The 288,358-nt window shown below is 41.2% G+C and overlaps 1 protein-coding gene and 1 non-coding gene across 2 annotated transcripts; both read left to right on the top strand.

Annotated features, from left to right (window-relative positions):
• Positions 1 to 15,949: 15,949 nt before the first annotated feature.
• Positions 15,950 to 16,023, top strand: TRNAN-GUU (transfer RNA asparagine (anticodon GUU)). The gene has a single exon. It is a non-coding gene; the product is annotated as a tRNA-Asn (tRNA).
• Positions 16,024 to 108,427: 92,404 nt separating this feature from the next.
• DNAJC1 (DnaJ heat shock protein family (Hsp40) member C1) lies at positions 108,428 to 288,060 on the top strand. Its single transcript, XM_054020664.1, has 12 exons — positions 108,428 to 108,666; positions 176,202 to 176,303; positions 177,131 to 177,177; positions 184,290 to 184,455; positions 185,463 to 185,560; positions 186,719 to 186,812; positions 196,694 to 196,784; positions 200,101 to 200,267; positions 266,197 to 266,316; positions 282,283 to 282,331; positions 284,886 to 285,367; positions 287,837 to 288,060. The coding sequence occupies exons 1-12, from the start codon at positions 108,508 to 108,510 to the stop codon at positions 287,903 to 287,905; spliced, it is 1,644 nt and encodes a 547-aa protein (XP_053876639.1). The 5' UTR covers positions 108,428 to 108,507; the 3' UTR covers positions 287,906 to 288,060.
• The last annotated feature ends 298 nt before the right edge of the window (positions 288,061 to 288,358 follow it).

Below are 288,358 nucleotides of genomic sequence, written 5' to 3'. Positions count from 1 at the left end.
GATGGAGGAAAGAACTAGTGTTTGAGAACAGAGGCACTAGGCTGGAGGGGTCAAGCTAAGTTAAGAGGACAACAAACATATTGTGTGTGTGTAGTTTTGCATGTTGTGCAATCACAAATTGGAGCATGATTTGGCAGGGAGGTGGTCCAGAAGATGATTGCTCTAAAGAGTATCTTATGCTACGAACCAGTATGCATTGCTGCTACTTTGGACCTGCTGCTCCTGCTCTTGTTGAAATCAATGGGAGTTTTGCAATTGACTTCTTGAGAACCGGATCTGTGCCTTTTATGTTTACAAGAGACTCAAAAGTAGCAAAAAGTACATTTGGTTCATTTGTAGTTTTTTATTAGTAAAGTAAAAAGTCTGTGAAATTCAGACCTTTTAATGTCCCTTCAGTTTAAATAGGTTTTAGAGGTAATTATTTTAAGAACAATTTCACAAGATGTTACCCGAGGCAAATCATATAAAATTAAAACAAAGAGTCTGTCAAATCCCAAGTCTGTCGGAAGTTTTAAAAATTTTAGCCTTCTGGAATTCCTGTGATTCATGATTTATTCTTGATATATGCCAGAAGGAAATATAAGGCATTGAAATATATACAGAAATAAATGTAATTAAATTGAAATAATAATTGTAATTATTTGAAAGGAAGCACCATTTGATATCGATTTTAAATGTCATGTAAATCATAACCAGATTAACATGATTTAAAAAAATCTGTACTTTGTAACAGAACAAGGCGTCTCTAAGCATTTTTAAATTATGAAATTTTGCATTCACCTAAAGCTTAGAATGGGAAGATGTGATAAAAATAAACAAGTAACAAAGACTAGAAGTTAGTGATTCATAGACTATATCTTCAAATAATGGATAAAAGTATAGTTACTAATCACTGAGGAACAGCTGCACTAGTTATTTGATAATTTCTTAAAAAATAAAATATAGATGAAAACTTCAAGATTTAAAAAAATACATGTTTAAAAAGTTATCCGTATATGCTAGTTATTTTAAGTCTCCTAGATGGTTTTATGGCTAGATACCTACAGTTTGCTCATATGAATGAATTATGTTCTTTTCTTTGCTGCTCTGTCTGGTAAATAGAAGTCTTGTTGTCAGATATGGGGCCAGATTTTGTTCACCTTACATATGTAGGTAGTCTCTTAACTTTAAAAAGTTGGACTTTTTGTGTAAGACAAACAGGATTTGGCTAGGGATTTCTGTGCTCTTTGTTAGGGCCTGATCCTGCGAACACATCCTTTCATGTATTTATACCTGCTCCTGTATTTTTCACTTCATGCATCTGATGAAGTGGGTTCTAGCCCACAAAAGCTTATGCCCAAATAAATTTGTTAGTCTCTAAGGTGCCACAAGGACTCCTCATTGTTTTTACCTATGTGAGTAGCTTTATTCAGATGACTAGCATCATGGAGCTCAATTGGACTACCCATCTGAGTGAAGTTACGCAAGTGCATAAGTATTTGCAGGATTGCATCATTAAAATGTCAGAAGACTTGTGTGTGACTCATACATCTACGCAAAGACAATACAAATTTGAACTGAAAAGAAAACGTACTAAAGAGAATGTTTGTGATAGTTTAATTGATTATGTAACTATAAATGTATATACATTTCGAAACACATTTTATGTACATGTACCTCGTAATGATTGTATGTAGCTGCTAAATTTTATGTTTTAACAATAGGAATTAAGTATTCATTCTAAAAATCCTTACAAATAGTAGTTACTGTGCAACTTGCAGCCAACCCAATTTTTAGTTGCACAAGCATAGTTCAGAATGGTAATCAATTTCCTCACTTGTATAACATAAAAATGAACAAAACATATTTTGCAAATGTCAAGTAAAGAAAATTCTCCTGGGCTGAGTCCTGCTGTGCAGGTTTAGTTAAAAATGGGATTTATAATGGAAATGCTGACACAATCCTCTAGCTAGACTATTAAACTCAGATTTAATGAACACCAGTCTATGATCTTCATATTATTAATGTCAGTCACTTTACATTTAAGGCGAAAATTCTGCTTCCTTATTTATGCACATAATCCCATTCAAGTCACTAGAACCACCCACATGAGCAGGGTGAGCAGGACTTGACACAAAGTACAATGGTAGTTGTGATGAGTCTCCTACTAAATGCACTATAAAGCTCTTGAATCTAGGACTCAATCCTGCAATGTTTACTCACCTGAATAAATCATATTTAGGCAAATAGTCCCATTGACTTCTCTCAGAGGAATGGGATTGCAGGATCAGATTGATTTCCCCCCTAAATTTATATTATATTACATGGGAATGAAAGGCTCAGTCTTGTAACCCTCCCTGACATGAGAACTCACACCAGTGAAAATTACTGAGTCAGGTTTCCAGGGCTGGGCTCCAAAACCTCTGTAAATGTAACTGAAATTATTGATAATAAATAAATGCTAAAATGAAGAGTCCCTCTTCAATTGTTTTTCACTTAGGACAAATAGTAAGCATTATTGAAATACACTTAAAAATGCGGTGATATGTGTTTTATAATTAAGGGTCTACTTAGATTATGATATTGCAGAAATTGCAGATTCTGCAACATTCGGCTTAGTTCCACCTCAGTTTTGACAGCAGGAGCCCTGCGACATGCAAGGCTAACAGTGGGAGCCCCAGCCACTCTGGGGCTGAGAGCGGGAGCCCCTGCTGTCAGTCCCGGGTGGCTGCTGTCAGCCCTGGGCCCCCGCTATCAGCCCATAGCAGCTGTCAGCAGGAGCCCCCACTCTCAGCCCCTGGCAGCTGACAGCGGGAAACCCCGCTCTCGGAATACAGTATCGTGGAAAAGTAATAATGGACTTTATTATCACAAATAATAAGGTCCATTATTACTTTTCTGCAATTTTCCATGGCTTGTCCGCAACTCAGCCGCAATTTTTTGACAATTATCCCGCAGTTCAAGTAGGGCCTTATTTATAATATGGTACAGTTCAAGTCCCTGGGTGTTTTGTATCACTGAATAGTTTCATGCAAGGATATCTGTATATAAGTGTAATCTCACATCCATTCTCAGGAAAATTTAGCTAAATTCATGATATATTAAACCACAACTGGAGGAAGAGGAAATGAGCAATTTTCTAATTTATGTAATTTAGGAGAAATATGGGTTGGGGAGTGGGTTAATGGCTATTGGCTGTATTAGATAAAAATACATCTACTAGACAGTGAAACCCTGTTACAGGTGGAAGAAGCCCCAAAACATGAATTTTTCAATGTGTCTGTGGTTCTCTATGGCCATGTAGGACACAAGTGCTGGGTGTATTTTTGTTGAATGGGGCCCTTAGATTTATAGAAGATCAAAAATATTATTATTTTCTGTATTGGTTTTATAGTAATGGATTGTTCCAGCTTATATTGTTTGGCTTGAGATTTTAACGAATTTAACCAAATCATGTATTTAAAACATATAGAACAAATTCAGAAAACAAGAGCTGTTTTAGGGTTGCTTGCTTATCTTTTGGGGAGTGGAATGTTTTGAATTGTACAATTGAATGGATTATTTTAATTAAAAAAAAAAGATTAAAGGTTTCCAGGTGCATAAACAGACACACATCTTTTCTGTAAGCAGGTTAGCAAATTATTTTTATATATTGCAAAGAAAGCAAAGTAAAATCTGTGAAAATCTGGAAATGCTGAATACATAAAGAAACCAATTGTTAAAACGATGTAAATGTTATTACAGTATTTTAAATACCAGTTAACTGTGTAATGGCAAAAATAGCAGGGCTATAACATTTAAGCCATACGTGGTCATATGTTTTTCATGTTTTGTATTTCCAATGAGGTAAAGTTTCTCCTGGACACTGATCGGAAGGTATGTAGTGTAGCAACCTGCAATGTGAGCAACAAAACAGTTAATTACAATCCTTTTTAGCTAACGTAAGGGACTGTGGAAAAAAGAAACAATTCTGGATTATGTTCTTTTTAAAGATTTGTGTTAAACATAAGTATCCCAGAGTGTGATACCGAGGAGCCTACACAATGACCGTGGCTAAATATGCCCTTTGTATTTTTTTTATAAAACATTTTTGCTTTACTGAAGTTGAATTTCAGGTATGTAAACTAAGCACTCAGCTATATAATTCAAATAGGAACCTCAGGAAATTTAGAATCGACTTCATATAATGATAGAAAGAGGGGGAGGGAGACTAAGGGGCCCCTCCTGCAGCTATCGGGAGCTCCTGTGCAGTTGAGCAGGTGTGGGTCTACTGCACAAGGGAGGAAGTTGGCTGGATGCCAAGGGTCACACGGGGATGCACATCTCCTGCCTGTCATGGAGCTGATTGAGCAGGGTCTCTGCATCACAGCATGTAAGGGGAGAGTGGGGATGCTGGGCTTGAGCCGTGTCAGGGATCTGCTGCTCTGTGGATCCTGCCATTCTCCACCCCATAGAAGCTCTGTGCTAAGGGCTGCAGAATGTACTCTGCAGCCCTGGAGGTGCTTGGATGGGAAGATCCCTTTCCACTAGGCTTTGTACATTTCAATGCGTGTTGTGGCTACTTGAGCTAAGCGCTGATGTCTGGATTTTAGCCCAAATGTATTAAGCAGCAGAGAACTGATATTTCCTATTCTTAAGCATTAAAGAATCTTAATAACCTTCTTTATTTTCATATGCATAAATTCTTCTTGGCTTACTGACATGAGAAGGCCTGTTGAAATCAGTCGAACGAATTGTGTGTGCAAAGTGAGAAGGATTTAGATCATTGTTACCTCTGTAATAGATTATAACAGGGACTAATAATGATAGTTAATAATTAATAACATTCCTCTGAAGTCCCCCATGGGAAAGTCAACAGAGATGAGAAGAAAGGACTATGGGCCATTATATAAAACACCCTTACCTTGGCTTGTTTGCCTGTGGACCTGCTCAGCTTCACTTAATGTCCAAGTGCTTTTAGGACTCTTAATATCTTGTACATTACATTCAGATTTTTAGACATTAGTATTATACCCCTCTTTCACCTTTTGTAATTATTTTAGCATATGATGCTACAAAATAGCACCAGCTAATTTCAAAGGGATTAGGATGAAACCTAAACATCACTCCAGTTCCCTTCCTATAGACATATTTTTATATTAAAGTCTAAGGCTCCAGGGTGTTCTGCAAGAGATTATCCAAAAAATGATAGCTCTTCTGTAGGAGCCATCAGCAGCAATTTGTAGTCACTAACTAGGTCCTCACATCTCTTATACTGTCATTGGATTATTGAGTAGCCTGGAAAGTAGTGAAGTATTGATTGCAAATATTTAGGGATGAAAAAGGAAATCTATTGTCTGTCTAAGGAATTTATAGTTCTTTCCCCCTTTTTAAAGTCATTTTCCTTTTGTTGTATTTATCTTATTATCCCCCTCACTATTACATGCAGCAGGCTGATGTGTCCATTTTATGGCATCAGCAAGGTGGACAAATTGGTGCCTCACTCAGCTGGCATTGTAGAGAGGACAGACCTAGATGGACAAGTAAAAGAAGAAGAAGAAAGAGATGAGAAAAGTCCTTTTTGCATCCAAATCATTTTGTATATAACATTCTAAAAAGCAAACTAGATTACTTTGTATCTATATTTTTGTTAATTTGCTATGCACAAAAATTCATCCTGAATGTCTTTGCAAAGCAGATTTTGAATTCTGAAGATGGACTTATTACACTGCAGTCTTTTCTTCTCCCACCCTAGTCCATACCTGCCTGCTCTCCTGGTTCTAGTCACAGTACAGCTGCCAAAAAAGTCAAAATTCACTGTATCTAAATATCCATATAAACTGCTAATCCAACCACAGAACTACATTATGCCAAAGGGACAGGAAGACATATGTGGGAGAATTTTTAACATGTTGGTCCATTAGGGAGATATTATAAAAGTCATTTTCGAAAAGAATAAAGAATGAAACTAGAAACAACAAAACAATTTCCCCCCAAATCCAGCAACCTACCTCTTGTTGTCCCTTTCCCTAGAAGTCCCTGTGCAACTACATTGGCACATGCAGGTGGTTTTCTGCATGGTTAGTTAGTTCTCTGCCTGGTACTTAAGCTGAAATCATTAACATGTGTCTTGTACATTACCTGAATGAAAGGCCAGTTCCCAGGTTATTATAGCCCATTTTTCCCTTTGCTCCTGCGCTTCCCTGTTTCGATTACAAATCCCCCTCCAGGCACAAAGCAAGCTGGACACCTAGGGTGCAGCTAAAGAGTTATTTGTTCGCTAGGTAGACATTAATGAATGATTGCAGTGCTGCCCTGAGCCCGGGGTTCCCCACTATTAAAAGTTTAATAGAAAGATCTGAGAAGCCAGGGGCCAAGAGAAGGAAGAGGGGGAGGCTAGACTGTGAGTAAATCAATAGGTACCTTGTCTGTTCTTTTGCCTTAGTGGAGACTCCACCATCCAAGAGGGCAGCAGTACTGGGGCATTAAGAGAAGCTAATTCCCTCTGTATTCTCTCCTTTTGCCATCAATCCCAGCAGAGGCTTCTAAGCTGCAAAAATGGCACCTTTCTACTGGAAAAAAATCCAAGGAAGCAAGAATATGGTACTGCTGAAAATGGATCTTAATATTATACTTCCTCTAATTTTCAAATTCACTTTCCCTTTGCTCTTTTTCTCTTGGTTCTCTTTTTCCTTGTATCTTTATTTTCTTCCTTTCTTTTGTTGTCTGTACCCTTCTCTTTCTCTTTTTCTCTTTCTCCAGGACCAGTCACTAAAGACAGATAGATAGTGTGACGGGATCCCCGGGGTGCAGCTTGGAACTGTAAGACTGCTGTGCCCCCTTAACTCTCTCCAGCCTGGGCTGTCTCTCACAATGCCTTGCTAGTGACCAGCAGCAAACCCCTCCAGGCACTGTTATCACTCAGCACAACAGCATGTGGAGCCCCACACCCAGATAGATTGCATGAATGTGCCAGGAGCCACTCATGAATCACACTGAGAAAGGCATTCGAGCCAAATCCCCTCCAGCTCCCAGCACTGTATCCCAGGAATATACCATCTTGTACTGCTTAAGATGAGTAGTGCTAATTTATTAATTGGTTCACCCAGCAGCGTATTATTGCCTAGGCCAACAAATTTGCAGGGGTGGCAAAATTGCTTACGCTCCCTCCCCAACTCCGCCCCTTCCCCAAATCCCCAGCCCGCCTCTTCCCCCAGGCACACCGCACTTCCCTCCTTCCACCTCCCTCCCAGGCTTACTGCGTGAAAGCGCTGGGACGGAGGGAGAAGCGAGTAGCAGCACGCTCGGAGGAGGCGGAGCAGAGGTGAGCTGGGGCCCACAGGCGTGGGGAGTAATCTGGGGGGGGGCTGGGAACTGCTCCCCACCCCGGCTCACCTCTGCTCCACCGCCACCATCCCCCAAGCGCGCCGCAATGCCCCTTCTCCCCCCTCCCTCCCAGGCTTGCAGCGCGAAAGCACTGGGAGGGAGGGAGGAGAAGCGAGTAGCGGCATGCTCGGGGGATAGCGGAGGTGAGCTGGGGCCGGTGGGCGCAGGGAGTAACTCTTGGGGGGGGCAGGGAACTGCTCCATGCCCCAGCTCACCTCCGCTCCACCGCCGCCATCCCCCGAGCGTGCCACAACTCCCCTTCTCCCCCCTCCCTCCCAGGCTTGCCGTGGGGGGAGCGGAGGTGAGCTGGCGCGTGCGGAGAGGGGGGAGGGTGGCAATTTTTTGAGGGCCTAGGGGCAGCAAATTTGTTAATCCGCCACTGGGTTCACCACTTCATCAATGGAAAGTGGATATACAGCAGACTTTGGAAAACCTGAGCAGATTTGCCACACGCTTCATACAAACTCAGATAGATTTTAAGTGATATTAAGTGATAGGCAAAAAGTCAGAGTTAGTTACCAAAAGAAATAAAAAATAAGCACGCCGTCTAAACTCTCAGCCCTATTAGACTGGGCAGCAACTAGATTAAGCAGTTTTTAACACCCCATTGGATATTGCAGTCTTTAATATCCAGATTTGTCCCTTAAATCTAGGCCTGTCTGCTCTGTTGCAGTCTTCAGTCTTCTTCTCTGTCTTTGTTGCTTGTTGCATAGGTGGGGTCAGGAGAAAAGGCCCCACATGCGGCCACTGTCACAATTGCCAACTTTCACACGGTAAATAAAGCACTCCAACTTTCACAATAAGCCAAAAATCAAGATAATCCCATTTCAAAATAAGATCAAAACAAGCCAATCCCTAAGAACCCCAACATTCTATGTGACTAGATCCCCCCAGCGTGCAGTCTGCGACTGTGGTGGCCCCGCTGTGCACTCCTGACTCTCTCCCCCACTTACCCCTGCTTGCCCCCCCTTGCCTCTGCTTGCCAGGAGCCAATCAAAAAAAGAATCAACAAGCTACAACAAGCTTGAGACGAGAGTCTAGCATCCACATACAATGTCCAGCCCAGTGAAGTTGGTGCATGAGGATCATTGCTTCAATCCTTGGCTTCAGCGAGGATGCTGGTGTTAGTGCGGTGATCTTGCCACTTGACGCAAAGGATCTTCCGGAGGCATCGCTGGTGATACCTCTCCAAACCCTTGAGGTGCTGTTGGTAGGTCACTCTCACTCAATATTGAGAAGACTAAAGTGCTCTATCAACCTGCTTCAGGCCTTGCATATGACCCACCACAAATCACCATTGAGGGTCAGACTTTGAAGACAGTTGAGCACTTTTGCTACCTCAGTAGCCAACTTTCTCAAAATGCAAAAATCGACAGTGAGATCCAGCACAGGATCCAGTGGACAAGTGCTTTCTTTAGAAAATTTCTCTGATGCATTTTCACGAACCGTGACCAATGGCAGGACACCAAGATCCAGGTGTATAAGACAATTGTTGTTCCTACACTCCTCTATGGATGCGATATACATATACAGATGGAGAAATGACTTTCAGCAGATCATAATCTTTCCCCTGATACCTTACAAGGCATGCTTTATATCCAAGATCACAATCATATGTAAATGAGGAATATGGGGGTTACAGAGTGCTCCCCCAAGGTACCAAATGTCACAGATAGATACATTCAATTTTAAGACCCAGAAATTTATTTTTCATTCATTATCTCTTTATTTGCTCCAAGACAGAAGCACAGAAGAAGGAAGTCATTTCTTTAGTCTTGTTACTTCACTGCCTAAATCTCGGTGCCTGTAGATCTAACTTAGAATGTCTCCACAAATCCTTACATATGTTAAGTCATCATAAAGCAGGATTCATTTTAATTCCAAGAATCATAAGAAGGTAAAGTTGTTTTTTGTCCTCCATTTAACAGTTTTAAATATAAATGTCTTCTGTTGTTACTCTGCACCCACCTCCCGTTTTTGTCCCCTATCCTTCCTACCACCGAGAAGACCATCAGTCTCACTTTTATATATAGATATGCTTTGGGCCTCCATTTCCATAGCATCTGTACCTCTCAGAAACATGAGAAGATGTTTGGATGCTGTCTTCACATTGGTTTTATTCTGATGTTTTCATTCATTGGATTGGCAAAATGTATTTTCACCTCAGGTTCCTTGGCTTAAAGGGCCTATACTGACTTAATTAATTCAAATATATAGATCTGGATCACAGTTGCCAACTTTCACATGGTAAATAAGCACCCCAACTTTCACAATAAGCCAAATATCAAGTTAATCCCATTTCAAAACAAGGCCAAAACAAGCCAAAACCTAAGAAACCCAACACTCTATGTGACTAGATCCCCCCGGCCTGCAGTCTGGGACTGTGGTGGGCCCGCTGTACACCCTTGACTCTCTCCTTCCCCTTGCCCCAGCTTGCAGGGAGCCGATCAAAAATAAATAAATAAATAGATTAAATAAAAAGAAGCAACAAGCTACAAGCCAAACAAGCCCAAAGCCAAAAACTAGCCAACAAGCAACTCACAAGCCAACTAAGCCAAAAACAAGCCCAACTTCTTTTTTTTCCCCTCAGGTTTGGCATTGTCTTGTTTGGATCCCCTTTTCCTAGTCCAATAGACATTTGATTTTTGACCCCTTTCCCAAATCACAAAGCAGAAGCAGGAATAGTCTCTTGCTTTTGTCTGGGCACTCTAAATACCTTTTAAAGAATCCTTTTGGGGAAGAAATTATGCTTCCTGAGTCACAGCATTTCTGCACTAACCATGGGAAGCAATATTTTCTTGCAGGTTCAGGCTATCAGATTTCATGCTGTCCTGGAGTTTACCAGGATCCCTCTAGTGTTACAAGTAACAACTGAGGTAGGCAGTGATGGAAAGGAACTTCTTAGCAATCCTTCTCAGGGACAGAGGATTCAGGCAGAATGATGCCAGGGCTAACCCCAGGTAGTTCAAGATTCTTTTCATGATGGAAGATTAGATTAAATGAAAGTTTGGGCCCCCAGTTTTGACAGCTGAACTCCATTATCAGAGAACTGTAGGCAACCCAGAAGGCGTAAAATATATGGAGTACTTATCTTACTGTGGTTCTTTAGACTCTGTGTGTCAGATTATACAGAGACCTCCTTCGAAAACGCCTTTGATATGCAACGCAGGAACCACATAAGGGTGTAAATGTGCCCATAAAGAAGCATTAACACCTGAATTTGATGTTAGTCTCCTCTCTTAAATTGCCTGATTAGGCAAAGGCCTCAGGAAGGGGCCCATCATGTTAATTAGACTTGCCATCTTAAATTCCCTGAGATTGTTGGCTGGATTACCAAAAATTTTGAGCTAGCAGAAAACACCCTTAAATAGATTTAAGACACTAGTTGGAAATGTCTGTAGTGAATAGGGCTATCGGCTTTTTCCCCTAATGCACTTAGTCATGTTGCTTAATTTTGACATAAAGATAGATCTAAAATTGATTAATCTGACCACCTGTCAAGGAAGTACTGGCGCTGAAGTAGATTCTTTTGGGAATTAGTTTATTAAGGAATTGGGAATCTATCTATAGACTCTTCAATCCACTGAATCTTTTAGAATTTTTGGCAATGCTGAAATTAGTGGGGATATTGTTTCTTGGACTACTAAGATTCAAATGTTGGGACACTTTGGATGAAGACCTGTCCTAAAACATGGTAAACATAGAAAAAAAAAAAACCTGAGTAGGACTCTTAAAATATGTAGGATTGATTAGCATCTATAACATTATATAACTGGACTCTTATGATTTGGCATGCATGATGTAAGTAATGTACAACCAAAATGGGAGATCACACAGCATTTGTGTCAGGCAGTCTATATTGAAGGATGTCACTTATAATGAGGGGAAATAGAGAGGAATGGTAGGGATGCTTATTTAACCACCCAACATATCCTGGCTCAACCAGACAGAAACCAACTAGCAATCCAATTTTAGAGGCTTTCCAGAAGGGAGATGTAGACGCTTATCCTGGACTAAATGCCAGGCAATCAACCTTTTAGGAAAAAGTGATTTTTCTCTTTATATTTTTAATTCACTTTGGGCTATCTATTGAGCAGAGTGACAGGTACAATAAGGGAACAAATCCACTTATTTTCTTCAAATTGAGGGAAGATTTTAAAAGATGTATATGTTTGAATCTGCTTTAGAATTTGTCCTCCCAGCATTACCAATTTAAGAAAATCCTACTGTAAACTGTGATCTACTCCTAATGGGACTTCAGCACATGTGTAGGTGCTGTCCTGAATAAGCCTACTTTCCAGGATGCAGCCAATTTTTGGATATTGAACCTCAGAATGCTGGACCACCGGGAACCTTAGAAAAGCTTTGCTGCCTCTGGGAGTGTAGAATCTAGGAATTTGTCTGCCTCCCTCTGTGTTCCATAAAACACTCAGTCAGTAATGGCTGCACTAAAATTGAGTAGCATCAGACTCATTTATCTCAACAATATTCAGTATTAATTATATTTCAAGAGCTATTCAAGCTCCAGTAAGAAACTTAGTGATAATAGCAGTGTTGCAAATTTAGGATTTGTTGCAAACCACAAGAGATTCCCTTTTTAACTCCTTCTGAGTATATAACATTCTTTGGTTTTATGGCAGTTTCTACTTACACATCGAGGCCCTTAATAGAAAAAAAGAAATAGAAAGAAACAGTGTTCTAGCCAAAAGGATAACAGATTTCAGCTTTCTGATCTTTCTTTATTGAGCTCTGTGATGAGGTGTAGAAACAAAGACAGTGAGACATTTTCTTGGAAATAAGGGAATCTAGCAAAATAATTCTGGTACATTTGTCTCCAATACTATTTATAAACCTGAAGCCAAATTTATCTCAGGACTGGGGGGAGGAGGGGGAGAAGCAATTGGATTCTCAAAAAATAAAGCCTCCAAATATTAAACAGAAAAGAATAACATCTCCACTTTGCCTCTCATAGTTCTGAAGCAATTTGTAGATCAAGAAGTGATAAAAGTAGATGCAGTTCTACAAAACTGCAAAGACAAGGACTACCCTTTCTAAGGACTGTCAAACAGAATTGTGTGTGAGACATGTGGAAGCTACATCAGTGTAGCCATCACTGGCATGATACGTACTTTTTGTACTAGTGACAATTTTTACTCCTCTTCACTTTTTTAAAATACTTTTCTAAATTTGAGGAATTTCTTTTAGTGCTTGCGAAAGCTGCTAAATGGACAGTCCTAAAGACTGAAGTGCTCACATTATCCACAGGACAGATACATTACAAGGAGTGGCAATGCAAACTCCCTTTACTTTCTTACTATTGTGCCTCAGATGAGATCACGCCTAAGAGTAAGCGAATAGTTCTCTCTCATTCAATCCTTGGCCCCTCAGCTGAGTTTGCTGCCCAGGCTGTGAATTATGGCCAATAGTGGTGGTTGTTCTGTGATGTTGACGCTTGACTATTAGGAAAGAACTGGGCTGAGACGACCAACTCAGTTCACATACTCTCTGTCATTGAATGGCTGTCACATGGTATCGACTGAGCCTTGTGATCCAGAACCATGCAGCTTACCCCATTTTCCCTTCCTATAAAAGATGACTCTCTCAAACATTCTGAACAATAATTGACTTCTGATGTTACTAAATACCCTGCGATTAGCAATAGCTAATAAAGACCCAATATGTATTAAATTATTTTCAAAATTCATGACTAACCAATGTTTATTTAAAATAATACAGATAAAAATACAGACTATGGATGCCATTCACAAATACATTTTACTAGGGAAATAAAACCCTTTTTCTCAGTCAAGAAAACCAGCTTGCTCTTTAATCCTCGTCTTGAATCGCTCTTTTGGAACCACACTTTTCTATGGTTTGTTGTTGGGAGCTCTGTAAAAATAAAAGTTGGCTCATGGGATTCCCAGAGGGAAATCAGACTTTGATTATTTTTTGTCATAGAAACATAGTAATTGCCATATTGGATTAGACCAGTGGCCTATCTAGTTCAGTATACTAGCACTAAGGATATGTCTATACTACCCCCCCAGATCAGAGGGCAGCGATCGATCCAGCGGGGGATTGACTTATCACATCTAGTCTAGACGCGATAAATCGACCCCTGAGTGCTCTCCCGTCGACTCCTGTACTCCTGTACTCCACCGTCATGCAAGGCGCAGGCAGAGTTGACAGGGAAGCAGCAGCAGTCGACTAACTGCAGTGAAGACACCGTGGTGTGTAGATCTAAGTATGTCGACTTCAGCTACGTTATTAACTTACGATCCTTCTCCTCCCCCCCCAGTGTAGACCAGGCCTGAGAGTGTCCGGCACCAGATATTTCATGGTAAGGTGCAAGAAACCCTGTCACATTAAACTGTATCTCCAAGCTTCAACTCCAGAATAAGCAATTAATATGTTTTGGAAGACATGGACGTGGATGTTTCCATATTTGCAATGTCTAGAAGGCTATTTAGCTAGGCTCTAGAATGGATGGCACCCTGAAAGCAGCTAGCTTTCAGAAAATGATGTATAGAATGATAAATTACTCTTTTAGGTCTGCACACTTCTAAAGCAAATTGCAGAAAGGACGCTTCCCAAGAAAAAGTGTAGAAACTTAGTTAGTAATTTGGTTAATTTTTTTGTGTAATTGGGAGAGCCCTCTGACTTCCAGCCACCATACTGCTGAAATTACATGGGAAGCTTTTTCTCAGTTTTCTAGATCATAAAACTGCATTTTTTTCACGGAGGGCATAGGGTATAGGGTGTGTAGAAGGTCCGTTTAAACAATACCCAATTCCTTCTCACTTTCTACATCATCCCTCTCTTACATGCAAGCACCAACACTCCAATCTTCTAACAGCTTACGTATGTCCATTGAAATCAGTGGACTACCCATGTGTGTAAAGTAAAACATGTATGTAAACCAGTGGGATCAAGGCTCAAAAGCACTCCCAAATTACTGATTAGTACCATGCTGATTCTGAGGCTATCCTAGGCCTGAATTCAGTAAGTTACTTAGGCATATGCCTAACTTTAAGCACTTGGGTTGTCCTATGGAAGTCAACGAGAGTATTAGCACCTAAAGATAGGCACATGCTCAAGTATTTTACTGAACTGGGGTCCTGATATGCTACCTCTGCTGTTCTGGTCTTTGCTGTGTGTGTTTGTGCATGTTACTATGCACAGCAGGGTGACGGAGAGCTGATGGGACTCAGACATGTAGAGAACCACAACCAGTGTTCTTCACACTGAGAATAGCCCGTTTATCACAAGCAGGAAAGCACTTGACAGGGTGCAAGGCGCCCTGAAAAGAATTCATTTTAAAAGATTATTTTAAATGCTGTTTGGGGCCTGGGTATCATCCCTATTTCTCTCTTTCCACCCTCCTAATAGCCATAAAGATGCGTGAAGGTGCTACCAACAAAAGTACCAAGGGTGTGAAATCATACACCGAGGAACAGAGTAATAGTAACTGCACTTATATAGCATCTTTAGCCAAAGTTCTCAAAGCCCTTTGAAAAAGTGCGTATTTTATAAATGAGGATTGTGCAACACAGAAGTTAAGTGATTTGCCCAAGGTCACACAGTGGGTAATGGCAGTACAGAGCATAGAACCAAGCCCTTACCAGATACCATTCCATGATTCCAGTGCTAAACACACAAAAATTACAGGATATCACAAACATTCTGAGAGCTGACCATTCCTGGGAATGCAAACTCATGGCCTAATCCAACTCTCATCAGGTAAATGGAGAGACTCCCATTAATTTAAATAGGAGTTGCAATGGGCGCCTCAGGTCCCATTCTGGCTCCTAGATTGCCAGAAACTGGGAGCATTGGAGGTGCACAAACTCTGCAGGGAGGTGAGTTATTACCTATTATCCCTGCATGGTGACCCTTCAGACTGACTGACTAACTCTAGCTTTACTTGGACAGAGACAGGTTTGCCCTCAGGCAAAGCCTTAAAGGGGTGAGTGAAGATAAGGAAAAACTTCAAGAGTGGTTTAAAGGTGTAGGTCTTACACTAGGAAGGTGAAGATGTGGATTTATCCCAGGATATCTGGTATGGATTTGGTTAATAATGTAATATGTCAAATAAGGAAGTGGTAGCTTTCCCTTTCACTGGTGTTTCTGACCACTAAATTAAAAAAAAAAATGTTGCCTTTGTACATCTAATACAATCCTGCCTTTTCAAGAATCCTCAGTCAATTAAAATCAAACTAGTAAAAGCTCCAATAAAGCACATTTGGAATGCTATTCAGGAATAGCTTTTGGATGTGTATGCATAATGGATGAATCAGTAACGAAAGTAAAAATCTATGGTTAACTCACTGGGATATGTGACTTTATTTCCCAGCAAATTAATGTTCCCTTAAAGGGGGAGCTTAGAAATAACTCAACTCTTACAGATTTCGTACAAAAAGAAAACCTATAATACCCTTCCTTTCTCCCTACCAAGTAATTTCATGTGACTAGATTTAACAGTCAAAGCTTGTGTTTATTTAAATGCAGCATACGTTATTTTATAGCAAACCCAGAACGTTTCTTGATGAGTGTGTCAGAGACTTTAGTACTTATCAGCTTTTCTGGAAATCTTCTTTCTGCAGGCGTCTCTGTGGCGCAATCGGTTAGCGCGTTCGGCTGTTAACCGAAAGGTTGGTGGTTCGAGCCCACCCAGGGACGTGGTTGTGTTTTGCTTCTCCCGCAAGAGCCGCCCTTTTGTACAGGTGAAGGGGACTCCATTAGAGCCCGCGCGCAGCAGCCGCCCCCTGTTCCAGAGCGGGGCGCTCCCCCAGCAGGCGAGGGAGAGCCCTGGGCTGCAGCAGCCGCCCCAGCGGCAGGGACGATTATTTCCCGTCCCGCATCATCCCTGGGGAGCCCCGGCCCCGATCCCCCCGACACCTTCTGCCGGGCAAAGACTCCCCGCCCCGTCCTTGCTGCAGAGGAACACCCGCCCTGCCGCGCTCCCCCGGGGGGCCCCTAGGGGACCCCTCCCTACCCCTCTTACCCCCAATCTCCGCCTCCTCCCTCCAGGACCCCGCTGATCCCCACCTCCCTGCAGAGCCCCCGCTCTCCTGCTTCCCCTCCTGGCTCCGCCGCTGCCCATCTCCCCCGGTTTCCCCACCACCATCCCAGGGATCGCCTGATCCCCCCTGCTCCACTTCAGCTGCTTTTCCGCGAGCCCCGAGCGTCCAGCGCCTTAAATTCCCTGCAACAAACTCTTCCCCGATGCTGCAGCGGGTGAGGAGGGGGCAGTTTATTTACCTCTCCAGTCCGATCTAAAAGGGGACAAGCAAATCCTCTTTAAATGTATGATACTGATAGTCATGGATAAAGTACTGATCATGAGTCATTAGGATCGGGGCTTCAGGAAACGTTGCATTTAAATCAGTCTTGTGGCTGGCCTGTTACAACCGAATAAGGTACACTGGAGCCGAAGCTCTAAGGGGGAAAATCCAGTTTCAAAAGGGATTATTATTTATTATCAAAGTTAAAATGCTCAGCAACGGATCTGGACGTTCTACGAAGGCAGCAGCGACATTTTACAGTATTTAAAATACGTGCTTAAATAACCAGCGGGGAGGGGGAGCAAGAAGCGAAGATGCCAAGGAAACATCTTACATAAGAGGGTCGATATGAAAGTCGAGCCAAATTCACTTTCAGCTGCAAATGTCTCCGCAGGAGCATTTGAAATCGGTCTGGACAGTCCCCAAGCAGCAGTTGTAGGTTTGTTAAACTCTCTTAGAATACGTTTGAATCCCCTCTACACGTTTTATACCGGAGCTGCAGCTATTTTCAGGCCCTTTTTCTTCTCTCCTTGAGCACCAGCTCATCAGCCTTCAACTGGCCGGGTAAAGTGTTTTGCATAAATGAATGTTAAAAACAATTATGTTCGAAGCTTCACCTAAACGTATCCATTAGAAGTTGGCACCTTTAGCATATTTTAGCCCGTGACCTGATTCAAAGAAGTTTTTCATTGGGTGCAAATACGGCTGTTTTCGAGATGAGCTTCTGAAAAATCTGGTATGGTCTACTTACAATTTATAGACAACAGAATTCATATTAAAAATAGCCTACTTCCACGGTAAAGTTGTACTTCACAGAGCTTTCTTTTCAGTGTGTCTGTTTTAAATAAAAACATACAGTTTTCTCAAAAGTCATGTCGGGCTGCTACTCTGAAAACTCTCCAATGGTGACAAGATATGGCCCTGGCCAGCTGGATTAGATGTTGACAAAACTGTATTTTGAAAAAACTGAAAAATCAATTACAAAGGAATGCAGTCAAAAACTTGAAAATATATCTACAGCAATTTGCTGGCATTGTTTTCTCTCGTTTAGGTCTTTTAAATTTCAGCAAACCATTCTGAAAAATTGGCACCCACACGTCATGTGCAGACAAACAGTATAAACATGTTTCACTACAGTACCAAGCAATTATAGCTGACAATGTTTTATTTATAAATAATCCCTACCCAATAGTGGTATTATTGTTTTAATAATCATTTGAATAAATGTTATTCTTGTTGTTGTTGCACATTATTTCCAGAAAAGCATCAAGCCCTGTGGCATTACATAAACTGCACTTGGCAAAAGCCGGGTATGTGAATAGAGATTTAAGTATCTATATACATATACTGTATATATATATATGTTTGGATTTGTACATTATTTTCGTATGCTATTTAGGCATGAAAGGTTACACACAATCACAACTCTTGAAATGTGAATGTATGCAGCTATGACAGCATTTATAGAAAGGCAGAGTGATAGCAATAACTTAGAGTTAAGGTTTTATAAAACCTTAACTCCTAAGTTAAGACCTACAAAACTAACAAGGGGAAGGAAAATGAAACCATAAAACACGTCTTGTTTTCTAGAGTAAGTCATAGAATACCTTTGATATATGTGTATTGTTATTTACCTCATGGACTGCAAATCCTGCCCCAGTTAGCACATTGTGTTGAGTAAATATGTCTATAGAAAAAATGTTGAAACGTATTTAGCCAGTATAGCATAATTGTCCTTATCTATATGTGTAATATACACAGAAAAAAGAGATTTCAAATGCCTTTGATTTGTATAACTGTACAACTAGACATGTAGGCAATACTTAGTAAAACTAACGTTATAAAGGTAGTTACAAAGCTTGTGCATTCAAATGTATGCACTGCTTCAGTTTACAAAAGCACCCCAACCCATCTGCCCACCAGCTAATTAAAATCAAGGGTGTGGGGGGGAGGGGAGATAAATCTGGAAAATGTTTTGTGGGGTAGGGAGTAGAACCCATGTAAGAGCGAGGCGAAGTATATTTATTGATCAGTAAAGCTTCCCCTTATCAAGCATGAAAAAAGCTCATTTTAATTTGCTGATGAACATAAATCAAATGTTTCCTAAATGAATTAATTTTATTCAAATTCAATTGAGAAGAGATACTGTGATATAAATATACCTAGTAGTAATGTTTGATAATTTTTATAAGAAGATTTGATACAAGCGAAGTGACCTTATCCATAACTAAGATAAATGTATTTAAATTCCAGCATCATGTTCTGTATCTGTCTGCTCTGATACTTTACTGAAACGGTTGAAGGTTTGAAATGAACTGTTGAAATGCTGAAAATAAATGAGAATTACAAAATACTGAAGGCAAGACTCAACTATCTATTATATTGTTACACAATTTTTGCAATAATAGACACTAATATAATCTGTTTTATCTATCCCTGCACACACACTTGATGATCGGGAGACTTTAATGAAGACACATTGATGGCTCAGACGCGACAGCAGAAAGCAAAGTTCAGTGGACAACTGGTCGGTTTGTATTGATACTGCTTCTGCATTACGCTGATGTTTCATCCTGCCCACCTTCAGCTTTTCCTTCGGTAACTTGTCGGGGCCATCCTATAAATCCTTTCCCCACCCGCTGATCTCTGCTGTAATCCCCCCCAAAATACTTTTCGCCCCTTCCATGTTGTCTGCTGACCCCCATTCCCCCCCCGCGCATTCCTTTCTGTTCACGGCATTTGCAGAAGTGACCCAACAGCGGTGTGTCTGGCTTCCGCGTTAATCACTGGAGTGACTCGGGGCGCAGAGTTCGCTCGCGCACGCCCCGGTCGCTTTTCGCTAGCTCGTTTCTGATTGCGGCGGTGTTTGCAGGGCTATTGTAACCGGCGGGCGCGGGGTCCCCCCCGCCCCGGCCACAGCACTGGGTTGGCGCTATAATAAACCGTGTCATGGGCGGCCAAATCCTGAGCTTGCTCCATATTCATTCCCGGCTCGGCCAAACTGCGATTGCCCCCGGGGGTGCGGCCCGAAGCAACAGCCAAGGCTCCTCTGCCCCCTCCCCCAGACAACGCCACGGGAGGGGCCTGAGGCAGGCAGAAAACTCTGCCAGGCGCCCCTCGCTCGCGGAGCCCCGTTCGGGGAGGTGCGGGCTGTGCAGGCCTCGCCCCGCCGGGCCCCGGGAACCCTCCTTCCGCGCGGGCCCAGCAGCATCCTGCTCCGCCGCCCCCTCCCCCGGCAGCAGGCTCCCGCGGGGGCTGCGCTGCCATTGGCCGAGCCTCCCTGCAGCTGCTCCGTAGCGGGCGTGGAGGGGAGCCAGGGGCTTTCGGCGGGGAATCCAGGTGCCGAGGAGGGGGGCGGTGTGGTAGAGAGCCCCGGCCCCGGCCTCGCCCCCTCCCGCCCCACGGAGCCCCCGTGCGCACTGAGCACCCACAGAGGGGCGCCCACGCGGCGCCAGGGACGGGCGATCACGCTACAGATGTGGCCCTTCGCCCCCCCCCCGTCTGCTGCGAAAGGGGGGAGACATGCCCTGGGAGCACCCCCCTTCCCCCGCACTCATGGATCTCCAGGAGGCACTCCAGACCTGGGGATTGGGCCGAAGATTTGGACCACAAAGACAGCCGCAGAAAATCAGATTCAATGGATATTAAACGTGATTTCTCTGAAATGAACAGAATATTGCGGTGTGCTTAATGTAACATTAAATCTGAACTACTGTACCCTTCATCGTGTGCGTCCACTAAATGGCTGTGTGTATCTTACCTAGGCTACATACGGTATTTAAAATCACATTAGATTATACCTCTGATCAAAATAGCACAATAAAAGGTATATCAATTTATAACCTAAAAAGTATATTTTAAGTAACTCTTTTGAACTTTTGCCAATATCTAATTATTTGAGAGGCAGACTAGATGTGGAATAAAATATTCATAGACTGAACAAAGAAGAAGATCTGAAAGGTTTGAATCATGAAAAACAAGAGCTCCCTGAAAGGGTGCAGAAAACAGCCATCTTGAATATTTTAATCTCTGGCAAGTGTTTCTTTGGAACAAAATGGATGTTGGAGGGAAACAGCATAGTTAACTTTACTGTAGCCTTCTATTTCTAACACCATCCCTCTCACAGAATCCAGCTGGCATGAGGCAGTGAAACTAAAAGGAATGCCACAGCTTATTATCTATATAAAATCGTAATAAATAATCATAATAATATGAATAGTATGGTCTGGAAATTAGTATCTCTGTAATTTTTTCACATGATTTATATTGATTTGTTTGCATCAGTACATACAAGTCACATGCAGTACCACACAAAACATTGTTAGGACTCACTCAGTCCTAAACAAGCAACTGCTATATGTTTACCAAGAACACAGTTGTAAATTTTTTTCACTTTTAATATAACAACACAGTGTTGCTTTTATGAGGCCTGATCCAACTCTCACTGAAGTCAAAGGAAGGATTCCTATTTATTTAATTGGAAATTGGGTCAGGTCCTTGGTTAGAGGTTTGTGTGGGTATTCATGATATGAACCATTATTTTTAGGAATTCATCAGTTGGCCATTAAAAAATCACTCTGGGCTAAAATTAAGCATAGAAGGTCCTCAAGATTTTTTTTTCCTTTTTACCAAAATTCAAAAATAGCTATTCAAGTTGTTTTTTAAACTGCAGGGGAGAAAAGTAAAATATGTACAGCTTAGTGCTTTTAGATGGTTTATTTTCCTCCCTTGTAACTGAAAAGTAGCTTTCTTTTTTAAACTAAGATTTTGAAGGCTGTTAATCTCAACTGTGGATTCAGGCCTTTGCATATTAAAGGAATAAATTATTAAAAACAACCAACATTGGGGATAGGCAGGAACCAAGGGGGTCTTGGTGGGGACAGAGATAAATCAGAAATTAAGACACTACAGAAGGCTCACAGTGGCTTGTTCCATGTGAATTTTTTTCTTCTTCATTTTGCTGGTTACTGTTTACTTACCTTGGACCTACTCCCTCTGTGGATAAGCTTGGCAGGAACAATGTAGAGAAATATGCTATCGGGAGCTAAAAGAGGGAGTGCTAGACTAGACAGCTGAAGAGTGTTGTCTGCGGATTAGAAAATAGGACTGGGAGTAAGGATTGCTGGATTTTGTTCTGACTTTGCCACTGACTAATTGTAATCTTGAGCAAACCATGCAGGCCAAAATTTGCAAATTTGGGTGCCTAAAGCTAGGCTCCTAACTGAGTGATCTGATTTTTTTCAAAGATTTTCAAAAGCTGCACTCATTCTAAAAATCAGATTGCTTATGTTAAGTGCCTAAGTATGGATTTAGTTGTATAAGTTTAGGCACACAGATGTGAAAAATTTTACCTTCACCTCTTTGTGCCTTATTTTCCCCCCATCTGTAAAATGGAAATCGAAATATTTCTCAACTCTTTCAAAGGAGTCTTGTGAGACTTCATTAATCTTTTGAGAGCCTGTGGGTGAAAGGCTCTATAAAATCAAGCAGCGTGCTCATGACTTTATAAAACATAAGCAAGCAGAAACCACGGGAGAAAAATAATTTTGGAAAATACAGGGAGCAAAATTGATAAAATACAAGTGATAAGTACTTAGATGCAAAAATTGAAAACGTGTGTTATAAGAAAACAAATGCACAAACTAGAATAGATAACCTGGAAAAGCAGACACTGATTTCTTGGTGCAAAATGTCTTAAAGGACATCTCTCATTCTAAAAACATAAACACTGTTTTGTTAAAGGCAAACAAATTGTTGTACTGTCATCTAGACAATATGAAGAACTCAATTAGACTGAATAATGTTGGGCGTTGTGGGATTGTTGTTGGGCCCAGAGGAGATAGTCACCATCGGATTTGTAGGAAGGTTAAGCTCCTGCATTGAAATGTCGCTGAGAATCCGATTTATGTGGGAAAGGTATTTAGGATTCCAGGGAGGAAGCAGAGTGCAGAGAAGGACTAAGGAAGTCTTCGTTTGTCAGACCTGAAGGACAGAGACACAATGATCAAAGCAGCCAAGGAAAAACATGATTTTTTTTATGATGATTGTAAGGGCAAATGTTGCGTGAAAGAAATATATAAACAGGAGAAGAAAAACAGAATAATGTTATTTGTCTATATAACATTAATGATTTTGTACATTTGAAAAAAGGTATTTATCCCATTACCATTTTTCTGTGGCATGATCAATTTTTTTTCTCCCTGTTATGTGCTATACTCCCTCACTGTCATCATAAACTTTGATAAAAAAAAAAAAGCCTGAGAGCTAGATTGTGCCTAGCTATGCATGGATGCACAAGGGAGAGAAACAAAGGTGCAGAAATTCTTCCACCTACATACCCTGCACAGGGGCCAGGCACAGTCTGCAAACCCACAAAGATCTGAGGCTCTAGTGGTAAATATTGAACAGCACATTTGAATTATGTAGATAGGGTAGCTTCCTCATTTTGCTTTTTTGCTGGGTCATTTCCACTTTGGGTTCAGCAAACAAGGACCCTCTATTAAGTATTTCGTAGAGCTGGGCATACAATTGGTAACAAATAATTTATTCAATAGACTGAAGGCTTGTATATACACAGTTTTTGTACCAATTTAACTATATTGATTTGGAAAACAATATAGTTACACTGATGCAACTCCTTAGTGTGGATGTAGTTATACCACTATAAAGGTGTTTCTAAACTGATACTGATATAAAACCTGTATGTGCTATCATCAGTTAGCCACCTTTTCTGCCCACAAATTATCTGCAAAAACTTTATTATTTTTTCATATTTGTTATTCAAATTATTTGCCAAATTATTTCTCAGAATATTTCTTGGTCTACTATAGATTGCTTGGGAACAGTTAATTGTTAAATAGTTAAAGTAGTCATTATTCAAATTTCAGGCTGTGTTGGCTAGTTTTAATTGGACACATAGTTCACGTGGTACCATTTCTGTTCCCTGATCGGATGAGCTGAATATTCTGAGACTCAGGTGTGAATGCTCACATTTACAACACAAAAAAATGTACTTTCTACAAATATTCTCTATGATTCACATGAAATGAGCTGTTTCTGTGAACATTGCTACTGGTAAGTAGTTGGTAGTATATTCTGGGAAAATAAACACAGTCTAGCACAATGGGGTTTAACTTGGTTGTGGTCTTTAGGTGCTACCACAATATAAATGTTAAATAAAAATAATAATAAGAGGCTGAAATAAAGTTGGTGCAAATTCAGTATTATATTCAGGCCAATATTAGCAGGAAATGTTTTGTTGTATTCACCTGGCTCCAGTATTCAGCATTCGTTGGTGGGGTCTGGTTTTTGCAAGCCCTAAACTAAAAAGGAAAACTGTTCTTTTTCCCCTTCATTTTCCTTAATCTCCTTTGAATCGCATGTGGAAGAGTTTGGATCTTCCCCAGAGGTCAGCGCCACGGATTGAGAAACACCACTCTAGCCTATCCTTGCACTCCTCTAGCATGAATGCCTCAAACCCCTCCTGTATTAGCTTGTTCCATTACCTAATTTCCTTCTCTATTTTTATATATATATAACCAAATCTTTCCTTTTTTAATTTCAAGACCTAGTGCCTTCTTTACTACTGTCGCCACCGCAAGTCTCAAATAAATTGGTTGGAAATATAATAATTAGGAATTTATTGCAGAAAGAAGATAAGACTAGCTGCAGTAAAGATTTATTATTAGACAATGAATAGGTCAGTTTTCAAGATTTAAAGGAATTGTACAAATTACCTGTTGGCCAGTTGTTGTTTTTTTAATTTCCAACTAAAGGCAGTGCTGAAAGAACCATTGTGGCCTATCTTGCCTTTGGAAATATTTTTAGTGGAAGAATTTGTAAGAGATATGGAAGATTCATTTAGCTAGTAGATATTAATAACATTTTTAATGATTTCAGCAGTCTCAAATGAGACTACTGGGGTCTGGGCTGTGCTTGACTAGAACTTGCTGGTGTTGTTAGAGGGTCTAGCACAGTGATTCTCAACCTGGGGTACACGTACCCCTGGGGGTACACAGAGGTCTTCCAGGGGGTACATCAGCTCATCTAAATATTTGCCTAGTTTTACAACAGGCTACATAAAAAGCTCTAATAAAGTCTGTACAAACTACAATTTCATACAGAGAATGACTTTTTTATACTATTCTAAATACTATACATTGAAATGTAAGTACAATATTTATATTCCAATTAATTTATTTTATAATTATATGGTAAAAATGAGAACATAAGCAATATTTCAGTAATAATGTGCTGTGTCACTTCTGTATTTTTATGTCTGATTTTGTAAGCAAGAAGTTTTTAATTGAGGTGATAGTTGGTGGTACGCAATACAAATCAGACTCCTGAAATGGTTACAGTAGTCTGGAAAGGTTGAGAGCCACTCATCTAGCACACATGTGATGGTGGTAAGTCAAGTTATAGGAATTTTTGAAAACACAAATTGAAATCCCTAAATTTACTGTTGGGGTCCATATTGTTTCTTCTGTAAAAATTTCTGTATTATGAATTCTAGGAAATAGTTATTCTAATGTACAAGGCATTTTGGGAGCTGTGATTGTAGGCTGAGAGACTTAGGGCCAGATTTTTAAAGCTATTTAGGGACCTAACTCCCATTGAAATCAGTGGGATTTAGGTGCCTAAATACCTTTAAAAAATTGGCGCTTAGGGATTGTCTACATGGGGAAAAGTACTAATATAATCACACCGCAGTAGTTATAACTCCTCACCATTATTGACACCCTTATTCTGGAACAAGAGTGTCTTTTTCCAGTTTAGCTTATTTAGCTTCGGGAAGCTTTTGTTTGTAGCTTAACTGATCACAAGATATGAGCTTAAAATCATGACATTATTATATATGGAAAAACTATTTTACATAATTTCTAGAGGTTACTAAAAAGTATTACTAATAACATTTCTGTCCCTCAGGTTTGTACGCTTGTATTTGTGACGTCAAAATAAATTCTGTTGACTTCAGTGGTAGCTCCATTGACATTGGTAGTATTACACCAGGAACAAATTTGGTCAATGGTAAGTTAGGCTGCCTGACTTTGCAAGTGGAGATATTAAAAACAATAATACTAATAAAGTTTTTAAAAACTCCCTAATCAGCTCTAACAGAGCTTTTCTACAAAATATGTGGCATTTACTGAACCCAGGATGTTGTGATGTGCTAGAAAGGTTTTACTGCTACTTGTGAGTAATGTTGCCATCCCAAATTCATGCTGATAAAATCTTTTATACTGAATATATTTGAATCTGCCTCCCCAGGGAACTATATCTCCACCCCAACAGGCTCAAGGGACTAAAGTATCATGGATTCTAGCTCCCAAGGTGTGGCGGAGAAGGTGTGAGGAATACCATGATATCATATTGCATTAAGCCTGTGTATGAGGGGTCAGGTATTTTAGAGGAACTCAGCAGAATGTGGCTCTCTTAGGGCAAAATTCTCTTCTCACATCCTGCACTGCAGTGGTTCTCAGCCAGGGGTATGTGTACCTCTGGGGGTATGCAGAGGTCTTCCAGGGGTACATCACTCATCTAGATATTTGCCTTGTTTTACAATAGGCTACATAAAAAACACTAGCGAAGTCAGTACAAACTAAAATTTCATACAGACAATGACTTGTTTATACTGCTCTATATACTATACACTATATATACAAGTACAATATTTATATTCCAATTGATTTATTTTATAATTATATGGTAAAAATGAGAAAATAAGCAATTTGACCTATTGCAAATTTGTTTTACCATTCTTTATTATACTTACTTTTAGGAGGTGTAAGACCCAGTGTAGAAATGTCCCTAGAAAATATTTTTTTTTCTTTGAGCATTATGAAATGCAAAATCGAATCAAATGCACACATACAAAGCAGGGAATAACTGGCTAGGCAGAAAAGGATCTGGGAGTTATAGTGAATCACAAATTGAACATCAGCCAACAGTGTAATGCAGTTGAAAAAAGGGCTAATATCATTCTGCTGGTATTAAAACAGTGTCATAGGTAAGACACTTTTCTACTCTGCGTTGGTGAGGCCTCATCTGGAGTACTGTGTACAGTTTTAAGTGCCACACTTTAAGAAAGATGTGGACAAACTGGAGAGAGGCCGGAGGAGAACAACAAAAATGATAAAATGTTTAGAAAAGCTGACCTATGAGGAAAGGTTAAAAAAACTGAGCATGTTCAGTCCTGAGAAAAGAAGACTAATAGGGGACCTGATAAATCTTCAGATATGTTAAGGGCTGTTGTGTGTTCAGATATGTTATGGGCTTAATCGGCAGCAAGGGAGATTTAGGTTAGATGTTAGGAAAATCTTTTTACTTACAAGGATAGTTAAATACTGGAATAGGTTACGGAGGGAGGTTGTGGAAACCCAGTCCTGTAGGTATTTAAGAACAGGTTAGACAAACACCTGTCAGGGATGGCCTAGGTATACTTGGTTCTTCCTCGGTGCTGAGGGATGGAGCAGATGACCTCTGGACATCCCTTCCAGCCCTGTATTTCTATGATTCTGTGATTATTGCATATGATTTGAATCCTTCTTGTCTTACTCTCACTGTCTTTACTAGGAAGTGTAAAATGAGCAGGATTTGGACATATAATTGCTAATTCACAGTCAGCAACCATCAAAGGAAAAGGGCATCCACAGTGGCATACTCAGTTTCTGTAATGATAAGCCTGTCTCTAAGTGGCACTAAGGTGGATCATCTCTAGGATTTGGTATTGTAGGTAGTGGTTTAAAATGGTCTTTAGATTGTAAACTTTTTGGGGCAGAGACCGTATCACCATATTTGTCTGTAATGTGCCTTGACACTTTTGGCAGTATATAAATTATAATACTAATTAATTACTACACAATAACTATAGGGGAGCAGGTATAGAAGTAAAGGGTCTGGGGCTGTCTAGGCAGCCCCTGGGAGCTGGGTCAGTAGGTAAGCACGGAAAGGCGTAAAGCCAGCTTTAGCTGTGCAGCCATTCAAAGATGTCAGAAGTGAAACCTGTCAAATCCTGAGCCTTTAAAACCATTTGCTGATGAGCCTGAAAAGAGTGAAAATATTTAGCTCCTGTGGTACTGGCCTAACAAATGTCACATTCGTTTTATACAGTATATTGTCTCCGTTTAACCATTTCAATAGCAAAACAAACGACACCTTTCCCTACCCCGGCTATTTAGCCCTTTCCCCAGCAGCTTTTCAGTACATTTTTTTACTGTTTTTCTGGCTTAGGTCAGGTGATTCAGGCATCCCCTGCTGTTCCTGCCCGTTTTCACAGCCTGTGAATTAGCTCTTCTGGAGGCAGCATTTCCTGTCAGTGACTGACAAGAGGTGTTGTATCTGACAAGATGCATTTTCTCTCTCTTTCCCTCTCTTTCTTCTGTCTTGTCATTGCCTCCTCATCTCTCTGCGTCTCTCCTTTGCTTCTAGTCTCCTTAATCCTCTGCGGTTTTCTCTCACTTCTCCTTTTCTTTTTTCTTGTATTCTTTCTCCACTTCACTTTCTCTCTATTATCTTTCTTGTCCTCCTCTGCATTCTTTCAATCCCAGCAGGGCTCACGCATACAAATTGACCCCCTCCCAGCCAGTAATGTGATCGAAACTCTTTGTGGCTCCTACTATCTCTATGGTAACTATCGGGGGGGTCTCCATAGTGGTGTTAAACCCAGTGCACTGGCCCACATACTGTTGTTCTTGCTAACATTACATACTGACCACATGGGCCTGGTTGCTCATTTAAAAACTACCTTTTTAAAATAAAACATTGACATCCATTTACTTTAAAGAATTTAACCCCGCGGAAAGCTAAAACCATGTGCCTGTGTGCAAATAGTTTTTTGGGTTCTAAAGTGTCTGAAAGACGTCTTCAGAGCTGCTTTTCTGGGCATCCCTTATTTTAATCACTGTATTTATTATTGTTGTTGATTGCTGGCTGTTGCAGTCACACTAGGGATACAGCTGTACTAGAAAAATTCGTATCCACATTGCAGCAGCAGCTGGTAATAGCGAAACTGATGTTCTAAGCCACTAATGCAGACTGGTCTCAGAGCAGGTTTTTGTTACATGGACTCTGACATCTTAAATGATATCTACGGTTACTCTTACACCATTGCTACCAGTGTGCAGCGTTACCTTTCCTGACAGTTGCTGCAGTACATGTCCTAAATTTTAGACAAAGCCTATGTTACTATACATCCACTTACTACCATCAGGTTCGGAGCTGTGCAAACATGGAGCAATTGTAGAATCTGGCTGCAGCATAGAGCTGAGGGAAGCATCCAAATAATTGTGATATGGCCATAAGGGACATAAAGAGCCACTTTGGGGCCAAGTGTGCATTCCTCGTGCACGCAAAGCTCCCAATGAAGCAATGAAACCTTGGGAGACACACAGAATCCTAGACCATGTCCATTACACTGAATAGATTTTTAAAAAGGAAATAAAAGTAACCAGTTTTCGAAAATGTAAAGAAGCTAGATTAGCAGTAGAAAAAGAACTGGATCCAAAGATTTTGCGAATATTATTATTTGCATAATATTTGTAAATAGTCAGATATGGTTCCTGTTCAGGAATGTAGGTCCAAATATTGATCCATCTGAGGTTCATTAGATTCTTTATAAACAGCTGTGTTTTCGTACCCAAAACAAATGTCCTGGGGCTATTTATTTCTACAGAAAATAACGACATTAGTAGCACCTGTTCAATATTTATGAACATGAATAATTAAAATGTGTTGGGAATTTTGGCAAACATTACCTGAAATTTTAACTTAAAAACTATTGGGTTTTCCCTCGTACCTCTGTAGATTTTCTGGGATTTTTTTTTTAAATATTACTCAGCCTTACTTATACTTTAATATCAAATATCACCAAAATACACACTATATTTATTAGGTAATTAAACTTTCCTGGCTTTGCTGCTACTGGAAACAAATATTAGAAATCCCACAAGACCCTGCATTGCCCTGTGGAGTCCTGCAAACCACATCACTGTTGTTCAGAACTTCGTTGCTTGCATTGGAAACACTACTTTTACCAAAAAGAACGACGAGTACTTGTGGCATCTTAGAGACTAACAAATTTATAAGGACAGTGATAAACATCTGAATTCTTCAAATAACAAATAAATTAGTCGGTTTTCCAGCTAGCTATATGTATATACCATACTCACAGATGTATTAATGGAAATGTCCATTGAAATGAACTGATCATTCATTTGATTGTGAACGTTACACCTAGCTACATTTGGATAAGTCAAGTACATTAATCGAATGTTTCTGTGACTACAGTCAGCAATGAAGTGGTTAACACTGTGGGCATTTAAGTGGTCATAATTAACAGTCCATTAAGATGAATGAAGAAAGTTCTCACTTAGCACTGCTATTGTTTCAGTCTGTCTGTTTACAGACCCCGCACAACAACGGTGTGTGGCTTGACGTTGTCCTGGTTTTTGCAACCAGAGGAAGTAGAAAACTCATTTAAAGAAGCTTGGATTCTAGAAAATGCAGCAAAATCTGGAGGAAATCCATCAGTTTTGAACATTTCTTGCTCTGGGGATTTCTGTTGTCCCAGCTGACAGGGATATGAAGTAGCAAATCCACATTTTTTTTGATTAGCTGGTTACTAAATAACACTCATCATCCATCAAATATTAGATACAAATCCATCTAAAATAAAGACCTAACTCCTGCATCACCCACACTTCATAATGACTCACATACCCAATACAATTTGCTTCCAGCAAATAATAAGGGTGTAGGTGGAAAGCAACTCCACAGACCTGTAAGTATGCTTCCTGATTTCTTCATGGAATTGCTTTTTTGCTTATTTGGCTTATACTTTTCTGCAAGTGTATAAATGTTTAATTCTTCCTGTGTTTCATATTCTTGTATAATATGTCATGAGTCCCCGTACTGCCAACCTCAAGCATGCAAAAATCATGTGTTGGATCACAAAACATAAGATTGGCTTTAAAAGCATGAGATATTTATAAAATGATATATTTTGGGTTCTTTATATTTGTCTTTTGGCTTCTGAATATTTAGTGTTCAGTTGCTTCACCTTTTTAAGTTTTCTCTGCAACCAGCAGGGCTGAAAACTTACTTTTTAAAAAATGGAAGCTGAGATTCTCATGCAATTTTTTAATTCCAGGAGCTGGGGCTTTAAGAAAAACACCAAATATCACCAGACTCATGATAAAATTCTGAGAGTTGGCCATGCTGCATTCGTGCTGGTGGCTATTCTCTAAACAGGTCCAGAGAGGTCCAGGCCCCAAGCATGAGGACCTGCATCCCAGTCACCTACTGTCAAGTCTAGTAGCACAAATCACTGAGCAAGATATTTTTAGGTGTCTCATCTCACCACAACAAGGTGTCAGTCAGCTCTTTAGTACACAAGACACATTTTATTTTCAGTGAAGCCCTTTAACTTATAGGCTCTGATTTTTAAAAGTTTTCCATTTTACAGGTGCATTTTTTTCCTCACAGATAATTCATTTGCATTTGCAATTCATAGTTCTTGTATATCTAACTACCTGACTCCACTCAGAAATCAGGTAATTAGAAAGCTTGTCATCAGCAGCACTTGGATGTGTATCTCTTTATCTACACCGCAGTCATCATTTTGGTATCTGAGTTCCTGAAAATATGAATGAAATACAAAATGTGAGTGAAAATAATGGTCATCAAGTCCAGTCCCCTGCTTTCACTAGCAGGACCAAGTACTGATTTTTTCCCCAGATCCCTAAGTAGCCCCCTCAAGGATTGACACTGGGTTTAGTAGGCTAATGCTCAAACCACTGAGCTATCCCTCCCCCCTCAGAAGGTTTTAATTCATTCATTTGAATATAAATAAATGAAAATATTAGCAAATAATTTTTATCTTGGACTCAGGTATGATTGTCAAAAGAACATTTTAAATAATACATTTATACAATTTACCTTTATCCTTTCTGAAATAAAGTCTAGTAAAATATGGATTTGCATACTTTCATGTGTTAGGGTTTTTCCTGTAATTTTACCCTTATTTTTGAAATTCCTGATTTTTTTAATGGTAGTTTTTATTTTATTTTATTTTGGATGCATCCGAAGAAGTGGGCTATAGTCCACGAAAGCTTATGCTCTAATAAATTTGTTAGTCTCTAAGGTGCCACAAGTACTCCTGTTCTTTTTGCGGATACAGACTAACACGGCTGCTACTCTGAAACCTGTCATTTTTGTCTGGGTTCAATTTAAAACTTGCCATAGTGCCTTGTGCTTGGCTGAGGCACTCTCTAAGCATTTGAAACAACATTAAAAGCACAGTGACATGCCAGAGTGATCCCCTGAAGCCGTTTTATAGGAATCCCTGTTTATTTCATTTTGATGGCAAGTCAGATTTCATGAAGAGGGAAGGTAAAAATGGTGTTAATTTCATAGATGACCTTTTTTAATCAAATTAATTTAAATCCTTCCATCAGTTCCCAGTTTTGTCTTCAAAATGCAAAAATTTAATATCTACAAATCTGAGTCCTTTCAGTTCATAGGCACAATGGGAGGGAGAACTTTATACTAACTGCATCTGATGTAACTGTTATTCAGATTTATAATGAATTTATTTATGTAACTGTTAAAAAAATTGCAATCTCCACAAAGAGAAATTCCCACATGTCCTTTTTTCTTGAGCAGTTTTAGGTATCACCCGGGGATAAAAATCTGAAAAGGTCCCAATGGTACCTGAGTGGGCTTCAGAAGCTTCATAATGACCCATCAGTGAAGAACTGGGTTGACTGAGAAATAATAACCAGCATTTTTTGTTTTTGTTTTTTGTTGTTGTTTTAAATTGGAAGCCTTGGCTAGACACAATGTTCTAAAATACACTATTAATTTCATTGTACTGTGCATGGGCCTCAGTCTAAAAACACTGAATACTGAACAAGATGCTTACTAATAAGTGGCTCCATTGAAATCACTGTAATAAGCAATTTGATTAGTAGTAAGTGGAGCTGGTTGAGAAATTAAAAACATTTTTGTGAAAATTTCAAACTGCAGATTATTTCAATATGTTCAGTTTCAAAATAGACCCAGTTTTTGTGTTTCAAATTTTTCTCCATTTTTAAAATCTCATATTTTATTTTCAAAACACAACTTTTTCTGTGTTGAAATTGACAATTTTTAAATTTTTAAATATCCCACCATCTGAGTAAGCTGATCATTCACAATTGGCAATAGAAAAGGAAACCCAAAAATTGAAATGGAGAATAGGAAATGAAAACTGATAAACAAGAATGAAAAGGATAAAACCATTGTATTGAAAAGTGGAACATTTCAAAAAAATTTAAATGGTTTTATGAACATTTCTGTTTTAAAAAAGGGCCAGACTTTTTTTGTGGGGTGGGGGAGGAGAATCTAATTTTAAAAAATCTACTGTCTTGTAGTAATTGCTTGCAAAATTGGTCCCTGTGGCTGAAATGCTACAAATACTCTGTGATGACGTGTATTCCATACGTCATATTAATATGGACCTGAGAGGCCAATTGACCAGTGTACTTGCACCTGGAGGGTGGGCCAGGCCTGATTAGAGATAAAGCCCAGCTAGGAGGTTAGCTGGCCTCCCCCTCTCCTCCCACCCTCACCTGTCCAAGAAAAATGCTGACTGAAGGAAACTGGAGGAAGAAAACTTAGGGGGAGAGGAGGTGGAGTGTTTCTTCTCTCTGGAAAAGGCTGAGAAGGATGTAAAAGAGATGAGGTAAGAGGTGAAGCTCTACAGGGCTTGCCTGAACTCTGAGTGAGGGGAGGAGTGTGCCAGCTTCTGGGCTTTGATTGAGGCACAGAAACCTGTGGCTAGACAGGACATTATAGAGCAGTAGAGGTATGCCTACGATAAGGTAGGTGGCTGCCAGCTGGGCTGAAGGTTTGGTTTTGTATACATTTCTGTTAGACTTTAGTAAAGGAATTTGTGACCCTGGTAGAGGCAGGGCTCTGTTAAGAGGTTTGGCTGGAGGGCCAAGACAGTCTTATGGCTGGAGTAGGCCAAAGGACAATGCGGGAAACTGAGGCAAGGGTGCTGCAATACCACAGTGAGCCAGGAGAAGGCATGCTGGGTCGGCAACTTTGATATATACTGACATGCTTAACTTACTCATGTGTGTAGTCCCATTGATTTCAGTGGGACTACTCACCTGTGTAAAGTTAAGCACCCGTGGAAGTATCAGCAGGATCAGGGCTTATGTTTGTAAAATTGAAGTTGTGGTAGCATTAACAGGAATGTGGATGATACTCCTTATATACTTATTTCAATAAATAAATGTTTATGGGGACAAATGGCAAGTGGCCTAGCTGTCTGATTCAAAAACGAAAGGTATAAGTAAGGGCCTAATCCTGTTTCTATGGAGTTGGCCATTGACTTCAGGGAAAGCATAATTAGATACAAAAGCTATACATTTTAGTGATAAATTACTTTGTTTTAATAATAACATATATCTGCTATTTATATAATAACTTCTATCCAGGGAGCTCAGTGGGTCTTGTAATTGTTAACTAATTTAGCTTCAGAAATCTCTTGTCAGGCAGGTATCATCTTCATTTTGCAGATGGGGAAACTGAGGCCCAGAACTTAAATACCTTGCCCAAACCTGTGTCAAAGCATGACTTAAGTGATCAATGATGGTTGTCAACCATGGTCCATGAAACTTTTGCTGGTGGTCCCTGGAAAATTGGCTGGTCATGGTGCTGGCTCTCAGCCGGTCAACAATGGGAGCTTTTGGGTACGGAGCATTTTTTCAATCTGGCCACTTAACTGCCAAAGGTACGAAGGGACTTTTGAATATCTAGCCCTGAAAACGTAGAGTTGAGGTGAACTGTTGCAGGACCACAAAGTATTCAGTTTCCTTCTTTATATCTGATAGTTCAAGCGAAACACCAGTCTCTTATGGGAGGCAGGGGAGGGGGAGCGGGAGGGACATGTGAGGAAGCTTGCTTGTCACTGCTAGTGCTGTATTTGATCTGAGCATTTCAGTTTCCAGGGCTGTCAGTTTCAGTGATGCACAATCTTTGAGCACTGGCCTCTTGCCAGGAATCTGAGGGCTGAATGTCATTTGCATACAAATTTAATTTTGTACTAAAAAGAAATGTGCGCAACAATCATATTTCATGCCTACTTTCATCTCCTATTCCCTATGAACCTGAGGCTTAGGAATGGAAGAGCCTTGCTGAGGGACCAATGCTTTTCACTAACTTCTAGTTCCACTCACCTCTGGCTTTAGTGCCATCCTGTAAATGTTTCTTTCCTCTTCCTTTCTGTATTAAACAACCATAAATACTTTTTGCCCTTCACAAGACCTGATCAATGCATAGCAAGGAATGAGGAGTTATCTGGTATCAGGGTAGCTTATTCAACTTATTACATTTGCTACTTAAAAATAAAAACACTAAATTCCCTTATTATGAGGGCTGTGGGTCTTGCAGAGGCCTGCCATGACCACAGCAAGCCTTTAAGTGATGATATCGCGGAGGTGAGGTGTTTGAGTTTGAGTGACTTCATCCCATGATATGACAGAATCAGGCATATAAGAGATGTCTACAGATGAGAGTAGAGCAACAGCCAAAGACAAGAGAGCACCACCCTAGAAGGACATCTTGAGGAACAGCTGTCTTTCGGGAGATCCAGTTCATTGGACTGGTAGGAATGTTGTGGGTTATGTTGGTGGAAAAGCCTGCTATTTTAAATACCCACTAATTACTTTTAATCTTCTAATGTGTGGGTTAAAAGGGTTATTTGGAGTCAGACTCCAATACTTTGCTTAGATGTTTACAATTAGACAATGAGGAGTTCACCAATTTCCTTGGGCAACTATTCCACAGATTTGGAAGGGCTTGATCCAAAATTCTGGTAAAACTCCTATTGACTACAGCGGACCTTGGAACAGGTTTCTAGAATGAAACATTATGGGTTGGGGTTATTTTGGGGCTGTTGATTAATCGCAGTTAACTCACACGATTAACTCAAATTTTTTTAATCGTGATTCATTTTTTTATTGCGGTTAATCACACCATTAAACAATAGAATCCCAATTGAAATTTATTAACTATTTTTGTATGTTTTTCTACATTTTCAAATATATCAATTTCAATTACAACACAGAATACAAAGTGTACAGTGATCACTTTATATTTATTTTTATTACAAATATTTGCACTGTAAAAATGAAAAACAAAAGAAATAGTATTTTTCAATTCACCTCATACAAGTAGTGAAATCTCTTTATTGTGAAAGTGCAACTTACAAATGTAGGTTTTTTGTTACATAACTGCACTCAAAATCAAAACAATGTAAAACTTTAGAGCCTACAAGTCCACTCAATCCTACTTCTTGTTCAGCCAATCGCTAAGAGAAACAAGTTTGTTTACATTTACGGGAGATAATGCTGACTACTTCTTAATTATAATGTCACCTGAGAGTGAGAACAGGCATTCGCATGACACTGTTGTAGCCAGCATTGCAGGTATTTACGTGCCAGATATGCTAAACAGGGGGTCGGCAACCTTCGGACGTGGCCCATCAGGGTAATTTGCTGGTGTGCCACGATACATTTTGTTTACATTGGCTGTCCGCAGGCACGGCCCTCTGCAGCTCCCAGTGGCGGCGATTCACCGTTCCTGGCCAATGGAAGCTGCAGAAAGCAGCAGCCAGCACATCCCTGTGGCCTGCGCCACTTCCTGCCGTTTCCATTGATCGGGAAAGGTGAATCGCGGCCACTTGGAGACTCAGGGGGCCGTGCCTGCGCATGGTCAACATAAACAAAATGTCTTGTGGCCCACCAGCGGATTACCCTGATGGGCTGCGTGCGAAAGGTTGCCAACCCCTGTGCTAAACATTTTTATGCCCCTTTGTGCTTCGGCCACGATGCCAGAGGACATGCTTCTATGCTGATTAGACTCGTTAAAAAAAATGCATTAATTAAATTTGTGACTGAACTCCTTGGGGGAGAACTGTATTTCTCAGCTCTGTTTTAACAGCATTCTGCCATATATTTCATGTCATAGTAGTCTTGGATGATGACTCAGAACATATTGTTCATTTTAAGAACACTTTCTTTGTAGATTTGACAAATCGCAAAGAAGGTACCAATGTGAGATTTCTAAAGATACCTACAGCACTAAACCCAAGATTTAAGAATCTGAAGTGCCTTCCAAAATTTGAGAGGGATGAGGTGTGGAGCATGCTTTCAGAAGTCTTAAAAGAGCAACACTCCAATGCAGAAACTACAGAACCCAAACCACCAAAAAAGAAAATCAACCTTCTGCTGGTGGCATCTGACTCAGAGGATGAAAATGAACATGTGTTGGTCCACACTGCTTTGGATTGTTATCGAGCAAAACCCATCATCAGTATGGATGCATGTCCTCTGGAATGGTGGTTGAAGCATGAAGGGACATATGAATCTTTAGCTCATCTGGCATGTCAATATCTTGCGACGCCAGCTACAACAGTGCCATGCGAATGCCTGTTCTCACTTTCAGGTGATATTGTAAACAAGAAACGGGCAGCATTATCTCCTGCAAATGTAAACAAACTTGTTTGTCTGAGCAATTGCCTGAAGAAGAAATAGGACTGAGTGGACTTGTAGGCTCAAAGTTTTACACTGTTTTTTTTTTTTTTTTGGAATGCAGTTATTTTTTGTACATAATTCTACATTTGTATGTTCAATTTTCACGAGATTGCACTACAGTACTTGTATTAGGTGAATTGAAAAATACTGTTTCTTTTGTTTTTTACAGTGCAAATATTTGTAATCAGAAATAAATATGAAGTGAGCACTGTACACTTTGCATTCTGTGTTGGAACTGAAATCAATCTATTTGAAAATGTAGAAAACATCCAAAAATATTTAAATAAATGATATTCTATTATTAACAGTGCGATTAATCACGATTAATTTTTTAATCGCTTGACAGCCCTAGTTTTTTTTTATATTCAGCCTACATTTTTCTTTCCTGAACTTTCCCATTATTTATATTTTCACTCCCTTGTAGCATACTAGAGATTAACAATTCCTCTCCCTCCTTACGACTCAGTTGTGTCCAGCCCTACACAGGTACTCAAAGGCAGGGGGAAGTGTATAAACCCTCACCATCCCAATGCCTATGTAGGACTCAGCGTCTTCAAGCTAGAGGGTTTTTTATATATAATGTGACACACAGAGTTTTAGATCTGATTCATATAAGGATTGTGTTGCTGTTTTCTGTATGCTATTGGATATTGTATGTACTATAAACAGCCAAGTATAATTATTGACTTTATGGATTTTGTCCGTCCATTAATTAAAAAACTTTAAGAGACTGGTGGCTTATTTTTAAATCTTTACAGTAGGAAATGTAAAGGTAATAATGAACCAGAAGGTGTTTCACCAGGTTTCCTCATTTGGGGTGTTTGTTTACGTAGAATTTCTGTAAAGAATCTGCCCTTGATGTAAAGATTGTTTGAAATTGTTTTTCTGGCATGTGTGAGCTGAATTGAAATTTTTTTTGAGAGTGTACTGTCTATAATTCCCCATATATTTGAAGCAAGGGCTCTGTCTGTAGGGGCTATGGTCTAAGTGGGATTTCAGTATTTCCTTTGAAGGACTGGAGACTGCTATTTGGAAGCTGAGGAGAATGTGGGATTGAGAAAAGTGCATTGTATGTCTGGGGAAAAGCAGGAAGGGAAGGGGTGGGGATGGAATTGGGAAAGGAACTAAGAATAAGACCAGTTGACATTGTGTTGTAGATTTTCCTTTTTTCCTTTCCCTCTTGTGATTTATAAAATACCAGCTTCAAATTGCAACAGAGGGTCCTGTGGCACCTTTGAGACTAACAGAAGTACTGGGAGCATAAGCTTTCGTGGGTAAGAACCTCACTTCTTCAGATGCAAGTCACATCTTGCATCTGAAGAAGTGAGGTTCTTACCCACGAAAGCTTATGCTCCCAGTACTTCTGTTAGTCTCAAAGGTGCCACAGGACCCTCTGTTGCTTTTTACAAATTCAGACTAACACGGCTACCCCTCTGATACCTGACAGCTTCAAATTGCAAACCTCAAAAAGAACACAAGACTTGCCACATGAGATTTGACCAATGGTCCTTTTAACATGGTATCTTCTCTCCAGCAGCAGCTTCAGAGGGAACTGTAACTGCCCCCCCCCCCCATGGCAATTATACAATGATGTGCTTAAAGGAGAGGCTTTGTCCTGTTCTCTACAGGTAATTGGCTTAGGTCCTGAACCATGGTACCACATAGGTTTTATCTGAGCTAGTGTAACTGTGGCCAAAATTTTATTATCCATATACATCAATACTTTCTTGAGTACTTCCCATCTCCAGTAATATCTTGTGGCAATGAGTTCCTAGGGTTGAGCACACAATTAGCTCACAATGCAGGGCTGTGCTGTCAACTACATGCATATAATTTCTAATGATCAGGCTGGTGAGAGCTGGCTGATGCAAAAACATACACAATGGCTATACAAATTCTGGTATCCTTTCTTAAAAACCACTAGGAGGCTGCCAGGTACGTTAGTGAATAATGGATATTGCTGAGTGTGTTTGTCATCTCATTTCGAGAGGATACTTTTCTCCTCCAGTGTTATCTGGTGACTGACAAGTTCTCGGACACTCAGAGCAAGGGCCTTATGTTTGGAGCTGGTATTGGAAATCTTGCTCTGGTAATTATTGCTAGAGGCAGGACTGCATGGATGATGCTTTTGTCTCTAGGCCAATCTGAAACTCCATAAGTGCTGCTTTTCCTGGAATTACAGACAAGTGATGATCAGAATGAAACAGATATCTCCAGGTGTTGTTTATGATGTTGGATTTCTGAAGCTATTATTGGGCCAGCACATTTTGTTGTATGCCAAACCTGAACTTCTTAAAGTTCACTTTGTTATTGGCTCCAGATCTGTGATTTCTTTGAATATTCTACATTTAAAAAAAGTTCAGGGGGCTATATTGTTCTTAGTGGCTGTGAAAAATATATCCTGGTGCATGACAGAGGGTTGCTACGTTGGGTTGCCTATATTTGTCACAGTAGTGAGTGAATCACTACCTGCTTTCAAAACCCTATGTTCATATGATGCTTTTGCATTTTATTGGGCCTACGTTGTTTTATAGACTGAGTGCTTGTGAACTCTTTATTTAGATGAAAGGATGGCATGAACCAATAATGCCTGCAAAGGACAGTCCATCATATGGGATTTATTAGGGCTGCTATAGCATCTGTAGCACAACTGTGGGACACACCAAATATGTTCTGTGCTTGATTACCCCTGTTCTTGTAGTTCATGTGGATTCTTCCCAGGCTGGCATATTGTATAGGCATCTGCAGCTGTAAGGGAACTGTTCTGTAGTTCTGGCTGTCTTCAAAAGCACAACAAATTTTCCGACCACAGCTCACCAGCGTCTCAACAAAACTTTCATTGCAGACAGAAATGGAGATGAGGATTGCGTATGTCCCTGCTGTTGATATATTTATTTTCTAGGGCTGTCAATTAATCACAGTTAACTCACATGATTAACTCAAAATAATTAATCGCAGTTAAAAAAATTAATCACAATTAATCACACAGTTAAACAATAGCATCCCAATTAAAATTTGTTAAATATTTTTGTATGTTTTTCTACATTTTCAAATATATCAATTTCAATTACAACACAGACTACAAAGTGTACAGTGCTCACTTTATATTATTTTTATTACAAATATTTGCACTGTAAAAATGAAAAACAAAAGAAATAGTATTTTTCAATTCACCTCATACAAGTACTGTAGTGAAATCTCTTTATCATGAAAGTGCAACTTACAAATATAGTTTTTTTTGTTACATAGCTGCAGTCAAAACCAAAACAATGTAAAACTTTAGAGCCTACAAGTCCACTCAGTCCTACTTCTTGTTCAGCCAATCACTAAGAGAAACAAGTTTGTTTACATTTATAGGAGATAATGCTGCCCACTTATTAATTATAATGTCACCTGAGAGTTTGAGAACTGGCATTCTTTGTAGCTGGCATCACGAGATATTTACATGCCAGATGCGCTAAAGATTCATATGCCTCTTCATGCTTCGGCCATCGTTCCAGGACATGCTTTCATGCTGATGACGCTCATTAAAACAAAAATGCGTTAATTAAATTTGTGACTGAACTCCTTGGGGGAGAATTGTATGCCTCCTGCTCTGTTTTACCTGTATTCTGCCATATATTGCATGTTATAGCAGTCTCGGATGATGACCCAGCACATGTTCTCCGTTTTAAGAACACTGTCATTGCAAATTTGACAAAATGCAAAGAAGGTACCAATATGAAATTTCTAAAGATAGCTACAGCACTCAACCCAAGATTTAAGAATCTGAAGTGCCTTCCAAAATCTGAGAGGGATGAGGTGTGGAGCATGCTTTCAGAAGTCTTAAAACAGCAACACTCCAATGCAGAAACTACAGAACCCAAACCACTAAAAAAGAAAATCAACCTTCTGCTGGTGGCATCTGACTCAGAGGATGAAAATGAACATGCATTGGTCCGTACTGCTTTGGATTGTTATCGAGCAGAACCCGTCATCAGCAAGGACGCATGTCCTCTGGAATGGTGATTGAAGCATGAAGGGACATATGAATCTTTAGCGCATCTGGCATGTAAATATCTTGTGACTCCAGCTACACCAGTGCCATCCGAATGTCTGTTCTCATTTTCAGGTGATGTAAACAAGAAGCAGGCAGCATAATCTTCTGCAAATGTAAACAAACTTGTTTGAGTGATTGGCTGAACAAGTAGTAGGACTGAGTGGAGTTGTAGGCGTTCAAGTTTTACATTGTTTTATTTTTGAATGCAGTTTTTTTGTACATAATTCTACATTTGTAAGTTTAACTTTTACGATAAAGAGATTGCACTGCAGTACTTGTATTAGGTGAATTGAAAAATACTGTTTCTTTTGTTTTTTACAGTGCAAATATTTGTAATCAGAAATAAATATAAAGTGAGCACTGTACACTTTGTATTCTGTGTTGGAATTGAAATCAATATATTTGAAAATGTAGAAAAGATCCAAAATATTTAAATAAATGGTATTGTTATTGTTTAACAGCGTGATTAATTGTGCAATTAACTTTTTTTAATCACTTGACAGCCCTACTGTTTACTGTATCTGTAGTGTAATAAGGCACATTTTAAAAAAATACCACTATTCTGTTTCTGGAAACCCATCTTTTTCTTTTTTCTATGAATAGCATAGCATATCTGATTGCGGAAGGATCAAAGGAGCACTAAATGGTGCCTGGTGAATGAGAGGGTAACTTCAGCCCAACTTTCCCCTCTTCTTGGACACAGGGGAAGGGCTTTAAGAGTGGCTGTTTAAGAGTAACAGGGAAAGGACAGGCCTTTGCAGAAAGTTGGGCTCTACACCTAGGAGGCATAAGATAGGACTGGGTTGAATGAACCCCAATGTCAGGATTTAGTAAGTATAAACAATTAAAATAACTTTATTTAAACACTAACCCTGGAGGAGAGAACCTTGCTGACTGTTTTCTTCCAGCTGATCTATTCTGCTGGCTAACAGCAATAACTTGTATTGTAAAAACTGTTTCAGCATTCTTCCTGGAAAGGTGCGGTGGGGAGGGGTAGGTGGGGAGCTTTGAGCTTTGTGAAGTAGCTGGCTTATGTAACTTTCAGGCTTGCAGAGTAGAACTGCATGTGAAAGAAAGGCAATTGGAAGAGATGGCAATTGTGAACATAGCACCCCGTATGAGAGATTTAGCGATGGGGTTATTTTGATCTGTTCCTGAAACTCTAGTTTTGGAACTTTTCAAGAAATTGGCGCCACTCCATTTACTAACTGTGTGATTGGCATGCTGTCCTGTAGTGGCAGTGCTCAACGACTGGCTTTACCTTGAAATGTTCTGGCCCAGTTTAAGCCTACCAATAGGTTCTGGAGGAAGATTAGAGCTACGATTTAACCATTCTCTACACCTATGGCGGATGCATGCCCCACTTTGGAAAACTAAATTTTTAAAAGATGAAAAGAAATGCCGTCCATTGGCCAGGTGGTTGCATAGAACAAATACTGGTGAATGTTTTAAAAACTTATGCTGTGGGAAGCTCAGTTTTGGAACCTCACAATAAATGGCCTGAGTCTCTAGGGGCATGTCTACACTGTAATTAAACACCTGTGGCTGGCCCGTGTCAGCTGACTCGGGCTTGCAGGGCTCAGGGCTGTTAAATAGGACTGTTTAATTGTGGTGCCCAAGCCTGAACATCTACAATTAAACAGCCCCGTAGCCCGAGCCCCATGAGCCCGAGTCAGCTGACACAGGCCAGCCACGAGTGTTTAATTGCAGTGTAGACATACCCTAGGGGGCTACATGACTGATGGAAGTTGTATGCTGCTTGTGTGATGAATGCCAATTAAATCACAGGCAAGATGCCCCAGGGAAGTGGCTCTGACTGGTGGCTGCCTGCATACAAGAGTCCAGTGTGACTTCAGTTAATGTGATTTCAATGGATGTGTCTTTTAAATGTTCCCTGCTGCCTTGCTGATCTCTGAGTGAATCCAAACTGTGCGGTTTCCTCACTCATGGATGCTTCCACCACAGGCAATCTGAGCCCAGAACTGAATTGCTAGTATCACTGACCTCCCCTCCCCTGCATTTTGTTTAATGAGTACATTAAAAGTACATTTTAAACCGTCTCCTAGTTAAGATAAAACTAATAGATGAATTAGATGCATTTCTGTAGCTGTCCAATATGGCCTGTGTGCAACATATATGCACCAAAAGAAAAGATAAAGCAGAATCTCTCTGCTGCTGTTGCAACAAATTTTAGAACAAGAAATGAACAGAACCTGTTTTAATGTGCTGGAATGTTTGGATAGTTCTTAAAAACTTAATTTCTGCTTTCCGGCTGTGACTGGAAATGATGAAATACTTCAAGAAAGGCTCTTGCTGGGAGATTTCCAGCCAGATCTAGGAGCACTGACGAGCTCATGAAAAAGCACTCTTGTGAGATTTCCAGCTCTGTTCTGCAATATCAGGAGGTTCAGATTGTTTGGATAAGCATCCGAGATTCTGAACCAAACATGAACTCTCAATTTCCTGAGGTTTGCTCATAACTAATGGAAATACTCGTTCTCTCTCTCTCTCATTCTATCTCTCGTTCTCTCAATTCGTGTGTCTTTGTGTGTGTTCCATCTAGCAGTAAAATCCTACTTAGAATAAATAATTCTCCAACACATCAATGGATGGATTCAAGAAAATTCATATGTTCCAGGACCTGCTCAAACTGAGATTTTACTTTGTGAGTAATACTGAAAGTTCAAAGGTTAAAAATACAGCTTGCTTGTTTAATTCTTGTCACAGAATACTTTTTTATCCTAAAAAGCTTCAGCAGTTACTAAATCAAATTTTGAAGAGTGCCTGTGTAATGAATCTGAGTGAATAATTTATTTAGTGAATTTAGCCATGGAATTAATGGATTTCATTAATGGAGAATCCATAATCAGATCACAAGATTCACAAATTGATTAAGTAATCAGATTTATTTAATTTTTTAAAAATTACTGTATGCATTGACTGCAAATATTTAGCATTTGTGTTGTGTGGCTTAGTTGTGGTTGGTCAGAGGAGAAGTTGTAGTAAATATAAATGGAAGAATGCACAAGCTCTTCACAAATATTAACAAATTCTTACATGTATGAACTTAGGATCTGGTATCTGCAAACAAATGTTTTGGCATTACTTGCTCAGGCTCTACTCAGTGAGACTAACTGAGTTTTGCTTGGTATTTAAATCAATGAGCTTTTCTCTGCAGATTTGATGACCAGTTTTTTCTTGTTCATTTCCACTGGTGATAAATTGATGTCACAGCTGGTCTCACTTGTACTGGGAGCTGCAGAAGCAATTTTACCTATTGTTAGTGCATAACAGGGAATTCAGTTCTCATAGCCTTGATGATTTTCAAGCAGACACTATTTTTGATTGCTGAGATGATCATGTAACCTTTTAAAATTGGCAATTTACAGTAAAACCTTAAGCCTACCTTATTTTGCAAACACTTCTAGTTGCTGAGGGTAAAATTCATTTCACCCACATAAAACAGAGTAATGGGGCTTTATGTGGGTGAAGTACAAGAAGATGAAATCTCTCTCCACTTTAGGCCAAGGTGAAGGGCTACAGGACAGGCTCTTCTACCTTATAGGCCTTACATACATTATATGTCCCCATTACCATAGTATTCAAGCACCTCACAATCTTTACATATTTATCCTCACAACCCACCTGTGAGGTAGGCAAATACTATTATCCTTGTTTTATGGATGGAGAACCAAGGCACAGAGAGGTTAAATGAGTAGCCCAGAGTCACATAGGAAAACTGGGTCACAGAAGGGACTTGAACCTACATCTCTCAGGTAACAGGCTGGCTCTCTAATTACTTGAGCCATCCTTATTCTTCGGGGGAGCCTACTGTTATTTGCCAATTGTAAAAGTTTCCCTGTTCCTCTCAGCCACCAGTCTCCCTGAACTACCCCCCTCTTTATTGCCTAATGTGGGGCCTGCATATGGATTCCCCTTGTGGCGTGCAAGGGTGCCAAAGTTCCTCTGCACAGCTGCTCTACTGGCAAACCCCCAAACTGGGAATTAAGTGGCGTGAGGCTTTGTGGCTGGTGCTCCACACCTGCATGAGCTTCTCCTGCTTTTTACAACCAGGGTGAGTGTTTGTCCCAACCCCAGAATATGTCTCAAAGCCAATACAAAAATTGCCTCAGTAGCATATCTCAAACAATGGCAAATACCAGATGCTTCAGAGGAAGTTGTTAAAACCTAATAATGGACAATTCTGGAATAACCTTCTCACGAGGGAAATTTCTTCTTAAGCCAGTCACCTATTGCCTAGGGTTATGTCCTGAGCATGAGAGTTTATATCCCTTACTAATTTTTATCCTAGCTATTCAAATCAATGGGAGGTTTGCCTGAGTATGGAGTGGAAAACTGTGGGTACGTCTATACTACCTGCCGGATCGGCAGGTAGTGTTCAATGTATCGGGGATCGATTTATTGTGTCTCGTCTAGATGCGATAAATCGATCCCCAAATCGATGCCCGTACTCCACCTCGGCAGTAGGAGTAAGCGGAGTCGATGGGGGAGCCGCGGCGGTCGACTCGCTGCCATGAGGACGACCAGTTAAGTCGAATTAAGATACTTCCGACTTCAGCTACGTGAATAGCGTAGCTGAAGTTGCGTATCTTAGTTCAAACCCCCTCTAGTGTAGCCCAGGCCTGTATCTTCCTATTTTACCAACACTTTTCTGGGGGGGTTATGTTGTTGTTTCCATATCAGTCCATAAAACTTCCATTGGCCTAACAAAGTAGAAACATTTACGGGTCTCATCATGAGTAACTAATATCTTAATGTAGGTGAAAGGAGCAGTTAATTAGCTCTGCTCTTTTCAGCATGGAACATTAGAATTTAATGAGAATTAATAATTTCATAAGTTATGGAAATATTGCTGCGAGCTAAACATGATCTAATACAGTATTACAAATAGGTATTTAAAATGAATGCAGTGACATTTTCACATTGTCGGATGATCTATAATATTAAGTTGTACCTATAGGTACAGTGTATACTTAGGTCATATTACATAGTAAATTACTGTTTTAAGATATTCTGTTCTCAAGGTCCTCATTGTTTAAGAATAAAAATGCTGATACAAATTTCAATACAGCTTTGTAAATGTGACTATAACACTGCCATATTCGTCTTAAAAAAAATAAGGTTGACAGAACTACAGATCATCTGGAAGCACCATTTAGGGACAACAATGTCTTTACCATGTGCTAAAGTGTCTTCTTCAGTCAGATCTATGGGACTGCTCATGTGAGCAAAGCAAACAGGGTAACTATTTTGATTATAAGATACCTTCTAATGACCATAGAAAATATTTATGGAGTAAATATATCTGGGGCTATTTTAGACTGACCTCAGGTAACATAGCTGGCGTGTACAAATGTTTAATTTAAATTGGCTTTTTGGTCCAGCACTTTCATGTACATGCTTAGCTATTGCTGCTTTGTCTGAACTATTGTTCATTGTGTACACAGGCATTGTTTATAACTTCTAAAAGAAAAAAAGACTAGATCCTGGCCTGGTGTAAGTTGGCCTATATCCACTGACTTAAATGCAGCTATACTGATTTTCACCATCTGAGCATCTGGCCCAAGAACTTTACTGGAGGTATTAGAGAAAGCGGGGGGGGGGGGGGGGAGTGGGGAGGGCACAGGAGTGATGGATGGTCTTACTACAATATATTTGGTGATTATTATTTATCTCAAACACTTTTTTTTTAAATATGGCAAATATTTGTTAATTAAATTGACTTTTAGTAAAAATGTCCTGCTGGAGAGGAGATCGGTATTAGGGATTGTTTTCTTGAATGTGGTCTGGGTTTATGTGCTGGACAAACTCAATATTAAATGGAAGAAGCCAAAAATGTTGGGTTGGATTCTCCACCTCTTTACTCTGGTGTAACTCTCTTTACTTCAAAAGAGTTAAAATGGCATAATACCAGCATAACAGAGTGGAGAATCAGGCTAATTTAGTATCTAATCTTACTCTTGAAAGAATTATAGCCTAGATTATATATGTAAGATTGAGTAAGGGCCTGAGTAGCACTTTCTTGCCACTGGGTCTAGTCTGCAGTACCCTATCATTAGAGCAATGTGTGTGGTGAAATCTGAATTCCTCTTGCTGCAGCAATATCTAGCCAAAGGACAGAGACTAAACTACTACGTTTTTCTCAGTAGACCAATCATTTTCATTTTAAAATGCAAAATGATAAAATGAACTCTTATTTTCTCCATCATGCAAGCAAACAATAATAATAAAAAACCCTCATCCTAAAATTCTAACCCACCACTCATATCACAGATTTGCTGGTATGAGAGAGTGAACGACCCAGAAAATTACCTTTCTAGAGTATGTATTAGATCATGTTTCCTTTAAAATCCAAAAGATTACTATTGCCCACCCAGTATGCCAGGTTTTATGATAAATCTAACTAGAGTTGGTTAATACATCCAGAAATTTTCATCAAAGAGTGGGAAGGGAGAAAGAAGAATACACAGAAAATAAAATTCTCAATGAAGATGTTTGTTGTAAATTCAAAATTCTGAAAACTTCAACCAGCTTTGTAGTGTGATGAAAAATTGCCAGGAAGAAGGTAGTTTTTTGTTGTTGTTGAAAATCCAGTAGGTGATTACATTAATTGAAAACTGGTATTTTGGAAAATTTCAACCATCTATAAATACAACTAAACCATATTCTGCTGCCATTTTTATTGTACAGTTTCACAGTGTAAAAAAGCCAAGATTGGAATTGATGTTTCATTATTTTCCAGCATCTTACCCAATTTGTAAACATTTTGGGAAGTAACTTAAATGGTGTCTGAGTCAATAATTATGGAATTGATTTTCATCACAAATTATTGATTCTCAGCACTTTTTGAAACAGCATTGGTATTACATTACATAAATGCATTTCCTATTGATTGGAATGATGCTGTTAAACTTAACTAGAGTTAATCTTCTACTAGAGTTTTCAAGTTTTTGTCAATTGGCTGGAAAAATTAATTCAAGTCTGAAACCTAGTTCACAAGATATCAACCAAGCAACTCGATTTCTTTTCCCCTCAATCATTTTTTATTTATTTATTATATCGGCACCAGTAATATGATCCTCACCTTGAAGGCCACATCTACTGCTCCTTCTTCCTACATCAAATCTCCAAGATCTGACTTCTTCTTACCACCCGCAGCTAAATCTCTTGCCACAGCTCAAGAGTCTTGCAGCTTAGCTCCTGCAACTTCTTTCCTGCCTTGACAAATGTAATCTCGCCCTACTTTTGCAGATGGAAAATGCTGCTGCAAAGATCACCTCCCTGGCTTAAAGGTCTATTACCCCTCTCACTGTATCCCCCACTGGCTCCCTGTTCTCCACTGCAACAAATGCAAACAACTCATCTTTGCCTCAAAGGACCTTAAAAGCATGTCCCTGCCCTATTTGTCATCTTTCACAGGCTGTTTAGTTGTCTACCTCTGCCTTGCCAATGATGCCAGCCTTCATTGCTCATTTGTTAAGCTTTCAGACAAGCACCTTAACACCCTCTTATATGTTATCTCCTCTGCATAGGTGAGAGGAGCTCCCTACCCATAAACATCTGCAAAGCCATTTCATTGTCCTCCTTCAAATCACTCCTTAAACTCTCTTCTGCCATGATACCTACAAAAACCTTGCTAATGATTGGACATCTGATAGGCTGGGGCTGCTGCTTAGGCTATATGGTATTGTCTCATTGTTAACTTGTGCTTCCCAGGCTCTGTATCGATCCATCTTTTGTCTTACAATCTATTAAGCTCTTCGTGGCTGCACATAGCACAGTGAGACCTTGGTCTTTGACTGAGGCCCCTGAGAGCTACCAAAATACAAATAATAATTAAAAACTATCTGTTTCTCACAGGGATGCTGGGACAAATTGTATAGTGCGGGTGCTGAGAGCCAAACTCTAAATCCTGTATATAATGGAAACCACTTCAAGCCAGGGGGTGCAGTAGCACCTTAGGACCCCTAGTTCTAGCACCTGTGGTTTCTCATATAGTATCATGGATCTGAACACCACTTTTTTGGGAAGGTGACGAAGTATAGATAACTGGTACAACCCAGTAACAAGTGTAATAAAAACTTAGTATCAGGTAGCAAGATATATTAGAAAATGGTATCCCTAGTTTTCTCTCCTCCTTCCACTTCTAACCCTTCCCTTTCTCTAATTACAAAATTCAGGGAAAGAAAACTACCAACATCCCTAGGATAGGGTGACCAGATGTCCCTATTTTATAGGGACAATCCCAATATTTGAGGCATTTTCTTCTATAGGTGCCTATTACTCCCCACCCCCGTCCCGATTTTTCACACTTGCCGTCTGATCACCCTACCCTAGGATGCTGTAAGATATTGTTTTATAAACATAAGTTTATAGTGCATAGTAAAATGTAACAATATTCTTGTCAGCTCCCAGACAAGCTAATCATAGTCTGACTCTGCTGTTCTTTTTGCCATGCTTGGCAGGGTCCTAAAAGCCAAATCGTGCCCTGTGCAATTAACAGAGAACTCCATTGAGAGCTAAGAAGCAGGACTCCTTCTACCCAGGCCACAGAACAACTCTGTAGCCACTAGTGCAGATTCAAGGCTGCAGTGGCCTTTGTGTTTCTCCTCTGGGCGAATGGATTCACGTAGTCATGGATCAACCTGCCCCCAAATTCCTCCTCCAAAGTGGCATGTAGGCAGTACCGGGTTCACAATGGCACCAGGCCCCCACTGGGAAGAGGCCCATTATGGACCCATCTAACCCATCCATACAGCCGGGTCTGGCCCCTCACCCGGGGCAGTCGAGCAGCCAGGCCTTGCTGTTTGAGCGGCTCTCCGCCAGAAGGTCCCACTCACCTGTAGGGAGCTCGCTGCCCAGCAGCCGGGCTCTGCCATGCGGGCTGGGTAGGGCTTCTGGCCACAGGGCCAGTGGACGCAGCCAGGGGCGAATCTATGTTTTTTTTTGCCACCCCAAGCACAGCAGTCAGGCGGCCTTTGGCTGCACGCCTGCGGGCAGTCCGCTGGTCACGCAGATTTGGCGGCGTTTCTGGGGGTGATTTGCTGGTCCCGCGCCTTCGGCGTACCCGCCGCCGAATGGCCAGCGGACCACCCACAGGCAGGCCACTGAAGGCTGCCTGGCTGCCGCCCTCACTTGCTGCACTGATGCCGCCCCTGGTCGCAGCCAGGGAGGTTCTTGGGGGTTGCGTCCCGGGGTCTACCCCACTCCCAAGCGCAGCTCAAGCGCCAAGCAGTCTATGCTGCCTGGCACCTGCGGGGGCCCCCCCTGTCATCCTGGAGCCAAGCTGCCTGGGACCTGTGCAGAGGCCAGGCTGGTCTCAGCCAGTGGGGAGGAGAGGGCAGCACGGGGGGTTTGGCCAGGCCCCACCAGGCAAGTGGGTCCTGAGGGAGCCCAGTCCAAGCAGGTCCCGCTCCCACTCCGACCTAGCTCATCGCACCTCTCCCAAGGGGCCGGAGCAGTCCCCACCCCAGGACAAGCCCTGGCCATGCTGCCAACTCAGCCTGGCAGACATGGTCACCTCCTAGTGGGGCGGTGATTGAAGCTAGCAGGGTGCATGGGAGTGGGTCTCTGGAGCATGTTGTGGGGAGGGGGAGCTGAGCAATGAAGGAGCAGGGGACACTGGGAAGTGGGGGGGTGGGGGAGGTCTGTGTGTGTTGGGCTATGGGGGGGGTTGAGTGGAGGGTGCTGGGCGGGGGTGATCTGCAGTAGTGGTAGGGGAGTCTTTGGTGGGGTCTCTGGGTATAGGGCTCTCTGTGTGGGGGTGCTCGGGCCATAGGCGATCGTGGGGGGGGGCGCGCTGGGTGGGGGAGGGTGCAGGCCCTCCCCTGAGGGGAAGGGGCCTGCTGGCAGCACAGGGCCAGGTGGGCCAATGTGCATCTGGCAGCTGCTGGTTTGTAAACAATGCCCTTGCGCTGGGCTTGACAGAGCAGGGCCGCCCCTGCTGTACCGTGCCCCATTGCCCCCGGCTCACTCCAGGGACCAACCTCCCCATGCCATGCCCCATTGCCCCTATGGGGGCCCACAAATATGTTTGGCATCAGGCCCGCCAGGCCTGTGGAGGTTGAGCAGGATGCAGATTCCCTCAGGGGGCTCATTTGTCCCTAAGGAAGAGCTTCAAAGTTTCATAATATTTTGTTGGTTCATTTTTTTTAGTTGACATGTTTTTATTTCCAAAGAGCATCAGTTTGATCATATTTGTTATCCACAAAGAACGTAGAAAAATGTGTTTTCATCGAACAAATGTATACATCTAACTTGGTAGAATCTGTTGGTTTTTTCTTTTAATGATTTTGATGGATAATGATTATTTTAAGCAATTTGTTTTAGCTTTTTATCTATCTAACATTTCAGTCATGTGAAATTATGTGGGGAGGGTCAGACAATTGTTTAATGATAGATGTTGGGATTCAAAAATCTAAAGGTTTATAAACCACTAAAACACAAATTGTTGATATCACATGTCACAATATGTAAAGTAAATATAACATCAACAAGTCATACCTGTTTTTATTATTTGTTCGCGAGTCCACTTGTAACAAGCCTAATTCAAACGTCTAAATCACTGAATTTTGACTCTAAATTCTCAAACAGTATTTTTCTTTCTTTGCCTATCTGTACATTTTGATATGATTGATGGAAATATTTTTTTTCATTGGTTTGTATGTTTGGTGAAATCGATATTTACCAATAAACATCTAATCCTTCCAAACCTACTTATATCCTTTCTCATATTCTGCCTATTGGCAAGATGCTCACTGTAATGTAGGCTTATTATCTCCAAGGTGAGTGTTTGGACAGAGTGCATCAATATTATTCAGACCCTTATAAGCAGATCTTTCCATACATTTCTCCAGCTGTTTGTAGCAATAGAGCAAGCTCTGTGGTGATGTGATCAATCTGCATTCTGGTGTAAGCACTTCTGGCCTTTAGAACAAATTTGCTTGTTCCACTTGGATTGATCTACTTCTGTATAATAGAGCTTCTCCTAAGCATAATCCAGTTAGAAAACAATGCTTTTATGTTAAAATAAAATATATTTTGTATTGCTGGGGCCTCTAGGTTTCAGGATTCAGAGTCCCTGATGCCAATTATAAATGAAAAGACTGTCCCTATCCAAAAAAACTGACAAGGTAAGTATAAGGTCAGAGGCAAAAAATGGATAAAACAACCAGAAGCAGGGAGCACAATTTAATTGTGGTGATTATTTATATATAAGCATGAAGAGCAGAATTTGACCATTACTCAACAACATAATACAATACAATTGCTTTGAATGGTATTTTGAACAGACAAATTAAATAATAAAGATAATGAGCTTTAAAATGCATGGGAAACAGGAGGAGGGGAGAGGCAGGGCAGAGGAGGCTTTATGCTGCCTTTGCACTTTTGGTTTGTGGACTACACCAGAGCCAAAACAGTCCTGATGTAAGTTAGGGCAGCCCACTATTCCCATAATGCCATGTGCTATAGACCCCCCCTTCCAATCCAAGCCCCACCTTTGCTTTCTATAATGGAGCTTTTACTGAAGGGCAGCATGGAGTTGCTTACAGGGCCCTGTGCTGAGTCTGCATTGAGGGAATTCTCCCTCAACCCATTGCAGTTCCTACGTGCAACCAGAGTGGCATATAGGAATCAGAGTGGGGAATGGACTCTATCCCTTGGTACCTGAATTGCCTCACTTTCCTACCTTTGGGGTGTTTAGTGCCACTGTGTTTAACATCCCTATTCCCAACCTGCTGACAGAACATAAAGGGAGATTCCAGCATCGCACTACACAGAAGCACAAGTGCAGGCTGGCTCCCAGCCCCTCCCATGTGTGCATAGGCAGAACATAGCCCTGCACGTTTCTGGCTGATTGTTACATTGGAACCTTCTGCTCATTAAATTGCTGGAGTTTTCCTTTAAAAATCTGCCTTTAAACTGGGCTATGACTTGATGTGGGGTAAGATTTATGGTGAAAGATTGCCCTTCACTCATGTGTTGCGCCTGTTCTCACGGCAACATGAATAAGGAAGGTATCAGCATATTTGTTGGGGTTTTTTGGGGTTTAAATCAGGCCCTTGACATTATTTTAATGTTGGTTTAGGGTTCAATTAGAGAGCAATCGGCATCAGCATTTGTACACCCAGCCATCATATCATGATCTAAAACCTAGCTACTTAATCTCATAAGATGATTAGCATCTTATTACAGTACTTTATTAAATTTTGATGCCAAAGTTTTATATTGAGCATTTGAAAATCCTTCTTAGTTAATTAATGGTGAAACAAAAACCTTTCCATTAGGTGAGAGCTACTATAATTATATTTACTTTGATTTATTACCATATATTTAAATTGTATTATTCAGTGTGTGTGTTGTACTCCAAAAACTACATTATAAGGATATTATTAAGGCTGCAAAGTCATCCACTTATAAGTTGAGAAATATCAGAACTCATTTTGTCTGTGCATTCTTAATTGGTCCTCCTTGTGCATGTGTATTATGATATAGTCTTTAATTACACGATCACATACTATTTTTTTCCCACAGGACACCTGCCTCCATCAGTGCATAGGATAGGTGGGGCTCACTGAATAAGAAGCTATTCAGTATTTTGTTTTCTCCTTGTTCAATGTGTGGCCCCAGGCCTTATTGCACACTATTCAAATCCTTCTCTGGAGACAGAATTGGTAATTTCCTCCTGGGTTTTTCTGCAGAGCTCATCACTATAATATGAGTGCTTCTCAAACCTGAACTAATATTCACAATATTGCCGTGAGGTGTGGGGATAGTATTATCCTAATTTTTATAGATGGGGATCTGAGGCACAGAGATTAAGATCAAAAGTAACCACTAATTTTGGTGCTCAATTTGAGACACGCATGACCTGATTAGGGAGAGGAGAAAAAACAGAGTACTTAGCATTATATAGCACAGTATATGATCAAAACATGGGTTCCAGAGACCTCAGTTGCAGCTGTGAGGATGCAGTGCTTCTACAGATCTGACCCCAGGGTCTAAAGTTGAAGCACAGAATTAAGTGACCACCAATGAAAAGTTTAGTGTAAGTAACTTGACTAGCCTCACATAGGAATTCTGTGGCGGAGGCAACCATAGAATCCAATTCTCCAGGGCAGCATGCAACTGTCTTAACCATGAGGCCATGATTTATGTTTTTGCAATTGCCTGCTTGATTCACTACAGACAGACCTTCAACTTCCTCAGCAAATGAGGCTGGGTTCCTGCAGACAGTACATGGGCATAGTTTTGGGGGAGCAGGGGCGTCATTGCCTCCCCAAACAGAGGTCAGGCAGCGGGACACACAGGGGCACACACACACCCCTTTCTGCGGTTGAGGAAAGGTGGCTGCTCTGTCTCACTGACTCTGCAGCTGGATGCCACCTTCTGGGTCCTAGTGCCAGTTGTCTTCCCCTTCTTTGTGTTCTGGGTGCCCTGCATGGCCACAATCCTGTTTTCTGTACAATAGTCAGTGGCTGCGGTGGGGCAGGGCAAGGGGGCTTGGGTGAGGCAAGGGAAATGGGGGAATGGAGGTGGGATGGGGGAAGAGGCAATGGTGAAGGAAGGGGGATGGTATAGGGAAGGGGGAAGAGAAGGGAATGGGGCAAAGGGAGGGAGATGTGGGGGTGGGAGGAGAGGGTTGGGGCAGGGGCAGTAGGGAGAGAAAGGGGGAAGGGATGGGGCAGGGGACAGTGGGGAGAGGAAGAGAGAGAGGATGGGGCAGGGGACAGTGGGGAGAGAAAGGGGGAAGGGATGGGGCAGGGGACAGTGGGGAGAGGAAGAGAGAGGATGGGGCAGGGGACAGTGGGGAGAGGAAGGGGGAGGGGATGGGGAAGAGAAGGGGATAGTGGAATGTGGGGGTGGGGAGAGCAGGAGCCCAGCATGCAGCATCCCCTCAGCAGCAGCAGCATCTGGTGCTCCCCCATCCTCCCCTCAGCACTGGCAGCCCAGGTACCATTCCAGGTTGGGGAAGCGAGCCAGGGGAACTGGCTTCAGCACACGCATGCATGCATGTGTGCCGTTCTCCCCAAATATAGCAGTTAAACCATGCCTATGAGACAATTGTCACCCTAGTTGTCACAACGAGGGTGACCACCCATCCTGAATTGGGTGGGACAATGCTGAAATACAGAGTTCAAGTCCCAGTCACAGGCTGAATGATTCCTGGACAGCATTTGTCCTGGATTCCCTATGGCGCCACTCCACACCTGCCAAGGCTCAGGTGCGACACCAGCCTCTTCCCAGTTTCAGGGGGGCTGAGTTGGGCCTTAGCCCCCACCCGCCATGAGGCCCTGCCCCTGGCCAGGCTGGAAGCTGGAGTCAGGCCATAGTAAGAGCCACCCAGGCATAGGCACCGACTTCCCCTCTGCCCGGTGGGTTGTCAACCCCGCCCCACCTCTGGCCCTGCCCTGGCACCACCCTCGCACCACCCCCATTCCACCCCTTCCCCAAAGTCTCCGCCACACCCCGCGTTTTCCCACCCAGCCACGTCCTCTTCCTGCCCCCATTCCACCCCCTTCCCCCAAGTCCTTGCCCCTGCCCTGCCTCTTCTCCGCTTCCTCCGCTGAGCGCACCGCAGACCCGCTCCTCCTCCTCCCTCCCAGAAAGTCCTAAGTGCCGCCAAACAGCTGTTAGGCGGCGGGGCATGGGAAGTGCTGGGAGGGAGGGGAAGGAGTGAGGATTCGCTGCACTGTGGGGGGGAGAAAGAGGTGAGGAGGGGGAAGCTTGGCTGCCGGTGCGTGCGGAGCATCCGCTAATTTTTCCCCGTGGGTGCTCCAGCCTCGGAGCACCCACAGAGTCAGTGCCTATGTGTCCAGGGATCCAAGGCCACTGTGAGGAGCCCTAGACCCTCCACCTGCCCTGCCAGGGGATTTCACAGCTAATTGCTGACAGCAGAGGAATGATGATACTAAGGAATCTTGGGTTCCATTCCAATTCCTTCCCTCTGGAAGGGAATGTGTGTAACCCACATGCCTAATAGGGCAATATCTCTCTAAGCAATCTAGAGAGGCGAAGGGGAGAACAATGAGTCGTGTCTGGGTCAGTGTTGCTAGGCAGATACACAATTAGCATGCCACTCCCAGAAATATTTGGAATTGGGTGTGGTGGTCTTGGCATGCTCAATAGGTTCCCTGTAGCTGGACTCATAGACTCCACTGAGGGCAAGTAGTCAGGCCAGCAGCTTTACAAAAGGACATGTGACCTATATGAGTGGGCTGGGAGAAGCTTAGCCACAAGACAGGAGCAGAAAGCAGGCTCCTAACTCTGAAGCATTTTGTAGTAGGTTAGTGCTAGTGTTTACTTGGAAAGCAGGAAAGGGTTAGTTAGGGAAAGGGGAAATTTGGAGGGAAAAATATTTTTTTGTTTTAATTGTATACCTTGAATGTTTGGTTTTAGCCAACCTGTTTTATTTAAATTCTCTTAACCAGTATGGTTCACCAACTCTTTTCTTATTTAAATGTGGTGATGATGAGGAAAAGTCCTCTATATTGTGCTATTCTCAGATTTGTATTTTTCTTGTAACAGGGTTTTTCATGTATATACTTATTACTGATTGGTAGGTTAATTAGTTGGCTGACTAGCTAATTGAGTGATTCCACAGTACAGCAGAGAAGGTCAGAGAATCTGCCTGGATCTCTGCAAGCAGGAGAGGGGAAGATACTGTTGCAGTGCATTATACTCAATAGACTGCATAGAGTTGATGAACTAAAGATTTTCACTGAGACTCAGGTGAACTCAACTTAAGCTTTTGGGACGCTGACTTATTTCTCGCTGTTTCTGTGGGGACTGATCAGTTCTAGATTTCATGTTTTGTTTATATTTATGTATAGCTGAAAATAATCTATGTGCATTATGAAGTAGCCTTTGTTATTTAATAGAAATTAAGATATATTTTTATTATAAAACTTAATAAAATTGGTAATGAAGTAATTAAGTTAATTCCTTTTGTACTTTTGGGATTTGATTGTGGGGAGGCTGACCCTGTACAATCATTGCTGAAAATCTTCAATGACTGAATTTTGGGTCTCCCCGTGCTTTTCTATAGGAGTTGTACTTAAGACTAGAAGAGTGGTGATGAAGTAAACTCCAGCCCACCAAAATGTTAAAAATTGGCACCCAAGTAGAGAGGGATTTGAGAATTGCTTGTGATTTCTTTCTGAGGAGTATTGCACCATTCAATTACAAAATAATTCAGTGTTACTGAACATTGTTGTTGAATTTGTACATTGTTATTATTAAGATAATGGAACTTGTACACAATTTGGGTTAGATCCCTGTAAGAACATTTTGGTCAGGGAGGTTTCCCTTGCCTTTGCTGAGTAGAGCAGAAGTTAACCAAAGGTTCTAACAACCCTGTTATGTGACCGATGTGAGGAAGGTGAAGGGAGAACAAGATATGATTCTTTGTGAATTCAAAGTCCCGGTTTCTGTGATACACAGTGAGAAACTGTATAGTGCAGTAGCTAGAGCAGAGATGGGATGCAACTCCTCTTCATTATGCAGTTTTACCATTTATATCCACTGGTGCTGTGTCCACAGTATCTCAGTGTAGGGATCAGGGATATTCTGTGTAGTCTGATAGAGGACTTGAGACTGAGAGACAGCCTTTGGTTACACTTCTGGATGATAGACAGACTAGATGGTTAACAGATGCTACACCTGTTATGGACCAAGATCCAATAGGAATCTCTACTTCTGCTGTGAGTCTCCCTCTCAAGATGCAACATCATTCATAAGAACACAGCATTGAAACCTGTCAATAAAACTGTGACTGATTGATTGGAAATTTAAACTGAAATGTTTTTCGGGTAATTCACTCAGACCCAGTGGAGAAGTTGATTATCTCACCTGGCGAGCACAAGCCAAAGAGCTGATGGAAGACAGTGAGACTTCTGACAAAGTTAAAAGAAGAAAGGTTATTGAAAATGTATTACCCCCAGCACTGAAGGTGGCCTTAGGAGCTTATAGCAAGGCAACCATTGGAGAATGCTTTGATATTTTGGAAACAGTATACAGAAGTGCCATAAATGCATCTGAGCTTAAGGCTCAATTTCTGAGTTGCACCAACATACTAGAGAACTACTGGCTGTGTACTTGAATAGATTACACACGTTATCCCAAGAAGTTTTGGAGGCTGGTGAGGTAAAAGATACAGAATTGGACTCTTATATACAAGATCAATTTTTCTGTGGTGGTTTGCACGAGTCCTTATTAAATACACTCTTTTCAAAAGGATTAATGCTAGTGGCAGACAAAGGTCTCTTATGCCACACTCCTTTTTGAGGTGAGATCTTTTGAAAGGGAGCACTCTGTTTAAACAAAAGAGAGAACTTCAATAAGAAATAGAAGAAGAAGGAAGGCCATTGAGTAGGAGTACTTTTCAATTGATAAGGGCATCTGAAAATACTTCCAGAGCCAGTGAAGAAGCCACTGAAATAGGTTGGAAGGAGAAATACCTGCAAATGGAGCAGTGATTGGTGGGACTGCAGACGATCAAGCCAAGTCCTGAAACTTCTGCTCCATATAGTCTGTTCGCTGCCCAAAAGCCCAAAGAATTTTAATAAACAAGCAATATTAAAATGTACCAAAAGAAAGCCTTTGTGTTTTAAACTGTGGAAAAATAGGACATTTTCAAAATGATTGTGAGAATTCTCCTAACCAACCTAGTATATCAGCAGCCAGAAAGAAAAGAAATTAACAACTCTCAGAGCAAAGCTGTTATTCAATGGTTTCAGGAGACAGATGCTACCCAAATGGGTGTCAGTGAGGTCATTCAGCAGTTAGTAGGACCTGTTTGTCATGGTTATGTTTACCTAGATGGAGCAAAGAATACCTGCTGTAATAGATACACAGGGTACTTGAGAACCAGTATGTAAAACTTTCTATTATGAGCATTTATCTTATCAAAAGTTAGTCTATTGGCAATATACTTCAGATAGAATGAACTTGAGAACACATGATTCCTGGGATATATATCCTTGAAGATATGATTCCCAAAGGTCAACTGTGGGACTAACAAACGATATGAGATACTAGCCTTGATTTGTCTAGACCAACATATGAATCTGCACATGTCAGCGCTCATAGGCACAAATGACCTGAAATATTTTGTAGAAGACTGTAAGAAAAAATGAGGTCCTGATTTCTTAAATAGGATTTCACTATCAAGTGAGTGGGCTGAAGCTTAGTTAATTTTCCTTCAGTCATTACAGTAAGAAGCTGAGGTGATCCTGAGAAGAAGAAATTCTGTGACAACTCCACCTGACACATCCAGAACAGTGCCCAGAATTCTGAAATTTGCAGTGAACAAATTGGAGATTGCCGTAATGCTAGAAGATCCAGGTGTTGCAGTTTGCTAGCAATTCTGTCTCAATTTGTTAAAGTCACTGGCTCCAGTGTTAGAACAGGGGCACAAGTCAAAAACTTATTGAGGAAGGATGTCTCTCACTCTCATTGTGAAGGGGCAAGCAGTTCAATGGATAAAGCTGGTGCCAACCCAAGTTTCAGAAGTTGTGACTAAGAAAGAGACTGTTCTATTGCCACTTGACTTTGAAGGGTTGCCTCAGTGCTGCTGAGAGGAAAAAGACTGCTAAGACTATCAGTAAGGAAGCTTGTAAAGCTTTTGCTGTTCATAATCTAGACTTTAGTGAGCACAACCTGAAACTCTTACAATGTCCCTATGCTCGTTGGTGGTAGTGAGAGTGATTGAGGAAATGTAGTCCATATGCATCACATGTGGTGCTGGTGTGTAAGAAGGTGAGCCCTTAAAATGGTGGTGGATTATAGCAAACTGAACAGTGTTATTTGAAAGGATGCTTATCGGTTACCCAGGATAGAAGATACCTTTACCTTGCTGGTAGGATCTAAGTTGTTGTTTGTATTGGATCTAAAGAGTGGATACTATCAAGTTCCAGTAGAGTCCATTGATTGTCTGAAGACAGTCTTCACTACACTGTTTGGTAATTGGCATTTCAAAATGATGCCGCAAGGGCAAGGCTTGACTATAATGCTCTAGCTATCTTCCAGCAAATGATGGAATGTGTTATGGCTGGTATGAATATCACAGAAGTTGTAGAATTCTTGGATGATTCAATCATTTCAGCCACCCTAGAAACATATGAGGAGTGTCTCCTAGAAATTTTTAAAAGACTTCAGGAATATAGCTTAAAACTTGCACTTTCAAAGTGTATACTTCACTTTAGCCTTCAGTGAAACATCTGGGTCATAGCACACCTCAAGATGGGATTTGTCCAGATAGAGAGAACTAATACTATCATAATTTGGCCTGTTCCAACTACCTTCAGAACTTTGTAGAGTCTTGGGATTTGCTGATTACTACCTAAGATTTGTAGAGAGAGACTCTGTTATTACAAAATCTTTGAATTCTCTTCTTGCTGGTTGTCCTAAAGAGAGTACATGGAATGGAAAACAACCACGTGAGAGCAGATGGGGTGCAGTTTGCCAGTGGGCCTTTGAAACCTTGAAACAAAAGTTCACTACTGCATCAATCCTTGCTGAAAATCCTCAATGACTGAATTCTGGGTCTGCATGTCTTTTTCTATAGAAGTTGTATTTTAAGCACTGGGAGAAGGATGGTGAAATAAGGTTACCTGTGCTCTAGTGGGCATGGACTCTTCTACCCCATCCTCTACAGCCTGTCCCTGTACTAGTCGTAGCTCCCCTGGCTCCTTGTCCCAGTCCATTCTCCCCACCTAGCCAGTCAGGCTCCACTCCTCAAGCCTCTCCTGCCAGTCTTCTTGTTCAGCAAGTCCTTGACTCCCAGTCCCACGCCTGTGTAGCTCCTCATCCAATCTGTCTCCCTGGCCTTCCTGCCCAGGTTCACCATCCTCAGTGACTTCCATTCCTGCCCCAGTGGCTCATCCAGTCTGTGTCCTCTTCCCCCACCTGCTAGCTCACTGTTTCCCTCACCAGCTCCCAGCCCCAGTCACCCTTGCTACTCCTCTTGGATCATCTGCAAGTCTGGCTCTTGTCCCCTCTGCATTTGAATTAAGCACCTTCCTCCTCCACTCTGCATGGATCCAGCAAGGGATCACTGAGAGCACAGGAGAGAGTCTCCCTATTCACACTTCAGGTGCCCAGACCTGGACCCAACATCGCTTGCAGCAGCCCAGAGCAGCCATTGCAGGGAAAGTCCTGCTCAGCCCTGAGCTGAAGCATGCCCAATGCAGCCAGAATCTTGGGAGGTATTTAGCTGCTAAAATCGTAGTCTCTACTGACCATGTGCAAATTGCTTTGAATCTCAAGACAGAGAGAGGAGCAGTGGGGTGATGTGTCTATGGTAACCCATGTGGCTAAACAGATGAGATGGCCTGTTGCATTTTGTACCACTTGAAACTTTTTAAAGATGTGTAGATTTGATTTTATTTCAGTGTAATGTATGGCTTTTGCATCAAGTGGAATCTGAGGTTTTTCTTCTGGTTTCTAGTTTAGTGCTATGTTTGATGACTTGTCAAGTTGCTTAGAGCCAGGGATGGGAGAATTCAGGTTTTTACATATATATATATATTTTTTTAATTCAAAACTAGTTGAGACAAAGAATAATAATGAGTAAAGATGGGTCCAAACCAAAACTGTAACACCCCTGAAATTAGGGAAAGACCAGTTTTGGATCTGAATCAGATCTAGAGCTGGCCTTCACATTTTTGGGAAGCTTGCAAAACTATTATTTTGCAACCTCCCACTAGCCGTCATGATTTCCCTGGGTCCATTACTCTGCACAGGACTGGCCTGGAGATTTTGAGGAGGGCTAGTTAAATGATACACCGGGATACACCCCAAATGTCACTAACTCATTTTATATAGTTTTATTTTTTCAGTCCATTACTAAGAAGAACCTTAAATGCTTCCCTGTAAACAAATAAATTTATTTTTTATTGCATCTTTGGCATCCAACCTAATAAGAGAAGTTGTTTTTACATCTCTCTTTGGGGCAATATACAGGCACTGGCAAAAGCTATCCACAAGCACCACAAACATGGGGATGGAAACTTTATATAAACATTTAAGTTTAAACCGTTGTAAGATTTAAAAGGTTATAATAGCAACAATGAACTTGACTCAGTGCATTTCCTGTGGGGATAAAGTGACCTGCAGGGGTTAATACCCTGAGGCAAAACCATGGGCCATCATCTCACCCAACCAGTAATTAACCTGAAGAAATGCCTTGAGCTCCCATCATTAGCCCTTAAAAAGAGCCTTTAGAATTCAAAATTAGTTTGGAGTGGGACTTACCACCACCTGAGCTTCATTCATTGTAACTAACTTGTCTCTGTTCTTCAGGCTGGATGCATTTAAGTACTGTAACTGTATGTAACAATTGAATGAATTACATTGAGATTAAAGGGCTGAACCGGAGAAACTGCATACGGCTGGTTTTAAGGTGAGGCATCTTCCAATATTATTCTAACAGTAGTGTGATGCAACTGCTGCAGCACATGGGGAATCAATATTGCATTATTTATCATCATATGTAAAATGTTTCCATGTGCAGTGAATGTTCTTAAACTTTTCAGTTCCCTCATATAAAATTGTTGTGTTTTTGTTCATTTAATTTGTTACCAGTAGTGCCCAAAATGGGGTAGGTGCTGTGAAAACATAAAGGAAGCCATGGTCCCTGCCCTCAAGAGCTCACATGTTACACGTGTATCTGTGGAATTTTCCTATACAAAATATAGGTGAGTACAGGGAACACTGCTAATAACATATCTAATTTTCTAAAGCAAAATTGGGAAGTTTAAGCACAACTGCTGTACATCCCCACCCCCAACCATTATATTTGCATTCTGCATCAATACCTTTTTAAGATCAATAGCTCATAATTTAAGTTCTGAAGGGGCAAAGTTTTAACTTCTATAGAAGTAGCCTACACATATCTCATTACAATCTATTCTATGTGTTAGTTTCCTACCAGTGTTTATATAGCAAAAACATGCCTATAATGTACTGATGTGGCTGAGATTTTGTAAACACAAATATCAGGAAATTAAAAAATATGGTTCCAACTGCAACCTTAACTTGGCTCCTTTGTTTACATTATTTTGTAGTAATCTACATTGTGGTATTCTTAATGATTTGGGGCCAAATTCTGACTGATTAGGGGAGAGTAATGTAACTCACCACCTACCTAAACAGGTGTTTTGTGTACATGGCAAAAGCAGCACTTGTCTTTGTTCTCTATGATACCAGTCCTATATACTGTCTCATGTGATCTGTTCCTTCCCTGGGGAGGATTCTGACACAATGTGGGGCACAGTGTGGAAGTGGGAAGCTGTGAGTAAGAGCTCATTGATATCATGGGTGCTTAGAGCAGGTACTGTCTTTTACTACGCACTTGTGCCCATAGGATCCTGGCACTGTAGGATCCCAATTTCTGATTGGGGTCACTAAGTTAAGTAAGAATAACTTCTCTGTGTTTTATTTCCACATCTGTGAACTTCTTTGCCTTAAAGGATATTAACAAATTTATTTTCTGTACAATACATTAGACAAACATGCTGACTCACCAAGCATTAGTGGCAATGGGCCAGTTGGTATAAATAGACAAAGTTCCATTGTCTTCAGTGGAGCTATACTGGCTTACAATATGATGGATGGCCTCTTGGCCAAACCATCAGGGATTGAACTGGGGTTCCAGAGCTATAGGTATGAGTTGTCACAGCTTAAGCCAAGAGTCAAGGTGCTATAGTTGGGGCAGGTGGGGTGCACCGGGTGGGAGGGGGCTCTAACAACTCATATCTTCTGTGGATCAGGCACAGAGGGGGACTGATATTCATCAGTCAGTTACAACAGCAGCTGAGGTCCTGGCCAAAGCAGTCAAATTATGATGGTCTGCTCTAGAGTGCTCTGTGGACCAGAGATAATATATTGGTGATTGACCAAATGAGCATTCACAAGAAGGGCTAATAAGTGTCCTGTATCCTTTCCAAGGCATGTTGATGAGGAGAGAGTGAAAATCTGACACCTTTTCTGCTGGACGTAATCACTGGTGGCTTTAAATTTTGGGCTAAATCCTGCTCCCATTGAATTCAACAGCAAAACTCCAGTTACTTTCAGTGAGAGCAGAGTTGGAACTCATACATCTTCCCCATCCACCAGTGTGCAATATTTAAACTGAATCAAGAAACCATGATAGAGGGAGGTGGAGAGAGAGTGATTAGTGAGACTGCATGGGGGGTGTAGGTAGACAAGGGGGTATCAGTCACTGGTATTTCTGTGTGTGGGTGCATGCACAGAGCATCCCACTTGTGTTAGTGCATTTTCTAAGTTTGTATACAAACATTTAAATAAAAATGTACAAACTGTTGGCACACCGCCCCAACAACAAGGGGTAGGAGAGAACATGTGAATGAGCAGGAAACAATTTGGAAATGAATATCCATTCTAGATAAATTTTCTTCATATACATCAAAGGTATTTGTGGTGACTGAGGAGTGGGGGATCAAATCCTCAATCCCATGATACGCAGGAATGGACATACTGAAATCAGTGGGATTGCTCACAAGTAAGGCAAGAAGGATTTCACCCTAAGCCGTTTGGGTTATCTGAGCTCTCTGAAGTGCTTAAAATGTTCTAACTGCTGAAAATCACCATTTCCTCCCACAACTTAGTATTTTGAAAGAGGTCAAACAAGTTTATCCTCACTTCCTAAAGAGTCTCTCTAGACTGAGAACAAACATGTACAATTGTAGTTCAAAGAATAATATTTGTGAAAAGCTGTAACCATCTGAAAACAGAAGCTGATAATGCTAGTACCAGTTTTATCCATTATAGGATTATTAGTCCAGCACTACTCTTTTCCCAGTTGATATGTGTTTATGTTGTATAATACAAAGGAATCAAAAAGCATCTTCTTTTCTTTACTTGTGTTTTTAATACCATACTTGTTTTATCATGCACTTTATTTCAATCTGCTGGTGTTTCTAATGGGAAGTAATTCAAGGCTAACATGAAAAAAGCACTCAAATAACACAGGTAATTGTGTCTTTATTGCTGGTAAACAGTAAGAAATGTGCATTTACTGTATCTGTAGTTAAGTTGCTCTGCTGTAAGTGTTCAGAACAATCTGCTCCAGCAAACATTTTACTTTACTGTCACCTGTCTTCTCTCATTGGCCTATCCCCTCACATCATGAGCCTGTTTCTACTGTAATTTAAAACTGAGGCATGGAAACAATTACAATGCAGTTGACCCCCCTGCCATTACAACACAGTTCCCATTTCTGCTGTAGATGGCATATAACAAGATCTTACCCAATTCAGCCAACGACTTTGCTGCTGCAGCCTTGTTTTCCCCTTTTTGGTCTTCCCAAGAACTGCACCCAGGCAAGGCAAATAAACTGGACTCCAGGAAGGCCTGTTACTAAAACAGAGTAGTTAAAATGTCAGCATAAACCAAAACAAGTCTGTCGTCCTCCCCCCCCCCCCCTCCCCCTGCCTCCACAGTTCCTTCAGCCCCTTGCTGAGCTAAATTGTTCTTTCCAAAACAGAGTCCTGCTGTCTGGCATTTCCTCAAATCTCTTCCCTCTTAAGGTTTCCTCTCCTGCTCCTCACTGCAAGTTACTCCAGCCATGCCTTTCCCTCTGGCTGCTATGGAGAATCTTTTCCTGGCTCCTCGCTGACCCTTGGGTACCCTCTGGATTTCCAGCAGAATCCTCCCTACAGCTCTCAACTCCCCAGATTCATCTGAGCAGGGGAGCACTGCCATGCTCACTCGGGCCTTCTCTGGAGAGAACTCTTCCTGGCCTTCTCTCCAATGCAGCAGGAACCCAGGACTACTGTCACATGAAGCTAGGGTGACCAGATGTCTCGATTTTATAGGGACAGTCCCGATTTTGGGGTCTTTTTCTTATATAGGATCCTATTACCCCCACTCCCTGTCCCGATTTTTCACACTTGCTGTCTGGTCACCCTACATGAAGCCTGATTACCTGACCCAACCAAGCAGCACAAGTACAAACCCTTCTCCTGGGATCAGATGACGAATAACAAATGGGGCTGAGCCCAAGCCCTTTAAAGGCACTATCACAAATAATATGTCTGGCCCTTCACTGTAATTTGGCTAAAGGCCTAGAGCTGTTATAATTGAGTCTGACCATTCTAATTGTAGTTTAGATGGGCCCTCGAAGAGTACATGTGGAATCCACTTAAAGATGCCCGGCAAAGGAAAAAATATGGTTTTCCCTCCCTTGTTTGTTCATGATGTTTGACAGTGCTAATAAAGGTACTTGGTGTTTTGTTTTGTTTTTTTAAGATTTTTCTTTTCTACTTACAATTTACATTAGAAATGAAGCCTTAGAAACTAGTTGGGTTTTGTTATAGGTAGGGCCCTACCAAATTCATGATCCATTTTGCTCAATTTCATGGTCATAGGATTTTAAAAATAATAAATGTCATGATTTCAGCAATTTAAATCTGACATTTCATGGCATAATTGTAGGGGTCCTGGCCCAAAAAGGAGTTTGGGGGGGGGTTTGCAGGGTTATTTTATGGGGGAGGTTGCGGAACTGCTACCCATACTTCTGCATTGCTGCTGGAGGCGGCGGCTCTGCCTTCAGAGCTGGGCAGCTGGAGAGCGATGGCTGCTGGCTGGGATCTCAGCTCTGAAGGCAGAGCTGCTGTCAGCAGCAGTGCAGAAGTAAGGGGTATGGTATGGTATTGCCACCTTTACTTCTGCGCTGCTGCTGGTGGGGCGCTGCCTTCAGAGCTGGGTGCCCGGCCAACAGCTGCCCCTCTCCAGCCACCCAGCTCTGAAGGCAGCGGAGAAGTAAAGGTGGTAATACTGCAATCCCCCTGCTAAAATAGCCTTGCAACCACTTTGCAACTCCCTTTTGGATCAGGACACCCAATTTGAGAAACGTTGGTCTCCCCCAGGGAATCTATATAGTATAGGGTAAAAGCACACAAAAGACCAGATTTCATGGGGGGAGACCAGATTTCACAGTCTGGGAGGCATTTTTCATGTCTGTGAATTTGGCAGGGCCCTAGTTTTAGCATATATTTAACTCCAATGCCTAATAAATTCTTGGAAGGAAGTCTTAGAGATTCAACACCCCCAATCTCTAAATGACGGATGAGAGAGCTCCTAATCAACATCTGAGATTCCTGATATGAACTTCAGCACAATCAGAGGAGACCAGAACTGACGTTAATCCATATTTGTTAAAAAATATGAAGTACATATTGTCTAGAAACCTTTCTGTTTCTCTTTATAACGCATAAAAAAGTAGAAAGGAACTCAAACTTAAAACATTTTTAGGTCATCATGCAGCTATGAGATGGTGAGAGCTTAATCTCAAAATGAGGCTTCCTTTGCTAGTCATAGCTATGTTGCTAGAAAGTGGTAAACGTGTCACTTATGTAGAAGCCCCATGTAAGAACATGTGAACCAGCTTCCATCCTGGTTTAGCACTACACAAAATTATAACATTGTGAATATAAACATTAACATACTTAGTGTTTAAAAGGACACTGTCAGGATAATCACATTCCAAAATATGTCTCCCATTACAAATAGGACCTAAGACTATAAACAAAAAATTTCAGATGGTCAATAACAGCAGCATTTACTGCCCCAATCACAACTGCCCCAGCACACATGAGAGACACTGAAAGCAATACTCTCACACATGAGAGACTTCCTAATGCAGCTCACTCTGCCTTCTGCTCCTTACCTGGACATGCCTCTGCACAAAGTGTCAAGTTTTGCTTGTGTGCTCCAGCCCCAAGTGCCAGCCATTAATCATTTGGAGGCCCATTCCTCCACAGATAATTTTGCTGTAGGAGAAGGAAGTTTTCATAGGGCATGAGTGGGGCTGGGAGAGGACACGTCATGCTAAGAGCAGTGGTGGAGATGTGGACACTCCTATAGCAGCAACTTCTGCCATGTCTCGGGCTCTTCAGTGGACTCCGTGAAGAAGTCATGATACCAAGCTTGTTGTGGATCTATAGAGCCATCGTCATACCAGCTCTGTTGTATGTAAGTGAAACACTGGTGCTGAGGAAGGCTAAATAACACCAGATTACTGTGTTTGATTCTTGTTGTCTTTGTCAGCTGCTCCATATCAAGTGGCACAACAAGATTAGAAATACAATGAATGCCAATTAACATGGGTTTTGGAAAATAGATCCTGTGACACTAACTTGCTATGTATTTTTTTTTTTTTTTTTTTTTTGAGATTACAGGTTTGGTTGATAAACCTAGTAGAATTGGTGTAATATCCTTAGAATTCTGTTATGCATTTGACTGGACACTGCATGACGTTTTGATTTAAAAAACCAAAAACCTGGAACAATATAAAATGAATCTGGCTCTACACTATTTAACATGTTTATCAGTGAACTGGAAGAAAACATAAAATCATCACTGATAAATTTTGCAGATGCCCCCAAAATTGGGGGAAGTGGTAAATACAAAGAGGACAGATCAATGATACAGATTGATCTAACTCACTTGGTAAGCTTGGGGGCAAGCTACCAATGTGTGTTTTAATATGGCTAAATATATATATATTTAGGAACAAAGGAGGTGGGCCATATTTATGGGATGGGGGACTCTATCTTGGGAAACAGTGACTCTGAAACAGATTTGGGAATCATGATGGATAATCAGCTGATCATGAGCTCTCTGTGACCAAAAGGGCTAATGCTATCCTTGGATACATAAGTAGAGGAATCTTGAGCAGGGGTAGAGGGGTTGTTTTACCTCTGTCTTTGGCATTGGTGCAACTGCGGCTGGAATTCTGTGTCCACGAAGGGGTGGGGGCGGGAGGGACAGAGCCTTAGGCAGAAAAGGTGGGACGGGCTGGGAGCTAGCCTTCCCGAGCCCGCGGTTCATCTGCTACCCATGTCTTTAACATGCAAAATCATTCCCAGCTAATGATGAGTGCTCTAGCCAGTCACTTCTGAATTATATCAGAGTGACAACAGCAAATTCTCAGTCCCAGACTTGTGCCCAGAAATGTGCGTCTTAGACTGTACAGCACCCTTTTGGAGAATACAAGAAAGAAAGTCCGGCATTTCATTGATAGAAAATGATATGCACAAACCCTGTTATCTGAAATGGGGGTTCCATATACTTCAATCCAAACACATACTGGTTTAGATAAAACAATAAAACAACTTTTATTAACTACAGAAATATAGATTTTAAGTGATTACAACTAATGAGGCATAAAAATCAGAATTGGTTACAAAGAAATAAAAGGTAAAATGCAAACTAATACCTCACTTAACAAGCTAGGTGAACTTAAAACAACAGGATCTCTTTCACCATATGTTCACAGCAGTCTGACTGGATATTTCAGCAAGGACCCCACTCCCAGTTCAATGATGCTCCTTTTGTCTTTCAAATGTTATTGATGCTGTGAGTAGAGATGAGGGGAGAGGTGATTTGTGTCCTCTGTTCTCCCTTCTTTCTTTGAGAATCCTCTTCAGCTGGGGTTCAAGCGGGAACAAGTCTGTCTGCCAAGATATAAATGTCTCGCTCACACCCCTCTTCCTGCCAAAGAACAGTCGCTTAACCAGGTGATAGTTCATTTGATTATGTTGACACCTAGCTGAGGTGCTGGCTAGCCTTTTGTCGTTGAAGAACTGGTCAGGGCTGCTTCCTCAGATTTGGAATATGCCTTAGTAACATCATACTGTAGAATCTTATAGCTTTACATACAATATTGCCACACATTTTACGAAGTCAATAATCAGCAAATTATGAGTTTTCAAATGATACCTCACAAGGCATACTTTGTACAAGATTTATCAAAGTTTGTAAAAGTGGTGAATATAAGGTACAGTCTGTCACAATGGGTTATTCCTATACAGCTGCCCAGGGCTGGCCTTTGGAATCTGTGAATGCATGCCTACAAGTTCTTTGATTTTTGGGGTGGGTCCCAGGTCAGTTCCTAGCTCATGGAGTAGGTACTACCACCAAGGTTTACATTGCTGATGATAGGGCCACTACAAGCTCATTCCCAGCTAGCTGACTGCAAATGCACCAGTGTGACCTCTTGCCACAAGGAAGGGCAGCTTGAAAGTAAGATTGGCCATATAGTCTGGGACTAAGCACGAGTCTGAGAGCAAAGGTTTCTTATGTTCTACTTCCACAGTGTTGTAATATTTAATTAGTTAATATTTCCAAAGAACTAAGCTTCACCAGAAAGCTCCCAAAGCCCTTTGGTGGCTGGGGGACTAGTGGCTCCAGAATCATAGCAAAATTGGACAATTGTCCTTTCAAAAACTTTTTTTAATATTTAGTATCTAAGAACCCAGAAAAAGCCACTGGCTTTTGGGGGGGAGGGATAGCTCAGTGGTTTGAGCATTGGCCTGCTAAACCCAGGGTTGTGAGTTCAAGCCTTGAGGGGCCACTTAGGGATCTGGGGCAAAATCAGTACTTGGTTCTGCTAGTGAAGGCAGGGGCTGGACTCAATGACCTCTCAGGGTCCCTTCCAGTTCTAGGAGATAGGTATATTTCCATATATTAGGCTCTCTACAGACACAAAGGAAGATGCTACCCCTCTCTCAAAGAGTTTACAATTGAGACAGGTGCAGCAAGTAAATGTGGGAAATAGGATAGAAGTGGAGACAGAGGTCAAGACAACAGTAATGAGATCACATGGTTGCATAGACTAACTATGTGCACAGCTTTCCTCTGATCTTACCACTTTCTAATAACTAGGACCTTCCCCACAACAGCTCTTGCCCTAGGTGTTGCTGGGGGTGGGTTAGGAAGCAGTGTTTCCTGCCTGTAACTGACCAAGTAGCTCTGTTTCTAGCTCAATAGACTTGCTCAATAGACTTTCTATCTCCACCTCCCTTCTAGTTTTCTTCCTGTTGCTCTGTCCCTCTTTCAGTCTCTGCTTGTTTCTCTCTTAACCTTTGTCTCTTTCCTCTGTCTTCCCTCCTTATCTCCTTTCCCCTTCCAGTCTCTCTCTCTGAGTCTAAAAATGAGTTAGTGATTGATTTTTGATTATTTGTTCTGAGTCATATTTTGCCACGTAAACTCTTTTTAGCAGATCATCATAACCTTTCCTTCAGCTGTGTGGCACAACCATGCTTAATAGATGGTAGAAGTGCTTAGTTGGGTTAAATTTATGCCCTTCCCACTAGTGTGGAGGTCCCTAAGGGCATCAGAACTTCTACGCTGCCATTGCACAGTGGGGAGGGAAGAATGCAGAGAGCTCATGCAGGAAGACGCTTTCCCCACTGCATGCAATCAGAAGCAAGGACATAATCGGTGATTTGTGAAGACCCACTATCTTCAATAGAAGTGTGAGCATGGGGTCTATGGCCACTACTGTAGTCCTGAATCTCCAGTAGGTGCCACAGTACTTTACCTGTGAGTCTCCCCCGCTTCCCCGAAGAATCCCTGAGCCATGCATGTTCACAGGGGGTTTGTGCAGGAGTCAAGTAAGAGTGGTGCGGCTAGCATAGCTTCACAGCAATGATCCACCCATTCATCATCAGACTATGTTGCTCAAATACTGGGGCCTCTCACATGATATCACAGAGCTCTGCTGCTTCTTCACTGACTTGGTTCCAAGTTAATCAATTAGTTCGGGTTTTGAACACTATTTGATCCTTTTTTAAAAAAAACAATAAAAGCTCTGTATATTAAAAGAAAAGTCCTACATATGTGTCATAGTCTTCTTGCTTACAACTTCAGTTTTCATGTCATTTGATTTATACTAGCTGTGGTTGATAAGAAATATATGTTGTTGCAGTAGATAAGACATGCACAATTTTATGTGAAATTTAATCATGGACATGGGGATTTCCTGTCCTCTCTCTTTCAAAATACTGTTGCATAAAACTTCATAAAGAGAAGGTTTAGCAAACAGCGAGAGAGAGCCATGAAAGCAGAGACAGAGATGCCTGTGAATAGGCAGAGGGTCCAGAGATGTCTGGGGATTAATAATAATAATAACAAAAGAAGGCACCCTAAAGGGAAAGACAGATACAAAACCATGAGGGATTGGTCCCTGAAGAGGACAGAGAGGAAAATGCCCTTAGAGTAGAGCGAGAAGGCTGTAATCTGGGTGGATTCTTCCAACTGACGACAATTCAAATTATAAATTTGAACAAAATAAGTGCATGCATAGGTAGCACCTGCTGAAACTATATTGTAGATGTAGTCTGAAAAGTGACTGTAAAATTGGCAGTCTCATTTAACAGATCAGTTCTATATTTAGAGTCAGATATGCTTACATTAGTGACAATAAATACATTTTTTACTACTCTTCTGTTGGCACTGCAGACCTAACAGAGCTGTGGGGGTGGATTCCATTCCGACCCTCCCATTCTCCAGGGAAAGATTTAACTAAGGGCTAGTCTACACTAAAAGTGTTACATCGGTGCAGCTGCACCGCTGTAGTGTGACGTTAGCCGGTCACAACTATCTTAGTGACAGTGGCATTGTCCTATGTTGTGAAGGATAAAGAGAGCTGTGTGTCATCAGGTTATTGTTTAGAAAACCATCAAAATGTGAGCAGGGTGTAAAATGATACAGTGTTATGACAGATGAAATGCCAATATCATTAACTATTTCACTACAGAGCATTTTAGCAGAAACATCCTCCTAATGTGCTTCTTCTACAGTCCCAAGTTGCTTCTCACTCCTCTCTGCAGACCAACAGCTCCAGCGTCCTCTACCCTGCCGCCTGAACCTGCAGCTTCATCCCCAACAACTTCTGTGATCCAGTTATAAATTGCCAATACAAAAATCCTGTGGTGTGTTGGAAACTGAAAGTGTGGGTTGGTGAAAGTAAATTGAATGTAATATAAACAAAATACAGAGGCTTAAGGTCCAGATTGTATTTATTTCATGGCTGAGTCAATAGAGGCTTCTGCTCCTCATTTCAGGCTATGGAAGGGAGCAGCTGAATCAGCAAGAATTCCTCCTCTGAAGTGGGAAGCTCTTCACAACCCCTTTCTGAGCCATGACAATTGATTTTTTTTTTTTTAGATGAAAAATATAAAATATGGTGCCTGTGTCTCTTCACCTTAATTTAATTGCAAGCACAAAATTGTGTCCACAGCACTGGCAATCCAGTTGAACCCCCAGCTAATAATCCGGGCCTTAGAGATATAGGCCCAGATTTTTAAAGGTATCAAGTCACTGCTGTTTTAAGCATTACAATGCTTAACTGATTTAGGAGCCTAAATTCCTTTTGATGATGAGACTTAGGCTCCTAAATCAGTTAAGCATTGTAACGCTGAATGCAGCAATGCTTAAATATCTTTTAAAAAACAGGATTTATTGTTTAGAATCAGAGAGGATTCCCTCCACTATTAAAAATATGCTTCATGCCTGCACTGCTTTCTCACTTCACACTCTCATCTAATTTTAGCAACAGTACTTTAAGAATATTCTTCAGCTCTGTATGGAGAAAGCATTTGAAGAGTTTGCTGAAACAGGTGTTGTTGCATCAAACTGTGAAGGTGAGATACCACTTAGATTTTTAGAATTGCAAATGGAAGTTCTCTCTCTCTCTCTCTCTTTCCCTGCTACAAATCACAATAATATAAAAATATAAAACACACACATTCAAAAAGCGGACAGTCTTATTTTCAACCCATTTTGGCTTAATGATATCGCCATGGTCTCCATTGTTTGGTGTTGGAGTCACATAGTCTGCTGATGTACAGATAATGTCCCAGTTCCAAACTAATAGCTTTCTGTTTATAGCATATTTAAAGCACAACTGTTAGGCAATGCAAACTTCAGAAAAGCATGAGTTCTGCAACAAAATAAAGCAAATGCCTCATTTTTCCAGTTTCATTACAATTCAGTAGCAAAAAGCAAAGGATATATTTCATATTAGTATCAAATTATGAAAGGCATCTGTACCAACTTAGTTACAGTCTAAGAATGCTCAGACTTGTAAGGAAAATTAGCCTTGTATCTGCCCCACAATAATTGAGAAAGAGGACTTGCACCACGATGAAACTATATCCTAAGAGAAGAGCATATCAGGATTTAGAGTACAAGAAGGAGAAGAGGGAGCAGCTTTTGGAGGTAGAGCAACAGGCAGGGTTAAAATGTGTAACAATATTGAGACTGACAAAATTGCAGTCAAAAGATCAGACTGACAGTTTGTCAGCTGGGCTGTATACAACATACTGGTTCTATTAAACCATTAAAAGAAAATACAAAGAAATGGCTTGCACACAGAGCTAAATTTTGTGCTGATTTGCCATATGTACCGTGCCACCTTAGTGAGGTAAATGGTATGAAGTTAAGAACATAAGACTGGCCATACTGCATCAGACCAGCGGTTCATCTAGTCCTGTGTCCTGTCTTCCAACAGTGGCCAGTGCCAGTACTTCAGAGGGAATGAACAAAACAGGGCAGTTATTGAGTGGTCCATCCACTATTGTCCAGGCCCTGCTTCTGGCAGTCAGAGGTTCAGGGACAGCCAGAGCATGGGGTTGCATCTCTGGCCATCTTGGCTAATAGCCCTAAATGGACGTATCCTTCAGGAACTTATCTAATTCTTTTTTTTAATCCATTTATACTTTTGACCTTCACAACACTGCCTGACAATGACTTCCACAGGTTGAATGTGCATTTTGTGAAGAAGTTCTTCCTTAGTTTGTTTTAAACTTTCTGCCTATTTTTGGGTGACCCCTGATTCTTGTGTTACGTGAAGTGGTAAATAACATTTCCCTCTGCACCTTCTCCACACCATTCATGATTTTATTATATCCTCTCTTAGTTGTCTCTTTTCTAAAATGAATAGTCCATGTCTTTTTATCTCAAATGGAAGCTGTCCTATACAACTACTCATTTTTGTTGCCCTTCTCTGTATTTTCTCCAATTCTAATAAATCTTCTTCGAGGTGGGCAGGCAGAACTGCATGCAGTATTCAAGGTGTGGACATGCCAGGGATTTATATACTGGCATTATATTTTCTGTCTTATTTATCCCTTTCCTAATGGTTCCTACTCTCTGTTAGCTTTTTTGCCTACTGCTTCACATTGAGCAGATGAGCTCTTCACAGATAGTTCTCTGAAAACAATATGTCTTTCCTGAGTGATAACAGCTAATTTTGACCCCATCATTTTGTATGCATTGTTTGGATTACATTTTCCAATGTGCACTACTTCGCGTTTATCAACATTGAATTTCATCTGCCATTTTGTTGCTCAAGCACCCAGTTTTGTGAGATCCTTTTGTAACTCTGCAGTCAGTTTTGGACTTCACTGTCTTGAGTAATTTTGTATCCATCTGCAAACTTTGCCACCTCACTGTTTACCCCTTTTTCCAGATCACTTTTGAATATGTTGTACAAAACAAGCCCCAGGCCAGATCCTGGGGGGACCGACCCCTCTATTTACCTCTTTCCACTGTGAAAACTGACCAGGTATTCCTATCATTTGTTTTCTATCCTTTTGACTACTTCTTGATCCATGAGAGGACTTTCCCTCTTATCCAACGACTGCTTACTTTGCTTAAGAGCCTTTGGTGAGGAACCTTGTCAAAGGCTTTTTGAAAGTCCAAATATATTCTATCCAGTGGATTACCCCCCTCCACATGTTTGTTGCCTCCCCCCTCAAAGAATTGTAACAGATTGGTGAGGCATGATTTCCCATTTCCAAAGTCACGTTGACTCTTCCCTAAGTACTGTGTTCATCTATGTATCTGATAATTCTGTTCTTTACTATAGTTTCAACCAGTTTGCCTGCTAATTTCAAGTGTAAGATGGTGTAAGTAAGCATAAAACTTGGCCCAGTTTCTGCATTTGAAAAAAATACATTCTGTATCCAAGTGTAAGCAGGAGTATGTATGAATGAGCCCTTCCTCGCCCTCAACATCTAGTGATGCACCGGGGAAAAAGAATTCAGGAACTGACAGTGTTTACGTAGCCATGCCCACTCTGCCTAGGTGCGCAGCATGATGGAGCTGCTTTGCCAAAATGATCAATTCTGGCTAGTTTAGGGTTACAAATCACTCTAGCATTTGAATACAGGGATAATGAAATGTTGCTATCCTTACTGTATGAGTAAAGGGCAACAGAACTGTGCTTAGCCTGTCCTGACTGAGAGGGTCACCCTAAACTGAATCTCACTTGCTAAGCAAGGAGTAGGAATGCTAAATCCCGGTGAAGATGAGTGGGTGGGGACATGTGTTTTTATCTGCTAGTGTGAACTCTGCCTAACTTGTCCTAGACACCATTTGACCTGTTCCTCTCTAGCATTTAATGATAGAACTGATTAGAGTCAGTTAAGAGTCCTTGTTTCCAGTTGGTGATTCCTAGAGCTGTCCTCAACAAGTCTAAAGACTAAGCCTCAGACGTTGTGTGGGAACAGTGAAAAGCAACACTGGCTGCGAGGTTCCCTACTACTTCCAGCGGACAGCAGCAGGACAATGGGCAGCAGTAGGAGGGAACAGCAGCTGTGAGCCAGTTGCAGAGGCAGAAGCAGAGACATTGCTCGATGCCCCCCAACACAGGGGTGAGAGGTGAACCCCATGAACACACCTCTGAACTCTGGGTCTGCCCTAACCAAGGAAAGCCAACTGGGTGGGGTGCGGTGGAGGGAGAGGAGAGTGATGTATTAAAGGAACATTCATTTGTTGAACTTTCCCACTGCCAGGTGGGAAACTGAGGCAAAGGACACTGCCCAACACACTGTGATGTTGGATTTGCTTATGGTCACATGCTTTTGCATGTGGTTGTGGTGTTTTCCCAAATTAATACTTGGCTCCCTTTCCCTTTTAATAAAAGTTCTTTTGTTATACCCAGACTCAGTGTTTGCGTGTGGGGAAATACTGCCTCTCAGAGGCACCCAAGGGTGGTGTTAAATTTTCCCAGATTACTGGGTAGGAGCTCGAGCCAGTTCTGTTTTGTATTGTTAACGGGAACTCCTAGCTGCCTAACCCGGCATTTGTTGCTGCCGATTCCACCTAGCAGGAGGGTTACTACAACATCCTTGCAGCCGGTCCGATTCTGCTGTTAATTACACTGGTGTAAATAAAAATTCGATTGATTTACATTAGTATAACTGAGAGCAGTATCTGGTCCATTACATTTTCTGTGCTGTTCTTCAGCAGTATATAATTAACAATGAGAAAGACAAACGTGTCTCATGGACATATATTCTGTGAAGCCTGTGCTTTGAGATTCTTGGATGGGAGGTGATATAGAAGTAAACAAATGTCACCCTGATCCAGCCAATAAATTTAGCCTCTTTCTGCTCATGTGAGCTGACTCCACTTTCCCAAATGCATTGGTAACCTTTTTCCTGAGTTTTCATAGCTCTATGGATTGGTTCTGATCAGCTCCCTGTGAGTGTTCTGTGATCAATACTTGCAAGCTGAGTTGTGTGGTCAGTTGTGATTGGGCAGACTAGGCTATGGTTTCTGTTCTCTGGATGGATAGGTGCACAACATTTCAGGCACAAAAAGTCATACCAGGACCCTTGCTCTCCTCCCTGGTTCTCAGGGGCAAAAGCCACCCCTTCAGAAAGAACCATCTGGGAGAATCTCTGAGGGAGCTTTTGCAAAACAGGATTTTGCTTCTTAGATCTCTTTCGGGTAGTGTAGTTCTGCACTTTCCATAACTGCGGGCTCTGCTTAATAGGTGCAACCTAGCTCACTGTATGCACAATGGGAGGCAAAGGGATATGTTTTATGAATAGATGTGAAGACACTGTCAGTCATATAGCGTAGGCATTCCCTTATCAGAAAAAATACACATCCCTAAATGAATGTCCATATAATGTATGCACATATAAGGCCTGGTTTTCCTCTTACAACAGTGTAAATCAGGAGTAACTCCGTTTAAATCAGAGGAGTTACATCATTTTTTCACCAGTAGAAGTAACACATCATAGGGTTAAACATGGGCCCCTTTCATGGTGGTTCTTTGCATACTCAGGGAGCAGTGAAGGGTTTAAGGGTTCATACTATGAAGTGAAGAGAAGTGATCCTTACAAAAAAGCAAGGGAAATAACTTCAGTTTGCCCTCCCTGCCCTGAGGCGTGTGTAGAAATCTAGACATTAAATTGGATAGGCAGATAAAACAGGATTGTAGGCTCAGGAGAGGGACATAGGTCTTCCTCCACTTTGCACCAACTGCCTTATGATTAACTGAAACCACAACTAGGTTTGCCAACTTTCTAATTTCTGAAAACCAGACCTCCCCCGCCCACTCCTCTTCCCCTCCCCTGTCACTCCCTGCTCTTCCCCCTCCCACTTCCTCATTGCTCGATCCTCTCCACCTCCCTTCCCTCTTCTCTCCCCCTCACCTCCCCAGGCTGGGCTCCCTCCTCTCTGGGGCTGGGACAGGAGCTGCAGCCTGCTGCAGAGCCTGCTGCCTGTCTGCCCACAGGATGAGGGTAGGAGGCAGCCCCAACTGAGGAGGGGCTGGTGCAGGTTGATGACCCGGCGCCTCTTCCCCCATCCGCAGTAACCAGACTTTTGGTGTCCAGTCAATACCTCTGAACGGACACTGCAAGGTCCCCTTTCAACAGGACTTCCTGGTTGAAAACTGGACACCTGGCAACCCTATCAACAACCCATGTATCTTGTTAGCCATGCAGGGCACCAAGAAGACATCACTCTAAGTTGCCATTCTCTGCACTGGCTTTCCATTGGATCTGAGGTTGCTCTCCTGATTTTCAAAGCCCTGCATGGAATCGATACTGGCTGCTTGAGAGCGAGTGTCTCTGCTACCATGGCAGCTTTGTTCCAGTGGAGCATTGGAATAGGGAGAGAATCATAGAAATGGAGGGCTGGAAGGGACCTCAAGAGGCCATCAAGTCCAGTCCTCTGCACCAAAGCAGGACCAAGTAAAACTAGCCCATCCCTGACAGATATTTGTCCATCTTGTTCTGAAAAACTTCCAGTGATGAGGATTCCACAACCTCCCTTGGAAGCCTCTTCCAGAGTTTAACTACCTTTATAGTTAGAAAGTTTTTTCTAATAGCTAACTTAAATCTCCCGTGCTTCAGATTAAGCCAATTACTACTTCTCCTACCTTTAGTAGACATGGAGGACAATTGATCTCAGTCCTCTTTATAACAGCCACTAACAAAGCTGAAGACTTATCAGGTTCCCCTGTCAGTCGCTTTTTTCAAGACTAAACATACTCCGTTTTTTTAACCTTTCCTCATAAGTCAGTTTTTCTAAACCTTTTATCATTTTTGTTTCTCTGAACTCTCCAGTTTATCCACATATTTCCTAAAGTGTGTTGCCCAGAATAGGACTCTGTTATTCAGCTCAGGCCTGACTAGTGCTGAGTAAAGTAGGACAATTGTCTCACATACAACATTCCTGTTAATACACCCCAGCATGATATGAGCCTTTTTTTGCAACTACATCACATTGTTGACTCTAATTCAATTTGTAATCCACTCTAGGCCCCAGATCCTTTTCAGTGGTGTTACCACCCTAGTCAGGTTTTTCCCATTTTGTAGTTGTGCATTTGATTTTTCCTTTCTAAATGTAGTACTTTGTACTTGTCTTTACTGAGTTTCATCTTGTTGATTTCAGACCAATTCTTCAGTTTGTCAAGGTGGTTTTGAATTCTAATCCTGTCCTCCAAAGTGCTTGCAACCCCTCCCAGCTTGGTGTCTTCTGGAAATTTCATAAACTTACTCTTCACTCCATTATCAAAGTCATTAATGAAAATACTGACTAGTGCTTAATCCAGGCCTGACCCCCTGGACTGCCCCACTTGGTGCATCCTCCAGTTTGACAGCAAACCATTGATAACTATTCTTTTCAATACAGTCTTTCAACCACTTTTGTACCCTCCTTATAGTAAATTTATCTAGACCACATTACCTATTTTGTCTATGAAAATGTCACATGAGAGGCTTGTGACTGTGCGTGACAGAACCTTCACAGAAGCCAGACCCTGGCTATGGAACCCACGGCTTGATTCAATAAGAATGACCTCTAACCTCGGTGTGGTCAGTGCTTAAATGTCAATGTCAACGCTTCACTCCAGCTCTCCCACAACACCTGACTTTTGTCCCTATAGCTATGTAAAAAAACCTAAAGAAATGAAACCAAGCCTGCCTCTCGCTACCAGGAAAGGAAAAAAGAGATTCATTTTGTGGGCAGCACTTTGATACTATGGTGGAGGGGGTCAATTTAAGAAACTAGACTGAGAGTTGCTAACATCATATTCATGAGGATATATGGCTTTCAGTGCTGCACTGCTTAAATGCCAATTTGGGCAATTTAACAGGAGGAAAAAACCAGGAGACAGGAGGGAGGGAATCCAGTGTATGGAAATTCCCCTGTCTCCTATGTCCGTTTTTGCCAACTCACAGAATAAATGTAAATTCATATGTCGCACTCTACATTCATTATGATTATCATAAGAAAAGAAATGTCAGATCTTTCACACAATCCCTAAATCCCTTCCATAGTTCCTTATGCTACTGCATATGTCTGACATCTGTAAGAAATATTGTTGTAAAGTGTATGAATACACAACAAACCCATCAAGCCATGCAGAAAATCTAGAGGGCATGCTGTAAGCTCAGGACATTTTAACAGAGCTTTTACTGTTAGAAAGGTAGATGGAGATTTAACCGAGGAAGGGGGAAAAAAAGATTTTTGTGTTTAACATTTAATTGTGGGCTTATTTCAAATGTTGTGGGGCGAAGGTAGGGTGTGTGAACAGCAAAGGTTTTCAACAACAGATTCCCAGTCTCCTAGAACTTTTAAGGCTAATGCTGAGAGGAATTCCTGGGTTCATTCCTCTCCATGCTATGACCCTTTTTAGAACAAAAAGAAATCAGAATGGTAGTTTTCAACTTGCCAATATTTTTTCTAGTTGACTGTAAGACCAATGAGTAGTCTTCATTTTTCCAATAGTTATAATAAATTTGAGATAGTCATCTGTATTGATTTCTTAATTTAGGCAAATCTGTCTATGTAATCTTGACTCAACAAAAACTTCTTCTCCACTCCCTTTTTTCTTATTAATAGGAGGGCTGAAAATAAGGAAATATAAAGTTAGATAAGACTACCATAGAGCTGAATGCCTGAAACAAAAGATCCGTGAGTAAGATTCACTGCCCCAGACCCAGTATAGATTAAGCAACCTATGACCCCACAGGGGCTGTCCATGAGCAGGAGATAACTAGAGCACAGAGGGTGAGGAGAGGTCAACTATGTGGGGAGATTTGGCCAGTTTCCATTTCTTTTGTGCAGAAAGGGGATGGAACAAGCCAAAGTATTGCCCCCATGATTCCAGTTTCAGGGCCAGTCCTGCAAGGTGCTGAGCACCATCAATTCTGTTTACTTCGATGGGAGTTGAGAGAGCTCACCTTCTTGGAAGATCAGGCCCCACAGGACACAAAAAGAGTAGTGGGGAAGTGGTTGGGCTGGCATGTTCACACCAGCCTTGACAACTAGTTTTTTGCCTTCTTGCTTCATGGAGACATGACACTGTTCTCTCTTATGGGGGGCGGGGCGGGTGGGGGCAAGAGGAATGTCAGGGGCAGGTATACCCTGTCACCCCCTGGTGGTGGTGGGGGGGCAGTTATAGCCCTGTGGCTAAGTCTGAATAACGCCCTTTTCCTCATGGTGGTATGACCTAATGGTCAGAGTCAACAGAACCGTCCTTCAGTACAGGACATTAGGGCCCAGTGGCCAATGTCCATGGGCCTGCCCCTAGATTCAGGGCAGTGTGGCCTAACAGCCAGAGCCTATAGGACCGTCCTTCAGTGCAGAGTGGTATGGTCCAATGGCCAGAGTCAGTAGGACCTCCCTTCCATGGGGGGCAGTATGGCCCAGTGGCCGCAGTCAGTAGCACAGCACTACCCTTAGCCTTACTGCAGTATAGCCTAGCAATCAGAGTCAATAGGGTTGCCCTTACATGCAGAGTAGTGTGGCCTACTGGCCAGAGTCAACAGGGTTTCCCCGATACGCAGGGTGGTGGCCTAGTGGCCAGCATCAATAGGGTTGCCCCTATGTGTGGCCTAATGGCCCCAGGGGGGGTGGGCACCACCCAGGGGTGGGTTGGTGGCTGGGATAGGGAGACACGGGCCCTCCCGACTCCACCAGGTCCCAGACCCGGGCCCTATCAGCAGCGAGTGTACCTGCTACTGGGTCAGTGGGATCCATCCAAAAAAAGCTGACTCAGTTCCTGGGTCCACAACCAAATCAAGTCTGGTTCCCTGGGACTACTTCCTACACTGTCTACATGCTCTGTAATCCGCAGATCCTCTGTGTCTCCGGGGTAGTCAGCAGACGAAGCTCCTGACAACTCTTTCTCTTCACAGGTGTCCACGGCCAGCCAGGTATTTGCCCAGATTTCGGTGTGGCTGGCCTCCATGATCTGGGGCCCGACAGCTCCCGTTTGGGAGGCTGCAACACATGTCCTCTCTCCTCCACAGTCAGAGCAGACTGAGCAGGGCTGCTCCCTTTTATACTGAGGTTCTAGTTGGAGCATCCCCAGCAGGGGCGAGGGGGCATGGCTTCCTGAGCCCACAGTATGGGATTAATCCCTTCCTGTACAGTGCAGGTCAGGTGTAAGGTGTCATAAGGAGACATGGTAAATATTAGCAAAATGACATCAGGTGCCTGTGATGGGGTCTACAGACCTCCCACAAAGGCTAAGGGAGTGATGGAACAATACTGGGCTAAAGAGCCTCACTCCTCAGCAGCTGCAGAGCACACTCCAAATGGAGGACCTGCTTAAAAGGGGACTCTGATAGTCAAGCAGGGGAAAAGTGAAGGAGAGACTGTTTGCAGGGAGGATCCAGTTTGTGGCGTCCGGGACAGCGCAATCTACAGGAGAAGGGTCTGGATTGTGGGGAAGACCTGACTGGGAGGCTAGGGACCTGACCCTTTTCCCTCCTCTGCTCACTGACTAAGGAGAATAACTGGACACTGAGAAGTGAGCTTGGAAATATCCATTTGACTACTGAACTGCTGAGACTGATTGGGAATTGTCCACTGGGTGGGGCAGAGTGCTGTGACCATGCCCAAAACTGAAGACAGAGCAGGAAGTGGCCCTGGGGAGGCTGGTCTGGAGTATCAGCAAGAGGCTCTGAGACACTTCTTGTCCCTTATCCCTTGGGCCCTGGGCTGGGACCTGGTGGAGAAAGAGGGCCAGGTCCCTCTACTGTCTTCCCCTCCACCCCCAGAAAACCCAGAGAGCACCAAGGAATGACAGTGAGTCTGTAACTTGACTGCCAGGCCTGTGGACTGTCCAGCAAGGCCATCCCAGGACATTAGGGAACTGTTGAGCTTGGTCTGCCCACTAGGTCTTCCAGACTGCAAGAGAAGCCTACTACAGCACTCCATATTTTTAAACTACTACACTTTTATGGTGTTCTGTATGGGACACCCAGAACTGTAAGTCACCGTGTTATCCCTCTGCCTGGGCAAGAGTGGGCTTTACTGGAGATTACACTGTGTGTCAGCTCCCTGCCACACCAATCTGTCAGCCTCACCAGCAAATTCCTTGAACTCTGCCAGTCTTTACCGCCCCGTGAAGGTAACTCTGAGTGAACCCCAGTTCCTGAGTTCCCCAGAGACGTTTCTCTGTACTGTCCAGTCCCTCTCACTGGATGCTCATGGAAATTAAGTTCACTGCCTCCAAAGAGACAGAGCATACACCAGCCTGTTAACTGAGCTGAGGACTCATCAGTTACTTCAATATAACAACACTGAGATTGTTTATAGTAAAACTAAGAATAAGTTTATTTTAAAAGAACTGAGATTTAAGTGATACTAGCAAGAGCAAAAGCCAGACATGGTTACAAACAAAACATGCCTAAAACTTAATTCTAGCAAGTTATATTTTTGCCTAAAATAGTTTCTCACTTACAGCAAGTTATCATCAGCTCCTGCCCTTCAAGCCAAGAGGATCCACCATTTACAGGCTGAAAGGGCTGCTTCCCATGTCCCCTAAGTGATGGATGCTGCCCTTTCTATTTCCCAAAGTCCAGGGTGTCTCTCTCAAGAGCCAGGCACACTTCCGACTCAGACTCCTGGTGAGCTCACTAAGGTCTCGCTTCTATTGATTGTTAGCTTGATTGCTTTGTTTACATTATATGCAAATATACTTTCAGTGTCTTCTGCCTATAATCAAGCCAGCCAGCCAAGTAAATCCACATTCCTTTGTCTAGGGCAGGCTTGGTTTATGCACTGCCTCCCACACAGGTTAAGAACATATTTCTAGCACGCACGGACCAGCATGATACCAGTTTACATGTGAAACCTTCTTACATGATGCCTTTTAGATACATATTTGACAACAGTGTGTTGGGGGCAGTGAGTGTGTCAGGCCTCATATGAGTTACAGTATGGCAGGCCCTCGGCCAGTTGGCAGTGCGGGGCTTTTAAGTTCACAACCAGACTTAATTTTTCAGGTATCACTATTGTTAAAGCTACACATGTAATGTCTTAATATAATAATCTTGATTTGAGAAAAGTCTGTTGCAACTCTAAGCAATTGGCAAAGGGAACTGTTAATTATAAAGCAGGAAAGTTGTCTGGTTAAACAAAAACCGAAATAATTTTTTAAAGAGACATTTCAAATAAGAAATATAAACTGGGATAAGTCACATCAAAGTCATCGTTCAGATATTTATTTATTCTAAAAACATACAAAAGATATCATAATACTGTTTGAAAAGAATAGGTGGAATAATTCTAGTGTCCTGCCCAATATATTCCCTCTCTCTCAGTAAAATGTGTATTTATATCCAAAGCTGTCTGAGACTTATTGATGAGTTCAATGTCATTGCACTTACTACTTTGTAAAGTGCTTTGGGATCAATATAAAACCAATAGACAATACATCAGAATCAGATGTTAAACAATCATAGCTGTTTTTGTAATCATAGAATCATAGAGATGTAGGGCTAGATGGGACTGTGAGAAGTCATCAAATGCAGCCCCCTGCACTGTGACAGGACCAAGTAAACATAGACCATTCCTGACAGGTGTTTGTCTAACCTGTTCTTAAAAATCTCCAATGATGGGGCTTCCACAACCTCTCTTGGAAAGCCTATTCCAGAGCTTACCTACCCTTTGGGTACGTCTATACTTACTTCCTGGTCCGGATGTAAGCGATCGATGTTCTGGGATCGATCCCAGAAGTGCTTGCCGTCGACGCTGGTACTCCAGCTCAGCGAGAGGAGTACGCGGCATCGACAGGGGAGCCTGCCTGCCGCGTCTGGACCCGCGGTAAGTTCGGACTAAGGTACTTCGAATTCAGCTACGTTATTAACGTAACTGAATTTGCGTACCTTAGTCCGAAGTGGGGGGTTAGTGTGGACCAGGCCTTATAGTTAGAAAGTTATTTCTAATATAGAACCTAAAATCTCCTTTGTGTCAGAGTAAGCCCACTACTTCTTCTTAATACTTCTTATTATATCTTCAGTAAACACAGAGAACATTTGATCACCGTCCTCTTTGTAACAGCCCTTAACATATTTGAAGGCTGTTATCCATGCCCAGTTTTTTTTAACCTTTTCTCATAAGTCAGATTTTCTATACCTTTTCTCTCTTTTTTGCTGCTCTACTCTGGATTCTCTCCAATTTGTCCACACCTTTCCTAAAAGCCACAGTACTCCAGCTGAGGGCTTACCAGTGCTGAGTTACCTCCTGTGTCTTAACTCCTGTTAATACACCCCATAATGATATTAGCCTTTTTTGCAACTGCATCCCATTGTTGACTCATTCAATTTGTGATCCACTGTAACCCCCATACCATTCTTAGAAATACTACTACCTAGTTGGTTATCCCCCACTTCGAAGCTGTTCATTTGATTTTTCCTTCCTAAATGAAGTATGCTGCTGTTGTCTTTAAGACCAATTCTCCAATTTGTCAAGGTCGTTTAGAATTCTAATCCTGTCCTCCAAAGTGCTTGCAACCCGTCCCAGCTTGGTGTCATCCACAAATTTTATAAGCATACTCTCCACTCCATTATTGATTAAGTCATTCATTAATAAAAATATTGAATAATACCAGACATGAAACAACATACTATATGACTCTATATATTAGAGGGTACTCTGCTGTATTCTTGTTGCCTTGGGCTGTGGAATTGTCAGATCTCAAAAGATAATTGATGGTAAGGCAGTAAAAGTATTTGAAATGGAGACCTCCAAATAAAACACAGGTGCAGCAGGAAGTGGTGTTGGTGATCCATTAAATGGCAAACTTACCCTTGGCTAGGCCTGAACATATGCTTCAATATGGTGTTGAGTGCAGTCTTTTGAAATAGGTGTAAATTGAGGTCTGATCACTGGGGTCATTGTGGATACCACTGGACACTTTTCAAGAGTGTATATGATAACTGCCGGGCCTCGATGAATTTCCATCTTGGGTTACATTCTGTTAACCTAAAAATGTCCCCTGCAGTTTCAGTTGGATGTGGTATTCTTCCCCTACTGGGAGGAGTTGTTATGCCCTATTATAGCAGTGGCTATATCTCACTCCAGACATGCCTATATTTGCAATGGTGGATGAAATTTACTTTGCAAACTACTTTTGGATACTTCCAGCTATAAAAATATGCCACTGTATAAGTCATCACTGAATGTTCATATGGCACCCGTGCTGTCATGGTGAGATAAAATATATATGAAAGTCCTCATCTAATACTTCTATCCTAAGGGCTGGTAAGGCCTTTCAGTGTCTATTACTTCAGAAGAAGCTGAGTGAGCTCATCATACTGGGACCTTAGCTTTTTGCACAGAAGCCACAGCAAAGAAAAAGGAAGATGGGGGGTGGTGGGGAGGAAGAAGGGAAGGGAATGGTAGGGCAAAATAAATGGTGCTCTTGCTGTATAGGTACTGATCAAATCAAAACTTCTTCATGTTTATAGCACATATTGTGCTTCAGAGAGCATCTGAACAATCAGGGGTTTTTAAAATAGAGTTTAAATTATTTATTAGTATTTTTGATAGAAACAGAAAGGAGCCGGTGGTGTTATAAAAACTGTGGAACTAGAAAGTAATTAAAATGAGACAGCTGTTTGTTCAGACTTTTCCAGTTTCCCAGGAACACAGCTCATATTGCAGCATGAGTGCATACTGCTTTTCATTGGCTTGTGACCACTATTTATGGCACAGCCAGACAGTCCTGTATCAGAGTTTGGCCCTAGTGAGACTAAGTCTTGTTACTTGAATTTAATTTAGAAATGTTGAGTCACAACTGTGATTTTTAAGGCGTTTTGATTAAAGATCAAGACAGAAATTTTGCTGTCACTACTTCATTATTAAATCAGCTCTGGGTTTGAACATTTGATTTTAGAGAGTCTGCTCTACTCCAATCTACTACCCTGACCTTGTGAGGAGAGCAGTGCCTTCAGCTACCTCTGACTTCAGTGAAAGTTGAGAGCAGTCTTAGAAACTGGCAGGAGGAGCTCAGCAATTTGTACCATCAGGCCCAGTGTGTTAATCTTATAACTTCCATTAAGTTAACACTAAGATGAGAATAGACTTATACCTGTGATCTATGACTATATTATAGTTATTGGCAGCACATCACATTCAGATACAGTTAGTGGGCCTGAGTTTTGATCTCAGTTATCCTGATGTAAATCTGGAATAATCCCATTGATATCAATGGAGTTACACCAGTGTAAGAAACATCAGAATAGGCCTAATGTGTGAAGTTCTTGTAGAAAGTCTAAATATTTCACAAGCCTCATTGGATTAAATTTAAGATCCAGGAGCTAGATCCTGGACCCTTGGTCTGATTTTCTTTACACTGTCTTACAGGCGCAGCTCAAGATTCCCTCAAGATGACTATGTCATCTCTATACTAGCCACTTCTTCACCCCTTCATGTATGGGGCAAGCTGGGTTTGAAGCATAATACACAGCTCTTTGTCTGATTCTTGTCTGGTCCCATAGGGACCATTGCAGTTAGAATAATTTAGAGCAGCCTGTAGACTTTTAGGTCCTGAGGCTATTCTAAATTATCTCAAACTGTTTTGGCCCTTGTCTGGGGAGCAGAAAGGTGGCTTAAAGCTACCTTTCTCCATTGCTGTCCTCAACTGCACCAAACATAAGCTTATTTGAGGATTTACCATTAGGTGTGAAAAAACTCGTTCAAAAGTACTGGATATTCAAATTCTTGATTTGAAATTATGATGAACATTTATCTTACAAAGGAAAGTAAATTAAATCTATGAAGATTGATTTTTCACAGAATTTGACCTTGTCTAATAAGTCTTCATAACCAGATTGATAACACTGAACATGCACTGACTTGGTATTGCTTATGTATAATGTACTATATGTTCATCTATTATGCTTAGTAGATCAATATCAGGAGGTTTATTTTGTGAAAATTAAATTTCAGACTTTTATATAAAACTACAGAAATTAAGCACAAATAAGGAATATTTTTAGTCCTCTCTTTCACAGTACAATTTTCTATTCTCCCCTCCCCCCAATATTGGGAAGAGGAGGGGAAATCCATAGTGGGAGAATAAGATTGTATTTTGAAATTCGTATTTCAAACTATGGCTCTGATCCTGCATTGAAATGCAGGTAGTGATGCTATGAAGAAAAAAAATCTAATGTCTTTAAAAGCAGTTAAATCTAATCTGGGACCATAAATGCTAATTATAATAATATGGTTATTGGATGGTGTCACTACAGGGCAGAGTTAAGGTTATCTGGGTGTTCATTTCTTACCTTAACATGGTTGGATTTCTTTTAAGTGTAATCTTAACTGTGAATTTCCTGTTTGGTTTTGGGATAATTACAACATTCCTATAATGTTTTTTATACTTATTACTGAAACGTATTCTCAGACCTAACTTCCCCTTAATGTAGTTTCTTGTCTGGTAATTCATGTAGGGCCTGATCCAGAGCCCACTGAAGTTAAAGGAAGGACTCCCTTTTATTTCAAGAGGCTTTTATTCAAGCCCACAATGACAAAAGCATATTAGGACTTATTTACAACTTTAGGCTTAACTCTTTCTTAACAAAGTTGTTTTTGGGAGAATTTGGTATTACAGAATTGTGTGTCCTTGGTATTATTGGTGGTATTCACTCTCAAATTGGTGGCTTGCATTTTGTTTAAAGTAACTTAGGGTGGCTAATTTCTCTCCACACTATCTTTCTCTGGATCATCTTTTATTTGTTCACTCTTTGCTTGTGTGCATAAAATCTCTGAGATAAGTATCATATACTCCATGTAATCCGTGGGTATTTTACTGACTCTTCCAGACCATTTATGAAGATATTGAAACCTCTCAGCCTTGACCCCTTCATGACCCCCTAGATAGGTCTCTGCAATTGTCTCGACGAAATGCTGTCCATTTATAACTGTTAACTGTTTACATTCCATCAGATAGGGTATGATACATCTCACATTAGATAATATATTACATAGCCCAATCAATTCAATAATATTTTTTAATATGGAGCCAAATTGTGCCACTTAGCCATTGGCCTGAGTAAGGGTGCAGAAGTTGCAGAACAATGGTGCTGTGGGAAATACATGATGGGGCAGTGTGAATCAAGCTAAGATAGTAATGCAGGTCAGCCAAAACAAGTAATGATAAAACCTTTCTACCACATTGTGATGCATCGTATTCTGTATTTGTCACATATGGGCCAGAAAAATATTTTACAAATACTTTAGAGAGTTAAAAAACAAAGTATTAGGTCTGTAAAGCCAAGTGCTTAGGGACCTGATCCACCAAAGCAGTTAAGCCCATTGCTTAACCTTAAGCATGTGAGTAATCTCATTAATGTCCATTGAACTCACATGCTTGAAAACCATAACATGTGCTTAAGTGCTTTGTTTAACTGGGACCTTAGTTTGTGAGTCCAACTATACAGGGCTTGTAGGGAACAATAAACACCTCTAAAAATAACATCACTTTTATGTTCCTACAAATGTCACAGTCTGAAGTTTGATATCCAGCATCTACTTTCCATAGACAGAAATGAGTGCAAGGTCCCACTGGGAAACTGAATCTCCACTTCCCAACAGGATAAAGATCCTGTTTCTAGCCCGGTTAAGTGGAAGTTATTGAACTTTAAACCTGTTGTGTTCCAGCACTGAATAGTGCCCTTCCTGGGCCTCAGGAAGTATAATTTTGTTGTGGAATTTCCACATTTGAGGAAAAGAAGGTAACATCACTCTGGCAGGTTGGTTAATTAAATGGCAGCTGTTTGAAATGCCTCAAGGGATTGAAATGTTAGAATATATTCTTGGGAGATGAATTAGCAGTAAAAGAGCAGGTGATACATTCAAAGGTGAATGAAAAATAAATAAAAAACACTGTGAAACCAGGTGATCACATGGTTCTGCAATTTATAGTATTGCTGGTTCTCATGATTTTATCATGAGTCTCACTGTATTTTGGTGTTTTTCGTAAAGCCCCAGCTCTTGGGTTAACGTGATTGTGAGAATCTTAACTTACTTTTTTTAATAAAAGTTTCTAGCCCATGTGGTTGCAGAGAAAAATCTTTAAAACATGACCACGTGTACTTTAAAGGCTCAGAAACCAGAAGACAAATAAAAGGAACCCATCATTTATTTTATAGGCCTTTATCAGTGTTAGACTATGAATAAATGTTATCTGTTTTCCACTGCTTTATTCAAAATAAGTAACAATCTACAATGCTGTATTAAAGAGGGGAATAGAGTGAAATAAGATCACCTATAATACATACTATTTAATATTACAGAGGATGCTAGGATGACAACTTTATCCATGTAAACTGAAGCACAAGCAATAAAGGTTAATTAGGTGGCAGCAAAAACCTAATCTAGTTTAGCTGCTATTGAAAAGATCCACCAAACTGCATTATGTATTCAGCTAATCAGAATGAATTGGAGATCATCACCAACTGTATCTAAGCAACCCAAAAAATGATGAATCAGCAAACCAACTTCTTGGGGTTTTTTCTTCATATTTTGGGGTAAGAATCTCAACTCTTTTACCAAAGAATACAAGTTTGGTCACAAGAATTACCACAATACTACTTTTGTGAGACTTAGATCTTTTCTCCTCACCTAGTGTGGGCACAGTTCCTGATGAGTTTAATGGAAATTATAAATGTATATTAGATACACACACAAAAGTTAAAAAATTAAGGTTGCAAAATCAAGCACTCAAAAGTTAGGAAATGTCAGAATTAAGGTTGCATTGTGCAACTTTCATTCAGCCCTCTTGTGCATATGCATTGTGATAGTCTTTAATCACATGACTACATACTATTTTTTCCACGGGACCCTGCACACCTAGTATCAGCCCCCTTGCCCAGTCAGTCCCAGTTCCCCAGTCTTGGCTCCTCACCAGCTCTATCTCCCACTCCCCACCCCCACTGGTTCCCAGTCTCAGGCTCCATCCCTAGGCTCCTCATTCAATCTCGGTCACCCTCAATCTCGGTCACCCCCCTTCCCCTCCTTGGCTCCTTGTCCAAGTGTCTTTGGCCAGCCAGCCCCAGTTCTGTTCCTGCACCCCAGCTCTCTGCCAGGTCTGTCTCCCTTCCCCACTGGTTCCCATTCTCACTTTCTTCTTTCCCCCTTACCAGTTCTAGTTTCATCTGGCTCCTTGTCCCAATAGACTCCTTTCTCTCCTCTCAATCCAGCTTTTGTCCCCTCCGCATTAAATAGAGAGCTTCTTTCTTCACCCTTCCTGGGTGCCAGCAGGAAGATGTCACTGAGAGCACAGAAAAGAAAGCCTCCCTGCTCTCCATTCTGGTGCGCAGCCTAAGGCAGACAAGAGAAGCCATTTGAGGAAAAGTCTGCCTTTATCTGTGTAGACCTGTGCTGGAAAGGGCATGCTCAGTCACTCTGTGGGGATGGTGCATGCACAGTCTGGTCAACACTAGGAGTTAGTTGGAAGAGGTTTGAGGATGCTCAGTGTAGACAGGCTCCTAAGAGGTTTTAGATGCTAAAATTGAAGACTCCACTGAGCTTTTGTGCACTGAGATTTTTCAAAGGGTTATGACTTGGCCAAATCCAAGATGGAGTCTGAACTGTCATCTTGTGACTCCATTTTGTGACCCCTGTATGCCCTGTCAGCTTAGCCTGGATGTAACTGGATTGAACTGTTTTTTCCCGGCACTGGGCTATCCCCAAGAGTCTACTACCTCGGACTGTTTTCTGCCTTTCCCGAGATCATACCATGTTTTCCCCCCACAAACTGTATAAAAGGACTGTAATCACAAGTCTCGTGGTACAATCCATCTCCGTGACTGTGCGTGTATGGCTCAGGTCTTCGTGGCACCAGTGCATCACTGAAGAATACCATTCACTCCTGAGGTGAGAAAAAAGAAGAAGACGCATTCCACCTTATCTGCTCCTGGGAATGTCAACAACCAGAGGGTTCTCTGTCCGTTTCTTCCATCCCAACTGTCATTGAGGGACTCTCCAGTGCTCCTCCTCTATGGGTTCCAATTACCCACAGAGTGTAGGTCCTGGACTTCACCACTGCCACGGAAGTTTACATTTTCAATTGCCAGGGTAGGTTCTGTATTTTGGGCCTGAGTTTTATGTTCATAGGGAGAGCTGCTGTGTCACTGGTTTTGTGTTGTTCTATAGTTATTGCTCATTCACATTTATCCCTTCCCTTATCTGTAATTTATCCCTTAATACACTGTTGTTCAACCCTTATTTCTTTGTCAGTTTTTATTTATTGCACACCACACAAGGGAAGAGGGGAGGAGATTTGCACCAGTCCAGATACGGCAGAGGGCGGGTCTGCTCTTCTGAGAAAAAGGGGCTCGTTTATATTCTGTTACCTACCCCCATTATACAATTAGAGTTATCTTGGCTCCCCTTTGAGATAACAGCATATCCTGGACACAAAGACCACCCACCAATTTCGAGTCCCGTTGCCAAAGCATGGGGTGGTTAGAGCTGTTCAAAGAAAAGGTCCCCAGAATTTTTTAACATGGACAAAACAATGTATTTTTTCATTAGCTTTTTGTTCCCGCAAAAAGCAAAACTGGTTTGATTGAAATAAAAAAAAACAAAAATCAGTCTGAGCACACACTTGGTATGGAAAATTTCAGCTCAAACAAGTAAAGTTTAGCAAAGGTACAAGCTATTGAAAATAGGATCTGTATAATGAGAGGTGTCATGCAGCCTTAATAAGCAGTCCTATCAGTCCTGCCTATAATCAAGGAGACAATAGAAGCCCCAAAAATAGTAGGGACTGTACTCGTGAGTGGTTAAAGACGTATATGAATTTTAGTTGTTTTGTTATGTAAGATCATTTGCTGTTTGGAGACCTCTTCAGTACCTAATATCAACATTGGGTATGTCTTCACTGCAGAGTTATCTACCCTCAATTTACTCATCTCAAGTTAGCCTAGTTCAAGTGAGAGTGGCCACATAAGTGAGAAATAAGTTGCTATGTCCACACTGGCACTCTGCTTACTCATGTGTGGCAATGAGCCTTCTGGGGATATATCCCATGGTTCTTAATGTCACAGTAAGTTGAGCCCGTATATGAATTCTTTCCCAGTAAACTGTGAGAGAACTTGTCTGTCCTTTCTGAGCACACAGTGGGGACCTGTGAGAAGGCACTAGAGGACTAGCAGCACTTGAGTTCCACTAGCCTGCATCCACACTACAAAGTGGTTGTGCTAGTAACTGGTGAGTTTGCTTAGTTGATTTTTAATCTTTATCCTGTCTCAAACCAGCCAACTCAAATGAAAAGTACCACCACATTCAAAGTAAAGGTATTTGTGTGTGAATCAGACTCTGATAAGTGGCAACACTTGAGTTATAGCTCAAGTTAACTTTGTAGGAAAGGCAAGCCCTCTGAGACAGAGGTCCAAATTTATCTGTGGTGAAGGTGGGGCCCAATTTCAATTGAATCAGTAGAGTGGTGCCTGCTTACACAAAGGATGAATTTGGACCAGAGTGACCCTTAATTTTGAATTTCCCTGCTTTTATTAATTAATTAATATTGACCTCATTGCAATCATACAGGGTTATTTTCAGTAGGACTTTTTGTGCTTCTTCCAGCAAGATTATAATATCCCATTAGATTTCATATGCTTTCAATAGAAGTCTGATCATGTTTCCAGTCAGACCATAATGGATTATCTACATAATACAGTAATTGTTATGGCGTATTGCATCATTTGTATTTATTTATTTAGTGTGTGCATAGTCGTCTAGCCAAGTGATGGCATCTTCAGTGGCATGATGCAGTTGTTCTAGGCCACCGCTGAACCTAGTCAGCAGGCATTCATCGATAACATTCATCTGTGTTGCGCTGCAGCTGCACAAAGGGCTATCATGAAGGCCCCAGCAATGCTGGTTGGCTGCACAGAGACCTTGCCCGGTCTGGAGCCTTTTCAACAGGGACCATTGGCGACGGGGCAGGTCAAAACCATGCGGGCAAATTGTGGGCTCGGTGATGAGGGACTGGTTGGGGATTATAACAGATATCCATTCCTCTCGCCAGAGTGTTTCTGGCCTAACATCCTGGCGCGGTGGATGAGACCATAATGGGCGATGTGACGGCAAACATGCAGCTGGTGGTTTAAAAAGGTCATTGTGCAGCAGCAGGATTGAGTCGACACATACTTTCTCCAGTAACTTGCCAATGGCAACCTCTCATCTGATAGGAAAAGGAGCAATATTGCTCAGAACTGGAAGCCATGGGAGCAGAATCAGACGCAGAGTGCCGGAGATGATACGCATGGTGGCATGTAACTGCGTATCCACCAGTTTCGTGTGTGACGATTGACTCCCAACTGGTGCGCAGTACTCCGCCACCGAATACAAGGTGACAAGAACTGACGTCCGTAAAGTTGGAACACGAGCACCCCATGATGAACCTGCCAGTTTGCTAAGAAAATTGTTGCACGTCTTAACTTTAGCTGCTGTCTTCTTCAGGTGGGCATGGTAACTCAATGTGCTGTCTAAGGTCACACCTAGATAGACTGGTTCTACTTCATGCTTCACCTTCTGACCATTCAGATAAACATTCAGTTCTCAGGTTACGCTGGAGTGATGAAGATGGAACAAACTGGAGATTGTTTTTATGACGCTTGGCTGGAGGCATCAAGTTTTACAATAGTCAGCTAACTTTTTATCATGTCCCGGTTTAGAGTGGCATCAAGCTCATGAAACGTCCGGGCCTGGGTACCACTATAGATGTCGTCTGCATAAATGAACTTTCATGACTCCATTGTTGGCAGGTCATTGAAGTAAAGATTGAACAGGGTTGGAGAAACCACAGAGCCCTGGGGTAACCCATTGCTCTGTCGTCTCCAAGCACTCGTCTTCTCCCCCATATGGACTCTGAACTGCCTATCATGGAGGAACAGTTCAACTATGCTTGTAACCCAAGGTAGCAGAACCCATAATACCTTCATGAGCAAGACAGTGTGCCATACCATATTGTACACCACTGTTAGATCGATGAAAACAGCGCTTGTTTTCAAGTTTCTTTTGAAGCCATTTTCAACAAATGTGGTCAGCGTGAGTACTTGGTCGCATGTGCTAAGGTCTCAGAGAAGGCTGGCTTGGTCTGGAGGTGAAGGGGAACCATTACAAGGCAGGGAGAGAATACAAAACACCCCAGTCTTATTGCAGTGGCACTGAGAAAAACAAACAGCAATAGAATCACAGATATTTGGATTTCAAGCTCAAAAGTAAAATACGTATTGTAAATAGTAAATTATTGTTTAAATAGTGAGAAGTGATTATCCTTTTAATAACAATATAAATGTGTTGATTGGTCTAGAAACTTATATACTTTCAGGAAAACACCAAAAGAGTTATAAAAAAGGTCTGCTTCTTTTGGCTCGATCCTGCAACTGCTTCATGTTTGGCAACTCATTGTCTTCAATGACATGCCAGAAAGCAGACATATCAGAATCTCATTTCATATTTCCTCATTTGGCTTTTTAGTTGTTGACATGTTTTGAATAACAGAAATTTATAAGAACAAAAAAGAGAGAATAAAATTCAGAGCTCTTGAAATATGGCTGTTAAGGTTACTCTGAAAGTTTACTTTTTGCAAAATTATACTATGCAAAGTGGAGTTTCTGAGGAAATTATACCATAGTTTTTGAAAGTGAAAGTCTGCTTCACATAATAGTTCGTCTTGAAGATATGACAAGTAATCTATTCCTATATATTTGTCAGACTCTTAAAAATGGTTGTGTACTTGTAAATAAAAATGTTTCAAATTATAAGGACACTGGAAGCCACAGATACACAGCTGAGAGCAGGAATTTGATCCTTTGTGTTATGATTTAAAGAAAAATAAAATACACTCCACTAACAGCAAGACATTGCAGTAGGTTTGATTCTGAACTTTGAAATTTAAAGTTAACCAAGAAGTAAGTATATCTGTGCTTTTTATCATATCAATTCAAGAAAAGTTACACCATACACTGCGTAGTTTATTTTGGCAGATGTGTATTTGCATATGTATCTCTGGGTGGCGTTTCAATGTGTGCTTCTGGAAAATATGAGCGGTAAATAACAACCCATACCTATTTCCACATACTGGTTTCTAGTTAAGTACTTTTGTCTACTGTGTGTGTTGTTCTGCTTAACCAATCCAGAATGGACTTCCTAGTAGTTTCTTAATCAGGCATACATGGACCAGAATAGAAAATGATAGAACCATTATAGGCTTGGCTGTTCCCTAACTGTGGGCATAAAATGCGCACACTCCTGCACTGGGGGAACTGTGAAGCCAGCCTAAGTCAAAGTGAACTCCTGGAGGGCTTGTGCATCTGCTGGCCGGGAAAGGGTCGCTATATCTCCTCCCAGCTTCTCTTCATCCATCATAATAAACCAAAAAAAGTGTATTTACCTCCTTAGATGATTAAAATTTTCTAGACATAAATCACCTTCATTATCTGCTACCCTGTATCCCAACCAGGATGAAGTCTTTCATTTCAACTTGGAAATGCCCCATAAGATCTATCACAGCAGGGCTCCCCCCTGAGGACTTGATGCACCACTCTGATTTAAACTTTTTGATGCTCATTCCAAAAAAAGAAGGTAAATTTCCAAGCAAATAACTTTGTTTGGGAAAAGTTAAGTTTAAAGTATGTTTCAGCTAAGACCCGAAAACAATATCACTTTACAAAAACATCAAACCCTTGTTTAGATTTAACCTTGTTAAACGAAATATTAGAAAATGAACAGTGAAGAAGGGATCTACACAATTGTCTGCAGTGTCATCTCCTCCTTTGTCGCTCACTATCACCAGTTTTTTGTAAAATGTGTAGAATTTCAGGAAAGAAAATATATTGGATTTGGGTTCAAAACATGAAAAGAACAAAGAATGCCACACTCAGTTGTTTCATTAATCCTCATTATTATTCACCATCATTTTTAACTCCTTTTGGCAGCAATGGATAAATTTTTCTTCACCCAGGACTCATGTTATAGGGCCCCACATTGAGTTTTTTGAATAACCTTTACATGACCATCCTTAAGAAGACCATTGTGTCCACATACATCATATGTGTGGCTTTACATGTTTGATTAGTCCCATTGTCTTTATTGCACTACAGACCAGCAGGCTATCAAACTTGTCAATACAAACCTCAAATGTAGAAACTATATGGGGTTTGCAATTCAGATTTTGCAACAAACTGTCCTTTCCACTTCAGTATATCCCGTGCAAATTTCAAAATAGCAAAAGTTGATTGCAGCTGTGTATGTGACAACATTCTACTGACGTATATGAGCAAATCTTATTTGTTCATCACACTTTTGAATTTACTGTTCAAGTGGGTTCTGAATCATTTTCACAAGCCAGGTATTCCAAAAAATTATGTTACTTTCTGCATTAATTTGGTCTAACAAACTTTCTCTTTACATTTTTGGCATGTTGCCTTTTTGGCTGGACAACAATTCTGTGCATGGTCACGGTTGCATGTGCTACATCTCTTTATTGGTTACTGTATTTTTGCCATCATGAGTTTTGGTTCCTCTTGTTCTTCCCTCTGCCATTTGTTGGCACTGCCCGATATCTTCCTGCCCTGTGAGTGATCTTCTTTAAGTCTTTGACAGTCTTAGCAGGTTCAGCCAATACCCACAGCTCCCAGTTTAATAAATGGGAGTCTTGTGTACATGTAGCTAAGAACAGAATTTTGCCCTCCAAGAATTTATCTGTTTATAGCAATGAGCAATTTTTATGGTGCTAATTTATTTAAAGTAAGTTACTTTTTAAAATTTGTAATCACTCATTCTTATATCTTATTCCTAGCAAAAGTATCTCTGCTGTGAAAGAAAGAAAGAAAGAAAGAAAGAAAGAAAGAAAGAAAGAAAGAAAGAAAGAAAAAGAAAATTGGGAAAAATTGTTCTGGAAAGCAAAAACACTTGAAATATGGTAGGTGATAGGGTATCGGGTAAGTATTGACTCAAAGGGAAGTGTGCCACCAACCGAATCACCATTGGCACTTCCTGTAGCACATAGATGTTCCTGAGAGCTCTCTCATGCAAGTTCTGACCTACCCTAACCTTGCTTAGTATGTGATAGGCTGATAGCAGAACCAAAGACAATAAAGGAATTGTGGCTACTACCATATAGTAGCCATCTTGTTCTTCCTCTATATTGTCTTCCACCTCTCCTTTCCAACCATCGTTTTAAAGCTATAGTGGTTTAGATTAGAACCAACAGTAAAGTTTTTCTTTTGAGGCTTTTGGAGATCTGCACACTTTTAATGCTGACTGCAAGTACTGTAAAGCAGAAAAGGACCTTGTTAAGATAATGCTTCTATGAAGCTGAGATACCGAACCTTTCTTTCCGTAGAAATGGTTCCTTGCCCCCTGGTGGTAAAATAGTTTTGAAAAATATTATAAAGCATGTGAAGGAAATCTCCACTGAAATTTAAATTTAAATTTAAAATTCATGCTAATTGTTTCACCTAACTACATAGAAGATTAAACCACTAAAATGTTTAAGGTGTCAAATACATAAATAATACTTTAATTAACAATCCAACAGGTACCACCAGTTTTTAACAATCTGATAATGTGGAGTATGACTCAACAAAACAACTTCATCATTTGAAAGCAATAACAATCTGAGATTTTCAAAGTTGTTGCACGAGAAGTTCTATTATTATTTTGTTTAATTTTTGGTTCACCTCAAATGTGTTTTTAAAATAAATTTTAAGTTACAACAACATTGAAAGTCTCTGATTTCTAGTGCTTTTATGTGGTGGACTGAGGGAATCATCTTCATGAATGCTGAATTTTTAGATTCTATCTCCTCCAGTGAACAACAATGCTTCAGAACAGTGGTAGCCCCCATTGAGAAAGACACCAGCACCATTGACTGAACAGAAATACTGAAACAGTGACAGATATTTCTAAAAGTTGTCTTGATTGTAGCAACTTGAGTTGCACCAAGTGTTTCCATATGTGAGCAAAGTACCAGGATATCATTCTTGGAACAAAAATAATAGGATTGACAGGGACAGTAATCCCCTCTGTTTTAGCCAGTAGCTAATCAGTTTAATTCAGAAGTCAAGAACAAATTATTTTGAAAATGTCACATTACTCTAACTCAACATTTCTCAGCCTTTTTGATACCAGGGACTGGCTTGCTGCTTTCTTAAACTGTCATGAACTGCTTCAGAGGGGGGAAAAAAGAAGTTTTTAACTGGTATTTCTTGCTGTTTTTCTATATTGCCAGGCATTTCTTTTTTTGTACTATCTGCATCTAAGGCATTTCTTATTTGCTTACCAACTCCAAGTCTAGTTCAGCCAGTTATGTGATACAAAAATGTTAACCTGATTTTTAAACATTGTTTCAAATGAAGGGTACCAATAATTTTGTCTAAAACTGTATACCTCATTTTTGTACAATAGAGATAATTTAATTGATTTAGTTTTAAAAAATAATTTAAAAAGTCAGATAGATTCACTCAGCATACTATTAATGAGATGTTTGCGCCTGTCTTGTAGACACAAGTCTTTCAATCCGGAGATGTGTGTCTGACAAGGACACTAGAAGTGTCTTTCCAATGCTCAGCCGATTGTGGTATTTTATTTTAATTGTAGTCATAGCTGAAAATCCAAGTTCGCAAAGGTATGTGGAATGGAATGGGAGCAAAGTTTTGACAGCAAGTTCACTAAGTTTTCACTTCTGACTTTGATCCAGAAAACAGGTAGAGTCACTTCATGAAACTGTAACTACAAATTCTCATCACTTGACAGTTCCAGCAACTTGTCCTCCAATGATGGTGACAGAGAAGTCTTAAGTATCAGGGGGTAGCCGTGTTAGTCTGTATCTACAAAAACAACAAGGAGTCTGGTGGCACCTTAAAGACTAACAGATTTATTTGGGCATAAGCTTTCGTGGATAAAAACCTCACTTCTTCGGATGCATCCGAAGTGAGGTTTTTATCCACGAAAGCTTATGCCCAAAAAATCTGTTAGTCTTTAAGGTGCCACCAGACTCCTTGTTGTTTTTTTAGAGAGGTCTTAGTTTCTAGAGAGGAGAATGGATCATGAACCCATTGCTTTCCTTTCCGTGGATCAGAGGTTGATGGGAAATAGTCCTTGAATTTTTGGAGAGCTGATTTTCGATGGGATGCAATTATTTCACCTAGGAGAGGTAGATGATCCATTGTTACCAGATTTGCCCGTTACTTTGGGGTATGCTCATTTATTCGGGCTACTCTGGGGTGTGTGTGTTCTATAATTCTATCAATGTACTGCTTGTGTCATGTGTGTTTTCATATGGAACTCTACTCCTCCCTTATGCAAGTCCCCTCCCAGTGGAGCTATCCTGCAGGACCTAGGTTCCCTAGGGCTGGGTTCCTCCAGCCCCAGAGCTGGATGAACACACACACACACACACACACACACTCAGCACTTTCAAGCTGACCCCTTATATGTCCCTGGACTCAATGGGCTGGATCAAGCAGCACTTTCAAGCTGCCCCCTCTTATATGCCCCTGGGCTCAATCGACTGGGTCAAGCAGCACTTTCAAGCTGCTACCCTTATGCGTCCCAGATTCAGCACGTCCCTATCTCCACTCTCACATCACAATTGTACTGGTAGTAACCTACTTGATGAGCAAACTCCACAGTATTTTGGGCGCTGCAGGGATCTTTAGCTTAGGTAAAAGAAGTGTTGCTGTAGAGTAAATGGGGGAAGCTAAAAACACAAAAGAGTAAAGTTCGGCAAGAGAGAGAGAAGCAACCAGCTTAACCATACATGTTATTTAGTGAATAATAGTGATAACTACACAAGGAGGGCTAAACCAGCATAACATACATTATTAAAGGTTAATACCTAAGGTAGAAAGGAAAACAGAAAGAGAGAAAGAGGGGGATCTCACCCACTCCATGAGCCTTGAACTGGTTGGGGTTCCCAGGTGGTGATGTAGCTCAGGGTCCTGAGTGCTGAAGACAGGCAAAGCCCCCAGCACAATCAGTCAGGAGAAGATGGACTCCCAGTGGAACTGATGCATAGTTTGGATCTAAGCATCAGAACACTTACTTTAACATAGGTAGGGGTTTTTGTAGAGAAACAACAATGGTTCAAGGGAGAACACTAGATTTGTTTATGAGTAAACTGATGACTCAAGGGTTTTCTTTAGGCTAGACAATAGGAGCTGATCACTCTTGGCTATGGGTGTTGTTTTCTTCCAGGGAGCTCACAATGCAACTAGGCTGCTTCAGTATTTTGGATATCAATCAAGGATTCATTACTAGAATTGGTCTGATAACAGCTGAGCTGGGTGTGGGCAGGCATAGGTTCATTAATATCTGGAGCAGAGATTCCCATGATGCAATGCTTCCCTGCTTTTCTAGTCCCAGAGTTCAGTGCAGTTCTCTGTGCTTCATTCTGTATGCTAATCCCTGTCCCATCTTTCATGCAGATGAGGCTAGGGAAGTTGTCTCTGCTCTCCATTCTGTATGCAAATAGAGATGTCTTAATCTTGTCACCCTTGTCAGGAGGGGTCTCGGTGTGTCTCACAACGCCCTTCACTGCTCTCTGCAAGCCTTTTCTCTGATCGGTCTTGGTTCAAGCAGAGACCGGCGGAGTGTGTGTGTGGGTGTGACCCTCATGAGTCAGATAGGCCAGACGCTGTGCCCTGGTTCCCCAAAAACACAGAGCTGACTGGTATCACCATTTATTATCATCAAAAACAAGAACGGTAAAAAATGGGAACATCATAACAGTTGCGCCTGATTCTCTCTTTCCAGATTTGTAGCTTTTTTAAAAGGCTGTGATCTTGTCAGCCAGTACAAAGACACCTGACGTACTTCCCTGCATAGACAGGTTGAGCTGATTGAAGTGATCAAATATATTTGCCAAATATGTATATTTGGTGAGCCATTGTAATTCCTGAAAGTATGCTGCCAAAAGAGACTTCTTTTGAGACAGAAAGGTTTCAAGTTCATGTCACAGTTCATATACTCAGTTTAATACTTTGCCATGGGATAACCACCACACTTCTATGTGTAAGCATAAGTGATGGTGTTCGGACCCCATTTCTTCACACGTTGTAGCAAAGATGCGAGAATTGAGTCCATTTGCTTTCACAAATTCACAATTTTAACAGCTATAATAAGGACATCATTAAGCTCTGGAGACAATTTCTTGGCTGCCCAGACCTCTTGATGAATAAAGCAGTGTGTTGCCTAAGCAGTCAGTGCAACTTCCATCACTCTTGCCACTACACCTGAATGTCTGACTGTCATTGCGACTGCTCCATCAGTGCAAATTCCAATGCAGCAGTCCCACTGACATCCATGTCTTGTCACATACTCATTTAGGAACCAGAAGATTTCAGCACCTGTTGCTTTTTGTGGCAGTTCTTCACAGCAGAGTAGATCTTCGTGAAATGTGCCTTCGTAGGCATAGCGCACATAAACAATAAGAACCGCTGTATTAGAAATGTCCGTTGACTCATTTAACTGAATTGCAAACCAGCTTGATGTTCTCACTCTTTCTATCAACTGAGCTTCGATATCTTCTGCAATATCAGTGAGACCATATCACTTGACAGTGGAATGTAACTCACTTTTTTGGCAGTTGCCTCACCCAAGACTTCGTGACAGGCATCTATTACTGAAGGCATTATTAGTTCTTCACCAACTGTAAAGGGTGATTTGCATTCAGCTATGCATAGAGACAGCAGATATGATACTTTTAACGTATCTTCATTTGATGTTATGGCGGTGTGCCGTAGTTTCTTTTGCCTCTTCACTTCATTTTGCTTCTGTTGGAAGAATTCCGCTGGATTTTCTTTTAAATTTGGATGTTTGGTTTTAAGGTGTTGAATCATTTCTGAAGGTTTCATAGCATCATTGTTCAGAATCATGCCACACACAACACAGGGAGGTTTCGGGCATTCTACATCCTCACTTGCAACAAACCTGTACTTAATGTCAAACAAATTGTATTTTCAATTGAAGGCCGAACATTTCCTTTTCTTTTCTAACGCTTCTTCCTTATTCACGTTCAGAGTCACTTGCATCTCTATTATGTTTTTCTGAACTTTTGTTAGTTCTGAAAAATTGATCCAGAGGTATTTGCTTTGACAATGACACTGTCTGGGTTAGCTAAGTAAAAGTTTTACTAAAACTTACATTTCTTTCGCAGCTATTTCCTTCCAAAAAATGTGCGTGAATGTGCTGTGAATATCAGCACCATGGCAATCGATGTCAACCCAGTTTGTTTATTTATTTTTAAATGTTCAGAAATAACTGAATACAGTGATTTAACATGCAAGTACAAAAAACTCTTTACATTTTAAATATTAATACGCTGTGTCTTGGAGATCTCAGGGACCAGCAAGGAGGCTGCCACGAGAAACACTGCTCTAACTGGTTACTTTGTTCTTGTGCTATTTTGACAATACTCTAATCTAGAAGTGCTACAAATTGAAATTTGTCTGAGAAATAGCATGACAATGCATTGAGCATACCATGCAATGCAACATTACATACTAGTGATGGAAAGTGTGGGTAAGATAATTATCAAACCTTTAGTGTAGCATATGGCTAATATTCCCTGGATCACCCCCTGGACTCTATTTGTTTCCTTTTGTACTTTAGCTCCACAGGTCATCCTGGAAAAAGGTAGTGTCTACCAAATGCTACCATTTACAGTGCCATAATAAGACACCACTGAGTGTAGAGCTGTGCTCATCTCTCTACTTTCTTACGTGCTTTGATATCAGTGTAATCACTAATAATGTTGAAATTTTAAATAACTGGATATTGAGTTGACCTTCATTAGATACTGAGATGACTCAGGAAGTTCATATCTCGCTGGTCTATTGTTTCAAGCTCATTGCAGACCCAGCAAACATAGCTGCAGCAGTTTACACTTGTTTTATGTTTTCAATGTTTTCTCTGTGACCATAAGGGCTAGATAATTGGTTTTATTTTAAATGAAAGCAGAGATTTAGGAGAATAAGGCGGCAGCCTGGTGTGATCGGCCCAATTCAAGCCAAGGAGGAAAAGGACTCAAAGTCTCAAGGAGAAAAAATTCAGGAAGTTGAGACAGAAGAAGAGAGAGGCAGGGAGAATGAGTTATTGTTATGGATGTGCAAACAGCAACTCCACAGTCAAGGTTGAGTTGAGTTTTGCATTTAAACCAAGGGTTTGCATATATATAGTAAATACAGCCTACCCTTCCCCAAATTCGTCAATTACTCTGAGTAGGAAATGAATTTTATGAGAATTTACAAGTAACTCTGTTAATTAGCTTAGAAATAAAAAATAGGTCTTTAAGAAATTTAGCCACCAGTATTGGACTTTTTTGGCCCAAGTAATCTCAGTAACAGAATAACACAGACCCTTCAATTTTTCCACGTTGTTAAAACTTACTGAAATCTTGTGCATAGGCTATTTTTGAATATATAGATTTTAGGATTAATGGTAACTTTTTCCTGTTATCCTTCATAACTGAACATTCTTTCTTCAGCTGAAGGATACCATAGTTTACTTTAGAGAATTCCACAAAGAACTGTCCTCTTTCAAAATGGCTACCATTTCCTATCATTCTCAGTAGGACTGAAGCCACAGCTGCCTTCCGTTGGTGGCCATTTTGAGAAAGGTATCTCTTTCATTGTTTTCAATGGATCTAGGTGTCTCATCTCCTTCTCTCTTTTCTGAAGGCAGCTGTGGCTTCATTCCTAGTGGGAGCAGTGGGAGATGGTGGCAATTTTGAAAGCAAGCAATTCTTCATGACGAAATGACCATTAATATCTTTCCAATATTTCCATACTGGCTTATTTGTTTAGTTAGGAAGAATAAACTTGTGTGTGTGTGTGTGTATGTATGCATGCATGTGTGCATACACACAGAAGACTGAAGCAGGGTACAGAAGGGAAGGAGAACTTGGGGTATGCTCATGTGGAGGAATGAAATATTGCCAACCAGAAGCATTCTAAAGTGAGATTGGGTTAAAAATAAATGTCGGAGTTCTTCTTATTTGCCTTCTGATTTTGGAGTCTTTAGGATTCACTTGCTTCACATTTTCAAGCTTTTGTAAACAACCCTGAGAGCTAGAAATGTTTGGTATTGTTTTGGGGTTTTTTTAAATAAAAGCTGAGATGGCATGAGAATTTCTTGCTTCCAGCAGCTGGACCTTTATGAAAAAACACCAACAAGCTCATGATAAAAATCACATGAGTTGGCAACTAAGAATGTAGGGGGTTGCAAGAAGAAGGGGGAATGTAGGAGATGCAAGAGGCAGAGGATTTGAAGAACTGGAAGGAAGGGGAAACTGGTGTATTCTCCAACTGTTTTGAACTGCTCTGGCAAAACAAAACAGCTGTAAAAACCATTTAACTGGCATGCATGCACTGATTGTTTTGTGGTACTCCTGAGCTAAAGTACCCACAATGTACCGAGGAGCCTGGCCATAAAAGTTAAAATTAAGAAAACTGCTAATTGTTTCATATCTTTAAGTAATTAGAAATATCATATAACATTTTATTTGAGGTTCTTTTTTAGTGTTCATGTATGACATATTTAATGTAAACAAAGAAATTTCCAGGTAAAAATTGTTAAAATGGAGTTAAGATTGAGAGTACATATCAGTAATGTAGAGTAAAATACTTTACAAGGATGTTGTAATACCAAAACAAAAACTATACACCCAAGGAATTAATAGTTAAATTCAAACATTTAAAGGTAAAAATACTCCATAATTGCACTCACACAAACTTAACTCACTAGTTGTAACTTGCTAAAATCTTGTGCAAAGACAACATTAAGAATTTGGGGGGAGGGGAGGAGGAGGCAGAAGTTAATGGTAATTTTGCCACATAATTATTCATAACATGTTTCTCAGAAAATTTAACTTTGCACTGTAATGACACCATGCACTAGTCATATGATTGATATTTTAGTATATTACCCCCAATCGGGAATATTGCAGATTATGTGTTCCTCATGTTACCTTATCTTAAACCAAACTTTTCACCCTCTATAATCTGTATGTTATTCCCTGATAACCAGAAACTTCTATGCTCGAACTCTGTTCACTATTTTTTTTAACATCATCTTAATAAAAATTTTAAAATTGTGGTCCCAAATTAGATTTAGCTGATTTTTTAAATACACTTTTAAAATATGTCTTTCTCCTCTAACCTGGTGTCACAGCAGGGCAGAGTTAAGGGTCTTTGGGTGCATTTCCATATGGAGAAAAGCACTCAACTTGACCAGTTCAAAGCTGGAAGCAAAGGAAGAGATGGGTGTAACCCAGGGGTGAGCAAACTTTTTGGCCTGAGGGCCACATCTGGATATGGAAATTGTATGGCAGGCCATGAATGCTCATGAAATTGGGGGTTGGGGTGTGGAAGGGAGTGAGGGCTCCAGCTGGGGGTGTGGGCTCTGGGGTGGGGCCAGAAATGAGGAGTTCTGGATGCAGGAGGGGGCTCCAGACTAGGGTACGGGGTAGAGTGGGGGGAGGGGTGGTGAGGGCGCCGGTTTCAAGTGTGGGCTCTGGGGTGGAGCTGATGATGAAGGGTTGGTGATACAGGAGGGTCCTTTGGGCTGGGACTGAGGGATTCAGAGGGCAGGAGGGGGATCAGGGCTGGGGCAGGGGGTTGGGGTGCAGGAGGAAGTTGGGTGCAGACTCCAGGCGGCGTTTATTTCAAAAAGCTCTCAGAAGCAGCAGCATGTCCCCGCTCTGGCTTGTAAGCGGAGGCGCGTCCTGGCAGCTCTGCGTGTTACCCTGTCTGCAGGCCCCACCCCTGCAACTCCCCTTGGCTGCAGTTCCTGGCCAATGGGAGCTGCGGGGGTGGTGCTTGGGGTGGGGGCAGTGTGTGGAGCCCTCTGGCTGCCCCTATGCGTAGGAGCCGGAGGGAGAACATGCTGCTGCTTCTGACAGCTGCATGGAGTGGGGCAAGCCCCAGGCCCCGCTCCCTGGTGGGAACTCGAGGGCTGGATGCAGCACCCAGTCTGTAGTTTGCCCACCGCTGGATGTGAGGAGGCGGAGGGGGATGACTAGGTATTCTAGCTGGGCCTGGTTTACTTTTAAAAATTAGATCGCCCTCGCTATGTTGCTCAGGGTTGTGAAAAATCACAGCAGGCTGTAGTCAAGTTGCCCTAACCCATCCCGCAGCTAGGTCTAGGTAGCTGGAGGAATTCTTCTGTCTGTAGACCTCGCCAAGCTCCCCTCTCTGGGGGGGGATGGATTATCTACAGCGATGGAAACCCCCCTTCCCTCCATCTAAGAAGCCTCTGTGCTGTGGCCCCACAGCTGCCCCCACGCAGGCAGGGCCTGGGTACCCTGCACGGGTCTCGTGTGGGCGGTGGGCGAGAGAGCGGGAAGGGGGAGGGCAGCAAAAGGGACGAGGCAGGAACTGAAGCAAAGGCTGTGCTGTGCTAGAGGCGGAGACGCGCCGCCGCCAGTCGGGCTCCCGCCCACTCAGGCAGCGTCACAGCCGCTGTCGTGCAGGGGGGAGGGGGGCGCCGGACAGCTCAGAGGGGGCCCTGCTGGGGGATTCCCCCGCCCTCAGCCAAGACCCGAGGAGGCGGCAGCACCGCGCCCGCCCCCCGAGCGGGAGGCAGCAGCCACGCTGGAGCGAGCCCCTTCCCCGCTCGGGAAGCTCATTCCTCCAAGGCTTCCAGACACAATCTCCCGCGGTTGCTAGGAGAGGTGAGGTCACGGCCGCCAGCGGCGGTGATTGGCCGGGCTGCAAGCCACGCCCCTTCCCCGTGGGCGTCGCAGCGGGAGGAGCGGAGCCTGCCTCCTCCCGCCTCACTCAGTGCGGAGCCGCCGCTGGGGCGTGAGTGACCTGAGCAGGGGCCACGTCCGCGTCTTGCCGCCGGCTGCCAGGCGGGGGCCATGGGCCGCCCGTGCCCTGCGCCGCGGCTCCGCGCGCTGTTGCTGCTCCTCGCGCTGCTGCCGCCGCTCGCCCGCGCCTGGGACAGCGGCGACCTGGAGCTTTTCGACCTGGTGGAGGAGGTGCCGCAAAACTTCTACGGCTTCCTGGGGCTGCCGCAGGTGAGCGCCTGGCCAGGCAGCCGGCTACCCCTGCGCCCGCGGGACTGCCCCCGCCAGTCCTCATCCCCCCGGGTCCTCATCCCCCAGCTGTGCTATCCCTGCTCCCCCGGGGCCTGATCTGCCCTTCAGCTGTGCTGTCCCTGCCCCTCCCTCCAGCTCTGATATCCCTGCCCCCCTCCCCGGGCCTGATCTGCCCCCATCAGCTGTGCTGTCCCTGGGTCCTGCCCCCCTCAGCTGTGCTCTCTCTGTTCCCCTGGGGCCTGATCTGCCCCTCAGCTGTGCTGTCCCTGCCGATCCTCACCCCCCAGCTCTGCTATTCCGTCTTGCCTCCCCCCCCGATCTGCCCACCAGTTGTGCTGTCCCTGCCCCCGCCCCATGGGTTCTCATCTCCCTAGCTGTGTTGTCCCTTTTCCCCATGCCTGACCTCCTTCCCCCCCCATCTGTGCTATCCTTACCTTAGTGTCTCTCTCTCCACTGTGCTGTTCCTGCCCCACGCACAGCCTAGCCATGCTCCCTCACAAGTTCCTTCACACTCTCTTCCCCAGCCTGACCCTGGCTCTTCTTCCCCCAGCTCCTTCACTCTCTCCACCCAACCCCTGACACACACAGGGCACTGCCCCTGACACCGACCCACCACCCCCATCAAGACCTTACTTTCCTCCTTCTACATTCTGGGCATAGCTACTGCCCCTCCCAGCTCCTTCACCTCCTCCCTGCACACATGGCCACATGGCTTCTTCAACCCCTCTCCAGACATGTAGCCCCCATTCATGGCTCTTGCTCCCCATCCTTCTCACACACCTTGAGCATATTTGCTGTCCCCTGTCTCCACTGGCTCTTTTCTCCTTTCCCCGGATACATCCGGGACATAACTCTGGTCTCCCAGCCCCTTCACTTCATCTCTCCCTCCAACACAATCATGGACATGGCTCCTCACCCCCCAGTCGGCTCCTGCACACCTCTCTCCCCACACACGTGTATGTCCTGGCCATGCGCTCAGGTTCTCACTGACCAGCTTCTTCATACTCCAGCCTCTCATGTACTGGGCACAACTGCAACCCCCCAGCTCTTTAAGCCTTCTGCCACAAACGCCCCGGGTCCCCTCTTCTTTCAGCTCATCTACACTGACACTGGCTCTCCTGGCTCCCGCTTCCCATGTACAGTCAAAGCATTACTCCTTCACCCTTTCCATCTCCACATTGTGGGCGGCCTGGCTACTGCTCTTCCCCACTTTTATTCTGTGCCACCCTCTTGCACATCATGGCCATGCTCCTGGTCTCCTTGTTTCCATTCCTTCACTCCACTCCATCTCCTCCCTCCCCCCTCCGTGCCCTGCTAGTCACTCCAAGCACCTTCATGCCATCCCCCCCGTGCACACACCCAGAATGTAATTGCTGGTCCCCCTCTTTTTTCTCCATACAGCCTGCAAATGGTTTCTGCCCTCCACCCCTTAACCCTATGTCCACTCCTGCATATCTTTGCATAAAGGCTGGCCACCCAGTTTCTTCACCCTTTGCTTCCCCTCCCCCCACATCTTGGGTAGGGCTGCTGGTCTTTCTGTTCCCTAAGGTCTTTTGCATCATATACTAGACCTCCCCCCAGCCATGGCTCCTGGACCCCTTTGCTCTTCATCTTGTGCACCTCCATCCTCCTCTATGTGCATGCTGGACATTGTTCCTGGTCTCCTCCCCTCAGCTCCTTCATCCCTGTCTCCCAGCCATGGTTTCTGATGTCTGCCCAGCACCTTCACTTCATGTTAACATTGCACTGCAGCTTGGGCACGGCTCTTGCTCTCCTACCCCAACCACTTTCACCCCATGCTTTCCAGTCACTCTAGATGTAGCTCCTGGGTCTCCCACCAACTCAGCACCTTCACCTCAAGTTCACTCCCTCACCACCTACATCCCTGGGCATTTGTCAAGTCTTTTAAATCTCATGTCTTCTCCTGCCCACTTCCCCCCTAACCCCCATGTCCTGGTTGCCTCTTCTCCAACCTTATGCCCCTTGCTCCCTGGGTGACATTTTCTGCCCATTAGCTTCAGACCATATCCTTCCCCCTACCCAATCCAGAAGCTCCATCTGTTTTGTGCTGCGTCACCCTGTGCTACTTCCCACTGGGCAGTACTTGTTGTTCCCTACTTCCCCTTCCTTCACCTGTCGGTTTTGATGACTAGTCTCTGCTGCTGGTACAGATCCTCTAGTGCTCTTAGCAGGAGAAATGGTCTTCTGGTTAAGGCACTGGCCTAGATACCCAGAGATCTGCCATGTGATCTTGGGTAAATCATTTTTTCATACAGGCTCTTCTGGTGTCTCTCATACATGTGTGTGGGGAGAATAATTCAAATGTAAGGCGCATTTGGGACACTTTGGGCAGGCAAGTGAAATACTGTGCAGCCTATATGAGCTGGAGAACAACTATATGCCATGTGTAGAGATGCTTTTTTGGGAAGGAGGGGTAATGGTGGAATGGGGGAAGTAGCAGCTGCAATTGTAACTGGTAGCTTGCTGGACCCTGAGGCTGTCGCTCCTTTTGTCTTGTTCTCTGGGCTAATTAAACACAAAATCCCAGTGTCTAGTACCTGGAAATGAAAGTATTATTCAACACCATACTACATAGCAGATCTACTGTTCAATTTTCACAGTCACTGTTAGGGAGGAAGATGCTGTCTTCGAGGAATGAATTTTAAGCCAGAGCTTAAAGTTGATCCCTATGGGGCTGGGAAACTTTGTTTTCATTTCAATTAGACATTTAGTCTCTCAATTTAGCATAATATCCTCCCATTCTTATTGTCAGCTGAAGACTTAGATCTGCAACTTATTTACTTTAACCAGTAAAAATTAAACTAGTTCTCATTACTCTTTCAAGTATTACAGGATGTGAATTAGATGGATTGCTGAACTGCTTCAGTATAACAATTCTCTTGTTTCTGCCTCTAGAGAATGTGAGGCATGAGTTTGAATATTACAGTGTAGGCTGGTGGCATCTAGAAGTAAGTAAAACATACATGTAATGTATTCTTCTCAGCCAATTCATACCACAGGTAAAGATGACAAGAGTGCATCTCAAAACTGGGCAAGCAAACCTTACATTGAGGAGCCGGTGCTGAAACACTGTTAATTACTGTAGCTAATAACCTCAAGATGCCTATTTCTGCAGCCCACTGACTCCTTCAGTTCTTGAGGTCTGGGCTGCTCTTTGCAGCTCGTGGAGTCAGATCAACTGTTTAGAGCTGCTGCTCTGGCCATTTCCCCTCTACTCCCGCTCATGCCCAGTTTCTCTGCCTCTGTGGCAGCATGTGGACAGAGGTTTTAGTGCTCCTGCCTCCCCATCTGCCTGAGGGCTTTTTGGGTCAAAATCTGGGGCAGTGGTGAGCAGTGATTTCTCCCTCAGGTTCCTGGGCCAGTTTTTCAACTGGGTGTTTGAATCCTCCGCAGCCTCTGCTGCAGGGCCTCCTGACTTGTTCCTCTGCACCTTCCAGCTATGGCAGAGCAGCCTAAAACACACTGAATGAAAGCCAAATGGTGCTTGATCTGTGAGATTATCCTCCCAGACTTGGCAGACAGTGAGTTGTGCCCAGCCTGCACACAACCTTCTGTCCCTGACTCTTGTTAAGTCCCAGGGCTATGAGTCAGACAGGCATGTGGGATCCCCTGCTCCCCAGAGCAACTGACTCCAACATGGGAAAAATGGACCGTGAGTCTATGTGCAGAGTAGGAAGAGGCTCCAAGGATGAGGAGGACCCCAGTCAATTGACTCATAGTAAGTCCCAAGGGGCCTCTAGAGAACACAAAAGGGCATATTTGTGCGGTCACAAATTCCCCCCCCCATCCTAAAATTGGTCCTGAGCATCCTGGGAAAAGAAGCAGGACTCATAAGCACCCTCCCCATCTTCCTAGTTTGGCCAGGAGTGCTCTGGAAGCTTTTCTCCTCCCCCCTCCTCATGGAAATGGAACCCAGAAGAGGAGGACTCAAAGACCTCATGTGAGAGGACATCAGGTCCTTGGCAAGGCTAGTCACAAAAAAACCCTCCAAAGCCACAAATGAGCTTGTACGCTCTCTAAATGAGCTAAAAAAAAAAAGCACAAAAAAACCCCCAAAAATGCTGAAAAAGAGGAAGAAAAAGCTTAAAAGGTCTAGGAGATCTGAGTGTTCTGATTCCCCTTCCTTTGTCATTATCAAAATCACTGATGAAGATATTGAACAGAAACGGACCCAGAACCAATCTTTGCAGGACCCCACTCATTATGCCCATCCGGCATGACTGTGAACCACTGATAACTATTCTCTGAGAATGATTTTCCAACCAGTTATGCATCCACCTTATAGTAGCTCTATGTTGGTTGCATTTCCCTAGTTTTTTTATGAGGTCATGCGAGACAGTATCAAAAGCCTTACTAAAGTCAAGATATACCACATCTACCGCTCCCCCCCCCCTCCACAAGACTTGTTACCCTGTCAAAGAAAGCTCTCAGATTGGTTTGACACAACTTGTTCTTGACAAATCCATGCTGACTGTTATTTATCACCTTATTATCTTCTAGGTGTTTGCAAACTGATTGCTTAATTATTTGCTTCATTATCTTTCTGGGTACAGAAGTTAAGCTGACTAGTCTGTAATTCCCCAGGTTGTCCTTATTTCCCTTTTTATAGATGGGCACTATATTTGCCCTTTTCCAGCATTCTGGAATGTCTCCCGTCCGCCACAACTTTTCAAAGATAATTGTTAATGGCTTAGATATCTCCTCAGTCAGCTCCTTGAGTATTCTAGGATGCATTTCATCAGGCCCTAGTGAATTGAAGACATCTAACTTGTCTAAGTAATTTTTGACTTGTTCTTTCCCTATTTTAGACTCTGATCCTACCTCATTTTCACTGGCATTCACTATGTTAGACATCCAATCACCACCAATCTTCTTGGTGAAAACCGAAACAAAGAAGTCATTAAGCACCTCTGCCATTTCCACATTTTCTGTTATTGTCTTTTCCCCCTCATTGAGTAACGGGCCTACTCTGTCCTTATTCTTCCTCTTGCTTTTAATGTATTTGTAGAATGTATTCTTGTTTCCTTTTATGTCCCTTGCTAGTTTGATCTAGTTTTGTTCCTTTTTCATAAACAAATACTTCGGGGTCCATTCAAAAGCATCTCATGGTCTGGATTTGGCCGGTGGTCCACCTATTGACTACCCTGCTTTAGAGACAAGGTGTGCTCCTAGCAAGAGCAAGTGGTTTAAGGAGCAAACCAATTCAAATATGATGTTTACCTTCCACTTACAATTTTATCTTGACATATTATTCTTTTAACATGCAAATATATCTAACTAAATAATCATTTCACTTAAAGTATTCGAGAAGAATACACGAGTATAGTTCTGCTTCGCTGAAGATTTCATTACAACAGGTTTCTGAGTCCTAGGCCTTTCCTTCATAGTGCAAGACTAAGACCTGAGGGAGTTCTGTTAATGAATTTTGACGCCTGAGGGCAACAGTAAAGGGGTAGTGCAAGAGGCAGACCTCCCCCCCCCCCCCCAAACCACTGCATGCCATCCCTTTCTCCTTTCCAAATATCCCAGCCAGTTTTTCTCAGTTGCACGTGAGATGAAGCTTCGTTATGACAGACAATTCAAAATGATTGACTAATAAATGTGCGCCAAAGAAAGAGTAAACAAGTTGAGAGCACTGACACACCTTAAAAGTTGATCCCTCCTGTTCCAAAGGGAAATGGTAAAAGAATCCTGTCTGAACTATAGATTAAGTATCTTTCTCTTCTCTAAAATTATCAACTGCTAAGATTCTCACTGCTGGAGTGCAAGAAGCTCAAAGGATGTCCTTTGAATCAGACAAAGCTGCAACACGGCCAATGCTAACACTGAGAATAAGAAACTACAAAGTGGACTAATATCTGAATATGCTTAAGAGGTATGTTCAAGGTGCCTGAGGTTCTGAATAATTCCCAGTGACTTCATAAGAAGTACTATGACCACCTGCAACTGAGAACCATATCCGTCTGGGCCAGCACAGGGCTTTTGGGATCACTGAACCCATCTGAGTTGTACCGTGACTCCATTAGTCCCTCTGGTAGGGAGAGACATACATGAGCCATCTTTCTCAGTGGCTGGAACAGGCACCATTTGCTAATGTGGATGTTTCTGGGTACAGTAAGCAGAAGACTGATAGCTTCTAAGTTCAAGTGAGTTGAAGAGTTTCCCTCCCTATGGAACCCAATATAAGAGACTCTACTCTGCCAACTCCCTGATGCAGAGACTTCACATAAGAATGTATCATGGATAAACACAGGCTGTGCCACATACCTGGATGGGAAGGGGAACACAGCTGCAACTAGGGATGTCTTATGGAGGAGATCCCACTCCTATGGTTGTCGGGCTTTCCAAAACATGAAGTGCAACCCAATGCTGCCCTGCTTATTTATGTAAAATGTTAGTCCAATTGTCTGTCTGTACTGGGATTAGCATTTGGAATATACCAGGATCTCTGAAGATCCTTTGTGCATACAGGATCACCCTTACTTCGGAAACATTTGTACAACCTGTTCCTGGAGTGTCCAAGCTCTCTGGAAAGGACATAATTCTGTATAAGCTTCCCTCCCCAGCTTGAACATATCTGGATCAATCCATTCCTAACTGTAATTTTTCCATGTACTGTCACGAAATAAAGGAGTCAGAAGGTCATTAGTTACTTGGATGCAATGCACATGCCCTGCAGTTATCTCAAGTAGAGATGTGCCAGGGTACTATGACTATAGCTGGGGCCATGGGACTCAACATCCATAGAATAATCAGAACAGTCATTTGCTGGCTCATTCTTATCCTTTCTATCAGATGGGTGATATCTTAGATCATGTCTTAGGAGTCAATTCAAAGACTTCCCAACCTATGTACTGCAATTGTCTGCAAAGGACAAGCTGGGAATGAATAGTTTATCAAACCCTAGCAGCTCTTAACACCTCAAAGGTGAAGTGGATGGATCTTTTGACACCCCTCCAGAATAACATCTTTAATCAGCCAGTTGTCCAAGTAGAGCAACATGCATTTGTGCAGCTGGGCCACAATGACCACTGAGCACTTCTTGAAAACAGGAAGACAGCCCCCAAAACAAGATCCAAAATTGGCAACACTGATCTCCTCTGAGAGACTTCTGATGCTTGGAAGGTACCGTAGGTGCAGAGCACATAATCAGTACCCTCCCTCTAGGAGCAGCATGAAGGGTCCCTAGGCGACAGTCTTGACTTTTCGTTCACCAAATATCAATTGTTTCCCCTGAGATTCATTACAGTCCAGAGTCACCCTCTGTTTTAACTATCAGGAAATATTGGGGGGGGAGGGGAGGGGAACCTCCCTCTTCCACCCAGTGACCCAACATCAGGGGTCTCTTTGCCAAGAGGGATTGGATTTCCTGAAACAGCTCCTGACTTTGAAGAAACTGAGAGCATCATCTGGAAGTACTTCAGAAAACACTGATTTTGTAGCCTCATTGATTAGTGCAAAGGACCAATGTGAGCATAAGACCCCAAAGTCTGACTCCAACATGGAAGCCCTACTAGATTACTGGTTAATTAATTTAATGATTTTGATAATGACATAAAAAGTACACAAAGTTTGCGGACGATACCAAGCTCGAGGGGTTACAAGTGCTTTGGAGGATAGGATTAAAATTCAAAATGATCTGGACAGACTGAAGAAATGGTCTGAAGTAAATAGGATGAAATTCAATAGGACAAATGCAAAGTTCTCCACTTAGGAAGGAACAGTCAGTTGCACACATACAAAATGAGAAATGACTGCCTAGGAAGGAGTACTGCAGAATGGGATCTGGGGGTCATAGTGGATCACAAGCTAAATGAGAGTCAACAGTATAACACTGTTGCAAAAAAAGCAAACATCGTTCTGGGATGTATTAGCAGGAGAATTGTAAGTAAGATATGAGAAGAAATTCTTCCGCTCTACTCCGTGCTGATTAGGCCTCAACTGGAGTAGTGTGTCCAGTTCTGGGCACCACATTTCAGAAAAGATGTGGACAAATTGGAAAAAGTCCACAGAAGAGCAACAGAAACGATTAAATGTCTTTAAAAAAATGACCTGTAAGGGAAGATTGAAAACATTGGGTTTGTTTAGTCTGGAGAAGAGAAGACTGAGAGGGGACATAACAGTTTTCAAGTACATAAAAGATTGTTACAAGGCAGAGGGAGAAAAATTGTTCTTCACTACCTCTGAGGATAGGACAAGAAGCAGTGGGCTTAAATTGCAGCAAGGGCAGTTTAGGTTGGACATTAGGAAAAATTTCCTAACTGTCAGAGAGGGTAAGCACTAGAATAAATTGCCTAGGGAGGTTGTGGAATCTCCATCATTGGGGAATTTTAAGAGCAGGTTGGACAAACACCTGTCAGGGATGGTCTAGTTAAAACTTAATCCTGCCTTGAGTGCAGGGGACTGGACTAGATCACCTCTCGCAGTCCCTTCCAGTTCTATGATTATCATTTTATTTTCTCTGGAGTCTGGGCCCTGATAATACCTTGACCAAGACATTTGGACCATGACAGAAAATAGACTACCCCTGCTCTAAAGACATGCCTACAAAGTGGGGTAATGCACTTTATGGGGGTGTGATTTGAAAAAGCACACTAACGTGTTGCTCATTAATTGGTCCATGTAGACCTTAGTGCATGCCAACAAGGGTTCCTAGTGTGTTTTAGCGTAGTACTGTTTCAAAAAACACTATATTAAAGCAGACCGGCCAGGTTCACACAGGCCAATTAATATGCAACATGTTAGTACTCATTAGAAGTCACACCCCCTGAGAGCACATTACCGCACTGTATAGATAAGCCCTAAGTTAAATAAAACTTAACTAACTTTATACAATCACTATTATTATAGGTAACTTGGCATAAAGAGGTTGCAGTTGGCTATAGGCCAAGTTACAATGCAGACAGCGTAACTTGGTTTACTGCGAGAGTAGGTTTAAATACGTCATTGTATTCAGCAAATGTAACCTAGTTTTTCAGTTATTACAAGTGTATATAATCTCTCAATTGTCTTGAATGCTTACCTTGATTCTTAGACATAGCAATGCTCTTAAGTCAAAGGATATATTGGGTTGTAATATAAAAGGGTACTCTGAAAACATATGGTACTTTCATTGAGCTATCTTTGAGTATAAATTTTATGCATGAGGGTTAAATTCTAGTCAGGGCTGATAGTTTAAGAAAATGCAAATTATATGCTATATTTACCTTCCTTTAAATTGTTTCCTAAAACGCTTTGCAGAATTTAACACAAGATAGGGGTAAGTGAAAGATATAAATTACAAAATAGAGTTTGAAAAAAACCCTGTCCGATACTTAACTAGTCAGAGGCTGATAAATAAGATGAAGGCCCCCAGGAATCTGGTAGAAATACTAGCAGCTTCCGTTCTTAGTAGCTGGAGGTGACAGGAGGCTGGGGTTCTCACCATGGACCAGGCTCATAAGGGAGCTTGCTGCCCCCTCATTGATCAGTCTGACTAGTGCCTAATAAACTTTTCAAACTGTGTCCTGATATTTTGGGTTTATTGCTTAGCTAGTATGATAGTTGTAATAGAAAAATCTAGGGACATTTAAAGTATCAGATTTTCTTTAAGATATAAAATCAGAGGCCTACAGTTGTTGGACATGTACATTTTAAATCACTTTAGTTCTGCAGGAAAGGCAGATTTTGCACTTCTTTGTTTAGTACTGAACAAACTGGCCTTTGCATATAAACAAGATAGAGAGACTATGATCATAGTAAGACAGTTCTACTTGATTATGCCACTTACTCTTTTGGACTACTACACATGGAAGGAGGATATGGTCAGAACCTCCCCATCCCTTGAGCTTGTTTCTGCATAGTTTCATTTATTTATTTACTTACTATACTTTTTGTTTAGTATTGTTAGGTCAGCATAACTTAAGAAAATTTTCCGGATTGGGGGAAATGAGTCTCTATTTTGACCACCAGTTTCTAGTGCTAAGTTTGGGAAATGTCACAGCGTTTGATACTAGCCCTTATGTCACAGGGCTGCTTGCTGCTTCCAGCCAGGCTGTAACTTGTCATTAGGTGGGAGGAAAACTGATCTGGCTGTGAAATAAGGGACCCAGTGGCAGTATGCCACTTGTCTAAAGGAAGTTTTTATTCTTCTGACCAACACAGCTTCTTTATGCTCCTTCAAAAGGCCCCATTCTGTGACATGGATTTTTTATAAGGGGCAGTGCTAGAAAGTGACTTGTAGTGCTAATAACATACCAGTGACATAGTTCTAATGGATAATGAATAAGGGCCTACGAAATTCACGGTCCATTTTGGTCAATTTCAGTGTCATAGGATTTTTTTAAATTGTAATTTTCATGATTTCAGCTATTTAAGTCTCAAATTTCATGGTGGTGTAACTGTAGGGGTCCTGACCCAAAAAGGGGTGTGTGTGTGTGTGGGGGGGGTGTCACAAGGTTATTGTAGGTGGAGAGCTGCGGTACTGTTACCCATACTTCTGCAATGCTGCTGGCAACGGCGCTGCCTTCAGAGCTGGGCAGCTGGAGAGCAGTGGCTGCAGGTAGGAGCCCAGCTCTGAAGGCAGAGCCGCCTCCAGCAGCCGTGCAGAAGTAAGGATGGCATGGTATGGTATTGCCACCCTTACTTCTGCGCTGCTGCGGGTGGGGCGCTGCCTTCAAAGCTGGGCATCTGGCCAACAGCTGCCACTCTCCAGCTGCTCAGATCTGAAATCAGCGCGGAAGTAAGGGTAGCAATACCGCAGCCTCCCTAAAATAACCTTATGACCCCTCTGCAACTCCCTTTTGGGGTCAGGACCTCCAATTTGAGAAATGCTGGTCTCCCTGTGAAATCTATATAGTATAGGGTAAAAGCACACACAAGATGATGGGAGACCAGATTTCACAGTCTGATACGCTTTTCATGGCCATGAATTTGGTAAGTCCCTAATAATGAAACATAAAAGTACCTATTTTAAAGAGGACACATGTATAGACCATTATTAAAACTTGAATGACTAACACTGGACTGGAATGTATTTTGACTAGTTATAGCAACCCTTCATTATTTGAGTCTCTAGTTTTCATATATAACTGACATTTTAACAGCTTATTTGGAGCACTAACAACTTTGACAAACTAAACTACTATGGTGAGGGACAGTCACTTTGTGTACTACATATATACATTTCAAATCTGAATTTTTACCTGAAAGTATAATTTTTAATCTAGGTTAAAGTGTTTTTAGAATTCATATAAAATGGTGATGTGTCTCAAATGGCTCACTATAAAACATAATATGGAAATCTTAATTTCTTATCTCTTACTTACTAGAGTTCAAAACCAGCAGGAGTCATCCAGTGCTTGAGGACACTCAGTGACATTTAAGAAAAAAAGTAGACATAAGTACCAATTAGTTTTCACTTGCTCAATCTCCTGCTGATTTTACATTTTATGAAATTTCAGCCTTCCTTCTCGGTGGAAGAAAACTGTTTTTCCTTACTATTAGTTATTCTAAGTCTAAAAAATACCATGGATCACTTTTTGCAACACTATTTCCACATTTGCCCTTTGATTCATTTACTTCTATTTGGTAGCAGTAGTCCAAGAGGCACCGTGAGTAGCTCTTAAACTTGTAAAAGTCTGCACAAATATCAGCTGTATTTTGCACTGTGAAAAGAGTCTTGGGTATCTTACAATTTTGGCTAATGTAAAATAGTCTTGGCTACCATGCTGCCTTTGGGTAGCTGTCTTCTACTTCAATACAATGGTATACAATAGAGATTTGTTAACCCTGGATTAAAGTGTTAGAAGTCATAATCTAGAATTAAGACAGTGGCCTAAATTTACTGATTCTGAGGTATATACAAAACAAGTGCAGTATCCCACCCCTGAGTTTCAGGGGCCATGCCCCTAGTGAGAAGCCAGCTCCCGTGCTGCCAGTTCCTGAGAGTTTGAACAGGTTGCTCTATCTGGAACCTGTTTGAGGGTGTCACAGGGTTCACTCACTGCAGGTGGTGCCTCCTCCTGACCATTAGGGATTCACTTTATCAGGCGTTGTACCCTCTTCTGGCGGTCTCTCCCATTGGCCTCTTGTTTTGCGGACCCCTCTCACTCCAGCAGCTGCAGCCTCCTCTTCGTGACTAGGCCATCCAGCCAGGTTACTATGATCCAGTGTTTCCCATTCTAGGGATATCAAAGTCCGACTATACAAAATGGCATTCTTCCCTTTACTGCTTTGAGCATTCCACTCCTCCAGTGGCTGGTAGGGGAACCTGGGCCTGCCCTCTACTCTGGGTTCCAGTCCAGGGGCCCTATCTAGAAACAGTGGCCTACTTACTCCCAGACAATGTTGCTCTTCCCCTGGATTCCTTCCTACTTCATAGCTCTACCCCCTGCCAGTTTGCCAGCCCAGATGCCCTCTTCTCAGGGAGTGACTGCAGACTACTCCCCTACAGCCCCTGTCTGTTGCTGGCTTATATAGGCCCCACCTGTTCCTGCTCATCTGAGCCTGTTTCCAATCAATCCCTGCTTCCTGACTCCTCCTCCAGGTGCAGCCTGGGTAGTTAATTCAACCTCGTTTACCCTCTCAGGGCCAGTGTGGCATATGCCCCTTCATAGAGGGCTTTCCTTAATATCAGTCTCTGGCTAGCAGATGTTCTATAAATTTAAAACTCCTCTCCAGTAGCTACTGGAAGGGTCAAGGAGTTTTCTTATCCATGTGGGTGCTGAGATAATAGTTTTCACTATTCTACTTCAATTCCAACTTCTGCCTTCTGCTATTCAGAAACAAAGTAGTCAAAGGATGAGTGCCAATCTCTGATTCTGTCCTTAATACATATGGACTGTCACTGAATATGAACTGAATAAATATGTCCAGTCTTTCTGTTGATACTAGTTTGCTTTTGAGACAAAGGCCTGTTGTGCAAAAACTGTGGTATCAAAATCTTGGAATGGGTTGTGGGGAGGATATATGAATGACCAATTTGGAATTGACCTCTGAGGCTCTGTTACGTGTTCTAATCATTCTTCTAGCTGCAGTTAAATAAATAAATTTTGGTTTAGATACCTACTGCTGTGGGTAAGAGGCAACCTAGAACTAGGAACCGCCACACAGTAATTGCAATAAAACTCCAGACTTTGCCATGACAAGTCTAACTTAGCTACCTGTGAGGACAGGCCCCACAGTCACAAATGTAGCCCAATACTTGCTATGGAGGCATGTAATCAACGTGCATCATCAGCATATTCATACGGGCATTCTATAATGGAAGCATTCACTTATGAAAGCACGTCCTAAACAAAGCTTCAGGTCACTGAAATGACTAACCTCCTAGATGGTTTGGAGGAAGTTTTCATTTCAAATATTTCCTGACCTTTAGAGAGTTGCTGTTTTCTAGGAATTTTGACCTAGTAGACAGAGGAGAGACAAACCTCTTTCTTGAGAGAAGAAACTATTTCATTGCTGTTTATCCCATATAGTGGCTGGTCAGCAGTTGCAAGTGAACCCCAGAATGCAAGAAATGAATATCTATTCAAGGGAAAAAAAGGAGAGCAGTCATTTCAATTTAAGCTATGCTAGTAAAGAAATTGTGTGCTTATCAAGTGAACCTGAGGATTGTGCTTTTTACCAGTGGAGCCATTCCTTGTATTAGAAACAGAGGTGAAACAAAAGCATATGGAGCACATGGAAATGGGACCCTTGGCGGTCATACTGCAAAGATGTTACAGTCTTAGAGGTGTGAGCTACCCTCTTTACTTCAGTGTTATTGAAGCATGTAATAAAGGAGAGGAAATATTATTATGAAGATCAACACAGTTTAATGACTTCTCATTTTTGAATATCCCTTTAACAAAACATGGAGGGCTTTAAGGAGTATGTTTCCTAGACTTTAAGGCCAGAAGGAATTATCCAGTCATCTAGTTTGATCTCTTGATCTGGGGGGGAGGGATAGCTCAGTGGTTTGAGCATTGGCCTGCTAAACCCAGGCTTGTGACTTCAATCCTTGAGGGGGCCACTTAAGGATCTGGGGCAAAATCAGTACTTGGTCCTGCTAGTGAAGGCAGGGGGCTGGACTCAATGACCTTTCAAGGACCCTTCCAGTTCTATGAGATAGGTATATCTCCTTATATTTATTTAGTATATCGCAGGCTATTAAATGTTACCCAGATACCCCCATATTAAGACCAAATACTTTAATTAGAGCAAAACATTTCAGTCTTCAGGAAACTAAATGGTGTGTGCCACAGGCAGAGAACAGGAGAGAACCAGATGCCAGCAATGTCTGTGTCCCCTGCAATGGCAGGACATTGATTAGGGGTGAGATGCCTAAATGATCCCAGCAGGTGAATCGTGCTCCATTCTACAGAGGAAGGCAACATGCTTCCTCCCCGCAAGGTGCCTGACCTGGGGGAAAATTCCTTCCTGACCTTAAATTGGATAATTGGGATGATCCTGAGTATGGAGCAGATACACTGGCCAGGTATCTATAAAGGATTCTCTGTTTCATTTCAGAGCACTGGTCTACCCAGTCTGGTGCCCTGTGGCCACTCTGATTCAGAGGAAGGTTACCCCCCCCTCCAAAATAATATCTTAAGCCAATTGTGTGTTCGGGGGGAATTCTTCCTGGCCTCTGCAAGTGACTGGCTGAAACCTTGAAGCAAGAGATTTGATTATCGTGACATCTTAATGGAGGCAATACAGGCAATCCTGTTCTCCTCATGGTCTGTAAAGGAAAGGAGTGAAGAGGGGACCCACGGATTCAGACTTTAAGGCCAGAAGGTACTACCGCAATCACCCAGCCTGACACACCCCTTCTTTCCATGTGGACGCAGGCTGCAGAATTTTTTCTTGAAGCTGGATTAAAATGTATCCTTTAAGAAGAGATTTGATATCTTTTTGAAGACTCCAAGTGATGGTGAGTTCACCTCCTGCACTGTTCCATACATAAGCTGTTCCAGTGTTTGTTTAGCCTCATTGCCAAGAAACTGCATCTTGTTTCAAGTCTGAATTTGTCTAACTTCATTTTCCAACAATTAGAATTTATGCCTTTGTCAACAAGGTTGAAAAGCCCCCCCCACTCCCCGATATCTTTTCTATGTGTAAGTACCTATACACTGTGATAAGTCATCTCAACCATAGTCTTACATTGTATGGATTGTTTTCCAGCCCTTGGATCACTTTTGTGGCCTTCATTTGAACTCTTTCTCCAGTATTTCCCCATCCTTCTGGACATGTGGACTACGGAACTGGGTGCAGCATTCTTGCAGTGGTCTTACCAATGCTGTGTATAGAGGCAAAATCACTTCGTTATTTCTATTTGATATTAACTTTTTTTAAATACTTGCCAGAATCATGTTATGCCCTTTTTGCTGTAACATTGCACTGACAGTTCACCTTGTGGTAATTATCCATGATGACCCCTAAATCTTTCTCTGAGTCATTCCTTTCCAAGACAGTCTCCTATCCTGTAGGTATCACTTGTGTTCTTGGTTCCCAGGTGTGTTACCTTGCATTTGGCTGTATTAAAAACCCATTTACTTAAGCGGTTTGGATTACTCTAGCAGTAACCTGTCCTTCTCATTATTTACTACTCCATTAATCTTTGTCATCTGCAAACTTTACCAGCAAAAATTTCTTCTTCTTGTCTAGATTGTTCATAAAAATATTAGGTAGTTGGACCTAGAATCAAACCCTTGGGGGTCCCCCCCCCCGAAATAGCCCTGCTCAATTGTGTTTCCCCATTAACAGCTGCATTTTGGGATTTGTCAGTGGGCCAGTTTTTAATCCATCTAATGTGTGCCCTCTTAATTCCATATAATGCGATTTTTAAATGTCATGTGGACTAAATCAAATACCTTGGGGAAACCCAAGTATCATCTATCAACACAGTTGCCTTTATCATGTGCATGGCTGCCGGAGATATTTCCCTTAATGGTATCCATAGGGCCAGCTCTGGCATCCCCTGGAGCTCGGTGCTCATGCGCCGGTATACGCCTGCTGACCCTGCACCCTCTCAGTTCCTTCTTATGGCCCGTGATGGTCACTGGAACGCCTTTTTCTCTCTTGTGATTTGAAGTACTTCTAGTGGTTTCTCATTCATCAGTTCTTGTGTGTAGTTATTCTTAGTGTTTGATACGTTAGAATAGTTAGTGGTCTCCTCAGGGACCTTGTCCCAGGCACGGGCATGCCCCAGTCTCTGGGTTTCAAACCATGTGCCGTCTGTCACAAGCCCATGCTGGTGAGTGACCCCCCACACAAGTTGTCTAAAGTGTCTGGAGGAAACAGACGTCAAGGATAACATTTGTAAAGGCTTCAGAATACGTACTCAAAAAGATAGACATTCACCTTAAAGCCCTATTGATGGAGGCAGCACTAAGATCAGCCTCAGAACTGTCTTGCCCTGATTTGGCACCGAGCACTTCAACCTTGGTGTGGAGCGCACCACTGGCATTGGGCTCACCTCTGCACCGTTCACCATTGCCGGTGCCGAGAAAGCTTCATAGGAAGCAGCACACTGAATGTGGGTGCTCCCCCACATTGAAGAAGGATGGAAAAGGAGTGGCAGGCAAAGGACCAATGGCAGGCCATTTGCGTTCTTCGGGACTGCAGGAAAGCAGCTTTTCTGCCTGGGGCTCCGAGCCCATTACAGGAATCACCTCTTGAGTCCATGGAGTGGTAGGGGTCCCCTATGCCTGATGGTGCCCTCAACGCCGGAGGTGTTTCAGGCGGCCAGAGACCTGATGGCGCATGAGAGCAAGGCTCCAGGGGATGCCAGAGCTGGCCCTAAATAAGAAATCTCTGGCAGCTGTGCACATGGGCGCATAACACACCTAACATGGAATGGACACGAGCAACACATCTTGAAGAACCGTTACAAAAGGTAAGTAACCATTTTTTTTACAAGGAGGAGGGAGAAAAATTAATGTCTGAGGATAGGACAAGAAGCAATGGGCTTAAATTGCAGCAAGGGTGGTTTAGGTTTGACATTAGGAAAAACTTCCTAACTGTCAGGGTAGTTAAGCACTGGAATAAATTGCCTAGGGAGGTTATGGATTCGCTATCATTGGATAGAGCAGGTTAGACAGACACCTGACAGTGATGGTCTACTCTAGATGATAGTTCTGCCATGAGTGCAAGGGACTGGACTAGATAACCTCTCGAGGTCCCTTCCAGTCCCACGATTCTATGATTCTGTCTTTGTATCAAAACTAACATACTGGTTCATTGCCCCCTGGAGTGTGCAGACTCCAGATCAATAACACACACTTCAAGGACTTCTATGCATTTATGCTTCTGCCCTCATCCGATGGGAAGACAAGTTGATATTGCCTAGGCCATGAGCATTGATTTTGGCCAAAACACTTCGGGACAATTCAGAATTGACACTACTTGGTTCAAAGTTTTCCAAGCATTCATACCCCTTGTTCTTGTAGTTGAACTGTGCCATGACCACATGGGACTAAAGCTCTGCCTTTTGAAGTGGCTGTATCAAAACTACTTGCTTCAGGCTGTAAATTTTTTGGCTTGGCTCTGAGATGAGGTTGGAAGATGAGATTTTGAGGGATTTAAGAAGCCTTAATCCTCCCATACTGACTCTTGACACAACAGCTACATCATTACAATTTCAATCTGCTGGTGCTCCTCCATGAGATGACTGTCTCACCATATCCAATCGATAGGGTGTGCACTGTGACCCTATCTATTGGATAATGGGCTCCAGATCATAGAAAATCCAGTTTTGTGAAGAGATTGGTCAGAAGTCAAGTAACAGTTGAGTGCCTCAACTATCAATCTTCAGGCAACCAGGATTGATGGTACCAGTAACGAAGCATTACAGAAGGTGCTCCAGAACCTCTGTTCAAGCTAAGTCCCCTCCGTGCTGTTCAAAATGAGATTTAAGTAGGACCCAAGCTGTTCATAGGCCTTATGCTTGGCCCTATGCACAAGCATGTGACTCAAACAATATTCGTGCAATGGTTAAAATGGAAGCAGATGACTGACTGGAATGGGATATTAATATAATATATGGAGATATACCTATCTCCTAGAACTGGAAGGGACCCTGAAAGGTCATTGAGTCTAGCCCCCTGCCTTCACTAGCAGGACCAAGTACTGATTTTGCCCCAGATCCCTAAGTGGCCCCCTCAAGGATTGAAGTCACAACCCTGGGTTTAGTAGCTCAATGCTCAAACCACTGAGCTATTTCTCCCCCCCCCCCCATTAAATATTGAGTACTAAGCTCACTGTTTTGTATTTAGATATCAGTACAATAGAATTATTCTCTTATTTCATCCTCCTCTTTATGTTCTGAATGTAATATTGGGTATTGAAAATTCCAGATTACTCAGAGTAAATAATACAACCCCTCAGTTCCTGGCATTAATGTAAAAATAAAGGAGAATAACATTTTCCATAAATTGAAACAAAACTGGCAATGAGTACTTTCAAGTAGCTGGTTCAATATGGATACTGTGTTGGGAGACTGTTCACATTGATTACATAACCTCTTCTGAATATACTAGAGATAGTGAAAAAGTAAAAATAACTGCCAGTCCTGCAAGCTCAACCTATGATCAGAAAATTAAATTACTTCATTGTTGTGTGAAGTCACTAGTTGTAGATTATACATTTGTAACTTTTGATAACTAACAGCTTTGCTGTATGAACCAGAATGGAGTCCAGTTCATTTACCCACACCCCTTCTCCCCTTCCCCATTCCAAGCCTCTTGCCCCTCCTGTTAATCAATGGGGAGAACTGATCTTAAATTTTCAGTTCTGGAGGGCTCCTCTGCTTTCAAAGGGGTGTGTGTGGGGGGGAATTTGAAATTTTAGGTCGGATGTCTATGATGTCAGAAGTAGTATATGCATTATGGGGAACTTGTAGAATACACAGTGAACATTCTCACAGTGCTTTTGCTCCATATAGATAGTTTACAGCTACTTTAACAAATGTAAACATGCTAATTTTTTAAATCAAAAACATTTAGGACTTCAGTGGTGGATTTTGTAAGATCTATTAAATTGGCTTTGTATAAAAAGCCTTGTTGCTTGGAAGAGTTTCTTCAAATGAAGAAACTCGTCTTTTTTTCATATTGGCAAATGTTAGGGCTTGCTGGCACCTTCATTATTAAAGAAACAACAGTAATTTGAAATCTAATCAATTAAAGGGTTGAAAGTTCCACATGCACCTCTGATTCTCCCTGCCAATTGGTTTGTTCATAATATCCTATTTTATAAATGTTTTTCCACTCCCTTCTTGCTGCATGAAAGACCCACAGAAACAGGAAACTGACTATGCCTAGGAATCCAGTGAAACTAACAAACTAAGTGCAATTAAATAAACAAAGTAAACACAATTTTAAGAATAGACTATTTTTGTCCAATCATAATATAGTGCTACTCTTCAACAATATATGATAATTTTTTCTTATCAGTGAGATTTAACAGTTAAGTGACGTCAACAGCTTAACACTACCTCCAGAAAATTTTTGAAACACTTTGTTTTAGAACACTTCAGACATCTCTCCCCCTCCCCCCCGCCCCTTTTCCCTGGGTGATTTTCTTGTAAGGAGACTTACATGAAAACCTGATCTTCATTACTTAAGCAGCAAAAGCAATTGAACCTCTTATTCTCTTGGAAGTCATCTTTGACCTTGTAATTAGTTGCAGGAAAAACCAGCTTCTGAATGAGGAATGGTGATTTATGCTACTAGATTGTGCTAATACTCCCCCCCCCCCCTCTTTTTTTTTAAGTTTGTGTTCCCATGCTCCCCCTTAATATGGTTCTGCTTGTATCACTGGAACCTTCATATATATGCCTATACTCAGACCTAAAACAACTCAAATACCATCCTGCATCCACTGTTTTGTAGATGCCCAAAGGAGCTTCTGTCCCTTGGCCTCTCCGGACAGTCCTCAGCATGCCCATATCCCTAATAGGTTCCAGTTGTCCCGTGGTTAAAATTCTCAGATCCATCCTTTGTTCCCTTTCCATGGATGATGAACCTTTTAGACACCATCTAGGAAGATGATTCTAGTACCTGAGTAAATTGAATTTTTTTGAAAATTTACATTTGTTTCTATATTTTGTTTGGAGTTTGGATGTTAGGAAGTACTTGTGATTTCATTTTAGCTTTAAGGTCAATTACTTTTTGTCAAAGAAGAGAAAAACATCCAGAGCAGAAGCATTCCTTAGATGAATTGGTGTATAAATGGCTCTGCTGAGAGAATAACAAAGAGTCTGTTGTGCTGTTATACAAATGAGCCAATAAGGAACAAGGGTAGAAGAAATTCTAAACAACAAAGATTTTGCTATTATGCAAAATAGGTCTGGTATTAAAAATGGTAAGACAAGCAGAAAATTAGGATAGAATTTTTTTAAATTGAATATTTTTCAGTGTTCCACAAGGAACCAGGAGAACTTCAAAGCAATTTTTGTGGCTGTTAAAGGCTTCCAATTTTGCTATTTATTTGGTGATTGTTCACTTTCTCCTCCCCTTCTCTTGGCAGCACTGCCTATTCCTTAAGTCTGTGACTGCTTCTATTAATATTTGACTACCAAACAGGGTCTGTGCTTTTCTAATGCACTGTGTGGCTTTATATCTTGCACTTTCGGTTCATAGTTTAAATTCGGAAGCATTCAGTGCTTTTATTTTCTCCCCCCATAGAAGCTATTGTTTCTGGGTGTGCATTACATAAACGTAATGGATTTGGTTTGAATGTATGACTTTACGCTTTTTTTTTTTTTGCCAAGAAAATAGTTTGTAACAGGATGTTAAGCCCTAATCCAAAATTAGGCCCCGATCCAGCAAAATGCTTAAGAAGCACGTGCTTAAGTGTTTTACTGGATCAGGGCTTTAGTTACTTTACTTTGATCACTGCCTGAAATCGATGTGTGATGGATATTCTGTCAGTGTTCCAATACCATTTCAATTCAGCTGCACAACTCCAAAATTGCTCATTCTGAACAGTGGCTTTAGAAAACGGTTCACTGTTGAACTATAGGATCCATTGAAAATGAGATGCTTGGTTGCACTCTTTGGTTTTATGGCAGGTTATGACTGAGTGGTGACTAGTATCTAGTGAAGAAAGGGGGAAAGCCAGCAGAGGCTGTTTTTTTTCTACAGAACTTACAATTCTGAAGCACCCTGTTTCCAAGTAAATAATAAAGGAGTTGAGGCAATACTGATGAGAAAAACAAAGTTTTGAGCAGTGTCCATTGAGCTGACATAGGACAGTTGGGCCCAGTTTTTGTTGCAGTTATTGGCAGGGGATGGGAAGACATGTCCCACAGACTGAAAATCAGAACTGGACCCATCTGTACCTGATTAAATTTCAGTGTCTCAGAGTGAGTATTTGTGTGTTAATAGTTATCATTTAAATTTTTTTTTTTTTTTGCCATTTGTGTCCCTTTTCTAAGAGGGGTTTCAGACAATCTTCCTGTCTTGGACAGTGGACACTGGAAAAAATACAATTATTTATACCATATACTGCATACTTCAAAATATGAATCTTGATTACTATTGTACAGTACTAGGAATATAGGAATTAGCATACTGGATCAGACCATGGCAAGAGCCTGTTTCTCATTCCATCACCAGATCTCTAAGTGTGAGACACGTTGCAAGAACAGAAATTGTTTTAAACTTTGGCAAGTGATGTTCCAAGAGCAGGATTTTTAGGAGTATACAAAAGCCAGAACGACAGTGAAGAGAGAGGTCACAGCTACCAAATCCATGGAAGATTTATATGCCTGTTTTGAAATGGAGGGTAAGCGGTAAATATATTGACTGGCAAAGGCCCACGATAAGAGGACTAAAGACATTGAGATCAAAGTAATTAAGGAATTTCCACTTTCATCTTTAATTCGAACCAGATTAAAGAATGATGGTCAGATTCATAGTTAAATCTTTCAAATTCAAAGAATACAAGAGAACCATGCCATATTAGAAAAACAAACCAGGGTCTAGAGGCATCAGTCTTAGAAGAAGAAGTTGCAGAAATATTGAGCAACGTGAAAAATATGAAAGCTCTTGGTCCCCTTAGCATACCAGCAGAAGTATGGAAGTGTCAGGGACAAGTAGGCATGAACTTATACATACAGCTGTTTAATTGCATCATGAGGAGATGCTTGATGTCTGGAGAAAAGAGTATATGAGTATCAGTATTTAAGAGAAAAAGAGCATACAATGATGTGATAACTAATGTGGCATTAAACTCATGAGCCACATAATTAAGATCTGAGAGAAAATTATTGATAAGAGTTTACAGAGAGATGTAAAAGTCAGTGATAATCAGTTTGGATGTGTGCCAGGCAAATCAACAATGGATATGCTATCTTTGCATTAAGATTGTTTGTGGAAAAGTATAGATAAAAGAGGAAAACCTTGCACCATAGTATTCATCAATCTTGAGATGACTTCTACCACATTTTGAGAGAAGTCATCAGGTAGTGTGTGACTAGGGCCCTACCAGTTTCACAGCCATGAAAAACATGTCATGGACCATGAAATCTGCCCTTCCCTGTGAAATCGATCTTCCCCCTCCTGCTGGAGCCTGGGGCTCCTAGCTGCTAGTCTGGCCAGGCTGGGGAAGGATTGGAGTTGTCCTTCCCCCTGCATGGCTGCTCTTGGTGGGAAGATCAGACCTACCTCAAGAGGCAGTGCAGAAATGAGGGTGGTACACCCTCACTTCTGTGCTGGAGCAGCCTGGGAGCTGGGCTCCCAGCTTCTGCTCCTTCCCCTTCCCGGCCGGCCACAGTTCCTGCTGCAGCTCCAGGCGCAGAACTCAGGGCTTCCTTCCCTGGTGGCTCTGCTGGGGCTGGGGACTTCCGCTCCCGGCGGCTGCAGCTGGGACAGCCCAGGCTCTGGGCTCTTCTCTCTTCCCCCCCCCCCCCCCCCCCCGAGCTCCTGCGCGGCTCCAGGTGCGGACCTCGAGGGTTTTTCCTCCATGGCTCCTGCTGGGACTCAGCCACTACCCGGTCATGCTATTGCCCCTGGGACTTCTTTCGGGATTGGGGCACCCATTTTTCTCGGGGGCCCACCCCTGCCTTAATCTGCCACTGGCCTGGACTAGCAGCTAGAAACCCGTGGCTGCTATCCACCTCTGGGAACCTCTTCTAACTTAGCCCTGAAGGCAGCACAGAAATGAGGGTGGCAATTTTGGGACCCTCTCCCCACAGCAACTTTGTAAAGCCCCTCCACCCCCCAAGATCCCATTTTGGGTCAGGACCCCCCACAGTTAGAACACCATGAAATTTCAGATGTAAACATCTGAAGTAGTGAACTTGACTAATTAAAAAACCCTGTGGCCTTGTAATTGACCAGAATTGACTGTGAATTTGGTAGGGTCCTATGTATGAGAATGAAACAGATAACTGTCAGATTTGTCCAGGACATGCATGAGAGTGCTTTTACCAGAGTTCGAAGACCGTGGGGAGAAACTGAATAGTTTCTAGTAAGAGTCGGAGTACATCAGGGCATGACACTTAGCCCCTTCTTTCATAAAATATTTAGAGCGTGGCACCTTTGTGTATGCTTTTTGCAGATGATGTAGTGCTTGTGGGGGAGAGTAAAGAGGAACTGGAAGAAGATTTAGAGAGATGAAGGTGCATATTTGACAGAAATGGCATGAAAATCAGCAGAAGTAAAACAGTATATGGTCTGTAGATTTGATTATGCCTTGCAGGACAGTGAAACTGCAAGTCTGGCAGGGGCCAGCCACTACTAAGGGCACAGAAGTTCAGGGACTTAGAGTTGATAGTACAGGGTAATGGTGAACTCAGCAACAAACTTGAACAGGAAAGTCATGGACTAAATGGAGAGAAGTGGAGGGATCTGTGATAGGGAAATGCCTATTAAATTGAAAAATACTATCTACAAGATAGTAATCAGGCCTGAACTTTTGTGTGGCTGTGAATGTCTTGCACTGAGGAAGAGACAAGAGCAGATCTTGAATACAGTGGAAATGAAAATGTTAAGATGGATATTTAGAGTTACAAGGATGGACCATGTTTGGAACGAATGAATTAAGGGCATTGTGAAGGTGGTACCAATTTAAAGAAAAGCGGAGGGACTCCAGACTTAGATGGTTTGGGCAAGTGAAAAGATTAAAAGAATATATAGGAAACAGATGTTACCATCCACTTCTAAGTTTAAGAGAAGGATTGGAAGACCCAAAACTAGATGGATGGATGGCCTGTAAAAGGATTATCTGTGGCATTTCTGAGGAACTGCTTCAAGATAGATTGGAATGGGGAACAAGGACATGAGCTAACCCCATTTAGGCTATGGCTACACACCAGAGTTTACAGTGGCGCAGCTGCACCACTGTAAGTTCTCTAATGTAGCCACTCTAAATCAACGGAAGAGAGTTCTCCTGTCGACTTACTTAATCAACCCCCTAGAAGCCGTAGTAGCTATGTTGGCAGGAGAAGCTCTCCTGCCAAAATAGCACTGTCCACACTAGTACTTAAGGGGTGTAATTATGTCGCTCGGGGGGTGGCTTAGTCACACCCTGAGCGACATAAATTATACCGACATAAGCAGTAGTGTAGACATACCTTAGATGGAACTAAGGCTAGAAGAAGATGATCAGACACTGTTTCTGACAGTGCGAGCACCAGATGCTTTCAAAGGAAGGCGCAAGAAATCCTGCAGTAGGCAAATGAGGGATGATTACCCCCCTGCCTCTACATGCGTTAAGACCTTTCCTAATCCCTAATAGAGATTGTTTTAAGACACGAAGCATGAGGTTTTATATTCCTTCCAAAACCCCTTTGAATTAAGTATGAACTCTGGATATTTTATTTGGAAAACTAGATGTCCAGTCCCTCTTTGAATCTTACTGAATTCTTGGCCTAGGTGCCATGTCTAATTGTGAGTTCAACAGTCTAATTATGTGTAGAGTGAAAAGTATTTCCGTATGAGTTTTTGAATTTCCTATCTCTGTTTCATTGGATCTCTCCTTGTTCATGTACTCCAGTATCTTGGCTGGCCTAGAACACACAATTCTAGTATATTTGTCAGAGACATGGATGTGGGTGGACATGCCCAGTGGTTGGAGCAGGAGTCAAAATGGAGTCAGATGCTAGAGGAGAAGTCAGGAATTGGAGCCGAGGATTCCTGAAGCAAGGCAAGACATGAGTAGGACTGAGGTTAAGGCTGGAAAAAGGTGCGGGCAAGGCTGGGAACAGTCTCTGTAGCCAGTTAGGCAGCCTACTACAGGCCAACTATGCTCGTTAGGTTGCCCACAGGCTGGCTGTGTTGCAGGACCTGACTTGACAATATTGGTAAGACATGATTGTCCTTTACAGAAGCTGTGCTGGTTTGTTCTTGTCACAGGTGTCTTAAAATTCTGGTTTTTAACTATCATTTCCATCAGTTGTTCTGGAACTGATATAGGGTGACTGATATAGGTCTCAAATTGCTAAGATCATAGAATATCAGGATTGGAAGGGACCTCAGGAGGTCATCTAGTCCAATCCCCCTGCTCAAAGCAGGACCAATCCCCAGACAGATTTTTGCTCCAGATCCCTAAATGGCCCCCTTAAGGATTGAACTCACAACCCTGGGTTTAGCAGGCCAATGCTCAAACCACTGAGGTATCCCTCATTTTAAAAAGATTAGTACAATATTTGCTGCCCTCTGATCCATTGGTATAGTGGCTGATCTTAATCTGTGATTGCATATTTTTGCTAGCAGCTCAGGCATTTTATCCAAGACTTCTGAACAAATTTAAGAATTAATATTATCCAATTCTGGTTACTTACTTTAATCTATTCTAACCCTCTTTGACACCACAATCACGGACAATACTTCATCTTTATTAATCTGAAAAGAATAATTTTTGTGTTTTAGATATCTTCTCCCCTCCCTCAAAAAAACAAACCCCAAATCCTTACTTTACTACTTTATCTTCATTAATTACTTTCTGTATGTGCTAATAGTCTGGTGGACCTACTGATTCTCTTATGGGCCTCCAACTTCAGATGTATTTAATATCTTATTATTTAATTCTGTTTTAATCCTCCTACTTTTCTACCTGGCATTTCACCAGCCATATTTGTGCTCTTTTCTCTTTGTTTAAGTGGGATTGGTTTTCAGTCATTGGGCTGACTGTGGAGCTTTTAATCTCTCCAGGAGTCAACTATGGGTTCCCTTTAAACTCTGGTATTTGGATTTTAAGCTTCAACTATGAAAAATTAAAATTGGAATAAACTGGCTGTGAGAAAAATACTGTTAAAAGTTTTGCCATGCCAGCTACATTTGAAAAACAAAACTTGGAGCAGGGTTTGCTTTTTGCAAGGGCACTTAAAAAAGCTCTCATATTTCAAGTCATGTTTTTTCAACTTAAAATATTTTAAGTTGAAAACCCCCTATTGTAGAAACAGATGTCAAGGTTTTAGCATGAATATTTAAAATACAGTTAGTTCACATCTATTCTGCTAAATGGAATTGCTCTATAGGAAGTGTTTGGGGTACAGATCTAGGGTAACAGTTGTTTGTAGTACAGATAATCTTTATTATTTTTGCTTCACACCTGCAATAACTAAACATCCTGGGTCAAATACTGCCAGTGGTTTGCATACTGTGCATTTCCACTAAAGTCCAGCAGATGCAAGTTGGGGTAGAATTTGGCCCTCTGACCTTAAATTCCACAGTTAGCAATAATTCTCTAACTGTATTGTAGTCTTTCTATGCAGTTTGCCTCTCCATGCCACACTTTTCTCTAGTTATCTGTTAGTTGTATAGGGTGATGTAGTAAGAGGGAGTAAGACTTTAGAACCTGAAGCAGTGGAATAACTAGAAGCGAGGTATGTGGACACCACAGGAGGACAAGGTACATATCAGTATTCTAGAGCTAACAGCAATCAGACAGGCCTGCAATACATTCCTTCACTTATGTGGTCCTGCCATGTCTGGATAACGTCAGACAACCTTATGACCATGTTCTACATAAATAAGGTTAAATAAGGCAGGGGTTCATCTTTAGTAAAAGTGAGGCACAATAAATAAAAATTCACAGAAGCCCGTGACCTGTCTCTGACCCAGCCCTACTGGTGATCAGCTGGTCCGGCGGGCAGCTGGTCCGGCAGGCCCAGGGCTGACCAAATCCTAGCTGCTGCTTCTGCCCTGGGGCCGCTGCTCCAGTGGCCCTGGGGCCGACAGCTGTTCCAGTCTTGCCCCAGAAGAAGTCCCGTAGGTCTCCAAAAGTCATGAAATCCATGACCTCTATGACAGTATTGTATTTTTCTATGCAAACCAGGAGGAGCAAAATCACTTCCTCTCTGCAGAGGAGCAGGGCACTTATGAATCTTGTGTATCTGAAACCACATCACACTTTCAATGATGTACCTCCCAGGGACTCAAAACTCTCTGGTGGACAATCTCTGCAGACACTTCTCCACAGACCACAAGTGGGAGATTTGCAATTCAGATATAAATTAAATCTTCACTCAGTGGGGAACACCATCCTGGAATCTGTTTGCCTCCCAGATGAAGAAGTTGTTCAATCTATACTGCTCTATAGCAGCACTAGGTCAAGATTTCAGGTACACCATTCCTCCCATTCCACTACTACCCCAGGTTCTGTGGAAAAATTCACCACGACAAAGTGCAAATCATTCTCATTGCACTCAGCTGGCCTAGACAGTTTTGGTTTCTGGACCTACTGTGAATGTCAGTGTGTCCTCCCATCAGCATCTGACCTTTCGCAGATCTGCTAACTCAGGATATATAACCTGGTATATGGACGGGCATCAGACCTAGAGTGTTCATGTTCAGAGACAGTTCAAGCTATTCTCAACCATGGCAGAAAAGACTCCACCAGAAAATTCAGCATAACTGCAATGGAGGCATTTCTCTACCTGAACTCAACAAAACCAGTTAACTTCAGAGACAGCAGGTATTCCTTCTATTCTCAAGAAGTTGGGCCTTTCAGTTAGCTCGCTCTGGGTTCACCTAGCAGCAATCAGTGTCTTCCACCCTTGAGTAGAGGGGTGTACTGTTCTTACTCATTTGATCAGACAGATTCTTAAAAGGTCTCATTAGGATTTCCCATCAGTAATGAAGCCAGTGCCACCATGGAACCTCAATCTCATACTCTTGATATTTACCAGGCCACCTTTTGAAGCATTGGCTACATGCTCGATGTACTGCCTGTCTATGAAGATCACTTTCCTTGTTGCTGTTATATCAGTGAGGAGAGTAAGTGACCTGGGAGCACTCAAAGCTGACCTGATATACATCATGTTCCATAAGGAAAATACTCTGCTTTGCCTCCACCCAAAATTCATCCAAAAGGTACTATCCAACTTCCACAAAAATCTATCAATTCATTTACCGGTATTCTTTCCAAAACCTCATGCTTCTATTGAGGAAAAGAGAGGATGCTTCTTTTCCTTGAGATCAGATGAGCTCTAGCATTTTACCTGCAAAGAATGAAGCCAATTAGAAACATGCCAAGACTATTTGTTGCTGTAGCAGAGCAATCACTGGGACAACCACTATCTTCTAAAAGGTTCTCTTAAGTGGATTTTTTGCACTAATTCATAGCAAAGGGTTACATAGCGTCTCCCACCCCCAGGTGAGGTGAGGGGCCATTCCACTAGAGTAGTGTTCTTCTCCCCCCCCCCCCCCAAACCTTTTTAAAATTTGCGGACCACTAAAAAACTTCAAATGGAGGTGTGGACCCTTTTGGAAATCTTACACATCGTCTGCAGACCCCCAGGGGTCTGTGGACCACAGGTTAAAAATCACCACACTAGAGCTAGGGAACCTCAATTCCTTCGAGAATTTGATAGATTAGATGGTTGTAGGGTGTCAACCCGAAGTTCTATTCACACCTTGAAGCATTATGCTTTCATCCAAACCTATTCTGCAGATGCAGCTATTTAGATTGTTTGCATCCTTCCACACCCCTCCTGTTTGAATACTGCTTAACAGTCACCCACATGTGGACTACACATAGGGTCCGGGTCAAGTGCTTGAAGAAGAAATGGAGCTTTGTTACCTGTAACTGGAAGTTCTTTGAGATTTGTGGCCCCTATCTGTATTTCGCTACCTGTCCTCCTTCCCCTCTGCTTTGGATCATGTCTGGGTTTCCAGTAGAGAAGGAACTGGAGAGATACTGAGCACAAAGGAACGCTGGGGCACAGGCACAGACTAGAGGACACTACTTGCAAATTCTTTGGTCTCAGGAGCATGGAATGCATGTGTACCACGTGTGAAATACAGATAGAGACCACACATCTTGAAGAAACTTCAGTTACAAGTAAATAACCTCCATTTTCACTCATGGCTCTGTCAGTCTAGTCACACACAAGCTTTGACTGAGATGGAGTTCAGAAAGCCCTAGGGTCGGACCATTCCTTGGACAGCAGTCTTCTATGCTGAGTACTTCCTAATTTGAACTATGCCTAGGATTGTCCTCTTTGGGTAGGTCTACACTGAATTAAAAACCTGCGTCTGGCCCATGCCAGCTGACTTGGGCTGTGGGGCTATTTAATTGTGGTATAGACATTTGGGCTTGGGCTGCAGACCGAGCTCTGAGACACTGAAGTGGAAGGGTCCCAGAGCTCAGGCTGCAGCTTGAGCCTGAACATCTACACCACAATTAAACAGCCTCTTAGCAAAGCCCCTTAGCCTGATTCAGTTAGCATAGCCCAGCCACGGGTGTCTAACTGCAGTGTAGAGCATTAAGGACCTTCTTCCTCTGTGCTCCAGTTATAGTATAAAGAAGGAAGGAGAGAAAAAAGTAGATTACAATGAAATGGACCAGAATCGGCACTTCCTAATATTGCAGCTATCTTGTTACGTTTTTTTTCCTTAGAATAATATAAAACATTGAACATTTAATTCTGTCAGTCCCTCTATAATTTTTAATGATACAAGATGTGTAAATTCTAAGAACATACGAATATTAACCTAACACCCTCAGAACAAAAACTAGACTTGGAGAGCTATTATTTGTTTCAAGAACTAAAAGAATTGAGCCATAATTATTTCAAACTTAATGATTGACGGTCCAGTCCTGATGTTGTGTGACCTATTTAAAACCATGCCTTTGTATTTCCAGCATGTCATCTATTTTCCCCTGCAGAGTCAGGGAGCACAAGAGTTTCTTGACACTGACAGCTTGGGTGATCAACTACAAGGACTCCACTCAAATTCTCTTTGGTATTTTATGCAGTCCCGATGTTTGTTACAACAAATAGGAGAGTACATTAAGACTTTCAAGGTGAATAGGGGATCTCCTTCACCTTCAAAGAGTCCATATGAAGGATGCCCATGGAAAAATGACCAAGAAATAGAAGTGAGAATGTCAATGCTATTTCCTTGTGTGGACATATGAAGCCTATAGTGTTGGACAACATAATCCATGGTTTTTGCAGATTTTTGGCTCCAGCCATTTACTGTTGTTCTTTTGCCTTCCTTAAAGTTCAAGAGTTACAACACTCACCCTGATCTGACAATTGAGACTACTCCGATATCTAGAGAGCAGAATTGGTGGGGTCAAGTTATTATTTACTTTATTTCAAACCCAGGAAAGCAGGTGTGCTGTGAATGGTGTTGACGTAAGCTCAATTCTCGGGTGTTCTGAATTAAGTCCTTAGAATTGATCATCCAAGCCATCAATGTACAGGAATTCTTTTGCTCCCTATATCTATAGGGTGAATTCCTACATCTTGTACTTTTTTTTCAGTAGGACAGCATTGATTCCAAGTTCTGTCACTCAGTCCAACTTCTGTCTGACCACAGCATTACAATAATTACTGACACACTGTTTATTTATGAGCCACTGTGAAGTTGCCCTCTCGGCCATTATGAGACAGGAGGGCCTTACCTACATGTCAACTGGCTACTCGGGGTCAGATTAACACAATTGACTAGAGAAACCATTCCTGGAACTCCCGATCAAGGTGGAAATAATTCTTGGAATGAGATTAATATCTCAGTCAGGTTTGGCATAAGTGAGCAAAATATTTCCAGCTCCAGCTGCAAATATGGAACTTGCTGTGCCATCAACTAATGTCTGGGTAGGAGTGCTTGCAGCCCTGAGATATGTCTGTAAACTGGGAAGTAATACACTGGGCTTGCTAACACATGAGCACGCAGTCCTTTCTGCTCTTCTAAAGAAGACCAGATTCAAAAGACTTCTCAAATGTGTAGCGTTACTACCTTTATCAAACTATCCCTTGGATGATAACAGAACAATTTAAGGGGATGCCCTGTGGGCCACTCACCAATAGAAAATTAACCATGGATTCATTCCAGCCTTGAGGACAGGGGAGCATATAGAGGTGACACTTAACACATTGTGGCATAGCTTGAAAAATCAAGATGGTGGCTTATATCAAATGGTTTTATGATTCAGAGTTTGGGGGCAGGAGAAGGTCCTTCAGCCAGCATGAAATGTAGGCTTTCCTGTACTTTCAGTGCAGACATAACAATAATCGATGTCCAGTTAAACAGTGAAAGCAGTCGGCTATGTAAACCTGAGGTGACACGGTAAGTAAGGCAGTAGTCAAAGAGTGATGATATGAGAAGAGAAACACATGGGAAGCCATCTGCAATTCACATATCCAAAGAATTAAACAAACTGGCAGATTGGTTCTGTAAAAAGCAAATATGCCCAGGAATGTGGGAACTCAACACAAGTGCTTGATTTTGGTTGTGGGGGACTAAATAGACTCATAGACTTTAAGGTCAGAAGGGACCATTATGATCATCTGGTCTGACCCCCTGCATGCTGCAGGCGAACAAACAAGGTGTCCATGGCATACAGGTTAATACCAAAGCTCATGATAGTGTTCCAGAAAACAATCCAGTCCTCAGTAAATGTTATCTTATTTGCCTCAGGCTAACCAAGGAGCTCAGGTGGCTTGGAGCTATTGAATGTCAGTGGAAACACAGATTCACCTTTTGGAAACCGGCACCGTTAAATCAGGGGTTCATCTTTTGCAAAGATCTGTTGTGGTTAGAGCTTGCAAAGTGGCTGTTAAAAAGACATGCCTCAGAAATGGGAGAGCCTTTCAGATGATGTTGTTTAAGATGGGATTTCTCACTTTGGTGAGGTATGAAAGGGCATTTGCTGAGTTGCTCCCCACCTGTTAGAAGAAGAGCAGAAAAATCCTATCCATGGTCCAGCAGGAGCCAGCGTAGGCGTGGTCTGAGTAGCTTTACTTAAGGTCATTTTTTTGTTTAGCTAGAAGACTTGTGCTTTTCTGTGTGAGAGATTTTGTCAAAAAATTCTAACTTGTGAAATAACACTGATTCGGCTCAACTGTTGGGAGCCACAATGTGAGTGCTGGTGTAGATAGGCCACTGGTGTTCTAAAAACTATTTAGACCTGGAACTGCACCAGAATTGGCACCGATGAGGAAACTTGCCAAAATTGCTAGTGTAGATCCAGCTTGAGAGAGCTAGGTCTTCTCCTGCAAAGAGTCATTGGCACATCTCTTCATCCCATTGTGATGTGGCCATTCCCTCAGTTTTCCTTTCTGGCTATTCCTTAATTTTCCTCTTAGTTGGTAGGGTAGTCCTAAAATTTTTCCTCTGGCTAAATTAGAACTTCATCCCTTCTGTGTTAAACCAAAGTCTAACAATGGCTTCAGTAAACTGTTCTTCACTTTTCTAGGCCAAAGCCCTCTCTCCAGAGTCTGAGCAATCTCTCCCTCCTTCTCACCCTCTCAAGTGCAGGGGAGTAAAGGGGGGTTTCCTCCCATCCACTACTGGCAGGGACTGACGAGACCATAGATTTCAAAAAGGAAGCAGATGTTTGTCCTAAGCTTCCTGTGAACTCTGCTTCAGTTGCTCATGGTCCCGTCCTTCACCCAGAAGAAAAACTATCCAAACAAATCCCCCAAATAGACAAACTTCTCTGTCGTGGGGTTTCTCCTCAGTCTCTCTCTGTCTGAACCCTCTTTAGACACCTGTAATAGCTCCCTGGTCTGTCATAAGAACAGCCATACTGGGTCAGACCAAAGGTCCATCCAGGCCAGTATCCTGTCTACCGACAGGGGCCGATGCCAGGTGCCCCAGAGGGAGTGAACCTAACAGGTAATGATCAAGTGATCTCTCTCCTGCCATCCGTCTCCACCCTCTGACAAACAGAGGCTAGGGACACCATTCCTTGCTCATCCTGGATAATAGCCATTAATGGACTTAACTTCCATAAATTTATCTAGTTCTCTTTTAAACCCTGTTATAGTCCTAGCCTTCACAACCTCCCCAGGCAAGGAGTTCCACAGGTTGACTGTGCGCTGTGTGAAGAAGAACTTCCTTTTATTTATTTTAAACCTGCTGCCCATTAATTTCATTTGGTGGCCCCTAGTTCTTATATTATGGGAACAAGTAAATAACTTTTCCTTATTCACTTTCTTCACACCACTCATGATTTTATATGCCTCTATCATACCCCCCTCCTTAATCTCCTCTTTTCCAAGCTGAAAAGTCCTAGCCTCTTTAATCTCTCCTCATATGGGACCCATTCCAAACCTTAATCATTTTAGTTGCCCTTTTCTGAACTTTTTCTAATGCCAGTACATCTTTTTTGGGATGAGGAGACCACATCTGTACGCAGTATTCAAGATGTGGGCATACCATAGATTTATATAAGGGCAATAAGATATTCTCTATCCCTTTTTTAATGATTCCTAACATCCTATTTGCTTTTTTGACTGCCACTGCACACTGCATGGATGTCTTAAGAGAACTATCCACCATAACTCCAAGATCTTTCCTGATTAGTTGCAGCTAAATTGGCCCCCATCATATTGTATGTATCTGGTTTCTCCAGGTCTCTGTCCAGAGCAGGGTTCGGCAACCTTTCAGAAGTGGTGTGCTGAGTCTTCCTTTATTCACTCTAATTTAAGGTTTCGCGTGTCAATAATACATTTTAATGTGTTTAGAAAGTCTCTTTCTATAAGTCTATAATATATAACTAAACTATTGTTGTATGTAAAGTAAATAAGGTTTTTAAAAAGTTTAAGAAGCTTCGTTTAAAGTTAGACTTCTACGACACCCATGCCAGTCAAATTCTTTTTCCACCCCAACACCATTGAAAGAAGAAATTAAAAAAAACAAACTTATCTTCATCCTGAGTCTCCCAATATATTTTATTTTTATCTGTGGCTATCTTCTAGACTGTAAGTTCCTCAGGACAGGGACTCTGATTTGCTCCGTGCCAAGCAAGCAAGTTCTTTAGTAATATACAAAAAAAACCCAAACAAACAAAAAAACCAGAAAATGATTTCCAGCTCTTAAATTGCTCTTTCCTGGTTGGAGAAACCCAATCAGAAGTTTGCTTTAGTAATGGCAAGGAAGCACTGGATTCTTTTGAAGCCTGCTTCAATACATCAGTAGCTTTTTACTGAGCAGAGACAGCACACTCATCTCCATTGGAAATATGCAGAGTAGCTACCTGAGCTTTGCTGACCTTGGCAGATGAGGCATTTGGTAGAAGTGTCCGGAAGGCCATTATTATGAACTAATCCCTTCCTATTGCTTGGCAGGTCCTAAGTGTCTGAAGTAGCAGAGAAGGTTGTTCTTTCCAATATAATTTTTATTGTTCCTTTCCTTGACTTTCACTTTGTTATGCAGTTTTGTTGCAGCCATGTTGGTCCCAGGATATTAAAGAGACAGGTTGGGTGAAGTAATATTTTTTTATTGGACCAGCTTCTGTCGGTGAAAGAGACAAGCTTTCAAGCTACACAGAAGGTCTTTTTCGAAGAGCTCTGTGTAGCTCAAAAGCTAGTCACTTTCACTGACAGAAGGTGGTCCAATAAAAGGTATTACCTTACTCACCTTGACTTTTATGTTAAGTTCCAGAGTTTCATAGTTTTGGGAGCTGGCAAGCCTCATGCAGGGAATGGCATCTCCAAAACAGTCCTTGTACTGTCTCCATTTATTGGCAAGGATGAAATATATCCAAATATTTGAACTGGCATGGCTACTGGGGAAAAAAAATTATGAAATAGGAATGTTTCAATTTCCAGTAATGCCATTTCAGTGGTGGATATATAAAGTTGGCAAATGCGGTTTCATTGGACATACAATGTGAGGTATATTTTTAGAGGCACATGCATTTCTAGCTGTGTAGTCTCCATGGACTTCTGTTAATTTAAAATACTGAAATTTAAATGCAGAGGGATTTATATCTGAGATACTCAAGGGGTGGATAAAGGAAGTAAATAAAGACCTTTCAGTCTGGCTCTATTTTGCTGCTGCTATAGCCTTTCTTCAGTTCCTTGTGTGTTTTGTCTGGGTCAAATGCTTTTTCAGTTTGGACTTCATTTGTTCTCCCATAGCCTAGGTTCGGTTGCACAGCCTTCATTAAGGAAGTTGGGGGATGAACTTTTCTTGACATAACCAATTTGTTCAGCAGAATACAGTTGCAGAACACAAATAGAGAAACTGGCCCAGTTGCATACTTGCTATGTAAGACAATATGCCTAAGTTGTTTGGTGCTATTTTGCTCTTCCTTTGAGATCTTGCCAATAGACAAGGCTAAGATCAATAAGATGTTTTTGGTGGGATAATTATTATTCCATATATTATGGAATTAACATCCATCAATACGAGAAACGTAATATGTGCCAGCACAGGTCCTTTTTATCTCAGTATCTTATGTTCAGAGTAACAATGGTTTCTGGGCAGAAAGTGTATTCAGTTTTATGTCCTCAGGAATTTTGCAATTTGAAATAAAGTGAGAATCTAAGGCCAGTACAGAAAACATTACTGCATCTAGGGGTAAAGATAAACTATCAGTGTTTTGAAATCGACACCAAGATTTTAAATATGGGAAGAAAAGTTAGGATTTACAGTATTTTGTGTTTTTTATATTCTGAAAAATCCATACATGCTTACACTGATTATGTGGATACTTTAAATATTTAAACTTCAATTTTGGTCTCTTACCACTTGATGGCAGTGAAGGAGCTAGTGTTGCCAGGAGAGGTTCAGGGCAAGAACCTATTAAGAATAACAAAAGGGGAGGTACAATGGAAGTCTCTTTGACATTTTAATATTCTCATTTCTAGGTGATATTACGTATATTACGAACGACAGTAGGGAAAGAAAAACCTCTAGATGGAGCTTCAGTACTTCATAAGGAGGAGAGAGTTTTATACCTTTCTAAGTGGAATGTTTCTAATTTGTTTTAAATAATTCTGTCAAACTAGAACACTTGTATTTACGAATAGAATTTTAACTACTACAATCAATAAAACTGTAGATTCTGCTTTATAGTGTATTATAAATACCTCTCAAAGATCTCACCATTCTGCATGTCATTTCTAACATATTAGATTCAAATCTGTAATCGTATAGCTATGTCAACAGTTTTAACAGTTATCGAAGCAATATTAGAAATCTTGTGAATGGTTAAACGGATACTTGTTAGAAACTTGTATCAATTTTTGAAGGCAAATTAAAGAAAAAGAACAATCTGAAGTTTCACACTTGATTGCTGTGGTGGTACAAGGCAAGTATGAAAGATGCTGTTAGAATTCTAAACCATTTACCATCTTGGAAAAAATCTGTTTTAGGCCCGTTATGAAGGCTCCGCCACTTCCCATATCCTTGCACTCCTCTTGCCAAGGTGCTATGGAGAAATGAACAATAATGGGCTCCCTGTGAGTGGACCTTCATATGCAGGTGGAGCCCCCTTTGAAGTAATTGGGGATTTAGGTAGATACAAGGATCTGCACACACACATCCAGTTGTGAATTCAGGACCAGCATTAGCATTTGTCAATGTTTTGATTCTGTGTATTGTACAGTGTCTTTGACCTGCAGGTGATCTGTGAGTTCTAGTACAGTGCATGTCTATATTTCTTCCACATAATCAAGTTGCTTGTTCCATTGTGTCTGTCCTCATGTATTTAGAGGAAGTTAGTGTTTAACTGTAGTTACGTACTGCAAATGCTATAGACAGTTATCAAACACTCCATTGTGCCTAGAGTTTCCAGTTTAATACAGCAGAGTTAAGTTGTATTCAACTGGGGGAATTTTTTTAATGCTGCATAGGTTATATTATTCTTATTAAATGTACAAATAAAGACCTATAGGTATACATTAGGAAATTTAGGAAAAATATTTTAAAATGCAAAATATAGTAACTTGTATTACCCACCAGGAGACCAGATATAAATACTCTAAATTACTTGAGGTATTGTTGTGTCAGTATACTATAGGGCTTGTACTTCGCTTATATTTTAAAAAGCCCAATGTAGACACCAAGTTATTGAAATGTAGATATTCCTTAACCTTGGTATAATTCAAGGACAACTCAGAGTCCTTACACTATTGAAAAAAATCTAAATCTAAGGATTTTTTTAAGGTTGCTCATGAGAAATATACATTCTATCTGTGGAATAAAATTGAGAAGTTCAGTAATTGACTTGAGTTTCTTCTTTTCATCTCTTAAAAATGAGTAAATCAATGCTATTTCCAGAAATGCACGTGGATTATTTAAAGAAAGAAAAAATAAAATTTTACTTTGCTCCATAGTGGACAGTTCTGGCTATATTGATTTTGGTGCCACACAGATCATTTTAATTGTATAGCAACACCTTGTAAAAAGAACATTAATGCAAATTTTCCTAATATTTGCTATATAAATAAGTCACTTTAAATTTAGTACAGAGAATGTTTTATGTCTGAAAGTAACTAATTGTATTTATTTAGGACACGAATGTGTTATGACTCTATATTCTGCATGCTGAAACAAATTACAAAATTACTAAATATCAAGGTACATGGAAAATTGAGGTATAGTCGTTTGCAAAATGTTAGTATTTCTATTTTCTAAGTTAAAGTAATTGACAGGTAATATAGTTGAATAAATGTAATGGTACACTAGCTTCTGCAGTTTACTATAGAAAAACATACATACACAGTATGAAGTGTAAAATGACCCCCTGAATGAATCTGGCAATTACATTTGATAAATCTTGTGTTTGGTAAATCCACACTTTAAAAAAAGGATAATGTTGGTCATGGGGATGGGGGCATGGACAATGGAGGGAATGTAACACTCTTTCTCTTACTTCCTGGATGATTATTAGTTTTTACCACATAGTTTGTGTTAATCAGCTCACTAGTAGCAGTTCCTCAGAACACATGTGTTCTATTTGCTCCTTATCTGATTAAGTAGTGCAGACTATGATAGAGAGAGGACACTATCAGAAATGTCTCTAAATTCCTAGAGTTCATCTTTAATGTTAGTATTTATTGAATTAAATATACATTTTAAAGTGACATCTGCTATATTCTTCTGAGATGTGTAAAGACAAAGCAAGTATCCAAAAATCATGACTGACCGCACATTGCTATCTGTGCTTCTAAATGACTCTTCTTCATGGGCCAAATTCTCTGCAGGTATAAATAAGCATAGTGCCATACACTTCAGTGAAGCTATGATGACTTAACATCCTCTGAGAATCTGGGTCCGTGTGTGTATACAGATGTAAATGTTAAGCATAAAAAACAGTTGATGAAAATTGTGCTTGTGTGTGTGAGAAGTATATGGTTTGTTTTATTTTACAAAGGACATTGTTAAACGAACAGTTTTTCACTAGGTTGGTCTTTTCACATTTCTCTTTAATAATGAAAATAGATTGGCCTCACTTGTGTTTATGGTCAGTTCCACTTTCAGGCTTTTCTCTGTTACCACAATGCTGAAGTTCTAAACCCTGAAGGAAAATGTTCTTAAAAAAGCAGTTTCCATCAGTTAAAAAGTTAAATTTTAAGTCACCTACAATTTCTGTTGATTTTTTTGTTCTAATTATCATTTTTACAGTACCAAAACTTGGTTTTGATTTTGACTTGAAAGACAACGTCCTTTAGTATAAAAATTAACTTTATGATGAAAGGCATTGAGGAGAGGATTGTAGGTTATAATGCCAAAACGCTTATCTTGTACTGCTGTGTAAATCCCAAACTGTTCCTGTTTGTGTTCGTAAAACTAGCTGAATTGTTGCAAAAGGTTTTCAGTTACCAATGTTAAATGTGTGAATTCTAGCAACTCTGGTTGCTGAAATATCATTAGATTCAGTATTTGCAGTAAACATAGTCTTAATTTCATATCTTCTTTGGAAATTTGGAAAATTTTAAGCTCGGTCTTAAAGAAAAGAAAATCTTGTACTGTAACTGGAAACGTAAGTGTAGTTGGGCCCTTTTTTACATTACTAGCACCAGTATACTTTACTCTTATTTTATTCGTGAATGAAAAAATTCAGTTTGTGTGTTGCCAACTTCATTGAAATTAATTAGACGATAACTTCCTCCAAACAATTTTGTTTTATGTTTGACTTAAACGGTTCACTTGCAAATTTAGAAATGTGTAGTAGTTACTTTGTCTTTAAGAAAAAAAAAAAAAAAAAAAAAAAAAAGTTTAGTGAGGGCTTTATGAATAACCCATAGGAAATATAACAGTTCATAGGATTAGCCCTTATTTCCCCATAAAACTAGCACGTTGGAAGTTAAATTGCATTGTTCTGTGACCATTTGGCTAACTCAGTGGGCTAGGATTTTTTTCTTGTTGTAATTTCTTGTTGTGATGTTAATATTAATTTGGAATTGGAATTTGAAATGGGAAATTTGGGGCAGCTTTCTCACTAAGGAAAGAGCAAAAAACTTTCTTAGTTCTCTCCATTTCTTTTCTCCTCCTCAAACCCTGATTATTATTTGTATTATTCTGAAGCTTATGTATCCAATTATATTAAAAACTTATAAAGAAAATGTGAATAAAAGCTGTAGTCATTAATCACTGATATATATATATATTATAATATCCCTTTTAGTTACCTCATTCCAATATACCTCTGCTTGCCATTCTAAGTTTGCTTCAGATATTAGTATTGAAATGTGCAAATTGATGATAATTGTTTTAAATACATTATCCGGATGAATGACATCCCCAGGTTTTTTTTATATGAATGAGTGAAACTAAAGCCATTCCTTCGGTGGTTGGAGGTTATTAGCTGCCTAGTGAGGTGGTAGGCTAAGATTTTCTTTATTTTGTTAGAAACTTGGAGGTTTTCAGACATATAGCAATATGTACATTAAATTACGTATAAACTTACATTTCAGTTATATCTTTCTAAAATGGAATGATTTTAACATGGAATGTTGGATTTATTGGTAAACTTAACTCCTCTGTATAAACATTTGATATGTTCAGACTGCTTTACAAAAGTGATTTTGTCTGTTTCAGTCACATGACAAATAGAAATATATTTAAACATATATGCATTTCTCTTCAGAATCTTTTCAGTGCATAGCTTCATAATCTTTAATTGTAAAGATCTCCAATCATATACGTATAATGTAATTAACATAAAACAGAAAAATCAAAAGTCTGGACAAGATTGGTATCTCGGTAACAGTATTGTCTTGTAGAACAAAATATTAGTGGTCTAACAAGATTGTTTTGGGATCAGATTCTGCAAATATTTATGCAAGTTAGTCCCATTTGACTTCCATGGAAATACTTAGGTGACTTCTGTAAGCTTTACTCTGTGGTTTTTGTAGGACTAGAACTTAAATGTTAAAACATTAGGACTGTAATTACTTTGTCTGTGACTAATTCACACAGCAATACTGTGTCTTTTCTTGTGACTTACTAGTGTCACTTTCTTCACAGGTTAGAAAATACAGGAAAACTCTAATGTAGACTATACGAAACCTATGATTAGGGGTATGGAATGGCTGCCGTATGAGGAGAGGTTAATAAGACTGGGATTTTTCAGCTTGGAAAAGAGATGGATAAGGAGGGATGTGATAGAGGTCTATTAAAATCATGACTGGTATGGGGAAAGTAAATAAAGAACTAGGGGCCACCAAATGAAATTAATAGGCAGCAGGTTTAAAATAAACAAAAGGAAGTATTTTTTTCACACAACGCCCAGTCAACCTTTGGAACACCCTGCCAGGGGATGTTGTGAAGGCAAAGGCTATAACAGGGTTCAAAAAAGAACTAGATAAATTAATAGAGGATAGGTCTATCAATGGCTATTAGCCAGGATGGGCAGGGATGGTGTCCCTAGGCTCTGTTTGCCTGAAGCTGGGAATGGGTGACAGGGCATGGATCACTTGATGATTACCCGTTCTGTTTATTCACTCTGGGACACCTGGCATTGGCCACTGTCAGAGGACAAGATATTGGGCTAGATGGACCTTTGGTCTGACCCAGTATGGCCGCTCTTATGTTCTATTATGTTTAAGGAAAGATGGCTTAGCGATATTGTTTCCTCAATCATGATTTTTTTTTAAATAAAGAATGTTTAGATTTTTCACACTTGTTCTTATTGGCAGTGTTTCTAGGTCAAAGTTGTTGGGTTTACTTTGACTATTTACTTTTGGATAAATTTGACTCTAGAATTCCTAACTCTGATGGCAAATTTTTACCCTTCCCTCCCCCCCCCCCCAACAAACAAACAAACAAACAAACATACATTAGCATGTAGACAAGATTATAAATAAATATTTATTTATTTATTTATTTATCGCACTGTTGGAAGTTATTTTTTTGTCATTGTGCTAGAATCTGTAGATCCATCCAAAACACTACAGAAATTACATTAAAAATGTTAGGGTTGCAAAGTTAAGCACTCTACTTAGAAAAAAACAGAAATGAAGTTGCCCATTTTACCATAATTTGTCCTGCTTGTGCATACTTATGATATTTAATTATGTGATCCGTATTATTTTTTACCCACAGAATGCCTGCTTTATTCAACCTTTAAACATACATAGATATTAAAGGTTTGCTTCTAGGCTTCTCAGTCGGGGGATTCTACTCTCCCTCTCCTAATCAACTCTGGTTGGGGAGCTGTCATTCTGTCTGTCTTCATCTCCCTCCCTACCCAGGCTCCTGCTCCCCTGCAGCTTCCTATCCCCCACTTGCCCTTACTTTCACTTGCTCTCTTCTTTTATCACTCCCTTTCCTCTTAAAGTATCATATGGCTCACACTTCCATTCCCTATTTCTCCCGAACTCCCTTCCGTTTTCTCCTGCATTTTTTTTAGTCTCCCTCCTGTTTTGAACATTCCCTTGTCTACAAAAGTTCTTCCCTGTCCATTTTCCTAACTATAGACCAAAGACATGCAGCCTCTTCATCCTGAGGGCTAACCCTACTATTTTAAAAAAGGTTGGGTGGCCACAATCAGTATTTTGGGGCAGATTCTCTGTTCTGCTCCCTTGTTTCTGTAAAGGAGGCAGAAACCCACAGATGGGCGTTGGGTGGGCGGGGAAGCACAGCAAGATGAGGGAGGGGAAGAGCTGGGGAGTGTTGTGTGCTCGGGCTATCCTCCGTTGATAGACTGCAGCCAGCTAGGACAAGAGGAGCCCTGGATCTGGGGAAGAGAATTGGCATACCATAAATGGTGACTATTTCTCCTTTTTTTGTCTATTCCATATATTTATTTGTTTTGGGGAAACCATTTTATTTACTGATATTTCAGGTCACTTTCAATAAAACATTTAATTAGTGTCATGAGGCACTAGTATATACCTTATTATAAAATTAATATTTAACAGTATAGTATATAATGACCACACATTATCATTACCCTTTTTCCTTTTTTCAGATTTAAATATGGCCATAACTTTCTGTGTGTACTACTTAATTGTTCATATTCACTTTTTAAATGCCTGTTTTCTGTGGGGGAGGAAGAGACTCAGAAGATACGAAGTATGGAAAGTTAGAGGAAGAAGAGGAAGATGTAATGCAATGATTCTCCTCTGTGTATGCCCTTGTTGACTATTTATTGTTCCTATAAGTACAAGTTTATCATGTCCATATCAAAGCAGTTCAATGATTTCAGTTTTTGTTGTATTTTCCTATGCAAGGTATTTTATTTCATCCATTTTTTTTTTTTTTTTTAGTTTCTCTGGCATTGTTCTCACAAAATCTTCCATTTTTGGATATTATACTAATAGTTTTTTCCAGTGTACTACAGTTGGAGCCGTTGTCTGGGTCCACAGATTTAGAGTAGCTCTCTTATTTCTATCTTAGCTCTTTTAAAGAGGCCAACTCCCAATACAAGTCTTTAAATCCTGTTCAAGTTCTATTTTTTTTTTAATTTACTACTTTCAGGATGAATTTCCAAAATATTTTTACCATCCAGCATTCCTATATCATATATGAAAGAGGCCTGGCTATTTTGCATTTTATACAGACATCTGGGACAATATTATGTATTTTTTTGATGTAGAGATGGAGAAACATACATTCATAGATTCCAAGGCCAGAAGGGTGCAGCATGACTATACAGCCTGTCTTTCCTCCACCCAGTGCTCATAGATCACATACTTTCTTCCAGAAGCCGAATTAGGGCATATTTTTCTAAAAGGTATCTAATCTCGCTTTAGACACTCCAAGTGATGTTGAGTCTACCACCTCCTCTGCTAAGCTGTTCCAGTGTTTAATTACTCTTACTGCTAGAAAATAATATTTTAGACAAATTCCACCTTGAAATAACTTCAAATTCCAGCCATTAGATCTTGTTGTGCCTTTGTCAGAAAGATTGAAAAGCTCGTGCACATACACACACGCCCCTCCCACTATCATATCTCTTCCATGGTTAAGCATCTGTATGCAGTGACCAAGTCACCGCTCAATCTTCTCTGATAAACTGAATAGGTTAAATGCCTTAAGCCTCAGATTGTAAGACTTGTTTTCATTTCTGTGGCCCTCCTTTGAACTGTCTTCAGTATTTCCACATCCTTCTTGAAGTGTGGACACCAGATCTGGACGCAGTATTGTAATAGTGGTCTTACCAGTGCTGTGTACAGAGGCAAGATCATTTCCCTACTTCTAACACTATTTGCACATTCTTAATATATTGAGTGAGTCTGCATTATTAGTCTTGTATTGCTTCTGCAAACCATAATTTTTTCCTGTCTATTTGCTATTGCGTGTCTTTTTTTTCTTATAATTATCATATGAGCTATGTCCTTTTATTACTATTTTAAAGGCCTCCCTGTAGTTTAGTGATGTATCCTGTAACAGATTGTTCTTAATATAGTTATCAATATGTTTTTCCATTCAATTCACAAAGTCTGTCTTTTTTAGCAATATTACCAAATCTCCAGCTTCTCTTGTTTCTGAATGAGACTTTGTTTTCATGAAGACAGGTTCATGGTCAGATGTATTATTCCAGTTCTAACACTAGGGATTTTATGTAGGAGACATTTCAATATCAAATCTATTCTAGTATATGTTCATCCCTTTAGGATATAGGAACCTTCAACTATCCATCATTTCCTGTTCTATATATGCTAATGCCAGTATTTGAGTGGGTTTTTTTGTTTTTATGGAGCTTCTTGACTACTTGTAGTCTTATCGCACATGCGGTTAAGACAACAGGTAAACTCACCTGCCACCATTACCTGTGAATTCTAGACCATTGCAGTCATTCAGAAGTTATTGAAGAAGGTATCTTCCTCATTTGGGGCATAAATGTTACATTTTGTAATAGGTTTACACTCTACACACAGCTGGGCTTCCCCTAGCATGTGGAACGTATGGGTTTGACCCACCTTTATTTATTTATTTATATAATATATTTTATTTTATTTTATTTTTATTTTTATTTTTTAGGATTGCCAAGAATATCGTAGACTTTAAGGCCAGAAGGGATTATCTGGTCTGACCTCTTGCACATCGCAGGCCACAAAACCTCACCCACCCATTCTTGTAATAAGCCCATAACCTTTGGTTTAGTTACTGAAGTCCTCAAATCTTGATTTAAAGATGGAGAATCCACCGTTTACTCTAGTTCAAAGCAGCAAGTTACCTGTGCCCCATGCTGTAGCGGAAGGTGAAACCCCCCCAGGGTCTATGCCAATCTGACCTGGGGGGAAAATTCCTTCCTGATCCCAAATAAAACTATCATTGGATCCTGAGCATGTGAGCGAGGCCCACCAGCAAGACACCTGGGAAATAATTCTCTGTAGTAATTGAGTCCTCCCCATCTAGTGTCCCATCTCTGTCTGTTGGAGATATCGGCTATTAACAGTCACAGATGGGCTATGTGCCATTGCAGGCAACTTCATCATACCATCCCCTCTGTAAACTTATCAAGCTCAGTCTTGAAACCAGCTAGCTTTTTGCCGTCACTACTCCCTTTGGAAGGCTGCTTCAGAACTTCACTCCTCTGATGGTTAGAAACTTTCATCTAATTTCAAGCCCAAACTATATCTATTTGTTTTTGTGCTGACATTGGCCATTAATTTAAATAACTCCTCTCCCTTCTTGCTGTTTATCCGTCTGATATTTTTATAGAGCTAAATCATATCTCCCTTCAGCCTTCATTTTGTTAGGCTAAACAAGCCAAACTCCTTAATCCTTCTCTCATAAGTTAGAGTCTCCATTCCTTTGATTATCTTAGTAGCCCTTCTCTGCACCTGTTCCAATTTGAATTCATCTTTCTTAAACATTGGGAGATCAGAATTGCTCACAGTATTCCAGATGAGGTCTCACTAGTGCTTTGTATAATGATATAACATTTCCCTATCTCTACTGGAAATACCTTGCCTGATGCATCCTAGGATTGCATTAGCCTTTTTCACAGCTGCATCACATTGGTGGCTCATAGTTCTCCTGTGATCGACCGGTATGCTCAGACCTTTCTTCTCCTCTTTTGTTTCTAACTGATAAGTCCTCAGTTTATAGTGCCAGACTAACAACAAGAAGTTTTGCTATCTACCTTTTATAAAACCATGTTGTATTTTATTCCAATTACCATTTACCTCTGTCTGTAACTAGTCTCTTTCAAAATTTGTTTTAAGACCTAGCATACAATTGAGCTCAGACTAGCAGGCCTGTAGTTTCCCATATCACGCTTTTCCTTCCCTTTTCTTAAATATAGGTACTATATTTAAAATTCTCCAGTCAGAGTACGACCCCCGAGTTTCCAGATTAAGTCCTTGCTATTGGGCTTGTAATTTCATGCGCAAGTTCATAGAATCATAGACTTGAAGGTCAGAAGGGACCATTATGATCATCTAGGCTGACCTCCTGCACAACACAGGCCACAGAATCTCACCCACCCACTCCAATGGCTCAGACATAGGTTTGATACAGAAGTCCTCAAATCATGGTTTAAAGACTTCAAGGTGCAGAGAATCTTCCAGCAAGTGACCTGGGCCCCACACTGCAGAGGAAGGCAAAAAAACCCCAGGGCCTCTGCCAATCTGCCCTGGAGGAAAATTCCTTCCCGACCCCAAATATGGCGATCAGCTAAACCCTGAGCATGTGGGCAAGACTCACCAGCCAGATACCCAGGAAAGAATTCTCTGTAGTAACTCAGATCCCACCCCATCTAACATCCCACCACAGGCCATTGGGCATAGTTACCGCTAATAGTCAAAGACCAATTAATTGCCAAAATTAGGCTATCCCATCATACCATCCCCTCCATAAACTTATCAAGCTTAGTCTTGAAGCCAGATATGTCTTTTGCCCCCATTGCTCCCCTTGGAAGGCTGCTCCAGAACTTGACTCCTCTGATGGTTAGAAACCTTTGTCTAATTTCAAGACTGGGGCCGAGGGGTTCGGAGTGCTGGAGGGGGCTAGCTCTGGGAGGGAGCTTGAGTGCAGGAGGAGTTATGTGGTGTGGGAGCCAGCCAGTGCTTATCTCAGGCAGCTCCTGGAAGTGTCCAGTTCCTAGGCGGAGGGCTGATCAGGGGGCTTTGCGTAGGGTTACCATACGTCCGGATTTTCCCGGACATGTCCGGCTTTTTGGGCTCCAAATCCCCGTCCGGGGGGAAATCCCAAAAAGCCGGACATGTCCGGGAAAATCGGACATGCGGTCGGCGGCTCGGGTGGGCCCGGTGCCGGGCCGGGGGCTCGGGGGGCCTGGCCGGGGGCTCGGCCAGCGGTGCTCGGGGGGGCCCGGGGCCGGGGGGCTCGGCCGGCGGCTCGGGTGCCGGCGGTGCTCGGGGGGGCCGGGGGCTCGGCCGGCGGTGCTCGGGGGGGGCCGGTGCCGGGCCGGGGGGCTCGGCCGGCGGCTCGGGTGCTGGCGGTGCTTGGGGGGGCCGGGTGCCGGGTGCCGGGCCGGGTGCTGGCGGTGCTCGGGGGGGCCCGGTGCCGTGCCGGGGACTCGGGGGCCGGGCTGGGGACCTGCGGTGCTGGGGGTGGGCCGCGCCCCCCCCCCCACACACACACCCCCCCCCCCCACACCCTTACCTGCTTCAGGCTTCCCGCGACTCAAATGTTCGCGGGAAGCAGGGGAGGGGGCGGGGCTGGGGGCGGGGTTGGGGCCCCTTTAAAGTGTCCTCCTTTCGGAGGCACTAAATATGGTAACCCTAGCTTTGCGTGCTGTCCCGTCCACAGGCACTGCCTCTGCAGCTCCCATTGGCCGCATTCCCAGCCAAAGGGAGCTGCAGAGCTGGCGGTCGGGGGAAGCGTGCGGAGCCGGTCATGCCAGCCGCTTCTGGGAGCTGGGCGAAGCGGCGCAGGCAAGTTGCCTGCCCCGCTGTGCCACTGACCAGACTTTTAACAGCTCGGTCAGCGGTGCTGACTGGAGCCACCGGGGTCCCTTTTTGACTGAGTGTTCCGGTCAAAAACCGCACACCTGGCAACCCTAACATGTAAATAAATTGATAAATTGGCAAGTCTTGAAAGGTATGTCTGAGTATTTCTCCTCCTAGGTTCCTCTTTATATCCACAGAGAAATTTAGCGTAAACTGTCCGCTTATTGTCTCTCTGCACAGAACAGTGCTATAGAAAATGATTAAGCAGCTTATACCACCAGCCTGCCAGTGTATAGTCCAAATGGTTGTAGACCTGCAGTAGAAATTCACTATCCAGGGAAGAAATCTTCCAAATATGGAATAACTGTAAACCCACTTGAGCTGGGCCTTCTGCATGCAGTGCGTTTTAGTGTGAGGGAAGACTCTGCCTTTGACAAGCTCTTCCACAATCTCAACTTCCATTTGGGTGGAGGACAGTCCTTTGTCCCTTCAAGGAAGTCATGGACTCGTTTAGCAGGGAACATCTGAGTTAGTAATATCTGATTAAAACGCTGGAGATATAAGACAGACAGATATAAAGGACTATTATGGCTTCTTCATTGCGTGACAAGTAGGACTGAATCCTAAATAATATGCTAGAGAGGGGATTCTAAATTAAGAGAGTCTCTCGCTAAAGAGAGAGCATGCATCTGTTAAATGTTTCTGGGGGTGTTTTTTAATGCTGCCTGTTTTCAACATGTTTCAAAAGTCCAAATACAAATAAATGTATTTGGCATGTACTAGAACAAATTGTGGATTTTTCCCCCCTGTTTTCCAAAGGGGAAATACCCTGCATTAGCTGATCAATGTTATTTTATCATGGGCTATGGTAATATAGCTTTGGTTGAGATTATGCAGGATATTGCTAGTTTTGGCCTGATTGGTCTTGAAATCAAAGCTTTTTTTAAAAAAAAAAAAAGCTCTGTAGTATTAAAAATATTTTTTCCACAAATATTGACAACACATGTTCTATATCCTGGAACTACAATTTTTTGGTCCTGGTTGTTGGCATTTTCTTAAATAGGGGAGTTTACTTTTGAAAACAAAAAGCTTCCGTAATCTAAGCTAATTCATGCCAAATATTTTTTGTTGTAAGATCCCTTGACATCTTAGTTATTGTGACATCATTCATGCCCTTTTCAATGATACTAATTTTCTTGGGTGATCGCTTGAGAAAGTTGTCAGTGATTCACCCAAACCGAATAACTTGCTTTCTCCATTCAGCTGTGTTACGAGGGATGAAACAATCTTTGTATCAAAACTATAGATGTATGCTCAATCACAGTGAATCTTTCTGGTTGGTTTGTTCTTTTGGAGCCAGGAAGTGTTTTTCCAAACTTGCAAGGCTGTGGTAAACAGATCCTTCGAAATGCAGCAGATTCTATAAATTTACCATTTTATTATTCCTTGAACTTACGGAGAGAATTATTTTTTTTCCTTCTTGATCAGTCACCTCAAAAGCATTCCAAATATTATATTAAAAAGTGGGTTAGTTTGCAGGGTGCCAATTATACAATTAAGAGATTTTTCCTTCTACTTTTTTTTATACCAGATAATTTGTATTTTGCAGTAAGTAAATAAATATATATCCAGGCATACACAGGAGTCATAGCTCCAGTACTTCCATCAGATCATCATCCTTGTTTTTTCTTCTGGTTTTATAATATCCATGAAGCAAGTTGAAATTCTACCTTTGTTCAGATCATGACCCTGCTCCTGCAAGCTGATCCTTTCATAACTATTAACTTAAGGCTTTCTGCAGAAGTAATGGCCTGTCCACACATACAAATCAGCTTGCAGGATAATTGTGTGTTACAAACCAGTTTTAGAACAGAAAATATGCCTTGACTCAGTTTAGAAGTGGCTTCACTCTACCTTTTTGTGCTCCTATTCTCAAAAATCCTACCTTCCTTTCCCCATCAGATACACACCTCTACCCCGATATAACGCAACCCGATATAACACAAATTCAGATATAACACGGTAAAGCAGCACTCTGGGGGGGCAGGACTGTGTACTCCGGTGGATCAAAGCAAGTTCAATATAACGCGGTTTCACCTGTAACACGGTAAGATTTTTTGGCTCCCGAGGACAGTGTTATATCTGGGTAGAGGTGTAGTTCTCATTGTTCTCATTCTACACATAAGGGGAAACCTTACCTATTCATACCTGGCATTTGACATTCCCTGTTCATCTAAGACTGTGATCTGAATGGTCCAGATGAGGAGAGAGGGTGTTTTCATTGTCTGGGTGACATCTCTCTGAAAATATGCTTACAGAATAGTTCTCACCACATAATCTGGCAATTGTATATATTATTAGTTGTGTTGCAGTAGTGCTTAAGGTTCCAAATCATGGATCAGAAAGGACCCCACTGTGTTACAAATTCATAACAAAGAGATGGTTCCTGATCTGAGGAACATAATTAGCTAAACCAAAAACACTTGTATCATTTCCAGGTCTGTCCATCTCAGTGCTCTTTTTTTAAAGATGCCACAACTAGTATTTCATTTTGATTTTTTTTTTTAATTCAGTGTTTAAGCCTTCTCTTCCAAAATGAGGATCTGCTCTCTCTAGCGTGACTGGAAATTATCTAATCTATTGATTTTAGTTGAAACTGTTGTTCTGTTTATGTAAGCAAATGTGATAATCACTAGATGCTCAGCAGAGCATTCCCTGAGAGTGTGCTGTACACTCTGAAAGTGGGAGTGGAAGATGGTAGGCTTACCTAACTACCTAACTTTTTTTCATTTGGACACCTACCACCTTTAGATGTTAATGTAGCATACATATAAGGTTACAGTGCTAAATATAATCCATCTGTATTTTTGTAGCATCTTTAATAAAAACCTGTCATGACGTGCTTTGCAGAGTTAAATAATAATTTGAAAATTTAAGTTTAAAAAGTTAAATGGCAGAAAGAACCAGTGGGAGATGGCATGATTGCATATCTGTTTTTATATTGATAACCATCACTGTGCTGTGAGCATATGTAGCTTGTTTTTTATTCAGAGTTCTGAGCACCTGTAACTCCCAGTGATTCCAGCCAGAGTTGTTGGTGCTCAGCACTCTTGGGAAATCAGACCCCTGTGACTCTGCTCTTCTTCCTGATTAGTGAATGTTTTAAAGATTGATTGATTACGGGTCTGCAGGATTTGGGAGAGATTATGTTGGTCTGATACCCTGCTCGGTTTGATATCCCTATCCTGGCCAAAGAAAAAGGAAAAGCTTTAAAAAAACAAACCCGTAACTTTCCACCTACAGGATACTGAAGTAGACTGGGTTGTAGCCGGTCAGGCCTAGCAATCAGAGTCTGAATGCCAGAGCCAAGGAGGGTCAGAACCGGATTACCAGGAGTCAGGGAAGGCAGGAGTAAGGCTGGGTGCAGGGTAGGATCTGGGCTGGAGCCTGGAGAAGCAAGCAAGGCTTGCAGAGCCGAGCACAGGGAGGCAGTGTGTGCATGGGCATGGGCGTATTGAGCAGCCAGCATCAGGCAGGTTCGTCCATCAGGCAGCCTGGCTGACTTGTTAGGGTGTCAGGAGTACTGAGCAGGTGCAGCTGCAGAGCCTTGCTCCTGACAAGCACAGGAAAATCTGATGGTATCTGACTTCACTTGCAACTATGTGAGACATGTGGAGAGAGGAGTCCCGTTTTCAGAAATAGTGTTGAGCAGTCTTGTTACAACAGGGTGAACTACAACACACATTCTCCATACATTTCTTTGAAAGAAAAAACATAAAGCCATGTCTGTAAGAATTAATAAAAGATTGATATGGATCAATGACTGTAGAAATATTTTTTTGTTTTTAAAAGGAATAGTCTGTAATACTAACCCTGGCAAATAATGTTATAATCCACGTTTTTGGTGAATACTAATATACTGGAGCAAAACCCAGAGCTTCTTGAGAAATATATTAGCCCAAAGTACAATAAAGAAGAGTTCTCCAGGAAAGAGCCAAATAGTGGTGTTGCATGTGGAATTTTTTTGCCCAATTTACAAGATACACAATTTAAAAAAAAAATGTTTTTTTTGGGGGGGAATGACATACTCCACATGGAGAAAAGTTATTAGAGTAAAGAAACTGGTCTAGAGGAGACTTAGTTGGGTTCATTTAATCTCTGAGTTTACAGGATCATCAGCAGTTATTTTACTAACAGCCATAAAAAAAAGTTGAGAGAAAAGTATTTATTTTTTCAATCATGGCTATGCAAAATAGGCATAGAGGATTTTAAAGTAATAAAGCAAACCCTTATAAATTAGCATGGAGGTAGCATTGATTAGAATCATAGAATCCTAGAATATCAGGGTTGGAAGGGACCTCAGGAGGTCATCTAGTCCAACCCCCTGCTCAAAGGAGGACCAATTCCCAACTAAATCATCCCAGCCAGGGCTTTGTCAAGCCCGGCCTTAAAAACCTCCAAGGAAGGAGACTCCACCACCTCCCTAGGTAACGCATTCCAGTGTTTCACCACCCTCCTAGTGAAATAGTTTTTCCTAATATCCAACCTGGACCTCCCCCACTGCAACTTAAGACCATTGCTCCTTGTTCTGTCATCTGCCACCACTGAGAACAGCCGAGCTCCATCCTCTTTGGAACCCCCCTTCAGGTAGTTGAAGGCTGTTATCAAATCCCCCCTCATTCTTCTCTTCTGGAGACTAAACAATCCCAGTTCCCTCAGCCTCTCCTCATAAGTCATGTGCTCCAGACCCCTAATCATTTTTGTTGCCCTCCATTGGACTCTTTCCAATTTTTCCACATCCTTCTTGTAGTGTGGGGCCCAAAACTGGACACAGAATTCCAGATGAGGCCTCACCAATGTCGAATAAGATTCCCCCTCTTCTCCCCAATTCTCAAAATAAAGATGGTTAACACAGCAACTAAACAAACCTTCTGTTGGCAAATACTAGAAGCCCCCAACAGGAAACTTAACGCATTCCATCTGATATGTTTGTGGAGAAAACTTGGTGTCTGCTGGTGGGATAAAGTAAGTAATGCTGTTGTGTTTACAAAGAACACAGGTCAACAGACTGTAGAAACAATGATTTAAGAAAGAAAGCTCAAGTGGTTTGGGCACATTGTATGGAAATTTTATCCTGTCTTGTTTTAAGTTTAACCGTTGTTAAAATTCCACCAGTCCAAGGAAAATGTTATCTTATTTATCTAGCTCTTGAATAAGTTAAATCAGGTTCATTCACAGAACAAAGTGTAGTTTTGTAAAGGTGAGAACATCATTATTTTTTTCTCTTGTAAAATGGAGAAATGAAAAGGTTCTTTTTCGGGGTGGGGAGGCGGGGGGGAAGAGTTGGTCAGTCTCCTTGAATTAAATGTTTAACTTTCCATCCTTTTGCCCATCTGCTGCTGCTCCCATAAATGGAAGATTGGCAAGAAGTGTGTGAAACACTTTGTTTCATTCCAATCAAATTTTAAGGCTTTCATGTTTTTGCAAAGCTATTGTTTCCTTCATCATTTAACATCAAGAGCAAATATATACACCCAGAGAATTCTGAAGTGAGAAAAATGGGCAGAATACGACTAATCTTCCATCTTTTTCCTTTTCTCAAGTAAGAGCTCTCCATCTCCCTGTTTTGTTCTTTGCCCCGCTTTCACACAACCCGCAGGAGGAAAAGCACTCAGCAGACTGTGAACCTCCCTGTCTGCCAAACTTCCCTACTCATTACTCTGGGTGTACTTCTCAAGTGTAGCTTATTTTGGGAGATGCCACTTACTTCAGCCCCAGAATTACATACATGCCACACAAATTTGGTGTCTCTCACCATTATTGTTAAATTCAGTTGCACAATCATTTTCAATAGATAACTTCATTAAATGAATGAATCCCACAGCATTTTAAGTTTCCTCATGATTAATTTTTGTGTGTTCCTAATTTTTGGTCTTTCACACGTTGCATTTCACATTTGGGCCTTGGCAGATTCAGTGGTCTGACTTGAATCCATGCCAGGAAGTACTTGCTGCTCTGAGCTGTTGCTTCCTCCTGTCAGTCAGGATTGGAAACAAACAGGTTAAGGGAAAACAGGAAAATTCCCAATGTGGGGATATAGTCATGTGGGCTGGTTCTGTGCAAGTGTCCTAACCGGCCCACGTCTCCCAGTGTTCCCACCCTCCCCTTAATTCAGGAAATTAGACCTGTCATGGCCATTTAAAAAACCTTGGAGTGTTCTTATGGTTAAATGTGAGGGGAGAGTGCAAGAGGGACATCTAGAGGAAGATCTACCATGTCTGTATTCAAATTATGAAATTAACAGCATTGAGAGAAATCAAATTCTCTATAGGCCAGGGAGAAGAAATATTCAGATTGGGTTTGAAAATGAGCTGATGGGGAGTGGGATGTTGTTTCAGACAGCAGGGATGGCAAAAGAGAAAATTCTTTTGCACTAGCAGTGATGAAATAGTGTGAAGGGATAATTATAAGAATTACCAGAAAGTCTAACTTTGCTGCTGCCTTCAACAGCTAATGTTGTGTCTCTGCTTTCTTTGGTCTGAGGTGGGTTTTGGATCATGCAACGGCTTACCGCGGGTCCAGACGTGGCAGGCAGGCTCCCCCGTCGATGCCGCGTACTCCTCTTGCTGAGCTGGAGTACCGGCGTCGACGGCAAGCACTTCTGGGATCGATCGCTTACATCCGGACCAGGAAATAAGTATAGACATACCCAAAGGCCCTGTTCCTGTAGTGAGCACCATAAGTGTGGACCCCAGCATCTATGCTGAGCCCCACTGACTTCATTTAAACTTTGAAGTCATTTAAACATTCCTTTATCCTCAACTTCCTAACATTTTGCTTAAGAGGTTAACAGATGGCCATCCTGAATTTGTAACTTTGTATTTTAATGATACCCCATTAGAAAAGAAGAATTATAGTTTAAGTAATTGGTATAATGTTAAAGTGTACTGGTAATATGAAGAATGTTAGAGCAAGACTTTGTTATTGTAGACCAGTCTAAAGCACAGTCTGGCCTGAAGGCACACTTTATGTAGTAACATACTCTTTCTGATGGGCACTAGGATATATGACATTTGCACTTCAGAGGAATACAAGGGAAAAGATCAGTACAAACCATATCAATTATCACATCTGATAAACTGAGTAGATAACAAACGTAGTTGTGAAAATTTTATTGAAATTTGAGTTTATTTGTATTGTGGTAAGGTGTTCGAGCCCTGGTCTTTAGACAGGATTCCATTTTGTTAGCTTTTTATGGTATATCACAACAGCATTTGGGTGTGTCATAGTAAATAAATAAATAAAGGGGAAAAACCCACAAACAAAACATCAAGTCACCTATATCAGACTTGATTTAAAATACTGCTCCTTTGTTTCCTTTATTGAAGACACCCACTGCAACCTAATGCTAGTTAAAGGCCTGGTGAACAGATAAGCTTTGCACGATGCCCTAGAGTTTGCCAAATTTATAGTTTGACAAACTGCTGGGGAAAGCTGGTTTTGGGGCAAGGTTCCTCAGTTGAGAAGTCCCCGTTGGCACTCTTGAAGAGTACCTCTCCAGGAATAAATAACAATGGTCCACCCACCAGCTGAAGCATTGTCTGGGAACATTTATAGATAACAGCTGTCAACTGATGTCCGCTGTCTTAATTTTTTTACCGTGTGGCTCTTTGTCTAATTTTTATTGCTTTATTTTTATTATACTTGGTTCTAAAGGACCCATCATTTTTCCAGTATGGCTGTAAAATGAGTTAAACTTAAATTCACTGCTTGTCTCTGGCTGAATATTACAGGTATGTCCAGAAAGCAGAACATGTCTGCTGTGCTGCTGAATGATCCACACACCACCTAACATTACATTGATTTAAATGGAATAACGGCACAGCAGTGAAACCTGGAGAAAGTAAAAATAATTTTCAAAAATGTTTTAATGCTTTTGTATGCTGCTTAGTTTTAAAGCAACTCATAAAAGGAAAATGAATACAAACCAGCACAATGTATTCCTGTGACAATCTGATAACAGGCACAATCTCTTAACTGGCATGTGTATTTCCAGTGGGGTGTGCCAAATGAAAGAAGATTCTACTGCCTTGTGATTAAGAAAGCCAACAAATCTCCTTTTCGTGTGTGTGTAATACAGTGGACCTACATTTTGTTGGCTGATCTCATGAAGATTAGTATCTGTTTCTTAAACTTTTTTTAGCTGAGATTGTTTCAATCCCTTTAGTATTTATCTATTATTTCAAGAGGGGGTTCATTGGATTTGAAAAATTACTTTTCCCAAGAGAATAATCTCCTGTTATACAAATATGTATAACAGGAAACTCTCTTCTTTTGGGAAAATAATATCTTGACTATTCTCTTGGGTAAAGTAACTCCATAAGGAATCTGTATGCAGCCACACATGGTACTAGTATAATACACAATTGGATTTGCTTATGTATCACAGAGTGACATTTTTTGTCACTAAGAAGTGGTTTCTTTCTTATATGTAACAATGAGCCTAATTCGTAAAAGTGAAATGGATAACTGCCATTCATGCCATAAACCTATGGGTCCAGATTCTCAGCTGCAGCTGATGTAAATCGGCAGCTCCATAGGTTTTACATCTGCTGAGGATCTGACCTATGATGCAGAGAATGCTTGTGTAAAAGTTTGCCAAAGTGCTGTCCATAATTTTAAAATATTTAATTATGTTGTTCACAATTACCCTTTCAAATGTTGAAATGGGGGAAAAAACCTGATGAGGAAATATTTATTTTAAACTGGTATGTACTGGTTTGAAGGATTGCTTATGGGAGCAGAGGTTAACTTTCATTTCCTCTTTCCATCTACATCATTTTAAATGGGCAGGGGGTTGTGGGTATTCTTCCTCCATCATGTTTGCTTTCAGGTACACAGTACATATGCCCTGTACAAGTAAGAAGGAGTTATTTCTAGGAATATCTCTTGGGAATTGATCATGTCCTCTCCTCCATAAGCTCTACATGTTAGTGACACTGAACCTGAGGGCAGCTGGATGCAGCCTGCTCCTTCATTCAACCTTGGGGAGTTAACAGAGAGCAATGTGTTGGCATTAGTATGCTCTCTCCATTGTGTCCGTAGCCCTTGTTGGCACATAGAGTCAAAATGTACTTGCTCCCACTAAATTGCTGTTATCTTCTCTCCTCTCACTCTACACAATTTTATCTGTCTCTTTCCAGTCATCTCTGTGTATATCTTCAGTCCCTTTTCTGAATTTATCCCAATATCTCCAGTTTTCCTCCCTCTCCCAGCATTGTGCTGCTGGTCCAGGACATTGTTATTGCTCTTAGGAAAGTGCTTGGTTATGTCTGCTTCACACTGCTGCTGCTTTTCCTTCTGCTATCATTGGGCAATTATTGTGGGCAAGAACATCAGTACAAGTGTGATTTTTCCTTCAAGAAAATTACTCAAAAATGCTGAGTAGTTGGGAAAATGCCAGATGTATATGAGCGTGCACAGAATGTAAATATCTTGAAATGCAAGGATGCTGGTCTGATATTTAATTAAAAAAAAAAATGTTTCACTCCATATTCTCTTCTGTATAAGAAATTCATTGAAGCCCAATGCAAGGCCCTCAAGTTGGTTCCCATGGTAAGATAGTGGGGAAAGGAAAAAAGTGGGCAGAGAAACAATGAAGGCAGGTTGATTTGAACACACGTGTGTTGCAGAGAGGGGCTCTATGCAAGCACATTATGCCAGTACCAAAAGGAGTTGAGGAGAAAGGGACACGGGTTCCACAATTCCATTGATTCAGTGCCCAGGACCTATGTTGAAAGGGTTGCAGAATTTCTGCAGTTGCTGTTTCAGCCTATTGGCTGGAATAGTAGCTGTAAGAGGGGTCACGCTGCAGTCTGTCAGCCTGCACAGGTGATGAGGGCAATGGATTTTGTCTCTGCAACCTGCTAACCCAGAGCACATCTGCCTGTTACCAAAGCTGTTTGGTTATTGTGACACTTATGAATATTAACACTAAAGAATAAGGCCTTTGCACAAAAAGGTCAGATTTTAGGCTTCAACACTGACAGCATAAAATTAAAATTAGTAGACCACTAAGAGGTCTGTCTGGTTATCTACACATAAGTATGTTTTGTAAAATTCAATGGTCCCATATAGCCTGGGTAACACTAAAATTTCTGTGTGGGTGGGGGAGGAAAGCTGAAGTCATGATTTATTGACAACTTTTGACCCAACATTTTTAGTAACATACTGATGTAACTTAAATACCTGTTTTTGGTTAATATTAAGATAATACATTGTTTTATAGCATATACTCATTTCACAGTAAGAAACTCATATGCAATGAGGAAATTGCATTTCATAGATTCAAAGGCCAGAAGGGACCACTGCGATCATCTAGTATGAGCTTCTGTATAACACAGACCATAGAACTTCCCTAATATAATTCCTAGAGCAGATCTTTTTAGAAAAACATCCAGTCTTGATTTTAAAATTGTCAGTGATGACCCTTGATAAATTGCTCCAGTGGTTAATTATCCTCACTGTCAAAAATTCATGCCTTATTTCCAATCTGAATTTGTCTAGTTTCAAATTCCAGCCATTGGATTGTGTTACATCTTTCTCTGCTAGATTGAAGACCCCATTATTAAATATTTGTTCCCCATGTAGATACTTACAGACTGTAATCAAGCCACCCTTTAACTTTCTCTTTGTTAAACTAAATAGATTAGATTGACTTCTTTGAGTATCACTATAAGGCATGTTTTCTAATCCTTATCATTCTTGTGGCTTTTCTTTAAATCCTCTCCAATTTATCAACATCCTTCTTGAATTGTGGGCACCAGAATGGGACACAGTATTCCAGCAGCAGTCGCACCAGTGCCAAATACAGAAGTAAAATAACCTCTCTACTTGTTTATGCATCCAAGGATCATATTTGCTCTGTTGCCAATAACATCACATTGGGCGCTCATATTGAGCTGATTATCCACCAGCATGATCCCCAAACCTTTTTCAGAGTCACTGTTTCCCAGGGTAGAGTCCCCCATCCTGTATATATGGCCTACATTCTTTTGTCATAGATGTGTATATTTACATTTAGCCATATTAAAACACCTACTGTTTGCTTGCATCCATTTTACCAAGCAATCCAGACTGGTCTGAATTAGTGACCTGTCCTTTTCCTTATTTACCACCTTCTGCCCCTCCCCCCTATTTTTTGTTTCATCTGCAAACTTTAGCAGTGATGATTTTGTTTTCTTCAAGGTCATTGATAAAAATCTTAAATAGTATAGGGCTAAGAACTGATTGCTCTGGGACCTCACTGGAAATACACCTGCTTGGTGATGATTCCCCATTTAGAGTTACATTTTGAGACCTATCAGTTAACCAGTTTTTAATCTATTTAATGTGTGCCATGTTAATCTTGTATTGTTTTTAATGTTGTGCAGGCTTGGGTTACACAATACCAAGTCAAAAGCCTTACAGAAATCTAAGTATATTATGTCAGCTCTACTACCTTTATCAACCAAGCTTATAATCTCATAAAAAAAAAATCAAGTTTGTTTGACAGGATCTATTTTCCATAAACCCATATTGATTGGCATTAATTACATTTAAAAAAACAAATTAGGATAATTGAGTCCCATATCAGTCACTCCATTATCTTGTCCAGGATTGAGGTCAGGCTGACAGGCCTAAAATTCCCCAGATCATTCCATTTATCATTTTTAAAAATTGGCACAACATTTCTTCCAATCTTCTGGTACTTCCCCAGTGCTCCAATGCTTATTGAAAATTAATATTAATGATTCAGCAAGCTCTTCAGTCTGCTCTTTTAAAACTCCTGGATGCAAGTACTCTAGACCTGCTGATTTAAAAATGTGTAATTTTGGTAGTTTCTGTTTAACATCCTCCAGAGATACTATTGGAATCAAGAGTGTTGTTATTATCACATGATGAGACCATATGATCTCTTTTCCCCAAATATAGAACAGAAACATTTTTTGAATACTTCTGCCTTTTCTTCAGTACTAATGATAATTCTACCATTTCCATATTGTAGTGGACCGATACCCATTGTCAGGATTCTTTTTGTTCCTGATATATTTAAAAAACTCCTTATTATTGTCCTTAACTCTGCTGGCCATTGGTTTCTCCTTGTCTCTTTGCTTCCCTTATCAGTTTTCTACAGTGCCAAACTTCTGAGTTATATTCATTACTATCAACTTCCCCTTTCTTCCATTTGTTATATACTATTCTTTTATTTTTATAGCTGCCTTCACTTCTGCTCTAAACCAGGTTGCTTTTTTAACCAACGTGACTTTCTTCCTCAATTGTTGGATTGTGGTTTTTTGAACATCTAGAAGGGTGTTCTTAAATGATTCCTAATGATCATTCACTATTTTTGTTTAAATTTTCTTGGCACAAACCATAACCTTGTTTTGTGACAAATTCAAGAGAAGGCAAGGGTAGCAAAAAGATTCTTTCTCAAAGTATTTTAATCTCTATGGCCAGAGCTCACCTGCAATTATCAGATATTCTGTTGTATAAAATATAACTACTAACAATATTTGTACAAAACTGATTGGTAGTTTATTATAGTTTTTTTTTAAACCTAGTAACAATCTTAATAATAATGTTTAATCTTTTATTTATTGCAAGTACTATACAAGCAGTAACAAGTTTATTCTCTTAGTACTGCAGTGAAATAGGTATGCCAATATTATATCCTTTTTACAGAGTGGTAAGTAGTGCAGACAAACAGCAAGTCAGTAGCAGCCTCGATTAGAACTCAAGACCTTCTGACATCCAACAATGCATTTTTCTCTCTAGACTATGCTGCGTTCCAGTTGCTAATGATTGTAATGCCATTTATTTGTGGATTTTAGCAGTCATATTTAAAACCTGAGATTAATTGAACAATTTTGTCTTTTAGAAGCAGTTGCTAAATTGTAGTAGGCAACTGACCCTTATTGTATAACTGCAATACAGTCAAGGGAACAATTTAGGATTTGAATTTTATATACTAGTAACGGCAAACTGTGTAGATATTGATTTTTTTTTTCTTGTGACCTAATCAGAGTGCCTGTGGCAATATCTGATCTGTAATGCTTTCACCAAGAATTGTCTTGGGACATAGTAAGGGGTTTGTTTGTTTTGTTTTTTAATCTTAATTAGTAATCATCGCTATGTTAAGTAGAGTTGCTGGAAATGAGGTGATGTTGTACAGTATAGTTTTAGCAATTCTTGTCAAGTAAACTTATTAGTAAAATCTCTAAAGATGAGATTCCCAAAGTGTGTGCTAAAGGCAATGTACAGTAACTTGAAGAAATGGTGCGGGGGTTGAATAATTAGATAAGGTTAGATCTGCTAAAGGAATTAGATGCCTAAATGCCACTTCAAGCTCCATTATTCCAACATTTAGGTATCACTGAGATCCTCAAAACCTTTCTTAGCTTCCACTTAACCCTGTAGGTGTCTACATTTATACTGTAAAAGTCCCCTAATTTTCTGCTTCTGAAAAGGTATACAGCTGCCTGTCTTGGCACCCACACGCCTATCTCACACCTAAGCCCCCCCCTTCTCCTCAGCATTTCCTAATGGCTAGTTTAGGCAGCTCCCTGCTTAGAATGCTGACTTTTGTGAATCCCACTCTTATGCGCCTCTCTCTCCCCATCATTGTATAGCAAGCCTAGGCACCTAACTCAGGTCTGTGGATTCCACTGGGTGGCAAGATCCCAGATTCTCACAAGTATTTAAGTGTCCTTCTCATACGTCATGTAATATACACTTGAAAACCCCATCAGTTACATGTTCATGGTTGAAAAGTTCCCAAGTGAATGTTTGCAAGTGCATTGTTGCAGACACATAAGAGTTTGTGTTGAAACCTTTGAATTTTAGACCCATGATTGTTTTATCTGAAGGCTAAATGTATAATAAAATAGTTCTTAAACCAATTAGTTATCCTCAACTGCTGCCCACTTTTTCCAGCAATATAACTGATAACTGAGCATTGTGCTAAATGTTTTTAACTAACTTTGATCACTTTCTGTTTTACTAATACTTTTTAGTATAAGAATTTTTCCTTTATGCTTTGCTCCCCCAAATTATAAACTGGCAAAGAATGCTAGTTTTTCCAGAGCATGGGTTTATAAGGGCCAGATGGAAAGTATCTTTGGTGTAATTCAAGAACACAACAAAAAGGAAACATAATATCAGTGTAATCTAGTTAGAATTTAAGTGAATCAGAACCTGTCAATTTATACGTATGGTAAGTGGGCATTGCCACTAGCTTACAATATATTTAATGTTAACCTGTATAAGTAGCAATGTCCATAATATTCAGAGCTGAAATACCAGTTTTTACTTCTGATATACGAAAAGGCTCAGCTTTTGCTTAAATATCTCATAATTTTAGGATTAGAATAATAAGATTTATGAGACTGGTTTTCAAATATAGAACAAATTAAAGGCAGTTCTGGCTCTCTTGTTTTCTTTATTACTTTTGTTTAAACTCTTGATCAGTCATCCATTAGTGGGTATGAAACCTGGTATGGAATCAATCTCCCAATACCCCACATTTGTTTCCTATCTCGAAGTATGGATGCAGACATTTTGCGTATGTCTATTCTGCAATTAAAAACTCGTAGCTGGCCTATGTCAGCTGACTTGGGCTCCCGGGGCTCAGGCTCTGGGGCTGATTAATTGCTGTGTAGACATCCAGGCTGGGTTGGAGCCCAGGCTTTAAGACCCTGTGAGGTGGGAGGGTCCCAGAGCTCGGGTGGCAGCCTGAGCTGGAATGTCTACACTGCAACAGCTGGAGCTCCATGAGCCCAAGTCAGCTGGCACGGGCCAGTTGCAGGTGGCTAATTGCAGTGTAGACATACCCTATGACCTATATTGTGAGCTCTAACCCCCAGAGGATTCTTGTCATTTACAGTTCTCAGGTCTTTTCAAAATTAGGAAAAATTTCCTGTATGTTTTCTAGTCTATTGCAAATAGGAACACTGAAATATTAGAAACATGTACAAATAGGTAAGTCTGTTACCCTTGAAATTTTAGTTAGGGTGACTGTTGCTAGAAAGTTCCAGTGTACTCTTGTGTCAGGTGAACAGGTCAATATGTCATAAATTGAGAGAGAGATGGGCAAAGGAGGTTTTTTTTTTTCATTTATTTATTCATTTTAAAGCATTAGGTACTTTGCATTCTGGCTTATTAGTAGAATTAATTGAAACATTAGTTTTCACTTTGCAAAACTGAAAACTCTTGAACTTTAATAAAAAAAATTTTTGTTACAAACCACTCTCATTGCATTGCATTGTTTTCACATCTTCAGATTATAAAATGTTCATTTTTTTTTTAACTGAGATTTTCAGTGCTTGGTGTTTTCCCAAATCAACACTTAAAAAAATGTAAGAAAAATTTCTGCAGCAATTTAAATAATAATCTAGTGGTAGGATATAATTTTATTTGAGACAAGACTACAGCAAAAACAACTCAAATATAAAACTTGGGCATAAATTTCTTCAAGGACTTCGGCCGACTTCCTGTTCCAATTGGTGAAATTTTAAAGTGATTGAAAAATCATGTGTGAGCAGCTTCATTGGTATCCAAGATTATAGCAGAGCCCAGAATTGATTTGTCAACCCAGAACTTGATGAGTCCCACCATATCAGCCTAGCTCACACTGTGCTGGATTTCATTAGTGCAAAGACTAAGCAAAAATATGAGGGGAACTAGCATGAGATTTTTGCTGTCTCACAGAAGTGGATGCTGGCAGTAAAATGTGTGCTTTAGCTAATTGAGATAAGCATTGGGAATTTTATACTAGTAAGGCTTCCTCTTGCCACAACCAGTTATATATGCTCCAGGGGATGCCTGATGCTGAAAATATCCTAGTACAGTGTTTGCTCTGAAGCATGAGGCGCTTCATTATAGGATTACTAGTCCCTTGAATTTAGGAGGACTGGCTGAGCTGGTGCTATGCTGGTGACTTCATACCCACATGAGGAAGACAAATGACAGACTGCACTGGTTCAGTCAGCGACAAAGTTTTGTTGCCAACATGAAACAGTGTGTCACGGACAACTCTAATTAATTAATTGGTTGGGGCAGTGGTTTTCAACCTTTCCAGACTACTGCACTCCTTTCAGGGGTCTGATCTATCTTGCGTACCCCAAAACTATTTGCTTACAAAATCAGACCTAAAAATACAGAAGTGTCACAGCACCGCTATTACTGAAAAGGTGCTTGCTTTCTCATTTTTACCATATAATTATAAAATACATCTATTAGAATATAAATATTGTACTTACATTTCAATGTAATACTTGAGCCTGTTTTTCACTTGAGTCTTGTCTGAAGCCTGAGCCCCACCGCCTGGACTTGAAGCATGTAACTTAGCTTCCCAGGGCGACCTGTGGCATAAGGCCCCAGGCAGTTGCCCTGCTTGCCACCTCTAAAGCTGGCTCTGCACTTGCGAACCCTATAAACCCATCTGCGACTCCCCTGGGATCACAAACCCCAGGTCGAGAAACACTGATCTAGATGAATTGGGTTCCCCCTGGAAGTCCTCTGTGTGCCCCTGGTTGAAAACCACTGGTCTGGAGCACTACCAGGCTCCTCTGCTATTGGACATGTGCATTTTAGGTAATTGGAATTGTTTTCTTAAAAGCAAGAGAGAGAATCCAGTTTTCACTAAAATATGAATGAAGCCCTCCTTGAAGTCCCCAGAGCCACCACTTAAAAAATTCTTGAAAATGTGGTTGCCCAGACTTCCTTCTATTGTCAAATGGCTGTCTTGGGACTCACCTCTACTTAATTCTTTTGTCCGCATAGAGCACACTCTTAGTGCTGTCTGTTCCTCAGCTTCCACTGGAGCCTCATTGCAGGAGGCTACAGGAGATGAAGCTGAGAGGCAGCTAGCAGTAAGTGGAGCTGTTAAATAAAAGGTTATTAAAGCAGCCGGTAGAGATGCTGCTGGGGTCTGACTATAGAAGTATATTATTTCCCTCCTGCTCCCACAGTTCAGTACATTGCCTAGAATTGGTTTTGGTTAACCATCCCATGTAAATGCAAACAGGACTTTTGGGTACTGTGGCAAGGTAGATGGCTTTCTGTAATTGTTTCAGAACAGTTTGTTGGGTCATTACGTGTAACACACCTAGGCTGAGGATAAAGACCCAATATGTTCTATAGCGGAGAAGGCTCATGCCTTAGTAAGCAACAGAAGGGGAGGGATAGCTCAGTGGTTTGAGCATTGGCCAGCTAATCCCAGAGTTGTGAGTTCAGTTCTTGAGGGGGGCCACTTAGGGATCTGGGGCAAAATCAGTACTTGGTCCTGCTAGTGAAGGCAGGGGGCTGGACTCAATGACCTTTCGGGGTCCCTTCCGGTTCTGTGAGATAAGTATATCTCCAATAGTTGTTCTTCACACTTTTCAGGCCGCTGAAGACAGACCCTAAAAAGTTCTGGAACCTTTTCTCAAGGTGCCCAACATTACCTAAAGGCTGTCTTTTTAGTGAACAAAGTCTCAAGGAGCAACATAATTTCATTGTGTTTTTAAAAACATTGTACAAATTGAGTTAGCTGACGTACTGATGGTTACTTTCAGATTAGTATAGACCAGGACAAATTGTGTTCATTCTTGTCAGCTAAATATGGCATGATGTTGAATGTGGTTTATCCCTGATCTACTCCTCTCCCCCACTGTTGATGAGATGTCTAATTGGAGCAATAGGTGGTCTGTAAATTACTTCCAGTACCTACCATAGTATGTGTTGGGTGTAAATAAGTAAACTTTTATTTCATACTTAATTTTGTATTTATATTGCTCCACAGTTTTACTTAGATTTAAGAATAAACTTGTTTTACTGTTTCTAATCACTCTTTTTCCTTTCTCTGCTGTTTAATTCTAAGAAACAGAAATTATGGGAATAGAAGAGATCTAACCCGAGAACTCTCAAAATATACTACTGTAACATGAGCGAGAATGAGAACAACCATTAGACGTAAAATCTTACACAAATAAGAGGCTTTATTTTGGGAGAAGGGTAATTCATTTTAAATTTTCCTTCCAACCCCCCCCACCCAAAAATGCTACAAATTTCTTTTAGTCTGCTTTTAGATCTGAAGGAGTTGACTCTGACAGTATTCTTCCAACAACTCCTTAAAATGTTCTTGTCAGACCCTTAGAGAAGCAACACTTAGTTAAGGTTCACCAATAAAATTAAATGCAAATCTTGATACAGATGAAGTACAACAGTAGATTAAGCTGGGAGGAAAAGGGGATCAGGATAAACTGCATGCCTTACAATCTGGAGGTACTATTCCTTTGATCTTGTCATTGTCCAAGTCCCTGATTTTTTTTAAAGTACCTTTTTGTTGCACATTTTCTTCCCCAGTTTCTTATATATCTCTATTAAATTTCCAGTTTGAAAACTTAATTTTTCTGTGTGCAATGTAATGTATTTGGAACGCTAACATTTAGTCACAGTTCCTCTTCCCTCCATTCTTCACTTCCAAAAAGAAATATAAAACTTTACAACATGGCTATATGTAAAAACTTCCACTGTCTTTGGTGGGGTTGAAGCAAGCCATCAGTCATCATACAGAATTCTGCTTGTGACTGTGCACCCTTAGAAGTGTTAGCTGAAAATAAAATGTGCATATACACGGAGATTTTTTTTTTTAAGTAAACACTTTTTATTTTCCTTTAAATGGTCCTGACTCTATACAATTGCTATGTACAGGAGAATAGCTTGCAGAGATCTGTGTTTGAGTTATAGGATAACAATATTGTATCTTAAAATAAAATTACCATTCCATAACTAAACTCCCTATCAAACCCCTTACTGCCTACGCACACAAGACTCTCTATATATTACAAAAATATTCACTTCTGGGCTAAAACTTTTAAACAGAGTTATAGCTTGGTGCTATAAACCTGAAAAATTTGTAATGAAAATAATGGTTTGTAGTTGCTTTAATTGTCTTATTTCAGTTTTGTTCCTTTAACAGCTGTTCGGTTATAGAGATTTGTTTGTTTTTTACTCAGTCTCTGTTGATAATCATCTTAAAATGTATCTTAGAGAAGAAATCCTAAAACTTTTTTTAAATTTCATGAGACTTTTATTTTACCTCAGCATGTTTTGACAATAGAGACGTCTTGGTCTGTTTAGGTTGTAGTCTTTAGATTTGGGCGTTCATACTCCATCCTGATATATTGCCTTGGAGATGTTTCCCATTAAATACAAATTCCTGGTTTATAGCATGCATGATAACTTTGATGTGGATTTTTTAGTAAGTAATAGATATAACCTCATAAAATCCCTCTGCTCTGGGTGATCTGTATCATCCCAGTAACTTAGTTATATTTAAGTAGTTACACAGTAAACGGTTGTATATGTGCAATTAATTTGATATTTTGTTTTATAGTACATCATTCACAAACGTGAGAAAAGTAAAAACCAAATTGAAAGCACAAAGATTTGTCTTATCTTATCTTGCAACTATATACCAGAATAGTCATGGTAGTTTTAAATTAAAAACAAGCTGAACCTACTTCAGAAAATACATTTCTTTAGACATACTGAAATTGAGTTTGCATGAAAATCCTATAAGCAGAGAATTAGAGTAAATAATATTAAGGGAGCAACATATGTCAAGGCTTGAGATTTAGAAATTTAGCTTGTGAAAGAATGGTGACTTTCTTGAAGATACACAGATGTATTAATTTTTAATTTGTCTTTTTGATCTCTAAATTAGTGCAGAAGTTTTACTGGTTAATTTTAAGAAAGCAAGTGTTTGAAAGTTTTGGCAAATACTAACTTGTTGTAATGAATGTATGGTAATGAAAGAAGTTAAGACGAGAGCTGAATTAGAGTGAATGATTGTTCAGTCATGTGGGTCAGGCTAGCTGCATAGCTTGGTTGTTAGACTGATTGCTCAAATTACATTGCCTCAGGTCCTGCATTTGGTTGGCTGTCTTCTCAGATCTTAACAAGGTTCTGGGAATTTGTTTCTGACAAAGTTTGCTTTGTGTTTTTGCAGGATGCTTCATCTGCAGACATTAGGAAAGCATATCGCAAGCTTTCACTAACTTTACACCCAGACAAGAACAAAGATGAAAATGCAGAAACCCAGTTTAGACAAGTAAGTGACATACTATAATATACTTTTTTTGGGGGGGAAAGGGGCGAATAAGATCAGAAAGTTTGACATAACTTTACTTATTAACATCAAGAATAAATACAGTTTTGATAGCAAAGTAATATTTTGAAATTATTAGTAATAATTTCAAACAGGACAAAATTATTCCTGTATTAGTTGGATTTAGTGTTGGACAAAGGTCATATAAAATGTTCTGAAGCTAGTTCAGTAACTCAGATAGTATTTGAGTATTTGAATACATTTGATTTATAAGTATTTTAAAATATTTAGATGTATTCCTGTTAACGAAAACAAATGTTTTATTATTTTCTTTCTGTATAAAAGCATACATACAAACTTCTGTTAAAAGGGAAAGTCTGTTTGTAAGTGTACACTTTGCCTTTTAATAGAAGTTGGGAAAAAGATCTTCTCATCAGTCTTCATTATAAGTCATTTAATGTAGATATCAGTAAAATAATTATCTTAAGTCTTGAGCATTTTCCCTTCTGAATCTTGACATTTAACAGAGCAATAGGGTATGCCTGTCATATTTCAGCTTTACCAGTTCAATGTACTTCACAAAATGAAGGCTACTTGCTGTGTGTTGTTATAATTGGAGTACCTTTGGACCTATTGAAGGGACGCTATTAACTTAAAAATCACATTCCTGATGGAAATTTTTTACCTATATTTGAGACAAATATCACCTCAGACTGAAATATGAGAGATGAAAAAAATCTGTTTTTAAGATTTGATTGCTTTGTGCATGGTGTTTTCACTGTTTCCTTTTCATAGTCATTTTCTTAATAAAAGCAATGCTTTTATTTTAGTTGGTGGCTATCTATGAGGTTTTAAAGGATGAAGAGAGAAGGAAGAGGTGAGTACACTTTGCATATTTTTAAATAAACCTCTCATGGGTGCTAATCCTACAGAATATATGCACATGCTTAACTTTATACACTCTGAGTAATCCTATTGACTTCACTGACTCACACGGAATATAGTTAAGCACATATATAAGTCTTTGCACGATTTTGGGGCATAATTTTTATTTAGCTACTATTTAAAATAAATAGAATTTATATAGGTATATGGCACATGTTTCAGTGAGATAAGCTGATTACTTCCTTTGATTCTGAACATTTTTTAAAACAGTTTGTATTTGGAGTGAAATTTTCTCTGTTAGAACAATCTCTAAAAGATTAGTATTTGTAGTTCTGTATTTCTGGATCATGTCTACATGGGCAGAGAGCCATAACTTGGTGAGTTACAATTTTAGGCATGTGAGTTGGGAATTATAACCCATTTTGCCCACCTGTTGGTTCCTTCTCACTACATAAGAACTTTCACATGATGCTTAGGTACTCTGTTCCTGAATGTTTCTATCTTCATGTATTTTGCTATTTTTCTTTTAAAAAGCATATAATTTTATACTGTAAACATAGGCTTATCCAGACACTAATATAATTATAAAGGTTTTTTTAAGTTGTAAATAGTTGCCCTGGTATATAATTTAAATATTTGACTAGTGCCCCAGAAGCTTAAGTGGTGTTCCAAGAGTACCTGAAAGATAGTAACGGACAGTAGCTTGTTTGGATTGCTTTCCAAAGGATTGTAATGTGCCTGTATATATAATCTGGTTTTAGGATATCCACTTGAACTAATGATTATCAGGTTAACTTGGCTAAAGAAAGAGTCATGCTCTCAGCACAGGAGTTCTAGTAAAGTATCTTAAGGTTTACAACTCTCTAAACAGGGATTCTCAGGACCTTCTCTTGAAGGCTTTTGGCTTTGTAGAAATCTTGGCAGGAATCCATGTCTCATAGCAGAGATTATCTTCTGTCTGGTAATCCTCTATTTTGAACAAGTCATGGAAATGTGTTTAAGGGAGTTTTTTAGATTGTGTATGTTTTCTACTCTGCCTCCCTCTGTGGAATTTCAACTTGGAGTCATAGATCAAGGAAAGTTAGGAAGTTTAACAACGGGTGGGGGGGGGGGTAAAAGGGAGGGGGTCAGTATCTATTTTTAAATGTTTCCAAAAGTATGAATTAGCCTGAAATCTTATGTCTTCTTGCTTTATGGGTAACATCATTTAAATGTATTTTCTATTTCTTCATAGTTTAATGTTGAGGGAGTTTATCATGAGATTTGTCTTTGGAGTTCCTTAGGAATTTCCCCATATCTCCCTCCCCCATGATCTTGCTTCACTTGTAATTGTGATTCAGTAGCTTGTAACTATTATGTATTTGGGCCTGTCTACCTGAGAAAATCGTACCCATTTATCTAAACCATTTTAGATATTGATATATTGAAATTGGTGCAGCCCCTTCATGTGAAAATTTTTTCGTTTTAAGGAAGCTTTGTATCAGGTTAGCTTAAGTTGATACATTACAAACAATTTTCTCATATGAACAGGGCCTTCCTGATATTTTTGTCTTAGAGCGTGTGTGTATGAATAATATAATATATGGAGAGATACCTATCTCATAGAACTGGAAGGGACCCTAAAGGGTCATTGAATCCAGCCCCCTGCCTTCACTAGCAGGACCAAGTACTGATTTTGCCGCAGCTCCTTAAGTGGTCCCCTCAAGGATTGAACTCACCACCCTGGGTTTAGCAGGCCAATGCTCAAACCACTGAACTATCCCTCCCCCCAGTGAGTAGCCATTTTATAGGTGAAAGGGTGGTGTTCACCTGAAAAGAGATTTCTAGAAATATTATGCAATCTATAGTGTAAGATCTAGTTGTCCAGTCTCTTCTTCAAGAATCCTTTATTATTTGGATTGGGGACTGAATTGAAAAACTGAACTGACAGATACATACGTAAGTAGAGGCACTATTCATACCTCTGAAGGCACAACCAACTCATAGGTAACTAGCTTTTCCTTGATGCAAGTCTCAACTAATCATGCTGTGACTCAATCCTCTAAAGGGACATGCCTGAGGCCAGATAACACATGTTCCCCCCTGCAACCTTAAAGGTCTGGAGCAGTGGAGAAAAAGGGATAGTCACTCCTCTAAGAGTCTTCCTACTCCTTTAATGGTTTGGGGGAGGCATTTCATGAGTGGTGGGCTGAGCAATGGTGCTCAGGTAAGCCATTGTCCCTTGTGTACCTGGGAGAGAATATATAAGTACTGTCACTCGAGCTGATCTCTCTCTCTTAGCAACTCCCCCGTCCTAGCTCTAGGATTAGCATAGGAGGTGGTGGTTTTTTGGCGTGCTGCGGGCATTACACTAGTTGCCTTTTGGGAAGCTGGAAAGAAATTTTGCCCTCAATGTCGTCAGATTGGCTGGTAGGTAGTGTGGATTTTTTTGCTTCCCCACAGCAGCTCAGGACCTGGTCAGATAGGCCAGGAGGTATAGTTCAAGCTTACAGAATTTAGCAGGTGATAGGTGCCTGGTGCTGGTACTTGTTCCATAGGAAGTCTGGTTCACTGATAAACTGAAAGCGGGAGTGCATGTTAGGGGATGGTATCTCCTAAAGTAGCTGGGGAACGGGTTTGGGGCTTCTAATGTCTAGTACAGTGAGACCAACCCCCTTCAAGTTTCATGGAAGGGGAAGATGGTAAGGTCCCAGCAATGGGCTAGGACCAGGTATCAGTGAGGGCTGATGGCAGCCCTCAAATAGGTGGAAAAAATTGAAGAAGCAATGATGACCTGCACTGTGTGAGTTACTGCCAGATAGTTCCCAGATGAATTAAGTTAATGAAGTTGCAGCCTAATTAAACCACACCCCTTGCATCTTGTCTTTCTTCCTGCGTATCTGGGACAATGATTGTGTGTATACAGAAACAATAGTTACACTTCACAGAACAAATCAGTGGAGTAATTCCTTTTAGCAGTTAAAAAATTATTTTACTTTAACACATGGAGTTAGGCATAATTTATATTTTTATTCTCTTTCATTTTGGAGCATAAACGTGCCTTAGAGTATTACAATTTAGTAGTGGTAATTTTTTATAAGAACAAAAAATAAAAACCCCGTTTGTCTTTTCCAGAAAGGTTCACTCTTGGCAGTAGAATGTACTACTTTAGCATATTAACACTTCATATTTTCCTTTTTTGATTTTAATAGTAATAATTTAAATGTGCATATAATATGCATTAAAATATTAATTACTTTATGTACGTGCTGTATACATACTAGTACAGTGCCCAGAACCCTTGATGTAAATTAATCCACATATAAGTATTATGTGCTAGATAGGATCTTGCATAGGCTTTCTGTGCTGGAGTGCATTTCACCAAGTAAGATTTTTATTGGATAAAATTATAAGCTAAACTTGCTAATAGTCATTACTTTGATTTTAATTTGTAAAGAGAATGTGTGTAATTTTGAACAAACTTTTCCATTCACTACATCTAATCAGATGTCTTAACAGTACATTTAAACCTTAGTGTTTTTAACTAGCTTTTGGTTTATACAGCCCACTTTCTGTAACATTGTGATTTTCATTACAGCAAGCATTAGTGTCTGAATCAAAATAAGCATCCTTCTAACACTAAATGATGAGTATACCTTAGCACTTTTTTGTGTAATTGACTGACTTTATACATAGCATATGGAAAATATAAAGTGTTCTTGACCATATTTGCATTGCATGTTGCCTTTGGTAGTTTATGGGGGAAAAGCTTCAGTGATGCTTTTTCTAAGATTTAGATTTTAAATTGTAAGATCTTGTTACTTCAGACTTGTTTATCGTTCTTTTTGTAAGCTACATCAGATCTCTGAAGTAATGTGTGAAATGTGAAGTTTCTTGTGCTTTAAAAAAATGGTAAACATTTTATGATTGTAAAATAGATTAATTATACTGTAATGTTGAAATTAGCTACCAAAATTAATTGATTTTCTTGCACTATAGTAAATTCTAGAAAGTTCTAAAAACTACAACATGAATCATCATAGGTAGGTGAAATTATTACACTTTCACAACTGTTTCTTAATGGTGGTTCTAAATTTAAATTAATATTTTTAATGAAAGTTTTACTTTCATTATCAAGTTTACTTTCTTGTGCTGTGATTCAGTTACTTCCTGGTATTTATTTCCCACTGTAAATTGCTGATTATTTCAAAGCACACAAAATTGCTAGGCACTCTCATATGCCATATACAAGTTGCTTTGTGTGTACTTGCACACATCTGAGGACAGGAAAAATAGTGCGGATAGATCAAATGAAATTTTGTGGGAAGAAGAGGTAAAGAGTAGTAATTTAAAATAGGTTGATAAAGGAAGAATGCTTTGTAATTCAATTTTGAATATGATTCTCCTTGCTGCACATGCTTTGACTATCCTTCATACCTGCTAATTTTTTGGGGGGGAGGGGGAAAAGTACTTTACTGAATAATGTGTATGCTTCTTAATTAAACAATGTCTTAAATGTGGAAAACAAAATTAAAAATTTATGGGAGGCTTTTGGGATCATTTATCGGGGGTAGCCGTGTTAGTCTGTATCTACAAAAACAACAAGGAGTCTGGTGGCACCTTAAAGACTATCTGTTAGTCTTTAAGGTGCCACCAGACTCCTTGTTGTTTCTGGGATCATTGTTCACTTTGTAACCCTAAAAATCATCGTGATAGCTTTATTTTTCAAATACAGTGCTTAATTACTATAGAAAGCAGTGATTTATCTTTCAACAGTATATATTCTAAAAAGTGGGTTATAATAGAAGCTATCTTCCTTTAAAATGGCCAGTCATGTGAGCCATAATGTTCATTGATAGTAAAATCAATAGAGCATTGATTCTAAGACATAATCCTCAGAGACTGGTTGTTCAGAACACAAGACATAGCCAAGTAAATACTGTGTACTGTTTAGAGTGTTTAATGCATGAAATTCTGCTGTCTTAAATTTGGTTATGTGTTAAACAGGATTTATATATTGTGAAGATAAGGCTGCATTGTTGATACTCATAACAATACTGGAAAACAAATATTTAGCAGCATTATGTTATCATAACTTACGTTTTTCCCCTTTAGTACATAACTTAAGTTTAGTAATTAACTTGTCCCACTGTATCAGAAAGAAAAATATTTAGTAAATTAATAGTAATGTACAAAAAGACATCCTTTTCCCTTCACCCCCATGTGTCTTTGAGAGCTTTAAATTGATGGCACATGCGAACATAACATTTTGTTAGCAACCTTTTTTTCTGAAATCAAACTATCCACTGTCTTAGTTGAATATAATCATTTTGCTTCCAAAATATTTTTCTTGTATTTCAACTCTAAACTATTCAGTAGGACTAGAATGCATTATGATTTTTAGATTAAACAAGTGTTAAAGTGACTGTTTGCTTGGTTTGCTCTTGAAATATATAGTTTTCCATTCTTTAGTAGTTTAAGTTTAAAATGTCATTTCTTAAACTAAGTGCTGAGTAGGTTTTTTTCTTATACAGATACGTTATTGCCTCAAGTCTTTTTTTATTTATTTATTGTGAAGGAAGAAAAAAAGTTATCCTAACATCAGAATTTACATTTCTTGATATTAATCTTATACAATTATGAAAATGTATATGAAGACATATGATATACATCTTATTTAGTATGTAACCATAGAAGTCAGCAGAATATTGTGCTTTAAATCTTTTTCCTAGTAAATTACTAATAACGTCTCCTGCCTTGAACAAATAAATGGTCATTTATCAGAAGTCAAATTTTCTAGATTTGTTGAATTAAATATATTTTGCACTTAAAAGCAGTGTTTTTCCACTAAAAAAAAAAAAAAAGTTGCCAGCAATAAATCTTAGTTTTTTAAATTTCTTAGTACATCTCCAAGGTATCAATTTAATAACTATCAAAGTAGCTACTGCAGTTGTTGCATTTAAATTGATTTACATGTCAAGACTGGCAGTTTAGCAGCTGCGCTATTATTCCTGGATCGGTCAATTTACTTGAGAAAAACCTACTACTGAGTTCTACTGACCTGCATGACAATATAGGCCCTATTTCTATTCCTGTAATTAGGCCTGCGACTAACTCAGAATATTTTTAATTAAAATATTTTGGTCAATGTGTTGCACCAAATTAGGCCTTTCAGTGCAGATTTAATTCTAGAAATGGTGTGATTAGAATATGTAATGAATTGCGTTCAGTTTAAGATTAACAGGTTGTGTATCTTGAACATACAGTATTTGAATGTGACTATTTCAAGTTTTATATTATAGCATTTTTCCTCTAAGTTTTTCCTCTTAATGTTTTTGGTTAGGTATCTTACAAAATTTAAATTTTGTATGGTTATGTAAACCAGTCTTGAAGTACATTAAATAAATTAACAGGCAAAGACTGCTTACGTTAAAATACTTCAAGGAATAAATGTGGAAAAATAAACTGACTTTTTTTATTCAAATGACTTTTGTAAGAACATAGTTACATTAATAAAAGAGAATAGCCTTAAAATAAATTGAACAGTTTAATGTGAGCAGGTTAACTTTTCAGTAGCATTCTTTAGAAATAAACAAAGTTGCCTGGACCCTGTGAACCTTGATTTCTAGCATCATAAGCAAGAGTTTAATTAGGAGGTACATCTAGCTAGAAGGTTTATGATATAACACCATAAAGAGCCAGATATTTTACCTCATTATTCATGTTTTAATTAGTAAAACACTTAAGTAATTGAAACTTGGTTTCTTGCGTTCTCACATTTCAGTTATTTCTCTTGTTGTTCACTTACATCCTGGGGACCTGACCATTGATTAATAGGCATGCAGAACATATATCCCATTCTACAGCAAGTCCTGATTCATAAGAAAATCAGATGGGGGTGCTGTAGGAATAGTAGAGTTTACCACCTTTTCTGCAAGAGATGGGAAACATTTCCACATCATTCTGCTCTGAACTCTGTCTGTCCCCTGGTATTTCAAAAAAGTTGCATTATTTTTATTTTATTTTATTTTGTGGTGTTGTGGTAATTTCTGTCTTTAACATGAAGTGAGTTGGTTTATTTCATTTTAAACTCTCTATGAAAGCCTGTTATATTTGCTACTGTAGGTATGATGATATTCTGATCAATGGACTACCAGATTGGCGACAGCCTGTATTCTACTACAGGCGGGTGAGAAAAATGAGCAATGCTGAGCTGGCATTACTCTTGTTCATTATTCTCACAGTGGGTCATTATGCTGTGGTTTGGTCAATCTACCTGGAAAAACAGCTGGTAAGTATTGGTAATAAATCAAATGCACTACAATCATTAGTGTATCTGAAATTCTTGCAAAAGTTTCCAAATAATAGGGATTTTTACAATATGTCCTTTTTCCATTGAAATTAGTTTTCTGGTATTTTAAATGGTTAGTTGTATTAGTAGCAAATATTTTATTATTTAGTTATATGTTTGATATGTTCTAATGTTCTAGATTCAAAAGTCAAAATGAAATAATTTTTATATGAATGTAATGTAAAATTTTAATTTCTTATACAGTTGCTGATGATTAGTGAACAAGAGGGTTTTTTTTCTAGTTATCAGAGGAAAGAAAGACAGCAGACACCTTCTCTACCATGTGTTGAAGCAGAAACATGTCTTTCCATGGTCATGCTTTTGGTCTTCACAAGTGTTGGGTGTCTCTGGTCTTGATTTTCAGAATTCATACTCACTTTGGCTTTTCCTGTTCCTACTGGGTGTTTTTTCCAAAATAAAACCTGATAAATGTTCTCTGGTCCATTAGAGAAGCAGTCAAAGCTAAAGCATTTTTTAGTATTTATTCTCCCCCGCCCCCCACCCCTATATGTCTTTGGAAACTTTAAGTTGATGGTACAAGCGAACATAACATAAAAAGCAATCAATTTTTGTTTATACTCTTAAAAAAACAAACACAAATTCAACAGTATTCACACATTAGCATCTATTTACTTTTTATTTTCCAAGCTACATTATTAAAGTTGATGAATGAGAAAGGAGGCAAGTTGAATGCTTTCTCTTCTTAGAAAACTTTGATTGCTATGGAGATACACATGACTGACAGAGCTGGACTTCATGTGTGTTTAAGGACTGGATGCCATGGCAACAGTTATTGTTAAAGATAGATGATTTTACTTAATCATGTAGGACCCTAGATATATTTGCATAAATGCTACTCTAATGTTTATCCTTCACAGAAGAGTTCCAGTAACATTCATAGAGTACATGTTAATGATAATTGTAATCATAATTCTTTCTACATTAAGGATGAACTGCTTAGCAAAAAAAAGAGAGATAAGAAGAAAAAGACAGGAGGCAGGAGTACAGATGAAGTAAAACTTGGGGCTGCTGACAAAAACGAAAGGTGGGAACAGTTGCTAGTGTATTTTCATATTTAAATGATTTTGTCAAAAGTCCACTTCAGCTATTAAAGAAATTGATGAGATATTTTACACACTCAGCCTGTATGCTTGTATGTGGTGTGTCCACACCGAAAGATAATCTCTTAAATTTATGAGAATGTTGCAAGGCTGGCAATGTGTACTATGATTGCTATTTATAAATATTCAGGGAGGCATTGGTGTGGGTTTGTAATATGAAACGTGGCTATGTGGAAGATCAAAAGTAATTGTAAGGCAAAGAATGTATAAAGTATAGTTTATTTGCAGAAGGGTGCTTCTGGTTTATAAAATTTTTGCAAGAAGTTTATTACAAGCTTTTCCACTGAAGATTTAAATTAGGTTAAAAATGTAAACTAACAAGTTCACCATTACTGAGTCTTTAACGTATTGCTCTGGTAAGTGCTGAAATTTTGGAGGTTCTTGAATGTTGTTTGATTCACGTAGAAACAAAAGCATTAGTAAAGGATTCTGACACTGCTGTTTAGTTAAGAAACAACATAGGGAAGTGACATCCAGTATACTCCAAAAGATACCACCATTTCTTCTATTGATTTATAGAAAGAAATAAAGGGTTTAAATAGTTCACACAGCAGGGGCATGAACTGGATCAATGCAGGATGGAGATCAGAGACTGTTCTGCCTGTCTTCTATTCTGATGACATCAGTGAGTAATGCTTCAGTGAACTGCAAATGACATTAATTTTTATGTATTGGTTTATTTATGCTACCGTCTTCATATCTAGTTGTCAGCACTTGTGAACACTTTGGTGATGGTTAGTCTTTTTTGGCTGAAATGATCACTTAAGTCTTAGGAATTTATTTTTGTGTAAATGAAGAAAAGTCCTGCTAAAAGAAGATTAAAAATATAACAATTAATAGCAGCACATTGTCTAAATCTAGTCTTGAGTCTTTGGTTTGTTATATGCTTTTTAATGGCTTCAATATTCATAATGTACATTTTGTATTATGTTTATGCACTTTCAAAATGGATTAATAAGCATTTTGAATTTTACATTTCTAGTTTGAGTCTGTAGGAGAGTTTGCTGACTTTTGTAAACAGGTATATTGTGTAATGAGAATGAAAATGTATTATTAATATTTAAAATAATTTTACTTTGTAGATCATTGGAAAAACCACAGTGGCGTGATTTGCTTCCGTGCAAGCTGGGAATTTGGTTCTGTCTTACTGTAAAATCATTACCTCAGCTGTTGCAGGTAAAAATACAATTTGCACCCCACTTTTTTATGGGATTATTTTGCTGGTTTCATTATGCTGTGATCACACACACTGTGGCTTGTTCACTTGATTTTTCTGTCATCAGAAGTATTTTTCTTATACAGATAAATTATTATTTTAAGGGTATTATTTAAAAGTTCATGTAAATGTGAATATATATTTGTAAAATGAGTCTTTTGTTTAATATAACCTACAATTCTAATTGTAGTTCTCTCAGTCTGCACTCTGATTTATAAACAGACAAGACTTTAAGAATTGTTCAAGAATAAATAGAAAAGGAGGGTGAAAATTACATGTATTTTAGGAGAAGAAGCAGTGTGTGGAAATAAACTGTAAATGGTAACATTTAATTATAGCTTAAATGTATCTAAAACATACAGTATTTGTGTAATATATTGTACATTAATATCCAGTTCAAATTTAATAGGAAACAGGGAAATAAATTGAGGGTGGTTTTTTTACGTGGAGTAATTTTAATTTTACCCTTTTCACTGGCAACTGATATCCACCTTTTCCTCAAATTAATCCACTAATTTTTTTTTAATGACTGAGAAGGCTTTTAAAAAATTATTCGTATGCAAAAATCTGTCAGTGGAAGGATAAGGTTGTACAGTTAGTACTTTGGAGGAGGGGAAAAATCAGGAAAAGCAAAAATTAACATTAGCATAGGAACTTAAATTTGTTCAGCCTGTCTGACTATAGAATTTTCTTCTACTTTAAGTGTATAACAATAGATTTATTTGTTAAAGGCATAGTGTAAGATACACAAATTATGTAACATCACCAACTTAGTGTCATTATAGTCAGGAAAGTGTCTATAGAGAAAAAATATCTTCTTACATAACAGATTTTTACACCCTGTGGTTTTGGTCATATCTGCTTTAGTGATTAAAAAATAAGATGGTTGCATTTTTATTTATTATTATTATTATTATTATTATTATTATTATTATTTGTTTCTCTTATTATTACTGTAGAGTTGCTATGAATCAGGGAAAGAAAGCAGGGTTAGATTTTGGCTTACACATCACTAACATAATTGTTAACTAAGGCACCACTGCTGGAACTGTTTCCATGCAGATGAAACTTAGGTTTCACTTCCATGCAGTTGACTTTACAGGAGTGGCATATTAAACAAGCAAGAAAGCAAAACAACAAATTGTTTTATCTGTTAGCAGAATAAACTTACTAAGGAAGTCACAGAGACAATAAACACGTTTCTCGGGATTGACCTTTTTAGTGACTTTTTCAAGGATAACTTCTCTTGAATGTTAGTTGTAGACATCTTAACTGCTTGTATTTCCTTATTTTTTTTAAAAAATTAATGGTGTAGTCTTGATATTGTACTAAAGTAGTTTTTAGTTAATTTTCTTGTTTTAAAGAAAATAATGATCACTTCCTGGTCACAGTTGGGCTTTTAAGTTCATTCCTCATTTTGGTGAACGAGTTGGGGGAGGAGTGAATTCACAAATTGTTGCTGCTATTTGTTGACAATTTCCTGTATTGGTTAATAATCGTTTTGATTATTTTCTTAATTTACAATTTCTCCAATCCTTTTTCTAGGAGCAATCATGGTGTATTGTGTCATTAGACTATGTTAAAAAAATCATAGATGCCTATTGAGCATACCCAAGTTACTTTTCTTCAATCAATCTTCAATCATGTAACTTTATATCCAACAAACTATTCTCAAATGTGGCCAGTGATATTCCATAATTAATAATATTTATAGGCTAAGTTTAAAAGCTCCATCCCTATTTGAATGAAGTGTGCGTAGGAGAGAAAGCTGTAGCAATATCTTAGTGGCAAAAGTTTGCCCATGCCACTCACTATCTTCACCCTTAAGCCTTACATATTACAACTAGCTGAACAGATTTTCCTCAGACTTAAAAAATATATCACTTTTTGCTTGATACCAGAAAGCTTCATCCCCAAAAGAGCTTTTTTTTTTAGTGAAAGCAAGATTATAATTAATGTTGCAAAATAGAGCAAATACTAGATTGAAACTAAAAAATATTTACTTATGAGATGATAGGGCATGTTAATGTCCTACTTGCCACCGTTCTATCCACTTAGATGATTCAGATTGCAGAGATGCTACACATGTCTAATTCTCATTTATCCAACTGAATGTCTTCCTCCCCTTTCCCCCCTCAAAAATATCAAATCAGAGAAGGAGGCACTTAAAATAATTAAGGTGGGCCTTTACTTGAGAAAAATGCTTTGTTTGCATGTCCTCGGAATGGCCTATGTCATTTTATCTTGCTCTGCTTTTTGCATGATGGAGTTGAAAGAAAAATAGGAAAGGGATGTGTGAGAAAAATGTAGAACTTTGAAAACTGAATTATATAAGGAAGCTTTTATTTTTAATTATTTGGGAGCATGATTCAAGAGGAGGAAGAGGAACAAGATGGATTTTCATAGTTGTGCTTGTGAGGTTAGTTAAATTTAGGGGCGGAGAAAGTGAAGAAAACAAAGTAAATTTAAAAAATTCTTGTAGGAAGGGAGCTTGTTGAAAGAAGTGATGTAACAACGTTGATAGTCCAGGCCAAATCGGTGTTGCTTTTTTGTGAATGTAGTGTGAAACACTTAAACATTAACTTGTATTGTTCAGTGTAATTTGTACTGTAATTAAATGTATGGTTTGTAGTGTAGGCACAGAGTACAATAAATAGGATACATATTGTTGTTAGGCCCATTTTTGTTTAGTCTTTCAGGTGAATGAAGAGGAATGAAGGAAGGCTGTAGGTGGCTTATTTTTTTCTCTTAAAAATCAACAAAAACCAAACTATCCCTCTCTTCTTCTCCCAAACCCTTCCCCCTCCCCCCAATACAATCTAGGGATTGAAAAGTCAAGCTTGTAACAAAGGAATGAAACTGTTTAATAGTGTGTGAGTGTCGCAGTCCAAATCAAGAGTGTAATTCAGAGCACAGACTTGTGTTAATTACAGATTTTAATTATCTTTGTGTGGGACAAAAGCAGACTTATCTGTGAATAGACTGGTTTTTAACAAAAAGGTGACTGAGGGTTTCTGTCTGTAGATGAAGACATACAACTTAAGGAAACTGTTTTGCTATTTCCTAAAGGTCCTTGCTAACTACTCTTTATTCTCATTGTTGCTTACAGATAATAAAATAAGTGTTCTCTATTAAGCTACTTTCTTCTTCCCCATTTTTTAAGCAAGTATTCTTTGCCCTTCTTCCATATTACTTGTAGTGGAAGCTTAAAAATTAGTGTGTTGATCTTCATTTTGTACTAACTTTATTTATTCCAGCACAGCCCTAGGAAACATTTTTGTTAAATTGTCATGTCACTGCTGGCCTTGCTGTAATGAAGCAGGAAGCATTTTTGTCTGGTTCCTCCAGAAATGGACTCTTGTTAAGAAAATGAATTTCTCCTATTATCTGCAGAATAATGATACAAGCTTCACTGCATATTTCCATCAATAGGTTGTTGGAAAATCTTCTAGTGATTCTCCAATGGTGAGGAGCCCTTCAGTCTCTATTCATATTTGCGCCAAGTGTAACCTATTGAGATTGTCAACAAGGTTTCCAATTATGATGGTGACTTTTGGGATACAAACCTTTAGTCCATTTTCTAGTAGACAGAATAAAAATGGCCACTAATTTATTTTATGTAGACCATGTATGATAGTTAATTACACTTAGTTACTAGCCTGGACTAGATTCAAAGCAGTGAGCAAGAGATGTTTAATTTTTAATGTTTAATGCAGCGTTGAATTAAAAGAAAAATCCAGGAGAAATTTTTCACTGCATTTAAACAGCTTTTTAAAGATGGTCCAATTCTTCCCAGAACAGGTTGGCAGTATCTCATTGATCTCAAAAACCTCTACCAAAAGTATTTCATCTTTGGCAAGGCCATTTTCATGTTTCCTTTGTTTTGTGATCTAATCAAACTTTTCCATACATGTTTGTTTGTTACATTTTACTTAATATTTTAGTGTGATATATTTGATATTATATCTGTAATATTTAAATAGAATACATAAAAAGAGGGACTTTTATAGAGGAAACATTGAAGCACAAGATTTAACCCATAGAAAACTATTTAATTCATAGGGGGATGACAACCAGGAGCTACCTAGTTTTCCAGGGTTTTAGGATGACCAGTACTGGAGCACTGCACTTAGTAAGAAGAAGAGTTCCTAGCTTCTGCAAGATAGGATAGGCCAGGGCAGGATGTGTGGCAAAATGGGTGCCCATTTACCCTGCCCAAAACCAGGCCCAGACTAAAGAATTTTGGGGCCCTGTGCACTATGGAAATTGCGGGATCTACACCTTACTTAAAGTGCCTCTGTCACATAAATAACCCACCTCACACAGACTTTCAAATGCCCCTTCTATCCCATATATACCCCATTCACATCCCAGGAGCCTTTACATGCATTTTGCTCACTGCAACCCCCAACAATTTACATTCACCGGCAGTCCCCAACATCCCAGCTCCCAAGCTCACTGACCCCCAACCTTGCCAACGCCCCCTCAGCCCCTCACTCTGCAGCTCCCCAACACTTCCCATCCAGCACATAGGCTATCAACAACTTGCCCCAGCACCTCACCCCCATGACCTTCCGGGCCATTCACTGGTGCCTTGCAGCTCTGCACTCTGCATTCTGCTCTTTTCCTAGGGTAGTGTAGCACCTCCCAATCCCAGCTCCACAGCTCTGCTCATTTCCAGTGCCTGCCATGCACTTACATGGCCCCACGCTTTAGGGGGAAGGGATAGCTCAGTGGTTTGAGCATTGGCCTGCTAAACCCAGGGTTGTGAGTTCAATCCTTGAGGGGGCCATTTAGAGATCTGGGGCAAAAATCTGTCTGGGGATTGGTCCTGTTTTGAGCAGGGGGTTGGACTAGATGACCTCCTGAGGTCCCTTCCAACCCTGATATTCTATGATTCTCAGCTGCCCCTCTGTAGGAAAAACTTGAGTGAGTGATGGTGTAACCTGGAGCACAGTGCTGCCCTGGTATTGAGTGCACACTAGTGAATTTGGGCCTACCTGGAACCAATTTCATCCTTTTAGGGGAACCGGCAATGGAGGGTTAGGTTGCAGTTGGAGTTCAAGGCAGAGATTAAGTGGCTCAGAAGGTGGCAAGCAAAAGGAGGGCTGGGTGTAAGCCAGGGACTGTGGAAAGTGAGCAAGACTCATTTGGTGGATAGCCTGTGATATTCACTAGAGGAAATAAGTGGCTTATACTTTGGGGAAGGAGCAGAAGGTAATTGGTGGTGGAATAAAAGTTATAGGAGGGAAGAGACTCATTAAAAAGAAGATACTTGTCTGCAGTTTGCAGACAACCTTGTCTGCAAGGTTGTCTGAAGGTTAAAACATCCATTTTGACTTCTATCATTTTATGCAATGTTTGTTTAAAGGCAAACTGGTACATAAGAGTTTTTTCTCTTCAGGCTTGTCTACACGTAGTGCTGGAGCAGCGCAGCTGCACTGCTGTAGCACTGTAGTGAAGATGCTACTTCACTAATGGGAGAGCTTCTCCCGTCGGCATAGTTAATCCACCTCCGTGAGAGGCAGTAGCAATGTTGATGGGTGAAGCACCTTCCTCGGTTGACGTAGCTCTGTCTACTGTGGGGGTTAGGTCAGTATAAGTATATTGCTTGGGGGGTGTGGATTTTTTTACACCCCAAGTGACAGTTATACCGATGTTAGTTTGTAGTGTAGACCAGGCCTAAGTTAGCTTGTTTTTTCGTTTTTGATCATGTAGATCTAATTTTTTGGCATCCCATTTGTTACCTTGACAATACACTGATGTCAGGATTATTTAATGCAATGAAAGAGTGTTTTTGCCACATGATGATTGGTGGTGGTAATTATACAAAAATGGGCAAATCCAAGGTTGTTTTTTCAAGTAGCTCTAACTTGACCCTTTCTTCATATTCTCGCACACAAAAAATTGATTACTATATACTTAGGATTGTTTCCAGTATTGTTATAACTCTCATACAAACTACATAAGAATATTACAATTAAAAAACCAAGCAACTCTAACCATCCAAAAATACGGAGATGACCATTTAAGGTACTATATATAAATATTACACTTCCTTTACAATTTGCATATTTGGTTAACAACAATATTGATATACAGAAAACACAGTTTAATGGTTTAGTTACATATGTCCAGTTGGGTTGCTAGTCTGTGAGAGTGAAGTGCTAGACCAACAGTATTTTCAGACCAATCATCCCTAAATTTAAAAAAAAGGGCTGTGTCTGCTTATACGGATCAGAGCAAGGGAAAGTCTGATTTTATCATGAAATGTGCCTGGGATCACACCTGGTTCTATGAGGCAAGTCTCCCCTTTTCCAGCTCTTGTGTTGTTTTCTCTGGTCTGTCCTCCTTGTGAGGGAAATGACGGGAGACCAACGAGGGCTAGGTGAAGAGAACCAAAACAGCAAAGACTGGTCAAAGCAACTAATTGAAATCCCCAATTCCGTATATCAATCCAAGCATCAGAAAAACTCCACCATAAACAAAATGGTAGTTTTTCTTTATTTTAAAAAAAAAAAATTAAGTGAGGATTAATTTTGTTGCCCTTCTCTATCAAGAACTTTTATGGTACTTGGCACCACAGCACTGAGCACATTTTGTAAATGACATTCCGTTCATCCGATCTGTAAATTTACTGACAGCTGGCAACATTGTATATAGTGTGGCAGAGCTGTGAAAACCTTAACTTCATATATCCATGCTTCTGTGTGATAAAATGTGGACCATTATGTTTCATTAAACTATTTTTGCCTTGAAGTTTCTTGGATTTTTAAAACTTAAAACTGACAGATTAATGGTCTAATAACTTTTCTTTAATGCACTTGTTTGAAAGATCAGCCAATTAAATCAAAGTTGCTATGTATGTATCTGTAAAACTGTACATGTGTTTATACATGAAACAACACACACAGCATAGCTGGGAGCCTACGTGTCACGACTTTGATACATAGTTAAGGAAAGTGCAATATATTACTATCTTGGTATTCTTTTCAAATGCTTCTATTTCTCAAGCAAATTCCTTCAAACAGGAGGAAAACACTTGTTCCTATTAAGGTGTACCCAAACTGTTCCCGTTAGGCAGAACATTTCCAAACTGCTTGTTTTTCTTTAGAAATTTGGGCTTTGATCCAGATCCAAATTTTGTTGCTTAGGCTGCTCTTTAATTCTTTAAGAGGACTGAGTACATAACAGGTATGAAATGTAGGTGTAGATATATTTTGAACTACTGGAATGCAAAAGAAAGTGTCTGGTCAAAAATGTGCTTAGAAGTCTGATTTATCCAAATTGGGGGTAGGCAAATTGTATTTTTTATATTTATATTTTCAAAATTGTGTAGAATAATCCCCATCAGTTGGCCTGAAAATGATCATAGTATGAGAAAATTGAACCCATAAACATCTTGGAAAACTAAGAGCCGGAACTTGAGGATTTATAATGGAAATTACATTTCAACCATAACTAAAGCTATATGGCAAAAAGTTGACTGCAGGATTGGGCAGTAGCAAAAATATGTTGATGAGGGAGAGAACTTGTATTCAAACGTAAGTGTCTGATATGATTACAAAGTTATAGGAAAAAGTTACTGTTAAGTAAATTACTTGGTATAATTTGTTCTCCCTTTTAATTTTTTTCCTAGTGAGACTCCCTATTTCTAAACCGTTTTGTAAGTCTACATTTTTTCCAGTTTCATTTTCAATTTTACTAACTTTTTTGGGCTATATATAGATAGACATATATAGACCTACTTAGGCAAATTTTGCCCTCAGAGTCATCGTTTTAGCTCTTACTGAACCTGGAGAGCCAAATGCTCACATTTTGAGGGCAGAACTAGCCCTATAAATATTTTTAATGAGTTATTTTTCTGATTTCTGTCCTTTTGCACAGATCTATGCATGTTCTTTATTTTTCCCATTATGCTGATATTCGGATCATACAAAAATACATTGTATTTAATGAAATAATATACATACAGTCCAGTACTTGTTTGATATCTTTTAACCTGAGCAATGCTTTACCTGCACTGATCACCCACATGTACAGGCCCTTTATATAGATACATCAAATTTAGTATTGCTGTTGCTTTATCTGCTTCTGACTAGTTTTCTTTGTTTTTCTGCTCTTGTCTCTCATTTTCATCTGAGCCGCTGTTCCAATTGTTCCATGATTGACACACTAGAGAGATTGACAGTTACCCCCTAGTGCCTGCTGTCTGGGGGTCCCATAAGCAATAATGGATTTTGCACCAGAATTTAGCATCAAATATTGGTTTTCAGTGCTAAATCAGAAATGCGGGATGACTGTATCCTCTTTAAAATCATAGCTTTAAACAAAAGCATCCTTGGGATATCTGTAAGCCAAAAATCTATGTACTTAATGTAATCTGAATTTCTCCAAAATTCATAGCAGAGGAAGATTAAGAATTTTTATTTTTGGTGATTATTCTGGTTAAAGGTATAAATACAAAGAAAACTTCTTGTGCGTAAGTGAGGATTCCAAATTTCAGTTTTAACTGAAGAGATAAAAACAGTATAGATACTAATTTTTCAGTGATTTGGTGTAGAAAATAGGAAGTCCCTTTACTCTTTTAAAGGAGTTGCTATCTTGTTCAATATGCCTGCTGTAAATGATAGCCATCCTGTATCACATGCATACACACATGTACAGGCCCTTATCCTATGAAGATTGAAGCATGTGCTTAAATTGTGCACTTCAGACCACATTCTCTGGTACACTATGTCCAAGTAATGCAAAATGGAAATACCCAGTGGAGTATATCTGCTGCACAGAGGGATATCTCTTCTGGCATAAAACTGTCAGGGGTGACCTAGCCATCTCGTTCCTGATTTCCCCCTCACTCTGCAACAGCTCTCACATGTAGCAGGGCTGGACGGCCCCAAAACATACGTGTCTAAACTGCAATGCAGATGAGAATCCAGCCCTCTGAATAGTCCAATTGCATATAATGGGGATTCCTCACAGTGCATAAAAGACAAGCATAAGTTGTTGTTGTTGTTGTTTGTTTTTAAATATTTTGGGTGGATTTTTTTTTTTTATCGTGACACAAGATTGTAATCTCTTTGCCGCACGGACCATCTTTTCATTATGTGTGTGTACAGTGTGTAAGCTTGATTGATGGGTTGGGGCCTCTAGGTGCTAACACAATGCATATAATAATAATTGATTGCATGTAGCATCTGTGTGGTGGCCAACATTTTTTTTTTGTATAGCTGCCAACAGTGGGAATGTAGGGTGCAAACAGAAAATGACTGCTTAACACAGTTTTTAGTTGTGAAAAAGGGTTTTTTAGTAAAGTCTTCTATATTGGATCTCATATTTGCTGACATCATAAATGATTTTACAGCAAGATATCCACTGCCCTGCAGTAGAAAAAGAAATGGCAGTTTTAATTAAAACATTTATTTTCAAATATCTATGTAGTGATGAACTTCTTGCTACTTGAACTTCCAGATTGTTTGGGTGAGCAAAATGGGTGTATGGCCTCTTAAAGAGCTAATTAGGGATGCATTGAGTTATCATGTACAGGACCATTAAAATACCCTTCTGAAGATGGGTTTTTTTTTCTGTTTCTTTTTAAGTTGTATGTGTGTAGTAAACTTTAACCTCAGCATTGTTAAATATGGACTTAACACAGAATTTCTGTGTTCAAGGCAAGTCATTCCTGTAACTTGAAAATTGCTGTATCTCAAGTGGAATGAGTGAATATATTTCATTTGCTTTTTTAAAGAGTTAATCTAAAGTGAAATAATTTTAAACAGTGCCATTGTAACAAACTTGTTTATATAAAGGATGCTAATATCATTGCAACATTTTCTTAAAGGATGCCAGACAATTATATGTAGAATATAAAGAAACAAAAATGAAGGCGAGAGAAGATGCCCTGGCTAGAGCTGAACTTGAAACACTTCCGAGTGAGTTTTTAATACTGTCTTAATAAATTACATTGATTGTGTATTATAAGATACATACTATAGAAGATGAATGGGAAAATATGCTTTCATTGTTCTGAAATTTGTTTTGCAAGTTATTTTTGCTGTCTGTTAGTGAAAGAGACTTCTGTGATATGACTTTTGAATTTCACTTAATAACCTGTGCTCTCATTTAAATTGGATACAGGTATGTCCGTGTATAAACATAACTATGTGATTAGTCAGAATCAAATATTTGTGCACTGTATAAAACAAACAACTGCTGAATTCCAGTAATTTGGAAAATAGTTTTGCTTTTGTACCAAAAGTACTTCTGAGTTTGATAATTTTTATAGGTTTATTAAAAAGATTGTATCTAATAAACTGTAAATTGAAATAAATGTTATTTAACAGTATAGGCAAAGAAACTCAAAAGTAAAGACTTTGTTTATGTTGAGGTATGTTGTTTTCAGAAGTGGCCTCAGGTTGTGAGCCTGTCTGTATTATTGTGTCTGAATATAATTGCAGGTATATTTTATAGTACATATGAGGTTGATTTCTGTGTGCTATAAAATGCACCCACAGTTACTTGCACCTATAAAAATGTAAATGCAAACTTTGGGTGCAGAGTTGTGACACTGTTGAAATTGGAAACTTAGGGTACTAGATCTCTCTGCTCTTTAAATACAAGGTGAAAGCAATAAATAATTAGCATTCATATTTTAATATTGAGACTGGATGATATTCCCTTTTCTAATTCCTTTTTTGATCATAACCAAACTTTTAAAACTTGTTTTCAAAAGAAGCTAAAATGTGTTTGTTTGAATTGAGTATAATGCTTCTCTATGCATTTTTGTATTTTGGCATGTGTACTAAAAGCTAGTAACCATTGTGGGGTATAGAGTACACATAGCAAAAACCCATAGAAATGTATAGTACAGTCCCATTTGCCCATGGTCTGAGTTTTGTAAAATCAGCAGTGATGACTCAGCATAATTTGGTACCATCTCCCCAAAGCCTGGAATGTAAAGATCATTCTGCTGTTCAGTAATTATAGGGTGCCAGCCACAAAGTTGGCCAGCTATATACTTCATCTAGCAAATTGTAGTATGAAAATGTGAACACGGCAATCAGTGTTTATCAGTAACTTTATGATATTAGACTGTATTGTCATTTTGTTTCATTTGAATGATGACCTAGAGCATATCAATTAACAACTTTTAATATTTTGTTAAAAGGACTAGTTTATGATGCTAGAAGGGCAAATTCAAGTAAGAAAACATTAAAATTATAGTGGTTAGTGATCCTGTGTGTTTATTATTTTTAAAATGGCAAATAAATGTTTTTTCAGCATTTTTCTCCTGAGTTCTGGGAGTGCAGAGAGAGGCAAGGGTATTAGTTATGAAACAGTGATTAGTAGAGTTTGTGGTGGAATTTGACACAACCTTAATTGGGCCAATGATACTGAACAGTGCTGTTACTGGCTAACCATGTGTGGTCCATCTTATATTTTAAAAATAAATGAATGTGTTGAAGGTTTACAACATTCAGGAGTATAGACACATAACATTACAGAGCATAGACATATCCAGTATGTTACTGAAGTCAGAATGTTATGTAATAAGAATTCTCCAATGGTTGCATGCAAAACAAAAAATCTTTTAAAGTTGTTAAGTTTATTGTATACTTCAGAATTAGTATATAAATTTTTAAAATCCCCAAATGTGCATTTCAATTGTCCCTTTCCTTCTTAATTTTAAAGACCATCAGTGGACTACTGAGTTCATAATAACATTTCCATCTACGTAATTGAGTAAATGCATCTCATGCAGATTAGCAATAGCTGTTTTATGCTGCCTGTTTTTCATGATCTAATTGCTAATTTACCCTCATGTCTGTCTGCTTTACTGCTGAAATTGTGTAATATTCTCTGGGGGATCGAACTAGAACCAGTACAAGGGGGAATTCCATATAACTTGCAAATAGGAGATAATGCAGCAAGGAGGTCTCATTAACATGGGGCATTGCTAGAGAAGATACAAAGTGTGAAAAGGTAATTTCTCGATAAGTAAATATTATCCTACCAGGGAAATCTCTCTGCAGAATTTTAACTTATTCTGTTGACGCCTGTGCATGGTTCCTGTTAGCACTTCTCACTATATTCTAAACCTTTTTTTCTCCTCATTTCATGTTTAAGTGTAAAATATAATTATTAAATCCTCCATAAAGTAGATGTTTGTAAAAATGTGGTTTAAAGAAAGTTTGTTTCTATTATTTATGTAATTATATGTAGCTATGTTTTTTTACTTACAGAGCTGTAAATAAGTAAATATTTTAACATTTGAATTTTCTGGTTTCTCCATTTAAATTCATGTGGTTTTCCTAGCAACCTAACTTTGTTACAAGGATACCAGAAGAAAGATACAACACAATTCCAAAGTGCAACTTTATTTGTAGACTCCCTGTGGTAAGAGATGTTCCTGTGACCATAGATAGTTCTTGGTCTAAATCCTGATATCAAAGAGGTGATTTATAACTCTAGTTCAGTGGTCACCGGACTGAGTAGCCTTAGGCTTCCCAGGACTAACCAGCTGTCAGTTTTCTTAGTTGGAAACTCAGATTACTTAAAGAATTTGAGCAACTACCAAGTCACACTCTGGCAGTATATGCTAGTTGGTTTCTCTCCTGTTTTGGGGAGTTTACACCACAGAGTTTCTGAAATTCAGAATTGTAAAGGTCTGCTTTTGAGATGTTGTTTTGTGGGTCTGTTTTTCAGAGAGTCTGAGCACATAATCCCATTTGAAGGCCAACTGAATCTGAAGGTGCTCAGGACCTCTGAAAATTAAGCCTGAGATCTACATCTGCCCAAATGTTTAAAATAAAGATATTTGAGGAAGGGGGAAGGCAAATGTGACTTTTGAGCTACCTTTCTGCTTCATCCATTCCTGAGGTCATCTGGTCCTGTCTTGACATGTCCTCTACATGAGGCAAGGGTATTGGATGGTGTAGCGCTGACTTTACACCACTGGGGGAAACTCCAGCTATCCATTTAGGGGAACTTTCCAGCTGCAGCTCGAAGCGAGTCCAAGGATCTAGCCAAATGTGTATTTACCTCTTTCTTTGTAGAAAAATAAAACATTTTGCTGTGTAGCTTTGGTTATGACAAACATTTGTCTTCCTTCTCCCTAATAAAAAAAAATTGAATCTCCTTTTTAACTGAAAAGCTCAACTCAACATTAACCATGGAGTGGCTAGGAACACCTCTAAATCATGTTTCTGGGCAACACTAGTAGTAGATCATTTCTCTTTATTTTTGTAGAGGAGAAGAAACCTAAAGTCAAGAAACAAAAGTCGGAATTCCCTATATATACTGCTTCAGAATCTAATGCATATATACCATCATATGAACATGGAGTTTCTATTGAAGAGATTGAGGAACAGATGGATGATTGGTTGGAGAATAAGAACAGAGCGTACAAAAAAAAGGCAAGTTAAAATTTCCCTTTACATTTGTCAAGTACATTTAAAAGTTCTTCTTTGAGTGATTGCACATGTGCATTTCCCTCTTGGCATGCTGCACCCTGCACGCAGTCAGTGGAAATGTTCCCTTCAGTGGTACCTGACGAGGCTGCTTGAGCTCACTCTTCTTACCATGTGGCGGTGGTACCAGTATAAAGGGCCCAGTGAACCCTGAGTTCCCTCAGTTCCTTCTTACTGCCTGTGACAGTCACTGGAACTGCTACTCTTGCTTTTGCAACTACTATGTGACTATGTTCTCTTGTACTTTATTTTACCTTGTAAATAATTTAGTGTTATTAAGGACGCTCAAAGAGTGCCATACCAGTTCCGAGGATGCCAGTCTCTGCTTTTTCTTTGTTTGCAAACACCTTTCCCATTTCCTCAGTGCTTCCATATCACCGCAGACTGTTAGGTGTTGAGTACTGAGAAGAGGGATACACCCGCCAGTTTTTCTATCCCTCTCACAAAGAGCTTCTGGTCCAGGAGGTTCAATCTCTCCCCTTATGTGGGAACCATAGAGGAGGTTTCACAGAATTTAAGAGGGAAGGGTTTCTTCTCCCATTATTTCCTAATCCCAAAAGCAAAGGGGAGTCTCAGACCTATCTTAGACCTGTGTCAGCTCCACAACTATCTCAAAAAGATAACATTTCACATGGTCACACTAGCGTCTGGTTTTCCCTTTTTGGATCCTGGAGACTGTTACACCACCCTTGATTTAAGAGACACCTACTTTCATGTATTGATCTTCCGAGGGCATAGAAAGTTCCTCAGGTTCATAGTGAAGCACTCACATTATCAGTTCATGGTGCTTCCATTCAGCCTGTCTGCAGATCCTCATATGTTCACAAAATATATCACCATGGTAGCAGTCTTCCTGAGGAGACTAGGAGTGCAAGTCTATCCTGACCTGGACAACTTTGTCAGGAACCAGTTCACCACTGGGAATTTTGCATATCCCTTTCAATCAACGTCAAGGCCTCTTACCTCTTAGGGCTGCAGAATGAGCTAGCAGACTCTCTGAGCAGATCATTTTCAAGTCACCTTGGGTGGTCTCTTCGCCTGGTTGTCACCAGTTGCATTTTCAGCAGTGGGGGACTCCCCAGACAGGTCTATTTTCAAACAAGTCCAACAGATAATGTCACCAATTCTGCTGCCTGCAGGGTTACAGTCCAGGCTGCTCACAGACACTTTCCTGCTACCCTGGATAAAAAAGTTTTGCTATGCTTTCCCTCCCAGTTCTACTCCTGCACTCTAAAGATCAAGCAGGACCATGCCCAGGTTATATTAATAGCTCCAACATGGTCACGCTCTAATACTGGTTTTCCACTCTATTGGATCTCTCAATAGCAACTCCAATCTGACTCCAGTAGCATCCGAATTTGATCTCCCAACAGCACAGTTGGCTGCTCTACCCAAACCTGCAATTCCTTCATTTAACAGCCTGGAAGCTCCATGGCTAAATCCCAGAGAGCAGGCTTGCTTGGAGCAAGTTTTCCATGTCTTATTAAGTAGCAGAAAGCACTTCATCAGGGTCACCTACCTGTCAAAATGGAAAGTTCTCTGTCTGGGTTTGTCAAACCAGAGTCTCGCTGATGAACTCGTCCATCCAACATATACTTAACTATCTAGGTTCACCTGGCAGCAATATCCGCTTTCCATCCTTGTGTGGATAACTGTTCTGTTTTTTTAAATGAAAAGGCAATCTGATTCTGTAAAGGCCTGGAAAGGTTGTACCCTCAATTAAGGTAGGATTTTCCCTGTGGGACTTGATCTTGATCTTGTCTATTTATGAGACCACCATTTGAACCTTTAGCAATGTGCTCCTTACTGCACCGTTTGTGGAAGGTGGTTTTCCTAATTGTCATTACTGCTGCCAGAAGGGTCTCTGAATTGCATGCCTTCTCATCTGAACCACCATACACAGCCGCCTTTAAAAATAAGTTGTACTTATGCCCTCATCTGTGTTTTCCTTTTGGTTAGAAGGTCAAAGTGTAGGGTGGATTGCAGTTATATGGAGCTGTAGCTTTCTCTTAATGATTGTAGTTAATAACATGTTGGTGGCAAGGATAGTCTATTCTCCTGTTTTATGAACATCACTTTCTTCTTTTGAGTATTTGTCCACATGGATCCCATTGTAAGTGTGTGAGCCTTGTGTACCCAAGCCTGCAATCTTTTTCCAGCAAAGTCTCTTGGGGCTACACATGCACCCTGTATCCCTTCACGCATTCCACCGCGAGGGCATAAAAGGCAGAGCACCCCCAACTGACACTCAGTTCTTCTCACTGCCCATGGTAGCAAGTTGGAGCCTCAGTGTCATCCTGGTTACCCTGTAGCATAGCTAGCTAAGGGTTTTTTAGCATTATTTAGTCTAGTAGGTTAGCTTTGGATGAGTTATATTTGATCATTGGTTAATATAAAAAACAAAAATATTTTCTTTTTGTTTACACCTTAGTACTAAGGACTAGGTCTGATGGTGATGAGCAGGTCTGCAGGCTTTAAAATCTTCTTTGCCTGAAAGACTGCTGAGCCTGCTAACGATGCAAATTCAAAGCGTGCATTTGTTTAGGGGAGGTTCACATCTCTTTCCCTGTGCCATCTGTAATTTTTTTTCTAAGTGTACACAGAGAGCTCCTGATGCTCATTCGAAATTGTTCCTGATGGAAAAAATCTATGTGGAGTGTGTCTGACTCTGGGGTACACCCTCAGCAGCAGTCTCTTGCTTTGAAAACAGTTTCAACAAGTGCCCTGGCTATAAGAGATGCCACCCTGGGATATAAGAAGTCTTCTGGCTCCAAGAGCCCTCATGCTGTTAGCAAACACTGAGTTTCATCAGCCCTCTTCAGGTCAGTCAGTCTGTCTCCTGTTACCCAAGGGAGGAAGGAACAAAGATCTCCATGCACATCCCGGCATCAATCACTAGCCTCAGTATTGGCCAAGAAGACAGTCTTCATAAGCCTTATATAACCAGGCTTCTATGAAACCACATCAGTACTGTGAGTCTAAGTCTAGGAATTCATGTTCCTTAGCCTCAGTGCCACATCCTATACTTTTGGGGACCCTCACTTCCTCAGTACTATATCCAGACATGACCACTTCTGGTACTCTAGCATCGGTACTGGTTGTCATGGTATCTTGGCTGGTGTTGCCACCTCCCTTGTCTGCTGAGACTGTGTTTTCATAACTCGTGTGTATCTTACGGTTATTTTGGAATCAGAGTCCATTGCTGGAGGTTTCTCCTTTGTCTGCAGTATGCAGAGCTCTGCCAGCATCAGAACCTAAGGTACTGAAGATAAAAATATCTCTGTGCCCAACTTTGCGGGTACTGATGGCTATCTTTCATGTGAGATCTAACGGTCATCCAGTTTTACTCTTCAAGAATCTTCTCCATTAGAGGAATTTTTATTCATTTGCATCCTCATCTTTGCATAGTAGTTGGAGTCATTCTCCTAGGAGGTTTTCACCTTTGACTTGGTGATCTGAGAGTGCCCTTTATGGAAATCCTTCTTGTCATAGAACTCATGCTCCAAAAAATCTCATATTCCTGGTTCCCACCTTTATGGCACTTACAACCCCTTACCATTAGGACCTTCTGAGATCCTGGAACCTCAGAATCAGCAGAAGACGAAGGAGGAATATGATGTCCTATGTATCCCTCTAGGCATATCTTCATCATTGATTAAATTGATTTCTCATTTGGGCAAATACATTGACTGTAGACAACTTCAGAGCTTTCCGGGACATCCTTGAAAGGATGATGGACACCAGCACCTTTCCAGGATCGCCTTAAAAGGCTAAAGATCCACCTGAAAGGTGTCAAGGAAAGAGCTCATAAATTCTTTGACGTTTTATACCTGATATCCCAGGGTCAGTTAGCTATGCTGATTAATGAAGGCATTCTTGAATCCCGTAAGGATTTATGTCAAGCTCCAGCATCCATCTTGGCAACAACCAAGAAGGCAGATTGCAGATACCAGGTACCACCTGAGGCACTTGAATAAGTTTTTTAATGCACCTGATATTTGGTTTGTTGCTTGTAACAGCAGTTCACAAAAAATCTAAGTTGCCTGATCTGCCTAGGTTTATCCTCAGGGACAAAGAACCTAAGGTGATGGATCTGCTGGTGGGGTGGAGGAGTGGGGGGAGTTTATTCATCTGCTTCTTTACAATTTTGGATAGTCAATTGTCATGCTTTAATGATTAAATATAACTTAATGTAATGGGACAAGGTTTTACTGTTGTTGGAGAGATTTCACTGTTAGGGCAAAGAGAGCTCTGCAGATCTCTCTGGATGCTTCTGACACTGCAGTCTGGTCAGTGGCCACTGTGGTGAGGTGACTGAGAAGAACAATGTTGTTGTGGTTGTCAGGAATTCCTACAGAAGTTCACAGCACTGTTGAAGATTTGCCTTTTGAGGGCCATTTTTTTTTTAACTCCAGAATGGATGAGGCATTGCACTTACTGAAGGATTCCAGGCACAACTTTGGTGTCTCAGTCAATGTTCCTCTTCTGAGAAGGAGCATAAAGGAACATTTTCTAGACAGTGATTTAGATTCCAGTTCAACAAGGGTGTATCTTCCTCAAGAGATTTGCCACAATGAATCATCTCTCATTTTCAGTCTCACCCAGTGAATCTGCCTCTGCTTTATGGGTTATATATTGTCTACTGCTTATGTGTCTAGTCCTTATTAATGGTTCCCCCTTCAACCTCCCTGAGTTTGGCTAAGGTTTTTCGAGGTGTACTAATTGAGCAACACAGCATGGATTTCCCTGTAGAAATTTCTCAGGAGGTACTTTCATTTCTTCCTTGATGTACAGACTTTCTAAATGTCTGCCAAGGTATTTCATTTAGCTAACTACCCACATCAAACACCCTAATGACAGAGGCATCCAAGTTGGGCTGGATGCACCTTTAGACTCTCTCCAGATCCAGGACATGTGGTCCCAAGCAGAGACTGAGTTGCATAAAAATATGCTAGAGCTCAGAGTTTCTAGCCTGCAATGCTTTTCTACCACTCCTTCAGGGTATTGCTACTGAAATTCTGATGGACAACACAATAGTGTATAAACAGGCAAGGGAGAAGGCAGGACCCAGCACTCCAGTTTTCCCCTAAGTCCTATGCCTTTTTTCCAGCTCTCTGTCTCTGGTGCCCCAGCTGCCCATCTCTGCTTCCTGGAGCCATCGTGGCAGCTCGGCCTTGAGTTTAGATGGTTGAGTTCCTCCTTTCCACAGTATTAGTAGGGCGTCTTCCTCTGTGTCTCCATGCCTGGGCCCCTTGCCATCCCAGGGGTCCTGGACTGGGAAGCCGTATGCTTATATCCTATTTCTGATCAACTTCCTATAGCTTTCCATCTTCCAGGTTCCCAGAAAGATCATGTCTCCTTAACAGAAAGCACTCCATCAATCATGAGTGGAAATTGAGATGTAGAATTAGATCAGATATTTCTAAAATGGGGAGTTCCCTTGGTAGATCTGTTTGCTTCAAATGTGAACATGAAGAGTCCAGCATTCTGCTCCTGTAATCAGACACTGATAAGTCACTCAATCTCTTGTAAACCTTGCAATGCCCATTAGGCACTGGGTGAAAGTACAGTGGCCACCCATGTGGGAGCAACCCATTGGGGCAGCCTCAGAACAGAACATATGGTCCTCAACTTTCTTTTCACAGCTTCCTGGCCAGGTAGAGCACAGATTGCAATCTATAAGTTAAAGTTGGAAAACAACTGGGGTTTGTAATATCACTACTGAATTGCTGAAGACAGGTGCGAGTATTTTTATCATAGCTACATAGGCTTTTCCAGACCATCTGGTGTACTACTGTTATCCCCAGTGATTGGAAGAACAGTGTTATTCTGCCTCTGTTCAAAAAGGGTGATAAGGCAGAATGTAGCAAATGTAGAGATATGCTACTGCTAGCTTGTGGGAAAGTCTTTTCTCCCATGTTAGCATCTTGAATCAATGATACACTTCGTGGCAAAGGCCAGAATACTCAATGCAGCTTTAGAGCTGGTGGTTCCATTGTTGAGCAAATCTTTACCTTGAGACAGCTTTTTAAGAAGATGGCTGAATTTAATAAGCCATGTGTGGCACTTTATATATAAAGACTTCCATCAGGCCTTTGATCAGTATATCAAGTACGTTTGTGGGATCTGATGAGGTGACTTGGTGTCCCTGGGAAGATAGTATCATTAATAGAAGAGGTCTATAATGGAATAGAAAGCTCTATTAGAGTTAATGATAGATACACAGCATAGTTCCCTGTGTCCACAGGAGTTCAGCAAGGCTGTGCTCTATTATCATAATTCAATAGCGGCATTGATTAGTTGATAGATAAGCTTGACGAAGCAGCTGTTGGTGGCATTGGGCTGAACACAGTTCTGTTTTGAGATCTTGATATGCCCATGACATTGTCTTGTTGGATCAGTTTGGTGAATTGCTGCAGCTGCTGACCAATCTGGTTGGGCTAAAAGCAGTGTGTGTTGATCTGGTTATTTATCTGGATAAAACTAAGTTCCTGACCATTGCCGTCAAGCAGCCTCCAGGTCCAGATTATGACCAGCTCAGTATTAAATCTGTCTGGACTGGCCATCCAAGTACATGGCAACTGTCAAATATCTGAGCAGCATCAGTGTGTTGGAAGATGCTAAAGAGGCGGACATTCATAGAGTAGCAACTTCAACTATTTTTGGGGCTCCTCAGCGGCCTCTGTGGGGAAGTCATGACATCAGACTTTCTACAAAGTTGAGGGTCTATAGACTCGTGGTCATACCAACTGTGTTGTACTTAAGTGAAATATGGGCAATGAGGAAGGCTATAGAAGAACACCAGATGAGTATTTTTTGATTCCTGTTGTCTTCATCATCTGCTCCATATTAAGTGGCACAAGAAGATCACAAATATAATTACTGCCAATCAATGAGAGCTTATGGAAAATAGCTCTTGTCAAACTAATTTGATATTTTTTATGAGATTATAAGTTTGGTTAATAAAACAGGCGTATTAGTGTAATATACTTAGACTTCTGTAAAGGCATTTGACTTGGTACCACACAACATTTTGATTAAAAAACTAGAACTATATAAAATTAGCATGGCGCACAAGAAATGGATTAAAAGCTGACAAAGTGATCGGTCTCAAAATGTAATTGTAAACAGGGAATTATCATGGAGCGGGTTTGGTTAGGGGTACAGTTGGGATCAGTTCTTGATCTAATGCTATTTAACATTGTATCCAATGACCTGGAAGAAAACATAAAATCATCACTGATAAAGTTTGCAAATGACCTCAAAATTGGGGGAGTGGTAAATAAGGAAGAGGACAGGTCAGTGATATAGAGTGATCTGAATCGCTTGGTAAACTGGGGGCAAGCAAATAATATACATTTTAATATGACTAAATGTAAATTTATACGTGTAGGAACAAAAAATGTAGGCCACTTTTACAGGGTGAGGGACTGTATCCTCGAAAACAAATAACCCACCAGTGCAATGTTGTGACTAAAAGGGCTAATGTGATCCTTGGATGTATAAACAGAGAACATGGCCCTACTGGGTCAGACCAAAGGTCCATCTAGCCCAGTATCCTGTCTTCTGACAGTGGCCAATGCCAGGTGCCCCAGAGGAAATGAACAGAACAGGTAATCAAGTGATCCATCTTCTGTCACCCATTCCCAGCTTCTGGCAAACAGGCTAGGAACACCGTCTCTACCCATCATGACTAAGAGCCATTGATGGACCTATCCTCCATGAACTTATCTAGTTCTTTTTTGATGAAGCAGTGGTGAGCATTGAAGAGGGATTTGAAGGAGGACAAGGCACTTGCCTTATGGATCAATTCTGGGATGGTGTTCTGTTCTTCAAGAGCAATTCAGAAACATGCTTGGAGACTTTCGTGTGAGAAGCTGACAAATGGGTGGATGAGATGGGAGCTGAGGAAAGGGGTGCCTTTTTCACTGTATTGGTTTAGAGTTGAAGGAGTCCAGGAGTTTCCTGAGTTCCATCTAGGATCCTGATGCACCTTTGAGTCTGTATTGAAATACCCAAATGGGTGGATTTTTCTGTCTTATGATAACAATAAAGATCAGGAATTATTCTTTGGTACCCATCTCCCTTCCAACTGTCTCACTAGCCTCCACTGTCTTTTCCACACAGGGTAATACAAAATAAATGTGCTTTTTATTATATTCTGCATTTCCATATAACTCTTGTGCACTTTCCAATTCTGTGTATTGGACAATATGAACTGAAGTCTGAAGGAGGAACTCATTCCCCACCATGCAGTAGCATGGGCTGCTCTCTATCCTGATTCAAGCCAGAGAATAGGGATATGAGGGGGCAAAGTGATGGCTTCTGGAACCCTAACTGAGAATTGTCTAATTTTGTAGATGTTTACATTTTCTGCTTGCTTCATTACTGAAAATTTAAATTTTATAGGGATTCTCAAGTTTAGCTATGCACAGAAACATTTTTAATGCAGGAGATATTATTTTGAAGGTATTGTTTAGTGCTACCAAGTAAAAATAAATCATTCATATTCTACTAGCTAAACATTTTTCAAGGCACCTAGTACATTCTTTTCATAGAAATTGGTGCCAGGTAAAATTGTGTATAGTTGGTTATCTAACTCTGGAATGGGAATTCATGCAATATCAGTGTCATCTGTTTTTAAATCTGGTTCCGTAAATGGGATGAGTCAATTCCCAAGGGAACAGCATAAGTAATACTGAAATCACTGAATTAACATAACTAGGCATCTTATTGTCTGAATTTTTGGAGAACATCATTGTAAAGGACTTTTTTGTGACGTTGACTTTATCTTCCAAGCAACATGACATTCAGAGGAATTACTGAATTTGAAAGTTCCATAAAAAAGTTATCTGTTAAATAATGAATGTCTTCAGATGATGCACTGAAACATTTGTTTCTAAAATTTTGTTTCTTTGGTTTTCATTCTGATGTACAATTAAATGTCTGGATTTTCTTCCGATCAGCTCATCAGAAGGAAGGTACAAGCAGCTTCCCTCGTTTAGATTGAGCTTCTACTTTAGACTTTAGGTGAATTCTGGTGATGGATAAACAGTGCAGTGTATATACTTTTGTTGGGATTTAGAGGATATTTAAAGGATACAAATGTCACCATTTGTATCCTGCTTCATCACATCAGTTTGTTGCTCTGTATATACTATTAAGCCACCTATCATATTACTTTGTAGCCATTTAATCCTTTACCTTCCTGTTACCTGTCTAACATGTCTTCAGATCACTTTTAACTAGACCTGGGAGAATGAAGGGAAAATTATTAGTGTACATGTTTTGTTACATCTGAATTATTATTTGATCTGATTTTTGTTCTGTTTTCTTATCTTTTCTGCAAACATTAATGCAAATAGATTTTTTTATCCAAATATCAGGAAAGGAACTTTTATTCATGCCCAAAGTGCACATCCAGATGTGCACTCCAACATGGCTTTGTGTATTTGGGAATGAACATAGTATTAGAAGGGAGGAAGAGACTAGGAGAGTGGGAGATCCAGTGATTTTGAAAAATAAATAAATGCAATGAAGTAATCCTTGATATCTTTCTTACTTTGTCCAGTAAAGCAGAAATGCCACACACACATCCCTCCCCCGGCATCAGTGGATGAGGGAACTTCATGGGGCCAGTGGTGAACGGGGGATAGTGCCTGTAGCAAGGGGGGAAACACTTACCAAGGGACAATAGATAGCACCTTCCCTTGGGAGTCTCTGGCACCCATTGGCCATCAGAGGGAGAGGGATGCTGATTGGTCAGCATTCCCAGCTGCCAGGATTTAGCCCAGTGCAGGGACACGTGAAGCCTCCTTTGGCTCCTTTCCAGCAAAGAAAAGGTTACTCACCAGCCTCCAGCAGCAGCAGCAACAGGAGCTGTCCAGATGCAGAGGGATCCTGGGGCCGCTTTCCCCAGGGACAGAAGGTCTGCTCCGGTGGGGAGGGGGACCACTGTGTGGGTGATACCTCTGCCCATCCATCCCAGCCTGGGGGCTCTGCCGTCAGTCAGAGCAGGGAGGGATTCCATACGGACTCCTTCCCTGCCCAAGGTGGGGAGGCGGAGGGCTGCATGGGGAGGCTGCTGGGGCCATTGGGCCCTGAAGTGGTATAGCCCTGGTTGTGCCTGTGATCGTGCCCCACCTCCCCTTGGAGTGGGGGAACCTGAGGGCCACATGGTGCTGCTAGAGCAGCTGGGAGCTAGGTTTGTTGCCATGCCCCCTCCCGGCGCTCTCCCTGATTGAAGGAGAGGGGGCTGGGAGTCATGTAGTACGTGTGCTGCGGACCTGCAGGATTGGTTGACGCTACGCATGGTTCATGCGGCGCCTCATGGTCTCAGACACCATCCGGTGGTCCAGGGACATCTACATTGAACACATCACCGGCCAGAGTGACATCGTTCTTCGACTACGAGAAAGGGACCCTTTCTCCGTTGGATCATATGAACTGGAACCATAAACTCCCTGAACATTAAATCTCACCAAATGAGGGTCAATCCATCCTCGTCCTCATGTCCACTCATTATACTCCACACTCCATAGCCACTTTATGAACTTCATACCCTCATATCTCAATGTCTGTACTTTGACCCATCAATCTTTTACCCCCAATCGGGGATATTGCAGATTATGTATTCCTTATGCCACGCCATCTTAAACCAAACTTTGCACCCTTGATAATCTGTACGTTATTCCCTGATAACCAGAAACTTCTATGCTTAAACTCTGTACCATTCACTTTTTTTTTGAACATCTTAATAAAATTTTTAAATTTGTTTTGGTGGCGGTGAAGGCCCTCGCTCTGTATTCGTGAGCTTGCCCTGCTGTAGATAGCTCTAAGGCAGTGGTTCTCAAACGTATTTTATTGCACCCCCCCTTCTTTGTGTCTGCAGGATTTTACTTCTCCCCCGCCACACAAATACATGTACCGACATATGCAGCAGTGGGGCTCCACTTGAATCGGTTTCAGCTTCTTTGTTTTTTACTTGAGTTTTTCCCTGTTGCACGAACGAGCCAACAATCCATTGTAATAAGAGCAAAAGCAAAACTGCGATTGTGGTGCCTGCTTACAATTTAATGTGCACAGTGCATCGTAGCAAACGGATTGACGTACAGATGGCAGTGTCTTTGTATAATGCTATGCAAGCTTAACAGAAACCCATCAAAATGCACAGCGCCATCTGACGACCTGATACATCTGGAGGAATCATCTTTGCTAGTTATTCTTCGCTCTGGGTAAAATGTGCACAGTATGTTCCCCCTCTGCCCCCCCCAAGCTTCTCATACCCCCACAGAATATATTCCGCACCCATCCAGGGGAGCTGCCCTCCCAGTTTAAGAACCTCTGCTCTAGGGAAACTGCTCTCCCCAGTCCCTGACCTGTGGAGGGGAGAGGCTAGGGATCATGCAGTGCCTCTAGGATGGCTGGGAAGGGCCCTGTGTCCTTGGGCAGCCCTTCCAGGGCTGGGTCTGTTGCGTTGTGTCTCTCTCCTCTCTCCCCGCCCCCCCCCCCATGTGTACAGGAGGAGAGGCCATGGGTGTGCCCCCCCAACTCTGGCTTCTGGTGTGGGGAGGGGAAAAGGCTTGTGGGGCCTTAGCCAAGGGTACAACCAGCAACTCAGCAGGTGCCTGCTCCAGAAGCCGTCTCTTCTACACCATCCCTTCCCCCTCCCCCACATGCAGTGAGGCAGCAGGAGTCAGGGGATAGATAGTAGGGGTGCCCTCCTGTAGGCATGGGAGGGGATACATTATGCCTTAATGGAGGCAGAGAGAGTTGTGGCCTTAGAGGCGGGCGAGGGTTCATTTGGGCAGCTTTTCCAGGAATTTGTGGGCTTGGGAGTGCAGTCTCCATGCGGAAGGATGTGCTCAGCCTTCACAGGAAGGGAGATCAGACAAGGATCAATGACCTGCAACAGGCCCAGAAGGAGAGTCAGAAGAGGAGGAGAGCAGCTGGGCAGGAGCCGGGACCTCAGCAAGGACAATTCACTTTGCGGGTGGTGGTGAGTCAGAGGAGTGTATCCCCCTCATACAGGCGGTCCACGAGATAGATTCAGGCTCTGAGTTTAAGGATATTGACGGTCCAAGCCCCAATGAGGTGGATAAGAATGACAAGGAGTAGGTGAGTGGGCCTGGGCCTCACTCCCATAACCTGTCAACAAGTTCATCAGGCATCTTCAGGATGTGGTGGTGGGCAGGGCAGGATTAAGACCTTTAGAGGCCCTAAGCACTGAAAAAATTATGGTGCCCCCACCCACATGTAATTCAAAATAAAAACACTACTATGCTGTAAAATAAAATTGTATTTTTTGAAATGACACAAAACTTGCATGTATGCTTAAATTAAAATAGCTTCTTTCTAGATTTTATGGTTGCAAAATTCTGGATAAGTTCATCGAAGCTGACTCAACGAAGCATGTCCACTTCCATACACACAATAGGGAAAATGAATCAAGTCTGTCCTGACACATTATTGTTCTCTGAGGATTTTTTATTTTTTTCAGATGAGAAAAAGTGTGTTCTGCGGAGCAGTTAGTAATCATCAATGTTAGAAAAATATGTAGTGCGATCTCTACATTTGGAAATACACATTGTATTCCATCTTTCAATATTGTGTCATGAAGATCAATGTGACTGAATTTCATTTTTCCTGTTTCATTAAACTTTGCATGCATATAACAGTGGAACTGCCGTACTTCTCCACAGAGATTCATGTTCAAGTCAACAGGGTATGAGTCAACTAACTTTTGGGAACCTTGTGAATATTGTTCGTCAGATAAGTCTTTGTACACTTCACCTCTCCTCTTTATATGAGCTTCAAGTGTATCAATTATAGCGTAGTAAGTAGATACGTGAAATTTGTCTCTAGGATTCAATGCTGTTTCTCTTGCACTGCTATCATTTGCTTGTTTTTTCCTGATTCGCTTGCAGGACTGGGCTTCTTTGTAGTTCGTATCAGGCAAGATACCTTTTGATATGTCTTCAGATCTTTCAAAATCATTCCTCAAAGTGTGTAAGTGGTCTGCTAATGATTGACAGAGGTCTGCACATGTTTTCAAATCCAATTCTTTTTCTTGGAGAGCTTGACTTGTGTGGTAAGTGTTGTAAAATTTCATTCCACGTGGTCAACATGAATACAAACTCTAGTTTTTGCATCTTGTTTGCAATGTTTTCTGCCTCTCGTATAGTTTCTCCCTTTTGTGATTGGTCTTCAACTATACTTTCTAAAGCATCCACAAACTTTGAGTAGGACTCCAGAATTGCACTTGTTGCCACTGCATGTCCCAGCGAGTATTAGAAAGAGATTTCAACACAACACACACACAATTTGTGTGTGTGTGTGTGTGTGTGTGTGTATATATATATTACACAAGAGAGAAAAAAACAAATCAAGTACGTGTAACTCAGAAGAATATATCAATAATAAAACATAAATGTATTGCAATACATGACAGGATGTTATTTCCTCACATTATTTTGATCGACATTAGTAGGATGCCCCCCTGGTTTAGGTGGGGATAAGTAATAAAAAGAGAACAGAAAAATGGGGGAAGTGTGTGTAGTGGAGTGTAAGGAAGTCTAACAAAGTTCTGATTTTTCCCATGCTGACTTCTTTGATGCTTTTTTTGAACTATCAAATATCAATTTTTTTCAAAAACAAAAAACAAAAACCATTTTTTTTGGGTGCCCCTTGCTTTGCTGGTGCCCTAAGCACGGGCTTAGTCTGCCTATTGGGTAATCCAGCCCTGGTGGTGGGTTCTCCAGCAGCCCGCAGATACTGACAGAGGGATTGCAAACCTGGGCCTTCAGGGGCAAGGCCCAGGTCACTCCTTTCTTGGACACTTCCCCCCAAGGGATGTAGGGTGACCTGGTAAAATCACTGGCATTTGTGGCCTGTAGGTGGGGCAGCCTGCCTGACGAGAATGGGGCCCTCCCAGAGGAGGGGTGGCACTCACAAGTTTGGTGTGGGACTGATATCCTGCAAAGGAATATAGAGCAATTAGGGAGTTCCTGTCCTTCACCAGGTGACATCATTCCTAATGAAACCCAGGCAGGAGACCTAGCAGCTAACCTCTCTAGAGCTTATGTGGGGGGATAGCCATTGGTCTAAAGGGTTTAAGGAAAAGGTTGGAAAGGGGAACTTGTGGATTTATTTACCATGCTGTTTCGAGAAGAGCAGACAGAGTTGGGGTGGAGGGAGGTGGGGGGAAATAGCATTGAAGGAAAAAAAAGATGAGGACAAATCCCACAGACCTAACATGACTCAAGCTCTTGAAATGGTCAGCAGCCTTTCACACTTATAGTAGAACCTCAGAGTTCCGAACACCTTGGGAGTGGAGATTGTTTGTAACTTTGAAATGTTCCTAATGCTGAACAAAACATTATGGTTGGCCTTTCAAATATTTACAACTGAACATTGACTTTTAATACAGCTTTGAAAGTTTACTATGCAGAAGAAAAATGCTGCTTACAACCATCTTAATTTAAATGAAACAAGCACAGATACAGTTTCCTTACCTTGTCAATTCTTTAAGCTTTCCCTTTATTTTTTTAGTAGTTTACGTTTAGCACAGTACTGTATTTCAATTGCTTTTTTTTAGTGTTTGTTATCCTTGAGGAAAAAAAATGCCAGTGCAAAAGTCCACCAATTTAAATGTCCATTCAAATAGCACTAACTAAAAAAAAAATGCTGTTGCAAAATATACTGGCACTAGTCTTTATGACAATTTCAAAAAAAAGTATCCAAACTTAACTATCCTGCTTAAGTACTATAGGATAAACTATGTAGACTTGAAAAAAATCTTTAATGTTACTCTGCTTGAGGTTGCTAACATGCTTTTTTGCTGCCAACGTGCATAACTCTTGAACCATCATTAGGTTCGTCGGTATGGCTTCAGGCTGTTGTTCAAGCCACTCTTCTGCTTGCATGTGTGGGAACTTCTTGGTGGTCTCACCCTCCTTCTTGTCACTTTCACTGTCCGTGTCACTGTTCCTCGTACCAATTCAGTTCTCATGGTAGCTTGTATCAATGATTCATGTTTTCCAGAATGTCTTGCCATTGGCTGAATGAGGCTTATAATGTTTAGTGGCAAAAACAAATACAAAATGCTTCCATCTTTTATCAATAGATTTTCAATGGCAGGGTGAGATGGAGCATTATCCATCAGCAGCACAGCTTGGATAGGTAATGATTTTGACATAAAGTAGTCTTTCACAAGTGGAACAAAGTATTTAAAAAACAGTTGGAGAAAATGCCTTTATCCATCCAAGCACTGCACTGGCTGTAGTAATGGACAGATAGAGCTGGCATAGTGACGTTTGCAAAGCAGTGAGGTTTCACACTTTTGTGAATGATGGAAATCCCCACTTGTGTTAGAAGTAGCCATTCGCGTGACCCGATCTTTACTGGGTTTGAAATTCTTCACCTGGTTTTATGAACTGTTTGCCAGTGTCTTGTTTGGAAGCAGGTGCCAGTACAGGCCCATCTTGTTGCAGTTAAACACTTGGTCCCAGGTAAGTTCATGCTGTTCAATAAATGATTTGAAGATGTTTTTAAATTAACCCGTGACATTAGAGTCAGCTGTCAGTGACTCTCCTTGCATCCCCAACTGCTGTATTCCATGCCGATTTTTGAACCGACAGAGCCACCCTGGGCTTGCTTTAAAATGGTCCTCTCCTTTGTCTGGATATAGTTCTCGGTAGAGTAACTTTGTCTTTTCTGTAACCATCACACTGCTTTATAGTAGTGCCTTTTGATCTTGTGCAAACCACAGATGGATTGCCTTATTAAAATCAGCAGCATTGACTTTGCATCCAATACACCAGCTTTTTACTGCTCTGCTGTCTTTGACTTCTTTTGCAAGTGGCTTTATTTTTTTTCCTGGCTTTTCTGAATACCTGTGATGGTTGATTTCCCGATACCATATTTTACTGCTATGTTGTTGAGGCTAATACCATTGTTGAGGTTTTTTAGTATTTCTAGCTTTGTGTCAATTGAAAGTGTGACACGTTTGCACTTCCCATTGCTTGTTATTGTGCTTAGTCATACAGTATTTGCCCCCCCCCCCCCTTTTTTTTTTTTTTTGGTCTCTGCTGCTGCCTGATTGCGTATTTCCGGTTTCAAATTAGGTGTGCAGTTGACTGGTCAGTTTGTAATTCTAGTGTTCATATCTCTGAGGTTCTACTGTATGTGAGCATAATTTGTGTGAGGAGCCCTGAGAGGTGTATTTCCTTCCTCGAGTATGAGGACTTAATAGCAAGAACTTATGCTATATATGGTGGGGTAGCATGTTTAAGGTATGACAGAAAATGTAAAGGGCAGCAGAGAAGCATGATTTACCCTGAGGGGTAAAATAGACCAGGAACTTGGGATTGGAGGTATGACTCCTTATCACCTTGCCCAGCTGGCATTCACAGGCAGCAGGGTGCCAGTACCAAAACCTCATTTTCAAAATATGGCTATAAAAGCCAATGTGTACTTTGCATTAATAATGGGAAACATTTTTGTACCCACGCGAGAAAAGTGAAGGTGAGCAGATATTCTCTCCAGAATGTCTTATTTCCCTCTTCCCTCCGCCCCCCTCTCCCCCATATTTAGGTGGAAGGACTGTATCTTCCATCTCTCCCCATTGTTTATATTTGTACCAGTCTAAATGTAGTTTGTAGTTGTGCTCAGCACACAGGTAGTTTTAGAATTAGGCAATCTTTATAATTTTTTAAACACAAACCAGACCCAGAAATTTTATCTCTGCTAGCAACATGTCATCCTTAATTATCACATGTATGTGGTGACACACATGTAGCATCACAAAAGCATAATCTTTAGATGCTGAAGAGACTTGCAGTTTTGGAATGATTTATAGTTAAATTAAGGTCCATATAACTTAAACTAAATAAATCTGACAGGAAAACTGTTTTTATTCTTGTACATGGTCAGAGTTTTGTTGTTTTTGTAGTAGTTTTTAGTACTTTCTTAGGATTAAGAACTTTGGGGTGCTGCTTTGGCGGTTTCCCGCCAAACCCCCAACCCCAGCACTCACGCCTGGGTACTGGATTATGGCAAAGATGCCGAGATTCAAAATCTGCGCTTCCTGACGCCGCATGTTTCCTGTCAGCAACGAGCACTAATGCTGTGTCTACTGCTTGGGGAAAGCCCACGTCCCATTCAGGTGCAGTATCTGCCTTTCCTTCCCTGCCTGTACCTGGGAAGGGTAGGCCCTCTGCCTTAAGAAGTACCTCATGGAGGTTGCCATGGGGCTGCAGTCGGATCCTGGCTGGGGGACACCCCCCTCCATCCTCATTTCCTCATCATCCTCTACCCCTACCCCCATAAATCAGTCTGAGCAGTCCTGGAGCGTGCCTCCTACCATGCAGTCCCAGTCCAGTTCCACCGGTACCAGCGCTGTGGGTCCCACACAGGGGCCTAGCCACAAGTCATGGAAGAATGTGCATAAGCATGGCAGTAAGTCTTTCTCCAGATCCCAGAAAGACGCTGCATTATCCACAAGTTCCTGCCATGGAGGAGCGGCGCGTTCCAAGGCCCACAAGAGCAACAAGAAGTCGCATCGCTTGCTGGATCTGCGAGTCCCCGAGCAGTGTACTCCTCCTGCATCAGTTCTACCGATGGCCTGTGAATCGTCAGTCCCAAGGCAGGATCCCTTACCAGCTCCAATTCTGTCCATGACTCCAGAGAGACTGGAATGTGCTCCTGGACCTCATGAATTGTTTGCCTTGGAGGAATGAGATTTCCATGTGCTCTGGTCCACTTTCCTGCTAAAAGGGCCCCCTCTCCTACATCAGATCTGACACTCTCTGGTCATTTTCCTACAACACACATCTTTTTGTCGGTTCCATTGGCACCTCCATTTGTACCGGACTCTGGTTCCTCCAAGTCGAAGGACTAGGATAAACATGGTCCACCACTTCTGTTCCAAAGGTATGCCTGCCTGAAGGGTCCGATGGCGCAGTGGCAATACCCTCCAATGCCTTTGCTTAGGAACCATTGGTACCCAGCTCCATGGGCACTGCCACAGCAGCATCAGGATCAACAAGGTTGGCCATATTGGAGATCGTGGCCCAATATCAAGCTTCAGAACCATCCCGATCTGACTGGGAGGAGTTCCCCATTTTATTGCCCCATCCTTCATCAAGTAGACATTCAGAACTGGGACTGGATGATGCATCAGTAAGCCCAGCTCCAATGGTACCGCCGGATCTGAAGAGGCTTCCCTCATCGTCCCCAGACATGGCTGTGTCGTTGACACCTTCCTCTCCTCTGATGACTATCATCAATTTCAGGAGTTGCTAAGAAGAATAACTAATGCTCTTCATATTCCTGTTGAAAGAGGTGCAGGACAGACTGCACCACCTGCTAGACATTTTATATCTACTGGTACTGGCCAGAATGGTTCTACCAATCAACGGTGCCATTCACCAACCGGCATGTACTGTGTGACATACCCCAGCCATGTGCTCCCCCACCATGAAGTGGGCAAAAAAGAGACACTGTGTCCCCTCCAGTAGGTCTGAGTTTCTGTTCTCCCACCTTCTGCCTAATTCCTTGGTGGTTCACAGGGTGTGCCAAACAGCAGCATCCACACTCCTACCCCTCTGACAAGGAGGGTAAGAGGTTAGACCTTGAGGGTAGGAAGGTCTTTTCCTCTGCCAGCCTCCAGTTCCGTATTTTGAACTACCTTGACTTTTGAACTATGGCCAGATGGCGGACTTTGTGGACAAGCTACTCCAGCAGGATTGTGCCTGCTTCCAAGCTATTTTGGAGGAGGGCAAGTTGTCCACTAGAATCATATTTGAGACTGCAGTTGATTCCGCAGACTCGTCCTTGTATACAATGGCGACTGGAATCGTCATTTAAAAAAAAAAAATCCTGGTTACACTTCTCAAGCTTTCCTAGGGAGGTACAGAGCACAATTGAGGACCTTTGATGAATTACACCTCTTCAGTCAGAAGATGGATTATTCCTTACCCGCACTGAAAGACTCGAGTCACCTGTGATCGCTGGGCATTTATACGCCAGCGCCCAAATGAAAATTTTGTTGCCTGCTCTCTACACAATGCTACAAAGCTCCCCTGTTCTGCCATTTGCGAGCCTCGACCTAAGCACCCAAAGGAAGAAAGAGCCTGTCTGCCTGGTACACCAGAGCAGTCCTCCATGCAGAATAGTCAATCTTCACGTAAGCGATATTTGAGTGCATCTAGAGAGCCATCAACCAGTTTGCACCCCAACACTCTTTACAGCCATCCCTTTAGAGGGCCATCTCAATCTCATTTCTGCTAGCATGGAGTGCAATAACAATGGGCAAGTGGGTCCTGGAGGTCATTTGTCTTGGCTATATGATCGAGTTTATGATGCTACCTCCTCCACATCCCCCCACCCTGGTCTTGTCTCAAAGTCTCCACAAACTTTCAGGGCACAGGGTTCTCTTCCAACTATTTCCTGGTGCCCAAGAAGGGGGAATGGAGACAAATTCTGGATCTCTGGTGCCTCAACCTTTCCATTTGCAAGCCAAAGTTCCGTATGGTCAAGCTTGCCGCCATCATTCCCTCGCTAGAAAAAGGCATGTGGTTTATGGCTCTCAATATGCAAGACACCTACTTCCACATTGATATCCACATGACCCACAGATGGTTCTGAGGTTCACGATGTGTCCTCCGCACTTCTAGTACAGGGTTCTCCCATTTGAACGTACCACTGCTTCATGAGCCTTTGCAAAGGTTTTCCCTGTGGAAGCAGCTCACCTCTGAGGGGAAGGAGTCCTTGTCTTGCCCTACCTGGACGACTGGCTGCTGGCAGTGCGGTCTAGAAGGGAAACTCAAGAATTGACGTCCCAGCTCCTTCTTCTCCTCTCCTACCTAGGCGTGCATGTGAATGTCTGTGGAGTGAAACACGGTCCCTGGAGTTCATGCATATCTATCAAAGGACAGGTTCCAGATATAACTGGACCTGATTGCTTCAGTGATATCAAACCCCTCGGTCTCAGGCAAGACTTGTCTCTGTCCTCGATCACGTGACAGCATGCATGTTTGTCATGGCCTTCGCCTGCGCTCCCACTGTCTACCACTATGGCTGCAAGGAGTCTACTCCCCTATGCACCAACCTGTGGACACTGTTCTCACCATTCCACTAGAAGTCATCTATTCCCTTCAGTGGTGGGCAGAGCCGCACCAAGTTTGTTCCGGAATGCTCTTCCTTCCATCCTCTCCAAGCATGATGATCATAACGGTTGCATTGGAGATTACATGACGCAAGGAACTTGGAATGCTCGGAAGCCAGGATGCACATCAACTTCCTGAAACTTTGGGCAGTATGCTGGACATGTCATGTTTTTTACCATCCATCCACTCTTGTCAAGTTCTCATCATGTCAAACACCACCACAACAGTTTACTACATAAACAAGCAACAAGGCTCAAGTGCTGTGTGTGGAAGTGGTGCAATGCCCTCTGTATCCTTGTGACGGGGTGCTGGACAAAGGGTTACTGATTCAGCCTTCTGTCATGCCAGCTCCCATTTAGGGGGGATAGATAACCTTTCCCTAATTGGGGAGGCAGCAACAGCTGCTGCCTAATTAGCCCTGGGTGAATAAAAGCCTCAGGAGAAGGAAGCAAAGGGAGGAGCAGGAAGACAGGGAAAAGACAGGGAATGGAAGCAGGGAGGTAGCTGTCTCCTCCCTCCTGCCTGTAGATGGCGAAGGGCCAACTGTACGTGGTGAAACAGTGGTGTGAACAAGCCTGTAAATAAACTTCACCGGCGGATACTAATCCCAGGGTCTCAGAGTAACTTTGTGGACTTAGCAGAGGCAGGAGCAAGGGGGCTCTGCCCCAAACTGTTACAATCCAAACTGCTATTGTCAGCAGCCTATCTTCCAAATGCAATTACTGATGCTCTGAGCAGGAACTTCATGACTGACCAATGAATAGAGTTGCACAACACAGTAATCACAGACGTTTTTGGTAGCTGAGGGACCTGGTCAGGAATCTCTTTGCCTCTCACGCCAACATGCAGTGCATCCAGTACTGTTCCAGGGGAGGGCTCTGTGCCCATTCATAGGGTAACACCTTGGTTGTCGACTGGTCAGACCAAATCAATTATGCCTTCCCTCCCTTACCGCGCCTGCCAAGATTCTTCACAAACTCTGACAAGAGAAAGCAACTCCATCCTGATTGCCCCATTCTGGGCTCTGGAGGTCTGGTTTCTTCCTCTTCTTTTCATGTCGAAGCATCCTCCATTCCCTCTTCCGACGTTCCCAAAACTGCTCACAAAACATGACAGATTCAGGCACCCAGATCCACGGACACTTCACCTGAGAGCTTGGTTTTTGGATGAATACCTCCGTTAGTGTGGGAATGTTTGTCGGCAGTATGAGATGTCCTCTTGAGTAGCAGGAAGGACTCCACGAGGAGATCCTACCAAGCCAAATGGACATGTTTCATTTCCTGGGCCCAGCAGAAAGGTCTTGCCCCTGAGGCTGTGGGCATCCTGATGCTCTTAGACTGTTTCCTATCTAGGAAGTCCTCAGGGCTCGCTCTCAGCTCCATGAAGGGGCAGATAGTGGCTATCTATTCTTTCCACCTTCCTGTGGAGGGGCATTTGGTTTTCACTCACCTTTTGCCCAATTCTGGAAGGGTCTTGTTTGCAAATATCCTCCTGTTCAGCCTATCGCTCCTCAGAGCAACATCAGCCTAGTCCTTACAGCATTGATGAGCTCGCTCTTTGAACTGCTGGACTCCTGCTTCCTTTCTGTTCTTTCCATAAAGGTCACATTCCTGATTGTTGTTATCTCTGCAAGAAAGCAACAGAGGGTCCTGTGGCACCTTTAAGACTAACAGAAGTATAGGGAGCATAAGCTTTCGTGGGTAAGAACCTCACTTCTTGCATCTGAAGAAGTGAGGTTCTTACCCATGAAAGCTTATGCTCCCTATACTTCTGTTAGTCTTAAAGGTGCCAAAGGTGCCTCTGTTGCTTTTTACAGATTCAGACTAACACGGCCACCCCTCTGATATCTGCAAGAAAGGTTGACGAACTGGGGCCATGATAGCAAATCCCCCTTTCACCACGTTCCATAAGGACAAAGTCTCACTGCGCTTGCATCCCAGATTTCTACCGAAAGTGGTTTCCCATTTCCATCTCAACCAACCCATACATCTGCCCATCTTCTTTCCAAAACCGCACATCTCAAAGGAGGAATGGTGGCTTCACTCCCTTAATGTACATTGTAGATAAAAGGCTGGGGCCCAAAGGACAAGGCCATTTCGGAAGTCTCCTAGACTATTTGTTGCCATAGCAGAGAGAATTAAGGGGCAGGCCATCTCCACCCAGAGAATGTCAAAATGGGTCTCAGAGTGCATTATGCTTTGCTATCAGTTGTTGGGGCGGTCCCCACCAGGTGGAATACGGGCCCATTCCACTAGAGTGCAAGCATCAACTATGGCTGTGCTCCACGATGTGCCATTTATGGACATATGTAAGGCGGTTACGTGGAGTTCAGTACACACCTTTTCTTCCCTTTGTGCCCTGGTGCAAGACTCTGCAACAGATGCCTCATTTGGGGCAGCTGTTCTCCGTTCCATGGTTCCGGCATCTTCCTCGCACCCTCCTCCTATCTAGGTACTGCTTGTTAATCACCCTCAGTGGAATACAATAGGAACCATCACTCGAAAAAGAGGAGATTACTTACCTGTAACTGGAGGAGGTTCCTATCTGTATTCCAATCTTGTCATACTTCCCCTCTGCTGCAGATCTGCTCCACCATTTATCGCCTGAGGTGAAACCATGAGGTGGTACAAGGGCGCATGCATGGACTGACAGACACTACTACTTTGAAAAGCTCTGGGTGCGTGGCCCATGCGCATAATCCTCAATGGAATACAGATAGGGACCGCACGTCTCGAAATATAACTGGCAGAATGCTCCCAAAGTGCATGGATTAAAAGAATGTTTTCTATTGCTCAAACTTGCATGTATTTTTTTTATATATAGCTATATTTCAGGAAAAAGATATCAGGGTTTTTATAAGCAGGGTGTATATAACACTGTCTTACAATTGGACCTATGGTAGGAGTTTCTGATAGAAGTAAAATTGCACAGTTTACTTGGGATGTCTGTAAAGAGACACTCAAAGGGATTCTGAGGCTATGGTAAATAGAGGAGAACGTATCTTGAGTGGTTAGTGAGATCTGAAGCCTGAGGCTTGGTCTACACTAACCCCCCAAATCGAACTAAGGTACGCAACTTCAGCTACATGAATAACGTAGCTGAAGTTCGAAGTACCTTAGTTCGATCTTACCTCGGTCCACACGCGGCAGGCAGGCTCCCCCGTCGACTCCGCGGTATTCCTCTCGTCTAGCTGGAGTACCGCAGTCGACGGCGAGCACTTCCGGGTTCGACTTATCGCGTCCAGACAAGACGTGATAAGTCGAACCCAGAAGTTCGATTGCCAGCCGCCGAACTAGCGGCTGGGTATAGGCGTACCCTTAGATGCATTTTCTTTTTCAGTTTTTTTAAAATGAGCACAAAACTCCTGCATGATAAATATGCTTTAAAATCTTGTTCAACTGTTTTGTCCTCATCTATCTAAGGAAAAATATTTTTGTTAATTCTCATGACATAAATAAATCAACCATAGAGCATGTCCAAATCCAAAATAAAAATTGCATATAAAATATCTGGTTTCATTGTATTTTTTCCCTCTGCTTAATGTGTGTTTGGCACTGGGGGATTGGGAATGTGGGCAGGATGCAGTTATGTTTATAAAATATAATATATGCAAGTGTGTGAGTGTGTATGTATAGTTGAACATAGTCACAGAATTAATGCAGGTCAGGTACCCAAGCCTCAATAAATAATTTACTTAATTATTAAACTACTAAAAAGTATATCACTTGTATCAACTTGTGCGGGGTGAACTTGATTGCACATCAATAAAATAACTCTTTACCAAATATAATTGTTTGAATGACTAAAGTAGCAGCCGTGTTAGTCTGTATCCGCAAAAAGAACAGGAGTACTTGTGGCACCTTGGAGACTAACAAATTTATTTGAGCATAAGCTTTCATGGGCTACATCCCACTTCTTCGATATAGCCCATGAAAGCTTATGCTCAAATAAATTTGTTAGTCTCTAAGGTGCCACAAGTACTCCTAGTCTTTCAGATAAGTTAGGTAGGCCAAATCCATGACACAATTTGTGCAGAGAGACAAAAATACTCTTATTAGAATTGAATATTTCAATCATTCAGGTTAATATTCCTCTTCCTCAGTCCGAGTTGTCCATTCAAGAGTCAGACTTCACTATGCCCAACCTTTTGGGGGCAGAGTTCTCATCCCAGACATAACATTTTATCCTTATACGTCTCTATGTTGCTGAGTACAGGATAGTGGCCTCAAAACCCTTCTAAGACTTTTTAACATTTAATGTAAGCTCTCTTTTCTGCTTTGGGTAACTAGATGTAAATCTTACATTAGGATTTTGTAAATTCCTACTGCTAACCTGCTCTCAGATGCCTGTCTTATTCTGAAATATCTGTCGTCATGATACTGCTATAAAGTTTGCATTCTCCAGGTGGGCATCTGGGAACAGTAATTGTTATAAATGTATATTACAGTATTAACCAGAGGCTCCAGTAGGAATTGGGGTTTCTTTTTGCTGAGTATGGATTGGGTCCTGTGCTGGATTAGATGCTGGAATCATTTTAGTCATGACTTCTTAGTGGATGCCTTCTCTCCCAGTGGGGTTTCCTAATACTCTTCTGATGTGTTTTGCTCTGATTTCATTTTTAGTGGTTTATAATGTACTTTCTGTCTTCGTGAATGTGCATGGCACAATCTGTAAACAGTTCTTCTTGGGTGAAATCTTGACCCCACAGAAGTCAGTGTGAGATTTGCCATTGTCTTCAGTGGAGCCAGGATTTGCACCCCTTGTATTATCTCACAAACCTCAAACTTTCTCCTTCCAGAATCTGGTGTTCATTTCATGTCATTTATTATTTTAAGTCCATTGGCCTCAGAAAATAGTATTCCAGGTTCCACCTTTATAAAGAATGAATTCTCTGGATCTTATTCATTTTAACATTGAGACGTCAGCAGTTCTTTGATATTTGCTTACACTGTAAAGCAGAGATAAAGGTGGGGAAAGATGGTGCCTGATCTTTTGCAGCTGGACCAAATGTGTGTGGGCAGAAAGTCATGTTTCTCATTATTTTTTATTTTCATTTTGTCCTGCAGCGTTGTTGGCATTTGGGTGTTTGAAATTGTAGGAGCATCTGGCTCAATTTTTCTAAAGCAAGGGTAGTAAAAACCATTTAAATTATCCCACGTTGCTGAGGAGCTTATATAACATGCATTTTCTTTAGCTTACTTCACTTCAGACTCCACCCACACTATAAGAAATATTTTAAATGGTTTTATTTAGTTTATATTTTGGTGTATGCAGAGTTCATTGTTAGGTGCAGGGATTGAGACACTGGCCACCTTTTCCAGTTATTGGACTGTAGGTTGTAGTTTCATTTGGGTAATGTAGTCTTCTTGATTAAAGTGGTGTGTTTGGTTTTTCTCAGCCTTGGTTACCAGAGTGCTGTATTTCATGGATGCGTTATCGATAACCGAGAAACATTTTTAGTAATGAAGCCTTTATTTGATAGCTCATAGTGAAACATTTATGTGGTAGGTAGTCCTTCATAGAGTTGAGGTTTAATTAGTTATTCTATGTACAACATGGTGATGTAAACACAGTTTAAATACTAAATTATTATTTTTAGTTTAAAAATGGATACTGACAAATCTTAGTCTTTTTATAATCTTGCACATTTTATAATTGTCAGTTACCTCACCACCTGCTCTCTTCTGCCTTGAATCTTACCACATCTGTGCTGCTTTGAAATCTGAGAATGCTTTTTCTTTAGTAGCAAGTAATATGCTGCTTGTTTGAGTCAGACATCTTATTATGGATTACCTGAATACAGTTTCCAGGCTGTTAAAAAAAAATGTTAATTCCTTGAATGAGCTACTTCTACTTTAGCTGGATTAAGATGTTGTACAAATCAGATGTTTTAATAAATTAGCCTTTTTCTGGTTTGTTCTGCATTAATAGGCTACCTAAGACCAACTAGCCTTGTAACACTTTTAAAGGAAACTATACTATGTAGAGACACAATAAAGACAGTATTTGAAACAAGTCTACCCTTTTTATTATATATGTTCCAGTTATGCTGAGTTGACAGCACTAGAAAGAAGTCCTGTTTATTCATGGGACAGGTACCTCATGGACAACAGCAGTACAAGCTTCCCCATGCCAGTGTGCCTCAATGCTGATTCAAAGGGCTTGCCGTGGGTTGAGAAGTTAATTCAGTCTACATGCCCAATCAATCTAGGGTCTCTTTCTTGAGACTGCCAAGAAAGATACCCGTTAGTGTCAGTTATGGGGTGGTCCACTAAGAGCTAGTCTGTGACCACAAACACATTTCACCTAAGCTCCAAACTCGCATCAAATGGTAATGATTTCAAGTCACTACTGATCTAGGCCATATTGAATCCAGTGACCTAGAGGTGAAAAGCTCAGTATCCTATTACCAATCTCCTAAGCAATTTGGTCCCCTGGAAAAGATATTAAAAAAAAAGACTGTTTTCTGCATTAAAGTGGTATTAGCCCCCATTACATCAGAAGTCTCCTTACTATTTCCTATCTCTTTTGTCCTATTTCATAACAGAATAGCATGATGAGGCAGAAAGCCTAGAAAGTCTTAATATATAAAAATCATTGCATAATTCACAATGCATAAGTGACTCCTTGAGTAAGAAATATCTGACCTACCACCTTTTGAAAATGTAACTTTAATAAAATAGTTGTTTTTGTCCTAACTTGATACCTGTTATAACAGGTGTCTTAAACATATTGACCAAGGAGACTGGATTGCTCATGCAAGGGGTTAGTGAACTGGTGCAAGCCAGAATAACCAGTCAGCATTTCTTCCTTATTCCTCTGCTCCTTAGCTCCATGTTCTCTGTGCAGCAGAATGAAATTAACAAAATATTGAGGTCTAGGCAATGGTTTGGAGCAATGTAGGGAAGCTGCTCCTCTGCAACATGGTGCCTGTGCTGTGTTTCTGTGGTAAGTTAACAGCGTTTTTACTCTCCACGGCTGTCAATTTGGCATCATTGAATAGTACTTAATTTACTGAAAATAAAAGTACACTAACAACACTTTCATTAATCTTGTGTGCATTCTGAATTCTTGTTCTTTCATCTTCCTTTGTCCCAGCATCTGACTCAGCAACTTTATGAACAAAGCAAACTTGAAAAAATCTAAGGTTGTTTCACATATTATACCAACAATTATAAGTGAATATTTTTTTCTTGGCTTTTTGGCTAATCTCTTGTTTTCCTCTCTGGCTGTTGAAATAGTTATGGAGCCACCATGTTTTGGCAAATTAATAGTTGTTCTTGGATTTGATGTTAAATTCAACAGAATTATGTATTCTTCTTAGACTTCTCCCTTTTGAGATTGAGCTAATATTCTTTAACGAGTGTGGCATTAAGCAGAAACCTAAGTAAAGGTCTTAAATAAAATTAAATCTTGGATAGCTTCCCTCTGGTCTTAGGAGATGGTATGTTTGATTGCATAATTTAATTCTCAGTTCTCAAGTTTTCCTTGTGGAAAACCGCTTATACCCACAAATCCAGATGATATGGGAGTTGTGGGTACTTATCATCACCTCTAAAAATCAGAGCACTTAATATCAACCCATTCTACAACGTTAAGCATACAATACTGTTAATTCACAGAGCAGATCTTTAAGTTTATACAATTGTGCAGCCTATATGACAATACTACTCCATTTTCTTTTAATGTTACACCTGCAGTTAGGTTTCTTCATTGTTATGACAGATGTACATCAAAGGATAAACCACATTTGTTAATACAGAGTTATGAAAAAATTATAAGCCTAATTATGGATTCAGCGGAAATACACTTGTCATAACCAGTAACTATGTTAATAGTATTAATCACTAAGCCAAGAATTATGGGGTTTGACAAGAAACAGGTCAAATACATTGAGACACTGCATAAACATTAATTGAATAACTGCCAAGTAAGAGTTAATATTCCATATCCAATCCTTCCCTTTCCACCTCTTCTTCTGTCTGTTTCAGTTTCCTTGGCCTGTTTCTGAAGTGATTGGAAAAGTTAGTCTGTTTATCTTGTCTAACAAAGATCAACTTTTGCTATATAGTGTATAATCATGGTATGTTGGGAATCAAGCATGCTCAGTCCAGCTGGTGTGTAGGAGTTGTGTGGGGTGGAGCACACTCAGATGGAATCTTCAGAGTATAGTGCTGCCAGCCACTAAAAAAACTCCAGGAATGGGGGACTGGGGAGGAGCCTCAGGTGTATGCATGGAAGGAAACTAAGTAGGGTTGGGAGTCAATGACAGGCGAAGAAGGGTTTATAACTACTTCTGCATGCTCCCCTCCTGAACCTATATTTGACTCTAGGATTCCTAAGTCTCAGTGCTACTCAGCTGTCTAACATAGAGCTGTGAAACCGGCAGGCAATGTGAGTGTTTCATCCTTCTGTAATGGCTTGTCCACAAAGAGGAGAATAGTCTACTCCCGCTTTAAAAAAAAAAAAAGTATGTGATTATGTATTAAAGATCTATAATGCATACACAGAAGGGGGGCAAATCAAGATTGCACAGGCAATTTTATTCTGGCATTTCCTAACTTTTGAGTGATTTACTTTGCAAACTATATAATTCTTTCAAAGTGTTTTTTCTGAAATTGTATTTAGTCTTATCAATTCTTGTTTTGTACAGTGAGGAAGAGCAGCAGGTCTTATTATTCATTTTCTACCGCATACTATACATGTGCTATGTTGTCAAATTTCACCTTTTGCACTATAGTGTCTCAACTAAGTCAGTATCCCAGAAAATGTGATTGATTGTTTTACTTGACTTTGATGTTGATGGAGCAAGTATTGTGATAGTTTCTCATCAAACTTAAATGTGTGTTGTGTTGCTGTGCACTTTCTTTCAGAGCGACCTAGCAGGACTTGGGCTAGGGATAAATAAACTTGGATCCTTGATATATACTTTTCGTTCTGTGCAGCCTTCATCCCTTCTTTAGCCCAAGTATCAATTAACCTTGGTCCACTTGCCCGATCTCTGCCTCTTAGGAGAATCCTGTACCTTTACATATAGAGACCAGATTGTGTTACTGTCAGAATTTAACAAATATGCTATAAAATTTTCTGCATATGTGGCAGTATCTGTTACATCTTTGTCTTCTGTCATCCTGAGAATTCTCACATTGTGTTGTGAATTTTCATTTACAAATTTTTGGTTCTCAAGAGGCAGCCCCGTTGATCTTCTGTGAATGGGTCATGCTCTCTCTGACCAGTTAGCTGGAGCCATCTATCCACTAACATTTTTCAGAAGTTTTTGCCTCCACTAAAGAGAGAGGCAGGTAGTTCAGGAGCTCCTTATAATCTCTCCAATATGCCTTCATTTTCAGTAGAGAAACCTTTTTTTCTCTCCAACTACTATCTCATCTAATCCTCACTTCCCCGCTGTTCCTTCTTCTGTTCTCCTCACCCATAGGAGAGAATCAGTAGATATGCCATTCTTAAGGAAGAAAAATTGATAGCTGAGACAACTTTCTACTCAAATTATTTGTATTGGGCTCTTATGTACTGCTGATATTTTGCAAATGCACTAATTTGTCTTCAGAGCCTAAGTGTCCACATTACCCTCTGTGTTTTCCATCTTCTTGGTCAGATCTCCTTTTTGGGGATGAAATGTTTGCTACCTTCTGATCTAAAGGTGTTAAAGGGTTTTGTATTTTAGAGAGAGAAGGTGGATGAAGTAATGTCTTTTATTGGACCAACTTCTTTTGGTGAAAAAGACAAGAGCTCTTCTTAGGTCTTGTATTGTGACATTCTTTGTAATTATAGTCTAACATTTCTCAAGTATTTCTCCCCGGAATTGAATCTTGTCACAGAGGTAGCAAGATGACAAACAGATGGGTGCAGGACTGATATGCAAGCCTGGAAGTTTCCCTTTCTGGTGTTACATTTCCTGTAAGGCACAACTAAGTACAAATATATGTTTCGAGGCAGTCTATCTGTGAATAACAACTAACATTAAATAAAAGTTTAGGATTGAAAGTCTTGAAAAGAAACCAGAAGTAAAAATCTCTTTATCACAACCGTTTGCCTTAACCTGGTATTTCTCCCTGAAAATTTAAGACTAATCTTAGTCTTCAGAATTTTTTTCAGGCTAATTTAGTCGGTTTTTTTAAATTGTAAATATCCCAAAAGCTCAAATTAGTTGTCTATAACAAAAGTCATATTGTTCATGACATGCAGGTGAACGACAGACATTGGAATGGATTTTAAGTGGCAGGCTGAAGTTTTATTATCACTTCTTAACACTGGGTAAGGGCAGTTTATGCCCACCTATCTCACATACCAGGCACTTAACTGGGTCCAATGGAGGGTTACAGTATTGCATCTAACCAATAACACAGGATAGACGTCTGAGCCTACCCCCAGAAAGGCAGAATAAGGATTACAAAAGAGGGGACCTTAGCCTGCAAGACTTCAGGTCTTCCCTTACAGGCACAAGGTCCATCAGCAAAAATCCCAGGCCTTATTTGCCTCAGGGAGCTGCCCTTTTTAGCCTTACGCCGCATTGGACACCAGCTGCACGTTGTGATGAGCTACATAATCCTATATTATCCTTTTAATATTAAACTTCTAAATCTTAATTTTCTTAACCCTAACTATGACTTCACAGTTTTGCAAGAAAGATGGAAAAACCCACTGGACCTCCTCCTTGGCCCAGTGGGAAAATTTCCTCTCTGATTTCTCTTCCCCTCCCCTCCCCTCCCCACCTGCCCCCAAAAGCGATCAGTTAGACCTTGGGTGTCCCGGAAACATAGTTCACTATCTATACTACAGGAAGGGAGGGTGGGATAAAGGAAGAGGCAAGGGGGTCCAGTAGCACAGGGATGCCGTGCTGGGGGAGAGGAGAGTATGAGAGCCGTTCAGCTACTAGCTGGCCAATGGGATGTAGTGAAATCAAGGAAGGGCCCAGCTCCATCCTGTGCCCTTCTCGTTCCCTCTCCTTTCTGGAAGCAATTTTGAATCTGACCGTTAGTTATCAAAGCCCTGATTCAGCACACATTTAAATGCATACAAGTCCCAGTTAAGTCTCATTGTGCTTAAAGTTAAGCACATTTGAAGTGTTTTGTTGAATTGGGGCCCATGTGATTAACCTAAATCATCCTATATGAAAATTTCTTGCCAATTATAATCACGGTCCAAGCCTACAAATGAGGAGGAAACTTCTAATAATGGCACAGCATGTGAAAGGGCATGATGAATTTGGGCCCCCTTCCCTGAAACTGTTATATTTCAGTCCTTCAAAAGAAACTGTTTTTTATAAAGAAACATACAATGGTCATGCATAGAGATCAGAAAAAACCCTAAACTGAGTCACCTTTACCTGGAGTTGTGCTTCTGACATCAGAAGCATTTCAGCAGCAACCTGTGTGTTGATGAAGAACTATTGACTTTTTTACAGCTTTTAGGCTTTCACAAAGCAAAGCTGCATTTTTTTCAATATTAAGTGCCTAATCTAACATACAGCATACAATACTAGACCTAGCTCTCTCTAGTTTATGTATATCAGCGAAGTCAAAGTCTGAGCACAGGCCTGAAAGCTAGCTTTTTTGCATTCTTAATCTGGCTGTAGCACTGACTTCCTCTGGACTTGAGTAAGTGTTGAGTTAATCTTTCTACCTCAGTTGGCCCATGTTTATAAAAAAAAAAAAAAAAAAAAAAAAGGTAGCACTTCAGTGCTGAGAGTAAATAGGTAATGTTAATAGTGCCTGTTGAAAAATAGTTCTATACTGTAACAGATCTATTAAAACAATACCATCAACCTGAATTCTAAATAGTTTAAAATATATTTTAGAAGGAGTTTCAGTTGCTACACTTGACCCTGAGATCTCCTGATAATTTTGGCGCTTTATGACAGTTTTTTCCTGCCTTAAGTTTTTCTGTTCCCTATGAAGGCTCCCACAATCATGGGAAAGTGACTATGTAGGGGAGAGTGAAAATGATTATACACACAATGCCATCAAATGTATTCCCCCTGGAAAAAAAGAGATTTTTTTCTTCTAATTTCTGTGTTTTAGTTTGGTAGACAAAACACTTTCAGAAAGGTATGGTAGTATTGGTATATTTGAGATATGTCAACCATATTTGTTGTATTTTATATTCTAAAAAGTTGTTGCCCTTATTGCCATTTTCATTAAACATTGGAGCAATCAATTTGATACACTGCTTTCCCAAGAAAGAGAAACTGTTTGAGCGGCTATTCAAAACATTAGTTTTTGTATATTTTGTGCATTTATGAAAACTTGTAAAATCACATTTTTATGTTATAATGAGATGTTAACAAATATGATTGCCATTTATTCTTAGTCATGAAACATAACACATGATAGAATTTGGGATAGTCCATCTAGGATACTGAATGCCAGTAAGAATTTTAGCTCACAAGATTATAGAATGCCTGGAATGTGTGGAACTTGCTTTAATCAAATCTTCTAAACTTCTTAAAATAGAAAACTATCAACATAAAAATACACTAGACATTTTTATGGGCAATAAATTGATTTCTGGATATGAAGTCAAATATTGCTTAGTCACAGATCCCAGTTTACTCCTTCCACTCCAGAACTCCCTGTGAGGAAGTCTGCTAGGGACCATTGCAGAGTTGATCTCTGTAGCAAATAGGGGCCAGCACCTCCAACAAGAATTTTTAACTTCTACCATCTTGCTCCACATAACGGAACTGATTCCACTGCATCCAGAGCTCTTACACCTATAGAGAGTGGTGAAGGAGTTGCTCTTTAGTTCACGGTCAACCTTCTTTGCGACCTTTCTGACAGCAATAGAATTAACTTCATCAACCAACTCTAATGTGGGGAAATTAGTTAAAATTAGCTCATGAAATATTATTCTGTATAATATGTTAACATTTCCAAAGGATCTATAACATGCAGTATTAATGGAAGTGAACCTATGGGCCCTATGAAATATACAAAAAATAATAGTATGGGAAATTATAGCTGCATGAAAATGGCTACTTAATATGCCAAGGTGCAAATTCAGTAGCCTTGCAAGGAAAAAATATGCCTTAGTTGAAATGATTTAACAAATGTATCTCTGTCTTTGTGCTTCTCTTCTCTATTTGCAAATCTGAGCAACAGTTTGGACAAAAATTTAAAAATAATACTTCTTTCTAACCCTTAAAAAAAAAAACCAGCAAAAACACAAACCACTATCCACAGTCTGTTGCTGAAAGGTGTATTACATAGTTATTTGTGTATTAGTGAAAATTAAGCCCTATTACCATTTTTCTCTAAAGAATTAAGATATATTAAATTGCAAATCTCTTACCACATCTGTTGGCTAAATACCTTTTGTGTGTCCATTTGATAGGTATAATTTTGTATTTTTAAAAAGATCTTACTGATATAGCATTTTGAGATACAATTAGACTATTCAAAAAAAGTGTGTGAAAATTCCTTTCTTTGGGAATTGTCTCCAGGCTAACGTGTGCATCGCAGGCCAAACCTAATTATCTCTTCAACCTGTAGTTTATTTGGTCTACATGCCTTCATGTCCAATAATGAAATTTACTGAAGTGCTTTTCATATTTTTCTGCTTTATAACAATTGCCTTGAAACACCTAACAGTTAAAAAAAAAAAAAATGAGTTAATACTTTGGCTAAGTGCTACCAGTTAGGTTGTAATACTCAATTAAAAACTATATTTTAATTCCTGTTCAATTAAATGGAGTCAGTTAAATGGACAAATAATAATTTGTTATATTTATGAACCACTTAATTGTGACATTTTTCTTCCAGCTTGCTTAATAGAAACCAAGAATTATGAGTTCCAGAACAAGAGGAGAAATTAGTGCTTACCTACTTTTTCTTGGCTTGCTACATTGGTAACCCGAAATGCACAAAAGAAATGGCTGTATATATGCTACAGAACGTCTCAAATTTGTACTTAAGCATGGTTCAAAAGCCAAGAAAAATGTAGTCCGCTTAATTACCTTCATATATGTTAGGAAAATGTCTCTTGCCTAGTGGTGAAATACAAGTAATAATAGTGATAATAGCTATTTGAAACACACTTTACATATTCTGGCCTCTTAACTACTGTTCTCCATAGCAAATTTCACACTGAAACCAGAGTCAGTACTAAATGGAACCCAAAATATTTTTCATCTTCTGTGACAACGAAGAGAAGGTTGAGGAACAGTACTGGATGAGCTGCCCTTTTCAGGGCAAACGCATCAATTCTCAGGATTTGTCTACATTAGTTTTTAACTTGAGTTAATTGCCAATTAATTAAACTTACTAACACATTTGTACATAAGTCTTGACAGTCCACAAATCTTTGTTCCAAGACATAAGCATTTGTGGTTTCCCACTCAGGCAACATATTAACTAACCCTGACCTAATAATGACCTTTTCCCTAGGGTAAAATTCATGTTAACACCTCCACTTCACTTAAGCTGGTTGAAGTCCACCTTAGTGAAGAAGATGAGGCTGAAGACAAGCCTTGTCATTTTCAGAGCACTTTGCCCCATTTTGTGCAAAAGTATTCCAGGGTCAACCACACACTTAAATGTCCTGGCTTAGCTATGGAATAGCTATAACGCTGTCTTCGGGAGCCAAAAATGGTAAGCTCTTTTCTGTTCTCTTCTCTTCTACTGTATTTATACAGTGCCTAGTGCAATGTGGTCCCAGTATGTGCCTAGATCACCTGGGTGCTATTGTAATACAAATAATAATTTACAATTAGTTAACTCAAGTTAAACATCTCTATTGAGCCATCAAACATGGTTTCTGACAATAAAATAAAACTAAGAACAAAAAATAGTTGATCTTAAATCAGCCTGGGTTATAAAAACATAAAAGGGGCGGGGGTTCTAAGCTTTAGATTTTAATATAAAAAGAGCGTATTTGTTGCCCCTCTGTAAACCATACAGAACAAAGGGGCGGCAGTCATGAGAAATCCCCTAGCTACCACCTGAGATGGAACAAGGGCTGTACCAGGAGAAAGGATTGGGCCCAGACTAGAAAGGAGTCTAGTCTGTGAAGGAAACGTATTGGAACATCTCTGAGGGTAAGATTTATCTGTGCTCAGTTTCCTACTGTATTTGGCTTAGACTTGTGTGTTTTTGTTTTATTTTGCTGAGTAACTTACCGTATATACTTGTTCATAAGCTGAATTTTTTTAGTGAAAAAGGGAAGCACCAGAGAAGGGGGTCGGCTTATGAATGGGTATAGAGAGGGAGAGGTGGGACACAGCCCTTCCCCACCAACAGAGGGAGCAAGGAGAGGCAGCACAGCCAGCAGAGACAGAAGGGAAGAGGCGGGGCCAGAGTCTCTCGCTTCTCGCCACGCTGCTCTCCTCCCAGCCTCTGAAGCAGCTGCAGCTTCAGGGCTAGTAGGCTGCAGCCGTGTCACTCGGCCCCGCCCCCCAGAGCAGGCTGTGGCTGCGCTGCCCGGCCCACCGGAGCACGCTGCGGCCGCGCTGCCTGGCCCACCGGAGCACGCTGCGGCCGCGCTGCCCAGCCTGATGGAGCAGCTCCAGCCAGGTCGGAGACATCCTCCCCAGATAAGGTGGGGAGGGATGGGATGGGGAGAGTGTAGGGGTCCCGGATCAGGAGTGGGTGCTCACAGGGGTTACTCCCTTGAGTCGCAGCTTCTCCCCCCCCCCCCCCCCCAAAAAAAAAAAAAAAGATTTCCCATCAGTTGCTGTCCCGGCCCGTCAGGGTAAGCAGCTGGCACGCCGGGACACTTTGTTTACTTGGGTTTCCCTCCGTGGTAAACAAACCATCTCGGCCCACCAGCGGCTTATCCTGATGGCCCGGGAGCCAAAGTTTGCTGACCCCTGAATTATAGGGTCAGTTTATGAATGGGTTATAAAAATTTTCCATTTTTACTTGTCCATCTTGGGGGGGGATTGGCTTATAAAGGAATCGGCTTATGATTGAGTATATATGGTACTTTGTTCTGTCTCAGAGTGGTAGCCGTGTTAGTCTGTATCAGCAAGAAGAGAGCTGCCTAGCAGCCTCTCGTTCATATTCCGACCTATTCACGAGGCTGCTAGGCAGCTCTCTAACACCACATTCTACCCTCTGATCCCACTAAGGGTTACCAAAAAAACCTGCATCATCTGCTGAAGAAACTCCCTGAAAAAGCACAGAAACAAATCTGCACAGAGAAACCTATCCTTGCAACAAAGCCCATTGCCAACTCTTTCCACCTATCTATTCAAGGGACACTTTTGTGGGTTATAGCCCACAAAAGCTCCTGCCCAAATAAACAGGACCTAATCACATCAGGCACACCATAAGGGGCTCATTCACCTGCACATCTACCAATGTGATATATGACATCATGTGCCAGCAGTGCCCCTCTGTCATGTACATTGGCCAAACCAGACAGTCTCTACGCAAAAGAATAAATGGACATAAATCAGACCTAAAGAATTATAACATTCAAAAACCAGTCAGAGAACACTTCAGCCTCCCTGGACACTCAATTACGGACCTAAAAGTTGCAATTCTTCAACAAAAAACCTTCACAAACAGACTCCAACGATAAACTGCAGAACTGGAATTAATTTGCAAACTGGACACCATTAAATTAGGCTTGAATAAATACTGGGAGTGGATGGGTCATTACACAAACTAAAAACTATTTCCGTATGCTAATTTCCCCCCCTACTGTTACTCACACCTGCTTGTCAACTGTTTGTTTGAAATGGGCCATCCTGATTATCACTACAAAAGTTTTTTTTTCTCCGGCTGATAATAGCCCACCTTAATTGATTTGTCTCGTTAGAGTTGGCATGACAACCCCTATCTTTTCATGTTCTCTGTGTGTGTGTATATCATCCTACTGTATTTTCCACTCCATGCATCTGATGAAGTGGGTTATAGCCCACAAAAGCTCCTGCCCAAATAAATTTGTTAGTCTCTAAGGTGCCACAAGTACTCCTCATTCTTTTTTTTCTATTATTACTTGGAACCACTTAAATCCTACTTTTTATATTTAATAAAATCAGTTTTGCTTATTAATTAACCCAGAGTAAGTAAGTAATTCCTGGGGAAGCAAACAGCTGTCCATATCGCTCTATCAGTGTTATAGAGGCAGACAATTTATGAGCTTACCCTGTATAAGCTTTATGGGAACTGGCTGTCTGGGTGCTAGAGACAGAAACACTTCTTAAACTGTTTTCAATTAATTCTGCAGCTTTTGGGGGACGTAGTTCAGACCTGGGTCTGTATTTGTAGCAGGCTAGCGTGTCTGGCTCAACAAGACAGGGTACTGAAGTCCCAAGCTGGCAGGGAGAACGAGCTCAGAAGTAGTCTCAGTATGTCAGGTGGCCGTCCATAGGGGGTCTCTGTGACCCAACCCGTCATAATTGGGCTAGATGTACCTTTGATCTGACCCAATATGGATATTCTTATGTTCCTATGTTCCTGCTTTGTTGCTATTTATTCCATCTTTTCCCATTTTGTTCATTCCTGTAATTCTGACTAGATTACATGCATGGATTACTGGTATGGATTTATGTATAGTCACTTGAACCACCCATTTTCTAGGCTTTCAAAATCCTTCAAGATATTTGCAGCCTAGGCCTTCTGTTACTCCACAAGAACTTTGATGTCTCAGGGCAACATATGGAACACGTAGTTGATGTTGGAGTTCTAATCATTTTAACTAAACTAGTTCAGTCCCACCCTCTGAAGTTTGGTAGATCACAATGCTGAAGGTTCTCCTTTATATTCTGAATAACTAAGCCAAAATTGTCCTTGATCAGAGTTTTCAAATCACAGTTCAACTCGATTCCTGAGTAATTCATGATTTTAAGTTCCATGTGTTAACAGGAATAATGGGAATAACTTACATTTTACTAGTTTATCATATATCCTGGGATTCTGGTGGGACAGAGTGGGCTATGTCTGTATCAAATTGAACTCTTTTTTGTATTGTAACTTTCATTTCATATTATGTGCTGAACACATCTCTAACCTTCCCCAAGCAAAGATTATTGAAAGGCATTCCAGATAGTCATCGTGTGCAGGAAAGGTGCTTGATGCCATTTTGAGGGGCTATCGCAAAGCTATCTGGAGCCATCAGCTTTGCCTCTGACCTGCTAGTGAAGCTACAACTTTTCATTGTGGGCACCTGGCAAAAGGAGATTGTATTTAAGAGGGCTTCTCGGAGCAGGAACGAGAGTGCAGACCTTTACCACATATAAGCAGGACTGGCAGTGGAAAGAGAAGGCAGGAGGGACTTTGCCAAGCCTGAAATAGTGACAGACCTCAGACTCACAGAAAGGATGAGATCAGACATACAGAGGGTATATCTCGGGACTTCTGTTTTTCCCCCAAAGATCTTTAACTCTTTAGTGCTTTTAAAAAGACTGTGGTTAAGAAATTCCTTTGTTAAGCCTGTGTTCCTTGCATTCCTGCCACATAGTCCCTGAAGAGATTAAACTAGAAGTTTAGAGTGTCCAGAGCCTAGGTGGAACTCCGAGGGAATGTGTGTAAGCAATTTGAGGGATGGGGGGTCAGGAGTTCTGAGGGACTGGGTTCAAGGTCTGGGATGGCTGAATTGTGGAGTCCTACATCCCAAGGAACGGGTCTGAGCCTGGGAGTGTGCCCTATAGATCCAGAGCTGGAAACTGTAACTAGACTGTACTCAGACCCAGTCAGCTTAGAAGCTTATGGTTGGGTCCACTCGCAACAGATGGGTATCCATACAGTGTGGTACTGGACAGAGTTGTAACACCGGGAGTTTAGGTATTGTTGTGGTTTAAGACTTCTTACAAACAACAGAATTATGTCAGCATATGCTAATATTTTAAGGTGGTTGGCTTGTAGCACCCTGGTTAAAATACTAATAAATAATATATTGTAGTATAGACATTTTGTGTTTAACTGTAATGTGGAATTGTTATATAATTAAGAATTAACACGAGGGAGGGAAGAGGTCTGTGGTTATAACTCTAGAAGCCTTTTTATTTTAGTGGCGTTAAATGTGAATTGTTTTGAGTTGTTTTGTTACTGTCAGAATCCTCTAGAATTTTCTGTAGGAAGATTAAAAAAACCAATTGGTTTTGTTAAAACATAAGGATACAATTAAATCTGTTACCTTTAGCACTGGTAGTTTGAGATATTCAGATATTGAACCTAAAAACTGTTACACTAGTAGTACGTTTCAGCATTAGTTCAAGATATAATATTGTCCAAGATCAGGGATCTCGTGCTATGAAAACTTAAATAATCATATTCTGGAGGTACTGTTCACGATTTCATAGTTAATGTTGAGTTATATTTTGCACATAAGCAGGGATTCAGCCTCTTTTGTTTTGTAGGAAAAAATACAGCATAGTCTCCTCAAACTTATAGCACTAACTCCTTGAGCACAGCATGAATTTTCTGAGAATTTACAAGTAAATGTATTGATTAGTTTGAGTTAAAGTTAAAAACTAAGTCCTTTAGGAAATTTAGTGTCTGTCACTCTTTTTGTCATGAATGATCTTAACAACCCAAACAACCTTAACTGTGCCTTATAGTGATGTCACAAGAGGGGAAATATAATGTGGCTTTAAAAATCAGTTTAATCTTACCACAAACACTAAAATAATAACTTTAGTTTGTATATAGTGATTTTCCTCAGTAGATCTCAAAGCACATTATAAGGAAGGTCAGTATCATGATCCCCATTTTACAGATGGGGAAGCAGAGACACAGAGAGGAGAGGGGACTTGGCCAGGGTCATCCAGCAAAACAGTGGCAGAGTGAGGAATTAGAACTCAGGTCACCTGAGTCCCAGTCCAGTGCTCTATCTACTAAGTCACTACATGATACCACTATGGAGCAGAGTTAATGTTGTTTGGGTTCCATAAAACTGCATTTCTTACCTTATCGTGTTTGGATTTCTTAAGTGTAGCCTTGACTGTGAATTTCTTAGGATTATAATCCATGATTTTGGGATCATTACCACATCCCTGTAATACTTTTTAACCTTGAATTACTGATACTTACTCTCAAACTTAACTATTTTAATGTAGTGTTTTGTCTGGGGAGAAAGTACAATAATTCTACAATTGGGTATTTTGGTTTTGGTTTTTTCAATGAACCAAGACTTTGAAACATTGCCAATGCATTGCTAACCCTAATGGAGACCTATACATGGTAATAGGAACCTGTTTCAGAGATAGGCCAATGCTCAGGCCTTAAGGAGGCTTGGTTTCAAGGATGCTGTCACTTTCACTGTTGTCTGTTCTTTTTACGAAGTTTCCCTGGTGGACAGCATTTTACGTTATAAGTGAAGATTTCTATAATTGCCTTCTCAGTGAGTTAAGTAAACTAAATTAAGAGCTAATAGTTCAGCAACTACTCTGGTCAACCTTGCTTTAGGGTCCATGCAAAGTTTTTTAGTTGATTCTGTATTTTAAGAATTTTCCTGATGACATTCTGTCATCATTGAATGCTTTGAAATATGGACATTTCTGCCTTGATGTCACCCAGCAGAGAGAGGGAGTATCCAGTTCACAGAATTTTCAACACAGTGCCTTTGCCAAGGCTAAAAATGGAAGCTATTGTATTGCATATAATAAAGAGTGAATGGGCAGCTAACAGTCCAGGGACAGTGTTTTGGTGTTGCTCTGCAGTAGCACAGATGTATCTTACAGTTCTCTCTTAGACTGGGGGCTCCATAATCATTAAAGATGTTAGGCCCTGTTCAAGATATAATGGTGCAAGAACAAGACATATACATCATCGTAATCTGATAATACTTATTTGCAGTGTTGTGGCCATGTTGGTCCAGGTATTAGAGAGACAAGGTGGGTGAGATAATATCTTTTATTGGACCAACTTCTGCTGGTGAAGCTCCAAAGCTTGTCTTTCACCAACAGAAAGATGTCCAATAAAAGATATTTCTTCACCCACCATGTCTATCTGATAATACTGATATTTCCACTGGTTTCTCTTTTACAACTATTACCATTTGTTGCAAAAGGGTGTTATTGGCTTCCCCAGGCATATCTTTTCTTTTGATCACCTCACTTCCATGGTTTATTTCCACTGGGGTGTTGTCTCTGCCTGTGCTGACTAGTTTGTGCTTTACTGAATGTCGGTTATGAAACTTGTCATCTTGAATGAGTTCTGTACGAATTATGTCAATCAACTGTTTCTTATTTTTAGTTACCATTTCTGTGAAGATAGCTGTATACTTGTATTCATCTGATGCACTCTGCTTCTGTAGCAATGCTAGATCTTGTGACGCTGTGTGCCAAAGTCTTTGTACTTGTCAAAGCTGTTAGCTTGTATTGAGTGTAGACTCTGAAATTGGTCACACAGTCCTTGATTATACCTCTTGCTGATCAGTGTGCCCAATGAACTGCAGAACTGTCAACAGGGCCATCCCCAGGGGGGTGCGGGGCTTGGGGAGGAAGTAACGAATCTGTCACTTCCAGGACCAACCCGTCGCTCCTGGGACCGACCATGCTGGCCAATCATGCCGGCCCGCAGGGTCCTCAAAGCGCAGGGCCCGGAGTGATCGCCCCGATTCGCTGTACCCAAGGGACGGCTCTGACTGTCAATGACTCTGCAGGTGACTTCTTGTGAAATATTGACGTTCTGTTTAGGACACCCAGAACTGTAAGCCACTGTGTTACCCCTTTGACTCAGCAGATGAGTGCTTTGTTGGAAGTTACTGTGTCAGCTCCCTGCCACACAAGTCTGTCTGCTTTACAAGCAAACTCCTTGAGTCTAAACCTGGCTTTGCAGGTAACATACAGTGAACCTCAGTTCCTGAATTCCCCCAGAGATGTGTCCGCAGTGTCCAGTCCTTCTTTCTGGATACTCACAGAAATTTTGTTGCCTCCGAAGAAATTGTACACCAGCCTGTTAAGCTAGTTGAAAACTCATTTCACTTTAATATACAGCAGTGAGGTGGTTTTGTAATAAAACAAGAATAAGTTTAACAACAGATTTAAGTGATACTAAGCAAGAAAAAAAGTTTATTTTACTAAGCAGTTTTTTCTTTTTACTTAACAGCATCTCTAGCCCTCCAGGCTAGGTGATCCAACTTTCACAGGCTCAGAGGGTGCTGTAACCTATGTCCCCTAAGTGATGGATAACTCAAATGTCTTTTTGCTCCCCTTATATTATCAAAAGTCTATTGTCTCCGCTTCAAGAGCCAGGAAGGCTTCCTAGTGTACATGAGCCAGCTCATGTGACAAAATATTCGTAATGTCAGCCTCTCATGAACGTGCTTGCAGGCCTGTCGCTCTTGAATAGATAAGGGTAGTATCAACTACCTTTATTGGACCAACCTGTGCATGCTTTTTTGTTACTGCCGTTGTCTCTACTATTGTTGGTATTGTGCTATAGAACCCTGTGAGCCAGCTACACTCAAATTCTTGCATTTGGTGAATTCAAATTGTAAGTGTGTCATCAACATTTATTGGTGGTGTCACTTTATTGCTGACAATGTTTACTACTGTCTCTGGGTGCTTAGTGGGGTCCAAGGGATTGATACACAGCTCTGTCTTCTCACTAATGGCTTCTGTGTCTCTCTTGCATTTGAAGCAATCCTTGGCTTGATTTCTTCTTTGTGACTCTCTTGTATTTGTGCCTCATTGGTGTCATTTACATTTGCAGTGTTTTCCACCAGCCAGCTTCACATGTGGAGGCTAAGAGCCCAAGTCTTGAGAGTTTAAGGATGGTCCCAATGATGCCACTAGGGGCCTGGCCATAACTCATGAAGGTGGTTTCAATATACACGTCACTGCACATACCATTCTATGTTCCTAGAACATAATGAATGAAAAAAAACAACTAACCATGTGTTTCGTTGATCATCTGTTAATGTTTATAATTGTCCAGTATTTTAAAATTGGATTATCATTAATGAATGCGTAAGAATTTAAGTGAGCATGCTGTGAGTACAAGAAGAATATGCCTTGTGTGTCAGTTCAGGGGAAAGGAGCATAAACTTGACACTGCTGAGGATTGAGTCCCAAAACTCTTCAGAAAGAGCCTCTACCTAGATTACTAAAATCAATGAGATCTCTGCATGAGGGTGCTGTACTCTGTTCATATGTGCTGTATTGCAAACTCTCTTTAGGCAAATCCTTATCTGTAACAGACTGTTTAGTCTCATGGTCAATAATAACAGGGTCAAAAATTCCAGCGGTGGACTGACAGCAGAATGTGCTTTAAATCACTGAACTCTTTTTCATCATCTGGCATCTATGCCCATTTAGTGACCTTGTGGAGGTGATGTCTTAGGTGAGTTGTGTGAGCTGTATAGTTAGATATGAATTTGCTGACATAATTCAACTTGCCTAGCAGCTTTTGAATTCCCTTTTTATCTTCAGCTTTTGGCATGTTCAGTATTGCTTGAATCTTTGATTCATCGGGCCAGATTCCCTTGGAGGTTAGTCTCTCTCCCAAGTGTGTTGTTTCCATTGTTTGAAATTGACATTTGGCATATTCAGTTTAAGGTTATTTGTGCTCTCAATTTCCAGTAATCTCCTCAGTCAGTCCTGATGTTCAGTGGAGAGTGCTGCCCAAAATTATGATGTCATAGTGTACAATTTCATGCCTGCTACGCCTCCTAGCAGGTAACTCATTATATGGTGAAATACTTCTGGGGCCAAACATATTCCAAAAAGCAGTCTTAGGAAGCAGTACTTGTTAAATAGTTTGTTGAAAGTGCAGATCTTGGAGCTCTGTGTCCAAAAGGATCTGCCAAAATCCAGCCCATGCATCTAATTCACTGAATAATTTGTTTCCTCCCACCTCAGATAGCAGTTCTCTTCTTGTGATCAAACGGAAGTGTTCTCTTTTTATGTTTCTGTTCAGCTCCTGGGGTCCATACAAAGCTGGAGTTCCCCCTCCTTTTTTGCCTACAGTTAATAAGGAGTCAACCCAATCTGCTGGTTCTGCTGTTCTCCAAATGGTGCCATTTACTTCCATGTTCTGCAATTCTTCTAGCCTCTTTCTTAAGCCTTGTGGAACTTTTCATGTAGCATGTATCACAGATTCTGCATAGTCTCTTAACTGTATCTTGATGTTACTGGGAAACACCCATTTCCTGTGAATACATCTTCATATGGTGCTATTAGTACTTTCATATCTGGTTTTATGTTGTCTTTCTGTGTCTCTGTGGTATACGTTCTCTTAATGAAACCAAGCACTTCACATGTGTAGGCCGAAGACTGGTTGGTTGCTTCTGTGTACCACCACAAATTCTTGTTGTATTGTGTTTTAAGTGTCACTTTGCACTCTTCCAACACTGGAATTGTTCCTCCATTATAGCCATTCACAGAGACTTCTGACTTTTCCACTTTTAGGTGCTCCCTACATCTTTCAGTTTCAGTTATTGTAGTGGTTCAGTTCTGGCACTATAGTTGACCTTTCTAAGTCCTCTAAAACCTCTTAGTCAGGTTCCTTTGAAATCTGGTGTGCCTCAGGAGGATTCAGGTAAGGTTAATGATCTAAATTTGGGGTCATTTGAGCTAAGGCTTGCAGAAATATAAGCCCCTCCCCCCCCAAAAATAGCCATTTTTCAACAAGTTTCTAGGTGGGTGTTTTGGGGGGGGGTGTGTGTGTGTGACCAGATCACCACACTAAAATATCGGGACACATTGGGGTGCCATCAGCCCTGCCCACAGTCCACCCCCCGCTCCTCCCAGGCTCCACGTCCACTCTGCCCCTGGTCCACGCCCTTCCTCATCCCCCGGCCTGCTGCTGGCTTGCTGCATCCCTCCTCAGTCCCCCACCCACCGCTTGCTCGCCTCTTCACCCCCCTGCCCACCATACACCCCTTTGGCGCCGACTTCCCCTCTGCCGGATGGGTGCTCGCCCACCCCCTGCCTCTTCCTGCCCCTGCACCCTTCCTCGCCCTGCCCCCATTCCACCCCCTTCCCCCACGTCCCCGCCCCTGCCCTGCCTCTTCTCCACCTCCTCCCCTGAGCGTGCCGCATACCTGCTCCTCCCCCCTCCCTCCTGGAAAGCGCTAAGCGCCGCCAAACAGCTGTTAGGCAGCGGGCAGCGCTGGAGGGGCAGCGGAGCAGGAACGCGGCACGCTGGGAGGTGGGGGGAAGGAGGAGGAGGGAGCTTGGCTGCAATTTTCCCTGTGGGTGCTGGAACACCCATGGGGTCAGCACCTCCCTCCCACTCGCTTCTTTACCTGAATATCGGGACAAATGGCATCCTGATCATACGTTGATCGAGTCGCGGGTCAAGGGTTAAATATCGGGACAGTCCTGCTTTTATCAGGACATCTGGTCACCTGTGTGTGGAGCTAGAGATCAAACTGTTGATATGGGTGGTACAGGTCAAAATGGTCTCAATCTGTTTAGTTTTACCGAAGGTAGTGCATAGCATCCGTTAAATCTTTGGAAAACCCAAAATGAGAACCATATTTTAGAACATTTAGTTTTTTACAGTATGAATGCCTCAATACAGAAAAACTTGAATCCATTTTTGCATTTATTACATCCACTTTCCTGCATTCTCTGCATGTTTTAGCATAATGGAAGAGCTTATTACAGTTTCTACGTATTTGCCTGAATGCTTGACATTTTCTATACTCCTGCTGATTGCCACATCGTTGGCATTGTTTCCTGCTTTTCATTTTTCTGTCCCTGTCCAATTTAATTTCTGTGAACTTCTCCCTTGCTGGTTTAGCTATAGTACTCACATTGATGTGCCCTGTGCCTTTCTCTAGGTTTTTTATTTGTTTCTCTGCTTGTTCTACTGCTGTTAGATGAATCTTCCTTAGTAACGTTTCATGTACTTTTTTATTGTTACATCCTAGGACAATCTGGTTTTTATTTAGTCTTTTAATCCATAATCCCTTGTAACCAACATATTTTCTAGGGACATATTTTCTGTGATCCTCACACATTTTTGTTGTTTCTGCAAAGCTTTCCTCTCTCCCTACCGCCATCTGTATGGAATGCGCTGTGAACATTCAGGGATCCTGTGTCTGTTACTATTAAGAGCAGAACAATCTTTGGCTCATTCTCCAGTTTATTTGCCCCAGTAGCATTCATCCACGCTTCAAATTGTTCCTTGAACCATTTCCAGGCACATTCAGGCTTTTCCCATGATTCTCACAGCCGCTGGAGTTGTTACTTGCAGTTGCACAGGCTCTGTACCAGCCATTACAATGTGATCTCTCACCGGATCTTCCGGTGCACTGTGCCTTCCACTTGTCCATTACCATGTAGTATCTTACTGATGAGCAGAACATAGTCAAGATAAACATTTTATTATGAACAGGAACAATGTACAGCAATGAGGTAACAAATTTTCTACTGCTCTGTGTATCTGCAGCCTGGCACTGTCCAGTCCTACGCTGCTTTCTTTCTGTACAGGAAGTGTGGCATCTCAATACTGCCTTGAGTGCTTATTGTATAGCACAGTTCTTATACAGTTCCCATCTCTGTGGTATCGGACGCTAGTGCTGGAAAATGCAAATTTTTCTTGTATAAATCATCAAAAGGATGCTGTGTAAGTAGTCTAAACACAACAGACTAAAGACTAAAATTAAAATAGGTTTTATTATATAAAGCAGCCAAGAGTACAGTTCCTATCCTTTTTTCTCCCCATCTGGGCTGGCTTTTCTAGACTATCCAAATATCTCGGCCTAATTGATAAAATTTAAAAACTTTACATAGGACAGCGGTGCAGAATTTTTAGTACAGGGGATTGCTTTGGAATGCCAAACATATTACCCTAAAAGTATTTAAATATTTCTCCTTTTTATCTCCTGTTTTTCAAATAAATAATGACAAACTGAAATCATTATTTGTAAACTTTATGGAATTATCAATCATTAATTATAGTAAGGCATAGATAATTTAAAAAATGTGTGCCTGACCTTCATAGTTTAGCCATCCAGGAAAGAAAATAGCAGTAATATTCTGTATAACTAGACAAGTAGGCACAAAGATGAATGCACTGTAGTTGGAAGTTATACCGTTTTTTGAAGAACACAGTAAAAATTTCACCAACTATTCACATCCTGGGGCCAGAGACAATTCAAAATCAGGACCCGTTGTGCTAGGTACTGTACAAAAACATAAAAAACACACAAAAGCCCCTGCATGAAGACCATCGTTGGTTTAGGCAAAGTGAGTTAGTGGTTTTAGGCCAGTTCCCAGTGAACAGGACTCTACATCACAAAACCCACCACAATTAGTATCCTTATTGGCATTATCAGTAGAGAGACAAGCAGTAAATGGGCCTGGGCACAGACTTACCATCTCATCCTTAAGGAATGGTCCGTCCAGAACAGAGTTAAGGCACACTGTGGGACAATATGGGGGAGCCTGTAACGCTGCGTATCCATACTGTGTGTATTCTCAATCTAGTGTCGTCCGTGAGCAATAAAAAATAACTCAAGATTTAGATTTTAAAAGAAACAATCCCAATGTAAACAAATTAATTTAGATTCCACAGCACATGGAAATAGGTTATTTGGAGTAACACTAGATTTAGAACATCTTTCAGAAACTTTCATTATAATTCATTTGTTTTCTGAAAGTCAGACATTCTTCAACAGCCTAACTAGAGTAACCAGCTTTAGGAAAAAAGCATTATCAGCATCACAGAGCTGTGTGATCCTTGGATGTATAAACAGGGGAGTAGCAAGTAGTAGTAGGGAGATGATTTTTCCTCTGCATATGGTATTAGTAAGATCAATACAGGAATATTGTGTACAGTTCTGGTATTCACATTCTTAAAAGGATATTGAAAAATTGGAGAAGGTACAGAGAAGAGCCACAAAAATTATTCAGAGTGGAGAAAATGCCTTATGGTGAGATTTAGCACTCAATCTGTTTAATTTATCAAAAAGAAGGTCAAGAGGTGACTTGATTACAGTAAATTAGTAGCTTCAATGGGAGGAAATACCAGATACTAAAAGGCTCTTTAATTTAGTTGCATAACAAGAACCAGCGACTGGACATTAAAACCACACAAATTCAAATTAGAAATGAGGCACAAATTTTGTACAGTGAGGCTGATTAACCTTTGGAACAAACTACCAAGGGAAGTGATTAATTCTGTCTTGTGACGTTTTCAAATCAAGACTTGGATGTTTTTCTGTAGGATATGTTTTAGTCAGACAGAAGGTATTGGGCTTAGTGCTCAGGTAACTGAGTGAAATTCTGTGACTTGTGTTATGCAGGAGGTCAGACTAGATGATTTAATGATTCCTTAAAATCTATGACTGCATGCATCACTACCTTTCTGTGAATCATCCAACCCTCACAGAGTACTGTATCAGTCTTTTTGCAATACATCTGTGTTGTTGTTGTTTCAGGAGTTGTTTAATCAGTCTACATATCCTTATATTTTTGTTTGCATTCAATTTCCACAGTGGATTGTGTTTCCCAGGGGTACCCAGGGTTGTGAGGCACCTTGCTATCGCCTGCCATGGGTCAGCTCTTCAACTACACTGGCCATGTGCAACACAAGCGCTCCCCTCTAGGCCTCAAAGGCCCTGCTGTCATTCTACAGGTTAGCAATTGGCATGCTCCAGCCCTCAAGCCTTCCAAGTTTCTCTGTGGAATGTCCAGCCACTGGTCCACTGGACACTCGCAGTATTCCTAGATTTGCTGCTTGCAAAGAAACAGTATACCCCAGCTTACCAGCTCTGCACTTAACACCCAGTACTTAGATATGTTTATATTGAAATCAAGTATAAATTTAACAAAGCTTAGAGATTCAAATAATAGCAAGTAGAAGTATTGGAAACAAATGGTTACATATAAAATAAAATCATAACATGTATTCTAGAGCCTAGACTTGATGAACAAAATACTCTCATCTTGTAAAGCATTGCTTACCCAAAATCCTTGCCGTGCTTTACAGTCTGGCTGGTTGTGCTCCCCTGACTCCCTTTACAAGACAAGCACGCTTTCAGATTGCCTCCTTGGTGAAGGATCTAGTATGTTCCTTTGAACTCCAAAATATCCCAGAACAATCCTTTGTCTTCATAAAAATGGTACCCCTGCTGTTTGTTACATTCTGTAGATTTCCTCTTCTGTAGATTTTTGTAATCTTACTTAGCCCCTGGCTAATTATGCAAATAGACACACATTGAGGCATACAATACACAAAGAGCCAGGCAGGGAGAAAGGTTCCTTTCAGGCAGGAGGTAACAGACACCTTTCTGACATATATCAACTCCTGTTGATCTGCCTTATCTCCGAGACCTTAAGAACCTAATTTCCAGTATAGATCTATAACTCCTGAAATGTTATCCATACATTTTGCAGTGATTATGTCAACCAGTGGACTACTGGCTCTCTGTAGAGACTTCACATGCATCCTTTGGTTCACTATGCATATGTCTCACTCAGGGGATCCCTGTACAGCCATATGCACCCCATGGGTCCTCTGTCAGTTGGTACCAAGTGGTCCCTGGGTCACAGGATGTACCTGTAATACTGCAAGATTTCAAACAGTTTAACAAAAAATTCCTTTGTCTATGTTATAGCTACTATGACACCCACAAACAACTGACTGGCTGATCATTACTATTTGTGAATAGCTGGAGATTTAAAAAAATGTTATCAAGGTTATTGCCTTATGTGGCTACTTACTATTTTGAGCTCTACCACTTAGCATTTTTACCCTTTCTCCCATCTTTTTGTTGAGCTATGATCTAACAGACAACTAAGCTCTTAAAGGCTGGGACTGTGGCTTCTCTTACATATAGTACTCACCTGGCACATTGTGGGCACCACTGGAAACAAATATCAAATAACTTCCTCTTGGTGATCAGGATTTTCCTGTCTGAAATAAGTAAATGGGGGGTTGTTTTCACCCTGTACGCTCTCAATATAGTTGTATGCATGTTACTCAACCCAGGAGTGTGAATGTTAAAGTAAGAATCACTCCTTGCCATGCATAGATTGTAGACTGTGTTTCAAAATAAATATTTTACATACATTGGTATTTCTGAACCTAATGATGCACACATCTTTGCTTTTCAAAAAATAAAATAACAGCTGCGATACTAACCTTATAGAGTACACAGAAAGGTTTGAATGCCAGTTTCCAATCTGATTTAACTATCAAAGTGAATGTTAATATTTGTAAATTAGACACTTCATTTAAACGCTGAAAGATTTAAACAACCTTCTGACTGTTAAAACTGGTATTAAAGCTGGCTTACAGTTTCACCCAACGCCTGCCAAAAAGCCAGTGTCAAACATGTCATTTTATCAAAATGGCAGCCACTATAAATCTCAGAAATACCCATTGTAATTAAAATCAACTATTCACATCTCCGTTTATTCATGAGAAGTGCTTCTTAGCCTTTTATTTTGCTTTGAACAAAATGAAAGCCATTTTAAGGTCACCTACTGACTTAAATATCTTCTACATAATATCTTTATATATTATGCTAGCGTCCAGAGACCATACTGCAGGCTCATATCTGAATCAGGATAGTATTGTGTTAAGTGCTGTAGAAACAGTGGTAGATATGGCTCCTGTCCTGAAGAGCTTACAAGATGCTCTAAGATGATGGAGACAGTCAGTTTGTATTATATATACATGTGCTATTTTAAAAATGTTCTGTAACTACAACAATAAATACATATTGTCATGCCCCAGCTTCCTTTCAGACTAGCAAGTTAAACATTAGCTGATTAGTACTAGGGTGCTGTAGCGGAAGTGAATTTTTGAGAAGGAATTTGAGGACACAAGCATAGGAAGAATGTATATCTGAGCAATAATGGTGTATATCCCAAAAATGTAAGAGTTGTGAGTATGAATTCAGCTGAATGTGAGCTGTTGGGACCTGTGTATGTCTTTAATTGGCACCAAGCAGTTGAAGCACAATGCCAGATGCTTAGTAGCCTTGCTAAGGCAGGGCAGATTTCAGCAGACCTTTCCATTACAAGCATGCAAGAAATTAATTTAAAGGTACTATACATTCTGTAATGCGTTAAGTACTATTCATAATACAGCATTGCTATTGGATGGGAACATATATATAGGTACAAATAAAATGTGCTTTGAATTACAAAATTGATTTGGTTGTATGAGTTCTGACTAGGGACCTGATCCTGCAAATGTTAACGCACATGATAAAGAATGAAAAGACTGCTTGCATGCTTAGTTATTCACATGCATGAGTGTTTGCAGGATCAGAGCCTAGAAATGTATTTCATTCAATAAACTAAGCAAAGTGATTCTTATAGTGAAATCCTGCCCCCATTGAAATAAATGGCCAAACTGCCATTGACGTGAATTGAGCCAGGCTTTCTCCCTTTACTTCCTTGCTGTACGCATGTCCAGGCTCCTGCACCTGAAAACTCATGCTTACCGAGCCACATTACAGAGTACATGTGCCTTGTATACATGTAGACACATCCACTCTGGCTAGGGTTGCCAGGCCTCTGGTTTTCGACTGGAATGCCCAGTAGAAAAGGGACCCTTGCGGCTCCAGTCAGCACCGCCGACCGGACCATTAAAAGTCCGGTTGGCAGTGCTGAGGGTCTAAGGCAGGCTAGTCCCTACCTGTTCTGGCACCACACTGCACCCCTGAAGCGGCCAGTAGGTCCAGCTTCTCGGCTTGGGCTCCGCGCGCTGCCCCTGCCCCGAGCACTGGCTCTGCACTTCCATTGCCTGGGAACTGGAGCCAATGGGAGCTGGGATGTGGGGGGCGTGCCTGCAGGCGAGAGCAGCATGTGGAGCCACCTTTCCCCCTCCACGCCTCTGCCCAGGGATCAGACCTGCTGGCTGCTTCCAGGGAACAGCGCAGTACCAGAGCAGGCAGGCAGCCTGCCTTAGCCCTGCTGCACTGCTGACCGGAGACTCCCAACCCTGAGCCCCTGCCCCAGCCTGGAGCCCCCTCCTGCCCCCAAACCCTTCATCCCCAGACCCACCCCAGAGCCTGCACCCCAGCAGGAGCTCTCATCTCCTGCACCCCTGCCACAGCCTGCTCCCACACTCCATATCCCTCAACCCCAGCTGAAAGCCCACACCCCCAACCCAGAGCCCGTACCCCCTCCCACACACCAACTCGCAGCCCCCACCTCCCAGCCTGGAGCCCCCTTCTACACTCCAAACCCCTCATCCCCAGCCCCACCCCAAAGCCCGCACCCCCAGCTGGTGCCCTTGCCCCAGCCCAGAAACCCCTCCTGCACTCTGAGCCCCTCATTTCTGGCCCCACCCCTGAGCCTGCACTCCCAGTTAGAGTCCTCACCCCTTCCCGCACACCAAGCCTCTGCCTCAGCCCAGTGAAAGTGAGGGAGGATGGGGGAGAGCGAGACACTGAGGGAGGGGGAATGTAGTGAGCAGGGGCAAGGCTTCGGGGAAGCGGCAGATCTAGGGTATTCAGTTTTGTGTGATTAGAAAGTTGGCAAACCTACCTCTAGCACTGCATTGAAACATGTTTGGCACTAGGATACCTGGGAGTTTATCCCAGGGTTCTTAATGCCTTACTGGCTACATCTAGGGCTAGGGTTGTGGTGTATTGTGGGAGAACTTCTGTCTGTCTGTCCCAAGCCTCTGTGCAAAAGTCCACCAACACATGGACTAGCTGAGGCTCTTCCAGATCTGCCAACTCCCTGCTTTTATCTGTTCCAGCCAAAGACAAGCCATGGAGCTTTTCCAGCTCACAGCTCACTGTTGTTGCAGGATACAGATAGAGGGTCTGTGAGATGCTGGTGGACATTTCAGCAGCAGTTTCTGTTGTTAGGAAGTCAGAAGCAGTGGGTCTCGGAAGGGGTACAGACAGTCATGGCACAATTAAGGCACCTGATGCTTGCTGCCATAGCTGCAGATTCATTATATGGAGTCCAGTGCTTCTGGTGCAGGACCACAAGGACAGAGTAGTGGGATTACACTGTCTTGCATTTACCTTTTTGGACATGCAGAGACCTTATTCCCTTCAAATGACATGGTTATTAACAGTCTCCATGCGGACTGTTGTTTTAGGGAACCTCGTTGTCCCTCTGCTGTACCCTGACTTTAAAGGGCCTGGCAAAAGAAAGTTTAATTACTTGCTTAGCAGTTGCAGGATGGTGGTGGAGTGTGAATTTGGCATGCTCAAGGCAGGATAGTGCTGCCTGTAAACCATTTGGATGCCAGTGTGGCAAATGCCATCCGTATTATTGTGGCCTGCTGCTCCCTGCACAATGTCTGAGAGGTGAAAGGCATATATTTCACATAAAGTGAAGACTGAAGACACTGATGGTTTGCAGGTCTGGTACAGGCAATCAGGAAGTGCATTTGTCATTGCTGGGGCTAGATGCACAAGGGAAATCAGGGATGTCTCGTATGCCCACATCCTAGGTTCACAGGATGATGTGCATATGGGTATGTGATGCTATGTGGTGCATTAGGATACATTGTAATGAATTTTTGCGGGCCTTGCAATTTATTTGCTTTGTGTATCTTTTATTTGGGCATTGCAGTTCATTTGCTACTGTTTTTATATGGATTTAGATTTATATTGTTTCAGATTCTTTAATAAAATCTTTTTATACAACTTTATGGCTTTTTTCCCCATGCTTCACATACCAACCTATAGTACAGCCAAAACAATCATCCAAATATCAGAGGAGGACGGGCCTACTACAGCAATGAAAGACTACATTATTTTTTGTCCAGGGAAATTGAGGGACAAATTTACCAGGCTCTAGCTCCAGATCTTGTTACAATACCACTTCCTCCCCAGGTCCATTCCTAACAGATCTTTGGATTCTTCTTTTGAGTAATGTCCATATGGGTGCTCTACAGTAGGTTTATCTGCACCCCTGCGCTGAGATTTTAGGTAGCAGTATCCGTTCAACCCGCACATGCACTCTCCCTCCCTCATGGTCTGCCTCAAGGCTATCTAGTACTGCATGGGCATATCCCCCTCAGTTCCTTCTCCCCACTTTTGTCCTCGAATGGAGAGGGCAGTTGTCCCTTCCTTGTCTGTGTCATTAGCATTAGTCCTAGTTGTTTTTGTTTTTTGTTCTCTTTAATAGGTAGTATTTCCTTTTTACTCCATTGGGATTAAAAAAAAGAAGAAAAAGAACTTTAGTTTATTTTTCCTGCCCAATCTGGGGAGATTTCCCCGACTCCAGGGGCATTTAGAAGACACTCTGAGTTCTTTCAGTTGAAAAAAAGAGGAAAGAACTTTATTCTGCATTCTTCATTGCCAGAGAGTAATAGCTCCCCTCCCTCCTACCCCCCCATCATGCCTGGCCTGGCTCCCCTGGCTTGCCCTCTCCTGCAAGGAGTCAATTCCTGTAACGGCCAGACACACTCACTGTTGAAGGAGAAGGCACTTCAACTTCCCGGGGACTCCAGTGTTGACCCCGGATCATCCCCAGAGCCTTCAACTTCAGAGGGAGTAGTGTCACAGAAAAGACCAGCAAATTCCCCCCATAAAAGCTCCAAGCCCCCAAACGGAGTCACTGGCCAGCCAGAGGGGTTCCCCAGTGTGATTGGCCACCTCGGTATCAGCGGCTCTGAAGCACGATACCCAGAAGCATCAGGGTGCCTCCACTATGAGCTCTGCTACATCACCTAGAGACGCCAGGGGCTCAGGCTCTGAGGGAGCGGTACCGCCTCCCCCCCCCCCCCCCCCAAGGACAAAGACAAATACCGTACCACCTCTAAAGGAGCAGCACCAAGAAAATCTTCAGTACTGGGTGTGATAAAGCTCCTGTGTAGGGAACCACTCCCTTTCACAACCTTTGGTACCGACAACATACCATGGACGCTCCTCTGCAGTACTGAATGAGCTGACAGTACTGCAAGAGTTCTGGTACCCTAGAGACCTGATGGTTGGGGAAGAACCGCAATCCCCATTATTCAGAGCCAGTACCAAGCACTTCCCGGTGCCCAGAATCACCCTCTGGACCAGGCCATATACTACCAATATCCTGGTCAGCGTCACCCTTACCCAGTGACAAGTCTGACAGTAACCAGGAGGATGTCATTTGCCTGGCCTGTCGTGGCCCACTGTCACAATACAAGGATCCTCCTCCATTCCATCAAGACAACCCATGATTGTGGTACGGGCCCCCTTGGAAGCCACCACCACCCATGCCTTCCTCCCTAAATGGCTGTATTGGGATCCTTGGACTATGTACAGATCCCATATTTTGCGGGCATCCAGTATCTCTCAGAGAGTCTGCTAGATGGTCTCCTATAGCATCACTGTCCAGTGCCCTTGAACAGAGGAGAAAACTTTTGTGGAACAGAAGGAAAGGCCCAAAGGGGAAGCTACCCCTCCAGCAAGCTTCTCATCTTTGCCAGATGAGGCTGTAATGCCGCCCTCCTCCATTACTAGCTGAAGATTTCAAGAACTTGCAAAACCTTACTAAGAGGGTGGCAGATAAGCTGCAGTTCAAGTGCTTGCTCATGTCGATTCCATTCTAGGTGTGCGCACGCCCACATGCACAGTCGTCGGAGATTTTTGCCTTAGCGGTATCTGTAGGGTCAGCAGTAGTGCCCTTCGGAGTGCTGCGCTCATGCGTCGGTATATTAGATGCCACCAGCCCTCCGCCCTTTCATTTCCTTCTTACCCCCCATGATGGTTGGTCGGAGCACCTCGTCTAGCATTGCAAGAATGTTAGCAGTTCTTAACAGACCATTGTTGTTCTTTGTATGTAGTTCTTAGGTACTTAGTTAGCCCCGTTCCCCGGACTTCAAACCCCGTTCATCATGCAACAGGCCAATGCCTGTTAGTGACCCCCACAGCAGCTGTTTGAAGTGCTTGGGGGAATCCCATATAAAAGGACAAGTGCAGGATTTGCAAAAGAATTTTCATCCCAGAACCCAGAAGGAGCAGGATATCTGCTTGAAGACCCTCCTCATGAAGGCTGCACTTCGTCCGGCATTGGAGCCCTCCCGATTGGACTCTGCTTCTAGCACCTCAGTGTCGGTGCAGAGTGCCCCGCCGGCACTGGGCTCCGTCGGGCACCATTCCCCCTCACCTGTGCCCAAAAAGCGACAAAAGAAAAGAGGCTCCCCGGTGCCATTTAAGGAGGGGAAGGGGGCTCTGGGCAAAGGACCTAGTTCAGGCCATGCGCCCGCCCCGGAGCTACAAGGGGGTACTGCTATGGTCGGACTCCCTAGCCCAACTAGGGATCCACCTTCGACTCCCGAAAGTGGCAGGGGACCTTGGCTGCTACTGGGACCTTGGCCGCCTGGGCAGCGTCGAGTGTCAAAAGACCTCCATGGGCCTTCCGGTATCACAGATGCCACACCGGTTGCCGGACATAGCTAAGGCCTTGCAATTCAAGGGCAAGCCAGCCATAGGACCCCCTCACCCAGAGAGCGGTGGAGCACCATTGGTCCCCAGATCATAGGTGTATGTCCTCGTCCCCACAGCCTAAGACCCTGGCCCTGCAATCTCGGTCTCCAGCCAGAAGATTTAGGTCTCTGGCATCGTGCTGTCCTTCCATGAGGCCAGAATCCATGGAATGCCAGAATTGAGGCACCCATCTCCATACTCCCAGTACCAGCCAGCCTCTCACCAGAGATCGCCCCAGTGCAGGTCGATATCACTTATAATCTTGCAGGTGTTAGTCCCCACCAGCGCAGGACCATTCGCTGTCAGCACCGGTACCACTCGACAGACTGACTCCGATCCCCGTCCGACAAGGGTTAGCTGGCAGACTCAGGCTTCCACAGCCCCACCTTGGTCACCAGAAGGGGAATGGTCCGAGTCAGAGCCAGAGTTCAGCCCCTTGCCGAGAAAGCATGGATCCCCATTGGTCCTAGAAACCGGCACGACATCCATGGCAGTAGCGTGGCAGCAGTACCAGTGGCCTGTTCAGTGGCCTTGTTAGAATATTGGGCATTGTGATCTACCCGTATCTAGACGACTGTCTCCTCGGGACTTCCTCGTTTCAGGGACACCATACGAGCCACCCAGACAACCACATGCACATTTGCATAGCTGGATCTACAGCTCAACTTAGAGAAATCAGCATTGACCCCGGTACAGTGACTGGAGTTTATTGGCATCTACCTTGATGCAGTACAAGCAAGAGCATTCCTCCTGTTACACAGCCTCACCCTCTTGTAAGTCTCATAGAGACAGTCCAGGCCAGCCCTCAAACATCGGCCAGGAACTGCCTGCAGCTGTTAGGCCATATGGCAACATGCAGCTTCGTCACCCCAAATGCCCAGATGTTCATGGGGGTGTCTTCAGATGTGGCTCACTTCTGTCTATCCCCTGAACAGGGACAAACTAACCAAACTGCTATCACTGCTCTCTGCAGTAAAGCACTCCCTGGACTGGTGGAAAGGCCCATCTAACATCTGAGCAGGCGTTCCATTCATGCAACTGCCACTGACGCTGACTCTAATAAAGGATGCCTCCCTAATAGGCTGGAGAGCTCACCTACATGACTGCAAGGTTCAAGGCAAGTGGTCTTCCACAGACGTGATTCTCCATATCAGTCTTTTGGAGCTAAGTGCCATCAGGAACACCTGTGAACACTTTCTGCCTTTCATCAAGAGCACCCACAGAAAGGTCATGATGGACAATATGACCTGTATGTTTTATATAAATCGCCAGAGGGGTGCCAGATCTCCCTCCCTCTGCACAGAAGCTCTCAAACTTTGTAATCTGTGCACCCATCACAATGTGCTCATCTTAGCTGTCTAATTATCAGGGTTACAGAACGTGCCAGCTGACCGCCTCCGTCGGTACTTTTCTCACGACCACGAATGGGAGCTGAACCCAGAGGCACTTTGAGATCTATTCACTCTTTGGGGAACCTCAACTACAGATCTCTTTGCTACTTACCAGAATAAGAAATGTCCTCGTTACTGCTCCAGGGCCAGCCTGGGGAAACATTCACTCAGAGATGCCCTCATCCTCGTATGGGACAGAGATCTCTTGTATGCCTTTCATCCATTTCCGCTTCTATCCAAGGTCCTGTTGAAAATTTGATGAGTCAAAGTGAGAGTTATTCTGATTGCCCCCTTCTGGCCAAGACAAGTCTGGTTCCCTTACCGGACACCTCCAGACCTAGCTCCTTCTTGGTTCCAAGACTTAGAGAGAGAATGCTCTGAGAGGTAAAAGACGTGTTTCTTTACAGCCGAAAGTCGACCACCTGATGTACTTAGCTACAAAAATGGAAATGATTCCAAGTTTGATGTCATTCTAAGCACACAGACCCAGCTTTGTCTTCCCTCCCTCTGATTTTAGATTACATTTTAGACCTCGAGGTCAAAACCCTCACTCAGCTCCCTTAAAGTACATCTTGCTGCCATAACTGCTTTTCACTGTCAAATAGACGGATACTCGATGTTTGCTCAGTCACTGATGTGTAGATTCCTTAAGGACATTGGGATTCTCTTCCTGCATGTGAGACCATCCGCTCCAACCCGGGATCTTAACCTAGTTCTCAGTGCTTTGATTGGACCTCCTTTTGAACCCAGGGCAACTTGCTCTCTCTTACACCAGTCTATGAAGACAGCATTTCTAATTGCCATCACCTCAGCTAGGCACATAGGAGAAGTAGCAGCCCTAATGGCACACCCATCATACACTGTCTTTTTTTAAAGACAAAGCAACTCTGAGGCCGCATCCCAAGTTTCTCCCTAAAGTTGCCTCCACTTTCCATGGGAATCAACAGATCCATCTTCCTGTTTTTTTCACAAAACCACATCATGAAAACAGGGAGGCGATTTTGCATATGCTAGGTGTTAGAAAAGTATTAGCATTCTACTTGGACAGGACTAAGGACTTCAGGAAGTCCCCTAAATTCTTCCTTTCATTTGCAGAAAGATCCAAAGGCTCCGCAATATCGGCTCAAAGATATCCAAATGGGTCTTGGGTTGCATTAATCACTGTTATCAAGGACGCATCCTGTTGTCTCCATCTAGAATCCATACACACTTCATGAGGTTAATTTCGACCTCGGTCGCATTCATTAAAGATGTCCCTATCTTGGAAATCTGCAGAGTAGTGACTTAGGCCTCTGGCCACACTTTCACAGAACACTATGCGATCACTGGAAATTCAGCTTCCAATGCCATCTTCGGCTCCACAGTAGTAACAACCAAAGCCCCAACTCTACATGGGGGATACTGCTGTGAAGTCACCGACAGTGGACTACCCATAGGGACACTATTTGAAGAAGAGGAGGAAGTTACTCACCTTGTGCAGTAACAATGGCTCTTTGAGATGTGTCCCCCTATGGGTGCTTCACTATCTGCCCTCCTCCCCTCTACTTCAGAGTTCTCCATAAGGGGCTGTGCTGTAGAGAAGGAATTGAGTGGGGTTCACCCGCACAGACCACTTAGGCTACGTCTACACTACCCTCCTGAATCGGCAGGTAGAAATCGATCTCTCGGGGATCGAATTATTGCGTCTCGTCGGGATGCGACAATCGATCCCCGAATCGACGCTTGTACTCCACCAGCAGAGGTAGGAGTAAGCGCTGTCGACGGGAGAGCCGCAGAGGTCGATTTGCCGCCGTCCTCACAGCGGGGTAAGTCGGCTTCGATACGTGGAATTTGCGTATCTTAAATCGACTCCCCTCCCCCCCCCCATAGTGAGGAAATAGCCTCAGAGAGGGACATTGCATGTGTGGGCTGAATGGACACTGCTACCTAAAATCTCTGATTAGAGACGCAGGGGTGCACACACACCTACAGTGGAGCACCCATAGGGACACACATCCCGAAGAATCATACTTTCTCGACTCCAGAGCCCACAGTTCTATATGATCATCTCTTGAGGTGGTGGCAACACCTGGTTAGAATTTTATAGTAGTTGCCAGACTTTCCAGTCCCATCCTTCATCGTGAGGTAAGTGGACTTGAGGTGCTTGATCTGCTCCCTGCAATACTGTGCGGTTTGGTCAATGTCAACCTCCACCACCCTCATCAAGATTTTAATCATATAAATGCATGTTTCTGTTACTTCTGCCAAAAAAAAAAGGACCTTGCAGCCCTCACACTACAGGTTAGCCAGAATCACTGGTTGATGGGCATCTTTCTTCTGTTTGACTGAACTGGGTTTAGTTGTGTTAACAGTAGCGTAATATACTTGCAATGAAGGGTTAATGCCTAATGGCTGTATTTAAACCAGCAGTTAGCTTCCTCTGCATAGGAGGCGAGTGGGAAGTCAGCAGATAGAAGGACTGGAACATACAGGCCCTGGGAATTGTGGAAGGAAGCATTGGCAGACTATCCAAATATTTAAAGTCAGCTACACGTGCTTTAGCTACATCCTGCAAAATGGGTGGGCAGAGACACACCCCCAGATACACTTAGTCTTGCCAGCTTATGTCTATACCTAAAGCACTACAATGGCACAGCTGCAATGCTGCAGCTGTGCTTGTGTAGCACTTCAGTGTAGACATTTACTACAGCGACAGGAAGGGGTCTCCCATGGCTGTACATAATCCCCGGAAGGCAGTAGCTCAGGCAATGGAAGAATTCTTCTATTGACCTTGCATTGTCTTGACCCAAGGTTAGGTTGGCTTAATTAAGTCTCCAAGGTCTGGATTTTTCACACTCCTGGGACACCTATGCCAAACTAATTTTTCAGTGTAGGCCACCTCTAACAGTATGTTCTTAGGATGTTTAGCCATATCCAAGGGCTCTATGTGTTGGATGGGGGGGGGAGGGGTTGGACTAAAACGTGTCAGAAGCAGTGTCTGACCACCTGCTATGTAGACATATTCTTATGTGTACAATGGGGTAGGCCAAGGGCAGAATTTCAGCCTTTGAATTTCTTGATAATCATCAAATTAGAATGGATCCTTTTTAAACATGGGAACTTTGATGTGAATTCTAAAATGTAAATACTTCTCAAGTCTATCAATAAAATTCTATGCAGTTGTGTAATTCTTCAAAATATTAATAATTTTAAATTAGAGACCAAAAAGATGGTTTTTCTTGAAAACAAATGCTACTCTGTGTTCTTAACAACTTGATTTTTAGTTTCTATTGTTTGAAGAAGGAATTATTTTTATTAAAAAAGAAGAGACCACATAGCATTTAACTGCTTTTACTACACATAATAGTGATGCAAAATAACATACCACATTCTTAGTTGCTCTTTAAAGGTTGCAGAGGAGTTTGACTGACCTCATTCTTCAATAAGCCATTTAAAGGAATATAATTTGAGCAAATGCTATGAATTTTTAAATTTGTAAATGTAATTAATGTTAAAAGTAGGGCTGTCAAGCAATTAAAAAAATTAATCACGATTAATCGTACTGTTAATAAATACCATTTTTTAAAATATTTTGGATGTTTTCTACATTTTCAAATATATTGATTTCAATTACAACATAGAATACAAAGTGTACAGTGCTCCCTTTATATTACTTTTTATTACAAATATTTGCACTGTAAAAAAAAGAAATAGTATTTTTCAATTCACCTCATGCAAGTACTGTAGTGCGATCTCTTTATCATGAAAGTTGAACTTACAAATGTAGAATTATGTACAAAAAAAACTGCATTCAAAAATAAAACAATGTAAAACTTTAGAGCCTACAAGTCCACTCAGTCCTACTTCAGCTAATTGCTCAGACAAACAAGTTTGGTTACAATTTGCAGGAGGTAATCCTGCCTGCTGCTTGTTTACAATATCACCTGAAAGTGAGAACAGGTGTTCACATGGCACTGTTGTAGCTGGGGTCGCAAGATATTTATGTACCAGATGTGCTAATGATTCATATGTCCCTTCATCTTCAACCACCTTCGATAGGATATGCCTCCATGCTGATGATGAGTTCTGTTCAATAACGATCCAAAGCAGTACGGACCGACGCATGTTCATTTTCATCATCTGAGTCAGATGCCACCAGCAGAAGGTTGATTTTTTGTTTGTTTGTTTTGTTCAGGTTCTGTAGTTTCTGCATCGGATTGTTGCTCTTTTAAGACTTCTGAAAGCATGCTCTACACCTCATCCCTCTCAGATATTGGAAGGCACTTAAGATTCTTAAACCATGGATCGAGTGCTGTTGCTATTTTTAGAAATCTCAGATTGGTACCAACTTTGTGTTTTTGTCAAATCTGCAGTGAAAGTGTTCTTAAAACGAACATGTGTTGGGTCATCATCTGAGACTGCTATAACATGAAATATATGGCAGAATGCAGGAAAAACAGAACAGGAGACATACAATTCTCCCCCAAGGAGTTCAGTCTAATTAATGCATTATTTTTTTAACGAACATCATCAGCATGGAAGCATGCCCTTTGGAATGGTGGCTGAAGCATGAAGGGGCATACGAATGTTAAGCATATCTGGCACGTAAATACCTTGCAATGCCAGCTACAAAAGTGCCACGTGAATGCCTGTTCTCACTTTCGGGTGACATTGTAAATAAGAAGCAGGCAGCAGTATCTCCCATAAATGTAAACAAACTTGTTTGTCTTAGCGATTAGCTGAACAAGAAGTAGGACTGGGTGGACTTGTAGGCTCTAAAGTTTTACATTGTTTTGTTTTTGAGTGCAGTTAGGAAACAACAACAAAAATCTACATTTGTAAGTACACTTTCATGATAAAGAGATTGCACTACAGTACTTGTTTGAGGTGAATTGAAAAATACTATTTTTTATTTATCATTATAGTGCAAATATTTGTAATATAAAGTGAGCACTGTACACTTTGTATTCTGTGTTGTAATAGAAATCGATATATTTGAAAATGTAGAAAAACTTCCAAAATATTTAATACATTTCAATTGGTATTTGATTGTTTAACAGTGTAATTAATTGCAATAAATTTTTTTAATTGTGATTATATTTTTTAAGTTAATCGCGTGCGTTAACTGTGATTAATCGACAGCAATAGTTAAAAGCTGAGGCCTATAGCTCTGTTTACTTTCATTTTGTATTCAGTGTGGAGAGTTAATCCCAGAGCAGGGCTTTTCTGATGCAAAATCTGAATGCTTGTGTAGTCACAACAGCTGTCCCCTCACTATGTGGTAGCTTCCATTACCTAACTGCAGAGATGAATTTTGGCCCAGTATTTCAGTAATATTGGACACACATGGTTTTAAGTGACAAAGCTGTATGCTTATTCATTCATTTGAGACTCAGCTACAGTTGGCTCCAAATCAGAACAGGGAGAATACATTCACACTATGGCCACCCTCATGCCTGCTTGTGGCAGTTGGATCATAGTAGGCACTGTTGCATCTAAAGACACAATTATCTGTTGCTGAGGAATTGCAAATTCACCAAAGCTCTTTACAGCACTTGTGGTTAATAATGGATTCCTAAAAAGCTCTATTAAAGAATTTCAGACCTATCAATTTTATGTCCTTATTTTTATTTTATTGTTTTAAATTGTATTATTGTAAGTTACCATGTTATTGAAATAATTGTTTCATTCAGTACATTCAACATATTGGTATCATAGATGCACATATAATTAGTAGGTTTGTTTGTTTATTTTTTAAAGATCAGTATTGTTTATTAAAGATCGGTAGACAGTAGGTTTTTATTAGAATTCCTATATGATGAAAATAGCTAAGGAAAATGATGTGTTTACTTTTGTAACATTTACACACAAGAATTAAAATATGCAGCACATCCAAGAATCAAATCTTACAAAAAATGGTTTTAAAGAATTTAAAACATATCAGACAATTTGTTACCTCTAAAATGTTTCTATTAGTGCAGAAATATGACTTTGATTTTTGTGTGAAATTGTTTGGATATGCTTTGAATATTGTGTTAAGATACATCTGTGCAGATATTTTTGTGCTACAAGCATTTACATTTGAAATCAATGTAAAACATAATTTTCATTTGTTACTGAAACAAATTGCATTTACTAATGCTTACATTCCGTGTGTGCGGTTCTATACTACGTATGAAAAACTTATTAATTAAAATTCTCTACTTAGCCTCTTTTATTTTAAAAATAAATAAATAGTCCTGGAATTATATTTTCAAAACTAGAATATGTATAGGTACCCAATAACTTCACTTCTATGAACCCCAAAGTTATGGAAATACGTAAATAAAGAAGTTTTAATTCAGAACATGTATGCTTTTACAATAAATAAACTGTAAGGTTACTGTGTGATAATGAAACCTGGTTTGTATTTAGCATGTTCTTCACAAGCCACTAGTATACATGCCCACTTTATTGTATATGTAGTGTATGTGCTATATCTCTCTCACTACTGTGTGTGTGTGCGTGTGTGTGTTGCATTTAAACGGATAATGAATTCATGCTTGTATTAAAAGCTATATAAATATGAATATTTTGAGGCTTTTAGCATTTGATGAACAAAGAATTACGTGGCTACAAAATAGAACAATTGATAAAATCCTCCCCACTATTGGCTATTATTTACTGTCTCTTAAGTGGCAGGTTGTATTTATGCCAATTTATCTGCTTCAGGGAACATTCTTGATAGCAGAACAAAGTGAATAAAAGTAGTTTGCTTTGCAAATGAATGCAAATGATAGAGCCTTTCGGGAAGCCCTTTAACAGGGGCAGTGCACTTTGATTATGAGTGAAGCTGCCATTTGGACATGGTGAAAAGAGCACGCTTGAACCATTGATTGGGGGAGACAGTAAAAAGTCAGGAAGGGCCCGTTAAGCTTGCAGTGCGGCAGGCGGATGTCAGTGTGGTTAGAGCACAGTGGGAGAATGACAGGCAGGATTAGTGTCAGGGAGAAGCTTTGCTGTAGCTGTGGAGATGGTCCCTGGGGTCACTCACCTCTGACTGTTGTTCTGTGCTGATGGCTCTGTAATGCAAACTGCTTGATATATGCCTGTTCATTATCAGAAATGGTGATTAGAAAAGGTATTTATCATAAAGGATTCTTTTAAAAAAATAGAAATGGTTAACTACTTTTTACAAATGCTTAGTTCAATAGTCCCTTCTTTTACTAGTGTGGAAGGCTGGGTACAGAGCCTTGTGTTCTTGGAGAGGCAATTTAACATACAAAGATTTAATAATTAATTTGACAATTATATCTGAGGAACCAGTGTTTTCTTGCTTTACTCAGTTTTATATGGTTGTCATAAAGGAGGAAATTGTTTACGATTTACAGCATGCTGTTACAGTAGAACATTGTTTTATATTTTGGTTATTGGGCCTTGTTGCTCTTTGAAAATGTCCAGTTCCTTTCTGTTTTCTTCGTGTACAGTGCACAGAAGCCACAGGATTTAGGTGCTTTAAAAAAAAAAAAAATTCTCAATGGAATGTAAAATTGTCAGATTTCACTTCCAAAATGTTAAAATATAATACATTATGGGGGCTTTAACAACTGACTGAATTGGGCATGCTGTTTTAAAATACAGATTTATAAATAACATTTTAGGATTATTTTCAGTATTTTTTTTTCAATTGAGGACTTTTTAAAGATTTCTCTTCCTTTATATATCATTCAGTTATACGTAAGAGGATTTTACATATTATCTAAAATGTTGATATCTTAGACTGTGGTTTAATCTTTAAGCAGTAAAATTGTTTATTTTGATTTTTATTGCTTGCTTTTTTCATAGTGACATAAGTTAAATGTGTCTACTGCACTAATGTACATTTTGTATATTAAATATTTTGAATGGTTCAAGTTCCTTCCCTGACGGTTGTTTTTATGTACTGTTTTCTGTAACAGAGCATTCAACTAACAAGCTTTGGAAACCGTATTAAATTACATTGTTACAACAGCCATTATTTGATTAATTTATTTAATGTCTTCACTATTTTATCCAACTACATTTTTTTCATTTTCCCAGCATAATAAATGTTTTACAAATGTTTTGCAGGCACCTGAATGGACAGAAGAGGACCTTAGCCAGCTGACAAGAAGTATGGTTAAGTTCCCAGGGGGGACCCCAGGTCGATGGGAAAAGATTGCTCACGAATTGGGTCGATCAGTGCCAGATGTGAGTTCACTCAGATTTGCTTTGTATGGAGAGTGACAAACCAGAACAAGACAGGCAGTGTAGAAGGCAGACATAGATGGGGTCCAACATTGTCTTTTGAGAGAGGCTGCAATCCTTTTAGGACCTGGAAGTGAACCATTAACTAACTAAGCAAGAAGCAGATGTCAGCAGTCCCTTGCTCCACAATTAACAGCTGTAACTGATCAGCTGTATGGGGGATTCTGGTGCTTAGAGACCTGAGCTACCGTAACCTGATAACAGAAAAACAATGCCAGTTTTAGTGTTCGTAGTAACTAACCCCTTTTAACTGCAAATGGACATTTGTGAGTTCTGTTTAAACCAGGTTTAAAAAAAAGTATGAATCATCTAATAGCATTTAGACAGGAGGGTTCCATTAATTAAACTGAAATATTTCTACAAAATGATAAAACAGTTGGTCTGAGATTGATACTATTTCAGTTCCTATTTCCAGACTATAATATAGTTAACAATGGTATTGTGTAAAATAATTAATATCCTTATTCAAATACTTATTTTATGGGGGTGTGCCATATATATAAAATATGGCACACCACCGTGTAAACAAACTGTACTTAAGGATTTAAAGTGTTATCCTGAAAAGTATAAAAAAAAATTTTTCATTTTCAGCAGTAGATCACTTGTATATGCTCTACAGTGTCTGCAGAGTACCATTCAAAAGTCTCTTCAGTTGATCCTATTCCAAAGAGTCTGGAGGGGTTAAAGAGAATAAGATTTAAATGTTTCACTCTGTTGATGCACATTTTGGAGCTTGTTGTTCTGTATTCAGCAATTAAAACCTAGCAAAGATACTTTTTTTGAAAACCAAACCCTCATTTAGTCAAATAGTCATAAATTGTCATATAGGTTACAGTGAGTTATCTGCAAGCCAGTTTATAAAGTGTTTTTACCTTTTCACTGGAAACAAACATAGGTGATTTTTATCCCTATCATTAAGAAACTAAAGAAACCTATATTATATCCAGGCAAGCTATAGGGATCTTGATGTGCATGTGACTAAGCAATTTGTAACGCAATATACTGCAGATAGTGAAATACATTGTGTTCTGTTTAGAGATAGGAGTGTCTCTCACTTCATAGTAGTGGCCAGCGAGGGCCTCATTAGAAGACGCTTTAGTTTACTCAGGAGTTGTAAGTAATACATTTTATTGTAAGCAGTTTGACAGTGTACTACGTGTGAAAAAGAACTCTTTAAACACAGACTTGCACAAAAATTGTTGTTAAAAATCTGCCTGAGAGACCATTATTATTAATTATTATATTTATATTATTTTAGTGCCTGGGAGCACTAGTCATGGACCCCATTCTGGTAGGCACTGTACAGACAGAGAATAAAAAGACCAATACGTTTAGAATCTGTCTTTGAATATCTAGTGGGTCCATCACTAAAATCTCTGGGCACTAACAAATTACACAATGCAAAACCTGTCCTAAAAGATTACATTCTACACCCTTCTTCATCTGTTGTCAAGTGTGTGTGTCTCTGTGTGCGTGTGTATGTATGTATGTATGTTAAAAATATGTTTTTATAGAGAGCCTTTCACACATGAGAGATCCCAAAATGTTGCCTATACATGCCCAGTATTGGGGGAGAGAAAGAAGACTGCTGCTCAGACTCCGAGAGAGAGAGAGAGAAACTGAACCACTGGGTCCTCTGTCCCCTGAGCTATCTGATGAGAGATGAGAAAGATATATCCTGTAAGCACTGAGCTGGCAAGGAAAAAGGAATCATAAGAGATGTTTTACAAGGGGAGTCAGGATCTGGAAATATACCTGCTATAGCATTGATTTCTTGTGGCCAGTATGTAACAGGGCGGCTCCTGCTGGAGGTAGCCACCCCTGATTACAGAATGAGTCACACCTGGAAGAGATCAGGATGATTGCCCTATAAACAGCAGCAGGAGGCTGCAGAGAAGGGGGGAAGTGCAGGAAATTGTAGAGTGTGTGAAGGGCTCCTGCAGGGAAGACCACAAGACCAAGGGAGCTGTGACAGAGCTGGAACGTAGGGAGCAGGAGGCTCCTGTTGTGAAACCCGGATGGAGTTTGGGCCTACAAATTGGGGGCCTAGAGGCCTGTGTCAGAAAGCTAAGTTCCAGCTAGGATGAGCTGAGAGGATGGGCTGTGAAAACAGAATAGGACAGAAGAGTTCCAGCTGTGAGAGAAGACACTGGAACAAAGTATGGACTGTTGTGTGGTGATGGACTTTATTTTGGAACTGTGAGGATTAAGAGGAGTTTGTTATTTAGGGTTACCATATTTCCACAATCAAAAAAGAGGACGGGGGGGAAGCCCCAGCCCCAGCCCCGCCCCCATCCACTCCCTCCCACTTCCCACCCCCTGACTGCCACCCTCAGAATCCCCCCCTCCCCCGCTTCCTATCCCCCTGACTGCCCCGACCCTTATCCACTCGCATGGGTGGCAGGGTTGTAGAAATTTTGGTGGTGTCCAGAACCCACCCTCCCAGCACCTGCCTAAGGCTCTAGGAGGGAGGTTGGGTGGAGGGAGGAGGTCTGGGGTGCAGGTCCTGGGCTGGGGATTGGGGTGCAGGGTGCAGGTTCTGGGATAGAGTTTGGGTGCTGGGTGCAGGCTCCGGTCTGGGGCAGGGGGTGGGTGTGCGGGGGGGGGTGAGGGGTGTAGGCTCTGGGATGGAGTTTGGGGGTGGGAGGCGGTGCAAAGGGATGGGGTGCAGGCTTTGGTAGGGAGTTTGAGGGCAGGAGGTGGTGTGTGGGGAGGGGGTTTGGTAGGGAGTTTGGAGATAGGAGGGGATGCAGGGGTGAGGGCTGTGGGTCTGAGGATGAGGGGTTCATGATGTACGGGGGTGCTCAGGGATGGAGCAGAGGATTAGGGTGTGGGAGGATGAGGGCTGGGGATGAGGGGTTTGGGGCGTTGGAGAGGCTCAGGGCTAGGGTGGAAGGGCAGGGTAAGGGCAGCCTGTCTTCCCATTAGTAGATGGGGGACACTAGGACCCGGGGGCAGCAGACAAGGGAGAGGCAGATGGGGGGGGACGCAAGGTGGGGGGGTGGCAGGTGGAGAACGGGGACCCATCCAACACTCCCCTGCCCCCTGACTGCCCCCCCGCCCGGACTCCCCTTACCATTCTGGCTCCACGTGTTTGCAAAACACGCTGCCCGTTGGGTCGGTTTGTGTGTTACACAGGGCTGCAGACAGAGGGAGGGGGGAGCAGGGGAGGGCTCTGGCTGCTGAAGGCCAATGGGAGTGGGTCAGTCGGCCCAGCCGCCCAATCAGCAGCCGCACTCTGCATGAGAGGGAGGGAGGCAGGGGAGAAAAAAACCCCGGACATTTTAACCTTGTTACCAATTCCTCCCGGACGGCTATTTAGGGACGCAAAAGCCGGACATGTCCGGGGAAATACGGACGGATGGTAACCCTATTGTTATTAAACCAGCCCCAGACAGAAGGAGATGTTATCCACATGAAAGTCTGTGTCCAGTTCTAAAGGGGCCTGCAAACGGGGGCTAAAAGGGCAGGGTTCCTGCAAAGTGACCCGGGCCAGAACTGGGGAGGCGGGAGTGGTCAGTAAACAGGTACCCCACTGTATAGTCCCAGCAATAAAGTAGCTTATGTAAGCCTTGTCTATACTAGCCTTTAATCTGAACACTTCCCGCTAATGCTGGTGCAGCTCCACTTTTGTACACCAGGCACCAGCAATCACTATTATATTTACCACTATATTGCATAGACCTGCATTGAGCAGGTTTCAATGAAATGGTGCTTAACAGGTCAGCAATTGCCTGGAGCCCTGTGTACATTAGCTCCCCCACTGTTGATGCTTTGGTTGTTAGAAACTGGAGTTAGGAACTACCATAAACATGGATATTAGGTTGTTCCTTAATCTTGTCAAAAGTGACATGGAGTCTTTATTTACAGCCTAGTCTAGCATTATCCAGGCCAGAGGGACATTGGGTTTGTCTCATCTAAGGAATGAACAAGAATTCTTACATGTGGTCTTCAAAGCAAAAAATAATAGTGTGCAATGTTCCCCCTAATTATTTACATCCATGTGCGGAATGAATTTTGTTATGTGCACCAATATGGAGGTGATGTATGGTAGGGGTGGGCCTAGGGGTTTGGAATGTGGAAGGGGGTGGACCTCAGGGCTGGGGCAGAGGATTGTGGGAGGTTGGGGGTTCCGACTGAGGGTGAGAGCTTTGGGGTGGGGATGAGGGGTTCAGGGTGTCGGATGGGGCTCAAGGCTGGGGCAGAGGATTGGGATGCAGGGGGTGCAGACGTTGGGGTGGGGCCAGGGATGAGGGGTTTGAGGTGCAGGCTGCAGCTGGGAGAGAGAACTCTCCACAGCCCTCTCTGACTGCAGCAGCCCAGGGCTGGCACAGAGGCACCTCTCCCCGGCAGCACTGGGGCTGTGGCCGAGGTGCCTCTCCCCTGCCATGGCAGCACCAGGCCAGGGGAAAGGCATCTCTCCCTGGCCACGCTGCTTAGAAGGAACTTAGTGTGGGCTTTTTTTCTTTATAATATATCAAGAGAGCCTGAGATTTTTACAATAATTCTTGCTTACTTTTTGCCCAGAAGTATCAGGAGTCTTGTTTTACCTGTTTTTGCAGAGAATTCTTTGTAGGGCTTGCAAACTACTGTATTTGACTCTTTGCGGATTGCTTTCAGGTGTTTGTCAGGAGCTTGGCTAAATAGGTATTAACAAAAATAAAGGTATTTTTAAATAATCCAACTAGAAATCTTCCCTCTTTTCAACTGGTCAAGTTTCAGTGTTTTATGATGTCATCATCCCAGTCTATATAGTCAACAAAAGGTCCTTTAGCAAAAACAGTAGAAAAAACTTAGTATTTGCAGTGTTAAAAAAGAAAACCCAAAAGCGCTGACCATGATGCATAAAAAAGAAGCAAAAAAAGAGCACCAGCAGAATTTTTTCTTCCCACTTTGTAGGTCATCTTATATTCCTTTGTGGTGGTGGTATTTGTAATACCAAACAGTTGTGAGATTCTCATTTCCACTGCAATTCTTAAGCAGAATGAAGTGATTTAAGGAGTGTGTGTCTGGCTTTTGTCAACATGTCAGATCCTTAACGTTATTTTAACTTAGTCTTTTTGTGGTTTCAAGTGTTTGTTTTTGTATGTTGGCTTTTGTTCGTGTGTGCATGGGGGGGAAGGGGTTAATAATTATCATCCTGACACAATAGATCATATAATATGCTTTTGGCCAGTCTTAAACAAATTTTAATTTTTAAAAAAATAATTGGGCTTTTGTCCTTTATTTCTTTGCCTGAAAAGTTGGCTTTTATTTAAAAAAAAAAAAAAAAAAAAAAAACCCTGCTTAGAAATATCAGAAATGCAGAGTACTCTTCCTTGGTTCTGCTAGACAACATCTTTGATACCTGAGCATTGTGAGCATATGTGTTGTGAGCTCTCACCTTGCAGTGAGATGATGTCATCCCTGTTCAGTGCCTTGGCCAAAATGTGGTTAGAGGGAGTTCAGGGGAAGGGAGCTCATACCTTGCTGCTTATCAAGGTAAGGTAGGATAATCCTAAATGGTTCAGCCACTTGAAATCTGTGCTGTCAAAGAGGTGGTGTAATAACAGTTGATAAACTTCCTTCCTAGCAGCCAGTGGTGCTGCACCTCCGTTTTCTCATCTTAGGATAGCTGTTTGAGTCTCAACAACACCTCCCCTCCTGTTGCCGAGGTCTGATTCCACAAAACCTCAGAAAAGTATCTCCAGTAGTCCTAGCTGAGACTCTCCCATCTTGAGCCTGTCCCTCAGGCTTGTCTTCCCTTTGCTCTTATAGGAATGTCTTGTGTTACCTACTGTCTTTAAGCTTTCCCCTAAAGTTTGGTACAACCATTCTTCATTCTTCCATGGGGCACTTCTACAGCCTTTTTTCCATCTCCAACAGCCACAGCTGCTACACCTTCTATAATTTCCTCTCTGAAAAGACTTGTAAGCAGGCTCTGCTCCATTCAAGTTCTCTCATTCCAGGCCTTTGACCTGGCCATTGAGGAGAACCCCAAAAGAATTAATGGACACAAATCTGACATCAGGAATCATAACATTCAAAAACCAGTAGGAGAACACTTCAATCTCTCTTGTCACTCAATAACAGACCTAAAAGTGGCAATTCTTCAATAAAAAAAACTTCAAAAACAGACTCCAACGTGAAACTGCAGAACTGGAATTAATTTGCAAACTGGACACCATCAGATTAGGCCTGAATAAAGACTGGGAGTGGTTGAGTTATTACAAAACCTAAACCTAATTTCCCCAATACTAATTTTCTCCCTACTGTTACTCTCACCTTCTCGTCAACTGTCTGAAATGGGCCACTCTCATTACCACTTCAAAAGTTATTTTTCCTCCCTTGGTATCCTGCTGTTAAACGAATTGTCTCGTTAGACTGACCTCACACTTCGTAAGACAGCTCCCATCTTTTAATGTATTTATACCTGCTCCTGTATTTTCCACTCCATACATCTGATGAACTGGGTTCTAGCCCATGAAAGCTTACGCCCAAATAAATTTGTTAGTCTCTAAGGTGCCACAAGGATTCCTCATTGTTTTTGCTATTACAGAGGGTGTCTTCAGCCCTAGTTTCAAACCTGAGCTTTCTCCTCCTGCACTCTAAGGGACAGGAAATGTAAGCGGGTGAGTTTTCCATCCTGCTGTAAACAGAATATACACACACTTTAAACATTCCCTTTCCTGTGGTTTGGCTTTACTGATGACACAGATAACAATAACAGACTGAGTTTTATATCCTATGTGCTGGTCTATGTTGCAAAGTTAGGTTGACTTAACTACATCGCTCAGGGCTGTGAAATATTTTGTGCCCTATGCAATGTGATTAAGTTGACCTAAGCAATGCTGTAGATACCACTCAGTCAACAGAAGAATTCTTCCATTGATCTCGCTACTGGTTCGTGGAGAGGTGGATTTACTACAGCCACGGAAGAATCCCTTCCTTTGCTGTAGTAAATGTCTACACTGCAGCTGTGTTGCTATTGCGTTTCCAGTGGAGACGTACCCTAAGCTTTCTTACCAAACTTGGCTTTTCTTAGGGTCTTCTGGCCAAGTATCATTTGCTTTGGCCTGTAATTCCTTCTGCCTCTCAGATGCATATCCTGGTGGGAGTGAAGATGCAGCTGCCACTATGACTTAATAGGGTTTATATTTTTATGCAGGGTTTAAGCATACAACATCATATGACTCATCAGAGGAGTCCTGTGTCCCCATGCAGACTCTACCATCCTGCTACAGACTATTACCCTGCTACGAGCGGGAAAGACAGCCTGCTGAGAGGGGCTGGGGTAACCAGATGTCCCGATTTTATAGGGACAGTCCCGATTTTTGCATTTTTTTTCCTTATACAGTCTCCTATTACCCCCCACCACCTATCCTGATTTTTCACACTTACTGTCTGGTCACCCTAAGAGGGGCAAACACTTCAAACCCTGCAATGCTACATTAGTAGCTGAAGCATAGTTGAGAGCAAAGAGTGTAGGGGACAATGAGGGGCAAATGTGGGAGGGGCAGACAGTGAGAGGTTGGGGACAACTCTGCTCTTCTCCCCAAAAAAGTCTTGGGATGGATGGAGGAAGGTTTACAGATACTGACAAATATAGAAACAAATTCCTTATTTGTTGGGAGCATACTGAATTTCTTTTCTTGATTCAGTTAACAATCTGTTAATTAGATTGATGCAAAAAAACTGAAAAGAATCTCCCTGAATTGACAGACACAAGTGTGAAATTAGAAGCTGTGCAGTCACTGATGATCAGTAGTTATTTTGTAAGCCTTAGTAGTTTGGTTGTTCTTAAATTCAAGAAGTCTATACACAATAATATCTTCACAGTTGCTTTTTCTCCTACTATTAAAAATTACCAGAATCAGCTATGACCAATGTGGATAGGCATCTGGTCTAACTTAATATTATAATTTACCCACAACTCCTTGCAAATAGGGATTTATAATATAATAGACAGACCCATAACTACATGGCCTTACTGGTTGCTGCTATAACTTTGGTCTTTTGATGTACATGGAGTTTTTCTACTACTATAGTAATTCTAAGATCACGCAAGAAAATCGTCCTTAATCAACCAGTGTATCAAAAACTCCAAAACAAACCAGGTAAGGCCAGGCTCAATGTATTCATGTGTCTAATTATCTAAAACTAGTAACTAGTAGTTTCGTGTGGGACTTGTAAATCATCTTAATTCCATCCAAAATGGAGCTCTCAAACTGATCAGTATAATGAAATAAGACTATATTTGTAACTCAAAAGATAATACAACTTTAAAAATCATTTTCTCTGCAATTGGCTTGTGGTATTAATTAGATTTGTTTTCATCAAGTGTTTTGATTATGAAAGGGAAACTGGGTTCAGTTTACTCTAATTACAGTTCCTGCCTGCTGACCTGGTTACCTGTGCTAGTGCTCTCTGTCAGCCTCAACACATCTGGTCTTTGACCCATTTTCCTTGCTGAATTTGTAGCTTCAGGCTTAGGTCTCATTTCTGTGTTTTAGTTCTTAAGGAAACAATTGCCCTTAAACAAAAAGAAAAATTGTACATTTGAAATGTTTAAACTGTGGAAAATCAATAATATATCCTAAATTAGGAAAGGAGGTTTCAAGTCTGATATTCTTATCAAATTAACATTAAGTTTGCCAAATGAAGATTTATTACAAATAATACAACTAGCATTGTTTAAATTTAAAGGCACAGAAAAGGTATTGGTATATGACATTATAAAAATATAAAGTTCATGGCCACACAAGATCTACCTTGGTACACATACAAAGTTTAAAATGTTAATTTATGCCTTTCAGCAAATTATTTTGGTAACCACAAAGGGCATTCAAATTGTAAAAATAACAGAGGAAATAAAAACTGTCTGGCATGCAAAACACACTTTAATGTGATTATTAACTGCAGGTTTTCTAAATTAAAGGCAAAGAGATCTCAGATTTCATACTTGTGAAGTAATATCATTCTCTTGCCTGAGAGGATGTAAACTGATTCTTGCTTGACTCTGCGGTCACTAATCTCTTGCATTCAGGTTGCGATAGCAGATAGATAGGGGATTTGCTGCCAGCATGGAAAAAGGCCCTGGTAGGCAGCAAAACAACGGACAGGTGGATAGATTTAAGCAGACTTTACTAATTAGCATGTTGCCTGACAGTATGAGGTAAGAGTTCTGCAGTTCTGTAAGCTTCCCCATATGTCCAAAAAAAAAAAAAAAGATGATGAAATAATTAACGAGCTTTGAGCTATTCGGGCTGAGCTCCTGGGTGCATACTAATTTAATACTTGTATGCTTTATTGTAAAAGGAGTTGTTTATTTTTCAAAATATACAAACTAGGTCTATACTAAATTCATTAGTTTATGATTAGGAAGAACATCTAGACATGGAATGATCCATAAATAAAAGTATATTTATTGGGTTTGTTTTGTTTTTTTGCCACTAGAAAACCTATTTTTAAAAGTCCTGATTTTCTTAATATGTGTTTTATATTTCACTGCATATAATATTTACATTTTAAAAGCACAAGCTTTTAATACTGTAATCACTGGTATTTTAATACTGTGATGCTCTAAACCATGGGTTCTGACTGCCTCATGTGTGTTAATGGATTTATCCTTGCAAAAGCCCTGCAAGTTAAAGAATTATGATTTTATTGATGGGGAATTGAAGCACAGAGAAATTAAATTACTTGCCCCAAATCACACAGGTAGTCTTTGGCATAGTCATTAATGGAACACAGTTCTCCAGAGTCCCACTCCAGTGCCTAAATCACAAAACCACTGTTAGAAGAGTTTGTCTGGTCTGTAATGGCTAATCAAAATTAGATTTAGACAACAATTGTAATACAGTAACTCCTCGATTAACGTTGTAGTTATGTTCCTGAAAAATGCAACTTTAAGCGAATCCAATTTCCCCATAAGAATTAATGTTAACGGGGGGGGGGGGGGGGGGGGAGAGTTAGGTTCCATGGAAATTTTTTTCACCAGAAAAAAGGCATACATGCATACACACACAGAGTATAAGTTTTAAACAAACATATTTAATACTGTACACAGCAATGATGATTGTGAAGCTTGGTTGAGGTGGTGGAGTCAGAGGGTGGAATAGGTGGGAATATTTCCCAGGGAATGCCTTACTGCTAAATGATGAACTAGAACAGCTGAGCCCGCAAGGGTTAACACATTGTTAATGCAGCCTCATACTCTACAAGCCAGCACAAATGGAGGGAGGGGAGACAGCATGGCAGACAGAGACTCTCCCACACCGTGAGAGAGAGAGAGATGCATGTTGCCCCTTTCAGTACGCTGACCCCACTCTAATTACATTACCTTTTTAAGTAGATCAGCAAGTTGAGACAGCAGCTATTGCCAGCAAGCTCCCTCCGTCCTGAGCCCTGTCATGTCCATCCGGTCCCCGTCCCCCCCACGCTATGGAGATGGGGTAAGCAGGGGGAGGGGGACACTCTGACTTTAGCCCCCCAATTCTCCCCCTCACCTCCCGCACAGCAAGCAGGAGGCTCGCAGGAGCAGCACGTGGCAGTGGGGGGAGGGACAGCTGAACTGCTGGCAATCGATAGCCTGCTGGGTGGCTGCCGCACAGGGAACTTAGGGGAGCGGGGAGTTGATGCGGGGGGCTGCCGGTCCACCCTTGTTTCAAGCTTCCACCAGCTAGCTCAATGGGCTGCTCTTTCTGCAAACAAAGCAGGTGGCTGCCAAACAACGTTATATGGGAGCATTGCGCAACTTTAAACGAGCATGTTCTCTAATTGATCAGCGATGAAACAACGTTAACTGGGATGACTTTAAGTGAGGAGTTACTGTATGTACTTACTGGCCCTTGCAAGACTGAGGGTATGTTGTCCTTAAAACACTAAACTGACCCAGTCTAGTACTAAATTCAGTATAGCAGCATCTGCATGAATTATATTTGAAAATGTTTTATGTTACAGACTGTAGGGGAAAGCAAAAATCAGAAATCTATTAGATTGTCAATTAAGAACAGTATTGTGTAACATAAGATATAACAATCCCCCAAGACTACCATCAAACATACTTTCTCTCTTCCTTTGCCCTGTACTGAACCAGAGGTACCTACATCTGCCCTACATTCATACACATAGCCTACTCCACAGAAGGAATACCACATACACTACATTTTACAACCCCTTCAATCCCTCTTACAAATTCCTTTACCCTTATGCTCATGATACCATTATAGACAGTCCCAACAACTTGCAATCTTGCACCAGCTGAGAACAAGACTGCACTGGTGGGATCATGCCCAACAGGCAGAAGAAGCTAAACTTTTATAGAAGGTTTATAGAGCTGAGGTTGAAGGAAGCAGAGCATGAGTCTAGCCCTAATGAGGTTGGAAGATGCAATTTTGAGTGATTTTAAAAATCCTAAACCCTCCCATACTGAGTCTTAACAAAGGAAGAAAACTTGCAAGCAGAAGTGAATTGGGGGTTTGTGAGGCCCTGGGCCAGAGCAAGTGGGGACCCCTCCCCACTCCTTATGCCTGCAGTTCTTCTCGCCCTCCTGCCTCGCCCACCTTTTCATGTTAACCAGAACATTTTCCTCCGGTGTTCTGCCCAAAGTCTCAGATGTCCAATGAGGAGAGGCGCTTGCACATGCTAGATGTCAGGTGGGCTCTGACATTCTACTTAGAGCATACCAAGCCCTTCCGTAGATTGACTCAACTCTTCGCTGTGGTGGCTGACAGGATGAAAGGTTTCCTGGTGTCTTCTCAAAGCGTTCGTATTGGATTACTACCTGCATACGTACTTGCTACAAGTTGGCACGGGTTGTACGCCCATTCAACTAGAGCTCAGGCATCGTCAGCAGCCTTCCTAGCACAAGTACATATCCAGGATATCTGCAGGGCCACAACATGGTTTTCAGTGTACACCTTCACAACCTCAGCAGGCCAGAGATGACGCTGGCTTTGGCAGAATTGTGTTGCAATCAACATATCCACGAACTCCTACCTGCCTCTGGAGATACTGCTTGGGAGTCATCTAACATGGAATGGACGTGAGCAAGAACTCGAAGAAAAAAAATGGCTATTAGCCTTCCATAACTGTTGTTCTTCAATGTGTTGCTCATGTCCATTCCATGACCCGCCCTCCTTCCCTGGGCGTTCTGGCAAGAAGAAACTGACGGAGGGGGGGAGTTAGTGGTGCCCCTAATACCAATGTATATGCACGCCACTCCAGAGGCCACCAGAGCTAGTCCCCTATGGATACCACTGAGGGAAAAACTTTCAGCACCGGTGCATGTGGCGAGCACACACAGTTAGATAACATGGAATGGACATGAGCAACACATCTCGAAGAACAACAGTTATGGAAGTTTTGGAACCATTTTTTTTCTACTCCCTCTTAAAAACTCCCCTCCCCGTCCCTCTTCAGGGACCCCTCTCAAGAGGCCTCTCAAACAAGAGGTGGACTCCTTAATTCACCTAGGGACAGAGACTGTCTCTCCTCAAGACAGGGACAAAGCTTTTACTCAAGATATTTCCTCATCTCCAAAAAGAAGGTTGGGCTGGAGACCCATTCTGTATCTCAGACAGACAGCTGAAAGTCTTCATACACCAGTTAAGATTCAGGATGACCCACTCAGCCTCAGTAGTCTTTTCCCTAAATGAAGGCAACTGATTTGTGGCCCTCAATTTTGAAGGATTCTTTCTACCATATAGACATTCCTTCAGAGTACAGGTGATTACTGTGCTTTACGATGGGCCGAGGGTACTTTCAATACAGAATTCTCCCTTTGGCCTCTTGGAGGCACTGAGAGTTTTTACGAAGATGCTCTCCATGATAGCAGCATATCAGCATTGTCAAGGCAACCTGGTATTTCCTTAACTTGACAGTTGGCTGCTCACAGAATGAATTGTATCAGGAGGTACAGATAGTGGTCTTCTCAGTACTCGACTTTTTTCACTCGTTGGGACTTCAGGTAAATCTAGAAAAGTCCAGTTTAACCCCCCACCCACCCGCAAGTTATAGAGTTTACCAGAGCAAATCGGAACTCAGTTCTGGACAAAGCATACTTACAGAGAACAGATTCCTTACAATCAGCGACCTCATTGTCCAACTCTGTCTCGGCCTGCAGCTGCTTGTCCTGTCCTGCGTCGTCCTTCTACACCATATGACCACCTACACCTATGTGACATGTTTTGCAATGCTCCACCTCCAGGGCCTCTGGTTGTGGATGGTCTCTGCTCAAGCAGATGCACCCTGGATAAATGAGTTTCACTTTCTCTGAGTGTCCTCAGATCCCTCATTTGGTGGGAAACAAAAGGGGTTCCCTTTGTTTCCTCACCATCCACAAAGAAACTCATTACAGATGCCTCACTACTGGGTTGGGAAGTGCACCTGAATGATCATATAGCTCGTGGCTTCTGGACTCCACAAGGTTAATCCCATTGCTTCTTGTCCGACCTTCAGTGGACATAGAGAACAATTGATCACCATCCTCTTTATAACAGCCTTTAATGTATTTGAAGACTGTTATCAGGTTCCCCCTCATTTGTCCTTTCTCAAGACTAAATATGCCCAGTTGTTTTAACCTATCCTCATAGGTCAGGTTTTCTGATTCTTCCATCATTTTTGTTGCTCTCCTGTGGAATCTTAAATATTTGTCAACATCTTCCTTGAAATGGGATGCCCAAAACTAGACCTAGTACTCCAACTGAGGCATCACCTGTGCCAGCTAGAGTGAGATAGTTACCAGGAGTGTCTTTCATATGGCACTCCTGTTGATACATCCCAGAATATTAGATTTTTTTTGCTGCAACTGCATCTAATTGTTGACTCATGTTCAACTTGTGATCTAATATAGCCACCAGATCATTTTCTGCAGTTATTTCACATTTTGTAGATGTGCATTTGATTTTTTTTCCTTCCTAAGTGTAATACTTTGGTGCTTGCCTTTACTGAATTTCATCTTGTTGATTTTGAACCTCTCTCCAATTTATTGAGGTCCTTTTGAATTTTATCCTGTTCCCCTCCCAGCTAGTCATCTGCAGATTTTATAAGCATGCTCTCCACTCCATTATTCAAGCCTTTAATGATAATTTTGAATAATACCAGACCAAGGACAGCCCCTAGTTGACAATGAAACATAGATAATTAGTGTGAGTACAGTTTGTCAACCAATTGTACACTCACCTGATGATAACTTTATCTAAACCATATTTTCCCTAGTTTGCTTATGAGAAAGTCATGTGGGAGCACGTCACAAGCTTATCTAAAATCAAGATAAATAATGTCTTCTGCTTCCCCCATCCACTAGGTCAATAACCTATCAAAGAAGGAAACTAGGTTGGTTCAGCATGATTTGGTCTTGACAAATCCATATTGGCTATTATTAATCACCCTATTTTTCTCGGTCCACAAATTGAGTGGTTAATAATTTGTTCCAGTATCTTTCCAGCTATCAAAGTTAGGCTGACTGGTCTGTATTTACCTGAGTCCAATTTGCCCAATTAAAGCAGGGTACTAAGTTTGGTCTTCTTGAGTCCTCTAGAACCTCTCCCATCCTCCATGAGTTCTTGAAGTTAATTGCTAATGGTTCTGAGATTGCTTCATCTAATTCCCTAAGAGCTCCAAGATTAACTTTGTCAGGCCCTGCTGATTTGAATACATCTTTATCTTAATATTTATCTTAATATTAAATATTAAATATCTTAATATTCTTTAATCTGTTTGTTCCCTATTCTGTCTTGAGTTCCTTTCCCCTTTTTATTACTGTTAATTGTGTTTAAAGCATCTGGTCACAATTAACCATTTTAGTGAAGACTGAAGCAAAATAGGCATTAAACATCTCAGCCTTCTTGATGTCCTCTGTTATTAGGACTCCTTCCTTACGAAGTAGTGGACATGCACTTTCCTTCAGCATGTTCTTGCTCCTAATGTATTTATAGAGCCTTCTTACTGCTTTTTCTGTTCCTTGCTAGATGTAACTAATTTTGTGCTTTAGCCTTTCTGATTTTGTCCCTACATGCTTGTACTATTTTTTGTACTCCTCCGTTGCAGTTTGTCCATGTTTTCAGTTTTTGTAGGATTCTTTTTTGATTTTCAGATCATTAAAGAGCTTAAGAAGAAGCCATATTGTCCTCTTACTATTTTTTTCCTATATTTCCTTCCATCCGGATAATTTGCTCTCTTGCCTTGAATATTGTCTCTTTGAGAAACATCCAGTTCTCCTGAACTCCTGTATCCCATAGATTTTCTTCCCATGGGGCCTTACCAGCAGTTCTCTGAGTTCATTAAAGTCTGTATTTTTGAAGTCCATGGTCCTTATTCTGTTGCTCTCATTCCTTCCTTTCTGTGGAAATATGAAGCCTATCATATCATGATCACTTTCACCCTACTTGCCTTCCACTTTCAGATTTCCAACCAATTTCTTCATTAGTCAGAATCAAGTCTAAAATGGCTGCTCCCTAGGTACTTCCTTCACTTTTTGGAACAAAAAGGTATCCCCATTACATTCCAAGAACTTACTGGACATTTTGTGTTTTGCCATATTACTTTTCCAACAGATGTCTGGCTAGTTAAAGTCCCCCGTTACTGCCAGTTCTTGTGTTTTGGATATTTTTGTTGTTGTTCTCACCTACCTCCTCTTCCTGAGTTGGAAGTCTATAATAGGCCCCTGCCATGACGTTACCCCTGTTTTTTCCCCTGCCTTTCCCCTTCAGACTAAGCCTGAAAAATCAGCTATTAGCAATTTAAAACTGGTATGGCCTGCTGAATAAGACCTCGCTGAAGAGCATTAGTATGATACCATGGTAATATTTTGTACATATTAAAATGTTAGTATTTGGGGGTAAGCTATTCATGACATCTTTAAAAGCCTGAATGAATAATCTAGTGTTAACAGTGCAGTTTTTAATTTGGACTTTTTTTAAAAAACAGGTTACCATGAAGACCAAGCAACTGAAGGAATCTGTTACACATACTCCAGGTGTGTGACCCTAAGTCCTAATCAATGCGGTTAATAACAAATTATTTATATGGTGGGTTTCCAATGTATAGGCCATTTTGCAGCTTTCAAGGTGATGTTTATGGTCTTGGCTGTAGAAGCTCCATGCTCCTACTCTCAGCAGACACCAAGGTTGATGGGCATTCTGAGGAAGTCTTCCCCTTTAGTGGTGGCTGTGTAAAGGCTCTCTCTAGGGTATTATTATTCTATTTATTTATTATAATGGTGTCCTCAGTGTGCTAGTCAATTCAGATATGCAAAAAAACCCGGATAAATCTCTGCCCTAAAGAGTTTGCAGTTAGGATGACTGACAGACAAAGGCATACAGGCTTGGGGAATACAGTACAGGAATTTTAACAATGCATTTAACCCCATGTCAAGTTGCTCCTATTTTATTTATTGTAAAGCTTTTTATTTCTTTTTCTGGGGCTGGGAAGCTATTTCAACCCTTGCCAAATTCCAATTTATTTTATTTTAACCCTTGCTTATTTCTGTGGGTTATTGTTTAATAGTTCCTTTGCTTGGGTGCTGCCCCCCCCACTCTCTCTCTGGGTCTCCCCACCCAGGGGAACCCCGACCCCCTATCCCCACCTTGCCTCAGTGTAAGGCTACTGCCAGTCACCAACTAGCCCCCATTCCCTGGGGCAAACTGCAGTGTATGCCACTCATCACTGGCAAGGGGGGTTTGGCCTGCTGCCTTCTTCCACCCTCAGTACCTCTATGGGCCTAGAACCAGACCCTACAGCCTGGGGAGTCACCAGCCTGGAGCTCCCCTGCTCCTCTGGCTTTTCCCCAGCCCTGCCTCACTCCAGGTACCTCTCAACCTTCCCCAGCAGCCAGGCCTGTCTCCCTCCACAGCTAGAGGAGAGACTGCTGAGCTTCTGGCTGCCCTGGCCTTCTTATAAGGCCAAGTTGCTCTGTTTGGGGCCTGGGCGCAGCTGCAGCCACTTGGCCAATCAGCCGGGGTTTTGCTCCTTTCCCCAGCCCTCTGCAGGGCTTTTCCAACCCCTTCAGGGCTGGAGCGCTACAGGAGCCACCTAAGTTAGCCAGCCGGAAATGCTGAGCAGAGGAGTAGGGCCAAAGCCCCATCCCTCAACGGGAGTCAGGCACCTAATTCCAGGCCAGTGGGAGGTGCCTATCTCCACTTGGGGTTCATAGCTGTGAACCCTCTCCTAAGCCCTTTCTCACAAAAAATGGTGGTGTTGCCACACCCCACCCTTAGCACTCAGAGCACTCACCCAGGATGTGGAAGTCTCAGGTTCAAATATCCCCTGCCTGATTTGGAGCAGTGACTTGAACCCAGGTGTTTTGTTCATCCTGTATCCACTGGATGCCCCAGCCTTCCCACATCTTTCAATCTCATTCTACCCCTTTCCTCCTCCAATCTTCTTTGGGAGAGGTAAGAAATAAGCAGGATTGGAGAATTTTAGAAAATTGTAAACTTTCATCATTCCTGGAAAGATTAATCTACTGTAACATTTATTGGCCGCAGGGCTGGCTCCAGGCACCAGCCCAGCAAACAAGTGCTTGGGGCGGCCAAGGGATAGGGGCAGCACGTTGGGCTCTTCGGCTGCAGGTCCCTCGGTCCCTCTCGGAGGTTCTAGGCCCATAGAGGTACTGAGGGTGGAAGAAGGCAGCAGGCCAAACCCCCCTTGCCAGTGATGAGTGGCATACACTGCAGTCTGCCCCAGGGAATGGGGGCTAGTTGGTGACTGGCAGTAGCCTTACACTGAGGCAAGGTGGGGATAGGGGGTTGGGGTTCCCCTGGGTGGGGAGACCCAGAGAGAGAGTGGGGGGGCAGCACCCAAGCCAAGGACACCGGGGTCCGCGAGGGACACGGGGGCCAATGACAGACGGGACATCTGGCCTGCAGAGGGCGCTCCGGTGACTGGTGAGCTAATTCCCGAGACGACCAGTAGGAGGCGCCGCAGGGGTGAGTCCGCGCCTGATTACACTCCCTACTCAGCTTTTTGGCTGTTATGAATCCTATAGTCAGGCACCTAACTTTCCTCATGCATTGTATAGTAAGCCTGGGCACCTAATTTGGAGCTGAGGCTTCTACTGGGTGGCAGGACACTTAACGTTAGGCATTGTAACCCCGAGTCTAAGTCCTCTTTGTGGATCTAGCCCAAAATATATTTTGGCCTGTGTTTGAAGGTGATGAATTTGTCATTGGCAGATTACTCCAGGTAGAATGATCTTTTTTTAAAAAAAAAAAAAAAGTTTTAAAATCTTCTGAAATCCGGAAATTTGCTCTTCTCATTTTGAAATGCTCGAGCAGAGGAGAGCCTCAGAACTCCTGTAATATTTTGCTTGTTCCTACACTCATTTTGACTGGCTACCAGCCCACTGAGAGGGGGTTATGCCACAACCTCTGCCTCTGCAGTTCTTTTAGTTTCTGGGGGACTCTGTAACCCGGTTTCTCAACCACAAGGGCTCTCCCTGCTCTGTCTCTCAGCTATAGATCACTTGTCACCACCCAGTTCCCTTTTCATTTGACTTCAGTGGTTTTTACATATAATGTTATTTCCAACAGGAATTGTTAGACTCTCTGAGCTTAGAAACTTGGCCCAGAATTCCAGAAATGCCAAAACCAACATGGATTTGCCAGACCATATAATTACGCAGCGAGAAATAGATGAGGAGGAGGAGGAGGAGGAGGAGAACTATAATCGTGACCCAGAACAGATGGTTATTCCAGCAGATCACAGAGAGACCATGACAAGCGAAACCAGACACCGCAAGCGAAAAACAGCCAAAGCATCTGAAATAACTCTAGCAACGATGAAAGAGGTGGCAGAAGATAAATGCAGGGGAAAGCGTCAGAAAGACTTTAACAACACAGAACAGGATGAATATAGCGATGATGAGAACAGAAAAAAAGAGAGAAGCCACAATTCCGAAGAATTGTGGACTCAAAATCAACAGAAACTTCTTGAACTAGCCTTACAGCAGAATCCAAAGGGAACATCAGACCGCTGGGATAAGATAGCAAAATGCGTCCCAGGAAAAAGCAAGGTAGGGTCAATGTTTTGTATGGAATTAGACTAATAATAAAGCAATATGACATCTGGGCAGGGCTTTTCCTACCAATTAGCTACCAGCCTGAGGTCTTTGAGTTATCTGATAGTGACAGACTGGATTAAAGGGCCCAACTCAAAGGGTATTGTCACCATATCTATTGATACTTTATTTTTGTTTAATTTAATTTTTTGCTTTGTGTTGGAAAAATTAAGTTGAACTGCCTGCCATTTCTTCTAAAGTACCTGTCTTTACCCACAATTAAAAACGTGAAAGGCTGGAGGAATGTAGATTGTACTTTTCAACAATTCCGATGGTCGCATTTGGTGACTGAATGTTTGAAAATGTGAGCAGAGCAGGTTATCAGTAGCACCTTCTGCAGTTAAGATTTGCTGAATGAACCATTAAAAGAAGTAATTCTGATGCATGTGTCATAATGCTCAATAACCTATTTAATATTCCAGTATACTAGAATAATTTAGATGTCATAATTTTTCTTTATATAAGTGACGGAGAGAGGTAAATCGTGTCCCCAGAGGTCTGTACTGGGCCCAGTCCTATTCAGCATATTCATAAATGATCTGAAAAAAGGGGTAAACAGTGAGGTGGTAAAATTTGCAGAAGATACAAAACTACTCAAGATAGTTAAGTCCCAGGCAGACTGCGAAGAGCTACAAAAGGATCTCTCAAAACTAGGTGCCTGGGCAACAAAATGGCAGATGAGATTCAGTGTTGATAAACGCAAAGTAATGCACATTGGAAAACATAATCCCAACTATATATATAAAATGATGGGGTCTAAAGTAGCTGTTACCACTCAAGAAAAGGAACTTGGAGTCATTGTGGATAGTTCTCTGAAAACATCCACTCAATGTGCAGCGGCACTCAAAAAAGCAAACAGAATGTTGGGAATCATTAAGAAAGGGATAGATAATAAGACAGAAAATATCATATTGCCTCTATATAAATCCATGGTATTCCCACATCTTGAATACTGCGTGCAGATGTGGTTGCCTTATCTCAAAAAAGATATATTGGAACTGGAAAAGGTTCATAAAAGAGCAACAAAAATGATTAGGGGTATGGAACAGCTGCCGTATGAGGAGAGATTAATAAGACTGGGACTTTTTAGTTTGAAAAAGAGACGACTAAGGGGGATATGATAGAGGTCTATAAAATCATGACTGGTGTGGAGAAAGTAAATACGGAAGTGTCATTTACATAACACAACAACTAGGGGTTCATCAAATGAAATTAATAGGCAGCAGGTTTAAAACAAATACAAGGAAGTTTTTCTTCACACAACACACAGTCACTCTGTGGAACTCTTTACCAGAGGATGTTGTGAAGTTCAAGGCTATAATAGGGTTCAAAAAAAAGAACTAGATAAGTTCATGGAGGATAGGTTCATCAATGGCTATTAGCCAGGATGGGCAGGGATGGTGACCCTAGCCTCTGTTTGCCAGAAGCTGGGAATGGGTGACGGGATGGATCACTTGATGATTACCTGCTCTGTTCATTCCCCCGGGGGCACCTGGCATTGGCCACTGTTGGAAGACAGGATACTGGGCTAGATGGACCTTTGATCTGACCCAGTATGGCTGTTCTTAAATTTCCAGACAGTGAAGCAAAAGCATATGGAGAAGCTGAAATTATAAACCTACTAGATTATATGGAAGAAAAGCCCTGGGCAGAGCTAACAGAGGCAATGTGTCCATTATCAGTGACTTCTACTTCGTCACTGGTTATGTTCAGTAAGAACCCAGTATTTGTGACAGTTCAATTTGCAGTGCAATCCAGTGTTGATGCCTGAAACAGCAGGATATCATCTTCTTACTTGCACAAAAAGTTCAATGTTAGGGAGGAGGAAATGTGGGTGGGGTTCCAGAAACAGTCTTTTTAGATCTCAAAATTGTCTGGCAATTCACATTCTAGGATGGGTTTGCTACATTACAGTGATGGTAAGGGCTTGTCTGTGCTTGGAAATTTATGAAATAGCTGTCCCAGAGTCTACACTTGGATAGCTATTTTGGTAAATTTCCAAGGTAGACAAACCCCAAGAGCGAGAAAATCATTTTTCAGACACACTGTTGACAATATTACAAAACTGTGCTACTTCCCTATTTTAATAATTATTCTGCTAAACACTGTCAAGAAAGAGACTATCACTATAAGGCAAATTTTCTCCTATTTGTCTCTGGTCTCTAACATCAGTTATCTGTAATGAACCCCAATCTGAAAATTCTTTTTGTAATCCACTTTTCATTATGTGTAGATTGCCCTTGCCTTTGGAAAGCTCAATACATGGGTGAATATTTTTCTACGTTTTTTTAAAATAGTAAAACTACTTTTAAAACAACTTAACTGATTTTACAAGAGAGAATGTGTACAGTAGAAGTAATATGAAGATATTAAATCATAGCTCATGCTTTAAAAAGATAAAAACTGTCTTTTTGTTTTTTGCAGGAAGAGTGTGTGGCAAGATACAAGTTGCTTGTTGAACTGGTACAAAAGAAGAAAATGGCTAAAAGCTGAATCTTCTGAGCAAAAGAGTTTTATTTCTATTTTTCAGAATGCGATTATATTTTAAATCTCATATGCAGAAGTTTGCATTTTTGTACCGCAGTATTTCTATGTCATGTGCCTTAGTAAAAGAAAATATCAATAAATTTTATGCCATCTTGCTTAACCATTTTCTGTGTTAAAGAATTTAAATGTATTTTTGTTTTGGAGAGGTATTTATAAAGACATCTTATTGCATATGTCTTGGTAATTGAGGATCTTCTTAAAGATCTACCATACTTTATTGCATGATGACTTCAGTATGAATGAATGTGCAGTATATAAAGGGTAAAAGGTCTAACCTTTAAGGAGGCAAAAGAAATCTGTTAGCTGCTCTGAAAATTTAAACATGAGATTGTTGAAAAAATCTTTAAGATTTTTCTTTATAGACACACTACACATATGAATGTATATCTGCATATGTAC

This window comes from Malaclemys terrapin, chromosome 2 (genome assembly GCF_027887155.1).
Source record: "Malaclemys terrapin pileata isolate rMalTer1 chromosome 2, rMalTer1.hap1, whole genome shotgun sequence".
Lineage (NCBI taxonomy): Eukaryota > Metazoa > Chordata > Testudines > Emydidae > Malaclemys > Malaclemys terrapin.
This window is presented reverse-complemented; position numbering and strand designations above follow the sequence as displayed.

Bases quoted from the DNA above. Each gene is read 5' to 3' on its own strand.
- DNAJC1 (XM_054020664.1), top strand. From the start codon at position 108,508: ATGGGCCGCCCGTGCCCTGCGCCGCGGCTCCGCGCGCTGTTGCTGCTC. The intron at 266,317-282,282 runs GTGAGTTCACTC...TTTAAAAAACAG, and splicing joins TGGGTCGATCAGTGCCAGAT to GTTACCATGAAGACCAAGCA. The intron at 282,332-284,885 runs GTGTGTGACCCT...TATTTCCAACAG, and splicing joins ATCTGTTACACATACTCCAG to GAATTGTTAGACTCTCTGAG.